The sequence below is a fragment of the Macaca thibetana genome, chromosome 2 (assembly GCF_024542745.1).
Source record: "Macaca thibetana thibetana isolate TM-01 chromosome 2, ASM2454274v1, whole genome shotgun sequence".
In the NCBI taxonomy this organism is placed as follows: Eukaryota; Metazoa; Chordata; class Mammalia; order Primates; family Cercopithecidae; genus Macaca; species Macaca thibetana.
The window spans coordinates 91,018,731-91,280,668 of record NC_065579.1 but is presented as its reverse complement, the minus strand read 5'-3'; the positions used below and the strand labels follow the sequence as shown (position 1 = coordinate 91,280,668).

Genomic DNA, 261,938 nt, shown 5'->3' with positions numbered 1-261,938 from the left:
CTAGAAGTATAATTGAGAGTTCTATCCAATGAGCATGGTTAATGACAACTTGATCTCCAAAATATATAGCAATTTATATTTCTACTGATAGTGTGGGAAATGCCCTTATGAATATATTTTTAATTTTTTGTCAATCAAAAAGATGGTGAATGGTATTTTACTTTTGTTGTAGTTTCCATTTATTTAATATAAGCAATGTTAAAATGTCGTCTTAAGTGTGTATGTTATCAGAGTTCCTTCACATTGTATTATACAATTCATGTAACCCAGATATTAGCTCTTCCTTTTACCCTAAGGGACAATTCCCTCTAAGTATATTTAGTAAAATAGCCCTTGATCTTCCAAGTTGTGTGTTCTTCTCATTGTCTCTTTACTTTTGCTAAATCTCCACTCTGCTATGGGACACTTCTCCGTTTTTTACTGGTCTCAGACTGGAATGATTGCAGTTCCCTGGGGATCTTGATGCTTATGCTTCCAAGGGGAGATGGGGGAGGGGGGAAATGGGTTGAATTTAGGGTAGGTGTCACGTATTCTATGACCCCAGCTCTTACTTCCTTCCATTATAGCTATACTCAAGACATGGAGGTGGGAGGAGAGAGGCATTTGTTGTAACAAGTAACAAAGATGTAGAGATTGAAATATTTGTATTACTATATTGTTTTAATATATTTCATCAGAATGCTTCAAAATGTTATGTTGCTAATAATTACTTTTACCAGAGAATATTGTAAGGCTATGTAAATTTCAATTATAAAACCATTGGAAAACCTCCCATGGAAGAAAGGTCTACACATCAGAGTCTAAACTTAGACCCTCTGGAATTTAGCCAACTTTTCAGCCTAGTATAAGTTATCTTTAAAGGGTTTTTTAAAATGTTTGTTGTTGCCAGGCTCGGTGGCTCACGCCTGTAATCCTAGCACTTTGGGAGGCTGAGGCAGGCGGAATACGAGGTCAGGAGTTCAAGACCATCCTGACCAACATGGTGAAACCCCATCTCTACTGGAAATACAAAAATGAGCCGGTCATGGTGGCATGTGCCTGTAATCCCAGCCACTTAGGAGGCTGAGGCAGGGGAATTGCCTGAACCTGGGAGGTAGAGGTTGCAGTGAGCTGAGATTGCACCACTGCTCTCCAGCCTGGGTGACAGAGCAAGACTCCGTCTCAAAAAAAAAAAAAAAAAAAAAAAAAAAAATTAAATTTAAAAATTAAAAAAAAGTTTGGTGTTAATTTAATTCCCATTATTGGCAGAAAGTAAATAAACTATGGAAAAATGAAGAGCTACTTCTTACTCTTACTGGCTCTGTTTGACAAATAGACACAAAGAAGAACCAAAAAATTACTTGTCCGTAGTAATATGATCTCAGAGATAGAATTGGAAAGTGACTCCAGGCCTTCCTGCCCTCTTTCCTGGTCTCCGGCTGTGTTTAACACTTACTTCACTTCTCTGAGTCACAGTCTACTAATATTTTTAAGCTGTTCAACTTAATTTTTAACAGTTTTGCATCTGTTTACATGACATGTTCCAGAAATATTTATGTGGCTGATGACTCAAAAATTGAATCAGAACAATCATCTGAAGAGAAAACAACACTGGGCTGATAAGTAAATCTTATTTCAAGAATGAGGTCCCTTGATAAGAGAACTGTTGATGAAATAGAAATGAGAAGGTGTCAAATTCCCTACTCCTTACTAAGTAACTACTTGCTAATTAGACTCCTAAGTAACCTAATTCACTCTTGCAAACATTTAAATACGGTGTTTCTGTTGTGTTTTTTTTTTTTTTTTTTTTTTAAAGAGGTGCTTGCCAGTCATGTTGATAATGGGTGATGGGTTCCCATAGAAAGGCTGGATAGAGTAATGAATAAGCACATTGACATTAAAGTCAACTGACTGTGTTCAGATGCCAACTTTGCCATTGGGGAAAATAACTTCTGTATGTTTCAGTGTCTTCATCTCTAAAATAAAGACATGTAATTGTAGCCACCATAATTCCTGTAAGGATTACATGAGTGTTTGGGTAATAGGTTAATATATTTTGGTGGCGGGGTGGGAGTGGGAATTAAGTTTGAAAAAAATGAAATCATTGGCTGGGCACGGTGGCTCACGCCTGTAATCTCAGCACTTTGGGAGGCCAAGGCGGGCGGATCATGAGGTCAGGAGATCAAGACCATCCTAGCTAACACGGTGAAACCCCCGTCTCTACTAAATATACAAAAAATTAGCCGGGCGTGGTGGCAGGCGCCTGTAATCCCAGCTACTTGGGAGGCTGAGGCAGGAGAAAGGCGTGAATTTGGGAGGCGGAGCTTGCAGTGAGCCGAGATTGCGCCACTGCACTCCAACCTGGGCGACAGATCGAGACCATCTAAAACAAAAAAAAAGAAAGTATTAAAGTACTAGGAGAAAATGTAAGATAATTTTATAATCTTGGAGTGCTAAAGGCCTAAGTATAACATAAGATCCAGACACCATAAATAAAAATAGTTTGTCAATCTATGCAAAAGTTTATTTTGAATTCTTTATATCAAAAATACTGTAGTGAAATATGGTGCAATTCGTTGCTCTATAGTAATCAGAAGACAATATAGACAAATCTTACATTATAGTGAACAAAAAAAAGACAGATGAAAGGATGTTTTAGTGTATATGATTCCATATACAATTCCATATAAGCCAGAATTAATTTATTGTGTTAGAAGTAAAGGAAAATATTGTCTTGGGGTATAGGAAAGGCATAGCAATGGAGATGAGGAGATTTTCGAGCACTGGTAATATTTTGTTTTGGTCATTGTTGGAGGTTACACTGATATATTTGAATTATTTCTGTTTCCTGATTGTAGTGGTGGGTACACAAATTTATGCATGCATTACAACTCATAGAGCTTACATTTATGCATGCATTACAATTTATGCATGCATTGCAACTCATAGAGTTCAATTTTTCTGTATGTAAATTTTAGAATAATAATAGTTAGGCAAGAAAACTAATAAATAGGCGCAAAATAAAAAAAGAATGAGGCAGCTCTATACATATGGGTATGGGAAGACCTCAAGATTGTTAAGTGAGAAATCTATAGTGTATACAGGATGCTATCATCCGTGTGATTAAAAATTATATGCATAAGCATATGTTGTACATATTATGTTAGATTGAATCTCATGGAATTGCTGATTTTTTTTAACTTCAAAAATGGCAATTTTGGCCAGGCGCAGTAGCTCACACCTGTAATTCCAGCACTTTGGGCAGCCAAAATGGATGGATCACTTGAGCCCAAGAGTTTGAGCCTGGCCAACATAGCAGAACCTTGTCTCTACAAAAAACATAAAATTTAGCTGTGTTTGTGGTGTGCACCTGTAGTCCCAGCTATTCTGGAGGCTGAGTAGGAGGATCCTTGCTCCAGGGAGGTAGAAGCTACAGTGAACTGAGATCACGCCACTGCACTCCATTCTGGGTAACAGAGTGAGACCCTGTCTCAAAAAAAAAAAAAAAAAAAAAAAAAAAAAAAGTCTGGGCACAGTGGCTCACACCTGTAATTCCAGCACTTTGGGAGGCCGAGGTGGGCAGATCATGAGGTCAGGAGTTCGAGACCAGCCTGGCCAACATGGCGAAACCCCGTCTCTACTGAAAATACAAAAATTATCTGGGTGTGGTGGTGCATGCCTATAGCCCCAACTCCTTGGGAGGCTTAGGCAGGAGAATTGCTTGAACCCGGGAGGTGGAGGTTACAGTGAACCAAGATCGTACCACTGCACTCCAGCCTGGGCGACAGAGCAAGACGCAGTCTCATTAAAAAAAAAAAGAAAAAGAAAAGAAAAGAAAAAAGAAACCAGTAACAGTAGTTACAACCGGCGATGGAACTAAGCAGATGGCAGGATCAGTGGTGAAGAGACTTATTTTATATCCTTTTTACCTTTTGAATTCATATCCCAAGCATGTATTAACTATTCAAAAATTAATTTTAACATGCTGAAGAAGTAGGCAATGGACTGATACCATCAAAACTTTAAAGGAAAATTATTTTCAACCTTGAATTCTTTTTGAGCCAAATATTCAATTATATGTGTCCATAAATGCTTAGGAAAAACATTAAAGCACCAAACCATTAGTTGTGGATAGGTTAACGCTGAACAATGTAATTAATCAGAATTGGAGGGTGGGGGAGTGAAATTTTCTGAAAATTTCACTTTTCACTTTGTGTGTTTCTGTATGTTTTGAAATTTTACCATGAGAATTTAATACTTTTGTGTAGCCAACATGTAGCTGAGCCCCAAGGGCAGGAGCTATACCCTTCTTGTCTCAATCTTGGAACCAAATCTCCAAAAGAAAACAGACTCTTCCACACACTATTAAAAAATAGATATTTTTTAAATGTAGAATTTGAATGTAGAATTTCTACAGTCTAGGTTTTCTATAAGGAACAAAGGGCATAGTCTACATTGTATAGTGCACAGTATTTACTCCGAATAATCTTACTAAAAGTATCTTTTCTCCCCAAACAACTCTCCCTGCTGCCCTTTGGGTTGCTGTCTTAATCCTTCCCATGCAGACTTTGGCCTTGTTTGGCTCAGCCTTCTCTACCCAGTAGAGAGACTTTGGTCATCTTTGTCTCTCCCTTCCTGAAGCAGAGTTTTCTCCACCCCACCTCTCCTGCATTCCTACACTTATCACTGAACCCTGTCCTCATGTGCGGGAGAGGCAATTGTTATGAGGAAGTTACAAGAAAGATTTTGCACTTAGAAAAAAAGAGGAAAAAAAATCCTCTTATTACTAGGAACTGCCTCCTGAGGAGGAAGGAAGGAAAATTTTTTTCTATCATCAATAATTTTTAAAGGGTAGCATTTACAATTTAAGAAAATTAAATCTTAAAAAATAAAGTATTTTCACTGACATTTTCCTAATCATGAAACTTTATTTTCAACACTAAGGATTTTTACAATACTCTTTCTTTTCTTTCTTTCTTTCTTTCTTTCTTTCTTTCTTTCTTTCTTTCTTTCTTTCTTTCTTTCTTTCTTTCTTTCTTCTTTCTTTCTTTCTTTCTTTTTCTTTCTTTCTTTTTCTTTCTTCCCTTCCTTCCTTCCTTCTTACTTTCTTTCTCTCCCCTCTTTCCCTTTCTTTCTTTCTTCTTTTCTTTCTTTCTTGAAATGGGATCTCATTATATTGCCCAGGCTGGTCTTGAACCCCTAGCTTCAACTGATCCTCCCACCTCTGCCTCTCAAAGTGCTGGGATTACGGGCATTAGCCACAAAATCCAGCTGAGGATTATTTGTCTCAAGCAGGGTTTCTGGGGTGCTAGGTTTCCTTCTCCTGGGGTCCTAGGCTCTTATAGGAATGGATGAAGTTCAAGGCATTGGGGTATTATTAAAATAATTAGGCTTGACTTTTCAACCCAGGTGCAAAAGGACAAGTATTTCACATTTGAGAGTCTGGGATGTTTATGTCTGCACTTTACAGACCTTCAGAGGGGAATGAGCATTTATGCCCTCCTTCATTCAGGGGTAATTCCTCAACAGCTGCCCTCCATGGTTCCTGTGGCAACAGGAAGAGGGTAGGGTCACCCTCTCCTCACACTGGGAGGAGAGCTGGGCCTTAAGTGTCAGCTGAAAGCTCCACCCATGCCATCCCCAAGCCAAGCTGTCTTTTCAGCCTGGGAAAGGTAGAGGAGAGGCTTTTCTTCTCATGGGTAGTGATTTCACCCCAGATAGCTCCTGCACCAGTTAGCTCCTCAACAGGGCACACCCAAGAACTGGTCATTCCAGATTCAACCTCCGGAAAACTCCAGAGACACCTCGATTGAGGACATTCTTACATGTGGAACTTCAAGTCTGCCCAACACTCTCGGACTCAATGTTGTCTATACTTCAAGCACAGTATAATTCTCATCTCCTGTGTTGATCATGGGATGCTTTAAAGGTAATAGATTTTAATATATATACACAAACGCTTACGCATTTTCTGAATAAATATATTTTACTTATTTCAGACTTTGAACATGACATTTCATTACAAAATCATCTTGCAAAAGTTATGCTCAGTAAACTGGTGTCTCTAATGGTCCCAGAAGTGTGTGATTTCAGAATTATATTTTTTCTCCATTTGAAAGGGCATTATTCAGAGTACAATAACCTGCTACTGACTTGAACACTCTTTGAGAGAAAAAGACAGTCTCTCTTCTATCTTTTCCTGTTATGTATGAAAGAACTGCCTGTCTTCCCAGGGCCAAAGGACAAATGCCATAGCATAGCAGTGTGGGATGACTGTGAAAATATTGACATTTAACAATAGGCGCCAACCACAAACTGTAACAACTCAGCAGCTGGCCCAACCCAGGACAGGTTACAGATGCAGCCAAAAGAAGCTGTGCTCAGCTTGTTCCCAGATAAAGAGGTTTTTGCTGTGGGGCAAGTCCTCTGACCCCCACCCCAGGCAACTAGATGACAGCACTGACTTATTTGTGACTTACTAACAACCAGAGAGAATCGCTCATATACAGGGAGATGGGCTGTCCTCTGTAACCTGCCCTTTTCTCTACTCATACAACTTCCCCACGACCGCTAGTGTGGAGGACATCTGCTTTCACAGGAAACTGAATGATGCCTAGGTAAGAGCTCATAGACATCAATCTACTGCCATTGCCTCCTGGTCTCTTCTACTTTCCCTGAGGTACCTTGACTTCAAGGTAATCTACCAAGTCAAGTAAAATTTGCCTGTTTCTCAAATGCTCTCCTTCCCCCATTCCCTATTTTCTGGTATTTCCATGTATCATCATCAGTTAGGGTCAAATCAGGAAAACATAACTCATACCAAGTAAGGGGAACTAATTAAATAGGTATTGGAAAATCAAACGGGATGATTAGCAAGAGCAGGGAGCTGCTACCACCCCTAGGATGAGGAAGGAGAGAGAATACTTGAAAAATAGAAGATTCTTAAGAATGGATGGAAAGGAAAATAGGGTCCTAGGTATAAATGGAGAGATTGGCCTTAGGTGGAAAGAGACAGATCCTGTGTGAAAACAGGAGGGAATAAGAGAAGATATATATAGAAACAGCAGTTTTAAGGTCCACTAATTTTGCTAAATCCTTTTGATCAATGTTAAATGAATTTTACTTAATATAGCTTTCTCTGTTGATGCTTTTTTTTTAAAAGACAGCATCTCGGCCGGGCGCGGTGGCTCATGCCTGTAATCCCAGCACTTTGGGAGGCCAAGGCGGGCAGATCACAAGGTCAGGAGATCAAGACCATCCTGGCTAACACGGTGAAACCCCGTCTCCACTAAAAATACAAAAAAATTAGCCGGTCATGGTGGCGGGCACCTGTAGTCCCAGTTACTCGGGAGGCTGAGGGAGGAGAATGGCGTGAACCCGGGAGGTGGAGCTTGCAGTGAGCTGAGATTGTGCCACTGCACTCCAGCCTGGGCGACAGAGCAAGACTCTGTCTCACAAAAAAAAAAAAAAGAAAAAGACAGCATCTCATTCTGTTGCCCAGGCTGGAGTGCAGTAACATGATCTTGGCTCACTGCAGCCTTGAATTTTGAGGTCAGGTGATCCTCCCACTTCAGACTCCCGAGTAGCTGGGACTATAGGTGAGCACCACCATGCCCAGCCAACTTTTTAATTTTTTGTAGAGACTGGGTCTCTACAAGCCCAGGCTGGTCTTGAACTTCTGGGCTCAAGTGATCCTCCCACCTCGGCCTCTCAAAGTGCTGGGATTATAGGCATGAACCACTGTACCTGCCCCATATAGAGTTCTTAACTGCTTCCTTCAGAACCTTTAGCATACTAACATATATTGGAAATCACTCAGAGTCTTCCCAATCATAACTGACCACAGAATGCCTTTTCATGAATCATCTAGGAGTTGTGTGTTCTGGAAGACATTCCTTGAAAAACACTGACTTACCCAATATATGCCTGGACCTTCCTAGCTATTAAATGGAGACAATAACATCTTATCCGACTATAATTACTTCATTGTGATGTTGTAAACATGAGTTTGAAAAACGTATACGTTTCATTAATAGGTTCTTAGTGTAGAGATTTAAGTAGGGAAAGGCTTATAGTCTAGGTGGTCATCTAGAACAGACTGTTATCCAGGAAACCTTCAAGGGTGGCATTTAATTACCTTCTGAATTTACCAAAGCTTGCAGACTCAGAAACTGTTTCCTCAAAACACTGACAGCAGACATGTCTCAGAAGCAAGCACACATGGACCAGCATCTCCAGATAGAGACGTAAACTAAAATTTATTAATTTACAACAATGAGAGCTACCTCTGTCACATTATTTATGAAAGCCTTACTCATACATTCAAGAGTATTTATTGATTGTCCATTACATGCTGGGCCATGAAATGGGTATAAGATGCAAGCAGCACTAATCAGTGTCCTCCAGGGATGCAATACACAGATCTCTTCCTGCTGGCATTCCCCTCCCATCACCCCCCAGGATCAAATCAGTGATGGAGCAGAGAAGTGAGGACCTGACCTGAGCTGGCTGAGCTGCATGATAGCATGTGACTCAGGCTGCTGGGGAGATTAAAGGTATTGTAAAGTTCTGTCTGCAGTAAGACAGGAAAAGGTAAATATGTCAAAAAAGTTGTGACAAACTGGCTTGGGAACTGAATGGAGAGAGAGTCTGGTTGACCTTGAGTCCAGAGTTCAAGTCTCTGAGGCCCTAGATTCTTGGGCTCTTCCTTCCACCCTCTAAACTAGCCCAGGATCCTTCCCAGTTATCTGAATCAAAAAAAAATCTCTTTCTGCGTAAGCTGGTTTTACTCAGGTTTCTGTCGTTCGTAACTGACCAAGTCCCGACATCTATACCTGGTATGCAACTCGTTTGGATCAGGCAAATTTGAAGTCATTTAGAGCAGCTGGTATTTCGTCATGATGCATGAACCTCAACAGAGAAGACAAAAGAGACAGATTAGGCAAGGAGGCTTTTAAGTCTAATATCTGCAAAATCTGAGAAAAAGGACTAAAGAATGACATTTTCCTTTGTGGCTTTATAAAGCACAGTGTTGCCCCTTAACAAATAAGAAAAATAAGGCCAGGTACATGGGCTCACGCCTGTAATCCCAGCACCTTTGGAGGCCGAGGCAGGTGGATCACCTGAGGTCAGGAGTTCAAGACCAGCCTGGTCAACATGGTGAAACCCCGTCTCTACTAAAAAATACAAAAATTAGCTGGGCATGGTGGCAGGAGCCTATAATCCCAGCTACGTGAGAGGCTGAGGCAGGGAAAATTGCATGAACCCGGGAGGCAGAGGTTGCAGTGAGCCGAGATCATGCCACTGCACTCCAGACTGGGTGACAGAGCGAGACACCATTTCAAAAATAAAACAAAACAAACCAGAAGGATAGAATTGCGCCAGTCTTTTAAATGCTTGATTGCAGAACCAATCGGTACCAGCCTGCCAGCCTGTTTCCTCAATGTCTGTCCACACCTGGGTTTACCATGTCCTCAGCTGTGCCTCAGCCTCCCACCCCAGGTCCAATCATAGCCTGTTAAGAAAGCATTTGACTAGCTCTTACCTCACAAGCTACGTATCAGCATGGATTACTCTATTCTGGTTGCAGTGACCCAGTTCTGATAATTAAGCTCTAGTTTCAACAGGATCACATCCAGCATCGCCATGTGTTCCAATTACTTGGCTTCTGCCTTCTCTTTATTTCTAAATTCTTATTCTCGTACTCTGCCTAGTACCTCATTATGCCTCCTCCTTTGTGGACTATAGATTTGCTCCTTCCCTCAGTCCAGGGGCCAGCATCTAGCCATCCTCTTTCCAATCTCCCTGGATTGTGCTCATCCTGAAGTCCTATCTTTCCACCATGCTTATTTATTTATTATTATTTTGATATGGAGTCTTACTGTGTCGCCCAGGGTAGAGTGCAGTGGCATGTTCTCAGCTCACTGCAACCTCCGCCTCCTGGGTTCAAGCAATTCTGCTGCCTCAGCCTCCCGAGTAGCTGGGATTATAGGCACACATTACCACACCTGGATAAATTTTCTATTTTTAGTAGAGGCAGGGTTTCACCCTATTGGCCAGGCTGGTCTTGGACTCCTGACCTCATGATTTGCCCACCTCAGCCTCCCAAAGGGATTATGATCGTGAGCCACCATGCCCAGCTTACCATGCTTATTTTTAACAGTTTCAGGAGGCTCAATTAATGACCTTCTACTTTCAAGTTCTGAACCAATTGAGAGAAAAACACAGAAGTCAAACAGACGGCGAACAAAAGAGCAGTTTTAGAACTGATAAGAATTATATGGAAGGCCAGGCGCAGTGGCTCACATCTGTAATCCCAGCACTTTGGGAGGCTTAGGTGGGAGAATCACTTGGGCTCAGGAGTTCAAGACCAGCCTGGGCAACATAATGAAACCCCATCTCTACAAAAAATACAAAAATCAGCCAGGCATGGGGGCGCACACCTGTAATCCCAGCTACTTGGGGGCTGATGCAGGAGGATCACTTGAACCTGGGAGATCAAGGCTGCAGTGAGCCGAGATCGTACCACTGCACACCAGGTTGGGTAACAAAGTGAGACCCTGTCTCAAAAAAATAAAAATTAAAAAATAAGTAAGAGTGATATGGGAGTAAGTAGCTTGTTGTATGGTCCATATATTTGCTAGTAATCTTCACTCCAGATTTAAACTAACCATGCAGAAGATGTGGAGGCAGAGTGTGCTGCCCCAGTCTCTGTGCCCTGATCATGGTCCTCGGGGTTAGGCTAAGCAGCAGGCTACCAGCACTATGTCCAAATCACCCAGCCCCCAGTGACAACTGCTCTTGTAGACTTCATCTAATGCCTTAGTTGGGTACCCCCAGAAGCAGATGCTGAGAGTGCAAGGAGTTCATTTGAGAGACAAAGAAACACCAATAGGAGGGGAAGTGAGAAAGTATAGGAAAGGTAGCCAAATAAAGGAGGCATGGGCATTACCCAGTCAATTACCATGAGGACAAATGGAGCTCAATTATGATGGGAAACTCTGGGAGTCAGTGTCGACTTGTGCACAGGTATCCCACCCAAGGAACGACGAGCTTTGGTATTTACACACTAATTTCCATTAATCATTAGCTGAAGTCTACTGGGAGTTGTGGGGAGGAACAGTAATTCCTGGACATCTGCAGCTTGCCACACAGGTGAGCAAAGTGGGCTTCAGTGACCAGAGAACAGCCCTTAGCCAAAGGTGCAGGTGCCAGCAGTTGGAAGTTGGGCTGGTGTGCCCTGAGGGGTGATGTGGGTTAGCCTCGGGATTCTATCTTTGACCTCAAGGAGAAGAATCTGAATGAGAAGCTCCTCTGCTTCCTGCTCAGGGGCGACTATGACTTAGGCTCATAGTTACTTCTCCTGCACCCCCAAGCCCCTCCTGCTTACCCCCCAGGACCAAACCAGTGATGGAACAGGGCAATGAGGACCTGACCTGAGCTGAACCAGCAGCTAGTGCTCTGGTAGCAGCTACTGGGAGGACATGGCTAGGAAATCTGACGACTTCCCTCCAGGCAAGAAGAAACCCCTGATCAAAGAACTGAGAAGGAAGGTAAAGATGAGGCATTTCCCATAGTAAGTTGTGAAGCAAAAAGAAATATTTCTAAAGTAGGAATAATAGGCAGGGCGCAGTGACTCAAGCCTGTAATCCCAGCACTTTGGAAGCCAAAGTGGGAGGATCACTTGAACCCAGGGGTTCAAGACCAGCCTGGGCAACAAAGCGAGACCCCATCTCTACAGAAAATTTAAAAATTAGATGGCCGTGATGGCGCAAACTTGTAGTCCCAGCCACTTGGAAGGCTGAGGCAAGAGGATCACTTGAGCCCAGAAGGTCAAGGTTGCACCTATGATCATACCACTGCACTCTAGCCTGGGCAACAGAGCAAGACCCTGTCTCAAAAATAATAATAATAGTAAAATAAAAATAAATACTATTGATAGCACAATAAGGTGATTATAGTCAATAATAACTTAATTGTATATTTTAAGAATATAATTGGATTGTTTGTAACTCAAAGGATAAAGGCTTGAGGGGATGGATACCCCATTCCCCATGATGTGCTTATTTCACATCACATGCCAGTATCAGAACATCTCATGTACCCCACAAATATATACAGTACTATGTACCCACAAAAATTTTTTAAAGTCATAAAAAATAAATAAAATTAAAGTAGTAATATCAAAAAACAAATTGTGGCCAACCACGTAAGAGGAAAGACTGAATTATCTTCCATTCTCTTTCTAGAAGATGGCATTACAAAGTTGGTGTCATATGAAGAGATAACCAAAGAGTAGACAGACATAAAACATACGAAAACATACTATAGAAGTGAGATAGGCAGGGTGGTTGGATTTCAAACCGTGCCAGATTACAGGCCGGGTGCAGTGGCTCATGCCTGTAATCCCAGCACTTTGGGAGGCCAAGGCGGGTAGATCACTTGAGTCCAGGAGTTTGAGACCTCTCTGGGCAACATGTTGAGACCCCCTCTCTACAAAAAATACAAAAAATTAGCCTGGTGTGGTGGTACGTGTCTGTGGTTCTAGCTACTTGGGAGGCTGAGGCAGGAGAATCACTTGAGCCTGGGATAGGGAGGTTGCAGTGACCTGAGATTGCACTACTGCACTCCAGTCTGGGCGACAGAGTAAGACCTTGACTCAAAAAAAAAAAAAAAAAAAAAAAAAAAAAAGTGAGATGAACATAGGGAAAAAGTGAAAATATATACCCTCTTCTTTCTTTCTTGTAGGACACAGTGGCTGGATGAGACAGTTCCAGCAGCAGCTTCAAGTTCTGTCCAGAGTCAGACCTCTGTCCCCACCAGTTCTCTTTGACATTCAGGCACTTTTTTTCTAGTTCTTACTCATTGCGCCAGGTCCCTTTCTCCCTTTGAGTCTGCTCTCTGAGCCTCCATTGTCCCCCCTGCAATCTGAGGATCACTGGAGTGACCCGCCTATCAGATATGTTTATATAGTTGGTATGTGTCTGAACTCTACGGATTGTTAGGAAATAAAGGTGCTCCTTAGGAGCAGTCTCGGGAGATTCTAAATTCCCAATGTGGATTAGCAAAAAAGGAGTGTTACCTAACCTCTCCGCCAATAGCATTGCATGCAGCTCATGTCTGCTTACATACCATCGGTAGTACTCACAATTGGTACTCTCTCCAGATACCTTTAACTGATGGTGAGTTTCGGGCTCCTATGATTGATGTGGCTGATTACTTTACCTATGAGTTTCTGTGGTCATTGAGCACTTGGCATGTGACTAAAGAACTGAGCTGTAAATTTTAACTCCTTTTAATTAATTTAAACTTAAATAGCTACATGTGGCTAATGGCTACCATACTGAACAATACAGCTCCAGAACCGTCCATGGATCAGGCCAAAGCTAGACTTCACATGCAACCACATCCTTGCTCATCTCTTCCCTTTTTCCTTTTCTATTTCACCTCCTGCTTTACCAATCTCCTGAGAGCATGACCTCAATAAATCATGTGCACTCAAATCCCTATCTCAGACTCAGCTTCCAGGGAACCCACCTGAGACACTGTTATAATTATTTAACAGTGAATTACAGAAAGCTTAAACCCTGAATCAAAAGTGCACATGCAAATTCAATGCCAGTCAGAATGTTTTTAGCAGAAGGTATAAAAGAGTCCCAAGCCCATCTGGCTTAAACAAGGAAATGTGTTATTCTACACCTACAAGTCCAAGAATAGGACAGCTCCAGGGTTGGGTAATTCCATGGCTCAATGACATTTTCAAGAACCAACTTCTTTCCATCTTGTTGCTCTGTCATCCTGCTGGGCAGGCTTCATTTGGGGGCTAGCTTTCCCCTTCTTGTTGCAAGGTGACTGCACTAGTGCCAACCTTCATATCTGGATACAACCATATTCAGAATAAGAAAAGACCATATTTTCTTGTATGTCTTTTATTAGGAGCAAGAAAATCTTTCCCAGAAACCCCCTGCAGATTTCTCCCCCATTGTACTGGTCAGAGCTGCATCGCATGGCCTTGTCTAAACCGGTCCCTACAATGGGAAATGGGAAGACCATGATTGCCTTTGAACAATCAGGATCTACCCCCTGGGTCTGTGACCATCCTCTCCTGAAGCACATGGTTGAGCAGAGAAGGGTGGGTACCTCAACACAACATAACATCTGTTGTAGGGGTTGAGGAACTGGATAAAATGAATGGTAACCACAGTATTGGCTGGTCACAGTTTCTCATGCCTGTAATCCCAGCACTTTGGGAGGCTGAGGCGGGCGGATTGCTTGAACCCAGGAGTTCAAGACCATCCTGGGCAACATGGTGAAACCTCATCTCTATTTTATAAAGAAAGAAAATTTAAAAAAATTTTTTTAAAGATAACCACAGTATCAATTACAGGTTTCTTTAGGCCAGCTTCTACAATGTGTTCTTTGAACCACCTACCCAAAGATCATTTAGAGGGCTTGTTAACATGCAGATTATGAGGCCCAAACATTGTCTGATGCATGGCAGGAGCTTAAAAGATACTTGTTGGTGAGATACTTTCTGGGAAGCCAAAAATAAAAATAAAAGAGATTTGTCAGAAGGAAGGAAGGGTGGGAAAGAGAGAGACCTTTTGAGTTAGAATCACCTGGCTGGGAGCAGTGGCTCATGCCTGTAATCCTAGCACTTTGGGAGGCCACGGTGGGCAGATCTCTTGAGGTCAGGAGTTTGAGACCAGACTGGCCAACATGGTGAAACCAAATCTCTACTAAAAGTACAAAAAAATTAGCTGGGTGTGGGTGCACGCCTGTAATCCAGCTACTCAGGAGGCCGATGCAAGAGAATTGCTTGAACCCAGGAGGCGGAGGTTGCAGTGAGCCAATATCATGTCACTGCACTCTAGCCTGAGACTCTGTCTCAAAAAGAAAAAAAAAAAAGGAATCGCCTGCAGATGGTTTTTCTACTCACTAATGCTGGAGAACCACTCACTTAAGTTGAAAATTAAAAATTCACCTTCAGTCCCTTCATTACCAGTCTCTTGGCAGAAGGATAAAGAATGTGATCATGTTGCCACATGTATGCCTCTTTAACACTCTCAGCGATGTCAAGATGACAATGGTGCCTATCAGTTGTACTTAACATACATTATTTACATGGCTTTCAGCTTCACTTGCTGAATCCAGGATTCCTGTTACAGCACCTCATGAAAAATAAATGAATGTGATAATGGATTCCACTTTGTGGACTAATATATTGAAAAACCATCTATGAAGTTTGTGGAAAGCAGCATCTGGGATCATTTTTTTAATGCAATAAAAGATCTTGGAGGTGATTTTGGCATCTGCAAAGCAGCTGTCACCAACAGGAAAGCCTAGCTGTTTATCTTCTGGACTCTAAATGGAGTTTGATAGAATGCTCACTCTCCAGTTAACTAACATCAATTGCCAGGGGAAAGGGAGCTTGAGAAGGGAGGAACTTGTTGCTAGAGAAGTCAGTGATCAGTTGTGTTTCTATTTATTTTTATTTATTTATTTATTTTTCTGTTTTGAGGCAAAGTCTCACTCTGACACCCAGGCTGGAGCACAGGGGTGCCATCTCGTCTCACTGCAACCTCTGCCTCCTGGGTTCAAGTGATCCTCATGCCTTAGCCTCCCAAGTAGCTGGGATTACAGCCATGTGCCAACATGTTCAGCTAATTATTTGTATTTTTAGTATCCTGGGATTCTTTTTTTTTTTTTTTTTTCAGATGGCGTCCCGCTCTGTCGCCTGGGCTGGAGTGCAACGGCTCAATCTCGGCTCACTGCAACCTCTGCCTCCTGGGTTCAAGCGATTCTCCTGCCTCAGCCTCCTAAGTAGCTGGGATTATAGGTACGTACCACCACGCCCAGCTAAGTTTTGTATTTTCAGCAGAGACGGGGTTTCACCATGTTGGTGGTCAGGCTGGTCTCGAACTCCTGTCCTCGTGATCCACTTGCCTTGGCCTCCCAAAGTGCTGAGATTATAGGCATGAGCCACCATGCCCGGCCTGTGTCATGGGATTCTTGGGGTGTCACTTCACCAGCTGGAAACTTCTGAGGCCAGTGGCTTTTTTTTGCCTGAGTTTTGCTCAGGCCCACTGGGCTCATTCTGGCTGCTCAGCCTAGCAGGCTGTGCTCATTTTGCGCTATTGACCTGGAGCCCACTGCCTGCCAAGGGCAAGCCAGGCATGGAGCAGCAAGGGGTGTGTCAGCAAGTGTAGGGTCTGGCCATTGCACACAACCAGGCACACCAGCTATGGCAGAGTGGGCAGCTCCAGGTGCTGGCATGAGTCCCTGGGAGGCTGCAGCTGGACCAGGCATACTGCAAGCAGCTTCCATGGTTGGCACCAGGGAACACAGTGGTGCCCAGAACCTTGGAGATGCCAGGAACCCCAGAGTTCCAAAGAGAGTGTCACAGCCCTGGCTCAGGAAGCTCCTAGATCTCGGCTCCCCAAAGGGCCACAGCTCTTCTCTCCTTCTCTCTTCTCTCCTTCTTGTCACCTGCAATGTGGCAAGCAAGGGGCATGTTTCAGCCCTGTTTGTGTTACAGCTCTTTCAGCCCTGCCATTTGGCAGGTCCTAAGTTCTTGTCCTGTGTCCAGAAAGAATGAGGTATGCAGACAAGTGGAGGGTGAGCAAGGCAAAGAGGAGCTTTACTGAGTGACAGAACAGCTCAGAGGAGACCTGCACTGGATAGCTCCTCTCCACAGGCAAGATGTCCTCATGAGATTCAGCTCACAGCAGAGAGGAGAACCTGGAGTGGGTAGCTCTTCTCTGTAGCTGGTAGTCCTGACATCTGCTCAGCTCTCAGCAGAGAGGAGACCCTGGGGTGGGTAGCTCCTCTCTGCAGCTGGTCATCACGTTGTATCTTCAGCTCTCAGCCAAGAGGAAACCCTGGGGTCAGTAGCTCCTCTTCACCACTGGTAGTCCTGTCATGTCCCCAAGTCTGGCTGAGTCTGGGGTTTTTATGGGCTTCAGAGCAGAGGACGTGCATGCTGATTGGTCCATAGGCAGCCATGGGCAGGCCCAGAAAAAGCACCACAAGTTTCCACTCTGGTCCATGGGACCAGCAGCCTGGCCATCAGGCTTCAAGCTCTCCCAGCTTGAAGGTGGAGCTTCACTGGAGACCTGTCCTCTTCTGCCCAGGAGCCTCTCTGCCTCTTGCCACAGTTCATGGCATGCCAGGCTGTTTGTGCCAAGGGGTGCCTGCAGACCAGCATCAAGCTGCCCTCAGCCCCCACCTCAGCCTCCCTCCTGTACTCATCAGTGCCCAAAATCCAGAGGGGGCCAACACAGCAGGGGTCTGCTGTGTCACAACCTGGCTGGGCTGTAACAGCATCCAGGCTTGACCCCAACCTTGTTCCAAGATCAGAGTGGGTGCCAGGAGCAGGGAGAGGCCAGGCAGTGGGAACAGACACCTCTGAGCCTGCAGGAACAAGGGGGCCCTTCTTGGCCCCGGAGAGTGCAGAGATGCCTGGGTCTACAGCCGCAACTTGGGCAGCTGCAGCTGTGCCCAGGAGGGTGGGGCTCTTGCCTGCTCCCTGCAGAGACAAGAACTTAACTTTTCACTGTGACCTTTTGTAACCTGAATGTTTTGGCCTAGTTAAAAGATAATTATCTGTTTTAAATGTAGACAGACATAGTGACTCTGAAATCAAGACAGGTTAGTTAAGCCATCCCAATATGAAATTCATCTTATGCCTGCATTTCGGGGAGTACATTCAAAAACAGGCTGTTCTTCATCACTGGAATCTCTCCTTGATATCATAATTTGTTTAAGTTGCTTTGTAAAGAGAGCCCAATCATGTAGAGACCTACTGAACTTGGTGGGCAGGGTAACAAATGAGAGAACGCTTGTCATATGTAAAGCTCCATGCCTTTAACTAGGTTAGAAAAAAATCTACTTTGTGGTTCAGAGGTGACAAATGCAATAAGTTTCTAATGTGGTTTCTACTGTGCAATCTTACTGCTCTCAAGATTTTTAGGTCTTTGGTCTGGGAGGATGGGGATGGGAGGATGGAATAATTAGATGATTCTCCACTCCAGAATATATGCTGCAACTTGGTGTATCCCAAAGGTCAGTGGGACACACATATCTCTGGGGGTACATAAGGTGATTTTAGGTGCTCTTTGGTATTTCCCAGGTACGATCTGCCTTTCATGGTGACCCTTTTCATCTACTGCCCTTTAGGGGAAAAGGTTTGCCAGTTCTCGACAAGGCTGGCAGAGAGAAACATGCTTGCAGAACTGCTCAGAAAGCTGGCTTCTTCTGCTAATGGAGGCCTGGTGAGAAAAAACTGTCTCAACACCTCAATCAGGGTCGGAGGAGGGGTGACCTTCCCTGCCCCAGGGCCAGTTAGATGTGTGAGCCCTGGAGCTGATGGAGGGAGGGAGAAGGTACCATGCTACCTGCCTCCTCTGGGTCTGATGCTGCAAATGATGGTGCAGTTGGATATGTGGAAAATGTTATCCTAGATGATGTATAATTATCTGCAAATTATAAAGTTTAAGGTAATCATATGCCACTCTACAACTCATTTAAATGAGTTGAATATTGGTTGAATACATTTTTTTCTTTTTCTTTTTCTTTTCTTTCTTTCTTTTTTTTTTTTTTTTTTTTTTTTTTTTTTTTTTTTTTTTTGAGACAGAGTTTTGTTCTGTCACCTAGGCTGGAGTGCAGTGGCACAATCTCAGCTCACTGCAACCTCTGCCTCCTCAAGTGATTCTCCTGCCTCAGCCTCCCAAATAGCTGGGACCACAGGCATGTGACACCATGCCCGGCAAATTTTTGTATTTTTAGTAGAGACAGAGTTTCACTATGTTGTCCAGGCTAATCTCAAACTCCTGATGTCAGGTGATCCTCAGTCTCCCAAACTGCTGAGATTACAGGTGTGAGCCACCGCATCTGGTCCGAATACTTTTCTTAAATTATTTTCAGATACCTTCCCAGCACTGTCAAGCTACAAGAAGGCTCAGAGCTACTGAGCTGATAGTCTCAAGTTTTCTATGTTGGTCACATAACATTAACTACACAACCACCTGGGTTCCGGGCTGTCTACTTATTTCAGACTCATGTTTCCATTAAACCTTGGCTTTCTTTCTACGGCCCTGGCCTCAGGCTTGCTGCTGACTGTTTTCAACCAAAGTTCCCTCTGTGGTTCTGTTCTGCAGACAGCAACAGAACAGATATCATCAGGCAGGGGCACTGACAGCCAGACACTAAGAGATGACCAGCCCTGGCTAGGTGCTGTGGCTCACGCCTATAATCCTAACACTTTGGAGGCCAAGACAGGTGGATCACCTGAGGTCAGGAGTTCGAGACCAGCCTGGCCAACATGGTGAAACCCTGTCCCTACTAAAAATACAAAAATTAGCCAGGTGTGGTGGCGCGCACCTGTAGTTCCAGCTGTTTGGGAAGCTGAGGCAGGAAAATTGCTTGAACCCGGGAGGCAGAGGTTGCAGTGAGCTGAGACTGTGCCACTGCACTCCAACCTAGGCAACAGAGCGAGGCTCCATCTTAAAAAACAAACAAACAAACAAACAAAAAGAGAGATGACCAGCCCAAAGGATGGATTGTCTGCAGAAGACAGAGCATAGAGTGCTGGATTAGATGATAGAATTCAGTTTCAATGAGGGCTTAGTTAGCTAGAATGTGAGTCCAAACTGACAAGAGGAAATTTTAAAGGAATACAATTTTACTTGCTTTTGCTTTTGGTATCACCGTGCCATAGGCATTGATGGAAGACACTTGGCCTGGGAGCAATTTTATGTGAAAAATTTCTTGGGGTTTCGACCAGACAACCCAAATGTAAGACTAGACTGTTAATACTGGGCTAAGGAGAATGGGATATAATGAATCCCTTGAACTCTTTTTTTTTTTTTCCAGACAGGGTCTCACTGTGTTGCCTAGGCTGGAGTGCAGTGGCTCGATCTTGGCTCACTGCAGCCTCGACTTCCCAGGCTCAAGGGATCTGCCTGCCTCGGCCTCCCAAAGTGCTGGGATTATAAGCATGAACCACTGTACTCGGCCTGGATCCCTTGAATACTACACTTCAGACTACACCTGGGATATTTGGGTCCTGGTCTGACTATAATGACTGAAATGAGATATGAGCAGAAGGTATACAGATCCTCTTTCCTGGTCACCCATTCCCCACATGCTGTTGAGCGTTGGCTGCTAGCCCTCCTGAGAATTGCCCTTGCCCAAATTAGAACCACTTCACTCAGGAAAGTTTCCCCCAACTCCCCTCGCCCCCAAGAGCCAACGACTGAGTGTCACAGTATACAAGACTGAACCCCTTGCCTCAAGGTGAGACTCATTCTGTAGTACCACTCAGGATCCAGAGCTCCCCGTGGCATAGGCTGGGCTGGTCTCTGGCTAAACTGCATCCTTGCTTAGCTCTGCCCTCTTCACCATCTTGCTTCCCTGGCTTCCCTACAGGTTTCTCCTGAGGCCACTCCCCAGTAAATCACTTGTACCAGCATGCCTGTCTCAGACCCTAGATGATGAATGAGGGCTCTGGGAATCATATTATTTAAGGAGAGATAAAGAAGCTAAAATATTTAGGAAAAAAAATTCAGGGAAATATGATAAGCAGCGGCCTCTTTTTTTTTTTTTTTTTAAGAATTAGAGGTCTGGGTACAGTGGCTCACACCAGTAATCCCAACACTTCGGGAGACCAAGGCAGGAGGATTGCTTGAGCCCAGGAATTCAAGACCAACTTGGGCAACATAGCTAGATCTCTCTACAAAAAATAATTTTAAAAATCAGCCAGGCAGGACAGCTGTGGTGGCTTACATCTGCAACCCCAGGACATTGGCAGGCTGGGGTAGATGGATTACTTAAGGTTAGAAGTTCGAGAACAGCCTGGGCAACATGGCAAAACCACATCTCTACTAAAAATACGAAAATTAGCCAGCGTGTTGGTGCACACTTGTAATCACAGCTACTTGGGAAACTGAGACAGAAGAATCCCTTGAACCTGGGAGCTGGAGATTTGCAGTGAACCAAGATTGTGCCACTGTACTCTAGCCTGGGTGACTGAGTGAGACTCTGTCTCAAAATAATAATAATAATAATAAATTAGCCAGGTGTGGTAGCACACACCCGTAGTCCTAACTACTTGAGAGGCTAGCTAGGAGTATCCCTTGAGCCCAGGAGTTTGAAGCTGCAATGAACTATGATCATGCCACTGCACTCCAGGCTAGGCAACAGACCAAGACCCTGTCTCAAAAAAAAAAAAAAAAAATTAATTAAAAAAATTATAAAGTAGAAAAAGAATTGCATAGAAATTGAATAAAAGCAGAATTTGACTCAGTTTCAGAAAGAACTTTCTAATAAGCAAAACTTTACACCATAAGTAGAGCCTGCCTTGCAGAATAATTGGAAACCTGCCATCGGAAGTATTCACCCAGAGGACCTTCCTACATCACCTGGTGAGTCACTGGACTAAAGGCACATTGTGATTGTTATTACTCCAAGTGGCCACAAGATGGCAGCAGCAGAGAACATCCCACAGGTGATTAAGTAGAAAAAGTAGAAAATTCTAGCTGTTTCCACAATTTTTTATTTTTTATTTTTTATTTTTATTTTTATTTTATTTTTTTCAGGTGGAGTCTCACTCTGTCACCCAGGCTGGAGTGCAGTGGCACAACCTTGGCTTACAGCAACCTCCACCTCCTGGGTTAAAGCGATTCTACTGCCTCAGCCTCCCGAGTGGTTGGGGTTACAGGCGCCCACCACCATGCCCCGCTATTTTTTGTATTTTTAGTAGAGATAGGGTTTCACTATGTTGGCCAGGCTGGTCTCGAACTCCTGGCCTCAGGTGATCCACCTGCTTCAGCTTCCCAAAGTGCTCGGATTACAGGCATGAGTCACCGCGCCCGGCCATTTCCACAAATTTGATTCTGAACTCTAACTGTGATGATAAGTGTTATGTCCATTATTATAAGCCCTTATAGATTTCTGACACACAAAACTGAGAAAGTAGAAACATTTCCCCCAAATTTTATATCTTACTATTAGAAAATAAGGAATCTGAAGGTCGGGTGCGGTGGCTCATGCCTGTAATCCCATCACTTTGGGAGGCTGAGGCAGGTGGATCACCTGAGGTCAGGAGTTCCAGACCAGCCTGGCCAACATGGCAAAACCCTATCTTTAGTAAAAATACAAAAATTAGCCAGGCGTGGTGGTGCACACCTGTAATCCCAGCTACTCGGGAGGCTAAGGCAGGAGAATCGCTTGAACCCAGGAGGCAGAGGTTGCAGTGAGCCAATATTATATCACTGCACTTGGGCAACAGAGCAAGACTCTGTCTCAAAAAAAAAAAAAAAAAAAAAGAAAGAAAGAAAAGAATCTCAGAGGTAGAAAGAGGTAAGCCCTGATCAGTGAGGTTTATCCTGAATCAGAGAAAATGTGCTTCTTACATTCTGATCATGGTGCTACTTCCATCTGACTGCACAGTTTCCAAGCCTAATCATTGTGTACCTTCCAAGAGAGGGAGTCTGTATTTGAAATAGCCTCAATAATGAGGCTGCACATTAGTCTCAGCCTATGTTGGCTTATGGTTCTCACAGAAAAAATTATCCACACTGCTAATCTTCTTGCTGCACCAGCCTCAAAGTCTACAGAAAGACGTCTCAGCTCTAGGAGCTTGAATAACACCTCTACTGGGGAACTGAAATATACCAGTGATTCAATGAAGCAGATTAATATCAGAGTTCTCTTTGCAACCCTGAGGCCAGTCAATCCTACCAGCCCTTGCCTCCATCTGTGGTGGCCAGCCTACAAGATGGCCCCCTATGATCTTTTCCTCCTGATATCTATGCCCTCGTATCGTCCCCATCACACTGAATAATGGCTCGTCTGCGTGACTGACAAGATATGTAGAAGTAATGGTGCATTTCTTCTAAGGCTAGGCCATTAAAGACACTTACAGCTTCTTATGCCATGCTATCTTGGATCATTCACTATGGAGGAAACCAGCTGCCATATTGTGAGGACACTCAAGCAGCCCTATGGAGAGGTCCACATGGGGAAGAACTGGGGTTTCCTGCCAATGGTCAGCAGTTTGCCAACCACATGAGGTCCTCTAGCCCCATTCAAGCTGGCAGATGGCCACAGCCCTAGGTAACATCATAAGAGACCCCAGGTCTAAACTGCTCAGATCTGTTTCTCCTGAATTCCTGAAGCACTGAATCTGAGATGTTCATTTTTGTTTTAAGCTACTGTGTTGTTTTGCTTTTGAGATAGGGTCTTGCTCTGTCACCCAGGCTGGAGTACAGTGGCACAATCTCCCTCACTGCCACCTCCACCTCCTGAGTTCAAGTGATTCTCATGCCTCAGCCTCCCAAGCAGCTGGGATTACAGGCACGTGTCACCATGCACAGCTAAATTTTTTTCTTTTTGGAGACGGAGTCTCGCTCTGTCGCACGGGCTAGAGTGCAGTGGCTGGATCTCAGCTCACTGCAAGCTCCGCCTCCCAGGTTTACGCCATTCTCCTGCCTCAGCCTCCCAAGTAGCTGGGACTACAGGCGCCCACCACCTCGCCCAGCTAGTTTTTTGTATTTTTTTTTAGTAGAGATGGGGTTTCACCGTGTTAGCCAGGATGGTCTCGATCTCCTGACCTCGTGATCCGCCCATCTCGGCCTCCCAAAGTGCTGGGATTACAGGTTTGAGCCACTGCGCCCGGCCAGTTTTTTGTATTTTTAATAGAGATGTGGTTTTGCTATGTTGGCCAGGCTGGTCTTGAACTCCTGACCTCAAGTGATCTGTCTGCCTCAGCCTCCCAAGGTATTGGGATTACAGGTGTGAGCCACTGGGCCCGGCTTAAGCTACTAAGTTTTAAAGTAATTTGATATGCAGCAACAGGTACCTAATACAACACCCCAAATGCCACCATCCCTGACCATATCCACTCTCTTCTCACTTTCCTCTCTGTACTCTGGCCACTGTCCTTACTATTCTGGCTAAGTAATAATAACCTGCTAACTTTGAAACATAATAGACATTTCCAGACCTTGCATTACTGCATCTCTCTGCATAATATTTACCATGGGAAGAATCTTCTTGAAAATTCCTGTTCTCTGACTTCCTTGACACTGTTCTAACCTTGTTCTCCTGATTTTCTCATTCAGGTCTTCCTGTCCGAGTGAAAAAATCATTCAGGTTTTCTCCTGAATTGTTCTCCTGAACAATTTTTCATTCAGGTCTTTCTCCTTCAAAAATGCTCCTTTTCCACATGATACATAAAATGTTGGCCTTATGTCAAATTCGATTCCTGTTCTCTCCTTTTGACCCTGAACAAACTCCTTGGGCTGTCTTGCTGTTCCTCTAGTTCCAATGACCATCACTTTGAAGATGACCACCAAATCCATCTCTCCAGCCCACATCGCAGTCCTGAACCTCATACCCTTAAATCCACCTACCCACAGGCAGTGGTGTGCTGCAGCCTGCTTGTACCAACTTGTGAGAGCCAAGAGTGCACGTCTCTTCTCAATTCTATATTTAGCAATGCCACATTGGCAGCTTGAATACCAATGGTGGGAGTGTTGACATTGTGGAATTCAACAAATGCTACAAATTGGAACTTTTTCCACTATGAGCCAGTTGATAAACATTTGCCAGCACACCACTACTCTTACCAGATGCTTCTGCCTTCTGTGTCCCATAAATACCTCAATTCAACATGTCCCAAAATGTATTTTCTCATTCATTCAAAAATACTGGCTGTGTTGCCTCAAGCCTGTAATCCCAACACTTTGGGAGGCTGAGGCGGGTGAATCACCCGAGATCAGGACTTCAAGACCAGCCTGGCCAACATGGTGAAACCTCATCTCTACAAAAATACAAAAATTAGCCGGGCATGAAGGCAAGTGCCTGTAATCCAAGCTATTTGGGAGGCTGAGGCAGGAAAATTGCTTGAACCCAGGAGGCAGAGGTTGCAGTGAGCTGAGATCCTGCCATTGCACTCCAGCCGGGGCAACAGAGCAAGACTCTATCAAAAAAAAAATTATAACTGTTTTTTCAAGTTCTGTGTGAAGGATAAATATTCTCTGCCTTCAATAAACTTATTCTCTGTTGGAGGAGGCAGAAAGGTTCAACAGGCAATCTCAATAGCATAGTAAATGCTGTCTCACACATTCTTGTGAAGAGACCACCAAATAGGCTTTGTGTGAGCATCAAGGCTGTTTATTTCACCTGGGTGCAGGAGGTGGGCTGAGTCCGAAAAAGGAGTCAGCAAAGGGTGGTGGGATTATCATTAGTTCTTAAAGGTTTGGGATATGTGTACAAAGTACTTTCTTAAGGGCAGGAGGAGAATATTACAAAGTACCTTCTTAAGGGCTGGGGAGAATGTAACTTTTCAGTTAGGGTAGGGCAGGAACAAATCACAATGGTGGAATGTCATCAGTTAAGGCTATTTTCACTTCTTTTGTGGATCTTCAGTTGCTTCAGGCCATCTGGATGTATAGACGTAGGTCACAGAGGATATGATGGCTTAGCTTGGGCTCAGAGGCCTGATATTCCTGTCTTCATATATTAATAAGAAAAACAAAACAAAATAGTGGTGAAGTGTTGGGGTAGCAAAAATTTTGGGGGGTGGTATGGAGAGATAATGGGCAATGTTTTTCAGGGCTGCTCCAAGTGGGATTAAGGGCGATATGGGAACCTAGAGTGGGAGAGATTAAACTGAAGAAAGATTTTGGGGTAAGGGATGATATTGTGGGGTTGTTAGAAGGAGCATTTGTGGTATAGAATTATTGGTGATGGCCTGGATGCAGTTTTGTATGAATTGAGAAACTAAATGAAAGACACAAGGTCTGAATAAGAGAAGGAGAAAAACAGGTATTAAAGGACTAAGAATTGGGAGAACCCAGGACATCCAATTAGAGAGCGCCCAAGGGGGTTCAGCATAATTATTTGCTTGGTTGGCGAGTTTTGGGGCTCTATCCTTGGGTTTTTTTATGTTGTCATATACCAGGTCAGATTGATTTAGGTAAAAACAACACTCTTCATTTAAAAATATACAGAGTCCTCCTTTTTCAGCAGTGAGTAAATTGAGGCCTTGGCGATTTTGGAGGAAAGAGAAATGCAAAGCCAGCAATTGTTTGTTAAACAAGGATTAGAAATGGCTAGGAGAGAGTGAGTGAGATTGATAGTGTGGTGGAGATAGCTGGAGAGAGGTAGAGGGTGGCATAAGAACAGGAACGAGAATAAGAGTGAGTATAACAGTAAAGAATAGGACTTCATCAGGGTGAAAGTATTGGAATGTGTCCTGTCAGCAAAGATCATCTATCCACTCCAAGAGGGAGTCAAGAGCGAAGGATTGGGGATAGATATTCACGATGGAAAGGAAATGACAGGTTTTAAGAGGTGGACTTAATGGCTTGTAACCTACATGGAAGAGGTTATGAAATGACGACAGAATAGAATGGGCCTGTGAGGCTGGAAGGAGATATTTTCCTTGGTTCAAGAACAATTTGCCCTGTGTGGGAAGAGATTGATAGGTGGAAACTTCAGTAGGAGAATAAATAGGAGTGACCAACTAGAAGGTGAAAAACTGGCCATGAGGGACAGAAGTTGGAATGCTAGCTGCTTCTTTAGCTACCTTATCAGCATAAGCGCTGCCCTGAGTGATGGGATCTGATGCCTTTTAGTGGCCCTTGCAGTGTATGACTCCAGCTTCCTTTGGAAGTAAAGTGGCCTTAAGAAGAGTTTTTATTAAAGAGGCATTAATGATGGAGGACCCTTGCATGGCGAGGAAACCTCTTTAAGCCCATATAACAGCATGGTGGTGCAGGATATGGAAGGCATATTCAGAGTCAGTATAAATATTGACACGTAGTTCCTTTGCAAGAGTGAGGGCTCGAGTTAAGGCAATGAGTTTGGCTTGCTGAGAGGTAGTGGAGTGCGGCAGAGTGGTGGCCTCAATGATAGATATGGAAGATACTATAGCATCGCCTGCCTTTGCTGGTGAGTGGTGATTAGGCCTGGTGGAACTGCCATCAATAAACCAAGTGTGATCAGGGTGAGGAACATGAAAGAAGGAAATATAGGGAAATGGAGTGAATGTCAGGTGGATCAGAGAGATACAGTCATGGGGGTGGGGGCCAGCCTAAAACAGTAGGGTCAAGTTGTTTGGACAGAAAGGCTACAGGGCGTGGTCCCGGCTCTTATGTAATAATTTTGACCACACAGCCCTGTACTTTGGCTGTGTGTAATGAAAAGGGTTGGGATGAGTTAGGGAGAGCTAGTGTGGGGGCAACTTCTAGGGCTGTTTTTAAGGAACAGAAAGAGGAGTGGTGAAAGGATTTAGGATCTATGGGGTCAGCTAGGCTTGGTTTTGTGAGTTTATATAATGGTTTCGTTAGGATGGCAAAACCAGGTATCTAAAGGCAAAAGAATCCTACCATGCCCAGGAAGGAAAGGAGTTGCTGTTTTGTAGAAGGGGTTAGGGCTTGGGAGATTAGCCAGACACGATCAGCAGGGAGAGCATGTATGTTTTCATGAAGAACTATGTTGGAATAGGTAATAGATGAGGAAGAAATTTGGGCTTTACTGAAGTAATGGGAGCTGTCTGTGAAGCCTTGCTGCAGTACAGCCCAGGTAATTTGCTGAGCCTGATGCATATCAGGGTCAGTCCAAGTGAAAGCAAAGAGAAGTTGGGATGAAGGGTGCAAGGAATAGTAAAGAAAGCAGGTTTGAGAGCTAGAACAGAATAATGTGTTATGGAGGGGTTGTGGAGGGAGGTATCGAGGATAGGAGAGTCTATGGGTTTGGCACCATGGGGTGGATAGGCAAGACAATTTGGTTGATAAGGCGCAGATTCTGAACTGACCTGTAAGGCTTGTCCAGTTTTTGAACAGGTAAAATGGGAGAATTATAAGGAGAGTTTATAGGCTTTAAAAGGCCATGCTGTAACAGGCAAGTGATAATAGGCTTTAATCCTTTTAAAGCATGCTGTGGGATGAGATATTGGCATTGAGCGGGGTAAGGGTGATTAGGTTTTAATGGGATGGTAAGGGGTGCATCATCCGTCGTCAAGGAGGGAGTAGAGGTGTCCTATACTTGTGAATTAAGGTGGGGAGATACAAGGAGAGGATGTGAAAGAGGCTTTGAACCAGGGCAACAGACGGCAATGAGGTGTGGCTGTAACCCAGGAATAGTCAGGGAAGCAGATAATTTAGTTAAAATGTCTCGACTTAATAAGGGAGCTGGGCAGATGGAGGTAACTAAAAAGGAGTGCATTAAAGAATGTTGTCCAAAGTGGCACCAGAGTTGGGGAGTTTTAAGAGGTTTAGAAGCCTGGCCGTCAATACCCACAACAGTTACGGAGGCAAAGGAAACAGGCCCTTGAAAAGAAGGTAATGTGGAGGGGGTAGCCTCCGAATTGACTAAGAAGGGGACGGACTTACCCTCCACTGTAAGAGTGACCCGAAGCTCAGCGTCCGTGACGGTCCAGGGGGCGTCCAAGGCGATCGGGCAGCATCAGTCTTCAGCTGCTAAGCCAAGGAGATCTGGGAAGGAGTCGGCCAAGGAACGTTAGGTTTGGGCTCCAGGGGCTTTAGGAGTGGCGGCGATGTGAGTTGGACAGTCTGACCTCCAGTGGGGGCCCGCACAGACAGGGCACGGCTTAGGAGGAATCCTGGGCTGCGGGCATTCCTTGGCCCAGTGGCCAGGCTTTTGGCATTTGAAGCAAGGTCCACGAGGATGTTTTGAAGGAGGCCCTGGGAGCTGTGGCTTGGATGTTCTGAAGTTTTTGTATGTTGGAGACGTGGTTGTGGGTTGTCTTACAGCAGAGGTAATGTAACTCAGAAATGCGTTGCTGTCTGGCTACCTCCTCTCTATTATTTACACCTTGAAGGCGAGGTTGATTAATTCCTGTTGTGGGGTTTGAGGGCCGGATTCCAATTTTTGAAGCTTTTTTCTAATGTCAGGAGCTGACTGGGTGATAACATGCATATTAAGAATAAGGCGGCCTTCTGGCCTCTCTTGGTCTAGGGCGGTAAAGCGTCTAAGGGTTGCTGCTAAGCAGGCAATGAACTGGGCTGGGTTTTCGTCTTTACCTTAGGTAGTTTCTTTAAGTTTATCATAATTAACAGCTTTGTAAGCTGCCTTTTTAAGCCCTTCAAGTCGGCAGGAAACCATGTAATCTCACCTAGCTATACCTGGGGAATCTGCCTGACAGTTCCATTGGGGGATCTTCTCAGGAACTGCTCTAATGCCTTCCTGGAGGTCTGGCTCATGAAGCCGGCGATTATCAGTGTGAGACTGGGCTAGAGAAAAAACTCTTTCCCCCTCATCTGGGGAGAGGGTAGAAGTTAGGATGACATTTAAGTCACTCCAGATTAAATTGTAGGACAGAGTTAGATATCGGAATTCCTGTATATATTTAGTGGGGTCTGATGAGAAAGAGCCTAAACGCTGGCTGATCTGGGAAAGGTCTGATAGAGAAGAAGGCACATGTGCCCTGACTATGCCTTCAGCTCCAGCCACCTCTCTAGGAGGAAATAGTTGGGCAGGTGGGGGAGAGCTAGTTGCAGAACGAAACTGTAAACCAGACCAGGTGTGAGGAGGGGAGGTGATAGAAAGATTAGAGGGTGGGGGAGCAGAGGCTGAGGAAGAATTGGGGCCTGGCTCGGCCTGGCGAGGAGCAGCCTGGGGAGAAGGGGAGAGGCCAGATGAGTCTAGAAAAGGAGGATTCAAAGGACTCAGAGCTTGGGGTGGAGACTGAAGGAACAGACAGGAGAGAAAGAAGAGCTATTTGGGATGAGTCACATTGGGAGCAGAGACTAGGGAGGGACCAACGTGTAAAAGAATGCCTGGACATCAGGCACCTCAGACTATTTGTGCATTTTTCAACAAAAATTACCTAGACCTTGTAAAATGGAGAAATCCAAAGTGCGGTTTTCTGGCTATTTAGAACCATTATCGAGTTTGTATTGGGGTCAAGCGGTATTGCAGAAGAAAATAAGACGCTTAGATTTTAGGTCAGGTGAGAGTTGAAGAGGTTTTAAGTTCTTGAGAACACAGGCTAAGGGAGAAGAAGGAGGAATGGAGGGTGGAAGATTGCCCATAGTGAAGGAGGCAAGTTTAAAGAGAAGAGTAGAGACATGGAGAGAAGGGGTGGGGGGTGCTTGCCCCCCAGGAAAGTGGAAATGGGGTGGGAGGTGTTTGCCCCCCAGGAAAGTGGAAGAGGGGTGGGAGGCACTTGGTCCCCAGGAAAGTAGAAAACGGGCGGAGACAGGGAGAGAAGGGGTGGGGGATGCTTGCCCCCCAGGAAAGTGGAGAGAAAAGAGAGGGTAGAGACATGGAGAGAAGGGGTAGCGTGAGTAGTCCTGGGCTGCAATGTGGGTGAGCAGCCAAAGCAGGCGTCCCCGCAATTGACTTGCCACCAAGGGAATGTGGGTGAATGATCAAGGCAGGCATCCCCGCGGAGATCAGACACCAATGGAATGTGGGTGAATAATCAGGCAGGCATCACGGCAACGATTAAACACCAAGGGAAGGCTGCCTTCCTGAGTCTGTGACCGGCGCCGGAATTTTGGGTCCACGGATAAAATGTGTCTCCTTTGTTTCTATCAGAAAATGAAAGGAACTGAAATTAAGAGAAAGGAGAGATTGAAGGGTGGCGCCAAGATTGAAAGGAGAAAGAGGTTGAGGGATAGTGAGAGAAGCTGGAGAAGAGAGTAAAAAGAGGTTGCTTACCCGATTTAAAATCGGTGAGATGTTCCTTGGGCTGGTTGGTCTGAGGACCCGAGGTTGTAGGTGGATCTCTTCACGGAGTGAGGGTGAGGACAGGGGACTGGTCTCCCGAAGGAGTCCCGCTGACCCGGGTCTTCGGCACCAAATGTCTCACGCGTCCATGTGAGGAGACCACCAAACAGGCTTTGTATGAGCGACAAGGCGGTTTATTTCACCTGGGTTCAGGCGGGCTGAGTCCAAAAAAGGAGTCAGCAAAGGGTGGTGGGATTAGCATTAGTTCTTTTTTTTTTTTTGAGACGAGTCTCCCTCTGTCCTCCAGGCTGGAGTGCAGTGACGGGATCCCGGCTCACTGCAAGCTCCGCCTCCCACGTTCATGCCATTTCCTGCCTCAGCCTCCTGAGTAGCTGGGACTACAGGCGCCCACCACCTCGCCTGGCTAATTTTTTTGTATTTTTTTAGTGGAGACGGGGTTTCACCGTGTTAACCAGGATGGTCTCGATCTCCTGACCTCGCGATTCGCCCGCCTTGGCCTCCCAAAGTGCTGAGATTACAGGCGTGAGCCACCGCGCCTGGCCGGGATTATCACCAGTTCTTATAGGTTTGGGATAGGTGTACAAAGTACCTTCTGAAGGGTGGCCGGGAGAATATTACATAGTACCTTCTTAAGGGCGGGAGGGGGAGCATATTACACAGTACTTTCTTAAGGGCTGGGGAGAATATATCTTTTCAGTTAGGGTAGGGCAGGAACAAATCACAATGGTGGAATGTCATCAGTTAAGGCTGTTTTCACTTCTTTTGTGGATCTTCAGTTGCTTCAGGCCATCCGGATGTATACATGCAGGTCATGGGGATATGATGGCTTTTGGGCTCAGAGGCCTGACAAATGCTCCAGCTGGAGTAAGCAGTAGATGTTCAGGGAGCACAGAGCAGGGGAAGACTTGAAAGGGGGTGTCTCATCTCAGCCAAGACATGAAGGATTGACAGGAAGTTTCCAGGCAAAGGAAGAACTATGGAAAGGCTCAGTGTTTAGAACAAGCACCCCGTTTGGGGAGCTGCAATTGCTTCAGGTAGGGATGGGCTTGGTATGAGACAAGCAAGGTCGGCTCATGAAAGACTAGATAAGTCCTGATAATTGCCTCGGGCTATTCCTGAAGGTAGCAAGAAGTTTTTCAAGTATTTTAAAGGACTTGATATGCTTTGTGGAACATTCACTGCAGTTGTAGTCTTGGAAGGGGGCCAAATAGACCCACTCCCTCCTTTGAGAGACTTTCCTCATTTTGGCTTCCAGGAAAACATACACTACAGTTTTGCTTCTACTACCTCTGTTCATTCCTTTGCTGGCCTCTTGTCTTCTCCCTGATTGTTCATGTTGGTGGGTCCCAGGGCTTCCACTTTTTTTTCCTCCAATCTACTCCCAATATGGCAGCCAGATTTAAAACATGAGCCAGATCAGTCCTTTCTCTGCTAAGGACTCTCCAATGGCTTGCTGTTCTACTCAGAGTAAAAGTCAAAATTCTTACAGTGGTCCCCGAGGCCCTACATGATTGGTCTCCCTTTCTCTCCACCACCAGCTCACTCTGCTGCAGCCACCCTGTCCTGCTTGCTGTCTCCTGTACACACCAGCAATGCTTCCACCTCACGGCCTTTGCACTGGCTCCTCTGTCTGCCCAGAATCCTCTTTGCCCAGATATCCTGTGGTTCTGTCCCTGATCTTCAAGTCTCTGTTCAAATGTCACCTTCTCAATGAGACTTTTCCTGACTGCCCGATTTAAAATTGCAACATTTCCTTCTATCCTGACACTTATGATACCCATTTCCCATTCCCTTTTCTTTCTTTCTTTGTAGCCCTTATAACCTTTTTACATCTTACATAATCTCTGAATTTGTTATGTTTATAGCTTATTGACTCTTACTCCCACTAGGATGTAAATTCCACAGAGATGGAGCTCTTGGTGTCTTGTTCACTGATACAATCCGAAAGTCTCTTAGGATGTTTCCAGCTACACCCTGAGGCTTTCCCCAAGAATTCCCCTCTACCTGGAGGGGACTGTTCCCAAGTCCATGAGCCCAGAAGATCCCTCAGAGACCATATAACCTGGAGATGATAAAGCTGCCTAAGATATAGCTGATTATGAAGGAGAGAACCCTGGAATTTGAGCAGATAAGGTGGATGTGGAGTTAACTGAACATTTCCCAGCTCTGTGATCTTGGGCAAGTCACCCCACCTCACTGAGATTCAATTTCTTTGCCTGTGAAATGAGGTTAATATTTGTCCCTCCTGCCTTGCAGCATGTGGTGGAAGTGTGGCCTTTTAGTTTAAATCTCTGTGCTTTGGCAGGGCTCGATGGCTCACACCTGTAATCCCAGCACTTTCAGCTGCCGAGGCAGGTGGATCACCTGAGGTCAGGAGTTTGAGACCAGCCTGGTCAACATGGTGAAACCCTGTTTTTACTAAAAATACAAAAATTAGCCAGGTGTTGTGGTAGGTGCCTGTAATCCCAGCTACTCGGGAGGCTGAGTCAGGAGAATCGCTTGAACCCGGGAGGCAGAAGTTGCAGTGAGCCAAGATCCCACCACTGCACTCCAGCCTGGGTAACACAGCAAGACTACGTCCCCGATAAATAAATAAATAAATAAATAAATAAATAAATAAATAAATAAATCCCTATGCTTCAATATCCTAAGGAAAAGACCCACCTGCGGCTTATGATAACACAATGGCTATGTCTATATTTGTGCCAATTGGCCTTGATGATAAAATGTCTGCTGTGGGGGAGGATATATTTGTGTTCAAAATTCAGAGATCCTGAGAGCATCAGGATGAGGTGGAGAAAGAGTGAGATTATGGTGTTCCAGGCAGAATGGGCAATATTCACAAAGGTGGAGAAGGGATGTTCATGCCACGGTCAGGGGCTACTGATATGGGGAACCTAGGCATTGAGAGGATCAACCACTTTCCAGAAGTCCTAATAGACCCTCCATGGACTCTAGGATTTTCAAGTCCCAGGCCAGCACCTTCCTAATCACTCTGTCTTCTCGAAGAGTGATAAATGAAGTTGTTTTCATAATACAGTGACATTTTCAGGTCCATTTCCTCAGACTCACTGCATACTTCATGAACCATCGCACTCCTGTTCAAGCATCTGGGCTGCATCTGCATCCAGTCTCCAAGGGTCTTATCAGAACAGGAGGTAAACCCAGGTTATTGTCCCAACTTTGCCAGTCACTTGGGTCCCTGACTATTCCACAGCTCTGAGTCATAGATCACCATTTCTCTTTTAACCTAGTGGCAGAAGTTTATGACTAGTTGGATCATTGCTTTTTATACCTTATTAGCTTTGTCTAGGGTTTATTAGTCTGTAATTTCAGATTGGGCCCCAGGGGTATTTCTGAATATAATTGTGTGTTTTGTGTGGGGGTGAGTATGCATGCAGGGATAGTCTATGGCTTTAAATCTGAAGTTTAACTGGAAATAATAATAATAATTACTAATTAACAATATAGATTAATATAAAATTTTATTGATGAAAATAATAGCAGCAGCCATCATTTATTGTGTGCTTATTATTTGCCAGCCACCATATTAATTTGAGGTAGGGACCATTTAAGGGTAAGAAAATCAACCACACAACATCAGTGATGGAGCTGGGATTCAAATCCAGGCTGACCAAAGAGTTCACTCTATTCTTTACAATCACTGCATCCTCAAACAATCCCCTCCTCCATAGCTCTTGTTTTTCTTCAGTAATGGTTCCCAACTCTTTGCTGTCTGGACACACTAGACAGATGATATTTGGCCAGAATAACCCAGTTCTGAGGCCCAGCTCCAATTTTTAGTGCATCCTGCCAAGTTGTCTGTTGGCTGGCTCTACTTCCATCTGCAGCTCTCACTGACTATGGCCCAGCAGTGTATCCAACAATATTGTGTGAACCTCTGCTTTAGGAGAAAGGCCATACCCTCCAGTCCACTCTGGCTTCACTCCACATCCCCCTCCTAACTTCTCATACTTCCCCCTTTGAAATCTCCCCTTGAGTTAGGCCAAGTATGGTTCTGGAGAGGCCTTACAGGTGATGTTCTCCTGACCTGGAATAAGCTCTGCGTCCTTTTCAGCTATTCATGCCACCAGTTCACATTCCTACATTTTCCAGGAACCCTTGTTGTACCAAGCAGGGTTCTCAGGTTGCCAACCACAGAAGCAGACCCTTAAAAGACCTTATTGGAATGATATGGGAAAGCTCGCAGAATTTACAGAATCTGAACCGGCAGGCCCCAGGAAGAGCAGTTAGGGGACCTGAGGAGTCTAAGTAGCAGGAGTTAATGGGAGGTCCCTTCAGAGAGCTTCCATCCAGGATAGATTTTCTACCCTCATGTTCCTGTACTCAAGATTCAAATCCCAGCCGGGTGGGGTGGCTCTTGCCTGTAATCCCAGTACTTTGGGAGGCCGAGGCAGGCAGATCACGTGAGGTCAGGAGTTTGAGACCAGCCTGGCCAACATGGCAAAACTCTGTCTCTACTAAAAATACAAAAATTAGCCAGGGTGGTGGCACGCACCTGTAGTCCCAGCTACTCCGGAGGCTGAGGCAGGAGAATCACGAACCCGGGAGATGGAGGTTGCAGTGAGCCAAGATCATGCCACTGCACTCCAGCCTGGGCGATGACAAAGCGAGACACCGTCTCAAAATAAAAAAAAAAGATTCAAATCCCTGGAAGAGAGAGTGTGAATGGCCTAGTTTGGGTCTTTGGGCCACACATACCCATTGACCATAGCACTTTAATTCATAGTCCCACCAAGTCCACCCACATGCAACTAGTTGGGGACAGTTTCTTAAGGGATAATTAAAGTGCTGCAATCAGGCTGGGCTCAGTCATTCAATCCTGTAATCCCTGTACTTTGGGAGGCCAAGGAGGGCAGATTACTTGAGGTCAGGAGTTTGAGACCAGCCTGGACAATATGGTTAAACCCCGTCTCTACAGAAAATATAAAAATTAGCCAGGGATGGTGGTGCACACCCGTAATCCCAGATACTTGGGAGGCTGGGACATGAGAATCACTTGAACCCAGGCCAGCCTGGGTAACAGAGTGAGACCTTGTCTCAAAACAAAAAGAAAAAAACAGTGCTGCAACCAGAAGAGGGGAGAAGAGATGCTGAGCAGGCTGGACACTAAGGCCACAGCCTTCTCTCCCTTTTCTTAAGCCTTAGACCCACACTGCCATTTTCCCTATTGATGGGCTCTCACTGACCTGCCTTACCTAGTGTTGTTATTTAAACGTGTGCTGCAAAATTCCTGTCATAGCCATCATTGTGCTTGCTTCAGAGCACATATGTTACCTTCCCCCAAAGTTGGGAAACTCCTGGGAGGCAAGAGCTGAGGCTCCTAAGTCCACAGGTTTGCTCAGAGCCAAACTATGGGCCAATTAACAGGTTTTAGGGACTGGCTGAGTGACCAGCTGCATGTTTGCATGTTGGGTGGAAGAGCAGGATACCAAGATGGTGAGGTAAGTGGGAAGCTTTCCCTGGAGAACTTTTTAACCCCCAGAATACACCTATTCTCCAGTGAAAGCAACTAAGTCAAGGGGTTCTGGGAGAATTAGATAAAAGAATTGCAGCTCAAGACTGGCTCCATTAGGCCGGGTTCTTCTAGACTCCCACCATGGCCATACATACTTCTGAAAACTGTTGCTGTCATTAAATCTCCTGTTGTGATTCTTTTTTCCCTCTTAGTTTCTTGTTAAGAGCCTTTATGGGGGCTGCATGCATGGCTCACACCTGTAATCCCAGTGCCTTGGGAGGCCAAGGTCAGAGGAATGCTTGAGGCTAGGAGTTTGAGACCAGCCTGGGCAACATAGTAGACTCTATTTGTGTGTGTGTATATATATTTAAAAAAAATTTTTTTTTTTTTTTTAATTAGCAGCACAAGGATTGCTTGGGCCCAGGAGTTTGAGGCTGTAGTAAGCTATGATCATGTCACTGCACTCCAGCCTGGGTAAAAGAGTGAGACCCTGTCTCTAAAAACAAACAACAACAAAAACAAACAGAAAAAAAAGAAGGCTCTTACAAAAAACATTGGCTTTCCTTCTGCTAACCTGCAGTTTGGGAGAGAGCCTGGATAAAGATTCAGGACATGTGGCAACTGGGACCACCTCTGCCCTTAACTGCTTAGCTGGTCATTCATTCAACAAATAAATACTGAGAACCTACTATGTGTCAGGCATTGTTCAAGACACTGCTAAGGATATAGTGGTGAACGAAAGAGACCAAATCTTCTCCATTTCTGTTCTTTCTTGGAGACAGAAGGCCTTCATCAGCTCTCATGGCTTTTTCAGAGCTATCATTCCACAATTATATGAATGAAGGAAAAACAATTTTCTCTCTCTCATTCAAGGCAAAGGGGTATTCAAGGTGCCTCAGGAGATGAAGCAAGTGGTGGCATTTTCTTGGAAATAGTTCAGAATCTGGATGGATGGAGAGAGAAAGAGATTACATAATTAAAAGCCCACAAATGTTAGTTCGTTGCTGGCACACAGTGAACGCAGTGAACACTTACTAAATATCTGTTTGGTGGATGAATCATGTGGGAAAAAGAAGGGGACTTAATGGGTGGCTGCAGGGAGAATTTCCTCACTTTGACTCGAGGCCCTCACATGTGCCTCTTTCCCTCTCTCCTTGGGAGTACTACTCCCAAGTACTCCTGTCTTGGGAGTACTGCTCCTTCTGTAACTCCCCCATCTCCTCAGGCATTTGGACCCAAGTGTTCCAGGCCTGAGAGTCCAGAATTTCCACTCTCTGTGATACAAAGAAGAGGCCCTGGCTCATTATTGACTATAACCCTAGGGGTTTTCCTCTTATGAGGGAAACCCTCCCTCTCTTAATATGCCGGGTCTTCCTAAGAGGAAAGAATGTCTGCTTCCTAGGCACCTAATATAAACATCCTTAATGGATTTAAGCCTGGGGTCACAAGTTCAAGGGCACACAGAAAAAGGCCAGGCAGGTAATGTCAACTGTGACAGACAATAAGGAATGCTGGGGACTGTGGTGACCTGGAGAACTGAGCCTCATGTGAACAGAATCATACTTTTAAAAAGTACTGTGTGGGCCAAAACAGTGGCACTCATGTGTGGGTGTTCGAAGATCAGTGAACTATCAGTTTATGGCATCTATTATTAGAAACAAGCCAGAAAAACTTGTCAACTTTTCATTCTTCTCTTTGCGGCATGTCTCCCTGAGATCACATGGCTGCCTGAATGGAGGGAAAGAAGAGGAGGACATGCCCATCGGAGAATGTAGGTTAATATCTTAAATAGTATTCTACCATACCCACGTTTGGCTTGGATAGAATGTTTTCTTGAGCTAAACTCCATAAAATTCCTATAGAGGCACAATTACTGATTCAAACAAAAGCCGCCTTTGACTATTGAGAGAGGAGTGTCTGGGTCAGAAGGATCAATTTTCTGATGAATCAGTGAGCAATTCTGAGTGGAACTAATCAGGTTTGTGTTGTGTCACCCTTTATTTATAACCCACGGTTCAGTGATCTGAAATCTGACCACTCCTCCTCTGACTTCCCCCCACCTCCTTCTACTCTCCTAACTTTTGCAAATGTACCACATGTGTACATACACAGATAAATACAAAGATGAAGAAAAGCATTTTTCAGAAACAAGAAGGCTCAGAGAGATGCTAGAGCCTTCCTGAACAGTACTGGAAACAACAAAAGATGCAAGGGTGTGATGGCCAGTGGAAGTAATTTAACTCCTCTGCCTCCAGGGAATCACAAGGTCTCAGGAAAACAGCCATGAGTAACAAATTAGTTCCCCAGCAAGGCAAATTCCTGGAGGATTAAAGACAGGGAGTGTTCCCAGCAACACTTCTAGCTACTGATGCCTAGGGATAGTAAGGGCAATCAATTAATTTTTCCCTCAAGATTCCAACTGAGATGTTATTCTATAAAGTATTGGGTCATATTTCCAAAGCCACGTTAGGTCAGGCCTTGGTTACCCATCACATTAGTTAAGGTTATATTGGTTTCAGGAAAAAAAAAGGAAACTTTGGCTGACTTAAACAAAAAGGAGGATTATTGGGAAGCTCCTGTGGGCTTTGATGAAATCAAAAAGAAAGCTGGATAACCACAGCTCAGCAAGGGAAGAAACTGAGCACCAGGAGTTCATGGTTGTGTTGCCATTGATACGATTCTGTTTCAGTGTGCCCAGGCTTTCTGGTTCTTTGGGATAAAAGGATCTTATGGGCCTTGTGACTTAGCTTGGGTTCCCCAAAGGCAGAGGGATTCTGGTGTGATGTACGGAGAGAGTGCTCTCAGGAGAAATCTGTTAAGGGAGTGAGGGAAGCAGGGTGGTACAGGAGACAGAGCTAAGCAAGCCTAGCCTCAGCCTGATCCCATGATGGGACCTGGAGAGTGAATGACATGACTGAGTTATCCCACTTTGAAGCAATGGTGTACCTCTCCCTCCAGGGGGAGAACATACTTTCTCAAGCATTTTTGGGCAAGATGATTCAATAGCAGGGCCACCTGTGAGGTGTTCACAGCTGACATTCACAGCAGCGGGGGATGGTACACTGCCTAGTCAAGGAGCTCTGGGCAGAGCACCAACAGAATCCACTGCTCCTGGCTTGGGTAAGGTGTCCACTCAACAGCAATTAGCCATTGAGAGAGAGGCAAAGCCTTGAAGTCTAGACATGGCAGCAGGGGCTATTTCCAGAGGAAAGTAAACAGGAGTGATGGGCAGTTATACCAAATGGTGTCCACAGTACCCACTTGAATCACTTCTAATGAAAATGCCCTCCTGGTCAATGTGTACAACTGGCCAGGTGTTTCTTCCTCAGTAAGAAGAATATTTCCCAGGCACTTAACATAATCTCTTTTTTTTTTTCTTTTTTTTTTTTTTTTTTTCTCATGTCAGACAGGTAATATGTTGACATGGTAACAAGGTTCGAGGGTGGCTTATCTCACACATGGGTGGGAACACCCAATCATCATGCTTATGAACTACAAAAGGATCATCTATTTTTTAAAAAATCTCTCAAACATTGTTTATCATACAAGTAAACCCCAGTTCTCATGATGGGCTTATTGGTAGGATTTCTGGTAGGAAGCATGGGTACCAGGGTCTCTCGATTTTTTGGATTAGTGGTGGTGGAGGTCAGCCACCAGCAGGGTCCAGTCATACTGTATGAGAATGTCTTTGATCTTTGTCTTTGATCTCCTCCTTGGAAAACTCATCCATATACTTCTGGTAATAGGACATCAGGGCTTTAGAGCTAGACTGATGGACAGCATATATCCAGGCCATGTGATCACCACCTTTCACATGGACATGTCCATACCAGCAAATCACTCCTTGTCCAGAAGCAGAACTGGTTCCAGCAGCTCGTATATCAGTGTGTACAGCTCGATCATCTCCAGGGGCCGCCCATTCACCTTGATTGCTGTGTTTGCAGTGTGCCACAGCTGTGGCTGTCTTCTTGCATCTGAAGACCTGCACAAACTGCAATGAGCCCTTGGAAAGCATGGCTACAGGTGTGGATAACAACTCCTCTCTTTTTTTTCTTTTTGAGACAGGGTCTTGCTTTGTTGCCCAGGCTGGAGTGCAGTGGAGCAATCTCAGCTCACTACAACCTCTGCCTCCTGTGCTCAAGCAATTCTCCTACCTCGACCTCCCGAGTAGCAGGGATTACAGGTGCGTGCCACGAAGCCTGGCTAATTTTTGTATTTTTAGCAGAGATGGAGTTTCACCATGTTGGCCAGGCTGTCTATTTCATTTTTTTTTAACATAATCTTAATAGGGAGCTCTCCAGTTTAAACACAGTCCTTGACACTCCCTATCGTCTACCACAATTGATCATATGATAGACTCTTTCTGTGTGCATTTGAGTTTGTGACCCCAGGCCTAAACCCATTAAGGAAGAGTATGTTAGGTGCCTAGGTACATGTGTAGAAGTGGAATTTATGGATTCTGGGGCATGAATGTGTTCAACTTTAGCGTATATTGCCAAAGAGTTCTCCCAAATGGTTTTACCATTTGATACTGCTTTTAACAATGTATGAAAGTAGGCTGGGCATGGTGGCTCATGCCTATAATCCCAGCACTGTAGGAGGCTAAGGCGGGCAGATCACCTGAAGTCAGAAGTTCAATACCAGCCTGGTCAACGTGATGAAACCCCATCTCTACTAAAAAAATACAAAAATTAGCCAGGTGTGGTGGTGCATGCCTGTAATCCCAGCTATTTGGGAGGCTGAGGCAGGAGAATTGCTAGACCCCAGGAGACAGAGGTTGCAGTTAGCCAAGATCACACCACTGCATTCCAGCCTGGGCAACAGAGCAAGAGACTGTCCCCAAGCAAACAAACAATGTATGAAAGTTTCACTTGCCCCACATCCTTGCCAGCAGTTGGTATTGTCTGTCTTTTTCATTTTACTTAGTCTAGTAGATATGCAGTATTGTCTTATGGTGGTTTAAATTTGTATCTCTAGGCCAGGCATGGTGGTTCACACCTATAATCTCAGCACTCTGGGAGGCTGAGGCAGGTGGATTACTAGGAGTTTGAGACCAGCCTGGGCAACATGGCAAAACCCCATCTCTACTAAAAATAAAAGGAAATTAGCTGGCTACAAGTGGCACATGCCTGTAGTTCCAGCTACTTAGGAGGCTGAGGTGGGAGAATCGCTTGAGTGTGGGAGGTGGAGGCTGCAATGAACCATGATCTTGCCACTGCACTCCAACTTGGGTGACAGAATGAGACCCTGTCTCAAACAAACAAACAAACAAACAAAAAAAAAAAAAAGAAAGAAAGAAAAGGAAAGTATTTGGCATCTGCCTAATAAGTAATGAAGTCAAGCACTATTTGATGTCTTTTCTTGTTGGTTCAGGTGAACTGTTTATGAATTCTGTATATTAATATACAAAGCTCTTGGCCAGGTGTGGTGGCTCATGCCTATAATCCCAACACTTTGGGAGGCTGATTCAGGACAATGGCTTGAGGCCAAGAATTTGAGGTTACAGTAAGCTATGATAGTGCCACTGCACTCCAGCCTGAGTGACAGAGTGAGACCCTGTCTCTTAAGAAAAAAAAAAAAATGTTCTTTAACTCAAAAAAAAACCCAAATCCTCTGCACTGTGGCCAATGAATAATTTCATGGCAGAAGGGTGTTGTGCCCCTCCTTTTACACTAATATATAATTATTACATATTGAACATAATACTGAAGCCCAGTGTATTCACCCATTTGGTGAAGTTGAGATTATAGCCCATGTTTCCTGACAAGCTGTGCACACATCTGTTGGTTCTCATCGGCCTGGCATCCCTTAATCCTACTAACCTCTCCTTTTTTCCTTCTCCATTTCAACCATGGGACTCCGGGGAGGTTACCAATCACATTATTCCCTCCCTTTGGCTACCCAGCCATAAACTGGACCCGTCAATTTATTTATCCATAAAGCTTGAAACTCAAATGAAAGGCTCCTGAAGTCTCATAGATGTGCCCTGAGAAGAGACCCAGGGTCTCCTGCTGGTAAGGACCTGGAGCTTCCCAGTTTCCTGTCCTTCCAAAGATCACGACCTCTAGCTCTTCCCTCAGTTCTGGAACTATTCAAGAATCCTCTTTCTAATAAACCCCTTCTTCCTTTAGTCAGAGTCAGTTTCTACTGTGTGTTAGTCAGAGAACTAATATAATCCCAATTCTCTTTTTTTCTGCCACCATCAATGAACAAAATGGTAAATTTTAAAATTATTTAATTGCAATATACTTATTTATATTTTATTTATTACATTTTGTAAATAAGATTTTCATGGCCGGGTGCAATGGCTCATGCCTGTAATCCCAGCACTTTGGGAGGCTGAGGTAGGCAGATCACCTGAGGTCAGAAGTTCGAGACCAGCCTGGCCAACATGGTGAAACCCTGTCTCTACAAAAACATAAAAATTAGCTGGACATGGTGGCGCGCACCTGTGGTCCTAGAAGCCTCGGAGGCTGAGGCAGGAGAATCGCTTGAACCAGGAGATAGAGGTTGCAGTGAACTGAGATTGTGCCACTGCACTCCTGCCTGGGCAATAAAGTGAGACCGTCTGAAAAACAAAATTGGCTTTTAATTTCTTAAAATTGGCTTAGTTGGTCATTGCATGTTAAAACCATAACTGTAGCTACTCAGAAGGCTGAGGCTGGAGTATCCCTTGAGCCCAGGAAGGAGTGGTTGTAGTGAGCCAGGATCGCAACACTGCACTCTGGTTGACAGAGTGAGATCTTGTCTCAAAAAAAAAAAAAAATTGTCCGGGCATGGTAACTCATGCCTGTAATCCCAGCGCTTTGGGAGGCTGAGGCGGGTGGATCACCTGAGGTAGGGTATTTGAGACCAGCCTGGCCAACATGGTGAAACCCCATCTCTACTAAAAATACAAAAATTAGCCGGGTATAGTGGTGCATGCCTGTAACCCCAGCTACTTAGGAGGCTGAGGCAGGAGAATCCCTTGAACCCGGGAGGCAGAGGTTGCCGTGAACAGAGATCATGCCACTGCACTCCAGCTTGGCCTGGGAGACAGAGTGAGACTTTGTCTCAAAAAAAAAAAAAAAAAATTAAACGTAATTTAATTTAAAAAACCATAACTGTAAGTTTTTGAAACATGCATCATTTGAGTACCTATATCCCAGGTTTATTTATACTAACAGAGAGCTAGCAACTTAGAAAAACACTTTTATTTCCATCCCTTTGAATCATCTAGTCTAAGGTGAGGCAAAATTTTCTATAAAGAGCCAGATAGTAAATATTTTTGTCTTTGTAGACCACATGGTTTCTCTCATAACTACTCAACTGTTGTTGTAGCCACAGACAGTACATAAATGAATGGGTGTGGCCATGTCTTAATAAATAGACACTGCAATTTTTGTTTTTGTTTTTGAGATGGAGTTTTGCTCTTGTTGCCCAGGCTGAAGTGCAATGGTGCGATCTAGGCTTACTGCAACTTCCGTCTTCTGAGTTCAAGTGATTCTCCTGCCTCAGCCTCCCAAGTAGCTAGGATTACAGGCGTGTGCCATCACATCTGGCTAATTTTGTACTTTTAGTAGAGACGGGGTTTCTCCATATTGATCAGGCTGATCTTGAACTCCGGACCTCAGGTGATCCACCCACCTTGGCCTCCCAAAGTGCTGGGATTACAGGAATGAGCCGCCCGACCCGGCCTTTTTTTTTTTTTTTTTTCCTGAGATGGAGTTTCACTCTTGTTGCCCAGGCTGGAGTGCAATGGCAGGATCTCGGCTCACTGCAACTTCTGCCTCCCAGATTCAAGCGATTCTCCTGCCTCAGCTTCTTGAGTAGCTGGGATTACAGGCACGTGCCACCACGCCTGGCTAATTTTTGTATTTTTAGTAGAGACGGGGTTGGCCAGGCTGATCTCGAACTCCTGACCTCAGGTGATCTGCCCGCCTCCGCCTCCTAAAGTGCTGGGATTACAGGTGTGAACGACTGCACCTGGCCGACACTGCAATTTGAATTTTATATAATTTTCAGGTGTCGTGTCATAATATATTCTTCTTTGATTTTTTTAAAAAGACCATTTAAAAAATGTCAAAATGATTCTTAGTTTTCAGGCCATAGTGGCCAGATTCATTCTATGGGGCACACTTTACCAACTTCTGCTCTAATCTCCTGACTGATTATACATTATTATTATTATTATTATTTGAGACGGAGTCTTGCTCTGTTGCCCAGGCTGGAGTGCAGTGTTTGATCTTGCCTCCGCCTCCTGGGTTTAAGCGATTCTCCTGCCTCAGCCTCCCGAGTAGCTGGGATTACAGGCACGCACCACCACTCCCAGCTAATTTTTGTATGTTTATTTTTGTATTTTATTTATTTATTTATTTATTTATTTTTGAGATGGAGTCTTGCTCTGTTGCCCCGAGTTGAGTGTAGTGGCACGTTCCAGCTCAGCCTCCTGAGTAACTGGGACTACAGGCGAGTGCCACCATGCCTGGCTAATTTTTGTATTTTTAGTAGAGACAGGGTTTCGCCATGTTGGTCAGGCTGGTCTCAAACTCCTGACCTTAAATGATCCACCCACCTCAGCCTCCCAAAGTGCTGGGATTATAGGCATGAGCCACCAGGTCTGGCCTGATTATACTTTATTGAGCAGAAGAAATAGTGACTTCTTAAATTCAGATTATAAAATAATTGGCACTATTTATGGAATAAATAGTAACTTATTTGTCTCCTAAATTGATGAGAATATACTCAAGGATATAAGTATAAAATAGGAACTGGATAAATTTTTTCTTATCCCCAGGAATTCCTATGTAACATAGCAGAACGTAAAAAGATCATACCATATACTAAATTTCTTTGTAGTTGTTTTGGGACTATCTAATTTTATAGCATACTAATTAAACATTTATTGTTAACATAGAATCAAGGAAAATAAGGGGCTTTAAGATGTAAATCACTTAGTCACTTACAATAATAATGATACCTTAGATTTATACAGCATTTGCTAGTTTACAAAAATTATAGTTTTATATGTTATCTCTTATGATCCTCACAACAACCCTGGAGGTAGACAGGCAAGGTCTTACTATCCTAATTTAAAGAAGATCAATCTGTCCAAGATTACACAAGTGACAAGGGAGTGGGAGAAATACTCCAGTCACATCTCTGAATCATAGTCAAAAGTTGTTTCCGTAAAATATAATGCTACAATCATACAATTCAAGAACAGGTAATGAGTAAATCCTGCTTCACTAGCTGAGGAACATAAGACATCTCACCATAAGGATTCCTTCAGTTTGTCAACTCAAGCTCCAAGTGCCTAGATTAGTGGAAAATCTAGACCTTTCCTTCCCCCATCTTAGCTCAACCTGCTTCCCCTGATAAGCTTAGGAATCACAGTGGTCACAACCACAGCTGATTGCTCTGGAAGGTATCACCCTAGCTGCTGCAGAAGCTGAGAGCCTGGTGTCACTGCTGATTCTGAAATGTTTTAAAGCAATATCTTTGTCAAAGTTATACCCTTGAAAAGCCATGCCTTTTGTCAACTTCCACTGCTGACCACAGGATTTGAGCACAGTGTCCTTATGTCTACTAAAGCCCCAGTCAGAAATAATTGCAGCCCATCTCAAACCCAAGTGACATCTTGCTGACACATAGGCCATCTTAAAGAAATGACTTGGATTGAGATTTGTGTCCTTGCTGTGGCTGATGCTGGTACAGCTTCCTTTAAGGCTTCCATTAAAAAAGGAAGAGAGAAGCCTTTTTCCTCAGGATTACACATTTAGACAAGAGCACTCAAAACCAAGTGGTACAGGGATCCCAATATTACAGTTCTTTGGATTCATTCATTCAGTCTCTTCCCCAGGGCATAAGCCAAGAGCAGACATAAATTGCACTAAAGCCTTTATTTATTTACTTATTTAAAGTTTAACTTCTTGTTATGAAAATGTCCAAACATACCAAAAAAAAAAAAAAAAAAGAAGGCCGGGCGCAGTGGCTTATGCCTGTAATCCCAGCACTTCGGGAGGCTGAAGCGGGTGGATCACTCAGGAGTTCGAGACCAGCCTGGCCAGCATGGTGAAACCCCTGTCTCTACTAAAAAATACAAAAAATGACCCGGGTATGGTGGTGCACACCTGTAATTCCAGCTACTTGGGAGGCTAAGGCAGGGGAATAGTTTGAACCTGGGAGGCAGAGGTTGCGGTAGGCTGAGATTGCGCCACTGCACTCCAGCCTGGGCAACAGAGTGAGACTCTGTCTCAAAAACAAACAAACAAACAAAATGGTATTATGCTTCTCCCCTGCTCCCATGTACCCATCACTAAGCCTTAATATTTATTGACTGGTCAGGCACGGTGGCTCGCGCCTGTAATCCCAGCACTTTGGGAGGCTGAGGCGGGTGGATCACAAGGTCAGGAGATCAAGACCATCCTGGCTAACTCAGTGAAACCCCATCTCTATTAAAAATACAAAAAATTAGCCACGCGTGGTAGCGTGCATCTGTAGTCCCAGCTACTTGGGAGGCTGAGGCAGGAGAATGGCGTGAACCTGGGAGGCAGAGGTTGCAGTAAGCCAAGATCGTGCCACTGCACTACAGCCTGGGTGACAGAGTGAGACTTCGTCTCAAAAAAAAAAAAAATTATTGACTCTCTCCTAATGTTCTGTGCTGCCACTTCCTCCCCTCAGAAGTATTTTGAAGGAAATACTGGAGATCTTATAATTTCATCCTTAAATAATTCAGTATATGTCTCTAACAGAAAAAGACTGTTTTTTGTTTTGTTTTGTTTTGTTTTTCCTTTTTCTTGTCTGAGACAGTCCTTTTTCTTGTTTGAGACAGAGACTCACTCTGTTGCTCTATGGCTCCATCTGGGCTACTGCAACCTCCACCTCCCAGCCTCAAGAGATCCTCCTATCTCAGGCTCCTGTGTAGCTAAGACTACAGACGTGCAACACCACGACCAGCTAATTTTTAAATTTTTTTTGTAGAGATGGGGTTTCACTATGACACCTAGGCTGGTCTTGAATTCCTCCTAGGCTCAAACGATCAGCCTGCCCCAGCCTCCCAAATTGCTGGGATATAGGCATGAGTCACCACACCAGGCCAACTGTTTTCAAAAACACAACCACAGTATCATTATGACATTGACAAAAGTATTAATCTGTAATTAATGTTAATTCCTTAATATCATCTAATATCCAGCCTATAGTAAAATTTCCCCATTGTCTCAGAAATTTATTTTTAAATAATTGGATTATGAAATAAAGATCCACATACTATATTCAATTTTTGTGTGTCTGTCTTTCTTTCTCTCTCCCTTTCTCTTCCTTCTTCCTTCTTCCTTCTTCCTTCCTTCCTCTTTCTTTTCTTTCTTCCTTCCTTCCTTCTTTTTCTTTCTTTTTTTCTTTCTTTCTTTCTTTCTTTCTTTTCTTTCTTTCTTTCTTTCTTTCTTTCTTTCTTTCTCTTCTTTCTTTCTTTTCTTTCTTTCTTTCTTTCTTTCTTTCTTTCTTTCTTTCTTTCTTTCTTTCTTTCTTTCTTTCTTTCTTTCTTTCTTTCTTTCTTTCTTTCTTTCTTTCTTTCTTTCTTTCTTTCTTTCTTTCTTTCTTTCTTTCTTTCTGAGACAGAGTCTTGCTCTTTTGCCAGCCTGGAGTGCAATGGCACAATCTCGGCTCACTGCAATCTCCGCCTCCCAGGTTCATGCCATTCTCCTGCCTCAGCCTCCTGACTAACTGGGACTAAAGGCGTCCACCACCATGCCCAGCTAATTTTTGTATTTTTAGTAGAGATGTGGTTTCACCATGTTGGCCAGGATAGTCTCAATCTCTTGACCTCGTGATCCGCTCGCCTTGGCCTCCCAAAGTGCTGGGATTATAAGCATGAGCCACCGCGCCTGGCCTATCATTTCTTTTCAATTTATTAGTTGAATATAATTTATACAAAAGGACTTTTCCTTTAAAACTCATTGGCTACACTGAAATACAATTTGTACAATAAAGGCAGAACAAATGTTTAGTTATTTCCCTTTGTTTACCAATTACTATTACCATATAATTAGCAACTTGCCATGGCAACTTCTATAGGCAAGTAGTGAATTTCTTTCCTTTTTAAAAAATTTTTGTAGAGACAGAGTCTCATCATGTTGCCCAGGTTGGTCTTGAACTACTGGGCTCAAGCGATACTCCTACCTTGGCCTCCCAAAGTGCTCAGATTACAGGTGAGCTACTGCACCTGGCCTGAATTTATTTTCTTAGTATCATTATGAACTTGTCAATTTTAATGTCATTGATGTGATAAGTGATTTAAAATACATTCTGTGCTTTGGGAGGCCAATGTGGAAAGATTGCTTGAGCTCAGGAGTACAAGACCAACCTGGGCAACATGGCAAGACCCAGGCTCTATTAAAAAAATAAAATAAAATAAAAATCTAACAATAGGCCAGGCACGGTGGCTCACGTCTGTAATCCCAGCATTTTGGGAGGCCGAGGCAGGTGGATCACCTGAGGTCAGGAGTTCAAGACCAGCCTGGCCAACATGGTGAAACCCCGTCTCTACTAAAAACAAAAAAATTAGCTGGGTGTTGGCTGGGCACAGTGGCTCACGCCTCTAATCTCAGCACTTTGGGAGGCCGAGGCGGGCGGATCACGACATCAGGAGATCGACACCATCCTGGCTAATGGCTAACACGGTGAAACCCCGCCTAGAGAACCTTTGCCTTAAGGAGAAATATTTTCCTGAAGAACTAAAATGTAAGACCAAAATCTCTAAACATACTTGAGCAATATTTCCAGGATTTTCTACCTGTTCTCTGATTTTCTCCTTTTCCTTTATCCAGTTTACTGGCTTTTATGTAGTGAATTTTTGGTGTCTGAGGCTAAAGATTGACTGCTCTGGCACCCTACTAATGATTTCTTTTCTTTTCTTTTTTTTTTTTTTTTTTGAGACGGAGTCTCGCTCTGTTTCCCAGTCTGGAGTGCATTGGAGTGATCTCGGCTCACTGCAAGCTCTGCCTCCCGGGTTCACGCCATTCACCCACCTCAGCCTCCTGAGTACCTGGGACTACAGGCACCTGCCACCATGCCCGGCTAATTTTTTTTTTTTTTTTTGTATTTTTAGTACAGACGGGATTTCACCATGTTTAACCAGGTTGGTCTCGATCTCCTGACCTCAGGATCTGCCCGCCTCGGCCTCCCAAAGTGCTGGGATTACAGGCGTGAGCCACTGCGCCTGGCCCTACTAATAATTTCCATCTTTATGTCATTCATATTACATTTATAAGACCTACTCTTCCTATAACTAGTATTCGCATCTGCATTTTCATAAAATAAGAGTAAATAAATATTCCAATAATTGAACACTACTCAACTAACTGAACACTACCATACCATGTGGACAACCACAAGGATGCTGCTTAAACTGAAGCAATGACTGACAGTCAGTGCCATTGTATGTGAGTACCCCTTGCTTGGTAGCTTAGCTATCAAAGCCAGCATTTGATGTGTAAAAGATGATTTCGGCATTTTGATGGAGGATGCATAAAACCCTGTTGTTGACTGTGACATACTGGATTGTTTCTGTTAGCTTACTCGTTATATCTCCTCTAGACAGTTCTGGGGGAACAGGAGCCACATCTGTATATTTTACTCCTAGCATCTGTACAAACCGTATATGCTTTTTTTTTTTTTTTTTTTAGATGGAGTTTTGCTCTTGTTGCCCAGGCTGGAGTGCAATGGTGCAATCTCGGCTCACTGCAACCCCCGCCTCCTGGGTTCAAGCGATTCTCCTGCCTCAGCCTCCCGAGTAGCTGGGATTATAGGCATGCACCACCACATCTGGCTAATTTTGTATTTGTAGTAGAGATGGGGTTTCACCATGTTGATCAGGCTGGTCTCGAACTCCTGAGCTCAGGTGATCTGCCAGCCTCGGCTTCCCAAAGTTCTGGGCATGAGCCACCGCACCCAGCCCTGTACATGTTTTTTTTTTTTTTAAATGAAAGAATGAATGAAGTATGCAAGACAAGAGAGAAATCTTCCATGGTTTTGAGCAGTGAGAAGCATAATTAGAATTTTTTTTTTGAGACAGGGTCTTACTTAGTCAATCAGGCTGGAGTGACACGATCACAGCTTACTGTAACCTCGAATTCCTTAGCTCTAGTGATCCTCCTGCCTCAGGCTCCCAGGTAGCTAGAACTACAGGCACATGCCACCATACGTGCATACTTTTAAAAAATTGTTTTGTAAAAACAAGGTTTCCCTATGTTGCCCAGGCTGATCTCGAATTCCTGGGTTCAAGTGATCTTACCATTTTGGCCTCCCAAAACATTGGGATTACAGGATTATAGCCACCTCGCCCAGCCTAGATTTAATTTTTAGTTTTTTATTTTGATTCTGTGGTATTGGTATTTGTCTTAGTCCATTTGGGCTGCTATAACAAAATATAGCCTGGGTGGCTTATAACAACTGAAATTTATTTCTCACAATTCTGGAAGCTGAGAAAGCCAAGATCAAGGTGCCAGCAGATTTGGTGTCTGGTGAGGACCTGCTTCCTTATAGACAGCTGTTTTCTCATTCTAATAGCACATAATGGACCAGGGAGGGGTGTCTCTTAGGCCTGTTTTATAAGGGCGCTAATCCTATTCATGAGTGCTCTGCTGTCATGGCCTAATCGCCTCAGGAAGGCCCTATCTTCTGATACCATCACCTTGGAGGTTAGGAGTTCAACATATGAGTTTTGGCAGGACAAACAATAGCAGACCACAACATTCAGACCATAGCAGTAATAGACAACTTTTTTTTTTTTTTTGAGGCAGAGTTTCATTCTTGTCGCCCAGGCTGGAGTACAATGGCTCAATCTCGGCTCACTGCAACCTCTGCCTCCTGGGTTCAAGTGATTTTCCTGTCTCAGCCTCCCAAGTAGCTGGGACTACCAGTGTGCACCACTACACCCAGCTAATTTTGTATTTTTAGTAGAAACAGAGTTTCACCATGTTGGCCAGGCTAGTCTCAAACTCCTAAACTTGAGTGATCTGCCCGACTCGGTCTCCCAAAGTGCTGGGATTACAGGCATGAGCCACCGTGCCTGGCTGCAGATGTAGTACATTTCACCTTTGAGTATTCTAGAAAATAAAAATAAAATAAAATAACTGATAATTCCATTCCTTAAGGTCAACATTTGGGTGTGTTTTCTAGTATTTTTCTGTATTTGTATTGTTATTATTATTTGTGAGAAGGGGTCTTGCTCTGTCACCCAGGCTGGAGTGCAGTGGTGTGATCAAAGCTCACTGTAACCTTGAAATCCTGGACTCAGGCAAATCCTGCCATCTCAGCCTCCTGAGTAGCTAGGGCTACAGGCACAGGTCACCACACACGCCTGGCTAATTAAAACAAAAATGTTAAATATTCATCTAGAACATATTGTTTAATAACCTACTGTTTTACATTAAAACATTATCCACTTTCTCCTACAATAGAAATTGTAATGGCTATAATACATGATTATTTCATTATCACATCTCTTTTTAAAGAAACCAGGCCCAAATCTAGTTTCCATAATGTGAAATTCTGATAAACAGGACCACAGAGCAGTGATTTTGATCAGGATCGTGCCTGTTAATAGCTGGCTACCCCATGGCATGCACAGCTCCAGGATGGGAGATTAACTTCAACAACTATTCATTTAGTTTGGTTTGATTTTCTGCCAGTCTTATGACCCACTTGAAGCACGTCCTAGAACAGAGAATGTTATGTTTGGTGTCCAAGGAAGCAGCAAACTAGAGGTGCCATCCCAAATTCTAGAATAATAATCAACAATTGTTTCACACCAAAGTCATCCATTTTCTGAAGTAAATTTTGAACTAAAATGTTAAAAAATGTTATGTAAGGTAGATTAAACGTCATGTGGGGAAAATAACTTGTTAGTGCAAAAAGGAAAAGAAACTGAAGAGAAAACAGACGTATCTGTAGATAAATTTTCCTTTCAAGTTTCTACAGTGTAAATGTACATCTAGAAGTCCATCTAGAAATGTCCATTGTCACTTGCTTCTGAAGTGTTTCCCAGGCACCTTAGTTATCAGCCACCCTGCCCCTAGGGTATCGAGGACAAATAAATATGTTTCAGGTAGCTTGACAGTAGGAAAGAATTATAAGGACAAGAAACTACCTGCAATACCAGTTGGGAGTGTCCCGAAAAGTGATGTGCTAAAATACTGATCGTTCCAGCTGGTTAACTTTCATAATCATGCATTTACTTTTCAATGGCAACTGAATATATGACAGCCTGATGATTCAGGGGAAAAAATGCAGTATTGTGTGTGGAATTGGAAGAGATTCAAAGTGAGTGCCATGGCAGTGACTAACTTCTTTCAAAAGCTTAAGGAAGAAACAATGCATAGGCCTTTGAGTTAGTTGGTGTAGTAAGTATTGTGTTTTCACCATCAGTGTCCATTTCCATATTTTGGTGATAGTACTCCATTTTTTTTCTTCTGGGAACCACTCCTCTCCTATAGTCCATGATCTTTGGGTGGACCAGAGGTAAAGCATATTACTCAAATTTGGCTAATCATAGCACAGGAGTTTTCCTTGCTACAGTAATTTGTTAAAGGATGGGAAGGTAACTCCCTACTATCCTTTAACAAATTACTGTAGCAAGGTAATTGGTTCAGTGAATCTAGGAGCTACTGGAAGGGATCTCTTTCTTGCTGGACTTGGACCAGAGTGAATTTAGAACTGAAGTTTTTGAGAACTGTCTTGCTGCCACATGATGAAGTCTGAGTATAAGCCAATATGGAGAAGAGCTGATTGGGTTTTTTTGTTTGTTTTGTTTTTAAAAGAAATGGGATCTTGCTATATTGCCCAGGCTGGAGTGCAGTGGCTATTCACAGGCACGATTGTGGTGCCATATAGCCTTGGACTTCTGGGCTCAAGCTTCTTAAGGTAGCTGACACTACTACTACAGGCACACACCTGGGCCTTTTTTGTTCCCCCCAGAAGGCTCTCTTTTTATTTCTCTGACCCGAAATGGGCATAAGTTGCAACAGATTGAAAATTCTAACTCTACCTTTATTTTCAGAAGTGTCTAAATTAAACATTTATAAGAAAATTGATGTTTTATAAAAACAAAAGACATGAAAAGCTCTGTATTCAAATTTTTTATTCTGTGAACACTGTAAATGCCTTCTAGGAATATGGCATTGTGGGGTGTATACAAGAAAATAGATCTTTTCTCAAAAAGCATATACGCTGCTTGAGAAGACAAGAACAACATTAAAAAAACAGCCCTTTAGAACATAAGTGAGTTGTGGACAGTAATACATATAAATAATCTGAACGACAACATATAACTGATAACTATCTACAACCAAAACCAGCCTAGAAAAATAGCACGAGTAAGAGGCTTTAGGCTACACTCCTGAGCATTTTCTTTTAATTCTCAAGACATTTGTCCTTGTTTTCCTAATCTTTAGGTGGATTTATACATTTGTATTTCCTACCTGGGCATTTCCTCTGAATTACTAACTTGTAATTCAAACACCATATCTACCCCCAACCACTTCCTACCACTTCCACTGCTACCTGAATTATTGTGATAGCCTAACTGGTCTTCCTGCTCTCGCCTCTGCTCCTCTAAAGTCTATTCACAATGTATCAGTTTAAACTATTCTTATTTTATTAGGAAAAATTTCAAACACACAGCAAAGTTGTGTGTTTTACAGCAATCACTTCTACATCCACCACTTACATTCTACCATTAACAGAATAGTCCTTTAAAAAAATGGCAGATGGTAGTTCCTCTGCTCAAAACTCTCCCACGGCTTAGCTCTCTCAAAGAGGAAAAACCAGGCTGGGTGTGGTGGCTCACGTCTGTAATCCCAACATTTTGGAAGACTTTAGGAGGCTGAGGTGGGAGGATCACTTGTGGGCAGGAGATTAAGACCAGCCTGGGCAACATAATGAAATACCATCTCTCTCTTTTTTTTTTTTTTTTTGAGACGGAGTCTGGCTCTGTGTCCCAGGCTGGAGTGCAGTGGCGCGATCTCGGCTCACTGCAAGCTCCGCCTCCCAGGTTCACGGCATTCTCCTGCCCCAGTCTCCCGAGTAGCTGGGACTACAGGCGCCTGCCACCACGCCTGGATAATTTTTCGTGAAATACCATCTCTTAAAAAAAATAATTAGTCAGGCGTGGTGGTGGATGCCTGTAGTCCCAGTTACTAACGAAGCTAAGGCAGGAATATCACTTGAGCCCAGAAGTTCAGGACTGCAGTGAGCTATGAGCAAGCCATTGCACTTCAGCCTGAGTGACAAAGTGAGACCCTATCTTAAGGAAAAAAAAAAAAAAAAAAAAAAAAAAGAGAAAAGCCAATTTGTTACCATGGTCACCAGTATGATCTGGCGTCTATTACCATTCTCCCCACTTGTTCTTTAGTCTTCAGCCTTGTTATTGCTCCTCAAACATGGCAAGCACATTTTTGTTTTAGGGCCTTTGCACTTGCTGTTCCTTTTCTTGAAATGCTCTTCTCCCAGGTATTTACATGGCTTGCTTCTCTTTCTTTAGATCACCTCATTAGTTCTGACTCTTCCAAGTATTAAGTTGAATCATATGACCCTCATGTCACACAACTGGATTGAACCATTTAAACCTAAGGTGTAATGTCATTCTCAGGTCAAAAATTATTTTTAAAAATCAGTAATTTCATAGGGTTCAAGTTTATAAAATAGCAACTCCACCCTACCCTTTCATTCTCACCCTGTTTCAATGTTCTTACAGCACTATTATCTTATATATTATTTGTACATTGTCTGTATGTAAGATCCTCACAGATAGGGAATTTGTCTGTTGTCCACTGCCGTGTGCTCTGTGTGCAGAATAGGATTTGGTCTATAGCAGGCCCTCAGGATGCATTTATTTAAAGAATGAGTAGCTGAGACTACAGGTATGCACCACCACACTTGGCTAAGTTTTTCATTTTTTTTTATATTTTGTAGAGATAGGGTCCCACCATATATATTAGGCTGGTCTCAAACTCTTGGGCACAAGCAATCCTCTCAACTTGGCCTCCCAAAGTGCTGGGCTTACAGGTGTGAGCTACCACACCTGGCCAAAAATGAATTTTTTTTTTTAATTTTTCTTTTTTGAAGCAAAGTCTTACTCTGTGGCCCAGGCTGGAGTGCAGTGCCATGATCTCAACTCATTGTAGCCTACGCCTCTCGGGTTCAAGCGATTCTTGTGCCTCCACATCCCGAGTAGCTGGGACCACAGGTGCATGCCACTATGCATGAATGAATTCTTAACATTGAAGTCAGAGTGAGCTTTTGAAAATACAAACCATGTTGCTCTCACGAAAAACTCAATTGGTTTGCAGATTTCATAACAAAGATTAGAATCTTTACCACAGCCTCTAAGACCCTGAATGGTGGGCCCTTAACTCTCCAGACTCATCTCACATTCTCTCATTTCAGCCCCTGGGACTCTGTTGGTTCTATCATGAGCTCTGTATGTGCTCTTTCTTGCTCTCCTCCACTTCCGCATGTAGTTTATACTCTGAGGCACTTTTAAATCTCAGCTTGAAACATCTCTTCCCAGAAGAAGGCATTTCTGACACCTCAGGTTAGGTCAAGTCCCAATGCTTTTATGCCCTCACGGCAGCACATACCTACACTTTGTAATACCTGTTAGATTTTAAAGGTACTTTTGTGAGATTGTCTCCCTTACCAGTTTCATGAGAAAAAGAAACAGCTTTGTTTTTGCTTCCCGTTGGATGTCTAGCATTTGCAAATTATCTAGCACATAGTGAGAGCTTAACATGCATTAACAAAATATATATCAACAGAAACTCTGGCATTCTAGCTCCTTAAGGGCAGAGATTGTTTTGTCCCTGTGTCAAGTACCTAATTGGGTGCCTGATACACAGCAGATAAATAATAGTTTGTTAAATAAGCTGTAATATGAAGGGTGTTTTTTACTCATTTATAGTAAGTATATAATGCAGAAAAACCATCACTTGATAATAAGTGATTAGGTGTTCATAACATAATTGATACCTATACAAAGTCCCAAATTTTCCCCTCTCATTAACCTTTCCTCAAGACTAAGATTGAACAAAGTAATTTACCCTTCATTTTTCTATGTTTATTCTCTGGTGGAGGAAAGGGTGAGTGCCCTGGGTAGGAGAATCCATGTAGAACTAGAATTAGCCATAAGTGAGATTTTGCACACTAACAAACCATAGCATTTTTTTTTTTTTTTTTGGAGATAGGATCTTGCTCTGTCACCCAGGCTGGCTTGCAGTGGTGTAGTCATGGCTCACTGCAGCCTTGACCTCCAGGACTCAAGTCATCCACCCACCTCAGCCTCTGGAGTAGCTAGGACTACAGGTGTGGACCACCACAACCAACTTTTTTTTTTTTTTTTTTTGTAGAGACAGGATTTCACCATGTTGCCCAGGATGGTCTTGAACTCTTGGGCTCAAGGGATCTGCCCACCTTGGCCCCTCAAAGTGCTGGATTACAAGGCGTTAGCCACCATGCCCACCCAGTATTCTTGTTTTGACAGTTAGATGTTTAGAAACTTTTTAAAAAAGCCAGTCAAATGAGGATGTCTTGTATTCCTCTTTGTTTTCCTTTGATAACAATCTGTGAAAAGACTGCAGTGGTTAGAAGATGTATTAAAATATACACACACAAGCTGTATAATTTTGCAGGTTTATTAGTGCAGGATGACATGGAACAGTATGACCAGAGAAAGCAACAACCTTACAAATGAATCACTTTCAATTGTGTTGACCCAGATAATTTTAAAAATAAACTTGTAATTCAAGATGAGCAGCAGGACAAGCTTATTAACATTTGCTAATTTAGGAGAGGAAGGGCCAAGTCAAATATAATAGAAATGAATTATTGCAAAATGGAAACTTTTTGATATGAAACATAAAAATAAATTAAAAACCTAAAGAAGACTGTAGTGTGTCAATTTCCTGGTTTTAATAAGGTATGTAAGATACCAATAGGGTATTATAGGTATGTAAGATACCAATAGGGTAAACTGGGCAAATACTACACAGGACTGCTGTACTATTTTTGCAACTTTTAAATAATTATTTCCAAATAAAAAATAAAAAAGAGAAAAATAACATGAAAAAATAATAAATCTAGATAGGAATTCTTTTTTTTTTTTTTTTTTTTTTTTTTTTTTTGAGAGACGGAGTCTCGCTCTGTCGCCCAGGCTGGAGTGCAGTGGCCGGATCTCAGCTCACTGCAAGCTCCGCCTCCCGGGTTCACGCCATTCTCCTGCCTCAGCCTCCCGAGTAGCTGGGACTACAGGCGCCCACCACCTCGCCCGGCTAGTTTTTTGTATTTTTTTAGTAGAGACGGGGTTTCACCGTGTTAGCCAGGATGGTCTCGATCTCCCGACCTCATGATCCGCCCGTCTCGGCCTCCCAAAGTGCTGGGATTACAGGCTTGAGCCACCGCGCCCGGCCTAGATAGGAATTCTTACAAGGAGAACTTAAAACAAATATACATAGTAAAAGACAGTTACATTGCCAGGTTTCCACAGACTTGTAAGGAGTTAAATAAAATTAGAAAAATGTTTCTAACACACACACAGACACACTTTTTTTTTTTTTTCTTTTTGAGACAGGGTCCTGCTCTGTCATGCAGGCTGGAGGGCAGTGGCCTGATCACACCTTACTGCAGCCTTGACCTCCTGGGTCCAAGCAATCCTCCCACCTGGGTCTCCCAAGTAGCTGAGACTAACAGGCACATGCCACCATGCCCAGCTAATTTTTTTGTAGAGACAAGGTTTCACCATGTTCCCCAGGCTGGTCTTGAACTCCTGAGTTTATGCAATTCACCTGCCTTGCATCCCAAAGTAGTGAGATTACAGATGTGAGTCATTGCGCCTGGTCTAGACACACTTTACTAATAAAAATATTAGGCTTTCAAAAGTGGTATCCTACTTTTAATGTATGAACTAATGATCTTTCACATCTTAGAGATGTGTTTTTTTATTATTATTTATTTATTTTATATGATTATTATTATAAATTTATTAATTATTATAATAATATACACAGTATTATTGTGTTTGTGAAAGACAACTTTTGTGAAAACCACAAAAATAAGTATTTGCTGTTAAGAAAGGAAAAAATTTATTTCTTGGCCTCATCAAAGAAAACTGAAGATTTTGCTATGAAAGTAACAAAAATATACAAATTGTACCACCTCATACCCCCGAACTGTATAAACAATCGCAAAATTTTCCTTCATCTATTGATACAACCCCAGAGAAGCCAGTCCTCACAGACCTGGGGGCATTCCCATGTCAGAATATTACAAAAATATCTAGGAACACATACATTTGGCAGAAAGAAATCAATTAATGTGCAGGGAAGATTGCCCATGAAATAATTTATGGTGATGCATTTAGTAGGGCCAGAGAGATCTGAGTTCAATTTTTGGCTCTTCCAGCTACTAGTTTTGCTACATTAGGTATGTCACAATCTCTCTGAATCTCAATGTCTTTGTTACTAAAGTGGGTACAATGATACCCATATCTCAAGGTTAGTCCTAATACTGGAAGAGATATTTAAGTTCCTAGCACAATGCTGTGTAAATAGAAAGTGATCAGTAAGTGTTAGCTACCTCCCAGTCCGTTTTCCCAGAAACACAATGCAAAATATTTCTGCTGGTTTGCATGAATTAAAACAAGTGGCTAAGGAGTAAAATTAAAAGGGCAAGAGAATCTAATGAATTATCCAGACAATCTTTCTTTTTTCTTTTTTTTTTTTTTTTGAGACGGAGTCTTGCTCTGTCGCCCAGGCTGGAGTGCAGTGGCGCTATCTCTGCTCACTGCAAGCTCCGCCTCCCGGGTTTACGCCATTCTCTTGCCCCAGCCTCCTGAGTAGCTGGGACTACAGGCGCTCACCACTACGCCCGGCTAATTTTTTGTATTCTTTAGTAGAGACGGGGTTTCACTGTGTTAGCCAGGATGATCTCGATCTCCTGACCTCGTAATCCGCCCGCCTCGGCCTCCCAAAGTTCTGGGATTACAGGCGTGAGCCACCGCGCCCGGCCCTGACAATCTTTCTATTAATTATGTCGTTAATATTTAATACATGTTGGGTTTTTGGTATTATTCAGGTACTGCATCTGAATAGATCCTCTTCCTTTGTCTTCAACAAATTTGGCAAAATATGTCATTAATCATTTTATTCAGATCATAACATACCAATGTAAAAATCATAGTTTTAATGTTTACTCATGGCTCTGAGAAATATAGTGACATAGAAACAGTGAAAAGGTAAAGAATTTGTTTCTCAAAGCTGATGGGTATAATTGTCCTTGTCTCTCGAACCTTCCCCATTAGTGCCACAGTGGCAGCTCCCATAAACTGTAAGGGTGATCAAGCCTTCTGAAATTGCAGGGGAAGTGGGCAGCACAGAAACAGTCCTTAGAAGGCTTTAGAGACAGGTGCTCAACATGGAATTAGTGGGCTTATTCAGGGGCTTCTGGAATCTGCAGTCCCTGTATGTAAAGTTGTGGTTAGGTGTATTTCGTGCCTTTTTTGTTAGGAGGCTCCTCAACTATCACTTCCTCCTAGAGGTCTTCTCTAGCCATCCTATCCAGCCAGAGGCCTCGTCCACAAAATCTTTTTCATCACTCTGTGTGTTTCCTGCAAAGCCTTACTACACCTGTCATTACCTTGTTTGTTTGCTTCAGTCCGTCTATTCCACTAAGGTGAGCTTTCCAAATGCACAACCCTGGTCCTTCCCCAGTGGCTTGAACCTGGTGGGCCTCGTTAGATACTTCCGGAATAAATGACAAGTCCGTGTCTATCAGATTTTTAACAGACTTTATACTCCTCCATCCATCCCGCTCTCCGTCCCCCACTCCACCTCTCGGGCAAGTATTCTTCTCCAGAAATAATTTTAAGGTCAAGCGTCTTCATTTTTGAAGTGAAGCTTGGGCATTTCGACCACACCCACCCTCCCTCCCTCGCATACTCGTTTCCTAACAGAGCGTTACTCCAGCCCACTTGCCCAAGCCCACCAGGCCGCAGGGTTTAGGAGCAACCAGGGTAAGGGCAGCCCTGAATCGGAACAAGTGTCAATTCACATTACCGGCACTGGTCCTGGTTCGGAAAGCCTGGGCAGGAACCGTGCGACCCAGAGAAGCCACCCGCCCAAGGCCGCCTCCAGCCTCCGCCCCACCAGCAGCCCAGGGCCCCGCCCTACCGGCAGCCGCGCCTCGCCGCCCTCCCTCCAGCTTGGCCCTAACGGCTCGCAATGGCGGAACAGGGAGGCAGGAGCACCGCCGCTTGGGGAACCTCACCCGCCGGCCCAGGGCTCAGCTCGCCGTCTGACAGCCCCGGGTACTTCGCCCAGCGGGGTGCAAGGCCGGCCTGCGGCAAACGCCACTCCCGGGCAGTCACGGCCACAACTGCTTCCGGGTGAGCGGGTCGTCGACCCTGTGGCCCCGCCCATCCTTTGCCTCCTCAGTCGGCCGCTCAGGCTGCGGCTCCTCCCGGGGCCGGTTCCCGCTGTCTCAGCCGCGGCGCAGAGGGCACTTCGGCCTGACCGACTAGCCGGCTGCCGGTGCCGGGAGCCGCCGCGTCCATCCCCGCCCGCCTGGCCGGGGGACCCAGGACTGAGTCGTCCAGCTGCGCCCCTCGCCCTTAGCCCCAGCGGGCGCCGGGCGGGCAAGCCGCTCTTCGGCCCTTCCCGGACAGCGAGGCAGTCACAGCGCGCGCCCTAACCCAGGTAAGGGCCGCTCCTCCCGCCAGCCCGGTGGGAGCAGGGAGCAGGGAGTTGGGGACCTCCCTCCCGGCCTCCGCAGTCCCGTGGGATCCGCGCCGCCTCTGACCTCGGCTAGGGGGCCGGGCTTCCCTGGGGACTGGCCGGCCCCCGGCAGGCTCCCGGACTGGGGTCGCCCCCTGCCTGCGGCGTTCTCAGACATCCCGTCTGATTTCTAACGCTCACCCTTCCTCCGCGCAGGGGAAAGGTACGTGTTACTCCCACTGTGGGAGAAATTAAATTGGGCAGCTGTCCCTCCGTTTCGGGTGCCCCAGGCGCCTTCTCTTCCTCCCTAGATGCCACACTCCAGTTCTGTCCTGGGACGAGCACCCCCAGGGAACGGTGTCAGGACGGTGTAGGGCGTAGCATTTTTTGGGGAATTTTACTTCTTCCTTGACCTGAGCTGGAGCGCGGGTTTAACAGGCCCTAGCTGGGTTAATACTTGACTAATATGAGGCGTTATTGACACCCAGATTGTTAAGTTACAGAGCTCCAGTCAACCCTGCCTGTGAGTAACCGGCAGGATGCAGGAGGACCTAAGGAAACCCACTTCTTTTTCTTTCTTAGAGAGAAAAAAGTTCAAGTGTTTGCTTTACTTTTTCCACCGTGGGAGCTACAAATACAGGCTGCTGAGGCATGACTAGATAAATATTGTATCCTAAACCTTAACTGTTAGTAGCTGGTTTTCTTTGAGTTTCCATTTAATAACTCAGCATTTCTAGTGTAAACAAAAAAATTGTAGAGTGGATTGATTGACTAAAAATGAGATGTAAGGATAAGAGTGGTTCTTAATTTTTTTATGTTGTCATAGTTGGAAGAGAATGTGGATGCAGTAATGGAACAGAGAGGGAGAGCAGGGTGTGGATGTATAAGTTCTTAATCAGTGTTTAAAATAATATTTTTTCAAGATAACATTTTATTTTGGGGATAAATCTATATGAAAAAGTGCAATTATTGGAGAATGCAGTGTTGCAAATAGAGTTAGTTGGCAGGGACTCCAAGGTTGTTGCAGCACTAACCCTGTTTAACCAACATCATGCTCTGTTTAACAGATACAGAGATAATGACCTAGTATTATAATATACTTATGTAGAATAAGAATTTCGGAAAGTGTGATTCATTTCGAAGGTAGATCACTCACTTTGTGAATCATTGCTATGAATCTGAAAATTGAAATAGAGAAAAGCTAAGTTCGTGTCTGCCTAATGAGATGGCATTCTTTACTCATTTAATAGAAAGTGTTGTATTATGTTTTGTTAGGTCTGTTGCTGGATATTTGTCATCATGAAGAATGGTAATGAAATAAAAGTTGAAGTATTTGCAGAATGCTCGAATTTAGAATAGTCTGTTGGTTTTTAAGTGATTGTTTTGGTTTTACCCTTCCCCCCACTTTTTTTTTTGCCAGATGTGGGAAGATAAATGAAGGGGTCTAGAAGTAAGTGTCAGTGGAAAGGAGCGCTACCATCACTAAGGTATGAAAATGTTCACTGAAAGAATTTGCGCTATACAAAATAGTCTTTTGAGTGGAAAGCATCACCCATTTTTGTGATTCTGTCTTTAAAAATGTAGAATGAAACTACATAAGTTATTATTTAAGTTCTGTTCTAGAAGAAAGTGTGTATTGAAGTTGTGATTGGAATGGATTCACTTTAAACTAGAAATAGCTTTTTATTGCTGAAATGTAATTTGATCATTTTTGACTTTCAAATGTTAAGTAAAATAAGGTTGAAATCACAGAGTTCTTGATACCCTTAGCCTTGTTTTTCTTTTGCTTCTGTTGAAGTTCAGCTGATTTTTTACCTTGATTTTCATTTATGAAGAACTTTAGCTAGTTATAAAGTAATGGCAAGTCTGTCCTGTTGGTCTAGCTTACTAACTTCCTTTACTTCTTTCACTAAATTTTGACATCTTCTTTTACTTTGGATATCCATTATATTCAGAGTGTTCCCTAATGTTGCTTTTGATTTTTGTCCAGCTAATAGTGACTAAAGAGTTTCAGTTCCCTGTGAACACAGATTCCCTTTTGGAAAATCCCTTGTGGAAATCACCGTAACTGACAGTCTTGATAGGTAAATACGCAAGGGAAACCTTTCCAGGTCAGGATTTAAGTATCTCCGTAATGAAAGGAAAAGGTGATATGGAGAATGCATTTGGCAAAGTATTTCTGTCTCTCAAAACAAAAACAAATCTTTGTTAGATGTGAATTTAGCAAGAGGGAGGGAGCAATTTCTTGCAAAACTGTTTGTGGATTGTTTAGCCTGTTGCTAGTGTGAGAAGGAACAGAATTGATGATATATAGAAAAAAAATAATTCTTGTAGTGTGTTGGGAATGTTGACGAGTATCATTCAAAACGAAATAAAATTCTTCCGTCTTTACCTTAGGATCATTATCCATTGCACCTGCAAAATAGAGGCTGTTTCATAGCTTTTTCCTTTTAGGTAGTTGCTTTCCATCTGGAACATCTAAATTGAGAGATGGTCCTTTAATGGGGAAAATGTACTACTTTGTCCAGTTTTCAAATAAAGAATATAATCTGTGATCATCATTTGAAACCCAACTTTTGGAGGCCAAGGCAGAAGGCGTGCTTGAGCCCAGGAGTTCAAGACGTGTCCTGGCAACATAGTGAGACCCTGTCTCTGCAAAAAAATTAGTTGGTTGTGTGTGCCTGCAGTCCCAGTTGCTTGTGAGGCTGAGGTGGGAAAGCCACATGAGCTCTGCAGTGAGCCCTGAAAGCACCACTGCACTCCAGCCTGGGAGACAGGGTGAGACTCTGTCTCAAAAATAAATAAATGAAACTCGACTTTTTTTTTTTTTTTTTTTTTTTTTGAGACAGAGTCTCGCTCTGTCGCCCAAGCTGGAGTGCAGTGGCGCAATCTCAGTTCACTGCAAGCTCCGCCTTCCAGGTTCATGCCATTCTCCTGCCTCAGCCTCTTCAGTAACTGGGACTACAGGCGCCCGCCACCACGCCCGGCTAATTTTGTTTGGTAGAGACGGGGTTTCACCGTGTTAGCCAGGTTGGCTTCGATCTCCTGACTTTGTGATCTGCCCGCCTCGGCCTTCCAAAGTGCTGGGATTACGGGCGTGAGCCACCGTGCCAGCCAAGAAAACTCAACTTTTAAAACTTCAGAAGGAAGGAATTGAACAAAACTTACCTCGTGAAGTTTTCGGCTTATAACAAATTATGCTGGACTTCAAAGGAGTCAAACACTAGGCTAAAAACTGGGTTGATCATGCATTATACTTTTTCATTAGTTCTGTTATTCATTTATTTTGATGGGGAGGTCAAGAGATAATTCCATTTCATAGGGAACATATGTATGCATTTGTTTTAGCCTAGTGGTAGGGAGCGCAGTAGATAAAAGTAGAGATAATTAGGGAGGGGGAAGAAATGGCATTATTTACTTCATAGGTTCAGTAGATGTTTATGGGACTTTTAAAAATTGATAAAACATTTTAAAATGTGGTATATGATGAAAAGAAAGTCTGCTTTCCACCACGAACTCCCAGCCTTTCCTTACCCTAACCCCCAATCCAAGCAACCATATACAATGACATATGTCTAGGAGAAATATACTGTATCTTTCATTCTTATCTTTGACCTATGAAGATCTTTTTGTATTTAGCACGTTTCTTACTTTTTTTTTTAAAGACTGCATGTCTTGCTAGTGTAGATGAACCATAATTTATTCATTTTCCATAATTTATTTTACCATTTTCTACTGACAGATATTTAGGTTGATTTTAGCCTGCTACAAACACTGCTATAATGAACAATTCATATATAAGTCTTTGCACTAGTTAGTAAGTGTCTATACAAAATGTATTTTCAAAGTGTGACTGTAAGATTGGGACTGAAGTTATGAAAAGTTAAAATTATTTCAATCCTATATTGGCTTTATTTATAATGGAATTTAACTTATTTCTTGGGCTTGTGGAAGGGGAAAGGAGCTCTTAATTACTTTGTATTCTTCATCCATCTCTCCATTTAAAAAATATTGCAAGTGTATTTTATAAGGTACTTGAAAACATTTGAGTGTCAGGTGATTAATTTTATTTGTATTGGTAAAAGTAGAAATATTGTGGTTTGAAAACTGGTGCTGTCATATAGAAGCATTTATATTTGAAAATAGTTAAATGACTACGTCTTATAGTAGGTTGATTGTTTCAGAATTTTATGACCAGTATCAATTAAAAGCATTGTGTATAGTTTAACTTCTTGCCCTGCGTAAGTCGGCTACTATGTTATTAGTCAGGAAAGAAGTAAATAATCTACCTTCTCTTTTCCTTTACCTTCCACATCCTAATCTATACATGATAAAATAAACCTCTGTGGAGTTTGAGATCCAAAAATCCTTTTGCAAACCATAGTGCTATTGATGGATTACTTTCTCAAGGCAGGAAGTAGGTACAGATTCAATCTTTATTCTGCAAAGTGTTTGTAAACAGAATAAAGGAGGCTTAGGTTTTACATTTTAATGTTATACAGGTTACTTGTGGCCAGGAGGAGGTTCAGGATTCTTTGCCTTTTTGAAATGAGAGAGACACTAAAGAGAAAAAAAAAATTACATGCTGAAGGGCTATAGTTTGATGAAGTTGGAACTCGTGAGTGGTAGCTTCCCTGGCGTGTGCCCAGGGTCTATTTTGAGACCTTGTCAAAGCTTGCCTGACAGAACCTACCACATAACCATAATCTGGCCTGGTCCTGCTGCAAGTCAGGAAGGCCTGTGGTTTAGGATCAGTAGCAACCACAGAAGGGGGAGTTAAAAGGACATTTTGCCTTCAGAAGATTAAGGCTAGGTTTTGGGGTGAATATCTACTTAGCCTGTATATCTGAGGATCCAAGTTTTTGCTGCTACCTCCTCCTCCCCTGCTTCTTCCTCTTATTAAGGAAAACTAAGGAGTAAAGGTTTTGTTTGTTTGTTTGTTTGTTTTGAGACAGGATCTCACTCTGATGCCCACGCTGGAGTCCAGTGGTATGCACTGCAGCCTTGACTTCCTGGGCTCAGGTGATTCTCCTACCTCAGCCTCCCAAGTAGCTGGGACTACATGCACACACCACCACACAGGGCCAATTTTTGTATTTTTTGTTGAGACAGAGTGTCCGCATGTTGCCCACGCTGGTCTCCAACTCCTGGGCTCACGTTATTCACCCACCTTGGCCTCCCTAATTGCTGGGATTACAAGCATGAGCCACTGCGCCCGGCCAGGAGGAAAGTTTTTAGAAAAATGTGCACAAGAAAGAGCATAGGGATTGTGCCAGCATTGATGTTATCTTCTGGTTATATGAGAGTGTTTGCCAAAAATCAGTCGAATGTTTTACAATAGCGAAAAAACATTATTGTTACTGGCATACGGAGGGCCCCAGTTAAAATAGCAGTCCAATTCAGAGACCTTCATATTTGTCGATAGGATCAAAAGGACTGTTGGAATAATGGACTATTCTACAGGATTATTTTGAGTTCAGATAGATAAATTAGCTTCTTCCCAAATTCTCATTCTGTTTTTCCTGTGGTACTATATAGTATCATGAAGTTTTATCTTTAAACTCTTAGTTTGTATTATGTGGTGTCTTACGAAAACCTTGATTTGTTTATACTTAGTGAATGAAACACTTGAGTTTAAAGTTCTTTGACTGATGTCACTTCTTAGGCTAGAAAGCTGTTAAAGAACTTAGTGTTCCACCCTTAGACCAAGGTTCATGTCACCATATTTAACTGCAGCTTTGTATTACAGTCAAGATTGTTTGAAGAATTCGGCATGGACTCCTTCACCCCCACTTTTTTGCTTTAGATTAGATTGTGACTAGAGGAAATTTAGTTTTCCTTTGCCGTCAGTTATTTGCGGTTGTTCACATTTATGATGATGAGAATGATGATGATAACGTATTTAGGATTCAGTGTGAGGAGAAAGAATAAACTCGTATTTTTCTTTCTTCGTCATCAGTTTATTCCCATTATCTTATTTTCCCTTCTCTGTCTCAGCCTTCGTTTCATCCTCGGGAAAAAAAAAGAAAAAAGAAAAAGAAAAGAAATAAAGACCAGCAGAGAGCGAAAGTGGTAAAGAGCTGGGGAAAGCCTTGGAATACATATCAGGGTGCTTTCTCAGAGGTGGACTATAAACATCTTCGTTAAAGAATCATGGATTATCTTTTTCCATTGTTTTCATTTTGAACCCTGTATATCTCAGTGTTCCTTCATTACCACATTTTAACTACTTTTGATATAACAGATAACTTTACTGCTTTAGGGAAGCAAATTTAATTTTTATGTTAGTGTTCTGAGCATGTTGTTCCTTACATGCCCACTTTCCTAAGTAGAAATATATTAATAGCTAGGAGCAATCTTTTGGCTTTCTGTTTTGTAAGTTAGAGTATACTATACTGTATGCAGAGGATTAGGATGTTAAAATATTTATTTCCCTGTTAAATGGCTTAAATCATGAACAAACTGAATATATAGCGTTGCCTTTTTTAAAAAGTAAGTATCCCAGTTAAGTGACCCAAGGATTATAGGACTAAATATAGTAAAAAATTCAGCTTTAGATTAGATGTTTTTTCCCCTGTCACAGATAATGCGGTATCTAGGTGAACAGTCAAGGAAATGAGAGGGCATTGTTCTTGTTGTCTTGCCAGATTCATCCTTTGCAATCAAATAAAGTTTGTTTTGTTTTTAAAATTGTGGTAAAATATAGATAATATAAAATTTACTCTGTTGACCTTTTTTAAAATTTTTATTATGGTAAAATACAGTCATTTGTTGCTTAATGACAGGAATATGTTCTGGGAAATGCATCATTAGGTAATTTTGTCATGCAAACATCACAGAGTGTACTTACACTAACCTAGACAGTGTGGCCTACTACACACCTAGACTATATGGTATAGTCTGTGGTTCTTAGGCTATAAACCTGTGCAGCGTGTTACTGTACCGAATACTGTAACTGTAGACAATTATAACACAATGGTAAATTTTTGTGTGTCTAAACATAGAAAAGATACAGTTAAAATATGATATAAAAGATCAGAAAATAGGCCAGGCATGGTGGTGTGCACCTGTAATTCCAGGTACTCAGGCTGAGGTAGGAGGATCACTTGAGATCAGGAGTTCTAGGCTGTAGTGTGCTATGAGCGCACCTGTTAATAGGCAGTGCGTTCCAGCCTGGGCAACATAGTGAGGCCCCATCTCTTAAAAGGGCACACCTGTATAGGACAGCTCCATTATAATCTTATGGGACCACTGTAATATGTGTAGTCCGTTGTTGACTGGAACATCCTTATGCAGCACATGACTGTATACATAACCTAAAATTTATCATTTAAACCATTTTTAAGTGTACAATTTGGTGGTATAAAGTACATTTACATTGTTGTGTAACTATCACCTCTATCCATGTCCATAACTTTTTCGTCATCCCAAGCAAGCTCTGCCCATTAAACAATATCACCTCATGCTCATAGCCCTTGGTAACCATCGTTCTACTTTTTGACTCTATGAATTTGTCTACTGTAAGTACCTCATATAAATGGAATTATGTAATAGTTGTCTTTTGTGTCTGGCTCATTTCTCTTAGCATGATCTCTTCAAGATTCATCCATGTTGTAGCATGTATCAGAATTTCATTTGTTTTAAGACTGAATAATATTCCTTTGTGTGTTTATACCATATTGTTTAATCACCTATTGACAGTTGGGTTGTTTCCATCTTTCTGCTTTTGGGAATAATGCCACCATGAATATGAGTAAACAAATATCTGTTCGAGTGCCACATTCAATTCTTTTGTGTACGTACCTAGAAGTGGAATTGCTAGTAATTTGATAGTTATCAAATTTTATTTGGTAATTCTATGCTTAATATTTTGAGGAACCACCATACTATTTTCCATAGTGGCTACACCATTTTACATTACCACCCGCAATGCACAAGGGTTCCAATTTCTCCACATCCTTGCCAACACTTGTTATTTTCTGTTTTCTTATTGATTGATTTTTATTTATGTCAAGCCAGGGTCTCACTCTGTCACCAAGACTGGAATGCAGGGGCTCGACCACAGCTCACTGTAGCCTTGATCTCCCGGGCTCAAGTATTCCTTTCTACTTCAGTCTCCTGAGTAGCTGGGAGCACAGGTGTGCACTGCCGTGCCCGGCTAATTTTTGTATTTTTTGCAGAGGTGAGGTCTCTCCATGTGGCCCAGGAGGGTCTCAAACTCCTGAGCTCAAGTGATCTGCCAACCTCGGCCTCCCAAAGTGCTGGGATTACAGGTTTGAGCCATTGTGCCTGGTCCTGTTTTCTTTTTTTCTTTTTTTTTTTTTTTTGAGATGGAGTCTTGCTCTGTAGCCTAGGCTAGAGTGCAATGGTGCAATCTCAGCTCATTGCAACCTCTGCCTCTTGGGTTCAAGCAATTCTTCTGCCTCAGCCTCCCAAGTAGGTGGGACTACAGGCACCCGCCACCACACCCGGCTAATTTTTGTATTTTCAGTAGAGACAGGGTTTCACTCTATTGGCCAGGCTGGTCTCGAACTCCTGACCTTGTGATCTGCCCACCTCCGCCTCCCAAAGTGCTGGGATTACAGGCGTGAGCCACTGCACCTGGCCTGATTGTGCCTGGCCCTGTTTTCTAACAGAAAAATGTCTAGAGATTTTAAAATAAAATCTCTAATAGGGTGGTATCTCACTGTGGTTTTGATTTGTATTTCCCTGGTGATGAGTGATATTGTGCATTGTTTCTTTTTTGCTTTTCTTTTCTTTCTTTTCTTTTCTTTCTTTCTTTTTTTTTTTTTTTTTTTTTTTTTGACAAGATTTTGCTTTGGCACCCAGGCTGGAGTGTAGTGGCACAATCATGCCTCACTGCAGCCTCGACCTCCTGGGCTAAAGTGATCCTCCCACCTCAGCCTCTCCAGTAGCTGGGACCACAGCACAGGCATGTACCACCATGTTCAGCTGATTTTCTTTTCTTCTTTTTTTGAGACAGAGTTTTGCTCTTGTTGCCCAGGCTGGAGTTCAATGGCATGATCTCTACTCACTGCAACCTCTGCCTCCTGGGTTCAAGCAATTCTTCTGCCTCAGCCTCCCAAGTAGCTGGGATTACAGGCGTGCGCCACCACGTCCAACTAATTTTGTATTTTTAGTAGAGACGGGGTTTCTTCACATTGACCAGGCTAGTCTTGAACTTCCGACCTCAGGTGATCCGCCCACCTCAGCCTCCCAAAGTGCTGGGATTACAGGCATAAGCCACAGTGCCCCGCCTCTTTTTTTAATATTTTGTAGACACACGTTGCCTAGGCTGGTCTCCAACTCCTGGGTTCAAGCAACTTTGTCCAGGCTGGTCTCCAACTGCTGGGCTCAAGCAATACTCCTGCCTCAGCCTCCCAAAGTGCTGGGATTACATATGTTGAGCCACCAGGCCCAGCTGAGCATCTTTTCATGTGACCATTTGTGTATCTTGTTTGAAGAAACGTCTACTTATGTCTTTTATCTTTTTAATTGGGTTTTTGTTGTTGCTTAGTTGTAGGATTTCTTTATATCATTCCGTTATCAGCAATATAATTTGCAAATTTTTTTTTATTCCATGGGTTGCCTTTTTACTTTCTGATAGTGTGCTTTGATGTATACAGTTTTTATTTTATTTTATTTTAAGATGGAGTCTTGCTCTGTCACAGCCTAGAGTGCAGTGGCCCAATCTTGGCTTACTGCAACCTCCACCTCCCGGGTTCAAGCTATTCTCCTACCTCAACTTCCTGAATAGCTGGGATTACAGGCACACGCCACCATGCCTGGCTAATTTTTGTATTTTTAGTAGAGATGGGTTTTCACCATGTTGGCCAGGCTGGCCTTGAACTCCTGACCTCGTGATCCGCCTGCCTTGGCCTCCCAAAGTGTTGGGATTACAGGCGTGAGCCACCGCACCCTGCCCAAAGTTTTTAATTTTGATGAAATCCAACTTACCTTTTCTTTTGTTGCTTGTGCTTTTGGTATTATGTCCAAGAAATCATAGCCAAATTCAATATCATGAAGTTTTTCCCATATATTTTCTCCTACGAATTTTATGGTTTTAGCTCATTTGTTTAGGTCTTTGATCCATTTTGAGTTTTTTCTTTTTTCTTTCTTTTTTTGAGACAGAGTTTCTTTCTTGTCGCCTAGGCTAGAGTGCAATGGTGCAATCTTGGCTCACTGCAACCTCCACCTCCTGGGTTCGAGTGATTCTCTGGCCTCAGCCTCCCAAGTAGCTGGGATTACAGGCGCTTGCCGCCATGCTTAGCTAATTTTTGTATTTTTAATAGAGACAGGGTTTCACTGGTCAGGCTGGTCTTGAACTCTTGACCTCAGGTGATCCAACTGCCTTGGCCTCCCAAAGTGCTGGTATTACAGGCATTAGCCACCATGCCCGGTCCCTGAGTTAACTTTTCTATATGGTATAAGGCAGTGATCCCCAACCTTTTTGACACCAGGGACCAGTTTTGTGGAAAGCAATTTTTCCGTGGACGGGGGTGGGATGGGTGGGGGAATGGTTTTGGGATGAAACCATTTCTTCTCAGATGATCATCAGGCATTAGATTTTCATAAAAACTCACAATCTAGATCCCTCACATGCACAGTTCACTATAGGGTTCGTGCTTTTTTTTTTTTTTTTTTCTTTCTGTCACCCAGGCTGGAGTGCAGTGATGCAATCTTGGCTCACTGCAAGCTCCGCCTCCCAGGTTCACGCCATTCTCCTGCCTCAGCCTCCTGAGTAGCTGGGACTACAGGCGCCTACCACCACACCTGGCTAATTTTTTTATATTTTTCGTAGAGACAGCGTTTTACCGTGTTAGCCAGGGTGGTCTTGATCTCCTGACTCCGTGATCCACCTGCCTCGGCCTCCCAAAGTGCTGGGATTACAGGCGTAAGCCACCGCACCCGCCCGGCTGCAAGACAGTCTTATATAATGTAGCATAGTTATGGGAGTAACATCCTATATAACCTTTGCCATATTCTGTTGGCTAGAAGTAACTCACAGGACTCACCTACATTCATGGGAGAAGTAATTATACAAAGATGTGAACACTAGGAAGGGGGATTAGGGTGGGGAACCACCTTAGAATTTGTCTACCATAACTGATTACAAAATAGCATGTTTTAGAAACTTTTTTTTTTTTTATGAGATGGCGTCTTGTTCTGTCGTCCAGGCTGGAGTGCAGTGGTGTGATCTTGGCTCACTGCAGCCTCCACCTCCCGCCTTCAGTTTTCCCACCTTAGCCTCCCATGTGGCTGAGATTGCAGGCACCTGCCTCCATGCCCGGCTAATTTTTGTATTTTTGGTAGAGATGGGGTTTCACCCCATGACCAGGCTGATCTCGAACTCCTGACCTCAGGTGATCTGCCCACTTCAGCCTTCCAAAGTGCTGGGATTGCAGGCGTGAGCCGCCATGCCCGGCCATATTAACCAATTTTTGTTTAAAAAATAATGTTATTAAAATAGGAGTATCTTCAGATGATGGGGCTTACTGGTGGTTTTATTGTTGTTTTGCGTTTCTTCACTATTTCATCCCACTTTCCCTCCCTGCAACATTCCAATTTTGAAATTTTAAAACAATAGTTGGTGTTTTCATTATAATGAAATAAATATTGTTTACTGATCAGCCATGTAGTATATCATACTTGTTTCCTTTCTTGTTTAATTTTGTTTTTTCAGGGAGTTAAAATTTGACTTTGACGTTTGCATAATTTTCTGTTTACCTGTTGCTTTCCCCCTAAATGCTCCAACAGCTTTTTCAAGAGCCTTTATCTGTCTTGTCTGTTTATCTGTTTATCTATGTGTCCATCCATCCATTCTAGCTTACAACATCAATTAATTTGTAAGTTATAAAACTATTTTGTGTAAAATAATTAGTTGTGAACTATAGAGAAATATAAAACAAAAATATAGTTTTAGGAAGAGTAATACATGAACACCTGTGATCTCATTACCTAAGTCAAGAAATTACATATTACAGTTATCCTAGAAGTTTCCTCAAGATATCCTTTAATGGCACCCCGTCCCTCCCAGGAAATCACAAGCCTATTTTAACACATTATTCATTCTCTTGGGACCATTCTCTGCTCAAGCCTGCAATATCCTCCATGTCCATACATGTATTTTTGGCCAAAATGTTTAATTTTGAAAAACTGAAAAGCTCTACTACCTCTCTGAGTCTGTTAGTCAGGATAGGCTGAACTACTTTAGTGAATAATTACCAAATCAGTGGTTTTGAACGCAAAATTTCTCACTCACATCTTTGCTGTGAGTTGAAAAACAGTGACAGAGTGGTAGTCTATTCCACAGAGTCATTGAGGGACTCAGGCTGCTTTCGACTAGTGATTCTACCAACCCCTGGGGCCTCAGAGACTTTGAGTTTCCTGCATCTGGCTGGCAGATGTGAGGACAAAGAGAGGGACTGTGGTAGATTGCATGGCAAGTTTGGTGGGCCAGGCCAGGATGTGGTATACATCAGTTTTGTCCACATTCCACTGGCTAGAACTGAGTCAAATGGCTACACTTAACTGCAAGGAAGAAAAGGGAAAATGCCTTGGTGAACAATAAGCCAATCTCTGCCATGGTATGTATCCCTAAGAAGTATATCATTTTGTTTTGGAAAGCTGAATAGCAAGCATCAGCTGAGGCTGTGAAAGGAAAGGTACATACTGCTGCTATTAGATGAAAGCTCCCAGCAGATAAGCTGAAAAGAGTCTTCCTTGATCCTTTTTGCCAAGTCATTGGGAAAGTTTGTTAGTGAGTCTGGAGAAACACAGGCTCACCATAATCAGGGAATCTGGCGAAACTAAAGTGTTTACAGGATACTATGGTAAATATCTAGAAGAAATGTGATTGGGAGAGTAGATTGCTCTATGTGGTTTTGCTTCTAAGCTAAGCTCATCATGCTGTAGCTCTCAAGAATAAGGAAAAGCAAAACACATCTGTGCTGTGAAATAAGACTTCAGCCCATCTAGGCTCCAGAAACTTCATCAACACGGGGTCAAGACAAACTAAATTCTAATGAAAACCTGGACCAGGCACATCTCATGTTAAATGGATGTGCCCCAAAGGCTGTGGGGATTTTGGTAATGACAGTCCTTCATTGTGTCTCTTGAGTCATATTGCTCTAATCTGTAGCTTTCTTTCTGAGATACCTATCATTCTTTTGGAGATTCCCTTTTGCCCCTCTTCTGTGTTTATTTCCTGTATGCTAAGTTTCCCTCTCTGTTGGTTTTTCACTTTTACTTGGTGAAGCCTATCTTCTAGTAGCTTAGTGACAAAGAGTGTAAAAGAGGTAAATTTTTGAGACCTTTCATGTCCAAAAATGTCTTTAATAATCAAGTATGAGAAATAGAGGGATTTGACTGATACAGGCTACTTATAGATCATCTATAATTTTCCTTCAGGAGTTTGAAGGCATCACTTTATCGTCTTCTTGTTTCCAGAATTACTTTTGAAAGTCTTGAAGCCATTCTTAATCCTTGATGTGTGGCCTGACTTTCCCACTCCATGAAAGGTTGTAAAGTCATCTTTGTTCTCATTGTTTAAAATTCTCTAAGATATGCCTTGGTGTGAACTCAGGACTTGTGTTGAACACTTTGGGCCCTTTTAGTCTGGCAACTCATGTTCTTAACTTCTGGGAAGTCATTTGATTAATAATTTATTTTTGTTTTCTCTTTCTCTCTCTGTCTTTTCTTTTTTTTTTTTTTTGAGACAGAGTCTTGCTTTGTCACCCAGGCTGGAGTACAGTGGCACCAACATGACTCACTACAACCTTGACCTCCTGGCCTCAAGTGATGCTCCCGTCTCAGTCCCCACCACGCCTAGCTAATATTTGTAGTTTTTGATAGAGATGAGAGGAGGTTTTGCCATGTTGCCCAGGCTCGAACTCCTGAACTCAAGGGATCTGCCCGCCTTGGCCTCCCAAAATGTTGGGATTATAGACATTAACCACCACACCCAGCCTGTTTTCTCTTTCTCTAGTTAGTTGAATGTTGGTCCCTCTGGACTGATACTTTAACCTTATATATTTTTCTTTCTTGTTTTCTACCTCTCTCTCTTTTTTTTTTTTTTTCCTGTTTTCTGTCAGACTTCCTGAACTTTATTTCCCAACCTGAGTTTTCTAAAACTAATTTTTTTATTCAGGTACTATTCATGTATCATAAAATTTACCTCTTTAAAGTAGTGACCTTTTCAGTGGTTTTTTAGTGTAGTCACAAAGTTGTGCAGCCATCAGCACTAATTCCAGAAGGTGTTCATTACCCCCACAAAGAAACTTCATACCATAGCAGTCCTCTCCATTTCCTCTTTACCCAAGACTGTGGAAAGCACTAGTCTATTATACTTTCTGTCCTTATGGATTTACCTGTTCTGGACATTTTACATAAATGAAGTTATTCAATATGTAGTTTTTGTGTCTGGCTTTTATCACTTTTCAGGATTTACTCTTGTTGTATGTAGCACGAGTCAATACTTTATTCCTTTTTGTTGTTGTTGTTGTTTTCTTTCTTGAGACAGTCTTGCTCTGTTGCCCAGGCTGGAGGGAGTGTAGTGATGCGATCTTGGCTCACTGTAACCTCTGCCTCCTGGGTTCAAGTGATTCTCATGCCTCAGCCTCCCGAGTAGCTGGGATTACAGATGCGTCCCACCATGCCTGGCTAATCTTTTTTTTTTTTCAGGTGGGGTTTCACCATGTTGACCAGGCTGGTCTCCATCTCTTGACCTCAAGTGATCCCCCTGCTTTGGCCTCCCAAAGTGCTGGGATTACAGGCATGAGCCATCGTGCCAGGCCCAATATATTTGTTTTTATGGCTGAATGATATTCCATTGTATGGATATGCCACATTTGCTTATCTATTCATCAACTGATGGACATTGGGATTGTTTTCACTTTTGGCTGTTAGGAATGGTGCTACTGTGAATATTCAGTTACAAGTTTTTGTGTGGACATAAGTTTTCAGTTCTCTTGAGTATATACCTAAGAGTGGAATTGCTGATTTCTATTATGTTTTTAATTTCTGCTATCATGTTTTAATTTGCAAGATCTTGTATTCTCTGAATTTTTTTTTTTTTTTTTTGAGGCAGAGTTTTGCTCCTGTTGCCCAGACTTGAGTACAATGTCATGATCTCGGCTCACTGCAACCTCTGCCTCCTGGGTTAAAGTGATTCTCCTGCCTCAGCATCCTGAGTAGCTGGGATTACAGGCGTGTGCCACCATGCCCAGCTAATTTTGTATTTTTAGTAGAGATGGGGTTTCACCATGTTGGTCAGGCTGGTCTTGAACTCCTGACCTCAGGTGATCCGCCTGCCTCGGCCTCCCAAAGTGTTGGGATTACAGGCTTGAGATACTGTGCCCGACCCTATTCTCTGAAAATTTTAATAGCCTCTTGTTCTTGTTTCATGGCTATAATTTGTCTTAATTTTCTGAAGATATTAATGATGGTTATTTTTGAAGTTTTCTTCTCCCTGTGTAGTTTATTTTCACGAAGTTATTCTTTTGAGTTAGGGAGTTTTCACAGACTTCTTGGTTTGAAAGTAGGTGGGGTTGGTCAATGTTGACCTCCCTCGAAGAGCGGTATATATTTTGGTAGCAGGGTGGGTGATTTAAAGTTGGCTGAAGCAGTCCCACATTTCAAAATGCATACTTTCACCTAAGCCCACACTTACTACTCCATTCCTATTCCCATTGCTCACCCTTCCCTTCCCCAGAGTTCCTTTGTCTTCTAGAACTTCTGGTATCCTGGGGAATAGGAGATGAAGTTGAAGCTGAGGTAGTAGCCTAGCAATGGAAAGGGAGACTTGGAGGTCTAACTACTTAATATAAAGACTTTTAAGTGATTTTTTTTGTTTTGTTTTGTTTTGCCTAGGGCTTACTCATTGGGCTCACGCAGTCCTTCTGCCTCAGCCTTGCGAGTAGCTGGGACTACAGGTGTGAGTCACTATACCTGGCTAATTTTTGTGTCAAAACCCCAGCTGCCTTTTTTTTCCCTCTCTTTTTCTTTCCTTTTTTTTTTTTTTTTCCAGAAATTGAGAAACTCAGGTTGGGTACAGTGGCTCACGCCTGTAATCCCAGCACTTTGGGAGGCGGAGACAGGTAGATCACCTGATGTCAGGAGTTTGAGAACAGCCTGGCCAATGTGGTGAAACCCCATCTCTATTAAAAATACAAAAATTAGCCAGGTGTGGTGGCACATGCCTTAGTAATCCCAGGTATTCAGAAGGCTGAGAGAGGAGAATTGCTTGAGTCGGGGAGAAGGAGGTTACAATGAGCCGAGATCGTGCCGCTGCACTCCAGCCTGGCTGGTAGCGAGACTCTGTGTCAACGAAAACAAAAAAGAGAAAGTAACAAACTCATTCTAAAATTTATATGGGAATGCAAGGGCCCTAGAATAGCCAGTGTAGAGGAAGAACAAAAAATTTGGAGGACTCACTTTTCCCAATTAAAAAATTTACCTCAAAGCTATGTTAATCAAGATGGTGTGATACTGGCATAGGATAGCCATTAAGCTCAGTGAAATAGAATTAAGTATCCGGAAAGTAAATCCTTTTATGGTCAGTTGATTTTTGACAAGGGTGGCAAGATAATTCAGTGGGAGAAAGAATGGTCTTTTCAACAAATGATGCTGGGACAAATAGATATCCATGTGCAAAAGTGTGAAGTTGGATCCCTGCCTCATACCATACACGAAAATGAACTGAAAATGGATCATAGACTTAAATATAAGAGATAAAACTGTAAAACTCTTAGAAGAAAATATAAAAATAAATCTTCATGGCCTTGAGGTAGGTTTCTTGGATATGACATCAAAAAAAGCAACAAAAGAAAAAAATGGATAAATTGGACTTCTTCAAAATAAAAACTTTTGTGCTTCAGAGAACCTTCTCTCTGATCTCTTTACCACTTTTATTTTCCCAGTGTTCTCTTTTGTCTACTTACAAGGCAGTGACAGTGCTATGTAAATAGTGCCTTGCAAATTCTCAGTAGATATTTGTTGAAAAGGGAAAAATTAAAGGTACGTGATAGGTTTTATTTTATGAAAATTTCTAGTTTTAGAGCCTCCTTCATATTGATTGCATTTTTTTAATATTGAAAAATTATATCCTCCTTACATGTGTTCCCGTTTCTCTTATTTTTTGTTTCATCTTGATTCTTTGGTTCTTTGCTACCTGGGCTTATATTTTTCTTTCTAATACTTCTAGTCCTTTCCTGTTTTCTGCTTTAATTCAGGCCTTTTTTTTTTTTTTTTTGATGTGGGGTCTTGCTCTGTTGCCCAGGCTGGAGTGCAGTGATACGACCTTGGCTCATTGCAACCTCTGCCTCCCAGGATCAAGCAATTCTCCTGCCTCAGCCTCCCGAGTAATTGAGATTACAGGCATGCGCCACCATGCCTGGCTAACTTTTGTATTTTTAGTAGAGATGGGGCTCCACCATGCTGGCCAGGCTGGTCTCAAACTCCTGACCTCAAGCGATCCCCCTGCCTTGATCTCCCAAAGTGCTGGGATTACAGGTGTGAGCCACCACTGCCTGACCTGTTTCACACTTTTAAGTCTTTCCTACTCTCAGCAATATGTAATTGTCAGTCTTCCTTTCTTTTATCCTCTGATTGTATGTCCATACATCTCTGAGATACTTTAAAAGGTATCAAGAAAGGAAGCTATTTGAATGGTACTAGAAAGTGGTTTGCTTCTCAGAAAATACAGATAAGTGAATTGTTGTTTAGTCTATCTTCCTAATTTGGGTTCTGCACAGTTGATGAAATAGTATAAAGATTTATGTCCAACATATAGCCCATTTATTCTGTAAATGAACATTAAATGAACATAAATTTACCAAGTAGAGAAATGCAACCGCTGGCATGTTATCGTAGGAAGAGAGGAAATGGAAAGATAATCAGTTGCATTGGAGATATGAGGATAGTGGGTAGTCAAAATATGAGACTTTAAAAATATCTTCGGTAATTCTTAGGACAACTGACTATAAAAGTAGAAGGAATGATTATGTAGGTTCTCATCTTTGTAAGCATTATTCTTTATGAAGTATGAGTTTAAGTGAACCGTTATAGTTTCTAATGTTCTTTTGACATTTAGTTTGTGTTTAGCATTTGCCTTTCCTTGTTTTGCCAAGTTTTCCAGTTTTGCCTGTATATATTTTTTTCATTTTGTACTTTGCCTCAATTTCTGAATATACCTTCTGTATTCTTCCTGTAGGTTCTGCTAATGATTTATTCATTTTAATGTAACGATCTCATTTAGATATTTGCAGGATTGATGTCTTTGACTGTAATCCCTCCCTCCCTCTTCTTTTCCCCCCTCTCTCCTCCCTCTCCTTCTCATTGTCTTCCTCTCTCTTTCCTTTCCTTTTTTCCTCTTCTGGTTGGAGCCATTTTCTGCCTGCCTATAATCTTTATTTTATCTTACTTTTTCGAGACAAGGTCTCACGCTGTCATCCATGCTGGATTGCAGTGGTGTGATCAAGGCATACTGCATCCTCTACCTCCTGGATTCAAGCAATCCTTCCACCTCAGCCTTCCAAGTAGTTGGGACTACAGGTGTGTGCCATCACGCCTGGTTAATTTTTGTGTTTTTTGTAGAGACGGGGTTTCACCGTGTTGCCCAGGCTGGTCTTGAACCCTTGGGCTCAAGTGGTCTGCCTGCCTCAGCCTCCCAAAGTACTGGGATTACAGGCATGAGCCACAGTGCCCTGCCATAATCTTTAGTTTGTTTGTTTGTTTGTTTTGAGACAGGGTTTCACTCTTGTTGCCCAGGCTGGAGTCCAATGGCACGATCTTGGCTCACTGCAACCTCTGCCTCCCGGGTTCCAGCAATTCTCCTGCCTCAGCCTCCCAAATAGCTGGGATTACAGGCAGGTGCCACTATGCCTGGCCAATTTTGTATTTTTAGTAGAGACTGGGTTTCTCCATGTTGGTCAGGCTGGTCTCAAACTCCCGACCTCAGGTGATCCTCCTGCCTCGGCCTCCCAGAGTGCTGGGATTACGGGCGTGAGCCACCACACCCTACATAATCTTTATTTTTAATGTGCATGTAACTATTGAGTGTTCTTCAGTGCTATGATTACCTCTGCCTTCCTTTTCTTTTTCACTCAAGATTTTTAATTGCAATTCCTAATTCCCATGCCTTTTTTTTCACCTAGTCATCCACACTTCTTAAGCAGTTACTCTTTCCCCAACATTTTATTATAAAAAATTAAAAAAATTTTTTTTTAGAGACAGAGTTTCACTTTGCTTTCCAGGCTGGTCTCAAACTCCTGGGCTCAAGCAATTTGCCTGCCTCGGCCTCGCAAAGTGCTGGGATTACAGGAGTGAGCCACCATGCTTGGCCGATGATAAAAAATTTTAAACATACCCTGAGCACGGTGGCTTTCGCCTGTAATCCTAGCACTTTGGGAGGCTGAGGCAGGTGGATCGCTTGAGCCCAGGAGTTCAAGATGAGCCTGGCCAACATGGTGAAACCCTGTGTCTACCAAAAATACAAAAATTAGCCAAGTGCAATGGTGTGGGCCTGTAGTCCCAGGTACTTGGGAGACTGAGGCAGGAGAATCGCCTGAGCCTGGGAGGCAGAGGTTGTAGTGAGCCGAGATCAAACCATTGCTCTCCAGCCTGGGAGACAGAGTGGGAGACCCTGTCTCAAAAAACAATTTTTTTTTAAACATACAGAAAAATTGAAAGAGTTGTGCTGTGAACACTAATGTACCTACCATCTGGATTCCGTCATTTAATCTTTTGTTGTTGCAGTTTGAAGTAGCAGATCTCAGTGCACTTCAACCCTAAATATTTTAGCATGCACATGATTGGCTAGAGTTTAATATTTGTATAGAGGACTTTTTTCTTTTGAGGTAAAATTTACATAGAACAATATGCAAATATTTTAAATACAACGTTTAATGATCTCTGTCTTCTGTTTCAAGTCACTTGTGTTCTACTAAGAGGACTAGCATAACCATTATAAGGCTGCACTCCCAAAACTTGGTTATTCATTTAGAGTTTTAAAAATAAACTTTGATACAAAGTTCCTTAAGAATTTCTCCTTTTTTGTTTTTATTATATACATGTGCTAGACGGCAAAATGATTATAGTTAAGGCATTTATTTTTTCCAAATTGTTCTGTACTTTAGCAGAAACTCTTAGCATGGTTTAATGCTATTAGACAGTGCATGCTGGAGGAAATCAAGGATATTTTTGTCTAGTTAAAAGTATGAAATTATAAAGAAAGGCCAGGATTGCTTTTTTTTGTCAATTTCACAAGCTAAATATGCAAAACAGGTAGTTAATTTAGAATGCTTTAAATATTTATGGGGTGCTTTATAGTTTGTTAAATGCTTGGATTTTTCTTCATTCATTTGAGCCTCACATTAACCATGTTATATCGATGAAACTAATAAAGAGATGGAGGCATAGAAAGTGGGGAGGGTAACACAGCAAGTGGTAGTGCAATCAATTGAACTTGAATCTTTTCATTTTAAGTTTTGTCAAGTGGCAACAACTGCAATCACACTAAGTCTTTAGTTCAGGGACAATTCCATGTACTGGGATTTGTTTATGAATAACTACAGAATGTTTTCTTGTGCAGACTAGCATTCACAGTAATGGCAGCTGTGATGCAAAGACATATAGGGACAATATTTTGAATTCTCCATGATGCAATACTTAGATATAAAGGAGCTATCTATCAGGATCCAGATTAGGCACAGAACTTTCTAAGTGTCCTATATTTAGAATGTGACATACTGGTGCTACATGCACATTCTGTTCTTACAAAAGTGGACAATATCATGATTGAAGTGCCATTTTTACTGTGGCAAAATGCCTGTTATTTCAGATGTGTATTATATGAGAAGCTCATTGGAGAAGAGAAAGCCTTATTGAAATATCGGTCTGTTTTGGAAGGTTTATATTCCACAAGATCCTGAAGATACTTTCCTTCTTTTCCTTAAGTAGACAAATGCTTCATGATAAAACCATCTGGGGAAAATCAACTTGACACTGTGTGGGTAAAGGACTTGACAAAAATACAGGCAGTTTTGTTCTTATCAATTGAGGAAAAGGTTTAGCTCTTTAAGTTGTTTGATACCACCAAGGAAACACTCCAAGGAGTTAATGTGCTCCTGAAGAAAAGTGTTCTTGAGGAACCTTTGGGGTAGAAATTTATGGCAAGTCCTTTAGGATCAGAAACAAAATAATGTATTTAAGGTTTCCTTTGAGTCTACATTCTCAGTTTTGTCATTTTGTTGAAAGATTTCCCATTGGCTATGTTAGGAATCTTATTTCTTTCAAGGTTTCCTCCATCACTGATACAGAATGACCTGGAGTTACTAGAAAATAGATTGCATGAGAACTGAAAAACCTTTCCTTTCTCCTTTTTTTTTTTTCTTTTTTTGAGACAGGGTCTCCCTCTGTCACCCAGGCTGGAGTGCAGTGGTATTATCATGGCTCACCATAACCTTGACCTCCCTTGGCTCACATAGTCCTCCCACCTCAGCCTCCCAAGTAGCTGGGACTACAGGTGTTCATCAACTTGTCTGGATAAATTTTTTTTTTTTTTTTTTTTTTTTTTTTTTTTTTGTAGAGACAGGATTTCACTGTGTTGCCCAGTCTCGTCATTTTTCTAATACTGGTAAGGAAACCTGCCTGCAGGGTACAAATAATACAGTTCTTTTAAAAGTGCTAGGTTATCCTTTGAGCTAGGTCATTCTTGATCTGCATTATGTGAACTGAAAAAGGCAACTGGACCTGGCCAATCAGTCATATAAACACCTAGGTGCCCTCTGTAGATATGACAAGAAGGATAAGGAAGATAGGAAGTTGTTCCTATTTCCTGCTTATCCTGTGGTGCTTTTTCCTGTCATCTCTTTCTCAGTGCTGCCTATTCTGGAGCTTGTTGAAACCATTTTGTTTGGAAGCAATTTTAAGAAAGAATTTTTTACATAAATCTGTGGTCCAGGAGTACTCTGGCAGGTGTAAGGCTTAGGCGTTGTTAGTTGAGAAAGAAAGAAAATGGATCATGGGGATAGAGGAGAAAGAAAAGAAAGGTTCAAAAGAATGCTACCAGCAGTGGTTTCAGATTGGTGTCTCAGTAGTATAGCATATTATGTTTAATTTGGATGTGATCCAGTTGGGGGCTAGTTTATTTTTTGCACCTTAGATTGGAATGTTTTTATTTTTATTTATTTATTTTTTTGAGATAGGGTCTCACTCTGTCACCCAGGCTGGAGTGCAGTGATCATGGCTCACTGCAGCCTCGACCTCCCAGGCTCAGTCAGTTCTCGCACCTCAGCCTCCCAAATAGCTGGAATTACAGGCACATGCCAACATGCCTGGCTAATTTTTTTTAATTTTTGTAGAGACAGGGTTTTGCCATGTTGCCCAGGCTGGTCTCAAACTCCTATGCTCAAGCAGTTCTCCTGACTCAGCCTCCCAAAGTGCTGGGATTATTAGATGTGAGCTACCACGTCTGGTTTTAAAATTCATCTCTTTTTCCTCAATGCTATTGAAATTTTAGAGAATTAAGAAAAAAATGCATCCATAATGCTATCTTCCTAACAAAACCACTGTTAAACTATTGATATACTTCTAGCCAAATCTGTTTTTATTCTCTAATTATTTTTATGTGTCTGAAATTAGAAAATGCTTACATTTTTTCTCCTGCTTCTGTGAAATATCTTTCATTGTGTCCTTGGAAAGCTGACTGATGGACAAATATTGGATGATACTACAGTGCATTCACTAAATTGTCATTGTAGTCTGAAAAGGAACATTGTGTTGCATGTTGCTTTTTTTAGTAGGTGGCTAATATTTGTATACACCATTACCATTTTTTTAAAAAAATTTTATTTTGGCTGGTCATGTGGCTTATACTTGTAATCCTAGCACCTTGGAAGGCTGAGGCAGGTGGATCACCTGAGGTCAGGAGTTCGAGACCAGCCTGGCCAACATGGTGAAACTCCGTCTCTACTAAAATTACAAAATTAACCAGGTATGGTGGCACACACATGTAGTCCCAGCTACTCGGGAGGCTGAGACAGGAGAATCACTTGAACCCGGGAGGCAAAGGCTGCAGTGAGCCAAGATTGTGCCATTAAACTCCAGCCTGGGCAAGAAAGAGCGAGACTCCGTTTCAAAAAAAAATTTGTTTCAATAGTTTTTGGGGTACAGATGGTTTTTGGTTACATGGGTAAGTTCTTTAGTGGTGATTTCTGAGATTTTAGTGTGCCTATCTATCACCCAAGCAGTTTATACTGTACCCAATATGTAGTATTTTATTCCTTACGCCCCTGCGCTTGCCCCCACCACCAAGTCCCCAAAGTCTATTATATCATTCTTATGCCTTTGCATCTGTATATTTTAGCTCCCAATTATAAGTGAGATCATATGATATTTGATTTTCCATTCCTGAGTTACTTCACTTAGAGTAATGGCCTCCAACTCCATCCAAGTCGCTGCAAGAGGCATTATTTCATTCCTTTTTATGGCTGAGTAGTATTACATGGTGTGTATGTACCACATTTTCTTTATCTGCTCGTTGGTTGATGAGCACTTAGGTTTTTCCCGTATCTTTGCAATTGTGAATTGTTTTGCTATGAACATGTGTGTGCATGTGTCTTTTTCGTATAATAACTTCTTTTCCTTGGGTAGAGACCTAGTAGTGGGATTACTGGATCAAATGTAGTTCTACTTTTAGTTCTTTAAGAAATCTTCGGGTCATGCCTGGTGGCTAACGTCTGTAATCCCAGCACTTTGGGAGGCCAACACGGGCAGATCACCTGAGGTCAGGAGTTTGACACCAGCCTGGCCAACATGGTGAAACCCTGTCTCTACCAAAAATACATAAATTAGCTGGGCGTGATGGCCTACGCCTATAGTTCCAGCTACTTGGAAAGCTGAGGCAGGAGAATTGCTTGAACCTGGGAGGCGGAGATTGCAGTGAGCCGAGATTGCACCATTGCACTCCAGCCTGAGCGACAGAGCGAGACTCCAATCTCAAAAAAAAAGAAATCTTCATATTGTTTTCCATAGTGGTTGTACTAGTTTACATTCCCACCAGCAATGTATACACTATTACTATTAGTTAAGTGTATAATCTTTAAAATTATGCTGAAGATGATTGGAGACCCCTGAGAAAACTTTTCTGTCCTTTTCAGGAGTTGTTCTGATTTGTGTCTGGGATGTATCAGGTGCTACATTAAGAAGTACATTTTTTCGTGTTTCCGTTTTTGTTTTTTTTTTTTTTTTTGAGATGGAGTCTCGCTCTGTTGCCCAGGCTGGAGTGCAGTGGTATGATCTCGGTTCACTGCTACCTCCACCTCCTGGTTTCAAGTGATTCTTCTCTCTCAGCCTCCCAAGTAGCTGGGATTACAGACATGTGCCATCTCAACCGGCTAGTTTTTGTATTTTTAGTAGAGATGGGGTTTTGCCATGTTGGCCAGACTGGTCTCGAACTCCTGATCTCCTGTGATTTGCCCGCCTTGGCCTCCCAAAGTGTTGGTATTACAGGCGTGAGCCACCACGCCCAGCTGGTGTTTCCATTTTTAAATGAGTTCTTAATAATCATATCCAGGCCGGGCGCGGTGGCTCAAGCCTGTAATCCCAGCACTTTGGGAGGCCGAGGCGGGCGGATCACGAGGTCAGGAGATCGAGACCATCCTGGCTGACACGGTGAAACCCCGTCTCTACTAAAAAATACAAAAAACTAGCCGGGCGAGGTGGCGGGCGCCTGTAGTCCCAGCTACTCGGGAGGCTGAGGCAGGAGAATTGCGTGAACCCGGGAGGCGGAGCCTGCAGTGAGCTGAGATCCGGCCACTGCACTCCAGCCTGGGCGGCAGAGCGAGACTCCGTCTCAAAAAAAAAAAAAAAAAAAAAAAAATCATATCCAGATATATCTTCTCTAGTGAAATAAAAGTAATAAACCATCATCAGTCTTTATTCTGGTGGACAGAATAATAAGCTAGCTCTGATGAATGAGAAATGGTGTCAGATAAGTTGGGAATGTCCTGAATCTTTATTGGAGAAAACTTTTTGGTGGAGTAGTTCTGCTTTATTTAGCCTGAATCAAGTAAATTCCAGTACATTAAAGTCATTTAGAATTTCAATATAGCCAATTCTGTGAGGACAGACTTACTTGAGAATTCTTTTGTGATTCATACTGTAATGAAATTTTGCTGGTTTATTTTGTTAAAGGAAGTCAAAATTTTTTTAAGTTACGGAATATTTAGCTAAATGAGCTATACTTGTTAGCAATGTGTATAGAAGAAAACAGGTCATGAAATTTGGCTTGCATTCTTTCATGGTAATCTTTAATCTCAAATACCATGTGTTAGAAAGGTTAGATGGTCTTTTTCATCCTTATTATTTAATCCTGGCGGATGGGTTTTTCTTCTCCCTTTTGTTAAAATAGGTCTAATAAGTAATAGTAACAGGTTCATAGATATATTCTTTTTTTTATATTTTGAGAAGGAGTTTCCTTCTTGTTGCCCAGGCTGAAGTGCAGGGGTGCAACCTCGGCTCACTGCAACTTCTGTCTCCCGGGTTCAAGTGATTCTCCTGCCTCAGCCTCCCAAGTAAGCTGGGATTACAGGCATGTGCCACCATGTCCCACTAATTTTGTATTTTTAGTAGAGATGGGGTTTCACCATGTTGGTCAGGCTAGTCTTGAACTCCTGACCTCAGGTGATCCACCCGCTTTGGCCTTCCAAAGTGCTGGGATTACATGCATGAGCCACCGCGCCTGGCGATATGTTCTTAATAATTTGACTACATCAGTTTTGTTCATCACTGTACCTTTAGCACCTCCTATATACCTGGTAACAACAGACACTCAGGTATTTGTTACATGGACAGTGTTGGTTATCGTTAATTGAAGAATAATAAACCTTCATTTTTTTCTTTTATATGGTTGTTGGTTTTTTTTGTCCTTTTTTTTTTTTGAGAGAGAGTCTCTGTCACCCAGGCTGGAGTCCAGTGGCATGATCTTGACTCACTGCAATCTCTGCCTCCTGGGTTTAGGTGATTCTTGTGCCTCAGCCACCGGAGTGGCTGGGATTATAAGCATGCATTACCACGCCCGGCTAATGTTTGTATTTTTAGTAGAGATGGGGGTTTTACCACATTGGCCAGGCTGGTCTCGAACTCCTGGCCTCAAGTGATCTGCCCGCCTCAGCCTCCCCAAGTGCTGGGATTACAGGTGAGAGCCACCGTGTCTGGCGTTGTTGTGATTTAATTGGAATTTTTCTTAAATTACACTAAAAGGCAAAGTTAGTTTTGTAACTATAAGGCTTAGTAGTAAAACCTCTTGAACATCGTCTAAAACTTTAGGCTGAATAACTTCTGAAATGTTTTTCATTCTGGGATGGAGATTGGTTTTAGAAATAACTATAGTTATTTATTTATTTATTTATTTAATTTATTTATTTATTTTGAGACAGAGTCTCACTTTGTCTCCCAAGCTGGAGTAGCACAATCTTGGCTTACTACAACCTCTACCTCCTGGGTTCTAGTGATTTTCCTGCCTCAGCCTCTCGGGTAGCTGGGATTACAGATGTGTGCCACCCTGCTTGGCTAATTTTTGTATTTTTAGTAGAGACAGGGTTTCACCATGTTGGCCAGGCTGCCCAGCTATAGTAATTTTAAGCGGTTAAGTAGAATTTCTGCTGATGGCAGCTTTCTGAGGCTAATATTATAATACACTCTCACAGGTTGCCGTGGGTAGCATAGTGAAAAGAGTTGGGAGATTTAGTAATTAGTATAAAATTAAATATTCTAAAATTTATTGGAATAATTTGGTAGTGGGAAGAGGTATTTGGTGACTGATTTCTCTAAGAAGAAATACAATTTCTCTGTTAAAAGTGAATGTATAAATGAACATGAAAATCGCACAGAAAGAAATAAATTATTATGTTTTTGTTTACTTCAGGGCTGAAAACACAGTTAAATCACTTTCAAAGTTAAAAGACTGTTAAGAACACAAGATGGGGACTCCTGGTTCTGGGAGGAAAAGAACACCTGTGAAAGACCGATTTTCTGCAGAAGATGAAGCTTTGAGTAACATTGCCAGAGAGGTATGTTTGGTAAATCCCCTCTCAACACTGAGTTGCACAGATGTATTGTAAAAATGCCGATTTGACAGAGATAGATGTTTACTAATTGAACTAATTTCAGATGTTTATCATGAGCAACATGTTATAACTGGTCTCTAAAATAGTGTATTAGAATAAAATATAGTTGGATATTATCAACAGAAATCAAATATAGAGATGAATCTCTGAACAACACGTTTTATTTGAGACAATAGAATTGTAATTTGGGCATACACACAGACTGCATTGGTCTTTGGTATGTCCAAAGAACAAAGAAAAGATTGAGGTTTTTATTAGCGAAATGTTATGCGTTGTTTTGAAAGAAAATGCATTGGCACTAGCAAAGTTTTTGGGAGCTGGCATGCTCTGATTTGTGAGTGACTGTGGAAAGTAAAACTAGTCTTAGAGTTACAGCAGTTCGTTTCCGCAGCTACTAGGTAAAACTGATCTTAAGGTTATAATAGGTCATTTCAGCAGCTGGCTTGCCAGATAATCCCTGGGCAGGTGCTTGTTCCCTAAATGCTTTTCGTTTCCTTTTCTTCCCCCCTGGTCTCGTGACTCTAATTTAATTCGGTATGACAAGATAATTCCAATGTATATAATCAATTTTCACAATATCCAATGCATCCAAAATTAATTTTTCTTTATATTTTTGTGGGTTACTTGAGTTCCATGTACTTGTTATAATGTATTGAAATTTATAATTAATCTTTTGAATGTAAACTTAGGATAATTAGAATGTTGAAGATATGAGGACTATATAGACATACTCATTGGGCTATTCTGTTAATATGCTTTAGAGGTGGTATATAAATGTTGATGGAAACAATATTTCTTGTCTGTTCAGATTCAGTGTTTTATTTTTTGAAACATTGCAGTGGAATTTTTATGTTTAATTCTTTTAGTTGGTAACAGAACTTCTGGGGCAATTTTGTTTCAATTTGTTGTAACTCAGAAAAAAGAAAAAGGGAAGGGGTGTCACCTGTTGAATCACTGGCAACATTTCCTGCAGTATATTGGAAATTTAACATGACTACCAGCTGGGATTTCTTAGTCAATTGCCAACTTTGTTTCAAACTCTATCTGCAACTGCAGACTGACCGTAAACTAATATGGTATGAGAGTTGCTTGGAGCATCATTAAGAGCATCATTAAATTATATTTTTTTGGTGAGAATTATTACCATAGCACTTCCTCTTTGTTATTAGTAAATAACTCATTTAGGAATAGTGTAGTTTCCTTTTGACACATTACACACTCTTTTGATCCAGCTCATTGTTACGATTTTCCTTTTGGAAGCTACTCAGTTAGCTTTTGAATTAGAAGTCAAATGCTGTAGGAGGCTATTTGAAGCAAAGGAAAGTTACTACCTAAAACCTGATAAGAAATCGTGATATTACTATAACAAAAATATATTAAAAATCAGTGAGAGCGTTTGGATTGATTCCATGTCTTTGCTGTTGTGAATAGTGCTCCAGTGAACATACATGTGCAGGTATTTTTATAATAGAATGATTTATATTCCTTCAGGTAATGGGATTGCTGGGTCAAATGGTATTTCTGGTTCTAGGTCTTTGAGGAATCACCACACTGTCTTCTACAATGGTTGAACTAATTTACATTCTCACCAACAGTGTAGAAGCATTCCTATTTCTCCACAGCCTTGTCAGCATCTGTTGTTTCTTGACTTTTTAATAATCGCCATTCTGACTGGTGTGAGTGGTTTCTCATTGTGGTTTTGATTTGCATTTCTCTAATGATCAGTGATGTTGAGCTTTTTTTCATGTTTGTTGGCTGCATACATGACTTCTTTTGAGAAGTATCTGTTCATGTCCTTTGCCCACTTTTTAATGGTTTTTTTTTTTTTTTTTTTTCTTGTAAATTTGTTTAAGTTCCTTGCAGATTCTGGATATTAGATCTTTGTCAAATGGATAGATTGCAAAAACTTTCTCCCATTTTGTAGTTTGTCTGTTCACTCTGATGGTAGTTTCTTTTGCCTTACAGAAGCTCTTTAGTTCATTAGATCCCATTTGTCAATTCTTGCTTTTGTTGCAATTGCTATTGATCATGAAATTTTTGCCTATGCTAATGTCCTTAATGGCATTGCCTAGATTTTCTTGTAGGGTTTTTATAGTTTTGGGTTACATTTGAGTTACATCAACTCTCAAATGCCCATCAATGATAGACTGGATAAAGAAAATGTGGTACATACACTCCATGGAATATTGTGCAGCCATAAAAAGGAACTGTATCATATCCTTTGCAGGGACATGGATGGAACTGGAAGCCATTATCCTCAGCAGACTAACACAGGAACAGAAAACCAAACACCACATATTCTCACTTATAAGTGGGAGCTGAACAGTGAGAACACATGGACACAGGAAGGGGAATAACACACACTGGGGCCTGTGGAGAGGGAGCACAGTGGGGTGAGGGAGAGCATCAGGATAAATAGCTAATGCATATGAGGCTTAATACCTGGGTGATGGGTTGATAGGTACAGCAAACCATCATGACACATGTTTACCTATGTAACAAACCTGCAGGTCCTGCACATGTATCCCAGAACTTAAAATAAAAATCAAAGAGATATTTTTCAGTTAAAAGATACTTAAAAATGAAAAAGTAGATACGACTTTACAGCGAGTGATCTTAACTATTTGCACAAATGAAGCATTTTGGAAGCAACATAATTGTAGTTGAAAATTGAAACTACCCAGAATGTTTCCTTTCAAAATTGGCAGGATTTACCCTGATTTCTATAAGGGAGGAAAATGCCACCACCTTCTAGTGTCCTTTTGTGTTGTCACTAAGTATTTGAACTTTTTTTTTTTTTTTAATGTGATGCTTTCTTTAAAAAATTGTAGGCTGGGCGCGGTGGCTCAAGCCTGTAATCCTAGCACTTTGGGAGGCCGAGACGGGCGGATCACGAGGTCAGGAGATCGAGACCATCCTGGCTAACACGGTGAAACCCCGTCTCTACTAAAAATACAAGAAAATTAGCCGGGCGAGGTGGCAGGCGCCTGTAGTCCCAGCTACTCGGGAGGCTGAGGCAGGAGAATGGCGTGAACCCCGGGGGGCGGAGCTTGCAGTGAGCCGAGATCGCGCCACTGCACTCCAGCCTGGGGCACAGAGCAAGACTCCGTCTCAAAAAAAAAAAAAAAAAAAAAAAAAAAAAAAAATTGTATAGGATTCTAACATCCAGCACTTGTTGAGTGCTTACTATGTGGCAAACACTATTCTAAGCATTTTACATGCATTAATTCATTTAATCCTTATAAAATTCTGCAAAAAATTCTGCAATCAGTTTTTTTATCTGCATTTTGCAGATGCGGAAACCATTGCACAGAAAAATTAAGTAACTTCCCCAAGGTTACATAGCTAGGAAATAGTAGAGCTTGGATTCAGACCCTGAAGCTTGGCTCCAGAGTCTGTGCATTTAACCTTTTACTATGCCAGATTGTTTCTCAGTCCTCTCTAATTCCACCATTAATAGCTTGTTTTTTGTTTTTCAGTAATTGTTTGTGACTTTGAACGCAGTTTCACATCTTGATTCTCTCAAAAGTCTTGAGCTAAGTAGGATAGATATTATTATTAGCCATGTTTACAGCTGAGGAAACAGATGATGTTCAGATAACTGTCTAAAATGTATCAGAAGCAAGGCTAAAAATTCAGCCATTTGAGTCATTGTTCATGTTCCAGGAGAGGTAGGTTTTGGAGACTTACAAGTGTGACTTTGAATTCTGGCTATACTAGTTGCTGGTTGAATAATTTTGTTAAAACTTCTCTAGACTTCAGTTTCCTCGTCTGTGAAATGGCAGTAATATTATTTTCCTGTCTCACAGAGTTGTGATGGTTAGAGAAGATAAGGCACATTAACGTTTAGAACAGTGTTAGGCTTGCAGTAGGCTATTTGTTGCTTATTAAAAAACAGAAATTGGGCTGGGCGTGGCGGGTCACGCCTGTAATCCCAGCACTTTGGGAGGCTGAGGCGGGTGGATCACGAGGTCTGGAGTTCAAGACTTGCCTGGTCAACATGGTGAAACCCCATCTCTACTAAAAATACAAAAATTAGCTGGGTGTGGTGGTGGGCGCCTGCTACTCGGGAGCCTGAGGCAGAGAATTGCTTGAACCAAGGAAGCGGAGATTGCAGTGAGCTGAGATTGCACCACTGCATTCCAGCCTGGGCAACAGAGCGAGACTCCGTCTCAAAACAAAAAACAGAAAAGCAGAAATTGAAAATGATAATAGAAGACTGGTAGAAAGGTAAAATGGACTCTTTTTGTAAAATAAACTTATTACGATAGGTTTTCTAAAACATGACCGATCATCAGAGTCTCCCGGGGAGCTTTATCAGTGTACAGATTCCCAAGCTATACCTCATACTTAGTAAATCTGAATCTATGGGGGTTGAGCCCAGAAATCTGTATTGATTGGTTGATTGAAGGAGATGAGGTCTTGCTATGTTGTCTAGGCGGGACTTGAACTCCTGGGCTCAAGTGATCCTCCTGCCTCAGCCTCCTGAGTAGCTGGGGCTACAGGTTCGCACCACTACACCCAGGCAGAAATTTGTAGTTAACTACACACATACACACACACACACACTCTCTCTCTCTCTCTCTCTCTCTCTCTCCCCGCCCCCCCAACTCCTTCCTATGAGATTCTGATGGCCAGCCAAGTTTGGGGACCATGAACCCAAATATACAGATGATCCTATCCTGAATGGTCACTTTTTAATACTTCCAGGTTATTATCCTTCCTTTATGTGATTATTTTGTTATGAAATAACTGAGTTTTATAGTTATTCTATTAGAATGTATACCATAATAATAAAAATTACTACTATAAAAGGATATAAAAAACCAATAATTCTAGTTTTTATTTATGTCTTCAGAGCTCTGAACATGCATATGGCAACTTTAGTAACAAGATAAAAAGGCTCAAGTTTAACTTGAAACCTGGAAAAGGACCAGTTTTCATTGTTAAGATTCAGGACTTTATTTGCATGATGAGTGTCTAATATGTGATACAATACTTTTAAAACTTTAGAGGAAATATGTTTAGCTGTTTTTTGTTTTGTTTTGTTTTGTTTTGTTGTTTTTGAGATGGAGTTTTGCTCTTCTTGCCCAGGCTGGAGTGCAATGGTGTGATCTTTTTTTTTTTTTTTGAGACGGAGTCTTGCTCTGTCGCCCAGGCTGGGGTACAGTGGCCGGATCTCAGCTCACTGCAAGCTCCGCCTCCCGGGTTTACGCCATTCTCCTGCCTCAGCCTCCCGAGTAGCTGGGACTACAGGCGCCTGCCACCTCGCCCAGCTAGTTTTTTGTATTTTTTAGTAGAGATGGGGTTTCACCGTGTTAGCTAGGATGGTCTCGATCTCCTGACCTCGTGATCCGCCCACCTCAGCCTTCCAAAGTGCTGGGATTACAGGCATGAGCCACTGTGCCCAGCCCAGAATGCTTTTTCATCTTGAAAAACCTGAGTGCATTTTTATGTTTAATTTTATTATTGTTATTTTTTTGAGACAGGGTCTCTGTCGCCCAGACTGGAGTGCAGTGGCATGATCTTGGCTCACTGCAACCTCCGCCTCCTGGGTTCAAGTGATTCTCCTGCCTCAGCCTCCTGTGTAGCTGGGACTACATGTGAGCACCACCATGCCCGGCTAATTTTTTACTTTTAGTAGAGGTAGGATTTCGGCGTGTTGGCCAGGCTGGTCTCAAACTCCTGACCTCAAGTGATCTGCCTGCCTCCACCTCCCAGAGTGCTGGAATTAGAGGCATGAGCCACCGCGCCCGGCCTCTGAGTGTGGTGGGTTTTTTTTTTTTTTTAAACGGAATGTCATTCTGTTGCCCAGGCTGGAGTGCAGTGATGCCATCTCTGCTCACTGCAATCTCTGCCTCCTGAGTTCAAGTGATTCTCCTGCCTCAGCCTCCCGAATAGCTTGGATTACAGGCATGTGCCACCATGCACAACTCATTTTTGTATTTTTAGTAGACACAGGGTTCCACCATGTTGTTCAGGCTGGTCTCGAACTCCTGAACTCAAGTGATCACCTGCCTTGGCCTCCTCTAAGTGCATTTTTAAAAGATATTGAAATGTTTGAAGACTATTCTGTGAAGGCAGGAATGTGAGTAGATTTATAAGTCCTGTCTGTCTGTAATAGGCATGTTGCTGTTTAGCTCTGGGAGCTCAGGCTATTATAGCTGTAGGAAGAACTCAAAAGAGCAAATGTCGGAAGGGATCATTTTCCCTAGGGTTTCAGAAGACCAATCTGAATGCTTACCTTTTGTGTGTGTTTGGCTTTGATATTTTCATGGGCTTGTGAAAAATGCCATTTCAGAGTTGACTTTCAATGAAATTGTCTGAAAGCACATACCTGGTGTATCAAATTGGGGACCCTTAGTTACCTAGCCTCTCAAAAGGAGAATGATGAGGGTAGAGTGAAAGCTAGTTATGCTGCCTTACCATAGTCAGTTTGGTGAGTGTTAATGGTGAGTTTCCTTTTGAGAAGAAATTGAAGCCTCTTGAAGGGTTTGCAAAGTCTTTTTAAGGCATCACGGAAGCCTGGAGTATTATTGCTTTTCTTGTTTTAGAGCTGAAATTACGAAGAAAACACATTTTATGCATACTTCTTCAAGTGAAAGTCACAAGAATGTTCTTTTTTTTTTTTTTGAGAGAGAGAGTCTCACTCTGTCGCCCAGGCTGGAGTGCAGTGGCGCCATCTCGGCTCACTGCAACCTCCGTCTCCCAGGTTCAAGTGATTCTTGTGCCTCATCTTCCCGAGTAGCTGGGATTACAGGCGTGTGCCACCACACCCAACTAATTTTTGTAGTTTTAGTAGAGACAGGGTTTCACCATGTTGGCCTGGCTGGTCTTGAACTTCTGACCTCAGGTGATCGCCGGCATCGGCCTACAGGCATGAGCCACCATGCCCAGCCACAAAAATGTTGCTGATTTTTGTCCCTGATGATCTGAGATTTTTTTTCTGGGTCTAAAATTCTGTGATTTCTTCCAAAGTCCAGAACCCAAAGAAAATTGATGTTCTTATGCATAGTTCTCTTAAATCTAGAGAATGAATGTCAGACATAGAAACTGATTATCTTTTCTAGATTAGAGGATAGGATCCTGAAGAGGAAGTCATAAGTGACTTCCCCAAGGTTACATAGGTAAGAAATAGCAGAGCTTGGATTCAAACTCGTGAAGGTTGGCTCCAGAGTCTGTACATTTAATCTCTTACTATGATTAATAATTATGTAATAATTATTATTTTTAATAGAGACAGGGTCTTGCTATGTTGCCCAGGCTGGTCTCGAACTCCTGAGCTCATTCAGGAAAAGATCATAAGAATTGGAGTCTAGTAAAGAGTATCCAGAGATTTTTGTGTTGAGCAGAATTTACACATAAACATAACTGGTTTAACTGAGTGTGGTGACATGTGCCTGTAGTCCCAGGTACTCAGCAGGCTGAGGTAGGAGGATTGCCTGAGCCCAGGAGTTCAAGGCTTCAGTGAGCTGTGATCCTGCCACTGCACTCCTGCTTGGGCAACAGAGTGAGACCCCCACCTCTAAAAATAAAAAATATGGCGTGTAAATTTACTTGTAAGAGGTAAGAAAGGAAGCTCCATGGCTGTTTCACATTTGTGTCTGCTAGAACATTTGGATTTTTTTTTTTTTTTTGAAGTGGAGTCTTGCTCTGTCACCCAGGTTAGAGTGCAGTAGCGTGATCTCAGCTCAGTGCAGCCTCTTCCTCTCAGATTCAAGTGATTCTCCTGCCTCAGTCTCCCGAAAAGCTGGGATCACAGGTGCGCGCCACCACACCCAGCTAATTTTTGTATTTTTGGTAGAGATGGGGTTTCACCATGTTGGCCAGGCTGTTCTTGAACTCCTGACCTTAGGTGATCCCCCCACCTTGGCCTCCCAAAGTGCTGGAATTACAGGCGTGAGCCACTGCACCCAGCCTGGATTTCTTTTTTTAAAGTGTGCAGTTCAGTGATATTATCCCATGTGTTTGGTTTGGATTATTCTGTGTAAATTGGATTTGTCTGAAAAGAAACTCCACAGGAGGCAGAATTACTCTTATTTACTCTTATTTACTCTTATTTAAAATACTCATGTTTTCAGTGGTGGTACACAAAAATTCATAGAAGATTATGAAATGACCGGGTGCAGTGGTGCATACCTGTTAGTCCCAGCTACTTGGGAGGCTGAGGTGTGACGATTGCTTGAGCGCAAGAGTTCGAGACTAGCCTCAGCAACATAGCAAGACCCTGTCTCTTAAAAAAGAAAGAATATTATGAAATATGAGTTTTTTTTAAATTATAAAATGTGAATGTTTTTCTGTCCATTTCTACCCGGTTAAAAAATAATTATCCTCCTTTGTGCCTATTGTTTTTATTAGACAGATTCTTTGAAAGAGCAAATCTAAGTTGTGGTTTTAGTCATTTAGGATTCCTTCAGGTGGTGTTAGTGCATGAATTCAGCCAATTCTATTTGTTTATTTGTTACTATTATTAATAATAACAATAGAGACAGAGTCTTGCTGTGTTGCCCAGGCTGGTCTCAAACTCCTGAGCTCAAAAGATCCTTCTGCCTTGGCTTCCCAAAGTGCTGGGATTACAGGCCCTCAGCCAGTTTTCTTTGAGTGCAGACTCAGTGTTTTCTCCATTTACACACTGGAACTAAGGCAAAAGAGGAGGGTAAGGGATGTGATTGGGGTTACACTTTGCTTGTACTTTTTCCCTACTTCTAGAGCCTGGTCCTGTACACTTTTTGTGATAGCCAGTGTTACTCTCAGCATCTCACTGTCCCTTGATGGAATTCCTCTTACTGGAATTCAGGGAGGATTATTGAGCCTTAAAACTTAGTTTTGTCTTAGTGTGACTGAAAAGTATTGGTATAACTTTCCTTGTCATAATCTTTGCCATTCCTGGGACTTATAGGGATTTGGAGAAAAATATTCAGATAGCACAATATCATTAACCTAAATTTGAAGACATTACTAGCAACACCTTTTCTTCCCCCATCACAAGTATTTTTGTTAGTCCCCAAATTAGTATTTTTGGTTAAATATGTCATTGCAGATCCAAAGTTTTACTTTTTATATACTGTTTATTGGGTTGTATAAAGTCGTCTCTCATTCCAAAAGAATATTTTTGCTGTCAAAAAGTCTCTGAGTAAATGGAAGATATAGTTGTTTGACATCAGAAAAAGATGAGTTATAATTTCTATAGTTTACCACATGTTGGTGTTCAAGCTCAGAAAAATTTAAATATTTGTCCTCAACTACCAAAAACTTAAAGTGGTTAAACATAATCATGTTGTAAGATTTAATTACAAATTTTTGTACTAAAGGGAAGTTGCTAGGAAATAGAGCAATAATTTTTGTTAATTTGGAAACCATGGCAACACAGTAAATATTATGTCTCTTAATTTGTCTTTCAGTGTTTTTTTGGCATGAGTGTCATGGAAGAGTAAACAAAATTAAACACAGTGAACTCTGAGTCTTTGCTACCTGAGTTAGTCATTTTCTTTGAATGTTTTACTTTCTCAAATTTTATATTTCAAATTTCTTGAAATTAAAGCATAGTCTTTAAAGGCCTAAATTGTACATAATCTCTCTTTTGTCCATGCCATTTGCATAGGTTTTATATTATGGATGTATGTGCGGCTGGCAATTTCAGACCTTGTTGGCTCAGTTTGGTGCATTTCTGTCAAATTATGAGTTGTAAATTTGCCTCCTGTAAAATAGCAGTTTTAGCACCATCAACACTGTGATACAAAAGTTTTAAAGCTAGAGGATTTTCTTCTTTTAAAGTCATTTGAGTGTGTTTTCATGTACTACTGTAGTATTTTGTTTTGTTTTGTTTTGTTTTTGACATGAGGTCTTGCTAGGTTGCCCAAGCCAGACTCGAATTCCTAGGCTCAAGTGATTCTCCCACATTGCCTCCTGAGTAGCTGGGATTACAGGCACCACTACCATGCCTGGCTTGTTTTTGAAAAACATTAAGATTTTGGCAATAATATAAGTATCCATGAGTCCAGCACCCAGCATTATCAAATGTTAACATGTTGTCACAGTTGTTTCAGATCTTTTCTTTAAAATGTTAGGAAGAAAGGAAGGGAGAAAGAGATATAAACCAAGTTTAAGGTCCTTTGTTTCGTTCCCCAGGCCTATCCCCCTCCTTCCTTCTATTAAGGATTCAGTGTGATAAAATAAAAATGTGTCCTTCCTGTTCATGTTTTAAAAGTTCTAATGACTTCTGGTCCTGCCACCTGGAGCCAATGTAGCTATGAGGGGCTGTGTCTTGCCACCACTGCCCAGGCCAGGCATGGTGTTGGGTGTCAGGCCTGCCTCACATGTCTTGGGGTGCCCAGGGTAAAGGCAGGAGTAATGCTGACACCTGTAAGCAAACGATGACAGTCTCAAAGGGTCTGGGATGTCAGCCATAGCATCTGGCCCCACTCAGAGGGTTCTGTGAGAGACAAGTTGATTGTTAAAGAGGTTGCAGAGCTTGAGCTTATTTACCTTGTATATGTCAAGTGTATTTCCTGATCTAAAAAGCTTCATTGCTTTCTGCTGACTGTAACCCCAGACAAGGGTTACTACCAGGGTGGAAAATTTCAGCTTGAAACTGGACTTCCTGATGCTTGTAACATGGTGCCTTCCAAAGTCAAATGCCTGACCAGGATCTGGTACCCCAACATCACAGAGATGGGGGAAATACATCTAAAGTTTACTGAGGACATTCGATTGACAGCACTGGCTGGGCTCCCACGAGAACATTGAAGGATGTTGTTTGGAGATTAAATTATTTGTTTACTAATCTTCTGAATTTTGATGATCCACTGAATGTTGAAGCTGCAGAACATCATTTGTGGGACAAGGAGGACTTCTTGAATAAAGTAGATGACTACATCAAGTGTTAATGCCAGATGATAAAAGGAGAAGATTGCAGGCCCGTGGATTGTGTGTTATAGTTTGTCTCTAGCGTGAAAAAGCAGCAAAAGGCAGCGCCTCCTCTCCCCTGTCCCCTGACTCTCCCTCTCAGTCCCCCTGCATTGTCCCAGTCCTGTGACCATGTTGTCCTGAAGAAGACCATCCTCATGACTGCCCATTGTAGATGGAGAATTCAACATAAAGACAGCAAGAAAACGTATTTGGGTTTCTAAAGAATTATCTGCTTACCTTATGTTTTAGGCTGTTCTTTCATTGCTAATAGACAAGACTGAGTAATTTATTAAAAAAAGAGGTTTAATTGGCTTATCGTTCTGCAGGCTGTGCAAGCATGGCACTGGCATTTACTTGGCTTCTGGGGAGGCCTCAGGGAGCTTTTACTTATGGTGGAAGGTGAAGCAGGAGCAGGCATGTCATGTGGTGAGAGCAGAAATGAGAGCGCAAGGGGGACAGCCAGATCTCATGAGAACTTAACTGTTGTGTGGACACACCACGCTGTGAGGGATCCACTCCCATGACCCAAATACCTCCCACCAGGCCTTACCTCCAAAACTGGGGATTACATCTCAACATGATATTTGGAAGAGACATCTAAACTATATCGTCTTAACATGTTTACTTTTTTGAACTCATATTGTTTAGGCTGTTGGTGATATTCTTGAGAAGTTGTAATGGACCCAGAATTGAGGCTGGAGCTTTCTTATTCTTTTCCCAGACAAAATTGGTTTTCTGCTGAAGTGATGCTCATGATGTGTTCAGTGTAACTTGCAGATTGGAATAAGAAGCCTGCTGCAAATTGTGATTGGATGCAAATGCCCTTAGTGTCCTCTGTGCATGTTGGCCCTATCTAGATGTCGTGAAGTTTCCCAGAATGCATAAAGTCTTTCACTGTAGACATTTTTATTGAAATGCATATTTTATTTAATTTAAGTATATTTTGGACCAATTAAATTAATTTTTTACAATGTAATGCTTCTTTTTTTTGTATTCTCATTTTGTATTTTGTATTTTCATTGTATAGGGCAAAGATGTTGGGTTGGCCGAGGGTGGTGGCTCACACTTGTAATCCTAGCACTTTGGGAGGCCGAGGTGGTGGGCAGATTGTGTGAGCCCAGGAGTTGAGACCAGCTGGGGCAATATGGTGAAACCCTGTCTCTACAAAAAATACAAACATTAGCCAGGCATGGTGACATGTGCCTGTAGTTCCAGCTACTCAGGAGGCTGAGGTGGGAGGATTACCTGAGCCCAGGGAGATCGAGGCTGTGATGAGCTATGATCATGCCCTGGGCAACAGAGTGAGACCCTGTCTCCAAAAAAAAAAAAAAAAAAAAAAAAGAAAAATGTTGGGTCAACCACCTATTGAAGAGAAATACAAAGAAACTATGAAAGACATTATTCGTTTTGTCCAAATGCAACAAGAATATGGCTCTGAAAAGTCATCTCTTGCTTTCAAGTCCACATGTGGCAAGGACATTTTGGAGCTCTTTGAAACTAGATCTGGATGATAAAAATAAAAACAAACAGAAAGGCAGGAAGCCCATTCTCACATGCCGCTCAGAGGAAACTGGCTGGCGCTGGGACCTGCTGGGGTTGGTGTTCCTGCAGTGGTCATATGATCATGAGCCAGTAGCTACTTCTTAGAGTGCCAGACCCTGGCTGTCCTGAGGGACAGGAGAGATACCTCAGGAATCAGCCCAAACAATGTCTGATGCTACTGAGACTGTACCTGTGACCACCTTCTTATTTGCTTTGACTCCGCGCCCTGCCTGGGGTGAGCCTCTTAGGTCTTGGAGGACCAGGATTCAGCAGCAGCATGTGCCATACTTGGCCAGGTTAACACACATTGGAGGAAGAGCCCAGAAAAAAGACAGGTGGATTTATTCCAGTTTTTAAACATTTGAACTAATGAAATCAAATGAGAAATAAATGTTTGTCTGGTTTCAAAAAAACATTTTAATATGTATCACCATAAACCTTGTTTATAGGGTTTTTGTATATTGCCTTCTAAGAGCTCTATAGACACAGGGGTGTAAAGCAGGTAGCACTATGGTGGAAAACTGCCAGAATAGTAAGTAGTTCAGTATAACTGGAGAGGGGCTAGGGAATGGGAGGAGGTGATGTTAGAGAGGAAATAGGGACCAATCATGAAAAGATTTGTGTGCTGAGGAATTTACTTTTGATTTTCAAAGCTGTGGGGAGCCATTAAAGGGTAAATCCTTTTTCAGATTTGAATTACAGTATAATTGCTTTAGCCACCCAGTGGAGAGTGAGTGGTGGAAGGTAGAAGGCAGAAAACAGTTAGGAAGCTGTTATAGTTTTTGATTTATTTTTTGAAGCAGGGTCTCGCTCTGTTGCCCAGGCTATAGTGCAGTGGTACAATCTTAGCTCACTGCAACCTCCGCTTCCTGGGTTCTGGGACTACAGGCATGCACCACGACAACCAGCTAATTTTTGTGTTTTTTGTAGAGATGGGGTTTTGCTTTGTTGCCCAGGCTGGTCATGAAGCTGTTGTAGTTATCTTAGTGAAAGATGATGAGAACATGAAATAAGACAGTGACAATGGGAATACAGAGGAAGGTCTGGATGGAAGAAATAGTAAAGAGAATCTTGATGGGAGCAAAGTAGTTGAGACTTAGCAACTGAATATGGAGGGAGAATAGAAAAGAGGAAGGACCCTTATGATGAGTCTTTGTGTCATATTTTGGGTAATGGGGTAGTTGATGGGAAATATAAAAAAGAAGAGGAAGGTTAAGGGAACGATTATAAATTAAATTAGGGTTGTATTGAGTCTGAGGTTCTAGTGGGAGAGCCTCAATTTTTTTTTTTGGATACGGAGTGTCACTCTGTCGCCCAGGTTAGAGCACTGTGGCAAGATCTTGCGCTACCATGCCTGGCTAATTTTTGTTTTTAGTAGAGATGGGGTTTTACATGTTGCCCAGGCTGGCCTTGAACTCCTGAGCTCAAGTGATCTGCCCACCTCTCAAAGTGCCAGGACTACAGGCATGAGCCACTGTGTCCGGCCTGAATAAAAAAATAAATAAATAAAGATGCTTTACAAATTTGTATGTCACCCTTGCACAGAGGCCATACTAATCTCTGTAGCTTTCTAATGTTAGTATATGTGCTGCCATAGTGAACACAGCCTCAATTTTTAATAGCCAGTTGGATCAGGATTGTGGGAGAAAATTCTAGCTTGGGCATAGAGATTTACAGACTAACAGTATGACCCAGAAGAGAACATAGAATGAAATGAGCAAGAGCTGAAGCTTGAAAGCTTTGGTTATATTAACATTTAGGATGCTAGCTTATGAAGGATTCTGAAGGAGAGAGAGGAGAGAATAAAGAGGAAAACCAGGAGACACTAGTATTGGAGAAAGCTGAGATGAGAGTTTTAAGAAAGAATGTGTGTTTAGTGATAGCAGAAGTTCAGAAAAGACAGATGAGATAAGAATAGAAAAATTCTATTGGGTTTGGTAGTTAGAGGTCATTAGTGACTTTTGTGATGAGCAATTTCAATAAGGCGATGTGAGCAGAAGCCAGATTGCAGTCATTTGAAGAGAGTGAGAAGTGAGAAGGGAGGTGTGAGAAAGCTTAGCTGTAAAGAGAAGATAGGGTAGAATTGGACCAGGGTGAGTTTTTTTGTTTGCCTTTTAAAGATCAGAGAGACTTTGAACCTAGTTATGATGAAGAGAGTGAACCAATAGAAGTAGAGAGCAAAGACCCAGAAGAGAGATCAGATGATTGGGACAAAGTCCAGGGAAGGACATTATAAAATGGAGGGCGTGTATGGGTGTGAGTGTGTGTGATGGGGCTTGGGAGGGTTTGACTTTCAACAACAGAAGAGACAGCTCTTCCAGTAGAACCACAGGGAAAGTAAGAAAGAAGGGAAGACTGGGAAGTCTGTTAGTGGCTTTGGAGGGTGTGGAGGGAATGCCTTCTTCAGACCTTAAAATGCCTTCTGTCATGAAAACATTGGCACAGGAGGGGAAATACTAAAAGTATCAGAACTGAAATAATGAAAGAAGTGCTGAACTGATAAGGTCTTGCAGAGAAACTTTTTCCATTGATAAATCAGATCATTTACATTATATATCTTGGAAATACCTTCCTGTTTTTGTTGTTGTTTTTTAAATAGGCTACACATTGATTGGTACCCATTTTGTTTTTAAAAACCTTGTATGGTTCATTGTGCAGTAGTCTCTTCTTCATGTGATTTTGCTTTCTGAGGCTTCAGTTACTTACGTTTGACCATAGTTTGAAAATATTAAATAGAAAATTTCAGAAATAGTTTGTTTATTTTTGTTTAAATTGTGCACTGTTCTGAGTAACATGATGAAATCTCGTATCATCCTGTACAGGACATGAATCATCTCTTTGTCTAGTGTATGTACACAGTGTATGCTACCTGCTAGATAGTCTCACGGGAGCCGGCTCTGTTATCAGGTTGACTGTCATGGTATCACATTGTTTGTGTTTGAGTAACCTTTAGTTTATTTAATAATGACCCCAAAGAGGAAGAGTGATTCTGGCAATTTGGATATGCCAAAGAGAAGCCATAAAATTCTTCCTTTAAGTGAAAAGATGGAAGTTCTCAACTTAGTAAGGAAAAAAAATTGTGTGCTGAGGTTGCTAAGGTCTATGGTAAGAACGCATCTTCTATTCATGAAATAGTGAAGAAAGAAAAGAAAAATCTATGCTAGTTTTCCTACTACATCTCAAACCGCAGAAGTTATAGCCAGTGTGTGTGATAAGTATATTATGATGGAAAAGACTAGATTTCTGAGTGGAAGACATGAACAGAAACATGTTCTGATTGATGTCAGTGGGATAGGGTTTGGTACCATTTGCAGTTTCAGGCATCTATGTGGGGGCTTGGAACTTACCTCCCTTGGATAGGGGGGAACTACTACTTAGAGTACATACATCCTGAAGAAATACACTTATTTGTGGTTCATTAGATACAGTACTTAAATATACATACCCTTCTCCTCCTCCCAGATAGTAGTCTCAAGTGAAATTCAATTTATGGATTATATTTTAGGGAAACAGCACTGCCTAGCCCATTGAGTAGATTCCTCCTACTTGTAGACCCATTGGATGGATGGAAAATTTAGAATATGATTGATTGGCCTCACAGGAGTCTCTGATTTGGAATGCCACCATGAGCCACAACAAGTTAATTTTAGCCTGTTCCCCTCTGTTTATTTAACTGAAGCAGTAACAAAATCCACATTTAAATATCAGAAAGTTTAAGAGTGCTTTGGGTATTGGGCATCACAGAATATAACTAATCACATTTTACTTTGAGACATTTTTACCTCACTTGTTCCTTGTTTCAGGTAAATTAATTCCACAATGGAATAGTAAGGATGGGGATAGAGTTGAGATGGAGAAACTTGTTAGAATTAGAAAACTTTTTTTTTTTTTTTTTTTTTTTTTTTTTTTTTTTTTTGAGACAGAGTCTTGCTCTGTCGCCCGGGCTGGAGTGCAGTGGCCGCATCTCAGCTCACTGCAAGCTCCGCCTCCCGGGTTCACGCCATTCTCCTGCCTCAGCCTCCCGAGTAGCTGGGACTACAGGCGCCCACCACCGCGCCCGGCTAATTTTTTGTATTTTTTAGTAGAGACGGGGTTTCACCGTGTTAACCAGGATGGTCTCGATCTCCTGACCTCATGATCCGCCCGTCTCGGCCTCCCAAAGTGCTGGGATTACAGGCTTGAGCCACCGCGCCCGGCCTAGAAAACTTGATGTATTGTAAGTGAAAGTACTAGGAGCCTGTTTGGAAGTGGAGGGAGTCTGTTGGAGTAGGTGGAGAGGATGGATTCAAGGGATGTTGTAAAGGAAGATTTGTTAAGGAAATAGGAGGTCCTCAGACCTTGGGTTTGAACAAGAGTGGCAAGATTCCATTTCTGGAGACTGGAAAATAAGGAAGCAAAGCCCGTTGGCTGGGGGAAGATGAGATTGATTTTATTCACTCTGGTTTTGGTGCTGACAAGACAGATGTTAGAAATGTAAGTTTTTATTTTGGTAGAGAAGTCAGAGCTTGAGATGCTAGATTTGAGTCATTCTCATTGGCTGGTAGTTGAAACTGTGGAGTAAAAAATGAGAGTAAAGGCTGTGTACAGTAAAAGGAGATATCTACATTTGGTTAGTAGATACCGTGTATAGTAAAAGGAGAAGATTGTCTACATATCTAGTTCTCTATTCAGAGAACTAGAATAGTATTATTTCATAGAAAAGAGATAATCCGTGCTAAGTTGAAAATCCTAGGATAATTATCCAAAGTAAGCTTTTATGATTTGTCTAAGGATATGCAATTATACTTGGACTATAAATATGTAAGTTGGAGGCAATGCGGTTAAGAGTGTGAACTGAAGTAAGATTCTTAGGATGTAGATCTTAGCTCCAATATTTGCTTGTTGGGGGAAGGCAAGTTACTTAACCCTTCTGTACTTCAAGGGGTTATTTTGTGGAATAAAAGAAAATAAGGCCAGGTATGGTGACTCACACCTGTAGTCCCACCACTTTGGGAGGCCGAGGCAGGCAGATTGCTTGAGTCCAGGAGTTCAAGACCAGCCTGGGCAACACGGTAAAACCTTGTCTCTACAAAAACAAAACCAAAAATTGTTTGGGTGTCGTGGTGCATGCCTATAGGTTCAGCTACTCAGGAGGCTGAGATGGGAAGATCACTTGAGCCTGGGAGGTCAAGGCTGCAGTGAGCCGAGATCACGCCACTGCACTCTAGCTTGGGTGCCAGAGTGAGAGCCTGTCCCTGCCCCCCGCCCCCAACCCCGCAAAAAAAGAAAGAAAATAAGGATTTATCCTTGCTAAGTAAGTGGTCAAACCATGGTAGATATATTATCTGGATAGTTTGGGTTTTCTATTGTGAGGTGGTTATTCAGATAATTTAGTTTAATTTTATAAATATCAAGAGCAAAGGTAAGATTTAGTACAGTTGTAATTGGATCCTGATGTATTATTTAATCATTATTTCCCAAACTGTGTTTCTTGGAGCATGACCCTTGAAGTATCATTTAGGGTTTATTTAGTAATGTGGTCAAGTCTGAGAAATACTATATATTCTGTCCTCTTCTTTGAAATTCATAAAGCATATTATTAAGGACTGTGATTTTAAAAAAAGTTTAACTTAGCATTTTCCAAACTTGTTATTAATAGGTTATAAACTCCCCTTTATCCCATTTTATATATTAAATTTTATATATTAGAATTTTATGTATTTTAGTATTTATTTAGCTGAGGCATTTTTGATGCATTCAGTCTCATCTATTTAAAAAATTTAAATTGAGATATAATTCACATGCCATCAAAACCATTCACCATTTAAAAATATTGTTTTTTAAAATATATTTACAAAGATGCACAACTATCACCTACCTAATTACATAATATTTCATCAGCGCAAAAAGAAACCTCATACCACTTAGCAGTCACTCCTCATCTTCCCCTTCCCCAACCCCTGGCAACCAGTAATCTACTTTCTGTCTTTATGTTTTTGCCTATTCTGGACATTTCATACACAAAGAATCATGCAATATGTGACCTTTTGTGTCTGGCCTCTTTGTCTTCGCAAAATGTTTTCAAGGTTCATTCATGTTGTACCCTGTTTCAGTGCTCCATTTCTTTTTAAGGCTGAATAATATTCCATTGTATGGATAATCTCGCTTGTTTGTTCCTTCATCAGTTGATGGATATTTGGGTTATTTCTACTTTTCGACTATTATGAATAATGCTGCTATGAACATTCATTTACAGGTTTTTGTGTGGATATATGTTCCCATTTCTCTTAGGTACATATTTAGAGGTGGATGGATGGTATCACTGTATTTAACTTTTGAGGAACTGCCTCAGCAATTTACAAAGCAATTGTGCCATTTTACATTTACCCCTGTAATATATGAGCATTCTGATTTCTCCTATATGAGCATTCTGATTTCTCCACATGCTTGCCAATTTTGGTTATTTTTAGTTGAAAAACATTTTTTGTTATAGCCATCCTAGTGGATATCGAGTATCTCAATATGGTTTTAATTTACATTTCTTTAATGACTAATGATGTTGAGCATCTTTTTATGTACTTATTGGTCATTTTTACATCTTCTTTGGAGAAATGTCTATTTAAATCCTTTGCTCATTTTAAAATTATTTGTGTTTTTATTGTATCTCATCTACTTTTCTCAAATTCCAAAAGAACATAATACAAAATTCTGCTGGTAGAGGAAGTATCTAATGTAGAAATACATAAGCCATAGTACATGTTTAGTTCTCTTTTCCTGGAAGTTCTGTTTTTTTTTTTTTTTTTTTTTTTTAGACTGAGTCTTGCTCTGTCCAGGCTGGAGTGCAGTGGCATAATCTCGGCTCACTGCAGCCTCCACTCCTGGGTCAAGTGATTATCCTGCCTCAGCCTCGCAAGTAGCTGGGATTACAGGCTCATACCACCATGCCCAGCTAATTTGTGTATTTTTAGTAGAGACGGGGTTTCACCATGTTGTCCAGGCTGGTCTTGAACTCCTGACCTAGTGATCAACCCGCCTAGGCCTCAAGTGTAATCCCAAAGTGCTGGGATTACAGGTTTGAGCCACCGCGCACAGAGCCTTTTTTTTTTTAAAACAGTAATTTAAAGTTTATTCCAGTTATAATGCAGATTATTCTGACTTTAAGGTAGCATCATATGGCATTCTTCTGAGTCCATTCCTGAGATACTCTATTGTACTTTTATGTCTGTCCATTTTATGGATCCATGCACTCTCTGGCACTAGGGGGTCATCTGGATTTGGATCACATAGCAGTGAACAAATAGATAAAATAACTTTAGAAATAATTTTAAAGCAGGCAACCACTGTGATCTTAGAATATCAAGACAAATGCTGCCATTGCTGTTAATATTTGGATGATAAATCCTTGTTGTACATGCAACCTTAGGTGGTTTGAAGGGGTAGTCTGTAGGAAAATGAATTGTCAAAAAGAATACACTGCTTTGATATGGGCTGTCATTAGGTCCCATAATTGTGGCTTGCCAATGGTTTCATTGGCAAGTATCTGCAGTATCATCCCCAACTGAACCTGCAGAACATTGTGCTGGAGGATCATGGGCCAAAGCACTAAGTTCCTTATTAATCTGTCTTAGTGCCATGGTATGTGCTTGTCTTCTGGCTCCTCACTCTTGGTATGTGCTTAAAGATCTGGACAAAACTCTTGGTTACGCCGGAGGTGGGACAGCGTTGTCTCGTCTCACACCGGCTCTGCCAGACACAAGCTGTTGGTATTGTGGAGACGACTCTCACGACAACTTCGTGTCTGGCTAACTGTAGCTGTAGCTCTGCAATGACTGAAGAGCAGTTTTTTGTGCTCTTCCTGATGGAGTTCCACCCCCAAATCCACAAATTCTTGTGAGCTGCAGTGAGGTACTGGCTCGAACTGGGACAGGCCACCGTCAGGCCGAGAAGTTCTTTCTTAGTGCCCTTTATATGATTCCTAATTATTCATTGAGTGATAAAGTGAATATTCTACAAATTTAAAAGTTCTGTGAGTTTAAATACAACCTAATGCATTTCTTCTGGGAGTGATCAAAGCCCATGATTTTCACTTTTTTTTTTTTTTTTTTTTTTAAACGGAGTCTTGCTCTGCTGCCCAGGCTGGAATGCAGTGGTGCCATCTCGGCTCACTGCAACCTTTGTCTCCCAGGTTCAAGTGATTCTTCTGCCTCAGCCTCCCGAGTAGCTGGGACTACAGGCACGCGCCACCATGCCTGGCTAATTTTTGTATTTTTAGTAGAGATGGGGTTTCACCGTATTGGCCAGGCTGGTCTTGAACTCCTGACCTTGTGATCCGCCCGCCACGGCCTCCCAAAGTGCTGGGATTACAGGCGTGAGCCACCATGCCCGGCCTCGATTTTCGCTGTCATTTTATGTTTCCATTTGACTCAAGCATGTAGTGAGAAATGAATGTAATTGTATCTAAATTTTTTTTTTGTGTTATCATTTTTACTATAGGAAGAATAAATTTCTATAAATATGCAATAGGATATATCCTTTATAATCAATCTTAATATGCCTCGTATTTGGAAGCGTAATAATCAGAATCACTTTTAGAAACCTGGTCCTATGACCTACCTGACTTCAGGTAACTTCTGAACCTGAATTTTCAGTTTCTGAATTTCTATATTAACTTTATTATAACAGTTGGGGTCATATCAGCCTAAAGACTCTAAAAGTATTTAAATAATTTAGGCTTCTGAATACTTCTAATTTATATCTTATTCTGACTTTTAAATTAGCCAACCTATTTTGGTAAAATATATGTAACATGAAATTTATCATGGTAACTATATTGAAGTATATAGTTTAGTGGCATTACATTCATTTGCATTGTCATGCAACCATCACCACTATCCTTAAGAACTCTGTCATCATCCAGTACTGGAACTTTGTACTCATTAAATAGTAAGTCCCATTTCCCCCTACGCTCAGTCCGTGGCAACCACTATTCTGCTTTCTGTCTGTATGAATATGACTACTTTAGGTTTCTCATTAAGTGGAAGTATACAATATTTGTCCCTTTGTGTCTGTCTTATTTCATTTAGTATAATGTCTTCAAGATTCATCCATGTAGCATGTATCAAAATTTTCTTTTTAAGGCTGAATAATCCAAAGTATGTATATGCCATAATTTGTCTATCCATTCATCCATTGATAGATATTTGGGTTGTTTCTACATTTTGACTATTGTGAATAATGCTGCTATGAACACTGGTATATAAATATATGTTGTCTCTGCTTTCCAGTTTTTTTGTATATATATCCATAAGTGGAATTATTGGATCAAATGGTAATTCTGTGTTTTAGCCAACTTTATTTTGTTTTGTTTGTTTGTTTGTTTGTTTGTTGAGACAGAGTTTCACTTTGTTGCCCAGGCTGGAGTGCAGTAGTGCAATCTCGGCTCACTGTAACCTCTGCCTCCCGGGTTCAAGTGATTCTTGTGCCTCAGCCTCCCGAGTAGCTGGGATTACAGGTGTGCACCACCACGCCCAGCTAATTTTTTCCGTTTTTAGTAGAGATAGGGTTTCGCCATGTTGACCAGGCTGGTCTTGAACTCCTGGCCTCCACTGATCCGCCCGCCTTGGCCCCCCAAAGTGCTGGGATTACAGGGGTGAGCCACCACGCCCAGCCTTTACTGTGAATTTAGTTAAATCTTGGTTGTCCTTTATTGTTGTATCCCATTTGTTTTGTATGTATGAGGTGTATATTAAAATGATTCTGTAGCAGCTCTTTCATGTGATTGTATTCTGAGGTGAAAATGCTAGTGTTAACTACCTAGAAGTGTGTTTTATGTACCCATAATTGTCTATTCAAAAATAATTTTAAAATATATCATAATATTTTGTCTACTAGGTTGGAATCAGTGTTGGCTCCTTGCTACTCCTGCTAATCCATGTTCCTTCAAGCATCTAGTAACAAGTATAGAAAGAACCAGATAAAGTAGTTTTAAATCCCATTTATTTCTTTTAAAGCATGTAGTTTTAGTGGCCTCTCTTCAACACAGTCTCCAAGGGAGGTAACACTGAGTTGGCTAAGTAACAAAGGGAAGAGTGTTTGTGTGTCTCTGAAGCCCATGTTCTTTCTGTTCCTTTCCTTTTTGTAGTTAAAAATGTCTTATTAAAGAATATATTTTAATTATCTCTAAGTTGGGTTTTGTGAAGGAAGTCTCATTTTAGTATAGATTGTACAGAATTGGCCACAGACAAATCTTAGAAGGATAAAATTGGCATTCTTGAATTAAATTTCTAAAGGAAGCTTCGGGTACAAAGCTAATATACATGTAAATGAAAATTCCTGCACACTGATAGGGCTTTCTTAAAAAGGTTTGAAAGTTTTGATGCTTTGTGATTTTAAAATGTATTTGCTATCTACTGAAGCATAAAAGCCTTGAAGTGTTTTCCTATTTAAAAAAAAAAAAAAGAAACTCTAATCAGAAAGTAGTGCCTACTGATAGAGGGGAGAAGAAGGCAGATAACTTGAAGCAGAGCATAGGTTTTGAAAAGATGGAGGCCAGTGTAAAATTCATGGGAGAAAACTAATTGCTCTAGATTGTTAGTGGTTACAGCTTACGGCTGGTAGATTACAATATACTTTGCAGGGGTTTTTCTATTGAAAGACCAGTTACACAGACTGGGAAATTGCCAAAATTGGAATAGTTGAGTAGCAGTTAACTATTTAACTCTCTCTGCTTCTTAGAAGCCTGCTATGACTTTGCCAGGCGAAACTAATTTCTCCCTCCTACATGCTTCCTTCCCATAAGCATTGTGTTTCTGTATCCTTCAACTTTGTGAGTTGCTTTAGGGCAGAGCATATCTTACTCTGTATTTTCAGCACCTAGCATAATTGCTTACATGTAGTAGATCCTTTTAAACATTGGCTGAGTTTATTCTTATGAGACTTGGGCACAAATATAACAAAATGGGAAGACAACAACTATTATCCAAGGGAATAGTCTGAATCAGAATTAAGATGTGACCAAGGACAGAGGAAACCATTCCACTACCATATAGAAACCAGACAGTAGATTTCTAAGTTTCACGTGGCACGTTAAGCTACTTCCTTATCTCATTTCCTTGATACGGTGACCTATGCCCTGCAATTCATTTGTTTTTTTAGCAGACATTAAGGCGTAAAAGTTGTGGGGTGAGAGAAGCATGGAATTTTAATACAACATAATAAAGCCACAATAGAGACATGGGTATAGAGCCTTACTTTATGAAAGAGGGACTGGGAGGAATCTTCATAGAAGGTAATATTTTACTGAATAAGAGAAGGGAGAACAGCTCCTGCCAAACAGTTTGTGAAGAGAGGCATAACAGAACACAATAGAGTCCAGGAATGGAGAGAGATGGGATGCATCCAGTACACGTGGAGCAAGTAGAGTAGTCTCCACCACCCCCATCCATAGGAGATACATTCCAAGCCCTCTAGCAGATACCTGAAGCTGTGGATAGTAGCAAAGTTGATTGCTATCAATCGGAACACGTTTCTGTTCATGTTTTCCACCTACAAATGTAATGCCTTTTCCATCTTAACTATCATGAACTGTGGCTGTAACTTTTGCAGTTTGAGGTGCGGCAGCAAATCTAGCGCAAATTTCTTTTTCCTTCTTCACGATTTCATGGATAGAAGATTTGTTCTTACCATAGATCTCAGCAACCTCAGTGGATGATTCTTTTTTCTATTAAGGTTAGAATGTTCACCTTTTCACTTAAAGGAAGCACTTTATGGCTTCTCTTTGGCATACCTGGATTGTCAGAATCACTCTTGCTCTTCAGGACCATTATTAAATAAAATGAGGATTACTCGAACACAATCACTGTGATTTGATAACTGAGACAGCTAACAAGTGGGTAGCATAGACAGGATGGATATGCTCAACAAAGGGATGATTGACGTCCTGAGAGCTTTTATCATACTACTCCGAATGGCGTACAGTTTAAAACTTATGAATTGTTTATTTCTGGAATTTTCCACTTAATATTTTTGCACCTTGGTTAACCATGGGTAACTGAAACCACAGATAAGGGGGGGACTACTGGACTTGGAAATAAGGTGGGGAACTGACTGTGAGGAGCCTTATTTCATTTTTGCCTTTCTTCTTTCTGTTCTTCCCTTTGTGCTATTCTGTGGAGTTTTTGCTTTAACCATAAGTAATAAGGAGCTGGTGGAGGATTTTGTGCAGTGGAATGACGTGATCAGAAATAATACGTTTTGAAAGGCTGATTTGTCCATCATATAACCATATAGAAGATAAATTATAAGGCAGATTCTGGAAGTAGGTAGATGGATTTGGAGGTAATTGCAGTAGTGCAAACAAGAGATGAAGAATTCCTATGGTATGATTCCATTTATATGAAATGTCCAGAATAAGTGAATGCATAGATACAGAAAGTAGATTAGTGGTTGCCAGGAGCTGGGAGGAAGGGTTAATGGGGAGTGCCTACTAATGGGTACCAGGTTTCATTTTGGGGTATGAGAATGTTCTGGAATTAGTCATGATGATTGCACATCCTTGTGAGTATACTAAAAACCACAGAATTGTATATATTTATTTATTTATTTTTGAGACAGGGCCTCACTCTGTCATCTAGGCTGCAGTGCAGTAGCGTGATCTCAGCTCTCTGCAGCCTCCACCTTCCAGGTTCAAGTAATTTTCCTGTCTCAGCCACCCGAGTAGCTAGGGTTACAAGTGTGTGCCACCACGCCTGGCTATTTTTTTTATTTTTAGTGGAGACAGGTTTCATCATGTTGCCTAAGCTGGTCTCAAACTCTTGGCCTCTTGTGATCCTCCTGCCTTGGCCTTCCAAAGTGCTGGGATTACAGGCATGAGCCACTGCATCGGAATTGTATACATTTAAATAGTGAATTTGATGATATGTGAATTCTGTCTCAATTTTAAAACAGAGAGTTGGGGAATGGGGAGATGAAGAGTTCCTGAAATGAGCAGGAACAGTGAGAATAAAGAAAGCTGAGATGGGTTTGATAGAGACTCAGTGGTGGAGAATTGTCGGTACTTGGAGACTGATTATTGGCAGTGTCCAAAGTGAAAGAGAGGTTGGCTCTGAAGTTTCTAGTTTATATGATTGAATCAATGGGGAAAAAATGCTGGAAAAAGAGTAAGTTTGGAGAGGCATATGACAAACTGTGTGAAAGTGTGTTGAGTGTGTAATCAAACAAGAAGTTAAAGGTAAAGGCCCGGATTTGAGGAGAGACTTAGGAACTAGAGAAAAAAATGAGTTTATAAGAGTTGATTAAAGCAATCAATCAAACTTGCTGATAGATAATATCTTGTCCTCCCCACCCCTTTTGCACAGTAATGTCCCATTTTTTCTTTATTTTCAAATCTGGTGTACAGGTTGTTTTTGTTTGTGTTGTATAAAGCTGAGTTTTATATTACTTTTCAGGCAGAGGCAAGGCTGGCAGCAAAACGGGCTGCCCGGGCAGAAGCAAGAGATATACGCATGAGAGAACTGGAACGGCAACAAAAAGAGGTAATTTGAGGGAATAACCCTAATTTCATGTTTGTTTCCCTGAAAATCAGTGCTTGGCTAGTTTATTCTGATGTGAATCTGGTTTCCTTTGAAACACTGAGAATAGTATAAACTGATGTATGTATTTTATCAAGCCATTCTGTGCCAGCAAATTAAATGTGATATTTGTTTTAAGTAGTAACAACAAACACATATAAAGCTATTATCATGTACATTGTTATAAGTTATTAGTATTATGAGTGCTTTACTTATATTAGCTAAGGTAGCTTTAGCAATGATAAAGTGTAGTATAGCTCTAATTGTCCTAAAATTTGGATTAATTATATTATGGTATCTATATGGTAAAACCTTGTAAAGTCATTCAGACTTACAATTTTAAAGCATATTTAATAATAGAGGAAAATATGTAAGAATATGAGATAAAAGGAAACCAAAACAATACAATTTGTAGAACCCCAATTTTATGTTACAAAATCCAGTATCCATATATAGCATCAAAAACTACTAGAAAGAAGTGATTATCAATACTGTGGTTTGTCTATGGTGGATTTATTGTTGGTTTTACTTTCTTTCTATACTTTTCTGTAATTTACAAATTTCCAATATGCTTTTATAGGAAAGGAAAACAAGAAAAAAATTTTAGGAATAGGCATATGGAAATTAGGCTGATTAAAATGAAATAAATATGCTTTTACTTTTCTGGCATTGACTTGGTCCTGAAAAGTCCCATAATAAATATTTTTGATGTTGTAGTAGTATGAAGGGGCAAAAGCCTGTGGGACAGTATTAAACACTTTCTTTTGATTTTGGTGGTGAATTTTCTGTGAGCAGGTTAAAAAGCAATGTAAATATTTTATGTTGTCACAGCTCAAGAAAAACACTAAAATTGACATGTTGCTAATTTTCTTTTAACCTCATGTATAGTTTCAAATATGGAATGCAGTTCTCGACTTGAAATGGAAGTGCTGCAATCTGTTGTCTTTTTACTCCTAAAATTATACTAAATATAATAATAAGTGAATGAGCTGAGGTGGAGGATCACTTGAGCCTGGGAGTTTGAAGTTACAGTGAGCTATGATGGCACCACTGCCCTCCAGCCTGGGCGACTAAGTGAGATCCTGTCTCCAAAAAAATAAATAAATAAATAAGTGAATGAGACAGTTATTAAATGTAACTTCTATTTACAATTCTCTTAACTACAGGGAACCATCCGTCTCTTATTATTGAACATATTTAGCTTACTAATTTTCTGTATTTCGAATGTGTAACTTTGAGTCAGCTATCATTGCTCTTTAGGAAAAATGTGTATGATTAAGGTTTTTGGAGAATGCAATATGTTAAAAACGATTTGGTTTATGAAACTTTTGCATTTCTAGCATCCTCATCATTCCTTTGATCGGAAATGGGGACAGATTCAGAAGTGGCTGGTAGGCCAGTATTGCCTGTACTGCATGTTGTGATCAGTTGCTGAAATAATGCAGTCTTGAAGTAAAACATTAACTAATCGTTTGCAAAGTAGGAGTGTTTGGCCTGTGTGAACCTAAAGGTCAGAGTGTCTGTTCTGTCTATAGTGGACCAGAGGTATATTTGGAGTCCAACCATTTTGTGTTGTAGTCAGTATCCTCACCTTCATCTCATGAATGCTCCTGATCAAGAAAGAGTGAGAAAATGAATGTGTTTTCTTTTTATGGATTTGTTCTTTTCTTCCCCACTTCTCTCTCCCCTTTTTTAAAAAAACTAAGTCCACATGGTCTTCATTGAAAGATGACCTAGGTAATTCTTTCATTTCCTCTGAAAATTACTCTTATTATTATCAACTCCTTCAGGTCCTTTTTAAGTTCTCTACCACTACTCTCAAATTGTCAGCTATAAAAGCAAATTATGAATCAGTAAAATGTTAGTTAATGTGAATCATTCCTAAATTTGAACTTTTTTAAAGCTTGGTAAGTTCCCCACTGTCTCCTATTACAGGGCTTCTTAACTTGTATATGACTAGGCTTGAGAGATGGGGTATGAAGCCTTAGATTCTACTGCAGACTTTCAAATGTAATTATTTTTATGGGAAATACCCACAGGTATTTTTGTTGTCAGATTCTCAAGATGTCTGATTGCTGCTAAACAAGCAACTTTCCTTCTTTTTTTTTTTTTGAGACGGAGTTTTGCGCTCATTGCCCAGGCTGGAGTGCAGTGGCACAATCTCAGTTCACTGAAACCTCTGCTTCCTGGGTTCAAGTGATTCTCCTGCCTCAGCCTCTCGAGTAGCTGGGATTACAGGCGCCCGCCACCACGCCCAGCTAATTTTTGTATTTTTAGTAGAGACAGGGTTTCATCATGTTGACCAGGCTGGTCTCAAACTCCTGACCTCTGGTGATCCACCCACCTCAGCCTCCCAAAGTGCTGGGATTATAGGCGTGAGCCTCCATGTCCGGTCTAAACAAGCAACTTTATGAGCAAATCTCTTCTATAGCAGCATTTTAAGGTACAAGCAGAATTTAAATATTTATTACTATAATGACTTTCAAATTTAAAACTTTATTGTAATTCTTGTTGTGATAGTGTTTTAGAAAAAAAGAGAAAGAAGATGTTTGGTTACTTAAAATTAAATGACCCCTCAGGTATGTGTGTGTTATTTTGGAGTGGAATCTGTCCTTTCTTGTAACCAGAACTTGCCTAATTAATTTTATTTGAAGTGTTTTCTGCATGTAATTGGGTTAATATTATTGATGATGCATTAAGAATGTTTTGTGTGAATAAAAGAAATCATTTTTGTTGGGAGCTATGGCTTGTACCTGTAATCCCACTACTTGGGAGGTCGAGGTAGGAGGATTGCTTCAGGCCAGGAATTTGAGACTAGCTTCGGCAACATAGCAAGACCCTGTCCTAAAAAAAATTAGCAGGGCTTGCTGGCATGAGTCTGTAGTCCCAGCTACTCCAGAGGCTGAGGCAGAAGGACTGCTTGAGCCCAGGAGTCCAGGCTGCAATGAGCTGTGATCACGCCACTATACTCCAGCCTGGGTGACAGGGCAAGACCCCATCCCTTTAAAAAAAAAAAAAATCACTTTGGCTTGCAAAATGTCTTTGGAAATGTTAATTTGTTCTTTTAATTATGCATTATAATTCTAAAATTAAATTGCCTAAGATAAGTCTAATGTTTGATTTCTGTGTTCACAGGCCAGGAAGATGAAATTTTTCTTTTTTATTTTACTTTATTTGTTTATTTTTGAGATAGAGTCTCACTCTGTCGCCCAAGCTGGAGTGCAGTGGTGCGATCTCAGCTCACTGCAACCTCTGCCTCCCGGGATCAAGTGATTCTTCTGCCTCAGCCTCCCGAGTAACTGGGATTACAGGCACTTGCTACCATGCCTGGTTAATTTTTTTTGTATTTTCAGTAGATACGAAGTTTGACCATGTTGGCCAGGCTAGTTTCGAGCTCCTGACCTCGGGCGATCCACCCACCTCGGCCTCTCAAAGTGCTGGGATTACAGGCGTGAGCCACCGCGCCCAGCCAAATCTTTTTTTTTGTTTTGTTGTTAAACCTCTGTGAAATGTGTGTAGTTTAGGCAGTGAGTATGCTAGATTTTCATCGAAAGGGGTGACCTTTGGGCTAGAGTTTTAAAATTCAGGAAGTGACTAATCCAAGTCTTGAGATTTATAGGCAGGACTTGGACATGCAGAGAAAGTGGCATTTCTTTACAGATGGGAATAATTATCACTTCTAACCCCTTCTGACACTTGCTTTTACCCTGTTAAAACTGATTCTTTGGGTCTGGGCACAGTGACCCATGCCTGTAATCCTAGCACTTTGGGAGGCCGAGGCAGGTGGATTACTTGAGGTCAGGAGTTCGAGACCAGCCTGGCAACATGGTGAAACCCTGTCTCTACCAAAAATACAAAAATTAGCCAGGTGTGCTGGCGGGCACCTGTAATCCCAGCTACTCGGGGAGGCTGAGGCAGGAAAATCGCTTGAACCTGGGAGGCGGAGGTTGCAGTGAGCCAAGATTGTTCCACTGCACTCCAGCCTGGGCAACAGAGTGAGACTCTGTCTCAAACAAACAAACAAACAACAACAACAAAAAACTGATTCTTTGGTGTGAGTGGGTTGACAGTAAACAAAAAGAAAAAGAAAAAAATTAAACCGATTCTTCCTCTCACTTCTTATCTTTGTCTCTCTGGCTGCTTTATCTATGACCCCATAAGAAGAAGTTGGCATGTAGTAGTTACAATACAAAATATAAATGGCTAATATTTATAGTAAAATAAATGATGCATACACACACAATCCACAATAGGATTGTCAGTTACTAGAAAGAAGGAAATTTTCTTGTATTTACAATTTCCCCTCATTATAAGACCTTTTTTTGGAAGTGTGATGTTGGGACATGAATAGGGAGTGAAAAGGAAGGAAGTTCAGAAATGAATACAACTTTGAGTGCAAACTGTATATCAGCACTGCGCTAGTGCTTTTTACGTAGGTTTTATTTCACATTATAAGGCAGGTATTACTGTCCCAATTTTATAGATATGTTTATAAAGAATTGGTGAAGTAAATAACTTGCATAGTCATTGGCAGAACCAGTATTTGAAGGTATGAGAGTGCCACACCTGGTAATGTGTTGGAAGGATGAAAGGACCAGGAAGAAAAGGACCTATGCCTTCCTGGGCCTCCCATTAGTGTTAGTTTAGTCAACTTTCCATGAACCTATTGATTCTTTTTTAAACTGGGTGTCTGTCTTAATCATTGTTGTATCCAAAAGAGTAAATGCATGTCTGGAAGAGTAAATAATGGTTTTTGAAGTTCCTCCTAATTTGAAACTGAAGGAATGACTTTAGCCTCAACTTAATAATAAATACTATTTGTTGACAGAAAAGATGGCCAGGTATATTCATAGGACTGTGGTTTTCTTTTAATAAAACCCTTCATCCTCCCTTCAGGTGAACTTTTAAAAACAAAGAGTATATTTCATTTTCATTAAATGTATCAGAACATCATTTTGAACAAACATATGTCTATTTTTTAAGGCATTGTACTGTTTGTTCAGTCTTTAGTGCTTTAGTATCAATAAGGACTTTTGGGATAATGACGATGTATTATTTTCCTCATTGTGGAATAGAGGGATACACCTTGTAACTGGCACCTAAGAACATAGTTTGCTGTAATCTTTTCTCTTTGTCCGCTGGTATAATTTATTCAAGAGAAACCAATTGGCAATGTAAATAGTACTCTAGAAATACCTGGGAAATGAAGCTTTTTGTTCTTCCAGAGAAGGGAGAATCTCTGAGTGAAAACCAGAATACCTTGCCATTTTCTTTCCTCCCTTCCCTCGCCTCCCCTGGCCTTCCCTCGCCTCCCCTCCCCTCCCCTCCCCTCCCCTCCCCTCCCCTCCCCTCCCCTCCCCTCCCCTCCCCTCCCCTCCCTCCCCTCCCCTCCCCTCCCCTCCCCTCCCCTCCCCTCCCCTCCCCTCCCCTCCCCTCCCCTCCCCTCCCCTCCCCTCCCCTCCCCTTCCTCCCCTCCCCTCCCCTCCCCTCCCCAGGGTCACTTTATATCATTGCTACCAGGATCTATTTCCCTCATGTTTGCCGCTGTGCAAAAGTATTCAAGGTAGAAGTAATTAAAAACGACCCAAATGTTTTGCCTTTCTATATCAGAGTGGTCCTACTTGGCAGGCTCTTAGTAGAATATGTGTTTTGGAAGTTTTTGGTGTAATTAAAATTTGCCTTGAGCTTGCCTCACTGTTTTACCTAAACATATTTGTCAAATAGGTTTAGAGAAGTGCTATCAGGTATGGTAGCCACATGTAGGTAATTAAATTTAAATTTAAATTGACTAAAATTAAATAAAATTTAAAATTTGGTTTCTCAGTTGCATTTCAAGTGCTCAGTAGCCACATGTGGCTAGTGGATACTATATTAGCACAAATATAGAACATTTCCATGGTCAGAGAAAGTTGTATTGGACAGTGCTTATTTAAGGTATAGTTTATGACTATAAGTATACTCTCTGTCCAAATTAACTGACCTGTATGGGGGTTTATATTTTATTCTGTAGTTTTTGGAAGTCTTTTTAGGCCAATTTTTCAAATGGAGCAAGAGAAGCTCTTTAAATATAGAGGTACTATATATCAATACTTAATAAGGTATTTTAATTTATAATTATTTTTATTAATATAAGGGACATAATTGAAACTATGACTTCATCTGTCTTTGCTGCATCTTTAATGGGGTGTGCTCTTTAGATGAGGTTTTTGAAAATGCTCTTATGTGATAGATGGAATGGAAAAAAGGCTACAATAAAGGGAAGATTAGACATTAAACCATATATTTACCCTAGTACTCCAAATAATATTGGAAGGGGCATGTGGAGTTAACTCACCTTTATGGTAAAGGCTTTTCAAACTAACCAAACTAAGGAGCCTAGAACTGATTACCACTTAATAAGCTGTACCCATCCTGCTAGGCTAACACACATGCCCCCAAAACTTTTGTGGTATCACTTGATAAAGAAAGGGAAGAAATTTTCTTGGCTTCTTGCAGACTACATGTGTCTATTGCGTAACAAAAAATGTAAATCAGTGGCCAGGCATGGTGGCTCACACCTGTAATACCAGCACTTTGGAAGGCTGAGGTGGGCAGATCCCTTGAGGTCAGGAATTCAAGACTAGCCTGGCCAACATGGCGAAACCCCATCTCTGCTAAAACAAAAATTAGCCGGGTGTGGTGGTGGGTGCCTGTGGTCCCAGCTACTTAGGGGGCTGAAGCACGAGAATTGCTCGAACCCAGGAGGCTGAGGTTGCCGTGAACTGAGGTCACGCCACTGCATTCCAGCCTGGGCGACAGAGCGAGACTCCATCTCAAAAAACAACAACGACAACAACAACAACAAATGTAAATCAGTGATGAATTCCTAAAGATCAGAATATCTGATTAGAAATTGAGTCATAGTAGTGCTTATAAACAGACTTCAGCATAGATTTGGTCAAGGGCATCAGTCACAGCAGATGTCAACCAGGGAGTTTTGAGGCATTGATTCATTTTACAAAAATACAGCATTGATAAGCCATGAACCCAGTTGATCAGTAATGTATAGATTTTCAGTCAGTGCACATTAACACTTTGGACTTGAAATTCTGAAAGATCAGAAATTCCTTACTGTTTGAGATGAGTAGGTTTTAGGGACTAGCCATTTTATCCCGCATGACTCAGGCCTTAGTGCTCCATTGCTAATAGCTAAATGTGGAAAAGTTTAGAATTACATTTAATTTAGTCAACTGTTAGGCTGCAATCATTTTTTAAAAATAATCTGTTTACGGCATTATTTGAGATAACTTGACCAACTCTAAAATATATATGTAATTATTTCTAAGTATAAGTAGTTTTTCATATTAACAACACACAGGCTCTGTTTCAGGCTCTGTTTCAGTTCTTTTCTAGTTAGAGTGGTAAAAGAAAAAAAAAGAAATCTTTACAGTAAGCGCAAAATTATAATCCAAGTATTTTTAGAATCATATACTGTTTTGTTAAAATACATCAGTGATAATGTAAACACTTCTTCCTACCTGCATAAACTGATGAGCACAATGAAAAAAATAGATTAATGTCTTTTTTTAATGCTGAACTCAACTTCTCTTTGTTGAGTATACTTGCACATTTTTATCTCGGTATATTGAACTCTCTTGGTCTTATACAGACTATTCCAAGTGGTCTGACATACATACTCCTGATAAAATAAGAACATTGCCAAGATTATTTCTACTTTCTTTCCAACCAAAGAATGTGGCTGCCCCAAAGATAAGTTGTCCAAACCCACCTGCTCTCAGGAGTTGTTGCTGTGCTGTTAACTGACTGTTCTTTGCGCAGTTCTGATAAACAACTGTCTGTTCAGCGATTAACTCTACATGTACTTTCTCCTTTCCCAGGAAGATTCGGAAAGGGCCAGGTATTCCCACCGGTCCAGTCACCATCGTCCTTATCTGGTTTGTAATAACCTATAAACTTGCCTCTGATACTTTTCCTCATTAGCTTAATGCAGTCACTCACAAACTTTTACTGTGTTTATTTTTATTTTTATCAGGGAGTTGAGGATGCATTGTCCATTCGAAGTCTTGGCAGTCACAGGGTTGGTATTTTAACTTGTCTACACAATACAAAGCTTACATGTGAACTTTCTTCAATTGCCTAAACAATCTGACAATGTTCATATATTTCTTTGCCTTTTTAAAAGAAGTATAAAATATTGGCAAAGACCTTTCATTGGAAAATGATGCTTTCTTTCAAATTATTGTCATAAGTAAATCAACTCTAAAATCATGAATACTTTAATCTATTAACATGGGTCTAATCTCTTTTTCTATAGAAGGACCTTTGATTTTGGAAAAAAATAATTAAGATTGATCTTGTAAAATAACATTTGTTTGGTTCTAACTTTCAGACTTTTCCTACTTTCATATCTTAAAAAATGACAGTTTATTAAATGCAAAATAGCTTTGGGGCTTGGATGATTAATTATAATTTTATTATGTGGAAAATTTGAACATCTGATTTGAGAAGTTCCCTGAATATGTATAGGAATTATCATGCTTTGACATTTTGATTAACATTTTATAGAATGCCCCAGGTTGTTTTTTGCATGGATTGTTATACATCAGGAGGAAGAAGAAGCTGCTCCTTAAAAACCCTCGTATTATGCCAAGACCCTAATTTCTCTCTTAAAAAAGTATACTTTAAACCTTAAAGCGGTACTTTTATTTTGCACATTGATAATGCTATGTGTATACTTGCTTTTTTTCCATTTTATTTTATTTAAATTTTTAAAATTTTAATAGCTTTTAGGATACAACTGCATTTTGGTTACAATGTTATATGTATACTTCCATGTAGTTTTTTTAATCAGTAAGATGATCTTACATGTTGAAGTCTCTATTTGTTAGTTTTCCCTGACTCTAATTTTCTTTCCACCTTGTATAAATGATAAAAATAGACTCTAATAAACTGAGTGTGCTCTGGCATACTAGTTATTGACATGTTTATATTCATAAATATAAACTCCAGGCTGGCTATTTTTCTTGGTGAATGTTCTCCAGGCTGGTTATTTTTCTTGTCGAATGTAATGTACTGTCTTTTTAGAGTAAGTTACTAAACTGGTTACTAAATCAGGAATATTTTAGTTATAAAACTTTAGATTTTTCAGAATATTGGCCAGACACGGTGGCTCACACCTGTAATCTCAGCACTTTGGGAGGCCGAGGCAGGTGGATCACCTGAGGTTGGGAGTTCACGACCAGCCTGGCTAACATGGTGAAACCCGTCTCTACTGAAAATACAAAATTAGCCTGGTGTGGTGACACATGCCTGTAATCCCAGTTACTTGGTAGGCTGAAGCAGGAGAATTGCTTGAATCTGGAAGACGGAGGTTGCAGTGAGCCAAGATTGCACCATTGTGCTCCAGCCTGGGCAACAAGAGCGAAACTCCATCTCAAAAAAAAAAAAAAGAATATTAACAGATCGTTACAGAAATCTAAGATAATTGGCAGCCTATAAATGATTTTACAGTAGAAAAATTTTAATAGTGAATTCATCATACTTCTCCCTGGAGATATAGTACTTTGTTTTTTTCTCTTTAAATATTTTGAAAAGGCCGGGAGCGGTGGCTGACATCTGTAATCCCAGCACTTTGGGATGCTGAGGTGGGCAGATCACCTGAGGTTCAGAGTTCCAGACCAACCTGGCCAACATGGCAAAAACCCCCATCTCTACTAAAAATACAAAAATTAGCCAGGTGTAGTGGCTAATGCCTGTAATCCCAGCTACTTGGGAGGCTGAGGCACGAGAATCAGTTGAACCCATGGGCGGAGGTTGCAATGAACTGAGATTGTGCCACCGCACTCCAGCTTGGGTGACAGAGTGAGCCTCTGTCTCAAAATAAAAATTAAAATAATTATTTTGTAAAGAATGATATAGGGAGTCAGTCAATAAAAGCTTTAAAGTTGAGTCTTAAAGGCTGTGAAAATAATCCTCTTCTTGTATTTATGGCTTTTTCCTTTTGCTTTTCATTATAACGTTCGTAGTGTGTATTTTTACACAGTTGTTATTAAGCTGCTTATTTGTAAATTTGTATGTGACCTTAGGAAACTTGATTATATATTTGTTTAACTTAAAGGTAGAACCAGCAAAATTTGAACATTTGGGAGCCTTTAAAACAAATCTGCAAAAAAAAAGAAATCTGCAGTTAAACTGATAATAACTGTATACCCAGAATGTATATAAAGTAATCAGGTTGATTTTATTTTTATGGCATTTGTATCATTAAACAAATTTAAGATATAACTGCAGTATTTAATTTCATTATGTTAATTTTGAAAATTTGTTAATATGGGATATAATAAAACTCCCAGTATTTAAAAACGTCAATGTATAAATGTAAAAATTAATAAAAGTTTTACATCCTAGAGGAGATTCTAGTACATTACTCTCTGTAAGTGTACATCTAGCACAGTTTAAATGTTTAGACTTCCCTGGAAACAAGTCTGAAAGCTCACTACTAATTTCATTTAAAAGAAATATAGTTGAGATAAAACATTTTCTGTTTTACCCAAATAATATTGAGAGTTCTAAGTTTTCATCAAATTATTTGCTTTTAAAATAACTTCTCCTTTAAGCTGAATATGTTAGACAACTTTTGTCCTCTGTAGAAATAAATGTGATGGCCTAAAACACTGACCTAAATTTCCTTGTGGTTTGCTATATAATTTTGGAGTTATGCATTTCTCAGCCAGTTATTTTTAAAAACTTAAGGCCGTGTATTAAGAGGTCTAATACTTTCTGAACATAGTATTTGATGTGTGAACATTAGCAGTACCTGAATGTGAGGTGGATATATTTATGGTCTTATGGTGCATTCTTAGGACTTTAGATTTCTCCTTTTGTCCAATTAACTTTCATATACTATCTTTTTGAAAGGTGGCTTACCAGAAGCTATCTGGGCTAGAAATGTTGGTGTCAGTGCTATAGACATTATGTATAAAAATAAAAACAGCAAAGGTAGTTCTAGACTGTGAATGGTAGGATTGGGGGAGGGATGATTACATCAAAGTTAGGAATTTAGAATTGAAACAGTCTGTGTCTATTAGTTTTATATAATGATTGGATTATTAATAGTGCAGAACATTAGTAGCTGCTTGGTCATTGCTTTATACATTGAAATACAAGAAGACAGTAAGGTAGAGATCCAAAATTAGAAAATGAAGTGATCTTGACCAGACACAGTGGCTCATGCCTTTCATCCCAGCACTTTGGGAGGCTGATGCAGCAGAATCACCCAGGAGTTTGAGATCAACCTGGGCAATGTAGTGAGAACTTGTCTCTACTAAAAATAAATAAATAAAAATAAAATAAATTAGCTGGGTATGGTGCTGCACGCCTGTGGTCCCAGCTAGTTGGGAGGGTGAGGTGGGCGGATTGCTTGAGCTGTCCAGGAAGTCGAGGCTGCGTTGAGCGTTGATTGTGCCATAGCATAAAAACGAAGAAAAAGTGATCTTGATTGAATCAGAGCAGTAGGGATAAATTGCCTTTTCTCGTTGGTGGAGATTTTTACTGTTGCATGTATTTAGTTATTATTTATATACCAGTAGCCTTGGTATAATTTTAATGAATTTAATTTTTAAAATATACTTACAATTTTGTGTTTTATCATTTACTATTACACTGTTTAATTCCATTGAAGAACCCATCGAAGGATATAACTGGGACACTTTGGAGCAGAGCCAGTACACCCAAAAGGAAAGACACCATGGTGTGTAGCCCAGGAAAATGTGTGGTATTAGTGTTGTGCATTCACTTTTGACTTCCAGCGTCCTGGATATTTGAGTAATAGGTACATTCTGATAGAAATTAACACTTGATGAACTTTGTTTGCTGTATGTATTTTCTTTCTAGTTTGTTTCCTAATGAAAATTTTCAGTCAAGTTTGACAGTTAAAATTTCTTTAAAAGATTACAATAGCAAATTTTGGATTTTTTTTGCTCTATAGTTATAGCATCAAAAATTTGGAAATGAGCCCTTACTATTTTCACTTTTCCTCCTTTGATGAATCTTTCTTATTTTACAACAATATAAATGCCAACTTTTACTTATTGGGGTGACTTTTTTTGTTTGCCCATTGTTTTAGTAGCAGTTGGTATGCCCAAATTATGGATTTTCCTACCAGATAGATTCAACATTTTTTTAAAAACCAGCTGAATTCTACGTTATATTTTGGAAAAGGAAAATTGAAACAGGTTAATTCCAGTTTGGCTTGTTAAATCCTGTGCCTGTGTAAAATGCCACTGGTGCTACAGAAAGGATGATAAGAGTAAAGACAGCTACCCTTTTCCATGAACTTACCTGATTTGGAGGATGGAATAGCTTGTGTGCTAGAATGTGTGACTTGAGTAATATACGTTTTGGTCATGGAGGTTTTTTTTTTTTTTTTAAACAAAAGGGTTAGATATAAAATATTTAGAAATTTCCATAGAGAAGCAACTTTATTTTTGGGGAAGTGTCACTCCATGGTAAGTGACATTTTACTACTACACAGTTTAACAAATGCATACTATTATGTATTTTGGAAAATTTTGTAACAAGATTTTGTTACACATGTATTAATAATATTTTTTTATTGCTTATGTTTTCTGTTAGTTTCAGGATAATATAAGAAAAGCATTCGGTACAGATATTTTGCTCCAATAAAATTGGTGTTTATTACAATAACATTTTCAATGAATTTATACCAGTGGTAAAATGGTACCACTTAGTCTGATACTTATGGAATTTATTTTTTGAGGTTTCTGCAATGTTTTTTATAAATGACCATTTCATTAGGCATGAAAGGAAGAGCTTTATTTTGACTGAACTATTATTTTAATGTTTTATTAGAACTAGATTATATAATTTGATTTTGTGATATATTTTAAGCTTTTTAAAAATTGTGATCTCTACAAGGAATACATTTTACACCGTAAGTCAGTATACACATGAAGATTCATGCATGTGGATTTGTATATATGTAAAAGTATAGAAAATACATTATTGAAACAAAAGTTTCACAAAATGATATTTGCACTTACTTTGCACAGCACCCTCTAATATTTTCTCTTCTAGTTTAGTTTTTAAAATGCTGGTTGAGGGCAGGGTACAGTGGCTCTTGCCTGTAATCCCAGCACTTTGGAAGGCTGAGGTGGGAGGATTACTTGAACCCAGGAGTTCAAGACCAGCCTGGGCAACATAGCAAGACCCCATCTCCTAAAATAATAATAATAAAAAAATTAGCTAAGCATGGTGGCATGTACCTGTAGTTCTGCAGTTCCAGGTACTTGGGAGCCTGAAATGGGAGGTTCACTTGAACCCAGGAATTCGATGTTGCAGTGAACTGTACTGTACTCCAACCTGTACTCCACTCTACTCCATCCTGGGCAAAAGAGTGAGACCCTGTCTCAAAAAAAGCTGGTTGAAGCTACTAAGTTGATTTTATGAACTACTGATGAACTGTAACCTATTGGGTTTTTGAATAGTATTCCTTAAAATTTTAAATGAATATAAGGGTTGGAAAAGAAAGATATTTTTACCAAACAATTAGTATTTAAACTACCTAAGGAACTTGTTCATTGCTTTTATTTGTTTTATATATGACTTTCTGGGTAGATAGCTTAAAAATATAAACTAGAATGTTTAAGAAACGATGTGTGAAAGCCATAAATCTATGTAGTTACTATTTGGTTTTTTTTCCTGGATTTGAAATGTGATATTACACATACTATCTTTTTAAAAGGCTCCTACATGAAATATGCGTGTTCTGGTCTTATGACTTTTGTATATTTTTCTTTGATTTATATTCTGTGTCACACCTGTGTGATACTGTGCAGTTCACACTTTGACCAGATTTCTCAAAGTGAGAACTCAGCATTTTCTTGAGGAAGGACAATTTTAGGTGTTTGTTCACAAGCAGATCCAAGGGAATGTTCCCCATCTTGGTGCTGCAATTGTTCTTTTGTAAGCTTGACCATGCTAGTTATGTGTGCTTGCCTTATTGCCTGTTCATTCTTTGCTTTTGCCACTTTTCAAACAATAGGAAATGATGTTAAAAGTGATAATAATTTTCTTAAAAAGCACTTTTGACTTTAGAATGCTTAATTCTTGTATTTAAAGGCTCCCTTAGGATGTTTTGTGCTATAGTGTACTGAGATTGAATCATATCACTATTAGTGATTATGAATTTTGTTATTTAAAAGAAAAATAAACATACAGTTTTGAATATACATACAGTTTAGCAATACTTTATACTAGGAAAGAGTAGGAGGAAGAATTTTTTTTTAATTCAGCTGGATTAGCTTTCATGTTTAATAATTTTTTCTTTTAAAATAGTGCTGGATTTTTAATAACCTCAAATATTACTTCTTCTCTTCTTTATATTTCTGAATTTGGAAACAAACCAACTTTCATGTTCTGCTGAAACCCAGTATGATATGTTCAAGGATAGATCATCAAGACTTTCATCATTAGTATGTAGTGCATGACTTTGTGTTATATTTGGAGTTTTGCTTTATAAACATCTGTTGATGCTAATTATAGAATATGACTAACTTTCATGGCTTTATTATGAACTTTTGGGGAAACTGTGACAAAGCAAAAAGCTAATGTTTTGTGGTTGTGGCATGAATAGTAATTTTTTTCTTTAGGATTTCAGAATTAGACACAAGTTATTCTTATCTATTGAGGACTAGGATTGGTAGTAATATCTTTTTTTTTTTTTTTTTTTTTTTTAATTTTAAAGATGGGATCCCTCTCTGTCAACCAGGCTGGAGTGCAGTGGTGCAATCATAACTTACTGACTGCAACTTTGAACTCCTGGGTTCAAGGGATCCTCCCATCTCAGCCTTCTGAGTAGCGAGTACTATAAACATGTGGCAACATGCCCATCTAATTGTTTTATTTTTTTTGTAGAGATGGGGTTTTGCTATGCTGTCCAGGCTGGTCTCGAACTTTTGGTCTTAAGTGATCCTCCTACCTTGGCCTCCCAAAGTGCTGGGATTACATGTGTGAGCTATCATGCCCAGCTGGTAGTAATGTATCTTTTCTTAAAACGATGAGCCACCCACCTAACATATACTAATTGTCATTCTAACACTGTTATAAACATGTCTTAATGTTGAGCACAAGCCCTAACTGTGTTTTATGTCATATGTCACAAGCTAGCAGGTGTGAAGTTGCTAGATAGAAAACATCCAGTAGTGTTAGAGGACACCTAAGACATCAGTTATGTCCATACATTTTGGTTTGATTTGGTTAGTTTTTTATGGTATGTCATTAACCAAGGAATTTAAGTTATAGCTTGTTTTTCTTGGGTTAATATTTTGTCATTAGGTTGCCTGAGTTTCTAAATTACATAGACATCTCTTAAAATGTTCAGAGTAATATATAAAAAGATGCATATTCAAAAAAAAGAAAAATGAGTTTTTAATAATTGATTGGGGATACAACCATATATATGTGAGATGGTTTACCTAGCGCAGTCTGTTGCCTTTGGCTCTTGATAGGTAGGGCACTTCTAGCCACACCTTCTTATTTCAGGCAAGTAGTACGTACCTAGATTAGATTTCTTATCTACCAATTTACCTATTTAGTAGTATTGCTGGCCTTAATTTTCCCATATGTACTTGGCTCTGTACTCCTAGGAAAAGTTAGATATTGAGACAATCCTGCCTTCAAGGGACCCTTTTATAAGGTGACCATTTATGGTATGCTGGGCAATCCATACCATGTTGGTTGTTTCCCTCCTGAGCATTACATACTGTGGATTCACTAATTTGGGTTAAGAGTACTGTCTGGGACTGGGACAGTTTAATGTCATGTTCTTCGTTCTCTCAGTCCTGTTTTAATTGTTCCAAAAGATTGCTATTTGACCTTTAGGTAAGGAAGACTATAGAAGGAAATGAATTATCTTGTTACCTATATCCTTATAAAGAAGATGGGGGGAGGGCAGGAGTGGTGTCTCATGCCTGTAATCCAGCATTTTGGGAGGTTGAGGCAGGAGGATCACTTGAGACCAAGAGTTCAAGACCATCCTGGATAACATAGCAAGACATTGTCTCTACCTTTCCCCCCAACCCCAAATTAGCTGAGTGTAGTGGTACATACCTGTGGTCTTACCTACTCAGGAGACTGTGGCAGGAGTCCAGGAGTTCTAGGCTGCAGTGAGCCATGATTGTGCCACTATACCCCAGTCTGGGTGACAGAGCAACACCCTGTTTCTACTGAAAAAGAAAAAAAAGAAGCCAGAGGGACTCAAGTGTGGCATGAAGGTCTCCACAAATATCCTGCCTGGCTCTTAGTTCTAATCAGGTTTTCTTTAGCTGGCCAGACACAGAGATGCTTGGCACAGAGGGAGGTGAGGGAGGAATGCAAATGTGTAGAGGGGCCAGGTAGCCTAGCTAGTAAAGTGCAGTGAATTGTTTACTAACCTTTGGGAAATAAATTGCATGTAAACTATTGTGTATCTCATATAGACCTTTGTGCATATAATTTCAAGATGAATTTTATTAAATTATTTTCATAACTTCCCTATGCAATCATTGAAGTTAACTTGAAATATTTACTTCCAGAGTCATTCTTATAGTCACTCTCATGGAATGAAGAAGAGGTCTTCTGGTTCTCATAAAGACCTACTGGTTAGTTCTGTTGTGTCTCATATCACAATTCACAAAGTACTATTAGGAACTTAAGGATTATGATTATGATTGCTTTGGTGTGCTACTAGGGCATTATTGAAACTTGATAATCTGCTGAAACATGATTTATCAGAAATTTAAAAATAATTTTGTTTTCATTTGCAAGTTTTAGTATTAACAAATGCAACCCCCAGCAGGCAGAGTTAGTATTATATCACAAGAAGCTCATTAACAAGTATTTTCATTTATGAATTGTCCTTTGGAATATACCTGAAGAATAGGTTTAGTAAGATTCTCATCCTTATTTTAGGAATTTGAATTGATTTAGTTGTGGCATTATGGGCAGTAACTAAACTCACAAATAGGTTTCATTCTAAAAGTTTGTGTTTTGGAAACTTGGAATGCATTTTCTCGTTTCTACAATAAATGTGTAATGGCAAAGTTTCCATACTAGCTTGCTGAAAACTCGTTAATCTATAATGTAATTAAACTGCAGAATGAATATACTCTTTATTCTAGTCACTTTGCAAAACAACATTTCTTTTTTCTTTTTCTTTTGTTCTTTTTTTTTTTTTTTTTTTGTGAGTTGGAGTCTCGCTCTGTCTCCCAGGCTAGATTGCATGGTGCAATCTCGGCTCACTGCAACCTCCACCTCCCAGGTTCAAACAATTCTCCTGCCTCAGCCTCCCAAGTAGCTGGGATTACAGGCATGTGCCACTATTCCTGGCTAATTTTTGTATTTTTGTAGAGACGGGGTTTTGCCATGTTGGCCAGATGATCCTCCCGCCTCAGCCTCCCAAAGTGCTGGGATTACAGGCATGAGCCACAGTGCCTGGCCGCTAAACAAATTTCTGTGAGGAAAGGAATATCTCCAGAATGCCCACTTGGTACATTGGGAACACCCATTTCCTGTTAGGTTGCAACAGTACTGGCAAAGGAAGTGCAGTCCCAACTCTTTGCTAATTCATAATTCAGGGTTCCCATGGGTTGGATGGGGAGAGGGTTGGAAGGCTTTGGTTGGTAGAAGGAAGGAGAGAAGGGAGAATGTAATGGGGAGAACATTAACGAGAGGCCCTGGAAGGTAAGGTCTTGGGATCTCTGGGGAAAGGTGACCTTAGTGCCTAGCTGAGGGTGTGAGTTGGGAGTGAAGAGTGGTGTGGGAAGGCAGGGCTAGGGGTGGTAGGGGTGGGGTGAGAGTAGGGGTATCCTCAACTGCAGTGTCAACACTGGTGGAGTCTTTAAATCAGAAATTGCCTAAATTTGCTTAACCTTGAGTGAAAAAGATGGCTAGAGAAGTTGGGAAGGGAATTTTATAGATGGTTTTCTCTCCCTCAGTTAGCTATAATGTATACTATTATTGTTTATTTTGTGCATTGTATAAATGAACCTGCTATAGTGTTTTAGATCAAACCACATTTATTGCACTCTCTCTTTCATTTTGGTAATTTGTCAGTTTATTGTGACAAGTAATGGGACTAGGAAATGTTTGGAACCAAATACATAGCTCTTTAACCACTTCTGTGGCTTTGCCAGATGGATTTAAAACTGGTAATTATTCAGTGGTCCAGGAGTGTTCAAGGACATTCTTAAGAATGGCAAGAGAATAAATTGTTTTCATTTCATTTTGTCTGAGAGTTTATTGTCTTGTTTTTAAATTTAAAAAGTTAGTAATATCTTTGTTTTAGGGGCTTGAAATAATTGTTACTTTGACTTAATGTGATATGATGATTTAAAAACATTATTTTGGAGAAGAAGGGATTTGGCAATATCACATTTTGCCTTTGTGTGTTCAGTTTTACCTTTGTGTGTTGTTAGGTTATTAACATTTAACCTAAGAAAAATGTGTTTAATTTTGCTTTTTGCAGAGTGGCCTCTACTTTGACCAGAGAAACTATAGCAGTCTTAGACATAGCAAACCCACCTCTGCCTACTACACTCGGGTTTGTCTAAAGTTTTTTGGCTTTATGTGTTTTCTAACCTCCCTGTTTTGCATTTTGACTAGCTGTAAATAATCTGTAAATGGCTACGTATATACTAGTTTTTGGTAACTGAATTTATATAGTCTGTGGGAGTCTCTTTAAACAACGGGAACTATTGAATCATCATGTTTATAAATCAGTACCATTAAAAAATTTTTTTAATGAAAATGTTTAAATGTACAAAAAGTTTAAAGACTAATATAGTGAATATCACATACTTGTCATTTAGATTATGTAATTCATTATATTTCCTTTATCACATAAGTATCTATTTGTCCCTCTAACCATCAATTCATCTTAGTTTTTGATACATTTCAAAATAAGTTGTAAGCTTCCATATACTTCAGAGTGGGTACCCTTTTAAAAAAGCTTATATATAAAAATGTAAACTACATGTGGCATGAGAAGAATGTAGTTATTTAATGTTAGAATCTCCTGTTTTTTTAAAGACATTTGACACATCATACATTTAAGACACATTAAATGTATGGCACACAGTACATTTAAAATAATTTTGTTTAAAAAACCTGCACACACAACTTAAGTACTCTTATTTTTCATCTCTGATTGGGTTTGGTGAAAAAGAACTTGAAAAGTATGTCCTCAGATGACATCAGGAAAAGCAAGATTTAATTCCTTTAAAAACATGCTGTGTCCTTTTAGTGCATGGATTCATTGACTGGTACAATTTATCTAATTCAACTAAGGCACTTTGTCCGTGGCTTGTTTTGAAGAACAGGTTTTCTAATCTATTTGGAAAAGAGTGTTTGTAGTGCTAACTTGGAGCTTATTTATCTGGTTCTCCAAAAATCAGTCTAAGCCAATTAGGAGTTGGTCATAAAATCACTGAAAATATCATAGGAACTGGGTGAGTGGGATGTGGCCACTGTTTGCCACACTCCCAGTGCCATGGCCCTCTTTCCTTCAGTGTTTTCTTACTTACCATTCCGTATCCTAACAATAATGCTTGAAGACCAATAGGACATAAACATATTTATAATTTACAGAAAACTGTTCCAACTGTTTTTCTTTCTTATCCCTTACAATTGATATTCAAAACAATTTCTAATGACTTAAGTTTTTCTTATTTCTTGTGTTTCTTAAGTACCTTAAGCACTCAGGAATTGCTAATGAATTATGGAGTATAAAATCATAAACTTAAATCCTCTGCATTTGTGATGGTGAGACCAATTCATCTTTGTTTTTTGTTTTTGCTTATTTATTTTGTTTTTGTCTCTTAGCAGTCTTCTTCCCTGTACAGTGACCCTCTGGCAACATATAAGAGTGACAGGGTTAGTACTTTCTGAGGAATTTTCTGCCTTCAGAGCTACCAGTTGCTTTTTTTCGGGTTTAATAATGCACTTTTTTCTTAGGCCTCTTCTACTGCAAATTCTGGTCTGCTGAGAAGTGCCAGTCTGGTTTGTATTTTCCTCTTCCAGTGTGTGCAGTGCTGGTGGGGTCAATGTCATGGTGCTAACTCTATGGCTTGACAGCTTTTCTCCAAAATAGTTAAGGACACATGATTTTAATGTCATGTGTACTTCAGATTGTGCTGCCTGTGCTTAAAATATAAAACTTTAGGGTATTAAAAATGAGCATATTCCCTTCACAGAGGGCTGTTGGTAGCCCTTGCTTAGAATCAGTTTTTTCATAGAGAAGATAGATTTGCTTGAGTCCCACCACACTCACATACTTTTGTGAGATGGCTGCTTATGGAAAGGATATTGTTTTTCTTTGGGACAGTTATGATCTTGGCCTCTGATACTAGGATCTAATAAAGCAAGCTGACTAGAACAGTAAAAGCAATAGCTCTGTGTAATGTGTGAGCTGTGAATTTGTTGCTTTCAAGCTGTTTGTTGTGTTGTGGCCTGTTCTAGTGGACTGGGATCCTGAGGTTTTATAACTTAATTTTATTGTTGTAGTGGGCAAAATACTCTTTGTACCTCAGTTTCCTTTCCTGCTCTGTTTCCTCTTTTGAGGAAATACATTTATACATGTTAATTCTCCCAGTTTCATAACATGATGGTGAAAGAAAATACTGTAACCAGGGGTAGTTTTTTAAAAAATGAAGTGTAAGGTTGATAGCAATTTATGCATATAAATGAGTATTACCGCCCTCAGGGTTTTCACTTTGGGAAGCTATACACTTATATCATTCTCCAAAACTTTTTTGGTACCGAGTATTGTGAAAACATTAAGTCATTTTCAAAACAACCTTGATGCTAAATAGCTAAGTAATATTTCCTTTGTTCCTTAGGCATCATTGTACAATGGTGGATTATATAACCCTTATGGTTCTCGAACTGTAAGTCTAAATAGGGGAAGGTGGTGAGGAGGAGGGAAATGTGGGTGGGCACAGTTTACTTTCAAAGAAAAAGTCAAAAATTAAAAAAAAAAAAAGAGTACACAAAGAAAAAGTTATTTAATCTGATCTGTAATTACTCTCTAAGCTGTGATCAAGTCATTCAGCTAGCCAGTTGTGACTCTCACCCAAGCCGTGATAAAATGCCTGCTGGAAATCATGGCTTCAAGTATTAGGGAAATACATAGAAAAACCACTTTTCTTGTTCATTAGTTCCTCCTGAAGAAGTTCTGAGCAGCACTTCTCAGGGCATCCCCTTCTTCTTCTCTCCCTCTAGCCAAGGGCTGGTAGATCTTGAGGGTGGGGATGAGGCAGAGTTCTAGACCACTGAATAATAGTTAACTTTATCTTGAGAACCAGGGGCAAGTTAGGTCCATGGTCCTTAATGTATTCTCATTAGAAAAATGAGGTGTTCATTGTAAAACCTTTCTTCTTGGGAACTTTATAGCCATCTGAATGCAGTTATTACTCATCAAGAACAAGTTCAGCCCGAAGCAGTCCAGTGGTGAGCTGTCTAGTCTCTGCATGCTTTGTAGAAATTTTTGGTTGTTGCATTAATCTGTACTCACTGTTTAGAATATTCTGTGATTCACTTTGTTGTGTATGGATTAGGTGTTCCCTTAGTACATAAACTCAAGCACTAATTTGTCCTAATAATTGGTAATTTCTCTATAAATGTGACTTAGCATGTAATTTCTTAAACGAGTCTCTAACCAGTGCCATTAGAATTTTTTTAAGTTTTTATATTTAATTTTCATTTGTGTAGAACTTCTTGTCTTTCAGTGATGATAATTCAGTGTATAGGTTGACTATCCTGTGTTTCTCCTTTCCATCTTTACATTCTGCACATTCAGCCATTTCACCTGCTTGCTAGCACTTCTATCAGTGCAGTGAAAGGAGAAGAAATAAAACAAACTGATTAAAAAAATATATTATACAAAAGACAAAACTGGGACAATTATAATTACCTAATCTTTCTGGAGTATTTTTTTAAATTTGTAAAAATAATATTAGTTAAGGAAAATTCAAAGTAAAATTCCCCAGACCCCTCCTTCCCCATTTTCCTTCCCCAAATATAATCTCTGTTCTTCAATAACCTTTCATAGATATTTTATGCATATATGAGTGCTCTTTATTTTGAGTGCAAATAGGTTCATATTACATATTGCTCCTCAATATATTTTCTTTCTTTAAAGTAGCTTTCTGTATCAGCACCTATAAATTTATTTCATTCTTTCTTTTTTTGATAAAAATTTTCAACAAGTAAGCCGTGTCCCTTAGTTTTTCCACTTCATGTCTCTTAGAGATAGTTTCATATTAGCACATTCTTTTTAATGGCAATATATTCCGTTAGTGCGTAAGTATACATTTTAAAAGTCATTTCCTGGCTGGGCACGGTGGCTCACACCTATAATCCCAGCACTATGGGAGGCCGAGGCGGGCAGAGCACCTGAGGTCGGGGGTTCAAGACCAGCCTGACCAACATGGTGAAACCCCACCTCTACTAAAAATACACAATTAGCCGGGTGTGGTGGCACATGCCTGTAATCCCAGCTACTTGGGAGGCTGAGGCAGGAGAATCACTTGAACCCCGGAGGCGGAGGCTGCGGTGAGCCAAGATCGTGCCATTGTACTCCAGCCTGGGCAACAAGAGCAAAACTCCATCTCAAAAAAAAATAAAAAGTAAAAAAATAAAAAGTCATTTCCCTGTGATGGACATTAGATTGTCATATTTTTGCTACTATAGACACTTACACAATGACCATTCTTATCCAAGTATATTTTTGTGTACTTACATGGGTAAATCTGCAGGGTAAATTGTGAATCATGAAATGATGGGGTCAAAGAGGATATGCATTTAAATTATGATGTAAATTACCATGTTGTCTACCAAAAGGACTGTACTGATTTACATTCCCAATGGCAAATGATGACTTTACGAGCTACCTTGTTATCCTTGATAATGTCAAAACTAGAGAAATAATTAAAGCAATTTTTTAAAGGTCATCAAAGGTTAATTTGTGAAGTGGAATAGGTGAGCTATATGGGTTTTCTTTTACATATATGTTTGTCTCAGTTCTACCATTTCCAAGTGGCACTGCTTAAAAATACCACTGCTGTATTTAACAAAAGTTACACAGGGATGTTTAAGAAGGTAAGAACTTTTTTCACATAAGAAGGAAGTTTACTTCTAACCTACCCTGTAATAAAATTCCACTTGGCAATTATTGGACCTGGTAGCATTTTTAGTTTCCTGAGTGTGGTGGTCACTTGCAAATAAAATTGGATTTTATACACATACACACATAATTTTTAAAATTTTAATATGTATATATTTTTCTTCAGAGACAGAGTCTCGCTCTGTCACCCAGTCTCTAAAGTGCAGTGGTGTGATTTTGGCTCACTGCAGCCTCTGCCTTCCAGGTTCAAGCAATTCTCCCACCTCAGCCTCCCAAGTTTCACCATGTTGGCCAGGCTGGTCTCAAACTTCCGACCTCAGGTGGTCCACCCACCTCGGCCTCCGAGTTGGGATTACAGGCATGAGCCACCATGCCTGGCCTATTTTTAATTTTTATTTAGAGAGGGTAACTTTCTATGTGGCCCCTGCTGGATTCGAACTCTGGAGCTCAAGTAATCCTCCTGCCTCAGCCTCCTCAGTAGCTGGGACTGCAGGTGTGTATTACTGTACCCAGCTTATATTTTCATTCACTTGTAGGATCTTGTCCTTATAGGCTGGCTAGATCCTATTTCATTTGCAGGTTGGGGTCAGAATGACTATTTTAGTGATGCCAGAATGGTTTCTTAGTGATGTTAGAATGGAGATAAACTACACATACTGAAGATGAGTCTTTGGCTGGTAAAGCAAGAAGATGACAGAGCCATGTAGGGTGATGTTAGCAACATCTCCACTAGTTGCATAGTAATGAATAAAGGAAAATAAGAACCATTACTTTGTTGTCCCTGTTGTAGGAATTTCTGTCATTGACTTACATTGTTTCGCTTTAAAATATTATTTTATTTTCTCTCTCAAGCAAAAACATTAAGTATATTTATTGACCCCTGATAGGATCACAAAGGGCCCAGAGGTTTAAAAGTATGAAATCCCTAGCTGGTTTCAGTTGGCTTACTATGCACCTCCCCTTCTTTAATTTTTTGAGATGGAGTCTTGCTCTGTTACCCAGGCTGGAGTGCAGTGGCATAATCTCTGCTCACTGCAACCTCCGCCTCTTGGGTTCCAGCGATTCTCCTGCCTCAGCCTCCCGAGTAGCTGGGATTACAGGCATCCGCCACTATGCCTGGCTAATTTCTGTATTTTTAGTAGAGACGGGGTTTCACCATGTTGGTCAGGTTTGTGTTGAACTCCTGACCTCAAGCAATCCGCCCGCCTTGGCCTCCCAAAGTGCTGGGGTTACAGGCATGAGCCCCCGCACCTGGCTTTCTTTAATTTAACTTAAATAAAATGTAAAGTTTTACTTTATTTGTGCTTTTTGGAAATGTCTCCTGATTTTTAATAGCAGTTTATTATGCCTTGTACCAGCTTTTCTATTAATATATAGGGTGTACAATAGATAATACCAATTATGCTGCTTATATCATTATTCGTATGCATCTCAAAACCTTCCTTAATGTGCTTATAATGAGGTAACACCATAGCAAAATTGCGTCTTTGTCATTATCTGCATTTAATATCTATAGTTTACCAATGATGACACCGCAAGCATTGTGTCTTCTGATCGTGCCAGTCGTGGACAAAGGGAGAATGTGTTGAGCGTGATTTGCATGCAAAGAAATAAGATGAGTTTTAAATAACAACAATGCATGCTCATGTGAAATCTGTTGTAAAGTGAAATTTGCATTTGACAATAAGAGCATTTTCCTCAAATTTAGTTATATAAATAATTTGCCTTATAAAACATGTTGAGCACACACATTCTCTGTCGGCTGTGCAAGCTTTCATTAATAACTTGTCTTTTTACATCTCTTAGGAGTGAGTCATTATTTGAAAAGTTTTTACTTGTTATTCTTTGTTGCTGTTTTATGCACATGTGTGTGCAGTTCACCAAAGACAAATTTCTTCAGCAAAATTAATGTTTCCATATTGTATAAAACTCATAACTATGGATTACAAATCATGTTACCATTAATTGCTTTCTATATTGTTGTATTTAGATTTAATCGATGTTTATCCATCTGTTAAGACCTGTAATCCAGGCATGGTGGCTCATGCTTATAATCCCAGCTACGTGGGAGACTGAGGTGGGAGGATTGCTTGAGCCCAGGAGTTTGAGCCTGCAGTGAGCTATGACTGCATCACTGCACTCCATCGTGGTGAGCAAAATGAGCCTCTGCCTCTCAAAAAAAAAAAAAAAAAAAAAAAAAGCTGGTGAATTTTAAGAATTGCTGATGACAAAATTTAAAAATTCTAGTCTTAGACATTCAATTGGATAATAATTGTAGAGGCAACAAATAGCTATATTAGAATACAAATGATATAATTTCAGGTTATTCTTTAATGAAGCTGGAAATTTTACAGAAAACTGATGACATTTTAGTTATATTTAAGAAATTGGTTTGGAAAATACATTGTTGAGGATGGTATGTCAGCTTAGAGCTAGAATAAAGAGCATAAGAGGCTGTAATTCCTTAAAGAAAAATAGGCCATTTAACATGAGTTACGTTATGTGAAAGATTATAAACCCGAGTTTTCATAGAGAAGGGGAACATTAAATGTTGGAGAGATTTGTTACCAAAATTCATTTATTTAATTAAAGCAGTTGTAGTTCCTTAGCAAACCAGCTAATGATCATGCTTACAACTGAAGGAGAAATCATATACCACAATACCTAAAAACACCTTGGAACGCAGTGGAGTGGAAAGGGCAGGGACTCTAAATAATGATGCTTGGGCTTGTATCCACTTCTACTACCTATTAGTGTGTAAATGGCAGTGTCTTTATTTGTATGTTGGGGATGTTAATACTATCTTTGTAGGTAAGCTTAATATATGGATTAAATGGAATACTATATAGAAAATACCTATCAAAATTCTCAGATAGGTGCCAATAAATATTAGTATCTATAAATGCAAGTTATATTATTATTACTGTGAATAAAAACACCATTGCTTGATTGTATTGGTTATTAGCAAAACTTCATACTTGTAAGCCTGTTTTATCTCTTGGATGGGCTTCTGAATTCCCTTCCTTGAGAAATATTTTAAAGCAAGGCAAACAGTCAGCTGAAGTAAGGAATAGATAATGAATGAGGTAAAAAAAAAAAAATCACTTACTTTAAAATTAAATAAATGTTTGTGGAGTGCCTGTTACATTCAAAGCCCTGTGTTGAGTGCTAGGAATACTATTTTAAGCCAGTCAGACTAGATTTCTGACTTTATGGAGTTTATATCCTAGTGAAAGAGATGGAAAATAAGCTAGTAAAGAAAGAAAAAGAAAGAAATGTCAGGGAGTGTGAAGAGAACAGGTAATGTGATAGGGAACATGGAGGGGCCGGTATGTATGTGGGTGACCCTTTGGATGGGGTGATTAGAGATGCTTCTTTGAGAAACTGACCATTGAGCTGAGACCTGAAATGTGAGGAGCCAGTTGCTTGAAGAGCTGGGAGAGGAGCATTCTAGGCCAGTGCCAAGGCCTAAGGTGAGGGAGAACTGGTGTGTTTGGGGAACCAAAAAGAGGCCAGTATAGTTCATTTCGTTCTTTATTTTGTCCTACATTTCCTGGTCTTTGGGAATATGAAAAAGAGGGAACTGTGTAAACTGAGAAAAGGTGCAGTAAACACCCTGCAAATAATTCTGCATTCAGCATATATATTCTTAACAGAATTGATAGCTATAATGAATTATAAATTTTGAGAATTATAGTAGAGGTAGATACTAACCTCGAAATGCTTCTGTTCAGGGTGATGAATATCTTAAACATGAGAGATTTGCTGGTCCTCAGGAAGTAAATGTTCTCTGTAGCATAGGACTCTAGTTAAGATGAGTAAAAAAGCTGATTGTAGAGCTGTGATTTCATTTAGGAACCCCTTTTCTTTATTTTTTTGAGTAGGTTAATAGCAGTTTCCTCATTTTATTTCTTGATACTTTATCACACATCAAAATTTTAAAAAGCCTTTCTCTAATTGGCCAATGTTATTTTTTTTCTTTTTTTCTTAACTTTTAAAGCATCTCATTTTTTTTCTGACTGAAAGGTTTCTGCCGCCGATTATTTCAGTCGCTCCAATCGTAGGGGAAGTGTTGTCTCCGAGGTGGATGACATCAGTATCCCAGATTTGTCCAGCGTGAGTGTATTGCATGGGGTGGTTGGTTATGTTGTCCCAGGCTTGTGACTAACAGCTAATATGTTAGCTATTTTATAATAAAAGTGGGAACTTGATTTATTGTCTTAAGAAATATTTGTTTGGGCCGGGCATGGTGGCTCACGCTTGTAATTCCAGCACTTTGAGAGGCCGAAGCAGGCGGATCACCTGAGGTCAGGAGTTCGAGACCAGCCTGGCCAACGTGGTGAAACCCTGTCTGTACTAAAAATACAAAAAAATTAGCTGTGTGTGGGGCTCACACCTGTAATCCCAGCTACTCTGGAGGCTGAGGCAGGAGAATTGCTTGAACCCAGGAGGTGGAGGTTGCAGTGAGCCGAGACCATGCCACTGCACTGTATCCTGGGCAACAGAGCGAGACTTTATCTCAAAAAAAAAACAAAGAAAGAAAGAATTGTTTGAACATGTTAAAATCAAATACATTTGCTCTGTTTTGGAATGTATTTATTAATATGTCCTTTCTTAAAAAAACTTTTCCCCCCCTGTGGAAAAATCTCCACATAGAACCCATCAGCATCTGCAACAATTATCAATATTTTGCCAATTTTGTTTCATTGATTTCTTCTCCCTTCCCTCCTTTTTTCCCTGAATTATTGTAAAGCAAATTCCACGTCATGTCATTTCTCAATAAATAGTTTAATATGTATCTGTAACTGAACATTTTTTCAGATCTCTTATATCATTATCATCACTAATGAAGTAAGTAATTCCTTAGTATCATCTAATACCTAACCCTTGTTCAGACATTCTTTATTGGTTAAAAAAATTATTTTCCTTTTTGATTTTAGTGAATCTATAAAGTGATAGGTAGACTTAGAAAGTTGAATAATGAAATATACCACTTAGTAAAGTGTCACTAATTTGTACTAACCAGGAAGAATCTGAATATATTTTAAATATTTGGATTATGGCATTGTTCTGAAGAAGTGTGCCTATCCATCGCTTCCATATTCATCAGGAACTGAATTTAGGAAAGGTTGTCCTTCAGGCATTTGTCTTAATGAATGAACTCCAGCCAACAACTTAGGATCTACCTGCTCATCTCAAAATAACAGCCTGATTATCTCTCTGACGCTTCTCCTCTTGCTGACTTTGTGTTGTTTTGCCAACTGACCAAGGCTATACTGACTGTACTCATTGTCAAGCACTTTGGAGGGGGTGAGAGGTGCCTTCTTTCTTTCTTTCTTTCTTTCTTTCTTTCTTTCTTCCTTCCTTCCTTCCTTCCTTCCTTCCTTCCTTCCTTCCTTCCTTCCTTCCTTCCTTCCCTCCTTCCCTCCTTCCCTCCTTCCCTCCTTCCCTCCTTCCCTCCTTCCCTCCTTCCCTCCTTCCCTCCTTCCCTCCTTCCCTCCTTCCCTCCTTCCCTCCTTCCCTCCTTCCTCCCTCCTCCTTCCCTCCTTCCCTCCTTCCCTCCTTCCCTCCTTCCCTCCTTCCCTCTTTTCCTTTCTTTCCTTTCTTTCCTTTCTTTCCTTTCTTTCCTTTCTTTCCTTCTTTTTTTTTTTCTTGGTGACAGGGTTGAGACCTGTTGCCCAGGCTGGAGTGCAGCAGCACAATCACGGCTCTCTGCAGCTTCAAATTCCTGGGCTCAAGTGATCCTCCCACTTCAACCTCCGAAGTAGCTGGGACTACAAGCGTGTGTCATCATGCCCAGCTAATTTTTATATTTTTTGTAGAGCCAGGGTTTTGCTGTCTTGCCTAGGCTGGTCTTGAATTCCTGACCTCAAGCAATCCACCTGCCTCAGCCTCCCAAAGTGTTGGGATTACAGGCGTGAGCCATCACTTCTGGCCAACATTTCTTTTTTTTTTTTTTTTGAGACAAAGTCTCACTCTGTCGCCTAGACTGGCATGCAGTGGCATAATTTCGGCTCACTGCAACCCCCACCCTCTGAGTTCAAGCGATTCTCCTGCCTTAGCCTCCCGAGTAGCTGGGATTACAGGCACCTGCCACCGCGCCTGGCTAATTTTTTGTATTTTTAGTAGAGACGGGATTTCACCATCTTGGCCAGGCTGGTCTTGAACTCCTAACCTCATGATCCACCCGTCTCAACCTCCCAAAGTGATGAGATTACATGCATGAGCCACTGCACCTAGCAAACATTTCTTAATAGAAACATTAGAGAGTAGTTTTTAAATGAAGAAATAATTATTTATAATTAGCATTTCACTGATGGTATTTAAATAGCAATTTCTGAACTATTTTAATTCTAGAAGATAATTTTATGTGTGGTTCTTAAGCATTCCAGATCATTGGTTCTCAAATCTGGCTATGCAACAGTATCATCTTGGTGTGGGTCTAATCAATAACTCTCTCTGCATACAAAGTTAGAAGACTGGTTTCCAAGTCATTCCCCTGAAATATTGCCCTTATTATTAAATTGGCTATTAATCCCCTTTTTTCCCCTGTAAGTATGGACAATTAAACTTATTGTTTACATCTGTTCTCTTAAAAACTGAATTCTGTCAGCCTCTTAATTTATAATATCTGAATTAATAGTTATGTCTTCCTTACATTTATTTTGTGATGATTTACTTTAGTAATTACATATAAGTGAAAATGCTGACAGTTTAAAAAATCTCCCCCTGCCCCTACTAGTTAACTATAACTCTTTAACATAAGGTAAAGTTCTCTAGAGCAGGGATTTACAAATCTGGCTAACCCCTGTTATGCAAGCCACTGGTTTATTTGTATGTATGTGTGTATCCACACACACACAGACGCACACATATGTATACATATATGTATGTATACATACATATATACACACATACATTATATATATATTTAAAGAGACAGGGTCTTGCTCTGTCTTGCAGGCTGGAGTGCAGTGGAGCCATCATAGCTCACTGCAGTCTCAAACTCTTGGGCTCAAGTGACCTTCCTGCCTCAGTCTCTCAAAGAGCTGGGATTAGAGGCAATTTGTATATTTTTAAATGGTTATATATAAGTACCTTATCCTTAATTTTGCCTCCTGGCAAAGCATACAGTATTTTTGGGCCTCTCTCTGGAGCAAGTAACTTTCTCTAGTAGTATTTCTTTTAAAGAGTATGCTGTAGTCCAGCTCATCTTGTAGATGAATACAAAGGGGACTTCATGTTGGTAGACCTCCCTTCCCTCCCACTTTCAAAAAAAGATGACCTGGAAATACTTCAACATGAAATATAATTTTTAAATGCTGGCAACGAATTCAGAATTTTAAAAGACATTTTCTGGTTACCTCATTGTGTACTAAATATGTTTGTAGGCTGATAGTTTATAACTTCTGAGCTAGGAGGTGCTGAGAAAGGGTGCCAGGTCATGATTCTGCAAGCCTATATAATATTTTTGGTGGCTCTAGCCTCTAATTTTCTTCTGCATTGGCTTTGTTTCTGTTTTGTAAGTCAGGCTACAATAAAGCAAACAAATGTAAATGTGTTTTAATTAAAACTGAAATTTTGCTGATTGTTAATAATTAAACCCATTTCTAAATGGAATCCTTAGCCAGTTTTGCTTTAGGGAATTGTTAAAATTGATTGATATCTTCCCTTCTGTGGTTGTGGACTCAGGTATTTTTTCAAACAATTTTTGAGTAGCTTTATCAAGTTAGTATGTATATAAATTAGAAATTAACAAAGGATCAAGACCCAATGACTGCATTGAAGAAACTGCACTGTAAATACTTTATTAAACTACAGTTTTACATGTTAATATATTAAATATGATTAAATTTTATTCTGTTTAAAAAGCTTTTTTCTGGATCTGGCAGACTCTGGATCACCATTATGAACATTAGCTTGTTATTGCATTGCAGCCACGTAGAACTCTTGGCTGTTGGATCCTATTGGGCTTTTAGAATACCAAGTTTCAACTAGGTTTTTGTCTAAATGGAAGACGGCATGCAATATAGTACAAGTCTCACAAGTGAGGACTGGCCAAGTTAGTATAGTCAAAATAAGAGAACTGTGACATGGTTGCTTTGGGTGATTTTTGCTGGCTTGACAGTCTCTGAGGTTTGGTGCGTGATCAGTTTGGGTTGCGACAGTTGGGATCTCTTAGAAGACAGTGAAAGCAATAGAGTCAACATTGTGATGGATTAGTTCAGTGATGCAACCTCTGAAATGTAAGATTATTCCAGGGACAGTCTGTTAAAAACTGGGTGAGTTTGGAGGTCAGTTTTGTGAGAAGTGGGTTTGAGGAAGGATTTCAAATAAGCTTAGAAGACTTTTAACTTTGAATGCTACGTGCTTTTCTCTTTAACACATTAGCAGAAAAGAGTTGGAAAATACTCAGGAAAATAAGGCAGTTTATTCAAATATAATATTTCTTTCATCTTGAAGAATAATACATTAAATATTGGGCAATGCAGTATAGATGTGTAAAAGGATTATTCCTTTTTATGGCAATAATTGCCAATATAGTATTTAAAAACAAATTTTAGGACAGGCATGGTGGCTCATACATATAATCCCAGCACTTTGGGAGGCTGAGGCAGGCGGATCACTTGAGGTCAGGATTTTGAGACCAGCCTGGCCAATGTGGTGAAACCCCATCTCTTCTAAAAATACAAAAAAAATTAGCCGGGCATGATGATGGGTGCCTGTAATCCCAGTTACTTGGGAGGCTGAGGCAAGGAGAGTAGCTTGAACCTGGGAGGCAGAGGTTGCAGTGAGCCAAGATCGCACCATTGTACTCCAGCCTAGGTGACAGAGTGAGACTCTGTCTCAAAAAAAAAAAAAAAAAAATTAAAAAAAAAAACCAAAAAACCATTTCAATCGCTGTCACTACCTGCTTTGAAACATTTATATGTTGTTTTAAAAATCAAAATGAACTAAAATTAGTTTTTCAGAGTTTTTACAGCATGAAATAACAAAGAGTTAAATGTCTAAAAATAGTGTTTATATTACTGATGTATTACTATCATCATAATAAAGAATATTTATAAACATAAGTGTGGGTAATAAAAAGAACACTAAAAACTTTCAAATATGTGGAAGTTAGGGTGAAGTGATCTGAGTAGAGCCAGAAATGATGTTTCATGTTTTAATAATTAACTGAGAAATGTTTTCAGATCTCTTCTCTAGATTGGGCCTAGAAGGTTTGTGTCGGAGTTGGAGTTATTTTCATTTAGTTACATCCCTATGTACCTTTTTTCTCCTGGTGATAATTGGAATAGCATATATATTCAGGTAAACAATATGAACACTGAATTGAAAATTTACAAAACTAAGGGTTGGATTCAGCTCTGCAACCGTCAGCAAAATCTTTCACCTCTCAATTTCTTTTTCCTTAGCTGTAAAACTCAGGGTTTGGACTAGACTTTTAAGGTACTTCCCTTCTTGAAACAGTGTCTGAAACAACCTTAAGGCCTACAGCAGAAGATAGGTTAACTTAATTATGGCAAGTTGAGATAACAGGCTACTATGAAGCTATTTAAAATAAATGAGGGAAGTCTATTAGTATAGATGGGGTACGATTTATTCATTCATCCAACAAATTTTGAGCCCTTCTGTATGCCAGACACTATTCTTGATACTAGGAGTGCAGAAAAGAACATACTGATATAGAGCTTACATTTTAGAAAGACAGCAGACAATAAATAAATGGATAAATACCATAGTGTCAGGGAGTGATAAATGCTATGAAGAAAGATGAAGTACTTTCTCAAATCTCTGAGACTTGGTAAGGGGAAAAAGAAGGTGTAGAACACGTATGGGACACTTACTAGAATTTTTTAAAGACTTTGTGGTTGGTTGCTATTAGAGACTGGTGGTCAGGGTATGGCATGGTAGGGAGAGAGCCCTACTCATACCCTTTTGTGCTGTTTGATTTTTTTTGGTCACATGTGCATGTATTACTGATAAAACAAAAAATCCTTGATGTGGGGAAAAATATTTTGGTGACATATTTAACATGCTTTAATCCAATCTGAACTTTCTTGACTGAGTGTACTAGTCTTTATCTATGTGTCCTGTGTCCTAATAATGCTTAGAAATAAAGGTTTATCACTTTTGGTTTTATCAGACTTTTCTTTTTGATATGTACAAGGTTTTTTTGTATTAACATTTGCAGCACTAAAACTTTTTATATGTAGCCTTCTTTAATGTGTTTTAAATACCGTAAACAGAAAATTTACCCAAAAGTTCTAAACTTTTGAGTAAACATAGATTGCTTACTCAGTGTCTTCCTTAGGATAAAAATTAAAGTTGCCGACATTTTGTCTTATGTTAAACTGGAATTTTTATTTCATTTTTAATATGTTTATTTTTAGGCTTCAAACATCATTGAACTTGGAAAACTCAAGATCACTTTTTTTCCTCCTAAAAAAAATCAACTTGCTAAGCATCTTTCCTGATTTTTATCTTTGTTCTTTTCTAGTTGGATGAAAAATCTGACAAACAGTATGCTGAAAATTATACAAGAGTGAGTATGTAAATTCCTAAGGGAAATTCTCAAGGTCAATTAAACTTGCTATCTGTAACTTGTTCATTATTTATTTTACAACAATTGGTCTGATGTACCCGCTTTTCCTCCCTTTATCTATTTCCTGTCCTTGACCCTCCAAAATTCCTTCGAAGTTAAATCATGTGAGGCCCTGGGAAGAGAAAAGGCACTGCATTTTATTTCCTTGAATGTCACCTCTTTAGCTTTTGGCTGCTCTTTTGATTTTCATTCCTCTAGAAATTGATCCTAAGAAGCCAGTAAACACTGAAAATGAAGTTTCTTTAGGAATGGTGGTGGCAGACTCTGAGATGTTTTTTCCTTTTCTATATAAATTGTTTCTTGAAGTAAAATAACTCCTTTCTAGAATTTGCTTTGTGTTAAAGTCTCTTCTGAAAGTATTTTTAGAAAGTCAGGGAGATGATTTATGAAGATTAATTTTATGCTATACCCAAGAAAAATTAGCTCTGTCCAGTAGAAATGTAATGCAAGCCCCAAGTGCGAACTTATATGTAAGTTTAAATTTTCTGGTAGCCACATTTAAAAAGTAAAAAGCAGGTAAAATTAATTTAGGTAATATATTTTATTTAATCCAGATATCTAAACTATTTCAACATATAATCAATATAAAATTACTAGACCAGACTAGGTAGCTCATGTCTGTAATCCCAACACTTTGGGAGGCCAAGGTGGGTGTATCACTTGGCGAGTCATGGTTTTGCATGCCTGTTGTCCCAGCTACTCCTCAGTCTGGGAGGCTAAGGCAGGAGAATTGCGTGAATCTGGGAGGTAGAGGTTGCAGTGAGCTGAGATCGTGCCACTGCACTCCAGCCTGGGCAACAGAGCGAGACTCCACCTCAAAATAAATAAATAAATACATAAAAATAATAAATATAAAATTGTTAATGAGATATATTTCATTCGTTTTTCTACACTATGCCTTCAGAATCTGGGATGTATCCTATACCCAACTCTCAATTTGGACTAACCACATTTCAAGTGTTAGTAGCTGCATGTGGCTAATCGCAAGTATATTGGACAGCACAGATTCATGCAGTTTATTAATCGATAGCATAATCTCACGTTTAAATGAATTTTGGGAAGAACAGTCTACATTCATAGTGATATCCAGTGTTGCTGCTCTCTGCTACAAATAGTATCTTCATCTTTATCAACTCAACACAGTATTAGAGAAAGAAGAGATTGATAAGCAGTTCAGAAATTAAAAAGGGGAAGTGCTGTTTAGCGTATCAGTTATAAAATGCTAAAACTGCTTTAAGTTAATCTGATGTGCTCACTTCAGTATTGTTTACAGGATAGCAAAGATAAACTTAGAAAATAACCCTCATAAAAACTATTTTCTTTGTAGTTATGATGAATTACAGATTTTGATGAGGTATTTGTGTTCATGAAATTTTGCTTAGTATGCTTGGGCCCTTCTCTGGATACCTGGATACCTGCAAAGCCAATCTAAATTGACCATTGATTACACATGGTAATTTCTTCATCTGAAGCCCACATCTTCCCCCAACCACCCTGCCCTGTTTTTAGTTTCCACTACAAACATATTTTTAAAGAAATGAGACTTAGAAGGGTCATATTTCTCTTTCTAGCCTTCATCTCGAAATTCTGCCTCAGCAACAACCCCTCTAAGTGGAAACTCATCCAGACGAGGAAGTGGGGACACCAGCAGCTTAATAGATCCAGACACCTCATTAAGTGAATTGCGGGTAAACTGAAGTTTTTGGTTTTCTTTTTAAAAGCAGTTTTTTGACTTCTTGGTGATATACTGGAACTTTTAACCTTTAATGTGACTTAGTAGAAAGAAGGAATATGATTTCTTTATTAAAAAATAAGTACAGTACAAAAGTGTGACTCAGGTGTTTCAGAGCTTGAAAGGAAAGAGATGAGTTAATTCTTTTTTCTGTCCTCTTTCCTGAAAATTTGATGGTGTTGGAATTTCTGCTAATTTACAGATGCCAGAAAAGACCACTTTGTAATGTATGTAAAATTAATTCTCTCAGAAACAACTGGCCATGTTTTAAATGGAAAATATGTGGGTGTACAAAGAACTAGATTGTGGGAATTATTAGTTTTTTGAGCCTTGATGGTATTCAGCTGCTTGAACATAGTTATCTCTCAGTTTTTCATAGTAATAGAAGTGTAATAATATTTGGGTAACAGAAATACCTGAGATAATGAAAAGCTTATTTGACTCATTAATTAAGTCTCCATCTTTATTAACCCCTTTACTTAGAAAAAGAGTACTTTAAAAAATATATATTTTATTTGCTGAACTTGCTATTTGTGAAGCAAGGGGTAGTAAGAGAAATTGTATACATTCGTTCACTCAAGATTTATTGAGCACTTGGCCTTGGAGATTTAAGAGGCAAAATACATTCTGGCCTTCAGGATTTCCCTGTTTCATAGGGAAGACAAACTGATACAAACCAATAAAACCAGGTGGTGTTATACAATGGTAGTAGCAAGAATGGGGCTGTTAAGGTAGTTCAAAAAAGCATGATCTAAATTGGACCAGGAGAAGAGATAACAAAAAGCTTTTCAGAAAAGACGAACTCTGAGCTAAGGTTTAAAGGAAAAATAAAAATTAACCAAGCAAAGAAATTGAAGGGGAAAGGCTTTCTGAAGGAGATGCATTCAGAGAACCCAGAAAGCTACCTGTATAGCAAAGTTGCCAGAGGGTAGGATGAGAAGTGAAGAATAGTAGCATGTAAGAGAGAAGGCTGGAAAAGTAGTGGGGGGCCAAATCACAAAGCATCTTGTATGCTAGCCTGAAACGAATTCAGTTTTACCCTGACAATTATGGGATCTATCTAGGAGAGCAACACTATCTGCTTTGCATTCTTAAAAAATAACTTGATCACAGTCAGAGGAAGCATTGCAGGCCAGAAGAGCAGTGGTTCAACAATGAGGATAAGGTGAGCAAGTCAAAACTGCAAGGGGAGAAAATGTGATAAACTTGCTCTGGAGTGAATACGAGAGACTGGGAATTGGTTGGGCAATAGGTAGGGAGAGAGAAATTTAAGAAAAGGTTTTTAGCTTTCTTTTGAAGGTGAGATCGATTATTATTTTCTTTGGTTGGGTTGAGCCAGTAGAGAGAAGATGAAGGTTGAGGAAGGAGAGGGGTAACTGACAGATCAAAGTGCCTGAGTGGGTGAGAGGAGAGTCCAGGACTCAGATGGATGAGCTTGCCTGGACTGGAGGTCCCCTCTTCACTGGAGGGGAGGTAGAGGACAGGTGGTGACTGAGATTGTAGGTAGGGGCTCATCTGAGTGCAGTAGTGTTTACAAGTAATTGATCACAAGCAGTTACAGATTTATTTGTTCCTTCTCCACCTTCATTGCTTCACTTGACTAGCCTTTAAAAAAAAATTTGTCACCCCTGTAATCCCAGGACTTTGGGAGGCCGAGGCAGACGTATCACGAGGTCAGGAGTTTGAGACCAGCCTGGCCAACATAGTGAAACCTTGTCTGTACTAAAAATACAAAAAATTAGCTGGGCGTGGTTGTAGGCACCTGTAATCACAGCTACTTGGGAGGCTGAGGCAGGAGAATCGCTTGAACCCAGAAAGTGGAGGTTGCAGTGAGCCGAGATCGCGCCATTGCACTCCAGCCTGGGCGACAGTGCGAGACTCCATCTCAAAAAAAAAAAAAAAAAAGAAAGAAAGAAAAAAAAATTGTCGGTAGGGTTGGAAAAAGAGTCTGACTTATGAAAGTGGGTTAGGGGGTTAGGGGAGGATGGAGAGACTTGCAACAGTGGCAGAGAAGGAGAGCACCTAGGCCAGCATGGCCATTGGTTTGAAGGTGTCAGTATTAATTGAACTCTTAACAGGTCTTACTGTGTACCAGACATAAGTGCCAGGTGGAAAGTTGAATAAGATGAACTCTTGCCATTAGCTGCTGCATTCTAATGGGACAAAAGGATATGAGGACAAGGCCTTCCAGCCTTAGACTTAGCTTGCTTTTGTCAACAACTTGTTTTTTTTTCCTTGAGAGAATGACCTTCTTGAAGGAAGTGTTATTTTTGTATCCTAGCATCTGCCTCCTAATAGGTCCTTCGTAAATGTCTATTGAATGAATCAATGAGTAAAAGACAGTCAAACCTATTGGAGAGGCAATGAAGGAGGCAGGGAAAGTATAATACCAAAAATGTGTATAATCAGCTTTTAATAATTGATCCTGCTTGTAATTGCAGAATTGTATTTCGGGCCTTGTACAGTTATTTCAGACATAAATCGAGCACTCAGAATAGACCTTATATAACAAGGTCAGGCACAGGGAAACATTTAAAATTTGACCAGTTTCACTTTTCTTATAAGGATTATGGTAACATTTGGAGCAAGTGCTTTTCTCATCATTTAAATGGTATCCTCAGGATAGAATATCTCATTTGACATTCTGTTCAAAATGTTTAACTTCCTTTCCTTTACTCCCTTTCTCTCAAGTTAATTGTGGCCAGTAACCAAGTCATTGAAAGAAAACTTTGTTCATATTCATTTATTATATTTTTAAAAAACTTTTGCATGATTCATTAAAATTGGCTCCTTCTTATTAATTTACTGTATATTTTACTAGTCCTAGGTGAAGCATTATGTTAAAAATTTTAAGTGATTTATAAAATATTAAGTTGTATGATTTTAAATGTTATTTACTGTCTCTTATTTACTGTATATTTTACTAGTTCTAGGTGAAGCATTATGCTAAAAATTTTAAGTGATTTATAGAATATTAAAAGTTGTATGATTTTAAATATTATAATTTATATAGCTTTTTCCTCCATGTATAGCCCTGTCCCCGTTTGCTACGCTGTTATTAACAGAATTTAATGCCAAGAAAATACTTAACATTAGATTGATTACTCTAGACCTTCCCCCAATCCCACTATCCCCTGACCTATTTGCCCTTTTCAGTGGTTGGGAGTGGGAGTTATGTTTTTGTACTTTGATTTATCTGCTTTTAGTCTGGAATATACAAAAGTGAGTCACATTTCTTCTGAATCCTTTGTGATTTAAGATATGTTTGTGCATGGTTTTATGCAATGGTTCATTCCTATGTCCTGCAGGATATCTATGACCTTAAGGACCAGATACAGGATGTAGAAGGGAGATACATGCAGGGGCTTAAAGAACTAAAGGTATCAGGGCCCATTCTGCAGCCCAAGCATGCTCTGTATGCAGAAGTGTTGGCAGTGGTGGCTTTGCAAGTTCTGTTAACCAACTGCACATAGCTTTACTAACAGTGTTTGTCTTTCAAGCATGTGCTTAACCTGCAGCGCATAGGAATGGTGAACTTTCGATCTCTGCTTATGTTTAAATGTGTAGTAGAGTTTTTAAGTATTCAGCAGAAGATATCATTTACAGTTTTTTTTCTCTTTTTTATTTTTTCTTATAGAGACAGGGTCTCACTATGTTGCCCAGGCTGGTCTTGAACTCCTGGGCTCAAGCCGTCCTCCTGCCTTGGCCTCCCAAAGTGCTGGGATTACAGGCATGAGCTACCTCACCCAGCCTCTTTTACAATTGTAAAACCTTGTAAAGTACATGCATATCCCTTGTATCTTAGCCATACAAAATTAAATTGGTCAAACACCTAAAAAAATACTAAGAATATTTTTATTGAGAATTGGACCTCAAAATTCTTCCACGCTAAATGAAAAAGTGTTGCATATTTCTGTTACCAAACTCAGTCAGTATTAAATGTGGGAGGAAGTAGCAACTGAGACACCATTATTATAAATATCCCTCCCCTGGAGGAAGGAACATGAAGACATGAGGCCTATATTTTCTTTTGGCTTGGATTTTTTTTAACCTATAGGTCAAAAATGATGACACAGATCTAGTGCCTTAAAGAATTTGGAGGTAAATGTAAATGGTCTTTATCTTTTCCCAGAAAGGATGACTAACATTTTTTAATGTAAATATGTGAGGCAGACAGTTTGGTTGTAAATAGCATTTGTTATCATGCTCTTCTTTCCTCACATTTCATTCTGAAGTTCAAGCCTCGTGTTATGAAGAAACCAGAAGTTTATTTAAACACATGTATGTCCTGATTTGAAATCAAAATACACACTACAGGCCAGGCACGGTGGCTCACGCCTGTAATCCCAGCACTTTGGGAGGCCGAGGCAGGCGGATCACCTGAGGTCAGGAGTTTGAGACCAGCCTGGCCAACATGGCGAAACCCTGTCTGTACTAAAAATACAAAAAATTCACCAGGCATGGTGGCAGGTGCCTGTAATCCAAGCTACTTGGGAGGCTGAGGCAGGAGAATTGCTTGAACCTGGGAGGTGGAGGTTGCAGTGAGCTGAGATGGTGCCATTTCACTCCAGCCTGGGCAACAGAGCGAGACTCTGTCTCAAAACAAACAAAAAACAAAAAAGCAAAATACCCACTACACCTCTAAAAAAACAAAAAGCAAGACATTTAGAAAGATGACTCAGGATATATCCAAAGGACAAAGCATGGACTTCATGGGCAAGGATTTTGTCATCTTCCCTGGCATGATTTGGAGTAGCCTCACTATCAGCCAAACTCTTCATGCAAGTGATATGGTTCATGAGAAACAGAGTAAGACTCAGGACCCAAAAAGGTGAGAAGTCCAATGGGAAGTGCCCATGAGGGAAGCCTGCAAGTTGCTGATAGGGCAGCATGAGTTTGTCGGTAAATATCAGAAGAATTACAGAATTAGTTGATGTTCTCATTTAATATTACTCCTTTAATCTTCAGGATTTAATCTCTCTTTTAAGGTTTTAGAGATACGACTTTTGGAAATATCTTGGATCAAACAAACGGTACATTAAATAAATATGCTTATATTAAAGTCACATGTGTAACAGTGTATCAGGAAAGCAGTCGTGTGATTCAGGGGCATTCTTACTGTCATTTTATTTTATTTAAAACTTTTTTTCCTTTCATGTTAGATCTACCATTTATTGCATTCTTTGACGAATACAAAGGAACAGATTAGATTTGAGATTTGAACAGATGAGATCCCTTTTCCTAATTCATGCCAGAGTATAATTGAACTTGACTTCAGATTACATTTATCCTTGACACTTGAAGTGGAAAAAAAAACCATAAAAATAAAGAAAAGATTGTCTGATTGGTGACCAAGCATGGTGGGATGATGCATCCTATTGAAAAAGGATGTTGGCTCATTGCTTGTGACATTACTCTTAACTATGTTTGCCTTTGGGATGTTCTCTACCACTCTCCCCTCCACCCTTTTATCGGGAAAGTTTATTATTACTAATACAGCATTTGCCCATGCTGTACTAGTATATAGTGTACACTGTTACCCAGAAAATGCAGTAAAATATTAATTGTAAAATTTAACTGATCTATTTCTTAAAAGATTAATGATTTTGTAAGTCAAACGACTAAACCCATTAACCCATTTTAAAAACTATTAAAATGAATACCTTATTAAATTTAAGTACAGAGTTACAGCAATAAATAACAATAGTAAATCTATATCTAGTGACTGAAAACTTTCCAAGATGTATTGAAAAAAGGCAAACTGTAGAACAAAATGTAGAGTATATAATTTGTATTAAAAATATATATGAAGTCAAGGGTATATATTTTATACTATAAACAAATAGGAAATGGCCTGAAAGATAATCTACCAAACCAATAGCGCTTGTGCCTCTGGAGGGAGCATTGTCAAGGAAGACTTTTGCTTTATTGATATTGATATTTTTTCTGCTATTAGCCTCTCAGATGGATGAGAATTATTTTAAAGTCTGCATTATAGTAAGATACATTTAGATATATTTAGAGCACTGTATAATTGACTTTGCTTATATTCTTTGTTTTGGTTAAATTTGTTTCTAATCATAGTTTAAATCTTACCTGACAACTTAATTCTGGTTTATGAAGCATTATTAAAAGTGTGTGTGGCCGGACACGGTGACTTATACCTAAAATCCAGTTTTGGAGGCCAAAGCGGGTGGATCACTTGAGCCCAGGAGTTTGAGATCAACCCGGGCAACATGGTGAAACCTTGTCTCTACAAAAAATTAGCCAGGTGTGGTAGCACATGCCTGTGGTCCCAGTTACTTGGGAGGCTGACATGGGAGAATCACCTGAGTCTGGGGAGGTTGAAGCTGCATAGCTGAGATTGTGCCACAGTAGTCCAGCCTGGGTGACAGAGTGAGACCCTGTCTCCAAAAAAAAAAAAAAAAAAAAAAAAAAAAAAAAAAAAGTGTGTATGTTTGTATTTTTATTTAGATGTAATTCACATTCCATAAAAATTGACCCATTTAAAATATATAATTCAGTAGTTTTTAGCATACTCACAGAGTTGTGCAACTAGCACCACAACCCATCTTTAGAACATTTTCATCACCCAGAAAAGAAACCCCAATCACTAACTTTCTGTCTCTGTAGATTCGCCTATTCTGGAGATTTATTACAAATGGAATCATACAATATGTAGTCTTTTGTGATTGGCTTTCATTTAGCATAATATATTCAATATTCACCCATGTCGTATTATCTGTCAGTCTTTTTTTAATGGCTAGATAGTATTCCACTGTATGGATTTGCTGCATTTTGTCAATCCATTTGTCAGTTAATAGGCATTTGGGTTGTTCATACTTTTCTGGCTATTATGAATAATGCTGCTGTGAACATTTGTGTACAAGTGTTTGTGTAGACATATCTTTTCAATTCTCTTTGGTAGATTGCTAGGAATAGAATTGGTGGGTCTTATGGTAACACTATATTTAACATTTTGAGGAATTGTCAAACTGTTTTCCAAAGTAGCTGCACCATTTTATGTTCCTACCAGCAATGTATGGGAGATCTAGTTTCTCCACATCCTTACTAACACTTGGCTTCTGTGTTTTTGATTATAAATTATAGCCATCCTAGTGAATGTGAAGTGGTATCTTATTTTTGGTTTTCATGTGCATTTTCCTAATCACTAATGATGTTGAGCATGTTTTCCTGTGCTTATTTGCCATTTGCATATCCTCTTTGGAGAAATATCCAGGTCCTTGCCCATTTTTAAATTGATTTGTGTGTCTTTTATTGTTGAGTTGTAAGAGTTGTTTATATATTATTCTGCATGTACGTCCCTTATCAGATATAAGATTTATAAATATTTTCTCCCATTCTGTGGGTTATCTTTTTACTTTCTTGATCATATCATTTGCAGCATAAAAGTTTTACATTTGCGCCAGGCGTGGTAGCTCACACCTGTAATACCAGCATTTTGGGAGGCTGAGGTGGGCAGATCATGAGTTCAGGAGTTTGAGACCAGTCTAGCCAACATAGTGAAACTCATCTCTACTAAAAAATACAAAAAATTAGCCGGGTGTGGTGGTGTGCGCCTGTAATTCCAGCTATGCAGGAGGCTGAGGCAGGAGAATTGTGTAAACCCAGGAGGTGGAGGTTGCAGTGAGCCGAGATCGTGCGATTGTACTCCAGCCAGGGCAACAGTGTGAGACTCCATCTCAAAAAAAAAAAAGAAAAAAAGTTTTATATTTGGGTGAAGTCTCTTTTTGGTTTATAATGCTTTTTGTTTGTTTGTTTGTTTTTGAGACAGGGTCTCACTCTGTTACGGAGGCTGGGGTGCAGTGGCACGATCTTGGCTCACTGCAACCTCTACCTCCTGGGTTCAAGTGATTCTCCTGCCTCAACCTCCCGAGTAGCTGAGATTACAGGCACCCACCACCATGCCCGGCTCATTTTTGTATTTTTAGTAGAGATAGGGTTTCACCATGTTGGTCAAGCTGGTCTTGAACTCCTGACCTCAAGTGATCTGCCTGCCTCAGCCTCCCAAAGTACCGGGATTACAGGCGTGAGGTACCACGCCCGGCTAGTTTATAGTGCTTTTGGTATATCTAAACAACCATTGCCTATCCCAAGGTCATGAAGATTTATCCATATTTTCTTTGAAGCGCTTTATTGTTTTAGCTCTTACATTTAGATCTATGGCTCTTGGTGAGTTGATTTTTGTGTATGGTGTGAGGTAGGAGTCCAACTTCATTCTTTTGTTTGTGGGTATCCACTTGTCCCAATACCATTCATTCTTTTCCCATTGAGTTACATGGATCCCTTTGTCCAGATTAACTGATTGTAAATGTAAGTTCTGGGCTCTTAGTTCCATTTCATTGATAAACGTTTGCACTAGTAGTTTTAAAATTTATTTCCATAAATGATTACTTTTCCTGTGTGAAACATTTTTTTTTTTAGCTTTAAAAAAAGTCACTAGGCAGTAGTAATTACTAAAGTAGATACAGTTACACACAAAAAAAATGTGAGCTATTTTAGGCAGAAAATTTTGAGATATGTAACATTTCAGGCATTTTGTGGTACCTTTTCTTTTTTTTTTACATCAAAACTGTGGCATTAGATCAAACTCTTTATTTTATTTTATTTTATTGATTGATTGATAGAGATAGGGTCTCACTCTGTCACCCAGGCTGGAGTGCAGTGGCACGATCTCTGCTTACTGCAGCCCTGAACTCCTGGGCTCAATCAGTCTTCCCACCTAGCATCCCAAGTAGCTGGGGCTACAGGTGTGCACCACCCTGTCTGGCTAATTTTTGTATTTTTTTTTGTTGAGACAGGGTTTTGTCATGTGATCCAGGCTTGTCTTGAGCTCCTGGGCTCAAGCAGTCTACCCACCTTGACCTCCCAAAGTGCTGGGATTACAGAGATGAGCCACTGTGCCTGGCCAAGCTCTTTTTTTAATATTAATTTTTATATTGCTTAAACATAACTGAAATTTGGATAATTGCTAGAAAAAAATATTTACCTTTACATTAGCGTTTTTATGCAGAACAGGAAAGTACTAAAAACAACTGTCTAGAAAGTGGCAAAATTCAAATGAGTATGAAGTTCACTTATGTAAAGAGAGGCTGTATTTTGTGGTATCACTGCATTCTGAACACCAGTCTGTTATTAAAATTATAAGAGTAAAATTTCTGAAAATATTGACGATTTTTCATTTTATGACTCTTACAGATATACGTTGTTTGCACTCCTTTTCTTCTTTCAGAGGCTATATTGCTGCTTAATTTTGTTTTCTTGGGGAACAGCACATATTGTTCTTATAAAGGCATTATTGGCTTATTATTGTCTTCCTGTTTCACGTGCATGTTACTAAACAAGGAGTTCCCCAAACCGCTTGTATTTTATGAAAATGCATCTTTATGTGTTTGTGGCAGTGCTATAATTTCCTGTTATATTGCATATATTCAATTAACATATTTTAGATATCAGACTGATGACTTCAACTCTCATTTAGGAATCTTTGTCTGAAGTGGAAGAAAAATACAAGAAAGCCATGGTTTCCAATGCACAGTTAGACAATGAGAAGAACAATTTGATCTACCAAGTAGACACACTCAAGGATGTTATTGAAGAGCAGGAGGAACAGATGGCAGAATTTTATAGAGAAAATGAAGAAAAATCAAAGGTAATGCTTATCTTGTATAAAGTGATGGAAGTGATATATAAAGTGATGGAAGATTGCAGCATACTTACTTAGGAATGATGTTTCAGTCAAAACTGAATGGCCCAAGGAAATTGACAGAACACCATGAGATATCAGGCCCTGAAGTAATTTTTTTATTTAAAAAAAATATTTTCTTAAGGAAAAGCTTATGTCTTCTGTTAAGTTTCTGAAAATAGAATACAACTCAAGTTTTATCTTCATTTTCTGTCTCTTAACTGGGACTGTAGCTTAACTGGGACTGTAATTACAGTGTGTTACTTATTTCTTCCGGTTACAAGTGACTGGAGCTCCCGCAAAGCTCCAAAGACTGTCAGTAAGATGATTCATTTTTTTTTCTATGAACTTCTGAACGGTTCAAGAGAATCCATTTTCTAAGTAATTGGATAGAAGTCTTTAATCAGTTATTTTAAATCAGCAACTTGGAGATGTGGGTCAGAAATTGAAAGATATTTTCTTTAGAGGTTAATAAGCTGTAATGTTATAATGTACAGATGGAGAATAAAATGCATTGTCCAAGGCCCAGATTTGCTCTTTGATAACTGCAGAAAACAAATTGGATTCTTTTAAAAGCATATGTTTTAGACTTTTTGAAGGGTTGATGTCAGTTCAAGCAGAGGTCAAATGGGTATTATTGCCAGAAATGGATTGCTACTACATTGCCAATATAAAACATTCAGAAAATAATTTAGGAAATGCATGTTGATAAATTGTTAGAAACAACAATCTGAATTTGTGCATAATAAAGTGAGAGAAGCTGTTTATATAACCTCGAAGAGGCCAGCATTATTACTGTAGTCTTTATAGGAATTTCTTTCCTTGAGGACTAGAAATGCCCATTCCAGCCTGTTTTGGTCACATTCAAAAAGTGTTAGGAAGTGTGCCAGGCGTTTGGAGGAGAGGGATGAATAGACCAGAGCACAGAGGATTTTTAGGGCAGTGATACTATTCTGTATCATAATGGTGGATACATGTTGTTATGATACATTTGTCCAAAAGTATAGAATGTACAATACCAAGAGTGAACCCTAATGTAAACTCTGGACTTTGGATGATAGTGATTTGTCCATGTTGGTTCAGTGATAGGACAAAATGTACCACTCTAGTGTGGGTTGTTTATAATAGGGTAGACTGTGCATGTGTGGGGACAGGGAGTATATGAAAACTCTCTGTACTTTAAACATAATTTTACTGTGAATCTAAAACTGCTCTAAAATTGTTTATTTAGGACTGGTATTTAGATGGTGAAAAAGAGGCTTCTAGTTGTTTTCATATTGGACTGACAGTGGCCCACTGAAGAGCATTATATATGTTAAATAGGTATATCTTTGATTCTTCTTGTATATCCAATAGGCCATTTTTGGAGATTTTGAGCCATCACGCTTTTCCTAGAGCCTCTGGACTCCTTTTTTTGCTGTCCCACATATTTTTTCTTATCTATTTTTGCCTCTTTGTTTGTAGCAGACTAGAGTAAAAATCTCATGCTAAGTATTTAATGGTCACTACTAAAATGAATTATCTTTCCATCATCTCAAATATCCTTCAGCATTTTTAAAAATGAAGAAAACCCTTATAATTAGCTATTTTAACCAACTTAGTGTTTCCCTCCATCATTTTAGAAGGCAATAGAGTTATTTTAGTATGCATAGAGTTTTTTTCTTAATCTTGTCCTTTTTTTCTTTTGGAGACAAGGTCTCACTCTGTAGCCCAGGCTGGAGTGGAGTGGCACAAGTATAGCTCACTGCAGCCTCTGTCTCCAGGCTCAAGTGATCCTCCCACCTCAGCCTCCTGAGTAGCTGGGACTACAGGCATGTACCACCACGCCTGGCTAATTAAAAAAAAAATGTTTTTATAGAAACAGGGTTTCACCATGTTGCCTAGGCTGGTCTCGAACTCCTGGGCTCAAGCAATCCACCCACCTTAGCTTCCCACAGTTCTGGGATTACAGTTGTGAGCCACCGTATTGGGCCTTGTTGTACTTTTCAAACCTAAAATGTATTAAGTTTTTTTTTAATACCCTGGAAATTTGCTTCATGTAGTGTGATGCAGAAGACTTTGTGACAGTATCTCTCTCTAACATGTCTTTATCCCGAGCTCTCTCGTTCTAAACAACTATTGCTTTATACAGTAGAATGTTTATATTCAGAGATACACAAAGAGGTCAGGCACTCTGGTGTATTTCATTACAGAAGCAGGTAGTGAGAGTAGAGAAGGACCGTTCAATAATAATTATACAGTATTAATAAAATTTTTCAAAATGTCTTTAGTGTCTCCTCCTGGAATTACAATAACTATTTTGTTTTATATTTTAATTTAATTTAATTTTATTATTTTTACAGACAGGGTCTCGCTCTGCTCCCCAGGCTGGAGTGCAGTGGCACAATCGTAGCCCACTGTAACTTTGATCTCCTGTGCTCAAGTAATCCTGAGTAGCTAGAACTGTAAGCACATGCCACCATGCCTGGCTGTTTTTTAAAAATCTTTTTGTGGAGATGGGGCCTTGCTACATTGCCCAATCCTCCTTCTTTGACCTCCCAAAGTGTTGGGATTACAGGCATGAGCCACTGCGCCCGGCCCATTGTTTCTCTTTTAAAGCATAATTAAAAGACCATTTCACACCTGTAAAATTAACAATAATTCATATTACATATCCAATCAATGTTAAAATTTCAGTAGTTTCAAAATGTCATAAATGATTTTTCTTTTTTACACTTAAAAAAATCAGGATCCAGGTACGTTTCACACCTTGGAATTAGCTGATAAATCTTTTAAGTCTCTTTTCATGTATAGGTCCTCTTTCATGTTTTTTCTCCTTATAATAAATATGTTGAAAATATAAAATATTAAGAAACTGGGTTGCTTAATATTTCCCAGTCTTACAGGTTTTTCCATTTTCATACCCTTAGTGTCTTTACCATGTTCCCCTTTCCTCTGTATTCTCTGTAAGTAGGTAGTTAGGCATAGAGGCTTAATCAAATATAACTTCAGTTTTTTTGGAAAACCCGCTTCATAGATGGTGCATTTGTCTTCCTTCAGGAGGCCCAGATGTGTGGCTGGCTGTTAATGCTGTAGATACATGCTTAGATCCTTCAGTTGACTAGGGACTGCAAAATGGGATGTTCTGATTTTGTCATTACCAATTTATTTTATTTTATTTTATTTTATTTTATTTTATTTTATTTTTTATTATTTTATTTTATATTTTATTTTATTATTATTATTATTATTATTTTGTTTTGTTTTGTTATTTATTTATTTTATTTTATTTTTTTAGACAGAGTTTCGCTCTTGTTGCCCAGGCTGGAGTGTAATGGCGCAATCTCAGCTCACTGCAACCTCCGCCTCCCTGGGTTCAAGCGATTATCCTGCCTCAGCCTTCTGAGTAGCTAGGACTACCGGCATGGACTACCACGCCTGGCTAATTTTGTATTTTTAGTAGAGATAGGGATTCACTATGTTGGTCAGGCTAGTCCCGAACTCCTGACCTCAGGTGATCCACCCACCTTGGCCTCCCAAAGTGCTGGGATTATAGGCGTGAGCCACTGTGCCCAGCCTATTTAATGTTATTTTTAAGCAACTTTATTGAGATATAATTCGAATAGCATACAAATCATCCATTTAAAATGTACAATTCAGTGGTTTTTAGTATATTCACATATATGTGTAACCTTCATCACAGTTACTTTTTAGTATCATCCTCCTTTCCCCCAAACCCCTCAGTTGTAAGTAACCACTAATCTACTTTCTATCTATAGAATTCCGTATTCTAGACTCATATGAAAGGAATCATATAATACATGGTCTTTTGTGACTGGCTTCTTTCACTTAGCATGATGTTGTACCATGTATCAGTACTTAATTCCTTTTTATAGCCTATTAATATTCCATTTTTTGGGTATGCTACATTTTCTTTATCCATTTGTGCATTGATTGACATTTGGGTTGTTTATACTTTTTCCTGTTAAGAATAATGCTGCCATAAACATTTGTGTACAGGTTGTTTTTGGACATAAGTTTTCTTTTTCTTTTTTATTTTAAGAGATAGGGCCTTTTAAGAGATGTTGCCCAGGCTGGTAACTCCTGGCCTCAAGCAATCTTCCTGCCTCTGCCTCCCAAAGTGTTGGAATTACAGGCATGAGCCATTGCTCATGGTCTGGACATATGCTTTCCTTTTTCTTAAGTATATACTTGGGAGTGGAATTGCTGATTCATACGATAAATCTGTGTTTAACCATTTGAACAGTGCCAGACTGTTTTCCGAAGTGGCTGCACCATTTTCTATTCTCACACCAGCAATGTATGCAGGTTTTGATTTTCCCACATCCTCACCAACACTTGTTATCTGTCCTTTTTATTCTAGCCATCCTAATAGGTGTGGTTTGATTTGCATCTCCCTGGTGACTAATGATTTTGAACATATTTTCATGGGTTTATTGGCTATTTGTATATCTTCCTTGGCAAAATGTCTATTCAGATCCTTTGTCCATTTTAAAGTTGGATTTTGCCTTATTATTATTGACTTGTAAGGTTGTTTATATATTCTAGATATAAGAATTTTATCAGATATATTATTTGCAAATATTTTCTCCCTTTATGAGTTTTCAAAAAAAAGGAATTGGTTGTCTTCTGACAGTGACCAATTACTTTTCTCTTGACATATGAATATGAAGTCATAAATTCAAGCATTTGATGTCTTCAGTTGCATTGCAACTTTCATTCTTTTTGATGATAAAATTGTCCCATCTTTGGCTAATGTGAACCTCTTGAGGTTGATTCCCAAGTACTTCTGGTGAGTCTAATTGTTTTGGATAGCTTCTTTGCTTTTTGGCAGAATATGTTCCAGTGTTACCTTGTACATTTTCTGCCACAGACCTGGAATCAGCCATTTGTCCAAGGAGCCCTAGTTCTGTTTTAGTATGAGTGCTAGAGATGCTCATTGCCACCAAGTAGGTGACTGTTTATGGGTCTTTTCAGTGGATACATTTAGGAAATATGTGTGTGAAGTTTTTTATTTGTTTTTAACGACAAAATATATTATGAGTTCATGCTGATAGTTCCAGTTCATATGCAGGACTCTAGGGTTTTTATTTAACCTCTTCTGTCTTTCATCTGTATCTTTTCTTGTTTCCCCTACACTACAATTCCTAGTTCTCAAAGTTTCTAGGGATGATAGTAATTATGTTACGTTCTGTTCTCTTTGCTTTATCCCAAGTTGCCTAGAATAGCAATACCAACATTAACACCAACAATTTAATTACTGAAAATAGTTAAAAGATTTTTATTTTGTTTGTTTTGCTTGGCTGTTATTTTTGCCACTAGTCAGTGTATAGCCGAACTGTTGTTTTTAGAAGTTACTTGAAATAGTTTCTTTCTGTGCTACAAACTGGATGTATAGTTAGGTTCACTGCATTTTATTTTCAGTATTTAGGAATTACTTTTAAAATTATTTTTATTTAAAAAATTTTAATTGTCATCACCAAACACCATAAATTTATTATCTTAACTGTTTTAAAGTGTAGAGTTCAGTAGTGTGAAGCATATTCACATTATTGTAGATCAGATCTCCAGAAATTTTTCATCTTTCAAAACTAAAACTCTATACCCATTAAACAATTCCCCATTTCTCCCTGCCACCAGCCCTTGGCAACTACCATCCTACTTTCTGTCTCTCTGAATTTGGCTACTCTATGTACCAAACTCATAAGTAGAATCATATAATAATTTATCTTTTCATGACTGGTTTACTTCATTTAGCATAATGTCCTAAGCCTCATCCATTTTGTAGCATGTGATAAGAGTTTCTTTTTTCAAGCTGAATAATCCACTGTATATATACCACATTTTGTTTGTCCATTCATATATCAATGGCCACTTGAATTGTTTCCGCTAGGAATTGCTTTCTAAATTTAATTTTGTTTCACAATTTTGTAACTATCTAGAATAGTTACATAGATCTTGAGTCAAGTTAACAAAGAAAATATATTTGAAGAAGTCAATCTTCTATCTCTGTCTCTTTATCTCTATTTTCTCCTTCCTTTAAGGAATTTTAAAATTTAATGGTTTATCTTTCCATTTTTTAAATCCAAGAAGATAAATTAGGTAGCCATTTTTAATCTAAAAAGATATATATATATAATCATTCAAAATATATGTACAAATATATGTATTTCTCACTCTCCTTAGAAAATGGTAGCATACAGTTAATATAAATGCTGTTCTGCATCTAGATTTTATCGCCTTATGAATGTCACATAGAGATATCGTGCTCATTCTTTTTCACCACTGCATAATTATTCTGCAGTATGGATGTACCATGCTTTATTCCAACAGTTCCCTATATTAATAGACATTCAAGTTTGTCACGTTTTGCTGTTAAAAATAGTCCTGTAGAAATGACATGCTGCATAGGTCTTTTTGTATTTTGCCAATGTATCTATGATGAAGAGTGAGATTGCTGGGTCAAAAGGTATGTAGTTTTGTAGATACTGTCGTGGTCTCCTTTGTAAGCATTATACCATTTGCATTCTCACCAAAATGTATGAGGGCCTGTTTCTTTCCCCATAGTTCTGTCCTGGAATATGTTGTCAAGTTTTTGAACTTTTATTAGTGTTTTGGTGAGACAAATAGTTTGTTTCCATTTCTCTTAGTATGCGTATCTTTTCATATTCAGAGCTATTTCTATTTCTTTTTCTATAAACTGTCCATTTCCGTAGCTTGTTATTCTATGCAGTTAGTGCTTTTTTTCTTTCTAGTTTTTTCTTTTTAAGACGGAGTTTTGCTCTTGTTGCCCAGGCTGGAGTACAATGGCGCAATCTTGGCTCACTGCAATCTCCGCCTCCTGGGTTCAAGTGATTCTCCTGCCTCAGCCTCCTGAGTAGCTGGGATTACAGGCGTGCACCACCACGCCCAGCTAATTTTGTATTTTTAGTAGAGACGGGGTTTCTCCATGTTGGTGAGGCTGGTCTCGAACTCCCGACCTCAGGTGATCCGCCCACCTCGGCCTCCCAAAGTGCCGGGATTAGAGGCATGAGCCGCCGCGCCTGGCCTATTTTTAGAGATTCTCTGCCATTCAAAGGTTTTGTTTATTTATGTATTTATTTTTTGGAGACAGAGTCTCACTCCGTCATCAGGCTGGAGTGCAATGGCACCATCATGGCTCACTATAGCCTTGACCTCCCTAGGCTCAGGTGGTCCTCCCACCTCAGCCTCTAGAATACCTGAGACTATAGGCACACGCCACCAACCCTGGCTAATTTTTGAATTTTTTTTTATAGAGATGGAGTTTTGCCATGTTGCCCAGGCTGGTCTTGAATTCTTGGGCTCAAGGGATCCACTTGTTTCAGCTTCCCGGAGTGCTGGGATTACAGGCATGAGCCACCATGCCCAGCCTAAAATTTTGATTTTTATATAGTCTAATTTATTGTACCTTTACCTCATTGCTTGTGGAGTTTTGAGTCATTTTTTTCAGTAAAGATTGCCCCATTCCTTGGTTACTTATCTTTTCTTTTATTCCTGTACAGTTTGTTCTCCCTTCCCTTCCCTCTTCCCCCATTCACTCCCTGGCTTTCTTTCCTTGTGTAAACCTCTTGATTGATTTGGAATTTGTCCTGGTGTGTGGTTTGGGGTATAGTTCCAATTTTATCTTTTTCCAAATGAATATCCAGTTATCCCACCATTGCTAATTTAAAAGTCTTTCCTTCTCATTGATTTGAGATGCTCTTATTTTTGTGGTTTTTAAATATATTTGTATATGTAAATGAGTGTTTTCCTGAATTTTCTATTCTGCTCCCTTGGTCTATATTCATGTACCATAACAACGTTGTTTTAATTATAGAAACTTTATAATATGTTTTAATACCTAGTAGGGGCGGCTTTCTTCTTTTTCAGTATGTATTTTTCTGGCTACTTTTTCTTGTGTTTTTCTTTCAAATCAACTTGCCTTGCTCTGATGAGAAAAGAAAAACCTGATGGTATTTTTCTTTGTACTGCATTAAATGTATAGATTAGGGAGAACTGGCATTTTTATAATGTTGTGAGACTTTTAATCCAAGAAGACGGTATGCCTTTCCATTTATTCAATCCTACTTCTTTGTCTTTTGGGAATGTTTTATATAATTTTCCTCATATAGGTTTTGGATATATTTTATAAGTTTACATGTATGTATTTTATTTAATGTTGATTTTATTTTGATATTGTATTTATTATTCCTTCTTTGAATTTTATTTGTATATGAATGTCATTGAATTGTATGTGTTCATTTTATAACCTATTACTTGACTAAATTATCTTTTGTTTTTAATAATTTTGCCATTGATTAGTTCAAGTTTTCCAGATAAATAATTATACAAGATGAAATTTTAAATTTTTCTTAACCTTTCTATAGAAGACACAATTTTTCTAAGTTACTATGAATCAGGAGTTTGGACATGTTTCTGGAGGTCATTCTTAACCTCTGTGTTGTATTGTATATGTTCAAATTTCTTGTGTGCCATGACCTGTGTAAATGATATTATTTGTTTAATAACAGGAGTTAGAAAGGCAGAAACATATGTGTAGTGTGCTGCAGCATAAGATGGAAGAACTTAAAGAAGGCCTTCGGCAAAGAGATGAGCTTATTGAGGTACGTACATGAACTGTGGGAATACTTAATTTTGAAAAAAATGAGTTGAACTGGATGAAGATGTGTGTGTTGGGAGGGAAGGAAAGTTAAGATGCATCAGAGTTTACTTGTCTCTTTATATTTGACTGTACGCTAAAAGTTTTCAGACATAAACCAGATCATGCTTAAAAATTAATACTATAAATCCTATAAACATTACCCCACTTTGCTAGCACAAATTTTTGTGTCTTTTATTGCTAAATACAGTTTCCTAAAGATATCTTAGGAAATGGGCAAAAGGAAAAATTATAGAATAACATTATTCTTTGGAATTAGTGAATGCCATCTTTTGCGACATGATTCTCGGGGAATAAGTTTGATTTTCACTCAGGTAAATACATTTCTCAGGTGGCTAAATGAAAAAGAAGAAATGTCAAGATACTTTCTATACAAAAAGGTAAAGAATAGCTAGTCTGAAGGTTCAGGTTTCTGCAAGCGAAGGGACTCTGCCACATTGTTGGCAACATCTTAGGAATGGAATGAAGCATAGTCTACCAAGAACTCTTTGAAAACATTAGTCATCCTTGCAGGCCTACTACATTGCATCCATCTTTTTTCTTTAAATGTGGTTTTCCCTCTTGAGACGATGTTTTTAGATAAATATAATAAGTTTGAAGGGGGATCCTGCCCACTATCTAGGTGTGGCTATCAAAGGCATCTAATGTTAAGTTAGTGTTGACATGCCAGAGATGTCAGGAAGCATAGATGTTAACGATCCCAGGAGAGAGATCTCACGTACCACACTTGTCCACATTCCTGGCTACTCAGACCTTAGCCCCTCTTTTTCTCTCCCTCTTTCCCCTCAGACCTACCTCTTAATATCTCTCTCTACAAATGATTTTTAAAAACCATTTAATAGAGAAAAAGAAATGACTTTTTAAATTTGAAGACTGGTGTTAATTTTTGTCATTATTAAGAATAATTGAACATACCCAGAATTTGTGGATTTCAAGTGCAGATACAGATAACCTTGTGGATCTATCAGATTACATATGAGGTTAATTTTCTTAGTTTTTCTCCATATAAGGTAGGAAGCATATTTTCCAGAATCTGTATCCTGCTGGTATTTTAAAATACTGTGAAATTCTTTCCTTTTTTGTTCTTTTATCTTTCTGTGCCAAAATGCCAACCACATAAAATAATAAACCTGCTTTGGGGGCTGCTTCTCAAATTCAATAGCTTAAGTTAGGATTGGTAAAGTTCTAGTTTTTCATTGTAATGGCATTTAAGAAGAATATAATGCTTGATTTCTATAGTTTGTCACTGTGACTTCTTTAAAAGCTTAGGGTGCTAGGTATACAAACTTTGAAAACTATAGTTTTAGATGTTTTTTACATCTAGAATGAACATCTTTTAGATGTCAGTATCTATGGTTATGCTGAAAATCTTTAAATATTACAAATAATGTTTTTTGGTCTTTGGAATTGAAAATTCCATGGTAAGGTACCTAATGTATGAGTAGGGGAAGGAAGAGATAATAATTTACCAATAATGCATAAGAAGAAAACCAGTTAAGCACCATTGACAATTAAAAAGGTCATTTAAGGATTGTTAAATGCTAAGTTTAAATGTTTCAAAATAATATAAATAATTTTAAAATAATACAAAATTCATGGTGTTCTTGCTGTCATAGATTCTGCTAACAGAAATTCAAAATGATCAGTTCTGCTTAAAAAATAAAATTCAAAACTGCTTGTTCTCTGAGATAAAAGATCATTTGTTCATAAGCAAATCTAAATTTCCCTCTCTAGGAATGTAAGTTCTTGCAGTTATCAAAGAAAGAATATACATACGGAGCTGTATGTACACAGAAATTCTAGCTGGCTTGCTGCCACATAGCTGTGGTTAGAACAGTTATTCCTGGTTCCTTTGCTTACTTTTGTAGGGACAAGCCAGTGAGAATCTTGTGGCCAAGACTGTGAATGTCATCTTTTCTTTTGGCAAACCAATTTTGCTTTTCCTGTTCATCACAGACTTTCCCTTTTGGTTAAGTTTCTTTATCGGCTTTATTTTTGTTTCCTCCCTCAAACCTCCTCTCCCTTTTCTTTCTGCTCTTTTATTACTTCTCTTCCCCTCTTCCTCTGCAGGAGAAGCAGCGCATGCAGCAGAAAATAGACACCATGACAAAAGAGGTGTTTGACCTCCAGGAGACACTTCTTTGGAAAGATAAAAAAATTGGGGTATGAGATGAAATTGGGCTTTGGTTAGAAGCTCATTGATGAGGACTACAATAGAATTTAAACTAGAGATTGAAAAAACCTGTCCTTTTGATTATTCTTGAGCATTTACACAGTATGAAAAATGAGTTAAGTAGAAGATAGAAAGAGACTTCCATAGGAAAACCTGATGTCGTGCCTGGAAAGAACTCTTCTTTTCAGCCAACAAGTTTCTCTGTATTCCCTTAGGATTCTTTTTTTTTTTTTTGAGATGGAGTCTCATTTTGTTGCCCAAGCTGGAGTGCAGTGGCATGATCTCGGCTCACTACAACCTCTGCCTCCTGGGTTCAAGTGATTCTTCTGCCTCAGCCTCCCTAGTAGCTGGGATTACAGGCACACACCACCATGCCCAGCTGATTTTTTGTATTTTTATGAGAGATGTGGTTTCACCGTGTTAGCCAGGCTGGTCTCTAACTCCTGACCTCAGGTAATCCACACACCTTGGCCTCCCAAAGTGCTAGGATTACAGGTGTGAGCCACCACAACTGGCCTCCCTTGGGATTCTTACCCAGAAACAGCCACAGGCATTCAATTCAAACTCTGTGGTTAACTCGATATCCTTACATTACAGGAATTTGGATAAGAAGAGAGTAGTGGTGGGGAGAAAGTTTTAGCATCCTATAAATCCTTGGTGAATAAAATAGGAAGAGATTAAAATCAATTCAATTACAGAAACAGATAGGAAAGTAAGACTTACTAGGGTGGCTGTCTCTAACTATAACCACAGAACTCCCCCAAGTAGGGCCCAGATAAATGAAATGTCTTCATTGCTATTTTGCTAAGCTCTGCAGGTGGATTCCATGTACACCAAAAACTGGAGAAAATTCCCTCCAGTTCATCTCATGTGGCCTTTGATTGGCAGTCCCATCACCTGGCTGAGCTCTCTGTTCTGCAGTAGGGGAACCACTTAGCCATAGTTGCCAGAGGCTTACCTTGTCAGGGAAGGGCAGAGGAAATAGAACATGTAAGAAAAGTCTTGTTCTGCTTAAGGTTAGAGGGGATAGGGAATAGTTGTTAAAGATCCCTGAGACCATCTCTGAGAGACAGGCCTGGATATGAAACCCTCTGGATCATACCCTCAGAACGTTGTTAGGAACATTCTGAAGCCCAGCCGGTGGTCAGCAGGATCCAGTCTTTTTCATCACTTCAAGGACCTCTCTCATTAATATACACATGGGAAGATTACATTACCTCTTAAGAGTTTGTAGGCTCATGCCTGTAATCCTAGCACTTTGGGAGGCCAAGGCTCGAGGATCGCTTGAGGCCAGAGGATTGCTTGAGGTCAGGAGCTTGAGACCAGCTTGAGCAACATAGTGAGACCCACCCTGTCTCTCCAAAAGAATTTTAAAATTTGCAGAGCATGCACCTGCCCCAACTACTTAGGAGGCTGAGGTGGGAGGATCACTGGAGCCCACAAGATGGAGGCTGCAGTGAACTATGATCGTGCCACTGCACTCCAGCCTAAGCAATAGAGTGATACCCTTTCTTTAAAAAAAAAAGTTTGTAGACCAAAAATTTAAAGAACAAAAGCTACTTTATAGATAATTATCTGACATTCAAGTTGCTGATTATTAAAAATTCCATCTAAACCTAGAAAAGCCTTCTGGGGGATAAATCAATATATGTTTCAAAACATCTGTTAGGTGTTTTGAAATTATGATTTTAAAATTGAAATTTGAAGTTGGAAAGTGAAATTTAATTGTTGAACCATTGATTTGATTTAAATTTTTGCTTGGGAGATACAACATAAGATGTAAAAAAACATGTGGGACAAAGTAGGTAATTTTAAAATTTTAGTTAAAATCTGGTCACTATCTAGAATGGGCTTCTTTTAGGACTTTACATAATTTTCTTTAACACAGATCTGTAGGCCCAGGATTTCTAGCTTGTATGAGTGCCTTAGTATTTTCAAATGATAATCTTGGACCAGCCATAGAAACCCCTCAGATGTCTCAGTTTAAAATATAAATTATTTGGCTTTTATTTGGAGAATATTTTATTTTATTTTAGTATCCCTTTTTTGAGATGGAATCTCTCTCTGTCCCCCAGGCTGGAGTATAGTGGTGCAATCTCAGCTCACTGCAACCTCCTGGGTTCAAGCAGTTCTGCCTCAGCCTCCTGAGTAGCTGGTACTACAGGTGTGCACTACCACGCCCAGCTAATTTTTGTATTTTTAGTAGAGATGGGGTTTCACCATGTTGGCCAGGCTGGTCTGGAACTCCTGACCTCAAGTGATCGGCCCATCTCGGCCTTCCAAAGTGGTGGTATTACAGGCATGAGCCACTGTGCCCGGCCAGAATTTTAGAATTACATGCAGTCGTATGAAATTAAACAGGGCTGGGCATGGTAGCTCATGCCTTTAATCCCAGCACTTTGGGAGGCCAAAGAGGGTGGATCCCTTGAGGTCAAGAGTTCGAGACAAGCCTGACCAACATGGTGAAACCCTGTCTCTACTAAAAATACAAAAATTAGCTAGGCATGGTGGCACACACCTGTAATCCCAGCTACTTGGGAGGCTGAGGCATAAGAATCACTTGAACCCGAGAGGCAGAGGTTGCAGAGAGCTGAGATTGTGTCACTGCACTCCAGCCTAGGCAACAGACCAAAACCCTGTCTCAAAAAAAAAAAAAAAAAAAAAAAAAGAAGAAAAGAGAAGAAATTTAACAGAGAGATCCTATATATTCTTTGCTCAATCTTCCCCAAATGTAACATCTTACAGAACTATAGTACAAGATCACAACCAGGGTATTGACCTTGATACAGTGAAGATACAGAACATTTCTATCACTATAAGGGATTTCTCCTCCTCTTGCCTTTTTATAGTCATAGCCTTTATCTCCCCTTCCCCTCCCAAACCCTGAGAACCACTAATCTTTTCTTCATTTGTGTAGTTTTGCTATTTTAAGAATGTTATAAAAATGGAATTATATAGTATATATTAACCTTTTGGAATTACCCTTTTTCAGTCTGTATAAGTCCCTCAAGATTAGTCCAAATTGTTGAATCACTAGTAGACTCTTTTTTTTTTAATTTGAAAAATTGTGCTAAAATACAAATAACATAAAATTTACCATTTTAACTATTTTTAAGTGTACAGTTCAGTGGCATTTAGTACATTCATGTTGTTGTGCTACTGTCACCACCATCAGAACTTTTTTATCTTCCACAGCTGAAATCTGTACCCATTAAACAACTCCCCATTCAGTCCCTTCTCCCAAACCCCTGGCAACCACCATTCCACCTTCTGTCTCTGTGAATTTGACTACTCTAGGTACTTCATATAAGTGGAATCATACAGTATCTGATTTATTTCACTTGGCATAATGCCCTCAAGGCTCATGTTGCAGCATATGTCAGAATGTCCATCCCTTTTAAGGCTGAATCATATTCCATTGTATGTATATGCCACATTCTTCTGTTGATATATCGACACATCTACCTTTTGGCCATTGTGAATAATGCTGCTGTGAACATGGGTATTCAAATAACTCTTCAAGACTCTGCCTTCAGTTGTTTTCGGTATGTACCCAGAAGTAGAATTGCTGGATCTTATAGTAATTCTGTGTTTAATTTTTTTGAGTAACAGCTATACTGTGTTCTGTAGCAGGTGTCCCATTTTACATTCCCACCACTAGTGAACAAGGGTTCCAATTTCTCCATGTCCTTGCCAATATTTGTTATCATAATACAGGGGCAGTGGTCCTCCCTTGACTTTTAAAAGACACATTTTCAGTATGGACAGTAACTACTTGTCTCTAGCTTCATTTTTAAGATTTACATTTAGTAACTTAATGAAGAAATATGTCCATTATTCCCAGGTTAAAGTTCAGTTCATTAGTGGTCTTGCCTCTAGCTCCACTGCGGTTCTAAACACCAGGAGCCCATGTATACAATAGGCGTATACAAAGAACTTGCATATCTCTATAGCCCAGCGTAAACTCACTTCCATTCTGACCAAAGATATTTGTTCCCCAGTACAATTATGTGGAGAATTAACCCTTTGCCCAAAAGTTCAGCCCATTATACACATCCTTTTGGCTTCTGGATGGTAGGATTTGAGGTTAGGTCAGGGATAAAGAATTATTTTGAACTCTACAAGCATGTACTTTTTACCCTAAAAAAAAATCTACTCTAGGAGCTATCGTTGTACACAAACGCAAGGGTAGTGGTTATATGGTCAGGTAATATGGAGGATTTTAGATCCAGCGTGAATACATTTGATCCAATTATAAGGTATTTTAGTAGTCTTCAAACTTTGTGGTGAAATGGGTGAATTTACAGGATGTATTTTATTTTCCCATCTATAATTATGGGAAGAGGAAATTAAAAAGTCCGAAGGTAAAAATAAAACCCAGTGCAATAAGATGTGGAAGAGGAGCAGATGTCATGTATATCATTTGCTAGAATTCCTAGTTTCAAATTGGCCTGTTCCTCAGAGGTCTTTTATATTCAGTGGTGTTGTTTATATAGAGCATGTGTGACAGTGATCATTTACCCACTTATATGTGGTGATACATGACATAACTATGCATGCAGATACCAGTAACCAAAAATACCTAACCCATAAAGACTAAAGTGACACTCAACATATGGGAAAGTATTGTTGTGCTTTGTTTTCCCAATGTTTCATTTATTACTAATGATTAATGTAATGGAGTGTTAATACTAGCTGGATGGTGCTGAACCCACATTGTTAATTCACAGGCAGACTTGAGACACATCATATAGTATGACTGTAAATTGTTGAAAAGAAGTCAGATATTGACATGGCAGTTTGGATAAGTAAAGAGTAGGATTTGCCCTATGGGCTCCTTTCCTAGCATCATCTGCGCTAACAATAAGGGAATATAATGTATCCTCCACAGGGCTGTGATATTTAAAAAACTAAGGGCTTTGGAAACAAAAACAACCAGATTCATTTTCTGATTTTGCCACTTAATGTGACTTTGAGCAAAAAATATAGCCACTCTGAGCCTCAATTTTCTGATCTGTTAAATGGGGATAATACAGGTACCTCACAGGATATGTAGAGGTTTCAAATACAAAATAACGTATAAGAGAGAAATTATATAAAATAGTGCCTGCCATATAATTTGTGCTATACAAATGGTAGTTGCTATCATCCCTTATTTACTTGATCCCTATTTGGTTGCAAAATAGGATTATGATGATTTTTTAAATTGCCCAACTATTCAGCTATCAATTTCTCAGCAATTCTCTGTCCCACTTCCAAAGCCAGTGAACTGAGAGGAAAGTTACCTGTTGTAGTTTAACTTCTTGGATTAATGGGAATGCTGACAGAAGACATTAAATATATGAACAAAAATATGTGGGGAAAGGCTTTTTCAAATAGGCCAGTTATCAGATTCCTGCATAGACTACTTACTTTGGGTGTATTTTTAATTCTGGGTTATTTTCTTTTACAATAGATTTTATTTTTTCATAGTAGATTTTATTTTTCATCGATAACCAAAGTATGTTCCTGCTTCTGCATTGTCCTTAGCTGACAGTTGTGAGATTAAGGGAATGGCAGGGAATTTACAAATGAAATCACCAGCCTGCTTCTCCTGAACTGTCCCTGCTATCTAGGCATTACAGGCAATGCTTTACCTTGATTTATGCCTCTGCCCTTGGGATGGGTGCTATTATCCCTTCTGTTTTTCAGGTAAGGAAACTGAGGCATAGGATGGGTATGTGCCAGGACCCAAAAGCCTGATTCTGAAATCCATATTCTGTAACTCTCCATAGCTTGGCTGTATTTATTTTGTCAGTGTTTTGTTTTTTCACATTTTGGGAATATAACAGAAAGCCAATGAGTCTCAGTTATATTTAATTAAATGGTCAGAAGTTGATTTTTGAATTCTTTTGTAGGTTAACTATTTTGAAGTAAGTGGTATTTGAGTATTTTGCCACACTACTTGGAGAACAATATACAGCCAATATTTAATTAAAATATCTTACATATAATAGTTATTTTTATTCCAGAACTATTTTTTTTTGAAAACTCAACTGTATTATTGAATAAACTAGTTTAGTTAAACATGAAATGTGGGGTTCTTTTTGTTCACCAAATAAAAATGTACTGAGGCAGTCAGTAAGGAAAGCTTTGTTTTACTCTGGCTGCTCTCTTCATCTTCCTTTTCCTGTTTTATTTTTTTTCATTGACTGGAAAAGAAAGATTTATTTCCCTGCTTGATGTGATTAAACATGTTTTGCCAAATTGATGCATGAGAACCAGTTTCTATGAGAACTCTCTTCTGGAGATGTATATCCATGTAACTCTGTATTTCCTCCCATATCTGACTGCTTGTTTCCAATCTTTTGACTGCTTCCTTGCTTTTTATGCTTTTATCTTTGCTTATTTGAATTAGGTACTTCTCTGCTACCTTTCACCTGCTCTTTTTCTCTGCCATTGTTTCCCTTGCTACCTTACCTAAAACCAGGCCCTAGAGAAACAGAAAGAATACATTGCCTGCCTTAGGAATGAGCGAGATATGCTCAGAGAGGAGCTGGCTGACCTGCAGGAGACAGTGAAGACGGGAGAGGTATGTTAGCATTAGCCTGGAGTTCAGGTCCCTCACTGCTTTACTCGCTGTCTTCCTTCTTTTCATCCTGCCATCTTTCCTAGCCCAAATACAAACTACAATGTTTATTCCCTAATCCAGATTTGGTAGGTTTAAGCTATTTCTTCCACAGAGCTATATTCCATGTAACTGATTCTAACCAGATTTTACCTGTAGCAAACATGTATTGTTGCAGAGTTACCTCACAGAGCTTACTGTTTCCATATGGGCCTTTTGTGATGATGGGTTTTCCCCCCTTGCAGAAACATGGCTTAGTTATAATCCCCGATGGCACTCCCAATGGTGATGTCAGTCATGAACCAGTGGCTGGAGCCATCACTGTTGTGTCTCAGGAAGCTGCTCAGGTCTTGGAGTCAGCAGGAGAAGGGCCATTAGGTAAGATACTGGTTGCTATCTTGACTTGGATTAATGTTACCCTATTGGGTTTTCTGCTTTTTCATATCCCAGCTTGGAAAACAAAAACAGCATAAGGGCTGTCTGAGACTCAAGTAGACGCTTAACCAGAAGAATCTGGGCACATTGGCCCATTTTCTTCGGTCATCCTTGGCCTTGGGAAACCAGCATCTGTGTCATTGTAAGGCAATAAGTGTAACTGTAAGGCCCGTGGATGGAAGTACTATGGGCCTATACGCATTGTTTTTTACTTAACTACAAACTTTTCTGCAAAGAGATAGTCTAGTATACCTGTGCTAGGGGAGCAGTAGGCTAGCAGGAGACTTCTCATGTGTGCTATAAGTTTCTCATCCTTGGAACATCTGGTTTTATGTTCCACTACTTACCCCAGGGTTCTGTACCTCTTTTCTACCACATTTCTTAAGCCAAGAAACAGATGACCAAAAAGACAGATATGAGAGAAGTATGACTTCCAGAGCAGGGCTTCCCAGACTCTTAAAGTCTAAACCTCTTAAATTTAACCCTTTGAGAATCTGACACCTCTCTCCAGGAAAAAACAAAGTTGCTGACACCTCTCTCCAAGAAACCAAAGTCACCCATCTATTGACCCCACTAAGAAATCTACTCTAGAGGAAGAAAAATGGCACAGATAGATACTGTATCATTAGCTCACTTTTATTTTTTAAAAAACAATCTTTTTTCATTTTTCATCTTGTTTTCATATATGTGTAAGCTTCTTAGAGGAGTGAGAGATATAAGTGTAAAGCAAACTGAAAAACATTTTAAAAGTTAGTAAGCACATTCTCTAATGTGGAGCATTCCAGAAATGTGATTGTAAGGCACTTTGAATAAAGCAAGATGCTGGGTGAGCAAGAGAGATCTGGAGAATGGAACGAGAGTCTGGCTATAGGCAGCCCAGGGTGTTTCCCTGCTGTTGTTTCCCTCGTCTGCAGGTCCCAGCAGGCAGACCTGCTTGAAAGGTGCAGAAGAAACCAAAATCTGTATTTGGCTGTGACCCTCATCATTTACAGAGGGTAGTGGTCAGTCAGGTGTCAGCTGCTTTTTTAAGTGAACAATGGTGTCTCCTCAGCTGAAGGGGCCTATTTTAATGCAGGCTTGGGAAGAGTCAAATCTCCATAGGCCAGGAGTGAACCCTGATGCTGCTACCAAGCCGCAGATCCACCCATGGATGCCCACATTTTTTTTTTTTTTTGAGGCAGAGTCTCACTTGGTCGCCTAGGCAGGATTGCAGTGGCGCGATCTCAGCTCACTGCAACGTGCAACCTCTTATCTCCCAGGTTCAGATGGCTTCCTGAGTAGCTGGGATTACAGGCACCTGCCACCATGCCCGGTTAATTTTTGTATTTTTTTAGTGGAGACGTGGTTTCACGATTTTGGCCAGGCTGGTCTCAAACTCATCTCAAGTGATCCACCCAACTAGGCCTCCCAAAGTGCTGGGATTACAGGCGTGAACCACCGCACCTGGCCCAGCTGCCGACATCTTGGAGTGGGTCCCCTTCCCTCCCTACTAGCTTTTGGGGACTTCGCTTCTTCCAGCATTGTGCTCCTCTCTTTTCTCTCCTCCAGCTTCCTTTGCCCAGTCCTGCTCTTACCCCATCTTCTTTCACATATTTGAATCTCTCCCGCTAAGGGCTTAGCCTTTGGGAGCACACTTGACATTTGAGTTGTCTACTAGTGAAAGCTTGAAACAAGGAAATGACCTCCTTTGTACTTCAGTTTGTCTTTAAGTGGCAAATCACTGCTGTGGGGAACAAATGTTGCATTTGGTGCCCTGATAAGTATCAGTTGTATGGAAATACGTTTTAGAGAGTTAAGAACTTTTCCGTAATGCTATTAACACCTTTATTTCTTTAGATATTCAGAGCTGTAAGTAATGTAATTTATCAGATAATATTAGCTGTTTATGAGTTTGAAAATTTTTTAATTGTTTATATACTACATCATCACATATTTAGTTTACGATCTTTTTCATTTGTTTTAGATGTAAGGCTACGAAAACTTGCTGGAGAGAAGGAAGAACTACTGTCACAGGTAAAGGCATTCTTAATGGAGTGTAAAATAATTTTAACGAAGTTACATGGTAAAATACTAGCTAATTGAAATGTTCATTAAAAAGAAATATGCTTATTTCAAACATCAGCACTCAAGTGAGATTTGAAGGATAGATAATTCATATTTTACCTCTTTGTTATTTTCTGTTCTTAAAACATTTTTTTAAGGACACATAGTTTAAGGAGTCATATGGTTTTCTACAAAGTTTGTTATGAACACAGCAATCCCCTGGCCTGGCTTCTCTGTCCTCACCCCTGACCATTTCTGTTAAATGCTTTTAGCTGATTCTTGTGTACTGTCCTTGTATCTCTGTGTAACATACTTACGTTGTGTCTTGATTGTTCTGCTTCAGGCATTCTATGTTGACATCCTTTTATGGAAGATGAGGGTTTAGCTGTTTTTCATCCTTTGTCCCTGCCACACACAAACACATCTTTTCCACTCCCAAATCCTCCTAATAAAGGAACGGTGTAATTCCAGTCTGCTTGTGTCATTAGGACCCTCTAAACTCTACTCACAGTGGAGCCAGGTTGCATTCTAGGATCATCTCCCTTGGAACTATTAGTTTCCTCTAAGTTAATGTTATGGTTTTTCTTTGTATTTGCTTGGTTTTCTATCATCAATTTAACCACAGACTCTCCAACAGTAGATTAAACCCACTCAGTATTTTCAGATGCATCTGGCATTCTTTCAGTTCCAGTTTGTCGAATCTTGGTGCATCTGACTTGTCCCTTTCTAAACTAATGGCTTGCTCTCTTGGTACATAGATGTGGTCACCCTTCATTGGCATCTGGGGATTTTCTTTGCATGTGATTTAGGTTGGGTTCCCTTTTTCCGGTATCTCATGTCTTTCTCCTTATTTATTTTCTAGTTTTGGTACATCTTCCAGTAGCTTCCTGAGAAGAGGGTTTGTGGATTGTTAATTTTTCATGACCTTGCAGGCCTGAAGATGTCTTCATTCCACCCTCTTACTTGATTAAAATAGTTTGGCTAGGTAGAGAATCCTGAGTTGCCATTGTTCTCCTTAAGATTTTTTAAAAAGACATTTCTTCATTGTGCTGTGACTTCAAGTATGGCTGTTGAGTTTTCATGAACATTTTGAGTTCTGATCTTTTCTGGTTTGTGATCTATTTTTCTCCTCTTTGTAGAAGGTTGTATCCTATTCTCTTTCTCTCTAGTGTTCTGGTGTAATTTGAAGATAGCAATGTGATTTGAAGTTTTCATGTGTGATGCTGGGACCCTGTCAATTCTAGGAGCTCCCATTCTTTAGTTCTGGGAAGATTTCTTGAATGATTTTGTTACTGATTTTTTTCCCCTCCCATATTCTGTGTTCTCTATTTTGGAAGTCCTATTCAGTCATTCAACAAATGTTGAGTGAGATTCTATTATTTAACATGCACTATTCTAGGCACTGGGATATTTCAGTGAATAAGTTTAGAAAAAAATTCCTGCCTGAGGGACATTCTAGTAGGAAGACATCAGACAATAAACAGTATTATATGATATGTTAGAAGGTTTGTGTGAATGCGTTTACGTGTTTCTCTGGCTACTTACAGCTGCATAGGGGCAGGCATGGAGTGAGTAGAGAGCTAGATTTTACCAGGAAAGTATTAATGGGGCAGGAGAGGTAAGGGAGTAAGAAAGAAAATTATTATAATGATAGACCTTGAAATTAAACTGGATGAAGAGGATTCGGGAGATATTCAGAAACACATCAAGGTACAGTAGAAAGAAGATGTAATCTGTAGATTAGTGGTACTAGTGTGGTTGAAGGGTTGTTGGAATTTGAGTCTAGAGAGAAAGACCTAGAAAGATGAGGAATGGTGGTTAGAGAGAGGATACATGGAACTAAATTGTATAGGGATTACAATTGTCTAATGATAAGATCTAGTATATGATTATGGGAGTGAGTAGCTGAGGGCAAGAAGGGATAGATGGCAAGATCCTTGGAAGGGAGGTGGGTTAGTCCATTTTTTGCTTGGCTATAAAGGAATACCTGAGGCTGGGTAATTTATAAAGAAAAGAGGTTTGACTGGGCGTGGCAGCTCATGCCTGTAATCCCAGCACTTTTGGAGGCTGAGGCAGGTGGTTGAGGTCAGGAGTCGAGACTAGCCTGGCCAACATGGTGAAACCCCAACTCTACTAAAAATATACAAAAAAAAACATTAGCCGGGTATGGTGGTGGGTGCCTGTAGTCCCAGCTACTTGGGAGGCTGAGGCAGAAGGGAGGTGGAGGCTGCAGTGAGCCAAAATTGCACCGCTGCATTCCAGCCTTGGGTGGCAGAGTGAGACTTTGTCTTAAAAAAAAAAAAGTAAAAGAAAAGAGGTTTAATTGGCTGTAGTTCTGCAAGCTGTACAGGAAGCATGGTGTCAGCATCTGCTCAGCTTCTGAGCTCATTTTCCTGAGGCCTCAGGCCAGGCTGGTCTTGAACTCCTGACCTTAGGTGATCCACCCACCTCGGCCTCCCAAAGTGCTGGGATTACAGGCATGAGCCACCGTGCCCAGTCGGCCTCAGGAAACTTCTAATCTCGGCAGAAGGTGAATGGGGAGCAAGCATGTCATATGTCAAGAGCGGAAGCCAGAGTGAGTGAGTGGGGAGGTGATGTACACACTTGAAACAACCAGATCTTGTGTGAACTACCAGAGCGAGAACTCACTCATCACCAAAGGAACGGTGCAAAGCCATTCATGAGGGATCTGCCCCATGACCCAGATACCTCCTACCAGGCCCCACCTTCAGCACTGGGGAATACATTTCACCATATGAGGAGGTGTACCAGAAATTGAGAGATCATTTGTCAGGGAGATCCTCTACTTAGATATACATTGAAATTGCCAAAAATTAAGACAGGAATAGTCTAGAGGGAGTGCAAGTTGGGAGCTATTTAATAAATGGTGATGAAGGAATGGGATTTTGGCAATGATAAGTAGTTAGTGTATATAATTTGAAGAGATGAGATTAAGACCTGGGACTTTTAGGGAAGATGTAGGGAAAATACCAGCAAGGAAAGCAAGAGGACACCTATTCCATCTCTAGGTTCAGTAGTAGGAGGCTGTAGAAGTACCAAAAAAAGGGCGGGGCATGGTGGCTCATGTCTGTAATCCCAGCACTTGGGGAGGCCGAGGTGGGCGGATGACTTGAGGTCAGGAGTTCAAGACCAGCCTGGCCAACATGACGAAACCCCATCTACTAAAAATAACAAAAATTAGTCAGGTGTGGTGGCATGCACCTGGAATCCCAGCTACTTGGGAGGCTGAGGCAGGAGAATCGCTTGAACCCAGGAGGCGGAGGTTGCAGTGAGCTGAGATCACACCACTGCATTCCAGTCTGGGCCACAGAGCGAGACCCTGTCTCAAACAAACAAACAAAACAAAACAGTGTTTGAGAGAGCTGCAGAAGCAGCAGGATTCTTAAGGGAGAGGGTTCTCATCTGCTCAGAGAAAAGACAGAGGGCATTTGCTGATGATGGACTGTTAATTCTAGAGGGCACAGTGGAGAAGTTTCAGGCATTGGGAAAGGTTAGGAGATGAAGGTTAGTGGTCCTACAGACCCTTGTGAGGAAGAGTGCAGAGGAAGAATATGACCCTTTGCGAGATGCACATAAATAGGAATGATGGAGACAATGAGATCAGTCCTGGTTCTCTCAAGGCAGCTAATGACGGTGATCCTGTGTGTTGAAAGGGCAGAGGTGTCTGGGAAGTATAGAGTTAGTCCCAATATAGAGCTTACCCTTTTCCCATTGGGGAGTGGCAAACTTAATCTTAGTGCAGAGGCTTCCCTTTGACCCCTGTTGATGGAGTTAAGGACCGCTGGGGAGTCATCTCTATATATCTTCTTCTTATTATTATTATTGACAGAGTCTCACTGTGTCACCAAGCTGGAGTGCAGTGATGTGATCTCTGCTCACTGCAACCTCCACCTCCCGGGTTCAAGTGATTCTCCTGCCTCAGCCTCCCGAGTAGCTGGGACTAAAGGCATGAACCACTATGCCCAGCTAATTTTTGTATTTTTAGTAGAGATGGGGTTTCACCATGTTGGCCAGGATGGTCTCGAACTCTTGACCTCGTGATCCGCCCACCTTGGCTTCCCGAAGTGCTGGGATTACAGGCGTGAGCCACCACACCTGGCCCCAATTATTTTTATATACAGAAAATTTAACCTATGTCTAAAAGTAAACAACAAAAAACTGCTCATGGAATCTTCCATTTTAAGAAATAATCCCTTGAATATACCCTATCAATTAACTGTTTATAGTTTTGTTTTATTTTTTTAGAGATGAGGTCTCACTATGTTTCCCAGGTTGGTCTCGAACTCCTGGGCTCATGTGATCCTCATGCCTCAGCCTCCCAAGTAGCCGGATATATAGGTACATGCCACTGTGCCTGGCTGGAATTTTCCATTTTAAACAAAAGTAACAAAAAATACCCCAAAGATGTACTGTTCCATAAAGCAGACACAAATTTAAAATATGGCTATTTTTTACTGGGACACCTGGTCCTGGGGCTCGCTCTTTTCAATGTTTGTTCATAGCTTATCTTTAGCACCTAGGACAATGGGTGTCTCCTATTAGGCACTCAAGAAAATAGGTTTTGAATGAATGTGGCTGATATAAGGGTCTGCTTTGTTCTATGATGTGACCACAGAATAAGCATCGGCTTCATTTGAGAGACTGGATCTTGCTGATGAACCTTTATTTTCATTTCAGATTAGAAAACTGAAGCTTCAATTAGAGGAGGAACGACAGAAATGCTCCAGGAATGATGGCACAGTGGGTGACCTGGCAGGACTGCAGAATGGCTCAGACTTGCAGTTCATCGAAATGCAGAGTAGGTACCAGGGGACAGGTCAATCCCAGTCTGTATATAGACTGTCCCAGGGGTGGGTTTGTCAGCAGGTTGCTGGTGTCTTGTAGTACTTTTCTTTCTTTTCTTTTCTTTTTTTTTTGAGACGGGAGTCTTGCTCTGTCACCCAGGTTGGAGTGCAGTGGCACAATCTCGGTTCACTGCAGCCTCTGCCTCCTGGGTTCTAGTAATTCTCCTGCCTTAGCCTCTGGAGTAGCTGGGATTACAGGCACCTGCCACCTGGTGCCTGGCTCATTTTTTATGTTTTTAGCAGAGACAGAGTTTTGCCATATTTACCAGGCTGGTCTCAAACTCCTGGCCTCAGGTGATCCACCTTCCTCAGCTTCCCAGACTGCTGGGATTACAGGCGTAAGCCACCGCGCCTGGCCGTAATACGCTTTTCTTAAGAAGAGCTATGCTACAAAGATTGGTTAGTCCTTGGCTAGTCCAGAAAAACAGTCCTAGTCAGTAAGATAGCTGAATAGAAGCTCCACAAGCCTGTGTGCTTCAGGGGATGATGTTCCTTTCTGGGTAAAGTGATTTCTAGGAACTTTTTGCACATAGTGAAATGCCTTTTGACAACCTGGCACTGTCCTTTTCCATACCCACGTGTCATCTTTAAGCTCCCGTACAGCAAGCACCCTTCCCCATTAAAGTTTTTCCTCTGGAATTTATCTTGGATATTGGAGGAATCTATTTGGAACTACTTCACACTAAATTGCATAATTTCAGAATTTTCCTAGAAGTATTTTTGTTAATCCGAGTTTATTAGATGAAATTTAAAATAAGTCCACAAAATAAAGTCTATTCATTTTACCCAGATTATTCCGGTTTTTCTCACTTTCTACTTTTGACCTCATGATAAAATGATCACTGTAGTCACACTAATTCCCATAGTAGGAAGATTTCAGCAGGAATTTGTAGTTACCCTTTGTTAGTGATTATGTGTAATTCTGGGACAGAGGAGATTTGTATTTTTCCAGTAAGAATAGTGACTTTTCTGATAACTAGTATTAAAATCTTATTTATTCCATGGACTTTTCATCTAAACCTTCTGAGATGGGCTGCCAAGAAAAGACTTCCTGGGGCCAGGCGTGGTCACCCACGCCCATAATCCCAGCATTTGGAGAAGCCAAGGTGGTAGATTGCTTGAGCTCAGAAGTTTGAGACCAGCCCTGGGCAATGTGGTGAAAACCCGTCTCTTCAAAAAAAAGAAAATGCTTTCTGGATTAAGGCTTATTAATACTAACTTTTGATATTGGTATTATCTTTTCTGTTGGACATCAGTTAGGACACTTGTGACATTTCCTGGTGAATATTTTATTCAAGAATGTCATTTTGGTGTTGGGGGTAGATGAGAACAAGGACATGGGAAGAGGCAGGCTGACTAGTCAGGAAGCTACTACAATGGTGAGCCTGAACCAGTTCAGTGGCTGTCAGCAGTCTTAAAGAGAGGGTAGGGGATAGATCTGAGAGACTGTCCTGAAGCAGCAAATTTAAAAGGAAACAGATTTAGGGGGGAATGGGCTTGCATTAATGTGTGAATACTTCCTAGAGTAGGTAGGTGTTGTATAGCTGGTATTTGCAGAAGGTAAAGTACCCAGGGAGGAGGTGTAGAACCAAGTGAGCTTTGCAGGACTGTGGGAAAGCTGGCAAAGACAAAAGCAAGCAGCTCCCCTGGACCAGAAGACCAGGAGTGTAGCAACTCTCGGTTATGGACAATGCCTTGCCTATTATGTGAGTGTTTTGGAATGGGATTTCAAAACACACATGAAATTACTGAGATAAGAGACTTAAACTTTTGAAAACAGGAAGGGAAAGGTGGTTTGGAGAGTGAGAAGGAAGCAGTGTATTTGGATAATAGATTGCTGAGGATAACAATTTAAAAATAAGATCCTGAAGCTTGTTTTAGAGCTCAGAAATAGGAATACTTCTCTTTCACTACCAGATACGGCTTTTGGGGAGATGGTAACCCTGTTCCTTTTAAGGTGACAGTAATTGTCCAATTAGAAAAACCTCTCACCACTTTAGGAGGCTGAGGTGGGCAGATCACAAGGTCAGGAGATCGAGACCATCCTGGCTAACACGGTGAAACCCTGTCTCTACTAAAAATACAAAAAATTAGCCGGGCGTGGTGGCGAGCGCCTGTAGTCCCAGCTACTCGGGAGGCGAGGCAGGAGAATGGCGTGAACCCGGGAGACAGAGCTTGCAGTGAGCTGAGATCACGCCACTGCACTCCAGCCTGGGCAACAGAGCTATACTCCGTCTCAAAAAAAGAAAAAGAAAAAGAAAAACCTCTCACATTGAAGACTGTATAAGTAATTGTAACCTTGGTCATGTGGAAATGTAGCAAAGTTCTTAAGTTAGATAAACTGAATATTTCCTGTGGTATGTTAGATTTGGTTTATCTTTTGCAAATCTTAATACTCTAATCATGCCAGAGACTGATTTTTGTTAAACTTGGATTCTTGCAGGGATTTTAAAAGTCCCCTGGCATCATTTCTAAACTTTTCATTTTAAGTGAGTTACTTCCTAGGTCAGATGTTCATCTAATAACTTATAGCTCTACCCATAACACATTATCATGTTACTGAACAACATTTATTCCAACATATATGTATTTAGGCATACACTATGTGCAGAGCACTTGGCTAGGTACAGAGGTAGATTTAGGAAGGCCAAGACAGAGCCCCTCTCCTTCCTTACATATACGATGTTTAAAAAGCATGACAGATGTCATAAAAATGCCAATAAAATACAGCAAGGGAAGGAGTTATAATTAACTAAGGAGAGTCATGAAAGAGGTGAAAATTGAGATTGTCCTTGAAGGTTAAGACTTAAGTCAGAGGTGGGAGAAAAGGACCCTTACAGTATTGGATAGCAGAAGCAAAACCTGGGAGATGGGAAGGTATGGGGCCGAGTTCAGGGAATTAGAGGGCCCAGTACTATGGGCATGGAGGCTCCACAAGGTCACACATAAGGTTAGTAGGGGCTGCTGCTGAATTGGCAGGGCTCCTTTTGCAAGCCCTGCTCACATATATCATAGGGTAAAGAATGAATTTTCTTCTAACTCTTGCTGCAAGGGATACTGTAGTAACATATATGCTAGAGCATCTTGTAGTATATAGTCCAGAAGCTGGGCTGCTGAAGATGCTATGGTTGTTGTGTGTGCATTTGTATTTTGTAATTTTTGGGGGGGGGGGGCGCAGTGGAGTCTCACTGTGTCACCAGGCTGGAGTGCAGTGGTACGATCTGGGCTCACTGCAACCTCCGCCTCCCAGGTTCAAGCGATTCTCCTGCCTCAGCCTCCCGAGTAGCTGGGACTACAGGCCTGTGCCACCACACCCAGCTAATTTTTGTATTTTTAGTAGAGACAGGGTTTCACCATGTTGGCCACGATGGTCTCGATCTCGACCTCGTGATCTGCCCACCTTGGCCTCCCAAAATGCTGGGATTACAGGCGTGAGCCACCGCACCCAGCCCTGTATTTTGTAATCTTAAGATTGCATGGTCCTCTCTACTGCCTGATGGCTCATACTGTCATCTCTGACAGGTGAAGATAATTTATTGTCTTCTTCTGTTCTAGGAGATGCCAATAGACAAATTAGCGAATACAAATTTAAGCTTTCAAAAGCAGAACAGGATATAACCACCTTGGAGCAAAGTGTAAGTACTTCTATATGGTACCAAGTGATTTAAATGTCCCTCCTGCATCTAAGTGGCTAACAACCCCATGAGTGCCTGAGTTGCCTTTGCAGTTGGATCAATAATAGTTCTGTATTAAAATAGAAAAGCCAGCAGAGAGCACTTATTGGGGCATTTTAGCCTTCTGTTTTCTCTAAAAACATAGGAAACTATAGCTGTCATTGTTCTTTGTAGATATTTCAAGATAATTCAAGATCATCATTTGTAACAAAATCCCTTACACATTCCAAAAAGTCTAAGAACTTTTCCATTTAGTGAGTCTCCTCCTGTATTGCTTTGGCACTTAAACAATATGGTCATAATAAAACTTAGCATGGGAAATTGGCCCTAAAATGACTCTACAGCTGTAATCCTCTCTGGGGACATTTCTTGATTTATAAATAGCAATTGAGTTCTAAGAGGACTTATGACTCACCCTTAGGGGACTTGTTAGTGTTAGATTACTTCGCATTTATAATGACATTGTATTTCCATCTTGGCTACCAAAAGTGGTGACTTCTAGTGCCTAGTACTAGAGGCCTATGTTCTCATACTTACAGATTAGCCGGCTTGAGGGACAGGTTCTGAGATATAAAACTGCTGCTGAGAATGCTGAGAAAGTTGAAGATGAACTGAAAGCAGAAAAAAGGAAGCTACAACGAGAGGTACTACTTTTAATATGCTTCTTGGAGAACACATTCCTAAAAAGAAAAAATCTTTTGGAAATAAATTCTTAGCTGTGTAAGAAATGTGATACTTAAGGAAACAGCAGGGCAGTCACTTAACTAATTTGTGTTGGTTTTTGACCTGCATAGTGACTGCCATTTACTTTTATGTTTTGGTCAATTAGATAATAAGTAAAAAGATAGTTTTTATTTCTGCTTCAGATCAGGTCTATTTCTCCAACTTCTATATATCCTTTCTGTGATTAAAACAAACAAACAATCCTCAGTATCATCATTTAACACCTCTGACAGAAAAAATGAGGCTGTGGGTCCTGCGCAAGGCCATCACAATTAGCAGTGCTTTCATTTCCCAGGAAGTTGAAAATAGAGTAGCACTGGATGTTGTTTCTGACCACATGTAGTGACTGCACTCTCCCTGTCTCCAGTTACGAACAGCACTGGACAAGATTGAGGAGATGGAGATGACCAACAGCCACCTGGCCAAGCGGCTGGAGAAGATGAAGGCCAACAGGACAGCACTTTTGGCCCAGCAGTAGGAAAACCACCCTTCAACCTGGGTGATGCTCCTTGGGGCCCTACCTAGAGGGACTGACTTTTGTCCATTGACACAAACCCCTTTTAGTACTGTTTTGAGTTTTGTCATTAAAACAGCCACGTTTGTATTTTATAATTTATGAGAGAATGAAGCCAGTTTGAATCTTCATGAATGAACACTTTGGATTTTGTTGTAGTTTGATTCTAGGCTAGAACCAGTCCATGCTGTTTTTATTTTTTATCTCCGTAATTGTAGAATCATGTTTACTCAACATTTTTCCCCAGCTGCCTCAGTAACTGGGCACTCGGAGGCCTTGGCACGGGTTCTGGAGGACAGACAGCAATTCTATGAGTGCTCACTGAGATACTTGCTGGAGACCTCAGAAAACACAAGTGCCTTCTCCACGGTGCAATTCAGACTTCAGTGATCTCCAGTGGTCAAAAGACTAAATTTACCCTTAATATCAGATGACATTTGTATTTTAGTGAAGAAACAAGTTCTTGGGTGGGGAATCTATGTTTCACTCAAATTTATATGTTTGGAGGAAAAAAGCCTTTTTTTTGTAAAATATTTAAATTTATATAAGAAAATGTTAGAAAAAAATATGGGGGAGTGTATATAAAACTCGCTTTATTGCATGGGGCAGGGGAAGTCCAGGCCTAATACTCTTAAAGTTTAAGAGTTGGGTCCTTTTTTCTTCAATACAACTGTGCTGTACCTTGTAAAGTATTTTATCTGCTGCTTATTTGTGGAATGAAACCTCAAACAAACCCAAAGGGGGAGGGTAGGGCAGGGTGGGCAGATCAGAAATCTGCCTGCAGATTCTATTAAATACACCCTTTTGCCAACCACAATTGGCTACTGACATGTTCATTTTGTTACAGGAGACTTTAAAACAAATCATGGCAACCACATCCCTCTTCTTTTGTCTCCTTCTCGAGGAAAAACAATCTGGAATGTAGAACTTTTAAAGACTTTAGTTTCATCTTTAGAGGTACCCTGTCCAAGAGGTTTTTTAAAATCATGAAGTGCAATTACTTTGCAGAATTTATGCTTCTCTTTTGCTCTTAGTACCCAGGTGGTTTTATTGAAATGATTATTGTATCTTTAAAATGCTTACATAGAAAATATATTGGGGAAAATCTAGTGACTAAAGGCACATAAGATAATAAAAGTAGACTTTAAAAAGGTAATTCAAAAGTGAATAAAATCTCTAATATTTGTTCCTTTTTTAATTAGCCATTTAAAAAATATGGATACCAATCTCCTGAACTGAGATGATTTTCTATAAATTTTCTTTTTTTTTTTTGAGACAGAGTCTCACTTAGTCACCCAGGCTGGAGTGCAGTGGCACGATCTCGGCTCACTGCAACCTCTGCCTCCCAGGTTGAAGTGATTCTCCTGCCTCAGCTTCCTGAGTAGCTGGGACTACAGGTGTGCACCACTACGCCCGACTAATTTTTGTATTTGTAGTAGGGACGGGGTTTTGCCATGTTGGCCAGGCTGGTCTTGAACTTCTGACTTCAAGTGATCCGCCTGCCTCGACCTCCCAAAGTGCTGGGATTACAGGCGTGGGCCACTGTGCCTGGCCTCTTTTTTTTTTTTTTGAGAGACAGTCTCGTGCTGTCACCCCTGCTGGAGTGTAGTGGCATGATCTTGGCTCACTGCAACCTCTGCCTTCCGGGTTCAAGCTTGATTCTCCTGCCTCAGCCTCCCAAGTAGGTGGGATTACAGGTGCCCACCACCACACCCTGCTAATTTTTGTATTTTTATTAGAGATAGGGTTTCACCATGTTGCCCAGGCTGGTCTTGAACTCCTGACCACAAGTGATCTGCCTGCCTCAGCCTCCCAAAGTATTGGGATTATAGGCATGAGCCATTGTGCCTCAGCCTATACATTTTCAGTAGCAAGTTGTGTGGTTGGGGGTGGGTGGAAAGGTGTTCTAAAGTGCAGGTTTATTCTAGAACTCCATCCCAGCTAGAACCAACATACTGTGTGGCCCAGCTCTTGAAGCTCAGAAAACCCCCTATTCCTCTCCACTAAAGGTCACTCAGCCTGTGCCCCACCTGGGCTCATGGAACCTCACTTCTGAGATGTCCTGGTCTACTTTGTGGAGTTCTTACTGTTCAAAACTGACCTTGCCTATTTTGTGGCACAATAAATATATGTGTAACATTCTGTCGTCCTAGTCTTTCCAAGTGAAATTGCTCCATTTCTTCATAAGATGAGAGTAGTCTGTTCTTTATCACTGAACTTTCTTCACTGAGTCTTGGAATCTGGATTTTACCTTAAAACCATAGACATTCTTCCTTCCCGAGCTGAATGCTCCATTTCTCTAAATGTAGGCTAATATTTATTAAGGAAGCTTATTTCGTCACTCACAGTTTAAGTTTATATTTTTACATCATCCTTCAAAAAAGATTACCTAGAAACTTCTTTATCTTAAGCTATTAGTACTCACAGTCATTAACAAAGTGGGCTAACTTAAAAATTCATACTTTTGCCGGCCGTGGTGGCTCATGCCTGTAATCTCAGCACTTTGGGAGGCCAAGGCAGGAGGATCGCCTGAGGTCAGGAGTTCGAGACCAGCTTGGCCAGCATAGTGAAATTAGCCAGGCGTGGTGGCAGGTGCCTGTAATCCCAGCTACTTGGGAAGCTGAGGCAGGAGAATTGCTTGAATCTGGGAAGCAGAGGTTGCAGTGAGCCAAGATCATGCCACCGCACTCCAGCCTGGGCAACAGAGCAAGACTCAGTCTCAAAAAAAAAAAAAAGAAAAAACCCTAAAAACCAAAAACTCATTATAGATGAAGTAAGGACTATTTTCTTTCTTCAAGTTTTTTTCCTTAATAATTAGCTTTGGTTACTGAAGACACTAGATGATCAAATCCAGCCTTCTCCATGGTCAGCGCCGTCAGAGCCTGCGACATGTTCATGAGCTCTTTTTGGCCTCTGAACTGACACAATATATAAATAATAAAATTAAATAAGAAATTATGTTAGGATACATCTGACTATTTATTTATAATTAATCCACCATGTATAAAGGAATGCTACCAGCTAGAAGGCAAGTGTAAGTCTTAAGTGCTACCAACACTTACGTTGGTACACTTTGTATACCACACTTTGATACAACACTTTGTATCGGAATACAGAGAAAGAACAACACATCCCACAGTGCATAAATGACCATATTTAACACCTCTCAAAGACTTTGTATAGATCAGGCAGGTTAGCAAGTTGCAGGATATTTCCATCTTCTGTGAAATGTTTAGGAGGCAGAATGTGTGAGCGCAAGGCTTTATAAACAATGTGTTCCACAGTCCACTTCCAGGAGTTTGGAATGGAGCCAGGCACTTCACTCTGGAAAACACATTAGATGTCATAAGCCTCCCTGTTTGCATCCCAACATATACTGGTATCCTGGCTGATGGGATGTGCACTGAGCCTGGAAAGACTTGGTGTTATCTAGGGCTTTTGAAGTGGATCTTGTGCACCAGCCTCTCAGGGATACCACAGGCCTGAACACAAGAGGATTTTTTTTTGTTGTTTATTTATTTAGAGACAAGGTCTTGCTCTGTCACCCAGGCTGGAGGGCAGTGGCGTGATCATAGCTCAATACAGCCTCAAACTCCAGGGCTTAAGCCATCTTCCCACCTCAGCCTCCTAAAATGCTGGGATTACAGGTGTGAGCCACTGTGTCCAGCCAACATGAGGTTTTTAAGGGGGGAAAAGAAGCCACCGCTCTGTGGGACTGTCTCCTGTGGAACCTTTGTTTTCATTCAGGGAGAAAATGGTTTTATTGTAGCAGGAGCTAACATCATGTCTGATCCTGACTGATATTTGGATGGCAACCGTAGGAAGTACCTAACTTACCATTAAAATCGGGTCTGAAAATAGTTCTAATCCCCAGGGGAGGAATGAAAATATTAATGAGGATTACTTTGCCTCATTATTCCTCTCCTTCTTGTAAGCCTTAGCTGTCTCATTTGTAAGAAAATGTTCTTTCTCAACTGTCCTTCCTTTGCCTGAGGTAAAATTTCCAATCAAATGAGATAGTTTCCACACATCAAATGAGATAGTTTCCACAGAGTTTGGTAAGTGTGTTGCCTTCTCCACTGGAGTGAGAAACTCCCTAGAGGCTTTGGCCAACAGGACTAAATCTCTGCCCTCCCACCTACAGACTTGGAATCCTTGAGCATGCCCGAGCGGCCTTCAGCCTCCTCATCTGAAACTGGCTCACACTGCTTAGGAGATGACTGTGGCCAATCAGGGGTCATACTCTGATTAAAGTGGGCTACCCTTTGATTCTTAGAATATTTCAACTCTCCCCTCCAACCTCCCCCCAAATATATGTTGATTTTAAAAGCATTATCATCTGACTGGGAAAAGTGACAATGAAACATTAGGAATCCAGGCACCCTTTTTGTGTCAAGTTGACCTGTAAGAGGAGTTATAGAGCCTTGTTTTCCTGGCAGGGCAGTGGTTGGATAAAGAGCAAGGCAAAAAGCTAAGAGATACAGGGGCAACTGACCCAGAATCTGAAGACTGGCTACACACTTCAGAGCCAACAGTGGGAGTATATGGACTCTCCAGCCTTAGACAATCTAACTCAACCTCCTATTTCTCACTGTGATGGCTTGTGCTTTCACATTTGACAATTTCTGAGGTCACTCTGGAGGTATGTTCTACATCAGCAGATGGAAGTAAAACTCATGAATAAAAGCTGACTATTGTGTTTGAACCTTGTTGGGTACAAAGAAATCCCAAAATTTTAGAGATGGGCAGGTTTCATTTCCTAAAGATTGTATGAGGGCCTGTCCTAGTCCTTGGGTGCCAATGTGCATCACCACTGTACCTGCTGGCCTGAGAGGGTTGACTCCTCAGATATGTACTGCTTCCGGATGGAGTAGAACATAGCACATTCTTTACTGAGGCTTTCAAAACATTCCTTTTCTTCGTCCCAATTCACCTGGTCCAAAGAATTCAATACCTCAAAATAGGTATGAATTTAAACATTTTCATTCTAAATGGAGATCACAGACTACTTAAAGCTAAAAAACTAAATATGACATTTTAGGCATTAAAACTATAAATGAGACTGCTGAATATTGCTGGGGATGAATATTAGTGAGGATGAGAGCAGGCCTTCAGCTGTCCCACCCTTATCATCTTTATCATTCCATATCAAAGGGTGGTCATGTGTCCTTTCCCTCCAGCACACATGCACGTACCGAAATGCTTAGTATCTGCTTGATCACTGACCTCAGTGGCTAGTCGAAGAATGAAGATAGGCAGTCCCTCCAAAGGGGGCACATAGTTGTCAATCAGAAGGGGTAATCCAATCAGGTTCCCTTCCTGCTTGCAGGAAAAAGACAGGACAAGGGAACAAGAAATAACGCTGTCATAGTTTAAACAAATCCCATTTCTCCAGTGCTTTCCCAGGCCTTGTCCTCCTCTCTGCCACTCTGGGTGACCATGTTACTTGATTGGGCTGGGCACTTGGGGCAGACCTACACACTTAAACAGTTTTTCATCCTGACACACAGCACAGCAGAACAACCTTTTCTTTGGATCTGTTCATGATCCAAAGAACACATCAAGATGGAGAGCCCCAAAGATCAAGGAGTAAGAAGAAATGGGAGCAAATGGCATAATCTCATTTACAATGGCCTGCAGGGATTTGACTCTCCATGTCTGGGTCCTTCACCCTGGGAACAGAAGTAGGCATGAATAGATAATAGTACAGTTATGTAACCTAGAAATGCAAATAGGGAATGGAGAGGATGTCACATATGTCACTTGCTGCTTCTGAGGGAAGGCCTAGTCCTGATCTTGGAACTTTTTTTTTTTGAGACGCAGTCTTGCTCTGTCGCCTAGGCTGGAGTGCAGTGGTGCAATCCCGGCTCACTGCAACTTCTGCCTCCTGGGTTTAAGTGATTCTCCTGCCTCAGCCTCCCAAGCAGCTTGGATGCCACCACGCCCGGCTAATTTTTCTATTTTTTTAGTAGAGATGGGGTTTCACCATGTTGGCCAGCTGGTATTGAACTCCTAACCCCAAGTCATCTGCCCACCTCAGCCTCCCAAAGTGCTGGGATTACAGGCATGAGCCACCGTGCCTGGCTGGAAATTTTATTTGAAGAATACAACAGAAGTATAAGAATGGCTGTCATACCTCATCAATTTCCAAAGAGAAATAGTCTGCAAGCATCTCGGCCTTCTTCTTCAGAAACTCAACAATGTATTCAGCAAGTCCTTCTTTGGGACCATCTTCCTCTGTCCAGCCACTCTCTGGACTATCTAAGGCAAGCATGGCGAGGTCAAAGAGTGGTGCTGGCTCCTAGGAAGAAACAAGAACATGAAGGAGCAAGCTTTAACGGGGTATCCAAATGAAGCCTGAATTCCCACAAATCCACTATCAGAATAGCAGGTGAGAAACCACAAATGTAACACTCATCCCCCATATACCCCAAAGGAAGTGCCTGAACAATCCACAACAAAACCCCTTTCCTCCTCTTCGTCAATGGCCATTTCAACAGAGAAGATACGACAGATGAAAAGCCTGCTGAACGGATGGGAAGGGTGAAGTCCTGGGGAGGTACTTTCCTTCTGTGTAGCCTTAAGGACTCAACTTTCATATTTCTAGAAAACCACGAGGCAGATCATTTCTTTCTACTGCCTCATAACTAAAGTGCGGGGGTGAGGATGGAGAGTAAGTTAAATTGAATGACATTTCAGGTCAATCATCTAATGCAGAAACAAAGGGAAAACTATGCTTAAAAATAAGATGCCTAGGTTATCTTCCATTTCTCCCCTTCTGATGTTGTTATGTTGTTACTCATACTTTTACATATGTTATAAACCCACAGGACATTATTTTTTCATAATAGAAGAGTCCATTATCAAAAGGATTTAACAATCCTAAATGTTTATGTACCCTACCCAGTAACAGAGCTTTAAAATATACAGGCTGGGCGCGGTGGCTCATGCTTGTAATCCTAGCACTTTGGGAAGCCAAGGCAGGTGGATCACGAGGTCAGATTGAGACCATCCTGGCTAACACGGTGAAACCCTGTCTCTACTAAAAACACAAAAAATTAGCCGGGCGTAGTGGCAGGCACCTGTAGTCCCAGCTATTCAGGAGGCTGAGGCAGAAAAATGGCGTGAACCCGGGAGGCGGAGCTTGCAGTGAGCCAAGATTGTGCCACTGCACTCCAGCCTGGGTGACAGAGTGAGACTCCATCTCAGAAAAAAAAAAAATTTTATATATATATGTGCGTGTGTGTGTGTGTGTGTGTGTATGTAAATGAAGGCAAAAACTAAGAGAACTGCAAAGAGAACAGACAAATCATAATTATAGTTGGAAGTTTCAATACCCCTTTCTCAATAATAGAACAGGCAGAAAATCAGGAAAGACATAGGAGATTTGGGCATCACTATCAACTTGATATACTTAGAACATTCGACTCAACGAGATCAGAATACCAATTCTTTTCAAATACATATGGAACATTTACCAACACAGACCATATTCTGGGCCATAAAAAAAGTTTCATTAAGTGTAAAAAAAAAAGGCAAGTATGTTCTTTGACCAAGATGGAAATAAATTAGAAATCAGTACCATATTTTTTAAAAAATCCTCAAGAAATTGGAAACTAAATAACACGGTTCTAAATAACCTGTGGGTCGAAGAAATCGAAAGGGAAATTAGAAGGTATTTTGAACTGAATGAAAACGAAAACAAACTATCAAAATTTGTGGGATGCTGTTAAAGCAGTGCTTAAGAGAAATTTGTAGCACTTAACACCTGTATTAGAAAAGAAGGTAGGTCTCAAATCCGCGACCTCAGCTTCTACCCTAAGAAATATGAAACAGGCTGGCCGCAGTGGCTCACACCTGTAATCCCAGCACTTTGGGAGGCTGAGGCGGGTGGATCACCTGAGGTCAGGAGTTCGAGACCAGCCTGGACAACATGGAGGAAACATCTCTACTAAAAATACAAAAATTAGCTGGGTGTGGTATACTTACCAACTCATTCTATGAGGCCAGCATTACCCTGATACCAAAACCAAAGACTAAAAGAAAACTATAAACTAGTAACATTCATGAGCACAGATAAAATAATTACAATAAAAATTTTAGCAAATCAAATCCCATAATATATAAAAAGGATTGTATATTATAACCAAGCAGGGTTCATCCCAGGAATGCAAAGATTGGTTTAACATACGAAAATTAATCAATGTAAGTCACTATATTAACAAACTATAAAAGAAAAATCTTATGATTATCTCAGTAGATGCAAAAAAAAAAAGCGTTTGAAAAAAATTCAACATCCAATCCTAAATAAAGTCTCTAGCAAATAAGGAACAGAGGGAAGTTTCTCAACCTCATAATGGGCATCTACAAAAAACCTATCTATGGCTAAGAGCATACTTAATGGTAAAAGACTTTCCCCGTAAGATCAGGAACAAGAGAAGGATTTCCAGTCTTACCACTTCGTTTTTCCTATCTTTTTTTTTTTTTTTTTTTTTGAGACAGGGTCTCGCTGTGTTGCCCAGGCTGGAGTGTAGTGGTGCATTCTCAGCTCACTGCAACCTCTGCCTCTTGTGTTCAAGCATTTCTCATGCCTCAGCCACCCAAGTAGCTGGGATTACAGACGTGGACTGCCATGCCCAACTGTATTTTGTATTTTTAGTAGAGACAGAGTTTCACCATGTTGGCCAGGCTGATCTCAAACTCCTGGCCTCAAGTAACCTGCCCACCACAGCCTCCCAAAGTGCTAGGATTAGAGGCATAAGCCACCATGCCCAGCCCATTATTACCACTTCTATTCAACATTGTATTGGAGACTCTAGTCAGTGCAGTCGGACAAGAGAAAGAAAAGGCAGCTGGGCACAGTAGTTCATGCCTGTAATCCCAGCACCTTGGGAGGCCGAGACGGGCAGATTACCTGAGGTCAGGACTTCAAGACCAGCCCGGCCACATGGTGAAACCCCGTCTCTACTAAAAATACAAAAAAAATTAGCTGGGCGTGGTGGTGGGCGCCTGTAATCCCAGCTACTCAGGAGGCTGAGGCAGGAGAATCACCTGAACCCGGGAAGTGGAGGTTGCAGTGAACCGAGATCCAGCCACTGCACTCCAGCCAGGACGACGAGCAAAACTCCATCTTAAAAAAAAAAAAAGAAAGAAAGAAAAGAAAAGAAATAAAAGGCATTCAGATTGCATAGGAAGAAGTAAAAGTTTCTTTATTCTCAGAAGACATGTTCATATATAGAAAATCTGATAGAATCTACAAAAAATCTGTTAGAACTAATAAGTGAGTTGAACAAGGTTGCAAGATACAGCATCAATGTACAAAACTATATGTATTTCTATATACTAGCAAATAAACAATAGGAAATCGAAGTTTTTTTGGCTGGGTGAAGTAACTCATGCCTATAGTCCTAGCACTCTGGGAGGCTGAGACAAAAGGATCACTTGAGGCCATGAGTTTGAGATTAGCCTTGGTAACACAAGACTCCCGTTTCTATGAAAAAAAAATTTTTTTTTAATTAGCCAGGTGTGGTGGTACGCACTTGTATTCCTAGCTACTTGAGCCTAGGAGTTCAAAGCTTCAGTGACCTATGATCACGCCACTGCACTCCAGCCTAGGCAAGAGTGAGACCCCTGTCTCTTAAAAAAAAAAAAAAAAAAAAAAAAATTTGAGGCCAGGCGCAGTGGCTCACACCTGTAATCCCAGCACTTTGGGAAGCCAAGGTGGGCAGATCACCTGAGGTCAGGAGTTCAAGACCAGCCTGGCCAACATGGTGAAACCCCATCTCTACTAAAAATAATTTAAAAAATTAGCCAGGCATGGTGGCAGATGTCTGTAATCCCAGCTATTTGGGAGGCTGAGGCAGTTTGCGAATCACTTGAACCCAGAGGGTGGAGGTTGCAGTGAGCCAAGATTTTGCCACTGCACTCCAACCTGGGCGACACAGCAAGACTCTGTCTCAAAAAAGAAAAGAAAAAATTTTTGAAAAACACCATTTAGCATTTAAAAATGTGAAATACTAAGGGATTTATCTAACAAAAGTTTTTCACCCTAAATTGATCTAGATTCAACATAATCCCTATCAAAATCTCAGCAGGCTTTTTTATAGAGTATATCACATGAAAAAAGAAGATATGAAACCATATAAACAAGTAGTATGATTTTTAACTCAGAACTAAAATTCGGCATTGAAAAAGTTTTTGACAGTTTTCACAAAAAGCATAGGAAAAAAAAAAGTCTTGGAAGAAATGGACTAAAATTGTTGGTAGGGGTTGCATTTGGACCATGGCTTTAGACAATGTTTATTTTTGTCCCTTTCCAAGTATTAAGTGTCAGTAGATACTTATTTTTTTGAGGGAATCTCGTTCTGTTGCCCAGGCTGGAGTGCAGTGGTGCGATCTCAGCTCACTGCAACCTCTGCCTCCTGGGTTCAAACTATTCTTCTGCCTTAGCCTCCTGAGTAGCTGGGATTACAGGTGCCCACCACCATGCTAATATTTGTAATTTAGTAGAGACAGGATTTCATCATATTGGTCAGGCTGGTCTTGAACTCCTAACCTCAAATGATCTGCCCGCCTCGGCCTCCCAAAGTGCTGGGATTACAGGCATCAGCCACTGCACCTGGCTGAGGATCAGTAGATATTTATTAACTTCTGTACTAATAAACATTTGTTTAAGTTGGCTACCAAATGACTATTTTGCTAAAAAGTATAAAACTTCTTATAGACACCTCCATATGCAAATCATACAATACAGCAACTATCCTAAGAATTTTTAGAAAAATTTAATATACTACAAATAAGATATTAGTGGAGAGCTACTATTTTCAGAAATGATCAGTTGAAATTTCAGAAGTAAAAAGGATCTAAACTTACCGATAACCTCAGAACACCAAAATTGGCAAAATCATAAATGAGTATCTGGTAGAACAGTTCTTCACTGAAAATAAAAATGAAGTGAGTTTAAGGAATAGCTGAATTCATGCTTGAGATACAAGCAGTTGGGACAAAATGGGAGAAGTAATCCCTGAAACATGGATGAGACAGAAATAGTTCTGCCTGGCTGTGGAATCTGCTTCACGGTCTAACAAAATCTCTTACTCCTCCAAAGAGCTGGGATTCCCAACATCTTCAACCAGGGCTTTGAGTGGCCAGCCTCTAACAGATAGGTTAGAGCACTAAAACCAAGTCTGGCTTGCTACCACTCATGTTCTGTCCCTACCTGTCTGGTGCTATACACTGGTTTCTAACACTCTGCAGTAAAATTTAAAAAGTTTTTTGTCTGCTTACCTTTCCCCCACTTACAAAGAATCCTATAAATCACTTTTTTTTACAACTTATTAAAAATTATATGAAATGTACAGGGAGGGCAGGGAGTCTTCCTAAATAATCAAAAATAGACCTAAGGCAGGATTATACTACGCTGACATGTAGTTTAGGATGATACACTGGCTGGCAATAGTCCAAAAGCAGCTATGAAGTACACACTATATTGAATTACTTCCAAAAACACAATGGGAATAAATCCACATTTATATGGTACTTTATAGTTCTTAAAACACATTGAACCCCACAGACTTGCTTAAAGACTTCTCATCAAAGCAGACAAAGCACCTGCTATGTCTGCATTTTGGTGGGGAAACTGAGGCACCTATTGAGTAGCTGAGTTATTCTATGTCAGTAAAGTGCTAAAGGAAGGACTTGAATCCAGATATTGAACTCTGAACCCAGTTCTCTCCCTATGTTTTTCTACCCCCTTACTGGAAAACCAATTCACATTTTGCAAATCTGGGACTGGCCTGAATTTGTATCTGTGAGATGAAAGAACATGAATGCAACTGTGATTTGGGGCCTTGGAGGTCATTCCCTTAGACATGCTGGAAAAGAAAAAGCAAGGGGAGTAGAATTCCTAACAAATTGAAAAGTGACAGCTCACTATACAAGCCCAAGCATTCTCAAAGCAGACAATGGAACTTGAACAGAGTTGCACCAAATGGGTTTCCGAGCCTAGCAGGAATGAGTTCTGAATACATACAAGGAGGTACATGTGCTAACAGGAAGCTTCTGGACTGGGGCAGTTTCAAGGGATGGCAAATAGGTTTCTATCTCATGTACCAACTCCATGCAATGTATAGTGGCTGCCCCACTGACAGGGCCAATAAGTACTCTGAGGCCACAGCAGGGCTTAAGAGGGAGAGTCTCACAGTAGGTAGGTGATGTCTAGTATATGCAAGGTGGCAGCATCCTCCCATATGCATTACCTATTTGAGAATAGATTTAATACAGATTCTAGACTCAACAGGAGCTCATCCACCAAGGTCCCTGGAAACAATCAATAGAAACGTTGCCAGCCATGCAACAGTCAAATGAAACTGATGGGGTCACCTTTCCTGTGCTGATCAAGCCCACTGGCTTGCTTGGTGGCTGGAGTAGGCCTTTGCTCCATTCTCAAAGCTGGGAGGAAAGAAGGCATCAGGTCTTCTTTCTCTTGCATCACCTACAATACTCTGTTGCATACAGAGAATTCTCTAGCAGCACCAAACCCTCACCACCTGGTTCACAACATTTACAGGGTGCTGAGCAACTACCAAGGACTAGGCTTCTTGGGTTATTTCTTACCCTCACAAACAAACAAACAAAACCCCTGCACATTAACTAGTAATACCACAACTTACAGATGAGAAATCTGAGACATAGTTTAGGAAAGTAACTTGTCTACAGTCAAATAAATGGGAAATGGTCGAACTTGGATTTGACTGACTGACTGACTGACTCCAAAGCCTGTGCCCTCCCAACTACCTCATGCTGCTCTTCTTAGCTTTTGTGCCTGTGCTCCCTGGACCATTGTTCTAGTGGCTCTGCTTGTTCACACACTCACTGATTTACCTAAGCTTGGTGGTATTGAGAAGGTATAACTTGGTCTGATGCTGTGCCAAGGCCCACTGAGGATTCACACAGCCCACGAAGGAGTGGTTATGCAACATCTCCCGAAGAACTGCAAAACAAAAAATAAAACCAAAAAACAGGTAAGTAATGGAATCCTACCAACCCCACTTCATTGCCCAAAGCACCAAGCACCAGAGCTAGAGACACCAAGTAAGCAAAGAAGCCTGAATTGAGCCTCCTGGTGAAAACAAACACAAATGAGGAATAAAATAGAACTAATCTTTTAACACACAACAAGGAATTGCTAAAAGATTAAAGACACCCAAGGATCAAAATCTAAGACAAAGTAGGAACTCAGGTAACGAGATCTCTGAAGTCAACTTTATCCAAAGACATTTGAGAAACCTCAGGAATCACAAACATTAGTTTTCACAGGCTCTGAAGGTGGCAAAAGGAGGACAAAAGCATGGAATGGTTTGAAATGGAGAGTCTACCAGGAGGCCACTTTCCCAACACATGAAGCTGAGACTCCAAAGGCTGCACTCCCAGTGAAAAGGAAAACCATACTACTATGCCCATGCCCACTTCCCTGGCCCTCCAAGGGCAGTAAGCAAAATTGCCACCTCTAGCATTGGTGTTGGAAGAAAAAATGACACCCTGTGAATCTGTAATCATAAACTGGTCCTCATATGCTTTTCCAGTCAGGATTCATGCTAAGCAGGTACCTGAAAACCTTAAGCGGAGATTTTAATTTAAACTGATAATCGGGGCTGACTGTTCCTCCAGTTTCCTAGTAGAATCAAATGCAAATTCTCTCTGCAGAATTTCATTGTCAAGCCAGGCTTCAAGTAATTCCCCACAGATAAAGTATGAGGAATTAACAGTTACAAAATTACAAAAAAAGCCCCATGCATTAGAATCCGGAAGAATCGGCCGGGCGCGGTGGCTCAAGCCTGTAATCCCAGCACTTTGGGAGGCCGAGATGGGCGGATCACGAGGTCAGGAGATCGAGACCATCCTGGTTAACACGGTGAAACCCCGTCTCTACTAAAAAAAAACAACAAAAAATTAGCCGGGCGCGGTGGTGGGCGCCTGTAGTCCCAGCTACTCGGGAGGCTGAGGCAGGAGAATGGCGTGAACCCGGGAGGCGGAGCTTGCAGTGAGCTGAGATCCGGCCACTGCACTCCAGCCCGGGCGACAGAGCGAGACTCTGTCTCAAAAAAAAAAAAAAAAAAAAAGAATCCGGAAGAATCCACAGAATGAGACCTGTAAAGGTTTCAGGAATTGGAAAGATCAGCAAATAACATAAAATAAGTATGTTCAGCATGCTCAAGAAGTATTAAAACCGGGATTGTAAACTAGTTCAACCATTATGGAAAACAGTATGGCGATTCCTCAAGGATCTAGAACTAGATGTACCATATGACCCAGCCATCCCATTACTGGGTATATACCCAAAGGATTATAAATTATGCTGCTATAAAGACACATGCACACGTATGTTTATTGCAGCACTATTCACAATAGCAAAGACTTGGAATCAACCCAAATGTCCATCAGTGACAGATTGGATTAAGAAAATGTGGCACATATACACCATGGAATACTATGCAGCCATAAAAAAGGATGAGTTTGTGTCCTTTGTAGGGACATGGATGCAGCTGGAAACCATCATTCTTAGCAAACTATCACAAGAACAGAAAACCAAACACCGCATGTTCTCACTCATAGGTGGGAACTGAACAATGAGATCACTTGGACTCAGGAAGGGGAACATCACACACCGGGGCCTATCATGGGGAGGGGGGAGGGGGGAGGGATTGCACTGGGAGTTATACCTGATGTAAATGACGAGTTGATGGGTGCAGCACACCAACATGGCACAAGTATACATATGTAACAAACCTGCACGTTATGCACATGTACCCTACAACTTAAAGTATAATAATAATAAATAAATTAAAAAAAAAAAAGAAAAAGAAAAAGGACAAAAATAAAAAAAAAAAAATAAAATTAAAAAAAAAAAAAAAAAAGAAGTATTAAAACTATGAGTAAACAGCAGGACACTATCCACTATCTCCTGGGATCAAGATTTCCAAATGAGCACATAAAGTTTTTAAAAATGAAAAATACAATAATTGAAAAGAAAAATCAAGATAAACTTAAAAACAGATTTGACAAAGTTAACAAGGTAATTAACTGGATGGTAGATCAACAAAATTATCCAGAATGTAACACAGAAAGATAAAGAAACTGAAAATATGTAAAGATAACTTATGTACATGGGAGATAATAAATACATAACTCATGTTCCAGAAGGAGTCGGAGAGAGGGCAGGAAGAGGACAGTATCTGAAGACTTCGAAGACAAAATACCTGAGAATATCCCAGAAGTGATGAAAACTGTCAAGTCTCAGCTAGCAAGCCCAACAAAATCCACACGTGACACACAAGGTTACTACGTGGTATTTTTAAAAGGAGATCTTAAAGGTACTCAGAAAGAAGAGAGATTACCTACTACGTAAATAAAATATGAGACCGGTAGCTGAATTTTCAACAGGTAACAAATTTTAAGACCGATAGCTGAATTTTCAAGAGCAAGAGTAGAAATCAGAAAATGATACACTATTACCTTCAATGCACTAAGAAAAAATAATTGCCAATCTGGAGTTTTAAACCCAACACAAATACTTTTCAAAATAAGAGTGAATCAGACAAAGCAAAAAAAGTTTGCCATGGCTATTGTTTGAATGTCTGTGTGCCCGCAAAATCCACGGGTTAAATCCTAACCCCCAAGGTGACACTATTAGGAGGTGGGGCCTCTGGGAGGTGATTAGGTCTTCCCTCATTGTTGGGATTAGCGGGATTAGCCCTTATGAAAGAAACTCCGGAGAGCTAGCTATCCCATTCCACCATGTAAGGATACAGCTAGACAGCGCCATGCATGACGAAGCGGGCCCTCACTAGACACTAAATCTGCTGGGGCCTTGATCTTGGACTTCCCAGTTTTTAGAACTTCTATTGTCTTAGGCGTGAAAGGACTAAGCCACCAAAGGCCCCACTAAAGGTTCAGGCAGACCATAAAACAGCTACAGGAAAGAATTATGATCAGATAATATGTGGCAAATCCAAACAAACTGACAATAACAAGTATCACAGAACAAGTAGATACAGGCATACCTCTGAGATATTGCAGGTTCAGTTCCAGACTACAGCAATAAAATCAATATCACAATATAGCAAGTCATGTGAAATTTTTTGTTTTTCAGTGCATATAAACTTATGTTTACACCACACTGTAATCTATTAAGTGTGCAACAGTATTATGTCTAAAATCAATGTACGCAGCTTAATTTAAAAACACTTTTTTGCTGGCCGGGCACAGTGGCTCATGCCAATAATACCAGCACTTTGGAAGCCCGAGGCAGGCGGATCACCAGAGATCAAGAGTTCGAGACGAGCCTGGCCAACATAGTAAACACCTGTCTCTACTAAAAATACCAAAATTAGCCAGGTGTGGTGGCACATGCCTATAATCCCAGCTACCTGAGAGGGTGAGGCACAAGAATCACTTGAACCTGGGAGGTGGAGGTTGCAGTGAGCCTGGGCGACAGAGTGAATCTCTGTCTCCAATAAATTAAATAAATAAAATTAAAAAAGTTTTTGCTAAAAAATGCTAATAGTCATCTGAGCTGTTGGCGAATTGTTATCTTTTTGATGGTGGAGGATCTAGCCCTGATGATGGCTGTTGACTGATCAGGGTGGTAATTGCTGAAGGCTGAGGAAGCTGTTGCAATTTCTTGAAATAAGACAACAGTGAAGTTTGCTGCATCAACTGATTTCTCGTTTCGTGAAAGATTTCTCTGTAGTTTGTCATGTTGTTTCATAGCATTTTACTCACAGTAGAAATTCTTCCAAAACCAGTGTCAATCCTCTCAAACCCTGCTGCTGCTTTACCAATTAAGTTTATATAATATTCTAAATCCTTTGTTGCCATTTCAACAATATTAACAGCATCTTCACCAGAATTAAGTTCTCTCTCAAGAAACTACTTTCTATGCTCATCCATAAGAAGCAACTCCTCATCTGTTCAAATTTTATCATGGGATTGCAGCAATTTAGTCGTATCTTCAAGCTCCACTTCTAATTTTCTTGTGATTTCCACGACATCTGCAGCTACTTCCTCCAATGAAGTCTAGAACCCCTCAAAGTTATCCATGAGGGTTGGATGCAATTTCTTCCAAACTCCTGTTAATGTTGATATTTTGACTTCCTCCCAGGAATCTCGAATGTTTTTCAGGGCATCTAAAATGATGAATTCTTTCCAGAGGATTTCAATTTACTTGGCATAGATCCATCAGAAGAATCACTATCTATGGCAGCTAGAGCCCTATGAAATGTATTTCTTAAATAAGACTTGAAAGTCAGTATCACTCCTTGATCCATGGATTGCAGAATGGATGCCATGTTAGTGTTCATCTCCTTATATATCTCCATTAGAGATCTTGGGTGACCAGGTACCTTGTTAATGAGCAGTAATATTTTGAAAGGAATCTTTTTTTCTGAGCAGTAGGTCTCAACAATGGGCTTAAAATACTCAGTAAATCATGCTCTAAAAGATGTGCTGTCATCTAGGCTTTGTTGTTCCATTTATAGAGCACAGGCAGAGTAGGGTTAGCATAATTCTTAAGGGCCCTGGGATTTCTGGAATGGCAAATGAGCACTGGCTTCAACTTAAAGTCACCAGATGCATTAGTACCTATAAGAGAGTCAACCTGTCTTTTGAAGCTTTGAAGCCAGGCAGTGACTTTTCCTCTTTAACTATGTAAGTCATAGATGGCACCTTCTAATAGAAGATTGTTTTGTCTACATAGAAAATCTGTTGTTTAATGTAAGACACCTTCATCAATTAGATCTTCTGGATAACTTGCTATAGTGTCTACCTCAGCACTTGTGGCTTCTTTCCTTAAACCTCATCAGTCTCTGTTGGCTTTCAAGTTTTCTTCTGCAGCTTCCTCACCCCTCTCAGTCTTCAAAGAATTGAAGCAAGTTAGGGCCTTACCCTGGATTAGGCTTTGGCTTAAGGGAATGCTGTGACTGATTTGATCTTCTATCCAGACCACCAAAACTTTATTACAGCAATGAAGCTGTTTCGCTTTATCATTCATGTATAACTTGGCTAACTTGCACAAGAGGCCTAGCTTTCAACCTATACTGGCTTTTAATATGCCTTTCTCATTAAGTTCTTGCTTTCAGTTTTTTTGTTTGTTTTGTTTTGGTTTTTGTTTTTGAGACATAGTCTCACTCTGTTGCCCAGGCTGGAGTGCAATGGCATGATCTCGACTCACTGCAACCTCCGCCTCCTGGGTTCAGGTGATTCTCATACCTCAGCCTCCTGAATAGCTAGGACTACAGGCGACCACCACCAGGCCTAGCTAATTTTTGTATTTTTAGTAGAGACGGGGTTTCACCATGTTGGCCAGGCTGGTATCGAACTCTTGACCTCAGGTGATCCACCCGCATTAGCCTCCCAAAGTGCTGGGATTACAGGCGTGAGCCACTGCACCCGGCCTCATCCTTTCACTTAAACACTTGTGGACACTTTGGGGTTATTGATTTCCCTAGTTTCAATATTATTGCATCTCAAGGAATAAGGAGGCCTGAGGAGAGTGAGGAAGACATGGGAACACCCAGTCAGTGGAGGGGTCTGAGCACACACATTTATTAATTAAGCTCACTGTCTTATGTGGGCATGGTTTATGTCCACATAAGACAGTGAGCTTAATGGTGCCCCAAACAATTACAATAGTAATGCCAAAGATCAGTGATCACAGATCACCATAACAGATATAGTAATAATGAAAAAGTTGGAAATATTGTGAGAATTACCAAAATGTGACAGAGACACAAAGTGAGCACAGGCTGCCATAAAAATGGCACCTAATAGACTTGCTCTACAAAGGGGCCAATCTACAACTAGTAAAAAATGTAGCATCTGTGAAAATCAACTCCAGGTGGGCTAGAGGCTTAAGTATGAGTCTTTTAGGAAACAATCTAAGAGCATATCTTTAATTATCGCAAAGTTAGGATGGATTTCTTAAGCTAAAAAGCCAATCTGTAAAGAACAATTGATAAAATCTGCCTACATTAAATCTAAGAATTTCTGTTCCTAAAACAAGTATTCATTTTAAAACGTTACTAGGGGATCCCTAAACTAGGGGAAGATATTTTCATGTAACTCACTACTATCTAGAATATATCAAAAACTCCAAAAATTAGTTAGGAAAGACAAAAAAAGAGCCCATCAAATATTGGGTAAAAAACTTGAACACACACTTAACAGTTGATGAAATATACTTAATTTATTTATTGATTATTTATTTATTTATTTATTGCTCTGTTGCCCAGGCTGGAGTGCAGTGGTACAATCTCGGCTCACAACACCACCTACCTCCTGGGTTCAAGTGATTCTTATGCCTCAGCCTCCCAAGTAGCTGGGATTACAGGCATGTGACACCATACCCAGCTAATTTTTATATTTTTAGTAGAGATGGGGTTTTGCCATGTTGGCCGGGCTGGTCTTGAACTCCTGGCCTCAAGTGATCCACCCACCTCGGCCTCCTAAAGTGCTGGGATTATAGGCATGAGCCAATGCGACTGGCTGAAATACATTTAACTTTATTGCAACCAAGAAAATGCAAATAAAAACTACCATCAGATATTGTTTCACAATCATCAAACTGGTAAAAATCTGACAGTATAATTATTGGTGATAATATAAATGAATATGACCCCTCTGGAAAATAATCTGTCATTTTATGACCCAGCAATAATTCTCTTAAATATATGACCTAGAGCTTCTCATCCAGTATGCTAGGCCACCAATCAACTCATATGAGGCTGGGAAGCAAGGTGGCATGTGGGGACACAGGGACTGAGACCATATGAGTCCTCCAACTGTCCTTCAACAGAAGAATGAATGAACTGTAAATTCATGAAGCAGAATCTGTATTATACAGAAAAGGTAAACCAGAGCTATATGTAACAAGATGGATGAATCTTAGGAATATATGTATAGCCACATGTAAATTGCAGAAAAACTAAACTTACAGTGTAATTCTACTTTTATAAAATCTAAAGCTTGCAAAACTAAACAAATTTTTAGGACTACAAATGTAGGTAATAAAACTGTAATAAAAAAACTATAATAAAAAAAGGAAATAATAATCCCAAAATTTAGAATAGTAATCACCTCTAAAGAAGAAGGGAAGGGAATGGCACAGGGGAACAGCACATAAGAGCCTCAAAGGTGATGGTGATGTCCCATTTCTTAGGCAGGTGCTATTGTCACAAGTGTTCATGTTTTTCTGTAGACGCTACATATATTTTATAAATGTGATTTTTAAATTTACCAATGTATATGTATGTGTGTGTTATGCACATATATATATACTTGTGCATATATCTATGTGTGTGTATATGTATCTTTGTTTTCATGAAATAAATAAAAATATCACCAGCAAAAAGGAAGAGTGGGGACAAGAGAGGTTGGAGAAAACAGCATGGGTCATAGCACAGCAATAAGCCTATACATTATGTTTTTACTATACTTTTCTTTTTAAGCTTTGGCACCACAAGTGAATTATACTATTATAGAAGTTCTGCAATACTATCCCCCACTCCATAAAAAGAGGTTTATTATCTTCATTTTTAGAGTAAGTATTCCTCTCTGTTCCCACTGGAAACTCGATGTCTCTACAGGATGTTCTGCGTAGGCGGAAAATGATTATTTTAAAAGCTGGAGAACATCAAATAATCCTGAATAATGAGGCACTGGAGGAAAGGGAGAGCAGTGTAATCCACTAAAACAGTCAGAGATTTTCCACACAGAATGTCCATGGACTGCTCTGACGCATCCAGAGCTACTGAAGCGCAGCCCTGCCAGCAAGACGGAGAAGGGAGGCAGCAGCACCAAGCACAGGGCTTTTCTTCATTGGGCATTGTGAGGCTTCTTGTACCTCTTCACAGCCTCTTATCAGGACTTAAAACAACTTTCATTTCGTCCCTAACCTAAATATCCCCATAGTGCTGGTCTGCAGGCATTTCCCTGCCAAAATCGGACAAAATCCGTCTGTACTTCAAAGCCAAACCACATATCTGAGTTCATAACTGAGGCCTTGAGTCTCAGCATCTTTTTCTGAGAAGCAGCAAGGGAAACCAAACCTGAAGAAAGGGCGACCAGTCCTCTAGTTCCTAATGCTCACTTGCAAGGGTAAATGCCCCCATCCCCTGCTGGCTGTCTTCCAATGGCCACTGTATGCCAGTACCCTTGCTGTTACCAGAGATAATCCAGACACCCTTCCATCCCTCTCAGGAGATCTCACCCTGGCTTTCTGCTGAACTGGCCTCATATCTCTATTAGAGGATTTCTTTCATTCTACCTAAACAATTCCCAGATAACACCACGGTATTCTTTAAAGCAGGGGTCATAGTTGATCCATTTCACTTCCTACTTCTGAGCTTGGCACAGTACATTTTTTACAGAGAAGTTACTTGACAAATGTTCGCCGAACTGATTTCTTGTACCAAAAAAACCTGTCACCTAGTGACAAACCATGAATATATACATTCAGACCCAGGACTGTTCACCAAAGAGCAAGAAAATGAAATTAAGTGTGGATATCTGGAGGCAAAAAACGTTAAGGGTATTTTCACTCTAAATGGTAGCAAATAGCTTATGACATTTCTTAATCCCATTAATTAACAGATCAAAATTATGGGACTAGCAGTAAGTAAATTCAGTCATTACTAATCCCTGAGATGAGCCTTATTCCATAGAATGCTTGCCTGGATACTGGAACCTGTCAAAATTAACCTCACTTGTTAACTCAAAATGTGTCCACCATGGATGGGTAAATCCCTAAACTCAAGAGAACTGTCTAACTGAACGTTCAACTTTGACATCCCTTTAAAATAAAGATTCTAGGGCTTTACCTCCCAGGCTGCTCCTCTCAATCACTGACTTGCTCCCTTAGCAAATATCTACTGAGTGTACATGTCAGGTACTCTGCTCAGCACCAAGGACGAGGCAGTGAGCTCCACAAACATGATCCCTGCACAGACAACACACTGCTCAAATAATCATACAGGTCAGGTGCAACTAAGAAAGCTGTGACAAGGAATGTATCTCTTACTTCTTTCATGACCTGGGGAACTTCATCAGGGAGTAGTCAGCCTGTTGGTCTATTAAAGCTAGTGGTCTTCCTCGTCAAATCTGAGCCTCAGTCAAATCCCTATACAGCATTCAACTCAAAGAGAATCAGCTTCTCCCAGGCTGGGGCTTTGGGTGTCAACCAGACACCAGCGGGTAGGGGCTCATGGCAGAGGTCCCTCTCCTTGAACAGTGCCTTACCGATTATAAAGCACACACACAGTATCTTAAGTGTTCATCACCACAGCCCAGTAAAGGCTGCAGTGTAGCACATTTTACAAAGCAAGAAAATCATGCCCAAAATGTTGAACAAATTTCTGTCTGGTATCTGAATGGTGTAGGTGGTGGGAGCTTCAGAGGAGTTCTGGCTCCAAAGCAAGAGCACATTCCATTCCCCACAGCACAGGCGACTCCGTCTGTAAGACCTACACCAGCATGTTTGAAAACACCAGCCCCAGTCGATGGAATCAGAATTACATGGCATGCTTGTCCTGCAAGGGCTGTTGACCTGGTTATGCATCTAGCCTTCCTGCATGAAGGCCACTGCCAGTAGCAACCCACCACCAACAAGGCAGGAACCTGGGCCTGTTTTTGATTGTGGAGATGTTGCAATTGGTCTGTCCTCTCCATTTTCCCTTCCATTTTCCTCATCTTTAAAATAGAGAAAATGGCATCTGCTCTGCCTCCCTCACAAGACTATTCTATAATTAAGTGAGATACTGTGTAGGAATATACAATTTTAAATCATTTAGATTTATCATTTTAGCCTCAGCAAGACTCCAAAGCTGACCAAACTTGAGGCAGGTTAGCTTTGTTAATACACTGCACTGAAAACAGTTTGATACTATTCAGAAAGTTATTGACATTGTAACTTTCAACAGCCTGCTATACATGAGGGAGACAAACCCTTAAAGAAAACTCATAATTTCCAAACTGAGGGAATCTGTCCATCAAAACCACTGTGAGGAAGACTGCTAAATGCATCAAGTAACAGCTCACCTTTTAAAAGCATTTTAAAAGTTCCTAGCTTGAAAGCTAACAATGATGGAAGGGAAGAGCAACTGGAGCAAATCATGGAAATAAAAACCAGAAGCCAATTGGCAGCCACTTCTACAGCTAGCAAAACCTCAGTCACAGGAAGTTTGTATCCTGCCCAAAGGGAGAGACGACCTGTGGGTCTTTTCCCACATGTAAACAAAGGCCCAAAATGCTAAGAAAAGGGAACAAATGTAGAAAGGCAAGTTGAAGCTTTCCTGAATTTGCTTAGACAAGTGGTGACTGAGACTGAAAAAATTAAAGAAGCCACTGAATCAAAAGCAGATGGTTTTGTTTTGTTTTGTTTTTTGTTTTTCTTTTGAGACAGAGTCTCACTCTGTCGCCCAGGCTGGAGTGCAGTGGCGCGATCTCGGCTCACTTGCAAGCTCCGCCTCCCGGGTTCATGCCATTCTCCTGCCTCAGCCTCCCGAGTATCTGGGACTATAGGCACCCACCACCCCGCCTGGCTAATTTTTTGTATTTTTAGTAGAGATGGGGTTTCACCGTATTAGCCAGGATGGTTTCGACTCGTGATCTGCCTACCTTGGCCTCCCAAAGTGCTGGGATTGCAGGCGTGAGCCACTGCACCCGGGCAAGAAGCAGCTATTTTTAAAGGTTAGGGACTAGTGGGAAAGGCACAGAATTGCTCCTTGGCTACTCATTTCTTTTAAAAATTAAACCAGATTGTCATATTTTAAGATACACTTTGTAACAGTTTTGAAATTTGACTACCTTAATTAAGAAATGTGTAATAGGCCAGGTGTACTGCCTCACACCTGTAATCCCAGCACTTTGGAAGACAGAGGTGAGGATCACTTGAGCCTAGGAGTTCAAGACCAGCCTGGGAAACATGGCAAAACCCTGTCTCTACCAAAAAAAAAAAAAAAAAAAAAAAAAAAAAAAAAATTCACTGCAGCCTGGGTGACAGAGTGAGACCCTGTGTCAAAAAAAAAAAAAAAAAAAAAGTATAATAGATGAAAAATAGAAGGGTCACTGCTAAGTTCTCAAGTACAGAGCTGCCTACTGGAGCCCTAGACAATGATGTCTACACTTAGACCATTACTGTCTCACTCATAAAGTGGGGTTAGGATTGTTGCTTGGGCCAGTTCACTGTTACACACCTCAATCCCTGAGTCAGTTCATCCCTTGGAGGTGACTAGCCTCACCTTTTAATTCCTAAAACCATTATTTTAGTTTTGAAGTAACAGGGATCAAGATAGTTCTATACTCGGGTATTCTCAAAACCTATTTCTGACAAAGATGATAATGATTTACTACTTTGTCTTCAGAATATAAGTGTCAGCTCCTTACTCTGTAACAAGTGTTATTATTTACATTTTATCTCTAAACAGCACAATGATCTTTAAGGGTAAAATTAATTTCATTTTATAGGTAAAAAAGAACTGAGGCATAGAAAGGTTAGGTCAGGAGTCTAAGGTCACAAAAGAGACGTGGTAGTGCCAGAATTTGAGCTCATGGCTACCTCCCAAGCTGTGCACTTTCAGCAACAGGACATGCCATTCAGTACACAAGATAAGAATTTTGCTGACCATTACATTGCTTTCAGCTAAGACAGAAACAAACTGAAAATTGGTGAAATGACTGATTTACTCTGACTCCTATGGTTTAACAAGAATACCAATTAAGGCTAATTAAAATAAACAGAGATTATTTTTCTCCCTTTTCTCCCAATCAAAAATTGTCTTTAAGCTGATGCTATTGTGGGTTAGTAAAGGAAGAGGAGCTTGCCCAGCAAAACTGTAGTGGCCACTCTGACAACATGACTGCTTTATCCATTTCCAGAACCTTGGCAGTTGAGGCCCTATGCATCCCAGGCAGGCTGCAGCGTTTACGTACCCTCATGTCCCCGCTCATTAATTTCTTCCTGGAGACTCAAAACACTAGTGAGGTTAATGATCCTTCTCCGGGGGGTACAAGCTGCAGTCATTTCCTTTCGGGAATCATCTTCCACCATTTCCACATCAGAATCTTCCCGATGTCTCTTTCTGCAATGAAGAAAAGGAAGTGCAGATCATTACTATTCTTGTTTTTAAACTTAGCCAAATTTTGTGGGTTGCATTTTGGAGGAGCAAGCAACTTCTCTGTGCTGGTTCCACAGAGCTGTGGATGAACCCCTGTGCTGGTGGCAGGCCAAAAAGATCAGTCTGTTCTCTGATAGACTGCTTATCTGACAACGCTCAGATCCCAGCAGCTGGCCATGCAGCCAATGTAGCAGGACTCTGGAGTATAGCTTCATCCCGTAGAGCTGCAGGGCGTTGAACAAGTGAGCTGCATTTGTCAAGTCTCATTCATTCATTCCTCCATCTATCCATCCATCAGACACTGCTATATACTAACTACATCCAGCAATGAACAAAACAGATAAGGTACCTGCCCTCACAATGCTTACTTTTTTTTTTTTTTTTTTTGAGAGACATAGTCTCACTATGTTTCCCAGGCTGGAGTGCTGTGGTGTGATGTCAGCTCACTGCAGCCTCTGCCTTCCAGGTTCAAGCGAGTCTCATGTCTCAGCCTCCCAAGTAGCTGGGATTACAGGCACGAGCCACCACACCCAGCTATTTTTTGTATTTTTTTGTAGAGACGGGGTTTCACCATGTTGGCCAGGTTGGTCTCGAACTCCTGACCTCAGGCGATCTGCCTGCCTCTGACCCCCAGAGTGCTGGGATTATAGGTGTGAGCCACAGCACCCAACCCACAATGCTTACTTTCTAGTGGGAGAGTCAAATAGCAACAGAAAAGAGATCATTTTAAGTATCAATAAACACAATGAAGAAAATAAAACAAGGTAGCATAACAGAATGATGGGGAAATGAGAGGAGAAAGAACTTCAGACTGAATGGACAAAGATGGTCTCTGGCAAGAGGTGACTTGCTGTTCTCACACTCCCGACCTCAGGTGATCCGTCTACCTTGGCATCCCAGAGTGCTGGGATTACAGGTGTAAGCCACCACGCCAAGCAAGCCAAGAGGTAACCAGGGGGTTCCCAGGCTGAGAGAACAGCAAAAGCAAAAGGGTAAAAAGCTCAGTCAGTTCAGATCAGCCACAAGAGCTGTATGGCCAAAGCACCATGTGGGAGAAGGAAAGGGGAGGGCTGGAGCAAGGGTTGGGTGAGGGATTTAAGTTTTATCCCAAGTGCAAAGGAAACCACTGAAACATTCTCAGCAGAAAAATGATACCACTTGATTTTGGGCTTAAAAATATTTGACTACTCTGTGGTAAATATCACTTAGTTCTGCAAGTGATAAACAAATGTAATACTTTCCCTGCAGGGATAAGAGCATTAAATGGGATAACGTATGCAAAGTATCTGGCACACAGTAGATGCTCCATAAATATTAGCTTCCTTTATTATTCCCTGGAAAAAAATCTTTTTTTTTTTTTTTTTTTTAGAGACAGAGTGTTACTCTGTCAGCCAGGATGGAGTGCAGTGGCTTGACCACGGCTCACTGCAGCCTCAACCTCCTGGGCTCAAGTGATCCTTCCACCTGAGCCTCCTGAGTAGCTGAGACTACAGGCATTTGCCACCATGCCTGGCTAATCTGTGTGTGTGTTTGTGCAACTCTTGGACTCAAGCGACCCTTCCGCCTTGGCCTCTCAAAGTGCTGGGATTACAGGCCAATGTGCCTGGCTGGAAAAGATTCTTAGAAGTCATCTTGCTAGGCTGACTCAGAAATGAGCAAACTGAAGTAATGCATCTCAGTTCACATGGCTAATTAGTGCCACGATAGTGCACGTGCAGCCTTGGGCAAATTCCTTCACCTTGAGCTCCAGGTTTCATATAAGTACACATTAAATAAAGAATATCCACCTTAGAGATTTTGTGAGGTAACGTCTTACAGTACCTGCAGAATGTACACTGGAAGTGCTCAAAATCAAATGAGCACTTTTTTAAAAAAATAATAATAAATAACATTTATTATTATTATTATTATTATTATTCCCGCTCCTTCTCTCCAGGTTTCTTTCACCACTAGCCCACATACTTCAGGGAGTTTTTTTTTTTTTTTTTTTTGAAATGGAGTTTTGCTCTTGTTGCCCAGGCTAGAGTGCAATGGCATGATCACGGCTCACTGCAACCTCCGCCTCCTGGGTTCAAGTGATTCCCCAGTCTCAGCCCCCCGAGTAGCTGGGATTACAGGCATGTGCCACCACGCCTGGCTAATTTTGTGTTTTTAGTAGAGATGGGGTTTCACCATGTTGGTCAGGCTGGTCTCGAACTCCTGACCTCAGGTGATCCACCTGCCTCAGCCTCCCAAAGTGCTAGGATTATAGGTGTGAGCCATGGCACCCAGCCAGGGAGTTTTATAAATTAGCTTCAGAACATGTTTTTTTTTCCTGAAAAAAAGTGAAAGCGGCTTTAAGTAGGATGAAAAATAATCCTCCAGATATGTTAGGCAGATTCTCTCTCTAGCCATTTCTGGTGTTGAGGCTCTATCAAAATTCTTTACTAAAAATAAAAGATAAACCTGCTTTTTTTCTGGTATGTGTGTTTATTCAATTGAGCAACTATTCCACAGTCTGAAGTGTTTTTAACTCATGCTTAGAACTGTGGACATTTAAGTTATTTCGAAGGACATTATGGTGGGTGACTCTCAAGTTATGGTCAAAGGCAGACAGTGGACAAAGCCACAGCACCATTCCAGAGGAAGCAGAGGGCAAGTCAGGCAGAGAGAAGATGCAAGTGATTCATGAAAAGCCAAAGTTAGAAGGCAGTTTTATTACAGAATAAAGGAGGTAGGCTGCACTTTTCCCAAAAGGCCATACCTGGGGTTGCTGGAAGTGGGTCCTCTCTTCTCTGACATTTCTGACGTCCCCTTTGTTGTATCCCCCTCCAGGCTCTGATTTTTGGCAGCCACTTCAGCAGGGGATGGGAGTTCAAGCATCTCCTCATCTTGCTGCCTAGCCCTGCCACTAGAAATATCTGTCTTATCCTCTGGAACAATGGCCTGGGGCTGACTGGACAGGGGTTTGCTCAGAGGCTGCAGAAATGCATCAAGCTTCTGTTCCCGGGAATCTGTACGAACCATCTGGTGGGCATAGACCTTGTCACTACTTCCAGAAGTAGAAGAGGAGGTCAGACTTGCTGTGGATTTAACCATCTCCCCAGAGGGGCCAGCAAGTCCTGGTAGCAAAGTCTGTATCAAAAAAACAAAAACAAAAACAAAACAAAAAAAACATATATACATATATATATAGTGGAGAGACTCAGAATAAGAAGCATAGATACACAGGTCCCCAAATGGAGCAGTACTAAGAAAGAAGCTAGAATGAGGTATAATTATGATTGTTAGAGAAGCAATTCTGCCCAAAATTTGAAGTACAAAAGGTTTACAGGTATAAAATTCAAGAATTAAGCAAAATACTTATAATCTTAAAATTATCTTGAAATGGAAAAATCAGTGTAAAATTTTCATACTTTTGTCTGGGGGGATGCTGCCAGAAGACTTTTTACTGTGGTAAAATATATACGAAATTTACCATTTTAACCATTTTTAAGTGAGAGCTCAGTGGCATTTACATTGTTGCACAACCGTCACCACCAGATATCTCTAGAACTTTTTCATCTTCCCCAAATTGAAACTCTGTGCACATTAAACAATAATTTCTCACTTCCCCTTCCTCCCAGCTCCTGGCAACAACCATTCAACTGTCCATTTTTAAATACACATATTTCCTAGCTCTGACCACTGGAAAGGCCTAAAAGTAATCACTACCCAGTAGCAATGAGGACTCCCAGATCCCAGATTATAGTCTCTAAATACCATTTCCCACTAAAATGAACTACAGCTCCTTGGAGAAAAAGCCTATTCCGGCGCTTGGGCTGGAAAAGTATAAAATGTGCCTGCAACATCGTCTTGTCAGAAACAAGGAAATTATCAAGACTAATGGAATTCGGTCAAAAGGTAGAGGGCCCTAACTCCAAGGGCTTGGTTCCACTGGACTAAGATGGGATAATCTGAGCATCAAAAAGAAAAATGACTATAATTGATTAAAATGTGTTGCTCTGTTAATAGCTATGACAAAACACTGAAAAAGCAAAAAACTGAAAGTGAGGAGGGAGGAGATGGAGAGGGAGGGAATAAGAGGGGAGAAAGAGAAGGGAAAACATCATTAAACACCACTGGAAATTACTAGGACATCATTCATTCCTTTGAAACTTGATAGCTAGAGGGATATAATTCAGCATTTGGTCTTACTTTCTAGTAAGAACTGTACTTCAGGACAACCAAATAGCTATAACAAGGGAAAGTTCTTCTATACGAAAGAATTACAGTCAATACAGAAGAAATGATAAAATCAGAAAATCATAATCTTGCAATCTAATGAAATAACTGATTCAGGTAATGGTCATCAACGAAAGGTGACACCATTAAGCTACATGTTGATGGGTAAGTTTACAATGAGGGAATCAGGCTGTCACCAGCTGAACCCACTTATGAATCTTATCACCAAAATGACATAACAAGACATTATGCACCTCCTGCTGGGGTATATTAGGAAGTACAGGGCCAATGGAAACAAAAAGGTACAGTGACTTTTCTAACTTCAAGCAGACTTAAAAGATTTTTCAGAGTAGTTATGGTAATTTCTGCTTCCCAAAACGTACCTGTAAATTAAAAAAAAAAAATATATATATATATATGTATCTACACACACGTATATACTTAATATACATAAGTACGTATACACTTAATATTTGTTTAATATGTATATATTTTTGTCCAAGGTTTCCAGCTCATAACTCCCATAGTCCTGTTATAGTCTTTTGTTACAATGTTGGGGTGCTGTAGGCCTCAGAAGGTCTTAGGAAACAGAATTTCCCTACCTTCTCCTGCTTTCCTTTCACTTGCCCAAGGCAGGACTCTAATCTGATTGTGGGTCATAAGACCCTCATTCCATAGGGGTCCTGCCCCATATCCTGGAGGAAAGAATGGCCACAGAGAGGCCAAGAAGAATCTGAACAAACAGGTCTTACTGAGTTTAGACCCCTTTATGTCCAATCATATTTTGACACAGTTGTCCACGTTTCAATCACTCCTGCCTAACGATGTCTCCATAAAAGGCCCAAGAAGACAGAGTTTGCGGGCCTCCGGAAAGCTGAACATGTTGAGGCTGACAGGAAAATGAACAAGAACTCATCCATGTGCTGGGAGCCAAGTACATGGGGACAGAAGCTCCTGCGCTCCAGACCCTTCCAGACCTAGCTTTGTGTATCTCTTTATTTGGCTATTTACTGGTATCTTTTTAAATCTTTGTAATAAATCCAGAAAACTAAGTACGCGTTTCCCTGAGTTCTATGAGCCACTCCAGCAAATTAATAAAAAATAAAGTGGGGGGTCTTGGGAACCCCAACTTGAAACTGGTCAGAACTTCTAGAGTCCTGGACTTGTGACTGGTACCTGAAGCAGGAGACTGGGGGCAGTCTAGGGGACTGTACCCTGAACCTGTGGGATCTAATGCTATCTCCAAGTAGACAGTGTTGGAATTAAATTGGAGGAGACCAGCTGCTGTCCACTGTGGAACTGACTGCTTGTTTAGTGTGTGGGGAGAAACCCCCACATAAGTGGTTATAGAAATCTTCTGAGTTGATTGTTGTTATGGTGAAAGATTGGAGGAAAAACACGGCAACCAAATATGATGTGTGGAATCCCCAGGGTTCCTCATTTCCACACCAAATGCATTCACTGCAAACCAGGGCTTCTGATGTACTGGCCATGATCAGTGGAGTACAAGGCACAATCCGAGAAGCAGAAAGATGGTGGCTCCATGGGCCAAAAAGTCAGGAGCCAGTGTGACCTGCTGCTGGCAGGGAGAGAAGGTATTCTGATAATCCATGAAAACAGGGAGCAGCAAGGAGCCCACCAAGCTGGTGTCATGCACCAACCGACAGGGGCAGGCCCTCTGATCCTTCTGAAAACACACTGGTCAGGACTTACGCAGAGTTCCACCAGAAAAAAAATGTAATCTAACAAAATGAATCTGACTAACCCAGGATAAGACAAGCAGGCATGCTGAGAGGTTCTTTTCCCCATGGAGCCACAGACTCCATATATGATCTCTGGCAAACCCCTTGGACCTCAACTGGGACAGAGCAAACGGCAATCACTCTGTGCTAGGCAATGTGCTCTCCATCTTCATTTCACACTTTGGGCCTTTCTTCCCACTCCCCACCAGCCAAACCATTTCCAGGTCTTGGCAATTCTACATCCTCAACTATTAGTGAATGGGGCTACTTCCTGTGTCTCAAGCCCCTCACCACTTCTCCCAAATCATTGTAGGATTCTATCTTGCTCCTCTCCAGTCCATTCTGATATTGCAACCAGGGAGCTCTTCATAAAATGCAAGTAAGATCCCACCCATTCCCATGAAATTGAAATCTAAACTCTTCAATATCCTGATGAAAACCTCTCTATTTGGCCTGAATTCTGCAGCCTCAACTCTACCACTGCCGCTTGTCCTAATAGATCCATACTCAGACCCCAGCACAGCTTAACCCCAGCTGCACATGACAGTACCTGGGGAGGGTTTTAAACAATCCTGAGGCCCAGACCCCACCACCCAAGAATGATTTATTGGTTTAGGCAGGGCCCAGACACTGGAATTTTCTAAGTTTCCCAGGTAATTCTAATGGCAGCCAGGGTAGCATATACTGGACCCATTGCACTCAACTTTCAGATCCTCAAACACATATTCTCTTGCGCCTCCAGGCCTTTATCCTTGCCATTTCCTCTGCCAGAAATACTCTTTTCATTCCCCCTCCCTTTGGGTCCCAGGCTCCATGTCTCTTCCCTCCCTTTCCTAACTGACCAAGTCCAGGACAAGGGCCCCTGCTATATTCTCCCGAGTCTGTTTTTCTCTCCCATGGGATATATTCTCTAGTAGTCCATGAGCGCTTCTGTGGAAGGCAGCAACATCTATGCTGCATCCCTGGGCACCCAACACAGTGTGTCTCAGGATTCTCGATGCACATGTGCAAAGGGAGGCAGAATAAAAGGAGCAGTAAAGGGGCACTGAGCTTAAGTGAGCAACGGGAACAGATATCAAACCAACTAACAGTTACTGGGTATTTCCTGTGTATCATAGTGCTCCAAGAGCCTTACTCACGCTAGACACGTTAACCCACTGGGGGCATGTGTGGCCTCATCTCATCCATGGGCACTACAAGGCATAGGGACTTAAGGCCTCTGTAAGACCCAGGGCTCATGTTGGTACCAGGAGTCAATCAATAATGGAGGAACAAGGGTTGGTTTCCAGACAGAACTTCTTCCTCCCACCTGCCACATATCCCTTTCAGGTCTGTCACATATCCCTTTCAGGTCTCACCAGTAAGAACCTTCCTCTTTGCATCAACAATCTCTAGGTGTTGGGGGGTCCAAGGCTGGTGGGTCTGCCCTAGCTGGGTTTAATCTCACCGCTTAGTGCCCATGCCACTTCCATCTAGATTCTTTCCAGGTAGGTAACTGTGAGTGTCCTTCTGAGAAGCATTCATCTGCTTGGGAATTTTAAGTTTTCTGTGAAGCAGGCTCTCACAGAAGTCCAGTTTCTGCTTCTAGGATCCAGCATAATTTAATGCAGAAAATATTTATATTTCTATTTTGTAGTTTCAGTGTGCTTATGATGAACATCTTCACCATGATTAAAGGGCTGTCCACAATCACATCATCTCAGAACCAGGAGTATATTGAAGAGCATTTTATCCAACCTGCTTATCTTATAAACCGCAAAACTGAGAACTCAGGTAAGTGAAGTGACTTAGAATAAGAAGCACTTAGAAGCTGTACCAGAGACTTTCTGTTCACTGACTGCTTGTAACTGTCCCTGGATGTGGGGATGATCCATTCCTCCATTACTGAGAGGGATATGGAGGCCAGGGAAGGTTAGTCGCACAGCTGGTAAGCTAGGTCTGTCCAACAGTAGAGCCTCCGCTCTTTCCACTCTTCCCACTGCCTCCCTGGGGTCCAGCCCCTCCACTGTGCCATGTGTAGGTAGGAGTAACCTCCTCCTGAACATCTAAAGTGAAGAGCGCATTGAAGAGGCACCCTATTCTGTTTTCAGACAGCTCGTTTTCCTAGGAAGTTGGTCTAAGGTTCCAGATGGAGGCAAAGTGAGGAAGTGAGCTCAGGCCTTATGACTCTAAGCCTAGGAACAACAGCACAATACCTTTATAACTAGGTTCAAAGAAGAAAATGTTAAAACTATCAAGGTAATACTTGCAAAGAAAGTTCCTAAGTAACAGGCAAAAATCTGGGCTCTCATGTCTGGCAGGGCACATTTCAAAGGCCCCAGAGAAGCAGCTGGATGAGAAGCGCCCTGACCTGGGTGAAGTACATCCTAGAGGAATTGGAGCCCAGGAGCTTGCTCTCGATGTGCTGTTGCACCCGCTCCAGGATGCTCTCCTCGTGCAGGAAGTGAACTTCATGCTTTGTGGGGTGCACATTAACATCCACATTCTGGGGACTGATTTCTAAACTGGCAGGAAAATAAAAGAGAACAATTACCTTAGATAGTGGGAGGGGGAGAAAAAGCCCACATATGGCACATATGGTGTATGTGGTGGCCAGAAGATTTGAGGAGGCCGGATGACACAGTGGTCAAAACCTCAGGATCGAGTCTGAATGTGTTCAAATATTGGCCATACTACTTCAGAGCTGTGTAGCTTTGCGTTAAGTTACATCATCTTTCTTTGCCTCAGTTTCTTCATTTGTAAAGTGGACATAACAGAATTACCTATCTCACAGGTTTATGGTGGGAATTAAATTCATGCCAAGTGCCCGGGCGCAGTGGCTCAGGCCTGTAATCCCAGCACTTTGGGAGTACGAGGCGGGTGGATCACGAGGTCAAGAGATCGAGACCATCCTGGCCAACATGATGAAACCACATCTCTACTAAAAATACAAAAATTAGTTGGTGGCACATGCCTGTAATCCCAGGTACTCAGGAGGCTGAGGGAGGAGAATCCCTTCAACCAGGGACTCAGAGGTTGCAGTGAGCCGAGATCGCACCACTGCACTCCAGCCTGGCAACGGAGCAAGACTCCGTCTCAAAAAAAAAAAAAAAAAAAACAAACATTCATGCCAAGTGCTTTATATGTACCTGCCATATATAATATATGTTAACTGTAGTTACTCTCATTTTAGAACTAGTGGAATTTTTTTGTGTGATCTTGGGCAAGTCACTTAACTTCTTAGGATCTGTTTTCTCATCTGCAACCATGAATAAGTAAGTCCTCTATTATGTGAGGAAACAATATATGCAAGAACACTTTCTATCCATAAAATGTAGTCATAAAAATCAGTTTAGAGGCTACGCTAGCTATCAATTTATTGCCTCAGCTCTGAGTCCATCTTTCATTGCTTGCTCTGTGATAATGGAGGTTTGCAATGTGAAGCTTTGCCAGTAGAAGGCGCTAGAGGGACTCAGCAGGAGAAAGGGGTTTCTATGCCAGGTTAGGGTGCATTCCTATCAGACTTCAAGTTCTTCAGCACAAGTGGCCAGCAGCACGTGTACTCTTCTCACGGGCAGTATTTCCCAGCATCCCCTCAGAGTGGTACTGGGGAGCGCCTCATTGACTTTACCTCGCAGCGAGCCAGTTACGTTCTCTTTAACAAGGTATGCATCTCAGACAGTAGGTGGGGCAGTGTGGTGAGGGGATGCTATCTCAGCCCTAGGAGGAAATGGTTGTTCTTTATATATGCTGTTCCTGTGTCTTATTACTCTATTCTCTATTACTCTAATCTCCAGTTTGTAATTCTTTATTCATCTATTCAAATTGTTGCATGGTTTCTATCTCCTGTTTGGACCCTGATTAAAACTAACTTTAGGCCGGGTGCAGTGGCTGAGGCCTGTAATCCTAACACTTCAGGAGGCCAAAGTGAGAGGATCACCTGAGGTCAGGAGTTCGAGACAAGCCTGGCCAACACGGCAGAATCCATCTCTACTAAAAATACAAAAATTAGCTGGGCGTGGTGGTGCACACCTGTAATCCCAGCTACTCGGGAGGTTGAGGCAGGAGAATTGCTTGAACCTGGGAGGCAGAGGTTGCCATGAGACGAGATTGTGCCACTGCACTCTAGCCTGGGTGACAGAGCAAGACTCCATCTCAAAAATAAAATAAAATAAAACTACCTTTGACCACAATTTTTATGCTCTCCCCCTTTCAATCAAAATGAAAACAATGATAAATTAGGATAATTAGGACATGAAATAGACAAATTAGTAGCAGAGCCAGAAATAATACAAAGAAATCCTCCATAAGTCAGCTCTGGACTTTAAATTCCTTTAGAGCAGGGGTACCTCACATTTATTCTGTATTTCAAATACCTACTATGGGGTTTGGTCTATTTAATGCAAGTGCTAAACTGTATGACTGCTAAACTAATTACATCAACATCTGGGCAAACAACAGTGGATATTTTAAGACAAGAACCTCCACAGAGCAGGACATAGTCTTTTTTTTTTTTTTTTTTTTTTTTTTGAGACGGACTCTCACTCTGTCACCTAGGCTGCAGTGCAGTGGTACAATCTCAGTTCACTGCAACCTCCACCTCCCAGGTTCAAGTGATTCTCCTGCCTCAGCCTCCCGAGTAGCTGGGACTACAAGTGCCCGCCACCATGCCTGGCTAATTTTTGTATTTTTGGTAGAGACAGGGTTTTGCCATGTTGGCCAGGCTGGTCTTGATCGCCTGACCTTGTGATTCACCCACCTCAGCCTCCCAAAGTGCTGGGATTTACATATGTGAGCCACCATGCCCAGCTGATTGTCTTTTATGGAAGAAAAACAGTAGCTGTTGTGGCTTCCCAACTGACCCCAGCAGAGGTAATATTTAGAGCCTTCAGAGCACATCTGTTTCCACTCTGCCTACAAGCTGTCAGCACCTCCTGATGGGGTGAGGCATGGCATTCCTTTTTTTTATTGCTAACACAGAGCCTGGCATATAGGAGGCTCTTAGTGAGGTTCTGCTAAATTAGTGAATAAATGAAGGAAAACTGTGCCTTGTACCTGTAAGAAGGGACAGAACATCCTTTTGCCAGTGGTGTATGGGATTCACTCTGATTGTACTATTAGCATGCTCATCTCTTTCAAAGAGGAGAGCCTGAGAGAACATCTGTTCCCTGTGAGTCTTGGTTGAGGAGTTTGGTACTACATTACCTGAGGTACAGGAATGGGTGTGTGTTTTTGGGCAAGTAGGCTGCATACACTGTTTCTATGGCTTTTCTCAAGGAAGTTGATTCTACCAGACGATCTAAACAATAAAAAGAAAGCAACCAGTTCAAAACTGTCCTGAGGGGTGAGGTCACAGGTGTACATTCATACGAAGTCATGAAATCACCTCAGGAAAAACATTTCTGTAGTGATACGCACATCACATCCCCAGGAAGAAAGGTGCACCTTTACCTGTCACCACTTCCCAGCCCAGTATCTTACTATCGGCTTGGGACTGTTTTACTTCAGTCAAGTAACAGAAAACATGATAAGGTAATACATTCTCCCTCCTCACTTCCCTTTGCCCCCATTAGCTCATGTGGACTAACTGTGCTTTTGCTGGGCACGGTGGGAAGTATGATGTCAGCCCTCAGACTTTTCATTCGGCAAATACATACTGGATATCACACACACCAAGTGCTGGGAGACAACATGCTGATAAATAAAGCAATTCCAATCCCAAGTGGCCAGCACTATTATAGAGCTATGTGCGCTAAAAAGTGAGCCGAGAGAGCAACTAACTTTGCTCAGGAAGTTCCGACGGTGGAGCAGCCATAATGAGTTTTCCAGAATTTCGGGCAGTACAAGTGTCAATGCAAATTCAAGGTAATTTAGGAAATGAGGCTAGTTTGGAGAGGGTAGAAAGCAATAAAGGCAGAAAAAAATAAGACTAAAATCAGAGGAAGATGTATTTTCAGGAAACACAGCTCTCCTTTCTCTCTGGACAGATTTTAGATGACCTGCTGATTATCTGTTGTCCTGTGTTGTTGTAGACAAGGATATGTCAAATCTTTTTATTTCCAACAGGAAGAGTGGTTGTGACTTTATCAATGAAGAGACTAATATCCTCTGAGTGCTCACCACATCCATGGCCCCACCATTAATGTCACTGTACTCTGTAACATGTGTCCTGACCACACAGGCCTGGAGCAGGCGTGGGCACCTGACAAAAGGACAGCTGGAGCCCCTCTGCTGAGAATTCTGAACTTGAGATGCGCCAAAGGAGTGTTCTTTGTCTCTGCCACCTGAGTGCGCCTGCACAGTGTAGATAAATGAATGGCATGCATAAGAGCTTGACCTTTCTTTGCTACTGGGAACTTGATATTGTGAACACATTAGCTAATCATAATGCAGAGGCTGTGGTAAGCAGCCCCAACAGAAACACGGACAGAGGAGAGTCAGAGAGCACCTACATTGAATTTTTTGTCTGCTTTATAGCCAGCATGTGTGTTACAAAGCAGTTATTCTTCATGGTTAGGAAAAAAACTAATGAAAAACATTTTCTGAGCCTTGATTAACACAATCTTTGTTATATATCAGGTGTAAGTCCTTCCTAATAAAATAGGAAAAACTCTGCTAATAGACATCAGTTTAACAGAATGTGTTTGTAAAATGATTGGCTCTGTCCTTACTGTTCCTGTATTGCTTTGAACAACTGCTGTAAAACTGCATATTTTGAGACATTTACGACTGGTTAGCACTCTAAATGGAAGGAGGGAATATTCCATTTCCAACAGCAAACAAAACAAAAACTATAAAATTATTATTAAATGCTTTAAAACAATAAAGGTAAGTAATCTATAAGATAAAAATGATGAAAACTGAAAACACAGAAATGGAAAGATTCATCTTATTTCTGGATGGAAAACGAAAAATTCAGACTGTGTTTGGGATTATTTGTTGTTGCTAGGTCACCACCAAAACCTTGTAATAAACAATTAAGTTATAAGGAGCAGAATATAAAATAGCATTTGTTTAGTAAATAACAATCATGTAAACACTATGTCAGCAGAGAGATAAAAACTGTAAAGGAATCTGAGAAATATCCTAATTAATTTAGTTAATTTCCTCCCTAATTTTTAGAACTTCTCTTTGTATCATAAAGCTCATTCTTTAAAAAGGAAAATCTCAAGTATCTTAGCAATTTCTTTAATGACAATGCCTATACCTAAGGTACTCCTTTTCCGTGTCCTGCTGTGCAATTTCAAATGTGGCCCTTGATCTCTTGCAGCAATGTTCTGGCTAGGGCTTGCTTGTAAAGACTCTGACACCATCAGGGTGAGGAAGGTGTACTGGCTCACAGGAGCCTGTTATGCCCTCTCCTGGGCTTCCTCTTATAGGTGAGAACCAGACTCCAACAGTCAACCAGCAATGAGCACATGTGGGAGGGCTAAGCGCAGACTTAGGACAAAAATTATACATGCTTCCCAATAAAACCAAACTTGGCCATGACGTTTCTCCATGTTTAATCAAACCTATGGATCAGAAATTTTTCCATGGTCCCATAAAATTCCCTGTGGGTGTTTCCTGTGAGTGGATTTCCCATGTGGTTCTTTTTCACTTACGGTTGATGAAGAGTAAGAAGATGCATTTCTTCACTGAGTAGTTTGCATTGGATATATAACCATTCATTTTGAAGGCTAGGGTTTTATCCTCACATCCAATTTCTATCAGTTCTCTGGTTAGAAAAGAGATTCCGAAGCTTTTGAAAATACTCAAAACTCAAACATTACAAAAGAATCAGAATTTAAAAACACAAGGTTCCTTCCCATAAACTAACTTTGTGAAATGAGGGCCCCGGAGACTTGGTCCATTTGAGGTCCTCCTGTGCCTGTCCATTCATCCATCCATTTGTCTGTTCATCCATTCACCCAACAACCATCCCATCCATCCATCCATCCATCCATCCATCCATCCATCCATCCACCCACCCACCCACCCACCCATCCTACTCGGTCAGTGTTTTCAAGCACCTGTGCTATGCGCCAGGTACTGCTCTAATTGCTAAAACAGAACAATGAGTCCTAGCTCTGAGACCTTATTTTGCTGAAACTTGAATGTATCTTAGTAAACAAATCCCAAAGATGAGATTCCAAGAACTTATCTCCGCTGAATTACTTGCTATACCGAATAGCACCACAATGTGGTTCTACAGTGTGTGTTGTTCCCAGGAGTGTCTATTGGGGAGGGAAGGTTAATAGGTGAAAAAGAGGTCCTCAGACAAGCAACACTTATTTCTGTCTGGAGACCTTCCGAAGAACTAGTCCCTGTCTGGAAAGCTCTACTCTTAACCTATTGGTACCTAGTTAATTCTATTTATCCTTCATATTTCAAAAATTATTTCTTTCAAAGAACCTTCTCTAATGATCCCTTTCTCTCACCCTACAGAGTTTCCCATTATGTCCTTTATTTTTCCAGTGAGGCATCAAGGACAATCTGCTAATGAATGGCATAATTATTTCATGTGTCTTTCCAACTGAAAAGTCAGCTGAGGGCAAGCATCATTTCTTCTTTATGCACTACTATATCCCTACCATATAGCACAATACCCAGGAAATAGCAGACATTCAATAAGGGTTTGCCGGCCGGGCGCGGTGGCTCAAGCCTGTAATCCCAGCACTTTGGGAGGCCGAGACGGGCGGATCATGAGGTCAGGAGATCGAGACCATCCTGGCTGACACGGTGAAACCCCGTCTCTACTAAAAAATACAAAAAACTAGCCGGGCGAGGTGGCGGGCGCCTGTAGTCCCAGATACTCGGGAGGCTGAGGCAGGAGAATGGCGTGAACCCGGGATGTGGAGCTTGCAGTGAGCCGAGATCTGGCCACTGCACTCCAGCCTGGGCGGCAGAGCGAGACTCCGTCTCAAAAAAAAAAAAAAAAAAAGGGTTTGCCGAATGGCTGGTGGAAGCTTTTTATGCAGTAATGTGTGGTCTGAGTGTCTTCAACGGAGGGTATGGCTTGCAGCACTTCCCATACACACTGAACCAGCAACTCTTTTTCTCAAAATGCCTCAAGAAGCTAGTGTTCTGGAAGCCTGCTTTGGGAACTGCTGCTCTAGAGGATTTCTAAACTTGTACAATCCCTAAGATTTCCCAACAACTAATTCTGATCTTAAAATCTAGTTAAAGAAGCTCTGAAAAGTTACACTGTACAAGCAGAGCTCTCCCTTCACTCTGGGAGCAGTTTTAAAAAACTAATTCATTCGCGATTAGAATGAAAATAGTAAATTAAAAGCAAACTAATTGTTCCTTAGTCGGTTTAGCTCAAAGAATAAAAAATTTGTCCTTCAAAGTAGAAACTGGGCTCTGGAATGACTGCTGCTGCTTTTCAGATTTCTGGGAAAAATGAAGTCAGGAGCTGTCTCATCCATATACCTCCCATATATGGAAGGGTCTCAGTATTTTTCCCCTCAGATTATGACATAGGCACTTTGGGCTTTATAAAGTCCTGAGACAGCTAGGAATCTATGATGGAAATGGTGGTTTTTATATGCAGAGAGGAGCACTATGAGGAATCCACAATGCAAACACCTTCCCCTCTTATGCTTTTCTTGAAAATGAAGATTTAGTGACACAAATCTAGTCTTCAAGGGCAGGAAATATTTTATTTGTCTTTATATCCCTAACTTCTAGCACAAAGCCTGGAATATGAGAGGCAATTAATAAACGTTGAATGATAAATAAGTGAAATCCTAAAGTGATGATACTGGAAATACAAGGAAAAGAAGGAGCATTGGAGGATAAAATAATTCTACTACACTACAAATATTTTCAAGACTAAGACCTTGAAAGAACACATGATTCACGCCACAGCATCTAGAAGATTACATGCACCCAGAAAGTGTTGATTACATGAAATAAGAACTCCATTAACAAATCTGAAGCGTAAAACAAGCCTGTGTATTTGACTAAAGCAAATTCTTAAGGCAGGTACTATCTTGAAAGGTTCCAAAATAATGTGATGGAATGATAAACCAAGATAAGAAATGTAAAAGATTTTTTTATATAGGTTATCGACATACCGACTAACAGCATTTCCAAAGATGGAGCGAATATTGTCCACAGTTGAGGCATTGGGTAGTGTCCTAACATCAGCTACTGTCTCTCCCTGCTGATAAACAAACAGCAGAAGACACAAGGATTTATTGTCTCACGGTTGAGACTGAAAACATCATAACCTTATCTCCACCAGCAAACTATTAAAAATCCCTTCTTCTTTTCATAAAACAAAACCATCCCCCATAAACCAATAACTTACTTTTTTAACTGAGAAACTAATGCCTGCATTGTGTATTGAATACCTGGAAAAGAAAAACAAAAGAGTAAGAAAAAAGTTGCCAAAAACACACACTAGATGGCAGAGGCCCCTTTTAGTTAAATAAGTTGCTGGAGTTGAGTAATCTAAACAAAGGTGCACATAAAGAAAAATATCTTCATACAGCCTATTAATATTTTACCCACAGAAAAATAAACCAGCAGAAACTTCATAGAGATATAAATGCTAAATGTGACTGAATCAAAACACAGGCTCCTCTCTGCTTTTATACGTTGCTGATAGAATCCAGGATATCACACCACAATCTCTTTTTTATTTATTTTTATTTATTTTTGAGACAGAGTTTCACTCTTGTTGCCCAGGCTAGAGTGCAATGGCACGATCTTGGTTCACTGCAACCTCCACCTCCTGGGTTCAAGCGATTCTCGTGCCTCAGCCTCCCGAGTAGCTGGGATTATAGGCGCCTGCCACTAGGCCCAGCTAATTCTTTTTGTACTTTTAGGGTTTCACCATGTTGGCCAGGCTGGTCTCAAACTCCTGACCTCAGGTGATCTGCCCGCCTCGGCCTTCCAAAGTGCTGGAATTACATGCGTGAGCCACCACATTCGGCCCACAATCTTTTCACTTTCAGTTTTATTTTCAGAGTGTCCCAAAGGTCTGGTTTGCCTCAAGGACATCTTGAGAAGCTAGCTCTAACAAGCCCTGCTTTTACTCTCTCTCAGAGCCCTCAATACGCCCTCCTCACTGGCTTCTTCCTGCCCCTGGGTCTTATTCCAGTATCTCCCAACCTTTTCTTGGTTGGCAGTCATTTATTTCTCTTTTCTCTACGGAGCTTGTGAAGGGAAGGATTGTGCCTAGCAAAATGCATTTCAGTAACAATGTTTCACTTTACCACACCTAGAACCAAAACAGTCAACTAGAACTCCTTTATTTTTAGGAGGTAATGAATATTCTGACACTGATTTATAAAATTTCAAGAAAAAGCAAAGACACTTAATGTATAAACCGGTGTCATTTTATTGAGGTGAAATGTTTGACTCATTTTAGATTTTTTTAGAAATACTGAAAAATGGGCCAGGTGCGGTGGCTCATGCCTGTAATCCCAGCACTTTGGGAGGCCGAGGCGGGCAGATCATCTGAGGTCAGGAGTTCGAGACCAGCCTGACTAACATGGAGAAACCCCATCTCTACTAAAAACACAAAATTAGCCAGGCATGGTGGCATATGCCTGTAATCCCAGCTACTCAAGAAGGCTGAGGCAGGCAAATCGCTTGAACCTGGGAAGCAGAGGTTGCCGTGAGCTGAGATCACACCATGGTACTCCATCCAGCCTAGGCAACAAGAGTGAAACTCTGATTCAGAAAAAAAAGAAATACTGAAAAATGGTCAGGCGTAGTGGCTCACGCCTGTAATCCTAGCACTTTAGGAGGCTGAGGTAGGTGGATCACCTGAGGTCAGGAGTTCGAGACCAGCCTGACCAATATGATTAAACCCCCTCTCTACTAAAAAGAAAAAAAAAAATAGCTGGGCATGGTGGCATGTGCCTGTAATCCCAGCTACTCGGGAGGCTGAGACAGGAGAATCACTTGAACCCAGGAGGCAAAGGTTGCAGTGAGCTGAGATTGCACCATTGCACTCCAGCCTGGGCAACAAGAGCAAAATTCTGTCTCAAAATACATATATATAGAGAGAGGTGTGAAATGTTTGACTCATTTTAGATTTTTTTAGAAATATATATATATTATATATCCCAATCAATGATATGTGGGTTCGGAGAGCCTATACTGAAGCCATCTGTACCATCTGTACCAGCAGAGTAAGTCTGTCATGGATATAATGTTTTCATCTGTCCTGAATCCCTTCTCCTTTTTCTGGTAACAGCCTCTCATATCTTCCTTTGGGAAACTACCTCTATTCCATTCTATTTGATATGCACCCTTAATAAGACTGCCAATCAAGAAACCTTCTCCCCATAGATATGGGCACATGATCATCGAATGCACTGTTAGTAAACTGACTCCAGAGCAAAGTCAGGAAAAGAATAAAAACAACTGGTGTACAGTAATGACATTAAGTCCCAGAGGCACCCTGGTTCTTATTCTCTCCAAGGGGCAACTGCACACACTTCATGTTGTAACTCAGCCTTCCACTAAATTTCTTTTTAGCTCAAGTTGGCTAGAGTCAGTTTGTTTTGCGGCCATCAAAGAGCTCTCATTGATCTAAAGACCAACTGCTCTTTCCTGGGGAGATGAGAGAAAGTGCAAAATTGGTGGCTAAACCTTGACCAGAAACTAGTTTTACTTTTCACCATCTAGCTCAGCAACTGTTCACAATTTATGAACACTAGAACATATTACCTTGGTGACAAATCTCAGAGACCCACTCCCAGATTTTGGACTGTACCTGCCAACAATTTCCAAAATTTTCCCATATTCTTCACTTGGATTTTTTAAAGCTTTTCTCCTCGTGGCTATGTTGTAAAAAAGGTCCTCCACCTGCACAGAAGATCGATTTTTCTTGTAAAATCATAGAAGTATATGAAAATACAACCCAAGATGTCCTAGCAAAAGCTAGGTCTTAAGATAGTGAATCCAATTATATTTACCAACAGCTCAGTTCTAAGAACTGACTGAGGCCAGGGATAACACAGCATTAACAGAAGAATTAAAGGACATTTTTCCTGCCTCCCACATTCATTCACTGATTTCTCAACTACGCACTGGGGGCTATCTGTGTGTCAGGGTCTTTGCTTTGTGCAGAAAATATGAAGACAAAGCATGATCTTGCTCAGAAGAGTACATGATTTAGTGGGACACGCATGTAAATACAAACATGAGCCAGGCATGGTGACGCATGCCTGTAATCCCAGCTACTCAGGAGGCTGAGGCAGGACAACTGCTTGAACCCAGGAGGCAGTGATTGCGGTGAGCTGAGATCACACCACTGCACTTCTGCATGGGCAACAGACTGAGACTTTTGTCTCAAAAAAAAAAAAAAAAAAGATATTTTTCAAGCTAATAATAATCACAAAATTTCTTAGATCATTTGAAGTTCTTGGAAATCACACTGTGGTCACTGTGGTATAAGATCTCTCTTTTTTTTTTTTTTTTTTTTTTGAGACCATGTCTCACTCTTGTTGCTCAGGCTGGAGTGCAAGGCTGCGATCTCGACTCACCACAACCTCCGCCTCCCGGGTTCAAACAATTCTCCTGCCTCAGCCTTCCTGAGTAGCTGGGATTACAGGCATGCGCCACCACACCTGGCTAATTTTGTATTTTTAGTAGAGATGAGGTTTCTCCATGTTGGTCAGGCTGGTCTTGAACTCCCGACCTTAGATGATCCGCCCGCCTTGGCCTCCCAAAGTGCTAAGATTACAGGTGTGAGCCACTGTGCCCAGCCCAAGATCTCTCTTAACATGTATTGCAAAACACACATTTTTTTCTGCCTCCTGCCTGCCTCGTCACACCTAGGATTAGGCAGGTTACAGTGGACTTCGAGAAGATATGCTCTAGATGGGACTTGGGTGGAGGGGCAGGATGCATAACATGACAGCAGGGTGCTTTGTGGAATCACAGAAGGGAAAGAGACCAACTTGAGGCACTATACATAGGCAGCATGATGGACTTTCTTCCAGCTAATGATATAGTCATATGTCTCATCAGACACCCTTTAAGTCAAGAGGGCAAGTATTCTTTGCTTCATTTGATAGATGAGAAAACTGGGGTTAAGGGATGTTAAGTGACTTGCCTCTGGACGTACAACCATTGAGTGACAAGGCTGGGCTCTAACCCACACCTCTGGAGTCAAGCTTAATCTTCTTTCAATGCCAACTACCCTGCCATTGATTTTTGCCATCCCAGTAAAGAATCTCCTAGCCCTTAAAAAAGACAAGGAGGTCGCAGGCTGCCATGCCACAAAAGCCAATAGTCATTTATCTTGCTTAGAGGATGATATCTTGGGATCTCCATTGACTAGTGCAAATTCATTTTATTATTACCCTGAAAACTCAGAGACAATTTTAATTTTTATTCCAATATTTATACAAACAAAGCTTCAACAATTTACGCTCCCATGTACCATTCTTACCGTGATCTGGGTCCCTTGATTGCCAGCACATGGTTTAGGAGGACCTTTCAGTTTTCCATCTGAGTAACTTGCTCTAATGAGAAAATACAAGAAATTAATATCCAGTAGAGAGATACATACTAATCCCAAGGGAAAAAAGAAAACCATACCAACAACAGATTAAAATATAGCCATATTATATATTGTCTTAATTATTTATCATTTTCCTGTTTATTTCTCCACTACTTCCATAATCATTTGAATTTGATTTTTTTTTTTTTTTGAGATGGAGTTTTGCTCGTTTCCCAGGGTGGAGTGCAATGCCGCAATCTCAGCTCACTGTAACCTCTGCCTACCAGGGTTGAAGAGATTCTCCTGCCTCAGCCTCCCAAGTAGCTGAGATTACAGATGCCCACCACCACACCCAGCTAATTTTGTATTTTTAGTAGAGATGGAGTTTTACCCTGTTGGTCAGGCTGGTCTCGAACTCCTAGATACGCCTGCCTCGGCCTCCCAAAGTGCTGGGATTACAGGCATGAGCCACCACACCCAGTCCTTGAATTGGATTTTTAAAAATATCTGTTTTTCTAGCAAATGTTCCTATTTACTTGCTATCCTAAGCTACCAAACAATGGTTTTGCCACTGCCTAAGTTAACAGTAAAATTTTCCAGTAATTCTGCAATTATTTATTGAAGAGCTACCAAGTGTCAGGTCTGTGGAAGCCCTGGTAATAAAGAAAGGTCTTGGGGCCGGGCGCGGTGGCTCATGCCTGTAATCCCAGCACTTTGGGAGGCCAAGGCGGGTGGATCACGAGGTCAGGAGATCAAGACCATCCTGGCTAACACAGTGAAACCCCATCTCTACTAAAAATTCAAAACATTAGCGGGACATGGTGGCGGGTGCCTATAGTTCCACTTACTCAGGAGGCTGAGGCAGGAGAATGGCGTGAACCCAGGAGGCAGAGCTTTCGGTGAGCCAAGATCGCACCACTGCACTCCAGCCTGGGTGACACAGGGAGACGACGTGTCAAAAAAAAAATTAAATTAAAAAAAAAAGAAAGCTCTTCATCTAGTGATGTGTAGACTTTTTACCTAACTGTAGAACAACATGCTAAGTGATCTAGAGAAGGGTCCATTCAGCCTGGGGTGGGAGTGAGGGTGAGTAAAAGCATCCCAGAGAGCCGGCAATTCATCTGTTCTTTAGAGAGGAATAGTTTCAGGTGGAGACAGCAGGAAAGACCATCCAGGAAGGCAAAAACAAAAATGAAAGCATAGAGGCTTTAGAATACATGGCAGCTGGGAATAGGTAGAGAGAAGGGGCTGGAAAGGCAGACTGAGAGCACATTGGAAGGGGCTGGTTGCCAAGATAATGAGTCTATAATCTAGGTTATCTAGGAAGGCATTAACTCACAACTCTCTCTTCAGTTAGTGACGGGGATTCTAATATTATCAGCCCATCTAGATCTAGGGCAATTATAATTCACACAGAGTCAGACGCCCCTAGCATTAATGTTGTGTACTCTGAAATTTCCACCTTCCATTACTTCACACATTTATCTGTTGAGGAAGACTGAGAAACAGACAGAACTATCCTTTGTTGAAGATATTTTCCCTTTTTTATTTATTTATTTTTTAAGGATGGAGTACAGTGGTGTAATCATAGCTTGCTGCAGCCTCAAACTGCTGGGCTCAAGCAATCTTCCTGCCTCTGGAGTAGCTAAGACTACAGATGTGCATCACCATACCCAACTAATTTTTTAAAAATTTTCTGTAGAGACGGGGTCTTGCTCTGTTTCCCAGGCTGGTCTCAAACTGACTTCAAGCAATCCTCCCGCTTCAGCCTCCCAAAGTCACAGGCAAAGTCACTATACCCAGCCTATTTTCCCTTTTAATCTACAAACAATCTGTGTGATTTTTAAAAATTATCTTTTTTTTGGCATGAATTAGGTACTCCCACCAGTCTTCAACTAGTGAATGGCCAGTGCTTATAAAAACAAAGGTGCGATTTTGTTATCCTGAATCCCATTTTTGTTCTGTTTCAAGGCCATTCATCAGCTTCTGAAAACTGTGCCAGCATAACAGACAGAGAGCAGCTACTTGTGGGAAGGCAAACCAGCACAGGCATACACAGGTGGTGGGAGCTGGTGGCTCAGGAGCCAGCTAAGGAAACATGAACCTTTAGCATCCCAGCCACAGCCCTCTAATCAGTCCAAAGCGATACCCCAACTGAAGGACAAAGGGGCAGAAATTACATTAGCAGCTACCATTTACTTAGAACACCTATGTGTAACAGACACCTTGCTAGGCACTTGTAATACGTTATATCATATCTTTTAAGAATCCATGAAGTAAGAGTATTACCTAATAATCATCGTGGTGGATTATCAAGTTATCAATAGGGAGAAAAGAAAACGTACCCAAGATCTCTGCCAAAAAAGATAACACTAGTGTTGAGGCAGGATTACTCTGAGATCCAGGCAAAAAATACATTCAGGATGAATATATATGAGTAAAAGAAGTCAGTACTATACCTGTATGCACACTTTCCATCAGCTGTTTTTGTTGTAATAGTAACATGAGCCACATGGCTTATGCTGGCCAAAGCCTAAGGAAGAAAAGAAAATAGACTGAAAGAAAAACTCACTGCTGGGTCACCCACTGTCACCTCATCAAAGGGAGAGGTTATCTGAACTGCCTCTTCCATTTTTTATTAATATGTGGCAATGAGAAGCACTTTGCTCACTTTGATGACATGCTGAAAAAAAAATGATCAAACAATCTGCAGCATAATTACTAGAACAAGTGAAAAATATGTATTAAGAAGTCCAAAACATTAATGTGTTAATAAGCAATTGTGTTCAGGTGGTAGAACTATAGGCATGTTTAATAATATTCTCAATGAAGTGTCTTCTAGTACTTTTCAAAACTTGCCTTCAGAAGTGGGTAAAGGAATCACTCCAAATAGATAGTGTTTTACGTTGTAACTCAAAACTGCTTTATATAAGCAATTATTCATTTAGAAATGTAAATTTGAAATTATGCTATTAAGACAAAACAAATTTTAAAAACCCATGACCATTTTTCCCCTTTATAACCAAGATTGGTCTCTCAGACCTTTGGAATCTGTATCTTTTTTCACAAGAAGGATATTACAGTATGTAAAGGTGTAACTCAGGAACTGTGCTATGATGGGGTCTGTGTGACAGCATCTCATTAGACAGTAAATACAGCTGTGGCAAGTTCAGTTCATTGAAAGGCACATGGGTCAGGCTCAGAGATCACCAGGTCCTAGCTGGATTTTCCTGGTTTATGTAATTGAGCTAATTTGCACCATTAAAAAACATAAGGCCAGGAGCAGTGGCTCACGCCTGTAATCCCAGCACTTTGGAAGGCCTAGGTGGGTGGATCACCTGAGGTCAGGAGTTCAAGAAGAGCCTGGCCAACATGGTGAAATACCAACTCTACTAAAAATACAAAAATTAGCCAGCTGTGGTGGCATGTGCCTGTAATCCGAGCTACTTGGCAGGCTGAGGCAGGAGAATCACTTGAACCTGGGAGGCAGAAGTTGCAGTGAGTGGAGATTGTGCCACTGCACTCCAGCCTGGGAAACAGAGTGAGACTTCGTCTCAAAAAAAAAAAAAAAAAAAAAGTAAATGATTTTGAGACCTGTATAAGGAAAGACATGAAAATGCAGAGTAGAACACAACATCACACCAGGAAGACAGACTGCCATTACACACGGCACAGCAGATGGTCCTGCTGCTTCAGAGGCCTCTTCCCCAGCAGTGGAGCCAAGTGGACAGGGGCACAGACTCTGGAGTCAAACTGCCTAGTTTCTAATCCCCACTTTGCCATTTTCTAACTGTGTCCTCTGGCCATGTTTCCCTCATGTAAAACTGGGTAACAGCAGAACCTCTGTAGAGTTACTGTCAGGAGTAAGAGTTAATACAAAGTGCTGAGAACCATGGCTGGTACACAGAAATCCCTCAATAAATCTTCCCTGTGTAATTACAGTGAAATAACAGCCACAAAGATAACCTACAACTAGGTGAAGACTCCAGGAGGCCATGGGCTTGGAAAATGACCCAGGTAGCTGCAAGGCCAAAATGAAACTGCCTTCCTAGAGTTTGATCTAAGGTATCCTTAAAATCAGGGGCAGTCTCAGTGTAAACCAAGTCTTGGAAATTGTCCCTTCTTGGAATAATCAAGTGGTCACTGTGAGTAAGACGATACATGAGACCACCCTAGTTTGCTGTAAATTGATCTAAATTACAGAGACTGAATCACACCTGCCTTTTACTTTTTAAAAATTAAAGTAATACATGTATATGATAAAAAAATTCAAACTACTGAAAGGCCAAAAATGAAAAGTAATAGCCTCTTTGACTGCCCAACCCCATCTTCACTTTCATTCCCTTAAAATAACTACTGTAAAATAGTTTCTCTGGTCCCCCGGAACCTCCATAGAGGAACACAGCCCTGCCAAAACCTTGATTTTAGCCTAGTGAGGCCTAGTAAGACCCATATCTTCTGATCTCCAGAACGGTAGAATGATTAATTTGTATTGTTTAATGCCACTAAATTTCTGGAAATTTTTTGACAGCAACAGGAAACTAATACAGTTTTTAAAATATATATATATTTTTTTACCAAGGAATGTTATTTCTATAAATTTATCCTTAGGAAACAATTAAACGAAACACAGTATACCTATAAGAATACTCATCAGAACCTTAAACAGGGCCAGATGCAGTGGCTCATGCCTATAACCCCAGCACTTTGCAAGGCCAAGGCAGGCAGATCACTCAAGGTCAGGAGTTCAAGACCAGCCTGGCCAACATGGCCAAACCCTGTCTCTACTAAAAATACAAAAATTAGCCAGGCATGGTGGTGCGCGCCTGTAATCCCAGCTATTCAGGAGGCTGAGGCAGAAGAATAGCTTGAACCTAGAAGGTGGAGGTTGCAGTAAGCTGAGATCATGTCACTGCACTCCAGCCTGGATAATAGAGCAAGACTCTGTCTCAAAAAAAAAAAAAAAAAACAAAAAACAAGAATCTTAAACAGGAAAAAAAGTCAAAGAGCATAAATATTCAACAGGAAACTAAACCAACTATAGTACATACAGGTAACAGAATACTATGTAGCCATTAAAACCTAGATAGGCCTATATTTATTGGGTAGAAAGATATCCATGAGGAAGTGAGTCACAAAATATAAGATCATATTTTATCCTTTTATATTTTAATCTGTTTTCTAAATCATATACTCCTATGATATGTCATATAATTTTACCCACAAATACTTTAGGATATATCTTAAAAGATAAGGACTCAAAAAAAACCCCACGACAATATTTTTATACCAAGATAATTCATAATTTCTCCTTAATGACATCAAATAGTCAACCTGTATTCAAATATTTGTCTCAAAAAAAAATGTTGTGTAGTTTGCTCCATCAGGATTTAGGTAAGAGTCATACACTGGACCAGGTTCATATGCCCCTTAAATGTCTTTTAATCTACAGGTTCTCTACTCCTTTCTCTACTCTTTTTTTCCCTGCTGTCTATCTGTTGAAGGGAACGAGTCTTTTTTCATGTAGTCTCCCAATCTCAGAATTATTTACCACCTTCCTTATCTCTTATATTTTTCACATATTGGTACTTAGACCTAAGTAATGATAAGATTCACATTTGATTTTTTCACAAGAAAACTTCATCGGTGGTATTGGGTACTTCCATCAAGAGACATATAATATCAGAAGTCTCTGTAGGTAAAATAGTTTATTTATGAACAATTCTCCATCTTAGAAAGTTAAAAGTTCACTAACTTTGTTCAGATTTGCATACATTTAACAAGCAAAAGGTACCAAACCTTATTTATCTATGTTGAGAAATAGATACTAACAAATGACAGACAATGTCATCACAGGAGGATATTTTGCACATTTCTTGAATCTTTAGCTTACCTCACCTCGAAAGCCATAGGTAGAAATACTGGCTAAATCCTCAAAGGACTGCAGTTTACTCGTAGTGAACCTTTCACATACAATATCCAGATCTTCCTTCTGTTAGATACCAAAAAGATGAATAAATAATTATGTTACTCATTTTTCCAAATCTTTTTGAATTCCCATTTTCTTGATTTAATCCAGGAATAAAAATCTTCTTAGAAGAGCTTTTTTTCTTTTTTCTTTTTCTTTTTTTATTTTTTTTGAGACAGAGTTTGTGTCACCCAGGCTGGAGTGCAGTGATGAGATTTCAGCTTGCTGCAACCTCCGCCCCCCAGGTTGAAGCAATTCTCATGTCTCAGTCTCCCGAGTAGCTGGGATTACAGGTATGTACCACCATGCTCGGTTAATTTTTTCTTGTATTTTTAGTAGAGACGGGGTTTCACCATGCTGGAGATGCTGGTCTCAAACTCCTAACCTCAAATGATCTGGCTGCCTTTATCTCCCAAAGCGCTAGGATTACAGGCATGAGCCACCACATCTGACCTAAATTTCTTATATTTTTAGTGGAGATGAGGTTTCATCATGTTGCCCAAGCTGGTCTCAAACACATGAGTTCAAGTGATTTACCCACCTCAGCCTCCCGAAGTGCTGGGACTATAGGTGTGAGCTACCATGCCCAGCCTGAGAAGAGCTTTAAAATTAGCAGTAACTTCCTTGTTTGGAATCCAGAATACCACACTGTCCTGGTGTTCCTCCTTTCTTACTAGGTGGCTCCTTCTCAGTCACTGCTGTTTCTGCCTCATGTCCTCACTTCTTGACATCAGAGTCACCCAAGACTCCGTCCTTGGACCTCTTCTCTATCTACACATACTCTCTTGATTATCTCATTCAGTCTCAGGGCTTTTTGTTGTTTGTTTAATTGACAAGCTTCTTTATTAGAAATCTCCGGCCGGGCACGGTGGCTCACGCTTGTAATTACAGCACTTTGGGAGGCCGAGGTGGGCAGATCACGAGGTCAGGAGATCGAGACCATCTTAGCTAACACGGTGAAACCCCGTCTCTACTAAAAATACAAAAAATTAGCCAGGCATGGTGGCAGGTGCCTATAGTTCCAGCTACTCAGGAGGCTGATGCAGGAGAATGGTGTGAACCCAGGAGCGGGCGGAGGTTATGGTGAGCCGAGATCGTGCCACTACACTCCAGCCTGGGCAACAGTGCAAGACTCTGTCTCAAAAAAAATAAAAAAAAATCTCCAGGGTTGGTCGCAGTGGCTCATACCTATAATCCCAGAACTTTGGGAGGCCTCGGCAACAAAGCAAGGCCTTATTTCTACAAAAACAAAAATAAAAATAGCCAGGCATGGTGGTGTGCACCTACACGTACTACTTCAGCTGCCTGAGATGAGAGAACTGCTTTAGCCCAGGAGTTTAAGGTTACAGTGAGCTATGCTTACACTACTGCACTCCAGTGTGGGCAATAGAGTGAGATCCTGCCTCTAAAAAAGGGGAAAATAAATTCTAATTTTTTAAAATTGCAGTAAAATACATGTAACAGAAAATTTTCCATCCTAACCATTTTTAAATGTACCGTTCTGTGGCATTAACTATATTCACACTGCTGTGTAACTATCATGATCCATCTCCAGAATTTTTTCCCAAACGGAAACTCTGTACCCATTAAACAATAATTTCCATTCTCCCCGCTCCCCCTGGCCCTTGACAACCACCACTCTACTGTCTCTATGAATTTGACTACTCTAGGAATTTCATAAGAGGAATCACACAATATTTGTCCTTTAGTGACCGACTTATTTAACTTAAGATGATGTCTTCAAGGTTCGTATATGTTGCAACATGTGTCAACATTTTCTTTCTATTTAAGGCTGAAATTATTCCATTTTGTTTATCCATTCATCCACAGATGGATGCTTAGGTTGCTTTCACCTTTTGGCTACTGTAAATAATGTTGCCATGAATATGAGTGTACAAATATCTGCTTGTGTCCCTTCTTTTGGGAATAACTCAGAAGTGGAATTATTTGATTATATGATAATTCTGTTTAATTTTTTGAGGAATCGCCACAGCATTTTCCATAGCACCCTGCACTATTTTACATTCCCACTAGCAATACACAAGAATTCCAGTCTCTACATCCTTGCAAACACTTGTTTTTGTTTTTGATAATAGCCATCCTAATAGGTATGAAGTGATATCTCACTGTGGTTTTTATTCATTTTCCTAGTGACTAATGATGTTGAGTATCTTTTCAGGTGAGTCTCAAAGCTTTTTTTTTTTTTTTGAGATGGAGTTTCGCTCTTGTTGCCCAAGCTGGAGTGCAATGGCACAATCTCGGCTCACTGCAACCTCCGCCTCCTGGGTTCAAGCGATTCTCCTGCCTCAGCCTCCCGAGTAGCAGGGATTGCAGGCATGTGCCACCATACCCGGCTAATTATGTATTTTTAGTAGAGATGGGGTTTCTCCATGTTGGTCAGGCTGGTCTCGAACTCCCGACCTCAGGTGATCTGCCTGCCTCGGCCTCCCAAAGTGCTGGCATTATAGGCATGAGCCACCGCGCCCAGCCTTCTTGTGGCTTTTAATACCTTTACAATGCAGACAACCACCAAATATTCATCCCTAAATCTCCACCCTGCACTCCAAACTCACATAAACATCCAACTAACAGGCATCTTAAATTGAACATGCCCCAAAATGAACTTCTGATCTCTCCGAAAATCTGCTTCTTTCATAGTCTTTCCCATCTTAGTAAATGGCAACTCCTTCTTCCATTTACCAGACCAAAACCTTGAAATCATTCCTGATTCCTCTTTCTCTCACAACCTATATCAGCAAATTCTGAGAGCTTTGCCTCCACAATCAACCCAGAATCTCACTGCTTCCTACATCTTTACTGCGACCAAGCAGTCCGCAGGACAGACTGCTTCTGCCCTGTCCTGCTATTTTCCACACAGAAAGACAAAGGATTTTTTTTAAAAAACTCACCACACCACGCAACCTCTGCTTAAAACCCTCTAATAGTATCCCACCATATTCAGAAAAAAAGCTAAAGATTTTACCTTGGCCCACAAGGATTTACATGTTCTTACTTAGACCTCATCTATTACTCTTTCCTTTTCAGCCTCTAGACAAACTGGCCTCCTTCATAGTCCTTTAACACGTCAGGTATGCTTCCATTTAATAGTCTTTGCATATATTATTCTGTATGCCAATACCTTTAGGTAGCCTCACAATTTGCTCCTTGACTTCCACTGGTCCCTCAAATATCACATCCACATGGAAGCCTTCCTGAACCACTCAATTTAATTGCATCCTTTCCAGCTTGCACACTATCTTCCTCCCTGCTTTAGTTTTCTCCACAGCACTTAATGCTATCTGACATACTATTTATTATACCCATTTCTGTCTCCCACCACTATAATGTAAGCATCAGAAAAGATTTTAATCTATTTTATTCACTGCCACATCCCCTGAACAGTGCCCAGCAAAGAATAGGTACTCAATAAATATTTATTGTTGGTGTTGAACTTTTCAGTGAAAAAATCCCATCTGCAAAAGCCTAGTTTCCAGAACAGAGAAAGGTCCTGCCTCTTCCATGAAGTGCGCAAACATCCTGCTACTTTGAGGTTTTACTTACCCTGATCCCAGTGCCATTGTCTTGGATCTGAATCAACTTCAGGCCTCCCTCTTTAACAATCACTTGAATACTTGTGGATTTTGCATCTAAACTGGCAAATCAAATAGAAAATAATTTATCAGTCTGCAACTACTCTAATGTACATATTTTAATATGAGCCAAGCAATGATAACAAACTCTAAACAAATACAATAGTGCCTCATTAACATGTTTTTCCTTTGTCTTACAGGCTCATACACTGTATGAGTTTACACACTGTGTGAGAGAGGGAACAGACGGCACACCAACCATCATTTCCAATAGGACATTCAGCACTATTTCTGTTCCTCTAGGAAAGACAGCAAGAAGTTAAAAATAGATTTCTTTTGGCAGATGCCTCTTCTTAACTAATTTTACTTTTACCTGAACTTTATTCAGCCTCAGGTTCCTTAGTGACTCTAATAAAATGTCACTAAAAAATACAAATTCTGAACGATTTTCTCTACTATTCCCTTTTATATTTATGATGCAGGTTAGAAAAAAACAGTAATGCAGAAAGTTAATAAATCTTTAGGAAGTCAATCAATTTTTTGGCCAGGGGCAATGGCTCACGCCTGTAATCCCAGCATTTTGGGAGGCAAAGGCAGGTGGATCACCTGAGGTCAGGAGTTTGAGACCAGCCTGACCAACATGGAGAAACCCCATCTCTCCTAAAAATACAAAAGTAGCCGGGCATGGTGGCACATGCCTGTAATCCCAGCTACTTGTGAGGCTGAGGCAGGAGAATCACTTGAACCCAGAAGGTGGAGGTTGCGATGAGCTGAGATCACACCATTGCACTCCAACCTGGGCAACAAGAACAAAACTCCATCTCAAAAAAAAAAAAAAAAAAAAAAAAAAAAGAAGTCAATACATTTTTTGTGCTTTCAAAGAGTAGCCTACAAGCATAGACCACCTGCTAGAGAAAACAAATTTTCTATCAGGGGCTGCACGAGAAAGAGTTATCTCTTCCCCACATAGACAACTCTTTATTCAGAAACAATAGGCTGGGCATGGGGGCTCATGTCTGTAATCCCAGCACTTTGGGAGGCCGAGGTGGGCGGATCACCTGAAGTCAGGAGTTCAAGACCTGGCCAACATGGCAAAACCCCATCTCCACTAAAAATAAAAAAATTAGCCGGGCGTGGTTGTGCACGCCTGTATTCCCAGCTACTTTGGAGGTTGAGGCAGGAAGATCGCTTGAAACCAGGAGGCAGAGGTTGCCGTGAGCCAAGATCACACCACTGCACTTCAGCCTGGGCAACAGAGTAAGACTTCATCTTAAAAAAAAAAAAAGAAAGAAGACAATAAGTTACTTAAACATTATAGACCCTTCTCATGGGCCCCTGTATTGAAGTTGTATTAGTCAGCTCAACTTATATATTAAAAAGAGTATAGCTGGACTCCATATAAAAATCTCCACTTGAGCCAGGCGCGGTGGCTCACGCTTGTAATCCCAGCACTTTGGGAGGCCGAGGTGGGTGGATCACCTGAGGTCAGGAGATCGAGACCATCCTGACTAACATGGTGAAATCCTGTCTCTACTAAAAATACAAAATTAGCCGGGCATGGTGGCACATGGCTGTAATCTCAGCTACTCGGGAGGCTGAGGTAGGAGAATCACTTGAACCCAGGAGGTGGAGGTTGCGGTGAGCCGAGAGCGTGCCATTGCACTCCAGCCTGGGCAATAAGAGTGAAATTTCATCTCAAAAAAATATACAATAATCCAAAAAATTAGCCAGGCGTGGTGGCACACACCTACAGTCCTAGCTACTCGGGAGGCTGAGGCAGGAGAATCTCCCTTGAACCCGTGAGGCAGAGGTTGCAGTCAGCTGAGATCACGCCACTGCACTCCAGCCTGGGTGACAAAGTGAGACTCCAACTCAAAAAAATAAAATAAAATAAAATAAAAAATCTCCACTTAAGGAATTAATTACAAGCCACCAAGCTAGTACGTTCAGTTTTGTTTTACAGTATTCTGGCACAGTACAATAATAGGCCCAGTTGTTCTGTCATTCATTCTAACATAGTAGAAACAAATGCAAGTCTGCCACTGCTTCTGTTACTACTATTACAAGTGAAAAGGAGAAAACATCCCCCCATTTCTTGTTCCTTCTTTCATCTACCTTCCAATTCTCTTCCTTTCCTTCAGTGGTCCTTTCTACCCACTGTTCTTTCAGTCCCATTGCCCTGAATAGTTTATACTTTCACAATAAATCCCTCTAGAAACCTACCACTCCTAACTGAAGCATTCTTTTTTCTATTAATATACGGACTTCACTAACATCAACTGATTTTAACAAAATGATCTGACATAACGTTTAGGTGTATTTTGGGCATGTCTTTTTGGAAGTTTATAGTCCACACTCACTTTTCCTTCCACATGTTTCAAATTTCTTCCCTTCACATTTTTTGTGACAGTTATAAGCTTCAAAATCCACGGATGACCCATGAAATCTGGTATCTTCGAATTGCGCCCTCCCAAGTAAAGGACAGGAAAACACTAAGTGGGGTCACTAATCTAACAATAGGGTAATCAGAAGTCAAGCCCAGAGTGCATCAGCCTGTCCTAAAACTACAAACGATTTGTTTTGAATGAAACTCAAAATGAATTGTGCCTTTGGATGTGTACAGATGATTTCTGGAATGAATGAAAAGCAAGAAAATAGTAACGCAGTATCCTCTGAAAAAAAGGTTTTTTTCCCCATCCTAAGCTTTTATACATCTTTCAACTTTGCATCTTGTGCATACCATCATTTTAAATTAAGTGGCTTCCTTAGTTAACGGTACCATTACGACAACACTGAGTATATTTCTCCACTTGCACTCCAAACAACCCTTAAAAGGTCTCGCGAGAGCGGTAAAGAAAACACACGGTTTGTGGAAAGGGAGAAGGCCTGACTGGCACGTCACGGAACCCCGCGGCCTCCGCCGTTGTGGGCATGCGCTGTACATGCTTCTGCTCGGGCAAGGAGGCGTGTCCGCACCATTGAAAGGAGCAACCCGTTACGTCGTAGCCCTTAAGTAAGCCCGGCTCGACTCCCTCCGTACCAGTTCTCAATCATCTCTTTGATAGCATTAGCTGGCCGCTGGATAACCTCCCCCGCCGCGATGCGGTTCACCACTGTCTCGTCCAGCCGCCGAATAACCCCTGCCACGAACGACATTTTGGCGCCAGAGGAGTCTAGGAAACGTCTAGATGCTCAACGGAAGTGCCTTCAGCCAATCGCCTCAGTGCTTCGTGCTCACGTTCTTCCTTCAAGCTGTAGCTTACGCCGCCCAGACCCACCCTCAGCGGCAGCTATTGATTGGGCAGCTTGAATGCCAGTCAAATTTCTCAACTCTGTGGGTTGCTGGGTCTCCTCGTCCCTCCCTGAAGCGGTTGCTGCCCGCTACCTAGAAGGATTTGCGCTTGCGCATTAGAGAGATCACTGTCCGCTCTTCCTATTGGTTCGTTTTTGGAGCTCGGAGAATACGAAATATCCAGCCAATAGGGGCAGAGATACCGGAGCTGGGTTTGTGTGCCTCCGCTGAGGTGATCTGTCGCAGAGCGGAGGAGGTGCTTTGGCGCTTCTCAGGCTCCTCCTCTCCCCTTGCGGCCTTTCTAACGTTGGCCCTGGTCTTGTGGCCTCCCGCAGAATGTGGATGACGCCCAAAAGAAGCAAGATGGAAGTCGATGAGGCTCTAGTTTTCCGGCCCGAGTGGACCCAGCGTTATTTGGTGGTGGAGCCTCCGGAGGGCGACGGGGCCCTGTGCCTGGTCTGTCGCCGCCTCATCGTAGCTACCCGCGAACGCGACGTCAGGCGCCACTACGAGGCTGAGCACGAATACTACGAGCGGTATGTGGCAGACGGCGAGCGCGCGGCCCTGGTGGAGCGTCTGCGTCAGGGCGACTTACCCGTGGCCTCGCTCACTCCTGAAGAGAGAGCTGCTCGTGCAGGCCTCGGGCTCTGCCGCCTCTTGGCCTTGAAGGGTCGCGGCTGGGGTGAGGGGGACTTTGTATACCAGTGTATGGAGGTATTGCTGAGAGAGGTACTGCCCGAGCATGTAAGCGTCTTGCAAGGCATTGACTTATCTCCAGAGATCACAAGGCAGAGGATCCTGAGCATTGACGAGAATCTACGCAGCCAGCTTTTTAACCGAGCCAGGGACTTTAAAGCTTATTCTCTTGCCTTGGACGACCAGGCTTTTGTGGCCTATGAGAACTACCTCCTGGTCTTTATCCGCGGGGTAGGCCCTGAGCTGGAGGTGCAAGAAGATCTTCTGACCATAATCAACCTGACTCATCATTTCAGTGTTGGTGCGCTAATGTCGGCAATCCTAGAGGCCCTGCAGACAGCAGGGCTTAGCTTGCAGAGAATGGTTGGACTGACTACGACCCATACTTTGAGGATGATTGGTGAGAACTCAGGACTCGTCTCATACATGAGAGAAAAGGCTGTAAGCCCCAACTGTTGGAATGTGATTCATTATTCAGGATTTCTTCACTTGGAACTGTTGAGCTCCTATGATGTAGATGTTAATCAGATCATAAATACCATATCTGAATGGATAGTTTTGATTAAGACCAGAGGCGTTAGGCGACCTGAATTTCAGACTTTACTAACTGAATCTGAATCAGAGCATGGCGAAAGGGTTAATGGACGATGTCTGAACAATTGGCTTAGGAGAGGGAAAACTTTAAAACTAATATTCTCTCTAAGAAAAGAACTGGAAGCTTTCTTGGTTTCAGTAGGGGCAACAACAGTCCACTTCTCAGACAAACAATGGCTTTGTGACTTTGGCTTCTTGGTAGACATTATGGAACACCTTCGAGAACTCAGTGAAGAATTAGGAGTTAGTAAAGTCTTTGCTGCTGCTGCCTTTGACCATATTTGTACTTTCGAAGTTAAGCTGAATTTATTTCAAAGACATATTGAGGAAAAAAATCTAACAGACTTTCCTGCCCTCAGAGAAGTTGTTGATGAGCTAAAACAGCAAAATAAGGAAGATCAAAAAATATTTGATCCTGATAGGTATCAAATGGTGATCTGTCGTCTACAAAAAGAATTTGAGAGGCATTTTAAGGACCTCAGGTTCATTAAAAAGGACTTAGAACTTTTTTCAAATCCATTTAACTTTAAACCTGAATATGCACCTATTTCAGTGAGGGTGGAGCTGACAAAACTTCAGGCAAACACTAATCTTTGGAATGAATACAGAGTCAAAGACTTGGGGCAGTTTTATGCTGGATTGTCTGCTGAATCTTACCCAATTATCAAAGGGGTTGCCTGTAAGGTCGCATCCTTGTTTGATAGTAACCAAATCTGCGAAAAGGCTTTTTCATATTTGACACGAAACCAACACACTTTGAGTCAGCCGTTGACAGATGAGCATCTCCAAGCCCTGTTTCGGGTTGCCACAACTGAAATGGAGCCGGGTTGGGATGATCTTGTGAGAGAAAGAAATGAATCTAATCCATAAGACTTTGTAGTACAAGATTGAAAAACTCAACAAGAATTTAATTCTAAAAGCAAAAATCGGTTTGAGTTTTCAAGTTTACTAATTTGGATTGTGAGAAAGTACCAAGTACCAGCCGTCCAAACTGATCACAATTAAAATTCTGACAGTTGCCTTTTTTTTTCATCTCAAATGGCAGCATGGGACTGAAACATGAGAATGCCACCTTTTTTAAAACTTAGTTTAATGACAAAGTCGTTGTCTTTTATGATATAGTTAATTTTAAAGAGATTTAGTATTAATGTGAGTTGAATTTGCGGTCTGTTTTTTAGGTGTTCTGAAGATATATGCCAAAAATTTCAGCTCTTGTTTTAATGGAGTGTTAAAATTCTGATTCATATAGTCTTAAATTATCAACTCGTTAAATGTGCTTTTGAACCAATTTGCAGAAACTCACATAGCAAGTTCATAAGTTTCCGAAAAGGAAGATGATACATACAGTGGAGGTGTTTTGTAACTATCAAAATGTTTGAGACTCTTTTTTAAACATTTCTGAGTCCGAAGGTAATACTGACAAATTTCTTCCCTTTTCCCTCCCCATCACCCACCTCAGTGATACCGACATTACTGATAGAGGAAGTCATTAGAATCATTTTTAAGTTGCTGATATAGGAGATTTCCTGCAATTTGGAGATAAGACTAATTATTGGGGGTTTTCCTTGGATTTTTTTTTATAACTAGGGGCTATTTTATCAGCTTGCCTATTAAAGGACTATGGTAAGTATAGAATCTTAATGGTTGCCAGTTAGTAATTATTTTTTTTTTACTGTAGACACAAGTTTGGCCCTATCAAAAAGGATGGGGAAAAAAGATTTTTGCACTCCGGGATTAGGAGGTGTGAGATGTTTTAGCTTTTTTGTTTTATCTGCGTGGATGTTGCTGCTGTATTTTAAAAAATCCTGCTTAAAGTAAACACTTTGTTTTAAAATGATACAGTATCAGATTTTTTTAGATGCTAGAAATGGATTCTAAAATTTGGAACTGTGGAACACGTTCTATATTTAAGATAGCACACAAGTAGAAATATTTAAAAGCAGCCTTATTCACAGATTTCAATAATTCTGTATTTCCATTAAGATAATCTGCTTTGTGCCAAAACGGTAATTTCTAAACCTCTGTTAACCGTGAAAAGGCAATCTTAAAGTTTGCTATGTAAAACTAATTATAAACAGGACCCAACTTATATTCATAGATCCTCTCAAGTATTATACAGTTTAAAAATTATTGTTCCAAAGTCCTGTCTTAACTATTGAAACACCTTCCAGCAAATTCAAGGAACCAGGCTACAACTAAGAATTTAGATGGAATTGATGTCTGGGCAATTAAAATAAATGCCATAAGAGCCTGAAAACCAAAGTTGTGCCAGTGGCTTTCAAATAGAGGCAGTAACCTGTCCTTCCAGAGGATGCTGAGAAATGTGTAGGGGCACTTTTTTGGTTGTCATATTTACTTGGGGCTTCTGTTGGCATTTAAGGCTAAAGACACTCATGCCCTTCAGTGCATGGGACAGCCTGGCACAATGAAGAATTATCCCTCCCAAAATGTAGATTATTTCAAGGGATAGGGCACTTTACCATTAGAAGCAAAATTAAAAGTGCAAGGTGGACAAACTGACAGAATACTACATAGGAGAGACTAATTCCAACCTTCTAAATTTGGCTGGTAAAGTACAATAAAGGCATTGATAAGTTCTGTTAGCTCACAGTAGCACCTGTAAATTGGGAATTAATAATTGAATCAGATTTAAGGGCTCTGTCCTGTTATACATATTTAAGGCAGAAAAAAATTGTATATCGATTAGGTACTTACCAAGAATGATCAAGCTGAGATTTTGGTTAATAGAGTAAGCTTACATATCTAGAAAAACAACATAGTGGGAAAACGGAAAAAAAAAAAAAAATCTGCAGGTAATTTCCCACGACAGAGCTTTATTACTTGAGAGAAAGATTGGAAGACCTGAAAGCGACTTCCGCTTTCTAACACCAGTTCCTTAAATATTGAAATCTTGTACATTTTGTGAAATTCTACTATGTTTTGCTTAAGGTGTTAATAAAATTAGTTTGTATCGTATAGTCATTGAGTGAGGGGGAGATATAAGCCAAGGATTTTAAATTGACCCTTAGCTATAGAGAATTTGCTATAAGCTAGTCTTGTTTGTAGAAAAAAAAAAGTGTATTTTCGTGTTTTCTGTATTAAGTAATTCTGTAACTGCATGGCAGTTTTTGTTTGTTTTTGTTTTTATAAATACAGTTGTTACTGGTCCTGTTGTAGCAGTGAATATAGTTAAAATAAGTACCTTTTAAAAAAAACGATAATCGGCCAGGCGCGGTGGCTCACGCCTGTAATCCCAGCACTTTGGGAGGCCGAGGTGGGGGGATCACAAGGTCAGGGGTTCGAGACCAGCCTGACCAACATGGTGAAACCCCATCTCTACTGAAAATACAAAAAAAAAAAAAAAAAAAAATTAGCTGGGCGTGGTGGTGTGCGCCTGTAATCCCAGCTACTCAGGAGGCTGAGGCAGAAGAATCGCTTGAACCCGGGAGGTGGAAGTTACAGTGAGCCAAGATTATGCCACTGCACTTCAGCCTGGGGGACAGAGCAAGACTCCGTCTCAAAAAAAAAAAAAAAAAAAAAAAAAAAAAATATGTCCTTACCAGTTACTGCCCTGTAGCTCATTCCTACTAGTTTTCTTGACAAATTTGTATTCCCAGTCTCCCGTATTGCTATTCAAATTGCTCCACTATGCTCACTATGTCCTTGTTAATAGTCTTACCCTCCTTGAAACACTTGAACACTTGATTACTTTAGCTTTGAGAAGATACCATCTCCGGGTATGCTGTCTTAGTCTTTGCAGGCACCTCTTCCCTTAAATATCTGTTCTTCGTATTTTTTTAAAAATGTGTTTTAGACTGCCTTATTCTATGTCATCTCGCTAGCTGATCTTATTTCCTTCCATGGTTTCGTTACCACTTATATGCAAATGACTCTCAGATTCATTATCTCCTTCCCTAATTGATATATCTAATTGCTAACAAATCCTCTTTGCTGTCTCAGGCACTACGTGTTATTGATCTTGCCCCCAATCCTGCTTCTCTCATGTTTCCTCTTTCACTAAATGGCATTACCACTACCAACCATTCATTTGTCCTTTTTCCCAATTCTCCAATGCTACCACTTTAATTCAGGCCATTAACCTACCTAATTATAGCAACAGCCTCCTTATTAGTCTCCCTGTTTTTATTTTTATTCCTTTCTACACTACAACTAAATTGCTCCAAAAGACTTACTGATCATATCACTGCACTGCTTTCACCATTGCTCTTAGGGTACTATACAAATTTATCTTCATCTTTAAGGTCTCAGTATGCTACTTCATCTAGGAAACCTTCATTGATGCTCTCTAGATTAGGTGCCCTTACTCTCCATTCCCTATACATTCTGTTCTTTCCCAAACATACACTTGGCACACTTTATTGTTACTGCTTATTGATCACTGCTAGACTGTAAGCTTTGTAAGGGCAGGGACCATATAAGCCTTGTTCACTGTTATATCTCTAGTGCTTACCACAATGCCTGGCATTTCAATAAATGTTTGGACAAACGAGTATTTGTGTAGTGTTTTACAATTTTTGAAGCTCTCTCACAGTCTTATTTGACCTTCACAGTCATTCTGCCTTAGATTGTCCATTGGGTAACTTTTATCCTCATATTACTAATTGAAAAATGAAGATAAGTTCTTTGTAACTAGGGACCTCATTGTTGTATTCCCAGAATTTAGTGTAGCGCTTAGCATGTGACTCAAATATTTACTATGTGAATGTTAAACTGCGGTTTTCTGTGGTAAACACAGTAAGTAGTAAACAGGATTCACAACCAGATATACACACCAAATCCACTATGTAATATTAAGTTTGTATATCCATGTATAGAATCTTATTTTTTTTTTTGCCCTTTATGAACAGTGTTTCATACATATATATATGTGTGTGTATATATATATTTTTTTAATTTCCAAAGGAACCTACATATAGATGGAAAAGATTGGACAACTATTTAGTGAACTAAAACAGTACTTAAGTGATTAAAATGTTACGTTTAGTATTGGAAAAAGATAATGCCGCCTAAGAGTTAATAATCATTTTTCCTTTTGTAGGCATCAACACTAGGAGAAAATGGCATGCTATTTACTTGCTACTTTGCTTTACAGATGATTTTTGGCTCTTCTGGGATTTAAAAGTAAGTAAATTTAACAAAATAGAGGACTGACTCAGCCCTTCTGGTCACTATATTTTCAGTTCACTTGTTTTTATACCTGCAGAATGTCCTTATCACCCAAAGGGAGATGACCCAAAAGTAACATCTAGTTAATGTATACTTCTAAAGTTTGTTGTATTTCTTTGCCTTCTTGTTCCCATGCCTCTCTGAACTTAATTTCTGGGTAACTGAGGCTTTTCAGGCTTGGGTGGGAAAGCCACACCCTTAGTCTATTTCCTTAAGCCATTCTGACCAATTTAAGGGATTAACTAGTATAATCTTAGTTGGACTTTTAGTCTGAGGCATACTAAGTCATTCAGAGATCTTAACAGTAGGTGTCATAGTCATCCAGTGATTTGGTCCTTGCTGCAGGGTCTCACTTTGTCACCCAGGCTGGAGTGCACTGGTGCAATCTCAGCTCAATGCAATCTCTGCCTTCCTGGCTCAAGCAGTTCTCCCACTGCAGCCTCACAAGTAGCTGGGACTACAGGTATATGCAACTACACCCAGCTAATTTTTGTATTTTTATGTGGAGACAGGGTCTTGCTATATTGCCCAGGCTAGTCTCAAACTCCTGGACTCAAGCAGTCTGCCCGCCTCGGGCTCCCAAAATGTTGGTGTTACAAGTGTGAGCCTCTGCACCTGGCTGCAAAACTGGCTTTTAATCAGCCTTTTGGCTAAAGGATTTCTCTTTTTTTTTATTTTTTAAAAGATTTCTCGCCCGGCGCGGTGGCTCACATCTGTAATCCCAGCACTGGGAGGCAAAGGTGGGCGAATCATGAGGTCAGGAGATCGAGACCATCCTGGCTAACAGAGTGAAACCCCGTCTCTACTAAAAATACAAAAAATTAGCCAGGCGTGGTGGCGGGCGCCTGTAGCCTCAGCTACTCAGGCTGAGGCAGGAGAATGGCGTGAACCCAGGAGGCGGAGCTTGCAGTGAGCCAAGATCGTGCCGGTGCACTCCAGCCTGGATAACAGAGCCAGACTCCGTCTGAAAAAGAAAACAAACAAAAAAAAGATTTCTCATTTTTATCTTTTTGTTATTAAAATGTTGCCTCATCCTACCCAGTAACTACTTGAATTTGTGAATTCTGTATTCCTTTTCATTTCTGCCTGCAAACTGACCCATCTGTTCTGAGTTCATCTCTTTTCTATACGTTTTGTCAAGTGCAGTAGACAGCAACTACAAAATATTTTGTTTCTCTGTCTTTTTCTTTAGTAAAGGGTAAGATGATCTGCCTTTCAGGTTATCTCAAGGGGCAGTTTCACCTTTCCATAATATAAATTACTTTTGCGTAAATTATTTCTTCCTTCTTTGATAGCAATTTCCTGAATGCCTTCCAGCTAACCATTAAGCCAGTATTCAGTATTTTAGCATTTTAAAAAACAAGGGACCAATTTCTGTGTCAGCATGGGCTAGCTTGCCATTGGGTAACAAAGGCAAATCTTACTGTCTCACACAACTTTTCTATTGCAACTTGCCTAGGGACTTTGGTTTAGATCATAGGTTGGCCATGACCAAACTATGGCCCACGGGCAAAATCTGTCTAGCTCCTTGTTTGTCTAAATAAAGTTTTACTGGAATATAGCCTTGTCCATTTATTTATATCTGTGGCTACTTTCGTTGTACAATGGCAGAGTTGAGTAGTTGCGACACAGTGTGTGTACATCTCACAAAACCTAAAATATTTATTCTGTGGCCCTTTACAGACAAAGTTCACCAATTTGTGCTCTTAAGTTGCCTTCATTCTGGGTCTCAGGCTGACAAAGCAGATACCATCAGGAGTGTGGCTGCTAACTGTGAAATGAAAAAAGAGAGTATGGCAAATCACTTAAGGACTCTCAAAGCACTTTCATTGGCCAAAGCAAATCACATAGCCACATTAAAGTTCTAGGAAGAGTGTGGTCCTTATATATACCTGGGAGAAAAATCAGAAATATTTGGAAGACACCACCACTTCTTCATTTATATGCTTGCTTCCAATATATTTTTAACTTGTTATTGAGGTAAAATTTTAAAATGTACAGATATTAAGTGTACACCTCAGTGGATTTTTATATATGCCCTTGAATGCACCACCCAGGTCAAAATGTAGAATATTTCTAGCACTTCAGTAGGTGTGCTTATGTTCCCCAGGCCCACACACCAACCCCTTTTATCACCATGGATTGGCTTTGCCTGTTTTAAAACTTTACATAAGTGAGATAATTATATGCACTCTTCCGTGTCATGTTCAACATTGTATCTGTGAGAGTAATCCATGTTATATGTAGTAGCAGTTCATGTTTTACTTCTGTGTAGTAGTCCATTGTGTGACTACATCACAACTTACCCATTCTACCGTTGATAGAAATTTAGGTTGTTTCCAGCTTGTGGTCGTTATGAATAAAGTTACAATGAAAATTATCACCCTGTCTTTCAGTGAACATGTGCACCCATTCTTGGCATACTCTTTGGTATATACCCTGCTTCTATATTTTCCTCGTGTAATTTATTCTCTACATAGCATTCAGAGTGATCCTTATTTTAAAATACAAATTAGGCCAGGTGCGGTGGCCCATGCCTGTAATCCCAGCACTTTGGGAGGCCGAAGCAGATGCGTCACCTGGGGTCAGGAGTTCGAGATGAACCTGGCCAACATGGTGAAACCCCATCTGTACTAAAAATACAAAAATTAGCCAGGCGTGGTGGCGCGTGCCTGTAATCCCAGCTACTCAGGAGGCTGAGACAGGAGGATCTCTCAAACCCAGGAGTTGGAGGTTGCAGTGAGCCGAGATCACGCCACTGCTTTCCAGCCTGGGTGACAGACCAAGGCTCCATCTCAAAACAAAATGTATGTGTATGTGTGTATATACATATAAATCAGACCATGCCACTTGTGTGTTCAAAATCACCAATGGTTTTGTATTACAATCAGACTAAAGTCCAATGTCTATCATGGCCTACAAGACCCTGCATAATCAGTACCCACACATATTCTGCACACATACCCTTTTTCTTCCTACTCTGTCTTACTTTGTATCCTTTATCCCTTTCCCTGTTCCTTCTCACTCTCCTCTGTACTAGACATGGTGCTTGTAAACTTGGGAATTAAAATTAATATGTGGCCTTGTCCTTAAAAGAGATGGTAATTTAAGTAGATGGTTTTGACATAAACCATAACACTGGTTTGTGTTAAAATCAGTTACCCCAGTTTATACTGATGTTTAACTCCTGGAAGGGATTTAGAGATTAAAATGCAAAACCTTGACAAATTTGAGGAACATATAAGATCTTGCATCCTAGTTCTACTAATTCTGAATTAGAGTTTACCAATTTTTTTTTTTTTTTTTTTTTTGAGTGTCGCTCTGTCATCCAGGCTGGAGTTCAGGGGCGTGATCTTGACTCACTGAAACCTGCGCCTCCTGGGTTCAAGCGATTCTTCCACTTCAGCCTCCCAAGTAGGTGGGGCTACAGATGCACACCACCACACCCGGCTGATTTTTTGTATTTTTATAGAGATGGAGTTTCACCATGTTGGCCAGGCTGGTCTTAAACTCCTGACCTCAAGTGATCCACCCGCCTTGGCTTCCCAAAGTGCTGGGATTACAGGCGTGAGCCACCGTGCCCAGCCCGAGTTTACCAATTTTGTTATGGCATTCATGATTGTTCACTTTTATGGGAGCAGAGGGCAAAGGGAGTTAGCAAAGCAGTGGAATAAATCAGTAAGTGTTGATATTAAGTCCAAAATAGCACAGTCATAAGGGACCGCCTTAAATGTTGTTCCATTATTGGTACGTTACTGGTTGTTCTAACTAAAATCAGTTAATAACTGAACTCTCCACATTTTTAGCAACTTTCATGTACAATTGAAGTACAAGAAACAGCATGTATTTAAAGCATAAATTTTTATTGGTTTTGACATAAACCTATGAAACCATCACAAGAGCACTAATCCTATCATGAGGGCTCCACATTTATGAACTAGTTGCCTGTGAAAGATCTCACCCCGAAATACCATTGGAGGTTAGAATTTCAACATATGAATGGGGATGTGGGAGACACAAACGTTCAGTCCGTAGCAGGAAAATACAGGGATGTCTCAGAACCACCATTGTCTACTTTCTTCTGTGTCTGCTTTCTTATCACTTCACCTGCTGGCCAGCCTTTATGCACTGCATTGATGTCTGTCACCACCTTTACTCTAGTGCCGCTGACCAACCGACCTAATCTCGTGCCAATTCTATATTCGTGAGCAGGGAACATGTGATCCAGTCTCTGGTGTTGTCTTTCCTGAGGCGTGACATGTACCTGTAGTGAAGTAAGTGGTGGCTATGAAGGGGAGAATATCATAGTGTATTTGGAAGAGCTTTCTGGTTGTAAGAAAGCAACTTGCACTAGTGTAAGGGGGAGGAATAATGGAATGATTAGAGAAATACAGAAGTATCTCATGGAAGCCACATGAGGGAATGAAATTCAGTGGTCATTCAATAATTATTTCATGAAAGCCTGCTAGGCCCAAGGCACTGATCTAGGCACTGGAGATTCAGCAGTAAAGCAAGATGTATTTCCTACCCTGATGGTTGTCTGTGATCCCTTTGCACATCTGCTTCATTCTCTCTAAACAGTAGCTTCACTTGCTCATTTTTCTTCAAGGGAGAACATAGTTGTGACTAGCAAGATACTTTTTCCTAAAAGGATCCATAATATGTAGCTCATCCCTGTGGTTGGGATGAGTTGAGGTTGGAGACTTTATAGGAGGATTTGAACTGACAGGCACACCAAAAGTCATCTTACTCAAAGCCATCCAGTGAGTTTATTGCCTCCCAATGATCGGAGTTCTCACTGACCCCTCTGAGTCAGAATTTGTGGAACTGAGTATTAAAGGGTCCACAGAAAGATAATTTATTCCAACTTCTTCGCAATGTAAAGAAATTGGGCCTCAGAGAAGTGGTTAAAATTATCTTGAATTGTGTAGCAGAACCAGGAAAAAAAAGCAGTTTTTTGACCTGTTGCAGTACTTTTCTCATTCTGTCATTGCTGTCACTACCTGACTGCCTTCATGCCTCCATTTCTTTTTTTTTTTTTGAGACGGAGTCTTGCTCTGTCGCCCAGGCTGGAGTGCAGTGGCCGGATCTCAGCTCACTGCAAGCTCCGCCTCCCGGGTTCACGCCATTCTCCTGCCTCAGCCTCCCGAGTAGCTGGGACTACAGGCGCCCGCCACCTTGCCCGGCTAGTTTTTTTGTATTTTTAGTAGAGACGGGGTTTCACCATGTTAGCCAGGATGGTCTCGATCTCCTGACCTTGTGATCCGCCCGTCTCGGCCTCCCAAAGTGCTGGGATTACAGGCTTGAGCCACCGCATGCCTCCATTTCTTTTAAGAAACTTTTCTTGGTGGAAGACCTCAGAATCTTCATGGTATTTTCTTTGGTTCTGACTAGCAATAGCTAAGACAGGTTATCTCTCAGTATTTACACAGAAATCCTTTAGGAATCTAGAATTCTTTGAAATTATCAATATGTTATATACATAATAAATATTAGAAACATTTTATATTTTGTGTGTATTATGAACTGTTTAAAAAGCACAAATATTCCTGTTTCTAGAGGATTTGAAAAAATTTATCTGAAAATAATGGAACTAGCTGGGCACAGTGGTGCATGTCTGCAATCCCAGCCACTCAGGAAGCTGAGGTGAGAGGATCACTTAAGCCCAGGAGTTCGAGACCAGCCTGGGTGACAGAGCAAGACCCTTATTGCTATAAAAATAAATTTTAAAAATGTAAAAAAAATAAATAAACATTTGAAAGGAATGGGACTGGCCAGAGCAGTTAGGCAAGAAAAAAAAATAAAGGGCACCAAAATGAAAAAGGAAGGGCCGGGCACCGTGTCTCACACATGTAACGCCAGCACTTTGGGAGGCCGAGGCAGGTGGATCACCTGAAGTCAGGAGTTCAAGACCAACCTGGCCATCATGGTGAAACCCCATCTCTGCTAAAAATACAAAAGTTAGCCAGGTATGGTGGTGGGTGCCTGTAATCCCAGCTACTCCTGAGGCTGAGTCAGGAGAATCACTTGAATCCAGGAGGCAGAGGTTGCAGTAAACCGAGATGGCACCACCGCACTCCAGCCTGGGTGACAGAGCAAGACTCCATCTCAAAAAAGAAAAATGGAAAAGGAAGAAGTCAAATTAGACTTGTTCACAGATGACATGATATTATATTTAGAAAAACCTAAAGACTTCACCAAAAAAAATAGAACTGATAAATAAATTTAGTAAAATTGTAAGATACAAAAAAGAGTAACATTTATTTACACCCAAAGAGAACAATTTGGGAAAAAAATGCCATCCCATTTATAGTAGCTGCAGAGAGTATTAATTACCTGGGATCATTTTAACCAAAGAAGTGAAAGATCTATACAAGGACAACTATAAAGCATTAAAGAAGTTGAAGAGGACACACACAAAAGAGATTCCCTGTTCATTGACTGGAAGAATTACTGTTAAAATGATAGCTGGATGAGATGGCTTGCACCTGTAATCCCAGCACATTGGGAAGCCAAAGTGGGAGGGTCACTTGAGCCCAGGAGTTTCAGAGTAGCCTGGGCAACATAGTGAGACCCTGTCTCTATAAAAAAATTTTTTTAAATTAGATGTGGCAGTATGCACGTGCTGTCCCAGCCACTTGAGGAGCTGAAGTGGGAGGATCACTTGAGCCCAGTGAAGGTCAAGGCTACAGTGAACGATGATCATACAGTGAGCCATGATCATACCATTGCACTCTGGACTGGATGACAGAGTGAAGACCCCATCTCAAATAAAATGGCAATTCTACTCAATGCAATTTACCAATGCAATGCAAACCCTATGAAAACACCAATGACATTCTTCACAGAAATAGAAGAAAAAAAAAAATCCTAAGATTTATACGGAACTAGAAAAGACCCCAATAGACAAAACAATCCTGAGCAAAAAGAATAAAACTGAAGGCATTTCACTATCTGACTTCAAAATTTACTGCAAAGCTATATTAACCAAATTAGCATGGTACTGGCATAAAAATAGACACATAGACCAATGGAACAGAATAGAGAACTCATGTAAACCCACCCAGCCAACTCATCTTTGACAAAGGTACCAAGAATATACAATGGGAAAAAGACAGTCTCTTCAATAAGTGTTACTGGGAAAACTGGATAACTATGCAGAAGAAGTAAACTCTCTCTCACCATACCAAAAAAAAAAAAAAAAAATCACATCAAACTGGATTAAAGACCTAAGTCTGGGCCAGGCGCGGTGGCTCACACCTGTAATCCCAGCACTTCAGGACGCTGAGGCAGGCAGATCACGAGGTCAGGAGTTTGAGACCAGCCTGGCCGGCATGGTGAAATCCCATCTCTATTGAAAATACAAAAAATTAGCTGGGCATGATGGCATGCACCTGTAGTCCCAGCTACTCAGGAGGCTGAGGCAGGAGAATTGCTTGAACCACACAGGCCAAGGTTGCAGTGAGCCGAGATCGCGCCACTGGACTCCAGCCTGGGCAATAGGATGAGATTCCATCTCAAAAAAAAAAAAGACTTAAGTCTAATGTGAAACTCTGAAACGATTAGAAACGGGAGATATGCTTCAGGACAGTGGTCTGGGCAAAGTTTTTTTGTGTAAGACCTCAATGGCATAGGTAACCAAAGTGAAAGTAGACAAGTGGGCTTACATCAAGCTAAAAAGCGGCACAACAAAGGAAACAATCAAACTAAAGAGACAACCCACAGAATAGGAGAAAATATTTGCAAACTACCTATCTAACAAGAAATTAGTGACCGGAATATACAAGGAGCTCAAACAAATAGAAAAAAAAAAAAGCTGTTTTAAAAATGGACAAAAGATCTGAATAGACAGTTCTCAAAAGAAGACATACAGATGGCCAACGGGTACATGAAGAAGTGCTCAACATCACTAATCATTAGATAAATGCAAATCAAAACTACAATGAGAGGTCTGCTTACCCCAGTTAAAATGGCTTTTATCAAAACACCAGGCAGTAACAGATGCTGGTGAGGATGTGGAGAAAGGGGAACCCTTGTACACTGTTGGTGGGAATGTAAATTAGTACAGTCACTATGGAGA

The 261,938-nt window shown here is 40.7% G+C and overlaps 4 protein-coding genes, 1 long non-coding RNA gene, 2 other non-coding genes and 2 pseudogenes across 33 annotated transcripts; 3 read left to right on the top strand and 6 right to left on the bottom strand.

The window, feature by feature from the left end:
• Positions 1 to 28,391: 28,391 nt before the first annotated feature.
• Positions 28,392 to 60,582, bottom strand: LOC126948494 (uncharacterized). Of its 2 annotated transcripts, none has more exons than XR_007723476.1 (3): positions 60,479 to 60,582; positions 30,673 to 30,899; positions 28,392 to 28,481 (listed from the first exon to the last, which is right to left on the bottom strand). It is a non-coding gene; the product is annotated as an uncharacterized LOC126948494 (long non-coding RNA). The 2 variants fall into 2 exon arrangements; XR_007723475.1 differs by lacking the exon at positions 60,479 to 60,582 and adding an exon at positions 60,268 to 60,388.
• LOC126949541 (small nucleolar RNA U13) lies at positions 39,582 to 39,685 on the bottom strand. The gene has a single exon (XR_007723818.1). It is a non-coding gene; the product is annotated as a small nucleolar RNA U13 (small nucleolar RNA).
• On the bottom strand, positions 39,670 to 41,059 carry LOC126948491 (40S ribosomal protein S16-like). Its single transcript, XM_050780332.1, has one exon. The coding sequence runs from the start codon at positions 40,194 to 40,196 to the stop codon at positions 39,849 to 39,851; it is 348 nt and encodes a 115-aa protein (XP_050636289.1). The 5' UTR covers positions 40,197 to 41,059; the 3' UTR covers positions 39,670 to 39,848.
• A 21-nt stretch (positions 60,583 to 60,603) lies between the features above and the next one.
• LRRFIP2 (LRR binding FLII interacting protein 2) lies at positions 60,604 to 189,800 on the top strand. 23 transcript variants are annotated; one of them, XM_050780316.1, is made up of 29 exons: positions 60,610 to 60,906; positions 62,345 to 62,411; positions 87,851 to 87,995; positions 113,927 to 114,013; positions 115,390 to 115,440; positions 121,927 to 121,983; positions 122,082 to 122,126; positions 128,500 to 128,541; positions 130,642 to 130,707; positions 132,573 to 132,647; positions 133,928 to 133,978; positions 134,060 to 134,104; positions 134,944 to 134,991; positions 135,497 to 135,553; positions 138,745 to 138,819; positions 141,255 to 141,344; positions 147,730 to 147,774; positions 149,406 to 149,522; positions 152,875 to 152,946; positions 159,069 to 159,239; positions 167,804 to 167,896; positions 170,023 to 170,115; positions 176,595 to 176,696; positions 176,978 to 177,110; positions 179,131 to 179,180; positions 183,909 to 184,029; positions 187,631 to 187,710; positions 188,289 to 188,393; positions 188,840 to 189,800. In XM_050780316.1, the coding sequence occupies exons 3-29, from the start codon at positions 87,906 to 87,908 to the stop codon at positions 188,948 to 188,950; spliced, it is 2,172 nt and encodes a 723-aa protein (XP_050636273.1). In that variant the 5' UTR covers positions 60,610 to 60,906; positions 62,345 to 62,411; positions 87,851 to 87,905; the 3' UTR covers positions 188,951 to 189,800. The 23 variants fall into 23 exon arrangements, with proteins under 23 accessions (XP_050636265.1, XP_050636266.1, XP_050636268.1 ...); XM_050780296.1 differs by lacking the exons at positions 138,745 to 138,819; positions 141,255 to 141,344 and adding an exon at positions 125,730 to 125,798 and having other exon boundaries at positions 133,931 to 133,978; XM_050780293.1 differs by lacking the exons at positions 138,745 to 138,819; positions 141,255 to 141,344 and adding an exon at positions 125,730 to 125,798.
• LOC126947737 (NEDD8-conjugating enzyme UBE2F-like) lies at positions 94,467 to 99,941 on the top strand (annotated as a pseudogene). Its single transcript, XR_007723186.1, has 2 exons — positions 94,467 to 94,491; positions 98,420 to 99,941. The product of XR_007723186.1 is annotated as an NEDD8-conjugating enzyme UBE2F-like (transcript).
• LOC126949451 (U6 spliceosomal RNA) lies at positions 102,003 to 102,106 on the bottom strand. Its single transcript, XR_007723749.1, has one exon. It is a non-coding gene; the product is annotated as a U6 spliceosomal RNA (small nuclear RNA).
• LOC126948489 (ubiquitin-conjugating enzyme E2 D3-like) lies at positions 107,650 to 108,709 on the bottom strand (annotated as a pseudogene).
• A 2,141-nt stretch (positions 189,801 to 191,941) lies between the features above and the next one.
• Positions 191,942 to 247,340, bottom strand: MLH1 (mutL homolog 1). Of its 3 annotated transcripts, none has more exons than XM_050780284.1 (19): positions 247,130 to 247,340; positions 244,061 to 244,151; positions 240,425 to 240,523; positions 236,991 to 237,064; positions 234,481 to 234,553; positions 232,798 to 232,889; positions 230,377 to 230,419; positions 230,141 to 230,229; positions 227,684 to 227,796; positions 225,285 to 225,378; positions 222,451 to 222,604; positions 216,899 to 217,269; positions 213,971 to 214,119; positions 201,869 to 201,977; positions 199,859 to 199,922; positions 195,123 to 195,287; positions 194,213 to 194,305; positions 193,806 to 193,919; positions 191,942 to 192,310 (listed from the first exon to the last, which is right to left on the bottom strand). In XM_050780284.1, exons 1-19 carry the CDS (start codon positions 247,243 to 247,245, stop codon positions 192,143 to 192,145), a joined length of 2,271 nt encoding a protein of 756 aa, XP_050636241.1. In that variant the 5' UTR covers positions 247,246 to 247,340; the 3' UTR covers positions 191,942 to 192,142. The 3 variants fall into 3 exon arrangements, with proteins under 3 accessions (XP_050636241.1, XP_050636240.1, XP_050636239.1); XM_050780283.1 differs by having other exon boundaries at positions 193,806 to 193,940; positions 230,141 to 230,226; XM_050780282.1 differs by having other exon boundaries at positions 193,806 to 193,940; positions 247,130 to 247,290.
• A 101-nt stretch (positions 247,341 to 247,441) lies between these two features.
• Positions 247,442 to 253,181, top strand: EPM2AIP1 (EPM2A interacting protein 1). Its single transcript, XM_050780317.1, has one exon. The coding sequence runs from the start codon at positions 247,718 to 247,720 to the stop codon at positions 249,539 to 249,541; it is 1,824 nt and encodes a 607-aa protein (XP_050636274.1). The 5' UTR covers positions 247,442 to 247,717; the 3' UTR covers positions 249,542 to 253,181.
• The last annotated feature ends 8,757 nt before the right edge of the window (positions 253,182 to 261,938 follow it).

Excerpts from the sequence above, each read along its gene's own strand:
- EPM2AIP1 (XM_050780317.1), top strand. The coding sequence starts at position 247,718 with ATGTGGATGACGCCCAAAAGAAGCAAGATGGAAGTCGATGAGGCTCTA.
- MLH1 (XM_050780282.1), bottom strand. The coding sequence starts at position 247,245 with ATGTCGTTCGTGGCAGGGGTTATTCGGCGGCTGGACGAGACAGTGGTG. Across the intron at positions 232,890-234,480 it reads ATCAAGGGACCCAGATCACG|GTGGAGGACCTTTTTTACAA; the intron begins GTAAGAATGGTA and ends TCTTCTGTGCAG. Across the intron at positions 222,605-225,284 it reads CACCCATTCCTGTACCTCAG|TTTAGAAATCAGTCCCCAGA; the intron begins GTAATGTAGTAC and ends TTTTCCTGCCAG.
- LOC126948491 (XM_050780332.1), bottom strand. The coding sequence starts at position 40,196 with ATGCTTTCCAAGGGCTCATTGCAGTTTGTGCAGGTCTTCAGATGCAAG.
- LRRFIP2 (XM_050780316.1), top strand. The coding sequence starts at position 87,906 with ATGGGGACTCCTGGTTCTGGGAGGAAAAGAACACCTGTGAAAGACCGA. Across the intron at positions 135,554-138,744 it reads CAGCCCGAAGCAGTCCAGTG|TTTACCAATGATGACACCGC; the intron begins GTGAGCTGTCTA and ends TAATATCTATAG. Across the intron at positions 141,345-147,729 it reads GTATCCCAGATTTGTCCAGC|TTGGATGAAAAATCTGACAA; the intron begins GTGAGTGTATTG and ends GTTCTTTTCTAG.